A 288,358-nucleotide genomic window follows, 5' to 3' on the forward strand; every position below is an offset into this window, starting at 1 on the left:
ACGTATGACCCTGCCGAAGCATTCTATAGCACCTATGGTTATGCCTGGAACCCCTATTGGTACCAATATCATCCTTAGTTTACTTATTATTTTTTTTTATTTTGTAATTTGTAATTATTGATACGTTTAATACTTTTGTTAATATTGTAATCATTTTTATAATTGTCTAACTTTTATTCTTAGATTTTAATAATTTTTGAATGTGGGGTAATATACCAAACTTCAAAAATATGTATATATGTTTGCAGTTTATCTTATGTACACAACAGGGTAAAACAACGCATTTTCAAAGACTGGCATTAAGTTCAGCAAAAGCAACTAATTTTGACGACAAGATGCAAAATATATGTGAAATAACAACAAGAGGGAATGAACAAATGATGTGCACCATTTATCATTCAGCAAACAAACGCCAATATATTTGGAAACTTTGGTAAAAATTTAATCATTTTCACACAAATCACCCTCAATAATTTAAATTGTTACTGATTTCTTGCAAATGAGGGCATTGCAAGATCTTAAGTGTGGGAAGGGGTTAAATTCTTTCGGATTTTAAAATTTTTATCTTAAACACTTGGTTACCATTAAAAATACTAGTAAAGCAGTAGTTGTATTAGAATCTAGTGCTCTCTGATAATAAAGAACAGCCATAGTCTTATATACTGACTACCCAATTCTAGTAAAAATTTTCAATTAAATGAATTCAAATCATGTTTATACATATTTATGAACGATAAAACTAGGTTTTAACACCGAAATTATTGTTACCTCGGAAAGGACATAAATTGAGAAACAAACTAAAATGTTAAAATTCATTTAAAATGGAATAGAGGACGATAAAAAGGAAAATAAAAGCCAAGTGTGGGAAAATTTACCAAGTTATTTTAAACATATGTCACATATATCTGTAACAAATAACTGAAAATACTTTTGCTTTGGACTAAACTAAACTATTTTTACCCGATGAAAGAAAAGAAGAGATGGATCTACACGATGAATCAATTCCATCATTAAAAGGAAGTAAAGTCTTCCGAAAAAGACACGCGCTTCTTGATTTAGGTCATGAAGTTGTCGTCCAGACCAGCTGTAGGTTGACGAAAAATCTAGAAAAGTCATCACTAAAATCAGCAGGAAATCCACGGACCTCAGCATTAAACAGGGTCGCCATGTGGTCAGATTTATCCTAACCATGAGAAGGATTTATCTCGTACAATGGGGGGGCACCGTGCAAATTAGCTTGATAAGACTAATGAATCAGATCCCCAGAAAGGATAATCTCCTTAAAGATTAAAAATCAGCTTTTAAGACTGATATTACTCAATCCTAGAGATTGACCTTAAAGATTGAGAATTCAAACTCATGGAATTCAATGATATCTAAACTCGAGCTTGAACGAGAAAATATTTTGATCAAAATTATAAACCGATTTGTTTTCTGAAAATCCTATTTTCAATACGTTCATTACCATTGAACGTAAAATCCTAGGAATTCACCTGGAATTCATTAGGTCACCTGAACTAAATCGGGTGTCAACCATAAGAACGGTGGTTGCATAGTGGTCTAAGACAGGACCTTGTGCCAGACCAAAAAATTATAAGGGTGAGCTTTACTATTGCTCCTACCAAGGATAGTAATTGCGTCCGACACGTTATAGACCATAATTAAAAGCATGTCAGGGGACATTGCCTTAACAGTTGCTTATTCAACGCTTTCCTTTACAACCGGACGGTAGTTTGCCGAAAGGTAATATACGGAACAAGTAAACTGGACGTGTTGCTTTCCTAATACAAGGTTAGCAAGTGGGTGACACAAAACCGCAAGTTTTGAGCTAAAATTTTCAAATCTGAAACCCACCAAACCCACAAAAATATTTTGCAAACACCGGTAAAGGGTTATTCCGGAAAACTTATCTAGGGTAAAAACTAGATTTAATTTTCAAAAGATCAAATGTTTTCATAAAGATCCAATTTCCTTAATGGATCTAATTTTTTATAGTCATGTGGGACTGTAAACCATATCGTTACTACCATTGTTTATACTGCCGTATAGAAATCACTGATGTACAAAGTGTGAAGAATAAAGAAGTGATTCTAGTATTTCAAGACAATATTGCTTGAGGACAAGCAACGCTCAAGTGTGGGAATATTTGATAATGCTAAAAACGAACATATATTTCATAGCATTATTCCTCAAGAAAGACAAGCTTTTAGTTGCAATTGTTCTATTTACAAGTGATATTCGTTTAAATAATAAAAGGTGAAGACAAAAGACAGATTCGACGAATTGAAGACGCAAACGACCAAAAAGCTCAAAAGAACAAAAGACAATCAAAAAGGTTCCAATTATTGATAAGAAACGTCTCGAAATTACAAGAGTACAAGATTCAAAACGCAAAGTATAAGATATTAAATTGTACGCAAGGACGTTCGAAAATCCGGAACCGGGACCAGAGTCAACTCTTAACGCTCGACGCAACGGACTAAAAATTACAAGTTAACTATGTATATAAATATAATATAATATATAATTAATTATATTAATTATATATATATTATATATATATTATAAACCGTCGGTAAACAAAGAGCCAAACTCCTCTGAGCTGTAAAAGTAACCTCCGTGACTCGTGGAGTTTGAAGGCAAAATTCACCGCGAGTCGCGGAGCCCCAAAAATCGAAATTCCCTATAAAGCCAACCGAATTCTGATCACAATTCATATCTTTTTCTTCTCTTATCATACGTAAAATTTATATATATATATATAATTTATATTTTAATTTTAATTTTAATTCTAATAATAAGGGTATGTTAGCGAATGTTGTAAGGGTGTAAGTCGAAATTCTGTCCGTGTAACGCTACGTTATTTTTAATCATTGTAAGTTATGTTCAACCTTTTTACATTAATGTCTCGTAGATAAGTTATTATTATAATTATTTAAAACAAAGTAATCATGATGTTGGGCTAATTACTAAAATTGAGTAATTGGGCTTTGTACCATAATTGAGGTTTGGACAAAAGAACGACACTTGTGGAAATTAGACTATGGGCTATTAATGGGCTTTATATTTATTTAACTAAATGATAGTTTGTTAATGTTAATATAAATATTTACAATTGGGCGTCCCTATAAATTACCATATACACTCGATCGGACACGATGGGCGGGGTATTTATATGTACGAATAATCGTTCATTTAACCGGACACGGGAATGGATTAATAGCCACTAGAATAATTAAAACAGGGGTGAAATTACATTCAAGGGTAATTGGTGTAATTGTTAACAAAGTAGTAAAACCTTGGTTTACACGCAGTCGATAACCTGGTGTATTCATTAAACAAAGTATTAAAACCTTGTTACAATTCGAATCCCCAATTAGTTGGAATATTTAACTTCGGGTATAATAATAATTTGACGAGGACACTCGCACTTTATATTTATGACTGATGGACTGTTATGGACAAAAACCAGACGGACATATTAAATAATCCAGGACAAAGGACAATTAACCCATGGGCATAAAACTAAAATCAACACGTCAAACATCATGATTACGGAAGTTTAAATAAGCATAATTCTTTTATTTCATATTTAATTTCCTTTATTTTATATTTAATTGCACTTCTAATTATCGCACTTTTATTTATTGTTATTTAATCGCACTTTTAATTATCGTACTTTTTAATTATCGCAATTTTATTTTATCGCACTTTTATTATTCGCAATTTCATTATCGTTATTTACTTTACGCTTTAAATTAAGTCTTTTATTTATTTAATATTTTACATTAGGTTTTAACTGCGACTAAAGTTTTAAAATCGACAAATCGATCATTAAACGGTAAAAACCCCCCTTTATAATAATAATATTACTTATATATATATATATTTGTATTTTTATAAAAGTAAACTAATATAGCGTTGAGCTTTGTTTAAAGATTTCCCTGTGGAACGAACCGGACTTACTAAAAACTACACTACTTTACGATTAGGTACACTGCCTATAAGTGTTGTAGCAAGGTTTAAGTATATCCATTCTATAAATAAATAAATATCTTGTGTAAAATTGTATCGTATTTAATAGTGTTTTCTGCGAAAATTAATAACTATTTTATATACACCTCGCATAACATCAAGTATTTTTGGCGCCGCTGCCGGGGATCTAACATAAACGCCGGAAGCGCAACGCTAATATAAAAAAAAAAAAAAAAGGATTTTTTTTGTTTACTTTTATTAAAATTCATTTTTGTAAAAAATACGTTTTAATTATTCAAAAATATAAAAAGAAAAACAAAAATATAAGTATTTTTAAGATTTTGTTAAATATTTAAGTTTTATAAGTTTCTTTATTTTTAGTTTAGTTTATAAAAATATAAGTTTTATTAAATATCTTTTATTTAAAAAAAAAACAGAAAACAGAAAATAAAAAAAAAATAAATAAAGAAAAACGCGTTGAAATTATAAGCTGTCATCTGAATTCTGGAACCCCGCGACTCGCGGGGTTTGAAGCATTAAATACCGCGACTCGCGGAGGGTACCTGACACACGAACAGGAAGCCCTAATTCAGCATTAATTACGGTTTATTATTAATTATAATTATTATTTAACCCTAATTATTATTATTATTATTATTAGTTTTATTTTTACTTTTACTTTTTATTTAATTTATGTATTTAGTATTAATAAGTTTAATTAAATTATAAAATTAGTAGTTTTATTAAATAAAAAAATATAAAAATAATATTTTTATAAAAATTGTACTTTTACAACTTTTTATATATTTTTATATTTTGTCCCTTTTTAATCGTTGTAGCATAACTTTTGTATTTTTAGCTCATATTTAAATTTAAACTTAGTTTTTGCTATAGTTATTTTTACTCCTAGATTTTTAGGCTTTGCCGTAGAATTCCTTAAGTGCTTTTTCTTTAGACTAAGATTTAGGTGCTTTAGAATTTTGCGACGCCTTTTTAAGTTTTAGTTTCTTTTTAAGTTATTTCCATTTGGGATTTAGTTTTTCCTGTAAGCTTTAATATTTTTAGACACCTTTTACTATGTATCAATTATCATTCCAATTAGTGATTTCAATTTGCGATTATAATTTCAAGTTAGTTGTAGTAATAAGGTTAGGTTAGTCAAGTATTTTTTAATTTTTTATAAGTTTCTTTTATTTTTCCGTCACCTTTTATTTTTTTCAACCATTTTTCTTTTTCAATTTTTTTTCCGACGAACTCTTTTTCTTTCTTATTTCTCGCGATTCTAGTTTTAGGACATAGATTTTTATTCTACTTCTTATCTAAATTTCTTAAAATTACGAAAATTTATTTTAAGTGGTTAAATTAATAGACATCAAAATTTTCTGGTTCGTAGTAATAGTTGGATTTGTACGTGGACCGGGTTATTGGAGCCAAACAGTCCTCAATTATATTGAGACCAAACGAATCCTGCCCCTCTGCTGCATCTTTTGGCTATTCGAAACGTGGGCAAAATCAGAAAAGTCTATTAATTGGATAACTTATTATAATTTTTCTTTCCTTTTAAAAACTAATAGGATATTCAGTGAATGCACCGAGCAAGACGTTCATCACCTTTTGTACGTTCACCACCTGTAACTAGATCAAGACATTTAGCAAATATAACCGCCGTTGATTTTTCTTTAGAATCGTCATCCAGTAGACCAAGTACTTCAGTTCAAATCTCCGATAATCCATTTTTTGAACCCAACATCACAATTGAGAATCCGGAGAATATTCAGGAACGGTTCATAGATCCTGAACCATTAAACTTTCCTCCGGAGCCACCAATCATTCAAACAGAGATTGTTAAGGAACGAACCATTAAATCAGAATCATCTAGTGATACCGATTCAACAAATTCAATTATGGAGAATATGGAACCTTTAAGTATGGAAGACCGAATGAGAGCTAAACGCACTGGCCAAGGTCACACAATTACTCATCCAGACATTAATGCGCCAGATTATGAAATCAAAGGACAAATTTTACACATGGTGACTAATCAATGCCAATTTAGTGGTGCGCCGAAGGAAGATCCAAATGAACATCTACGTACCTTTAATAGGATCTGCACACTATTTAAAATCCGAGAAGTGGAGGATGAACAGATATATCTCATGTTATTTCCCTGGACTTTAAAGGGAGAAGCCAAAGATTGGTTGGAATCGTTACCTGAAGGGGCGATTGATACATGGGACGTTTTAGTTGACAAATTTCTTAAACAATTCTTTCCTGCATCTAAAGCCGTAAGACTTCAAGCAGAAATTGTTACGTTTACACAGAAACCAAATGAAACTCTATATGAGGCGTGGACAAGATATGGAAAGTTGTTAAGAGGATGTCCGCAACATGGTTTAGACACCTGTCAAATAGTACAAATATTCTACCAAGGATGCGACATCACTACAAGGAAAGACATAGATATAGCAGCTGGTGGTTCTATTATGAAGAAAACCGAAACTGATGCTTACAAAATTATTGATAATACTGCTTCCCACTCACATGAGTGGCACCAAGAAAAAGATATCCTTAGATCATCTAAAGCAGCTAGAGCCGATTCTAGCCATGACTTAGATTCCATTTCCGCAAAGATAGATGCTGTGGAAAGACGAATGGAAAAGATGACTAAGGATATTCACTCAATACGAATTAGTTGTGAGCAGTGTGGAGGACCACATTTGACAAAAGATTGTCTCAGTATTGAATTAACAATGGAACAAAGAGAGAATATTTCATACATAAACCAAAGGCCTGGAAATAATTATCAGAATAATTATCAACCGCCAAGACCGATTTACAATCAAAACCAGAATTATAACCGAAATATTCCATACAACAACCAACAAGGTCCTAGCAATCAACAAATATCCAATAATACTTATAATCAGCAAAGACCGAATTTTCAAAACAAACCACCACAACAAACCGATGATAAAAAGCCGAATTTAGAAGATATGATGACGAAGCTAGTTGAAACTCAAACGCAGTTTTTCACATCTCAAAAACAAACTAATGAACAAAATGCTCAAGCATTTAGAAATCAACAAGCTTCTATTCAAAATCTGGAACAAGAAGTAAGTAACCTAGCAAGGTTAATAGGTGAAAGAAAACCGGGAAGTCTACCTAGTGATACAAATGCTAACACCAGGAATGAAACAGCTAAAGCTATTACCACAAGAAGTGGTACAACACTTAAACCACCTGAAATACCTGTAACTTCTGATGAAACTATTCCTACTCCACAAGAACCACAACCTGATCAAGATAAGAAAAAAGAACTGGTAGTTGAAAAAGTTAATGAAGATAACACAGTTAAGGATAAACCTTATGTTAAACCATACCAACCACCACTTCCTTACCCGAGTAAAATGAAGAAAGAAAAACTTGAAGCCGAGCAATCCAAATTTTTGGATATGTTTAAACAGATAAATGTAAATCTTCCTTTCATTGATGTGATTTCAGGAATGCCAAGATATGCTAAATTCTTGAAAGATCTAATCTCAAATAGAAAGAAAATGGAAGAACTCTCGGCTGTTACTATGAATGCTAATTGTTCAGCAGTGCTGTTGAATAAGATACCAGAAAAATTATCTGATCCAGGAAGTTTCACAATTCCATGTTTTCTGGGTAGTCTTAGTTCAATAGAAGCATTGGCAGACTTAGGTGCTAGTATAAATCTAATACCGTATTCACTATACGCTAAACTAGACCTTGGAGAATTGAAACCAACCAGAATAAGCATACAACTAGCCGATAGATCAATAAAATATCCTAGAGGGATAATGGAGAACATGCTAGTTAAAGTTGGTACTTTAGTATTTCCAGTAGATTTTGTTGTTTTGGACATGGAAGAAGATTCTCAAGTTCCTCTCATATTAGGAAGACCATTCTTAAACACGGCTAAAGCAATGATAGACGTGTTCGGTAAGAAACTGACCCTAAGTATAGAGGATGAGAGTGTTACCTTTTCAGTTGATAGAGCAATGCAACAACCACAATCTGCAGATGATACATGTTATTATATTCAAACTATAGATGCACATGCAGAATTATTAGAAGAATTTCCAGAATTACAAGGAACAGGAGAATGTTCTTTAGGAGAAGGTAATGAACCAATTGATGAAGCTGAAATGTTAGCTACACTTATAGCTAATGGATATGAACCAACAACAGAAGAAATTCAAATGCTAAAAGAAGAAGACAGATATCGATATAAATCATCGATAGAAGAACCTCCGAAATTAGAATTAAAGCCACTTCCAAACCATTTGGAATACGCTTATTTACATGGTGAATCTGAATTACCTGTAATAATATCGTCTTCTCTTACTGAAAATGAGAAATCACAACTCATTTCTGTGTTGAAAGCTCATAAACCAGCCATTGCATGGAAGATTCATGATATTAAAGGAATAAGTCCTTCGTATTGCACACATAAAATCCTTATGGAAGAAGGTCATAAAACGTATGTGCAACGCCAACGAAGACTAAATCCTAATATGCAAGATGTAGTTAAGAAAGATATTATTAAACTGCTAGATGCAGGTTTAATTTATCCAATCTCTGATAGTCCATGGGTAAGCCCAGTTCAATGCGTGCCTAAGAAGGGTGGCATGACTGTCATTACAAATGAGAAAAATGAGCTTATTCCTACTAGGACTGTAACAGGATGGCGTGTATGTATTGATTATAGAAAATTAAATGACGCCACCAGAAAAGATCACTTTCCCTTACCTTTCATAGATCAAATGTTGGAAAGATTAGACGGAAATAGTTACTATTGTTTTCTAGATGGATTTTCCGGAAATTTTCAAATTCCAATAGCACCCGAAGACCAAGAGAAAATCACATTTACGTGCCCTTATGGTACTTTTGCTTACAAACGCATGCCATTTGGACTTTGTAACGCCCCTGCAACCTTTCAAAGGTGTATGATGGTGATTTTTCATGACATGATAGAAGAATGCATGGAAGTTTTCATGGATAACTTTTCAGTCTTCGGTGATACATTTAAATCATGTCTAGTTAATCTGGAACGAATGCTAATTAGATGCGAACAATCAAATCTAGTACTTAATTGGGAGAAATGCCATTTCATGGTTAAAGAAGGCATCGTTCTTGGACATAAAATTTCAAACGAAGGAATTGAAGTGGATAGAGCTAAAGTAGATGTAATTGCTAAACTTCCACATCCTACCAATGTTAGAGGAGTTAGGAGTTTTCTAGGGCATGCCGGTTTTTACCGACGTTTCATAAAAGATTTTTCTAAAATTGCCACTCCTATGAATAAACTCCTAGAAACGGATGCGCCATTCATCTTTTCAGATGAGTGTATCAAATCTTTTAATATTCTTAAAGAAAAACTCACTAATGCACCGATCATGATAACACCAAATTGGAATCTACCATTTGAACTAATGTGCGATGCAAGTGATTTTGCAATGGGAGCCGTTTTAGGACAAAGGATTGAAAAACGATTTCAACCTATATATAATGCAAGTAAGACGTTACAAGGAGCACAAACAAACTATACAACTACTGAAAAAGAACTCCTTGCTATTGTCTTTGCTTTTGACAAATTTCGATCATATCTCGTTCTAGCAAAAACGGTGGTCTATACCGACCATTCTGCTCTTAGATACCTATTTTCAAAACAAGATGCTAAACCAAGATTAATCCGTTGGATCTTACTCTTACAAGAGTTTGATATTGAAATCCGAGATAAAAGAGGAGCAGAAAATCTCGCCGCTGATCATCTTTCTCGTCTTGAAAATCCCGAATTAGAAGTTCTAAATGAATCGGCCATACAAGACAACTTTCCTGATGAATATCTATTGAAGATAGATTATAAAGAAATCCCATGGTTTGCAGACTATGCAAACTACTTAGTTTGTGGATTCCTTGAAAAAGGATTATCGTACCAAAGACGAAAGAAATTCTTCAGTGATATAAAACACTATTTCTGGGAAGATCCACATCTGTTTAAAAGTTGTCCCGATGGAATAATACGCCGATGTGTATTTGGAGATGAAGCTAGTAAAATATTAAACCATTGTCACACAGGACCAACAGGAGGGCATTATGGGCCTCAACTAACAGCAAGAAAAGTTTATGAAGCTGGATTCTATTGGCCTACAATTTACAAAGACGCACACCTTCTTTGCAAATCCTGTGATGCTTGTCAAAGGGCCGGAAAAATAAGTCAACGTGATGAAATGCCACAAAATGTCATCCAAGTATGTGAAGTATTTGACATTTGGGGTATTGACTTTATGGGTCCATTTCCAAAATCTCATAATAATCTATATATACTCGTAGCCATTGATTATGTATCTAAATGGGCGGAAGCACAAGCTCTCCCAACTAACGATGCACGAGTTGTAGTCAACTTTTTAAAACGTCTTTTTGCAAGGTTTGGAACACCGAAAGCTTTAATAAGTGATCGGGGTACTCATTTCTGTAATAATCAACTTGAGAAAGTTCTTAAAAGATATGGAGTAACTCATAAAATCTCCACCGCATATCATCCACAAACAAGTGGACAAGTTGAAAATACCAACCGAGCTTTAAAACGTATTCTAGAGAAAACCGTAGGATCAAATCCGAAGGAATGGTCCATTAAATTGGAGGATGCACTCTGGGCTTTTAGAACAGCCTAAAAAACTCCAATTGGAACCACACCTTTTAGACTTGTTTATGGAAAAGCATGTCATCTTCCAGTAGAAATTGAACACAAAGCATTTTGGGCTTTGAAGACATGTAATCTTGATTTACATGAAGCCGGACGTCTACGATTAAGTCAACTAAACGAATTAGAAGAATTAAGACATGAAGCATACGAAAATTCGTTAATCTATAAAGAAATAACGAAGAAATGGCATGATAAAAGAATCAGAAGTTCAAAAGAATTTAAAGAAGGAGACAGAGTTCTTCTTTTCAATTCACGATTCAAGCTATTTCCTGGAAAATTGAAATCAAGATGGTCTGGACCATTCATAGTCAAAAGAGTTTTCCCATACGGAACGATAGAATTGATAAATTCAAATGGGATGGAATTTAAAGTTAATGGTCACAGAGTTAATCATTACATACATGGTCCGATGGAAGTCGACAACGAAGTTAATCACAATTTCAACACCACAGCTAACTAAGTATGGGGAGAATCAAGTCTTTAAAGGATAATATGTATTTCTGTTAGAGTTAGATTGTCTGTTTTCGTGTAGTTCTCGAAAATAGAACCCGAATGGTCTTTCCCTAGCAGACCCTAAAGAACTAGTCTTCTCCCCCCATTCTGAATTTTTATTTTTAGGTTTTTACGAAATGAAGACTGCCTGTGAACTAAACCATGGTCTAATGCTACACGCTTTGATCACTAAACGTAATAATGACATACTACCGAGTGAAATAGTATCAGTAATCAGAGAAAGAATGGACGGAGTTAGAAAAGAATCCAGATGCGAAGATAATAAGTTACAATTTGGTAAAGGAAAATCAAAATCCGCAGCGAAAAGAAGAGCACGACACCTAGAACGATGTCACAAATGCGGAAAATGGTCACATGGAGGTAAATGTTCAAATAATCAAACCTATTCAAATACCGAATTTGTTACTTTATGCAGAGACGGACCGTTCATATGTTTAGAAGAAAAGACACTGAATGCTCGAGGTTACGCCTATGTAGCCATGGAAAATCAATTAAACCGACTATCTTATGAATGGGATAGATCATATAACTAAGAAATCTATTTCACAGGTATGTCTGTACAGTTTTTATTTTTATTTTTATTTTTAACCTTTTGATAATAAACGCTAATTTGTTCGCTAAAAAGTATTAAATTGGTATTGAATAAAATTAGGTTTGGCGACCGAAATTATTGATATCATTCAAAAATTTATTACATCACTGCGAAATTTAACGTTTATTCTTAAGGTATAAATATCTTTAATCAATCAACCCAAAATATTTCAAAAATTCGTCATGAGTTAAATTAGGTCTTGGAACCGAAATAACTTTACCGAAAAGAGGGGCGCATATTTTTGATAATATTTGATTGATTAAAGTGGGATAAAAAGACAAAAAGATTTTTAAATTTATTTTTACCATGTTTTTTTTTAAAATTAATATTTAAATCTTAAATTAATATTGTAAACTTTGTAAAAACAATATATTTAAAATTGTAAATATTTGAAAAATTAATATAAGTTTGATATGAATTTATAAATTTTTAAATTAAGTTTGGTGTGAATTTTTAATTTTTAAAATATAAATTTTTAATTTTATGCATTTCAAATTTTAAGTTTGGTGTGAATTTTTAATATTAATTTTGAATTTCATATTTAAGTTGTGTGAATTTAAAAACAAAAACTTACTTTATCTCATTAAGTTAAGAATATGATTTTTAAAATTCGTCGTAAGTTGAAGACTAGGTCTTTGAACCGAAATTGCTTTACCCAAGGGAGGGACGAGAACTTTTATTATCATTATTTTTAATCTTATTGAATTAAAGTATGCCAAAAACATTGAAAAAACCCAAAAATCTTAGCTTTTAAAACAATCGCTACAAAAAGACAAATTTTAAAATTTTGTCGAAGGACGGACTAGGACATCGATCCGAAACGACCTCGTCCTAAATAATAAGGGAAACAAAATTTTAAAATTAAGTACTTAATTGTTTCAAAAGTTAATGATTATAAAAAAAAAAAAAAAAAAAAAAAACAAACTCTGCGAGTCGCGGAGTTTTAAGTGCATTTCGCCGCGACTCGCGGAGGGATGAAAAATCAGAAAAAAATAAAGAGCTGGAACAGATCAGTCCCAACCCCAAAACAATAAAAACCTGCGAAAAACACTCCGCAAAAACACGAAAAAACCCCCAAAATCACAATTTTTAACCGTTAATCACCAAATCTTTTGCTAAAATCATGTTGAGAAGGATGCTATCTAAGAATTACTCAAGAAAAACGGTAAATTTATACACCTAAACACCATTTAATCCGAAATTTGGTGTTCTTGAGCTATTTTTTCCCCAATTTGATTTTGATGCTTTTTAGTGTAATTATGCTTAAATTGTTTATGTATTATGCTTGTATAACCTAGATTGATGCTGTTTAACATGATTAGAAGCCTTAAACTTCAAATTTTGAATAATCTAGGGTTTGTGTTCTTGAGAAAATTTAGGGCTTTTTGATATAAACAGGTTATGGCCGATTTTTGTCATGAATTGTTGCTAAATTAAGTAGTGTAACATGTTTAGGTAGTTAAATGATCCAAACTTTGAGCCTAAACATGATTTTGAGAATTAAAGTGGACTTTTTCAAGTCTAAAATTCATGAACTTGATTTTTGAAAGATAATGCCATTTGAGACTTGTTTAATTGCTAGTAATGATTATTTTGACATGTTATTTGAGTTGAATGTTTATGAACTTGGCGAACATTTTCGTATATGCTTATTTGAAAAAGTGTAGATTTGATAAAAATGTGAAAATGAGCTTAAGTTTGATATAAATTGATAATGTCATTGTAATTATTTTGATTGATGATTTTGCTGACACTAATGCATATTTGGATGCACAAAAATTGTGTTTGATGTGTTTTGCAGAATGAAAGGGGTGAATCTTCATCCCAAGCCCGCAATGCTCCTGCTGAGAATTTGGAACAACAGGAGGTGGATAACTACTACAAGCAGGATATACCTCATCCAGTCATGACCTTTTCCGATATGCATTTGGAAGAGTTGCACCCGAACCTGAGATTTGACAGACTTTGGATAGATTATCCAAAATATCAACGGGGTTTGCATACTCTTCATTCCAAGGTTGTTGAGGTACCGAGGGTCATAGAATGGGGACCCTTAGAAGCTGTAGAATTGGCCGGGCCAATTAGGGAATTACTTGTACAGAGGTATGGTAATTCTTCTTTTAATGACTGGGTATGTTTATTCACCATACGTAGACCTGTATATAAAGTATGGTGTGAAGAATTGTTATGTAGTATAGAGTTGAATGATCGGGTAGCTAGTTTAACCGATCGTTCTTTTATTAGATTTTTGTTAGGCGGTTCGATGCGCCACATGTCTTTACTGGACATGGCTCAGGCTTTACGTATATATACGCCTGAGGAGTTAGCGTCTGCCGATTGTAGAGGATTGATACTAAACGGTAGAAAGATAGATGAGAATTTTGATACACACGGTGTGTGGAGTCAAATGACAAGCCATCACCGTTTCAAAGGGGGAAATTACTCTTATTTGGATATAGATAGAGCCGAATTAAGAGTGATACATAGGTTTTTAGCTAATTCGATTACACAAAGGGGTAAGAACAAAGAAAAAGTAAATGAACAGGATTTGTTTTACCATATGTGTATTCGAGACCCACAAAGCGCTGTAAGTATACCATATTGTGTGGGTTATTATTTATCAGCTATGGTTCGGGGGATGCGACCACATAGCATAATAGGAGGTGGTATTTTTATTACTTTGATTGGTGAATATCTCGGTGTGGATATAAGTCGGGGGGGATTATTACTAGAAGAGCCGGAACCCCGCGATACTATAGGTTTAAATGTATACCATGGTGCGAAAGTTTTGAAGAGGCGAAATAACGCCGCAGTACGATACCATGGTAGACATCCACAGGTGGAGAGAAACTAACAACAAGGTAATGTAGGAGGGGGGAATGAGATGCAAGAAATGCATAGGTTTATAGCTTCTCAGGAATACGAAAATGCTAGACAGAGAGCATTTGAAGATTGGCAAGTTCATCAGAACCAGATCATAGCTCATTGCCAACATATAGGTAGAAACTATATTCCTACACCGAAACCCATCTTCCCTCCTTGGTCTATAGAGATGCAGCCACCGTATCCTACGTATGACCCTGCCGAAGCATTCTATAGCACCTATGGTTATGCCTGGAACCCCTATTGGTACCAATATCATCCTTAGTTTACTTATTATTTTTTTTTATTTTGTAATTTGTAATTATTGATACGTTTAATACTTTTGTTAATATTGTAATCATTTTTATAATTGTCTAACTTTTATTCTAAGATTTTAATAATTTTTGAATGTGGGGTAATATACCAAACTTCAAAAATATGTATATATGTTTGCAGTTTATCTTATGTACACAACAGGGTAAAACAACGCATTTTCAAAGACTGGCATTAAGTTCAGCAAAAGCAACTAATTTTGACGACAAGATGCAAAATATATGTGAAATAACAACAAGACGGAATGAACAAATGATGTGCACCATTTATCATTCAGCAAACAAACGCCAATATATTTGGAAACTTTGGTAAAAATTTAATCATTTTCACACAAATCACCCTCAATAATTTAAATTGTTACTGATTTCTTGCAAATGAGGGCATTGCAAGATCTTAAGTGTGGGAAGGGGTTAAATTCTTTCGGATTTTAAAATTTTTATCTTAAACACTTGGTTACCATTAAAAATACTAGTAAAGCAGTAGTTGTATTAGAATCTAGTGCTCTCTGATAATAAAGAACAGCCCTAGTCTTATATACTGACTACCCAATTCTAGTAAAATTTTTCAATTAAATGAATTCAAATCATGTTTATACATATTTATGAACGATAAAACTAGGTTTTAACACCGAAATTATTGTTACCTCGGAAAGGACATAAATTGAGAAACAAACTAAAATGTTAAAATTCATTTAAAATGGAATAGAGGACGATAAAAAGGAAAATAAAAGCCAAGTGTGGGAAAATTTACCAAGTTATTTTAAACATATGTCACATATATCTGTAACAAATAACTGAAAATACTTTTGCTTTGGACTAAACTAAACTGTTTTTACCCGATGAAAGAAAAGAAGAGATGGATCTACACGATGAATCAATTCCATCATTAAAAGGAAGTAAAGTCTTCCGAAAAAGACACGCGCTTCTTGATTTAGGTCATGAAGTTGTCGTCCAGACCAGCTGTAGGTTGACGAAAAATCTAGAAAAGTCATCACTAAAATCAGCAGGAAATCCACGGACCTCAGCATTAAACAGGGTCGCCATGTGGTCAGATTTATCCTAACCATGAGAAGGATTTATCTCGTACAATGGGGGGGCACCATGCAAATTAGCTTGATAAGACTAATGAATCAGATCCCCAGAAAGGATAATCTCCTTAAATATTAAAAATCAGCTTTTAAGACTGATATTACTCAATCCTAGAGATTGACCTTAAAGATTGAGAATTCAAACTCATGGAATTCAATGATATCTAAACTCGAGCTTGAACGAGAAAATATTTTGATCAAAATTATAAACTGATTTGTTTTCTGAAAACCCTATTTTCAATACGTTCATTACCATTGAACGTAAAATCCTAGGAATTCACCTGGAATTCATTAGGTCACCTGAACTAAATTGGGTGTCAACCGTAAGAACGGTGGTTGCATAGTGGTCAAAGACAGGACCTTGTGCCAGACCGAAAAATTATAAGGGTGAGCTTTACTATTGCTCCTACCAAGGATAGTAATTGCGTCCGACACGTTATAGACCATAATTAAAAGCATGTCAGGGGACATTGCCTTAACAGTTGCTTGTTCAACGCTTTCCTTTACAACCGGACGGTAGTTTGCCGAAAGGTAATATACGGAACAAGTAAACTGGACGTGTTGCTATCCTAATACAAGGTTAGCAAGTGGGTGACACAAAACCGCAAGTTTTGAGCTAAAATTTTCAAATCTGAAACCCACCAAACCCACAAAAATATTTTGCAAACACCGGTAAAGGGTTATTCCGGAAAACTTATCTAGGGTAAAAACTAGATTTAATTTTCAAAAGATCAAATGTTTTCATAAAGATCCAATTTCCTTAATGGATCTAATTTTTTATAGTCATGTGGGACTGTAAACCATATCGTTACTACCATTGTTTATACCGCCGTATAGAAATCACTGATGTACAAAGTGTGAAGAATAAAGAAGTGATTCTAGTATTTCAAGACAATATTGCTTGAGGACAAGCAACGCTCAAGTGTGGGAATATTTGATAATGCTAAAAACGAACATATATTTCATAGCATTATTCCTCAAGAAAGACAAGCTTTTAGTTGCAATTGTTCTATTTACAAGTGATATTCGTTTAAATAATAAAAGGTGAAGACAAAAGACAGATTCGACGAATTGAAGACGCAAACGACCAAAAAGCTCAAAAGAACAAAAGACAATCAAAAAGGTTCCAATTATTGATAAGAAACGTCTCGAAATTACAAGAGTACAAGATTCAAAACGCAAAGTATAAGATATTAAATTGTACGCAAGGACGTTCGAAAATCCGGAACCGGGACCAGAGTCAACTCTTAACGCTCGACGCAACGGACTAAAAATTACAAGTTAACTATGTATATAAATATAATATAATATATAATTAATTATATTAATTATATATATATTATATATATATTATAAACCGTCGGTAAACAAAGAGCCAAACTCCTCTGAGCTGTATAAGTTTCTTTTATTTTTCGGTCACCTTTTATTTTTCAACCATTTTTCTTTTTTGACCTTTTTCGACGAACTCTTTTTCTTTCTTATTTCTCGCTATTCTAGTTTTAGGACATAGATTTTTATTCTACTTCTTATCTAAATTTCTTAAAATTACGAAAATTTATTTTGAGTGGTTAAATTGATAGACATCAAAATTTTCTGGTTCGTAGTAATAGTTGGATTTGTACGTGGACCGGGTTATTGGAGCCAAACAGTCCTCAATTATATTGAGACCAAACGAATCCTGCCCCTCTGCTGCATCTTTTGGCTATTCGAAACGTGGGCAAAATCAGAAAAGTCTATTAATTGGATAACTTATTATAATTTTTCTTTCCTTTTAAAAACTAATAGGATATTCAGTGAATGCACCGAGCAAGACGTTCATCACCTTTTGTACGTTCACCACCTGTAACTAGATCAAGACATTTAGCAAATATAACCGCCGTTGATTTTTCTTTAGAATCGTCATCCAGTAGACCAAGTACTTCAGTTCAAATCTCCGATAATCCATTTTTTGAACCCAACATCACAATTGAGAATCCGGAGAATATTCAGGAACGGTTCATAGATCCTGAACCATTAAACTTTCCTCCGGAGCCACCAATCATTCAAACAGAGATTGTTAAGGAACGAACCATTAAATCAGAATCATCTAGTGATACCGATTCAACAAATTCAATTATGGAGAATCTGGAACCTTTAAGTATGGAAGACCGAATGAGAGCTAAACGCACTGGCCAAGGTCACGCAATTACTCATCCAGACATTAATGCGCCAGATTATGAAATCAAAGGACAAATTCTACACATGGTGACTAATCAATGCCAATTTAGTGGTGCGCCGAAGGAAGATCCAAATGAACATCTACGTACCTTTAATAGGATCTGCACACTATTTAAAATTCGAGAAGTGGAGGATGAACAGATATATCTCATGTTATTTCCCTGGACTTTAAAGGGAAAAGCCAAAGATTGGTTAGAATTGTTACCTGAAGGGGCTATTGATACATGGGACGTTTTAGTTGACAAATTTCTTAAACAATTCTTTCCTGCATCTAAAGCCGTAAGACTTCAAGCAGAAATTGTTACGTTCACACAGAAACCAAATGAAACTCTATATGAGGCGTGGACAAGATATGGAAAGTTATTAAGAGGATGTCCGCAACATGGTTTAGACACCTGTCAAATAGTACAAATATTCTACCAAGGATGCGACATCACTACAAGGAAAGACATAGATATAGCAGCTGGTGGTTCTATTATGAAGAAAACTGAAACTGATGCTTACAAAATTATTGATAACACTGCTTCCCACTCACATGAGTGGCACCAAGAAAAAGATATCGTTAGATCATCTAAAGCAGCTAGAGCCGATTCTAGCCATGACTTAGATTCCATTTCCGCAAAGATAGATGCTGTGGAGAGACGAATGGAAAAGATGACTAAAGATATTCACTCAATACGAATTAGTTGTGAGCAGTGTGGAGGACCACATTTGACAAAAGATTGCCTCAGTATTGAATTAACAATGGAACAAAGAGAGAATATTTCATACATAAACCAAAGGCCTGGAAATAATTATCAGAATAATTATCAACCGCCAAGACCGATTTACAATCAAAACCAGAATTATAACCGAAATATTCCATACAACAACCAACAAGGTCCTAGCAATCAACAAGTATCCAATAATACTTACAATCAGCAAAGACCAAATTTTCAAAACAAACCACCACAACAAACCGATGATAAAAAACCAAATTTAGAAGATATGATGACGAAGCTAGTTGAAACTCAAACACAGTTTTTCACATTTCAAAAACAAACTAATGAACAAAATGCTCAAGCATTTAGAAATCAACAAGCTTCTATTCAAAATCTGGAACAAGAAGTAAGTAACCTAGCAAGATTAATAGGTGAAAGAAAACCGGGAAGTCTACCTAGTGATACAAATGCTAACCCCAGAAATGAAACAGCTAAAGCTATTACCACAAGAAGTGGTACAACACTTAAACCTCCTGAAATACCTGTAACTTCTGATGAAACTATTCCTACTCCACAAGAACCACAACCTGATCAAGATAAGGAAAAAGAACCGGTAGTTGAGAAGGTTAATGAAGATAACACAGTTAAGGATAAACCTTATGTTAAACCATACCAACCACCACTTCCTTACCCGAGTAAAATGAAGAAAGAAAAACTTGAAGCCGAGCAATCCAAATTTTTGGATATGTTTAAACAGATAAATGTAAATCTTCCTTTCATTGATGTGATTTCAGGAATGCCAAGATATGCTAAATTCTTGAAAGATCTAATCTCAAATAGAAAGAAAATGGAAGAACTCTCGGCTGTTACTATGAATGCTAATTGTTCAGCAGTGCTGTTGAATAAGATACCAGAAAAATTATCTGATCCAGGAAGTTTCACAATTCCATGTTTTCTGGGTAGTCTTAGTTCAATAGAAGCATTGGCAGACTTAGGTGCTAGTATAAATCTAATGCCGTATTCACTATACGCTAAACTAGACCTTGGAGAATTGAAACCAACCAGAATAAGCATACAACTAGCCGATAGATCAATAAAATATCCTAGAGGGATAATGGAGAACATGCTAGTTAAAGTTGGTACTTTAGTATTTCCAGTAGATTTTGTTGTTTTGGAATTGGAAGAAGATTCTCAAGTTCCTCTCATATTAGGAAGACCATTCTTAAACACGGCTAAAGCAATGATAGACGTGTTCGGTAAGAAACTGACCCTAAGTATAGAGGATGAGAGTGTTACCTTTTCAGTTGATAGAGCAATGCAACAACCACAATCTGCAGATGATACATGTTATTATATTCAAACTATAGATGCACATGCAGAATTATTAGAAGAATTTCCAGAATTACAAGGAACAGGAGAATGTTCTTTAGGAGAAGGTAATGAACCAATTGATGAAGCTGAAATGTTAGCTACACTTATAGCTAATGGATATGAACCAACAACAGAAGAAATTCAAATGCTAAAAGAAGAAGACATATATCGATATAAATCATCGATAGAAGAACCTCCGAAATTAGAGTTAAAGCCACTTCCAAACCATTTGGAATACGCTTATTTACATGGTGAATCTGAATTACCTGTAATAATATCGTCTTCTCTTACTGAAAATGAGAAATCACAACTCATTTCTGTGTTAAAAGCTCATAAACCAGCCATTGCATGGAAGATTCATGATATTAAAGGAATAAGTCCTTCGTATTGCACACATAAAATCCTTATGGAAGAAGGTCATAAAACGTATGTGCAACGCCAACGAAGACTAAATCCTAATATGCAAGATGTAGTTAAGAAAGAGATTATTAAACTGCTAGATGCAGGTTTAATTTATCCAATCTCTGATAGTCCATGGGTAAGCCCAGTTCAATGCGTGCCTAAGAAGGGTGGCATGACTGTCATTACAAATGAGAAAAATGAGCTTATTCCTACTAGGACTGTAACAGGATGGCGTGTATGTATTGATTATAGAAAATTAAATGACGCCACCAGAAAAGATCACTTTCCCTTACCTTTCATAGATCAAATGTTGGAAAGATTAGCCGGAAATAGTTACTATTGTTTTCTAGATGGATTTTCCGGATATTTTCAAATTCCAATAGCACCCGAAGACCAAGAGAAAACCACATTTACGTGCCCTTATGGTACTTTTGCTTACAAACGCATGCCATTTGGACTTTGTAACGCCCCTGCAACCTTTCAAAGGTGTATGATGGCGATTTTTCACGACATGATAGAAGAATGCATGGAAGTATTCATGGATGACTTTTCAGTCTTCGGTGATACATTTAAATCATGTCTAGTTAATCTGGAACGAATGCTAATTAGATGCGAACAATCAAATCTAGTACTTAATTGGGAGAAATGCCATTTCATGGTTAAAGAAGGCATCGTTCTTGGACATAAAATTTCAAAAGAAGGAATTGAAGTGGATAGAGCTAAAGTAGATGTAATTGCTAAACTTCCACATCCCACAAATGTTAGAGGAGTTAGGAGTTTTCTAGGGCATGCCGGTTTTTACCGACGTTTCATAAAAGATTTTTCTAAAATTGCCACTCCTATGAATAAACTCCTAGAAAAGGATGCGCCATTCATCTTTTCAGATGAGTGTATCAAATCTTTTAATATTCTTAAAGAAAAACTCACTAATGCACCAATCATGATAACACCAAATTGGAATCTACCATTTGAACTAATGTGCGATGCAAGTGATTTTGCAATGGGAGCCGTTTTAGGACAAAGGATTGAAAAACGATTTCAACCTATATATTATGCTAGTAAGACATTACAAGGAGCACAAACGAACTATACAACTACTGAAAAAGAACTCCTTGCTATTGTCTTTGCTTTTGACAAATTTCGATCATATCTCGTTCTAGCAAAAACTGTGGTCTATACCGACCATTCTGCTCTTAGATACCTATTTTCAAAACAAGATGCTAAACCAAGATTAATCCGTTGGATCTTACTCTTACAAGAGTTTGATATTGAAATCCGAGATAAAAGAGGAGCAGAAATTTCGCCGCTGATCATCTTTCTCGTCTTGAAAATCCCGAATTAGAAGTTCTAAATGAATCGGCCATACAAGACAACTTTCCTGATGAATATCTATTGAAGATAGATTATAAAGAAATCCCATGATTTGCAGACTATGCAAACTACTTAGTTTGTGGATTCCTTGAAAAAAGATTATCGTACCAAAGACGAAAGAAATTCTTCAGTGATATAAAACACTATTTCTGGGAAGATCCACATCTGTTTAAAAGTTGTCCCGATGGAATAATACGCCGATGTGTATTTGGAGATGAAGCTAGTAAAATTTTAAACCATTGTCACACAGGACCAACAGGAGGGCATTATGGGCCTCAACTAACAGCAAGAAAAGTTTATGAAGCTGGATTCTATTGGCCTACAATTTACAAAGACGCACACCTTCTTTGCAAATCCTGTGATGCTTGTCAAAGGGCCGGAAAAATAAGTCAACGTGATGAAATGCCACAAAATGTCATCCAAGTATGTGAAGTATTTGACATTTGGGGTATTGACTTTATGGGTCCATTTCCAAAATCTCATAATAATCTATATATACTCGTAGCCATTGATTATGTATCTAAATGGGCGGAAGCACAAGCTCTCCCAACTAACGATGCACGAGTTGTAGTCAACTTTTTAAAACGTCTTTTTGCAAGGTTTGGAACACCGAAAGCTTTAATAAGTGATCGGGGTACTCATTTCTGTAATAATCAACTTGAGAAAGTTCTTAAAAGATATGGAGTAACTCATAAAATCTCCACCGCATATCATCCACAAACAAGTGGACAAGTTGAAAATACCAACCGAGCTTTAAAACGTATTCTAGAGAAAACTGTAGGATCAAATCCGATGGTCCATTAAATTGGAGGATGCACTCTGGGCTTTTAGAACAGCCTATAAAACTCCAATTGGAACCACACCTTTTAGACTTGTTTATGGAAAAGCATGTCATCTTCCAGTAGAAATTGAACACAAAGCATTTTGGGCTTTGAAAACATGTAATCTTGATTTACATGAAGCTGGACGTCTACGATTAAGTCAACTAAACGAATTAGAAGAATTAAGACATGAAGCATACGAAAATTCGTTAATCTATAAAGAAAGAACGAAGAAATGGCATGATAAAAGAATCAGAAGTTCAAAAGAATTTAAAGAAGGAGACAGAGTTCTTCTTTTCAATTCACGATTCAAGCTATTTTCTGGAAAATTGAAATCAAGATGGTCTGGACCATTCATAGTCAAAAGAGTTTTCCCATACGGAACGATAGAATTAATAAATTCAAATGGGATTGAATTTAAAGTTAATGGTCACAGAGTTAAACATTACATACATGGTCCGGTGGAAGTCGACAACGAAGTTAATCACAATTTCGACACCACAGCTAACTAAGTGTGGGGAGAATCAAGTCTTTAAAGGATAATATGTATTTCTGTTAGAGTTAGATTGTCTGTTTTCGTGTAGTTCTCGAAAATGGAACCCGAATGGTCTTTCCCTAGCAGACCCTAAAGAACTAGTCTTCTCCCCCCATTCTGAATTTTTATTTTTTTTTAGGTTTTTACAAAATGAAGACTGCCTGTGAACTAAACCATGGTCTAATGCTACACGCTTTGATCACTAAACGTAATAATGATAGACTCCCGAGTGAAATAGTATCAGTAATCAGAGAAAGAATGGACGGAGTTAGAAAAGAATCCAGATGCGAAGATAATAAGTTACAATTTGGTAAAGGAAAATCGAAATCCGCAGCGAAAAGAAGAGCACGACACCTAGAAAGATGTCACAAATGCGGAAAATGGTCACATGGAGGTAAATGTTCAAATAATCAAACCTATTCAAATACCGAATTTGTTACTTTATGCAGAGACGGACCGTTCATATGTTTAGAAGAAAAGACACTGAATGCTCGAGGTTACGCCTATGTAGCCATGGAAAATCAATTAAACCGACTATCTTATGAATGGGATAGATCATATAACTAAGAAATCTATTTCACAGGTATGTCTGTACAGTTTTTATTTTTATTTTTATTTTTAACCTTTTGATAAAAAACGCTAATTTGTTCGCTAAAAAGTATTAAATTGGTATTGAATAAAATTAGGTTTGGCGACCGAAATTATTGATATCATTCAAAAATTTATTACATCACTGCGAAATTTAACGTTTATTCTTAAGGTATAAATATCTTTAATCAATCAACCCAAAATATTTCAAAAATTCGTCATGAGTTAAATTAGGTCTTGGAACCGAAATAACTTTACTGAAAAGAGGGGCGCATATTTTTGATAATATTTGATTGATTAAAGTGGGATAAAAAGACAAAAAGATTTTTAAATTTATTTTTACCATGTTTTTTTTAAAATTAATATTTAAATCTTAAATTAATATTGTAAACTTTGTAAAAACAATATATTTAAAATTGTAAATATTTGAAAAATTAATATAAGTTTGATATGAATTTATAAATTTTTAAATTAAGTTTGGTGTGAATTTTTAATTTTTAAAATATAAATTTTTAATTTTATGCATTTCAAATTTTAAGTTTGGTGTGAATTTTTAATATTAATTTTGAATTTCATATTTAAGTTGTGTGAATTTAAAAACAAAAACTTACTTTATCTCATTAAGTTAAGAATATGATTTTTAAAATTCGTCGTAAGTTGAAGACTAGGTCTTTGAACCGAAATTACTTTACCCAAGGGAGGGACGAGAACTTTTATTATCATTATTTTTAATCTTATTGATTTAAAGTATGCCAAAAACATTAAAAAAACCCAAAAATCTTAGCTTTTAAAACAATCGCTACAAAAAGACAAATTTTAAAATTTTGTCGAGAGACGGACTAGGATATCGATCCGAAACGACCTCGTCCTAAATAACAAGGGAAACAAAATTTTAAAATTAATTACTTAATTGTTTTAATAAGTTAATGATTATAAAAAAAAAAAAAATATATACCAAACTCCGCGAGTCGCGGAGTTTGGAGGGTTAATCCCCGCGACTCGCGGAGAGACCGGATTACAGAAAAAAAAAATAAGAGCTGCAACAGCTCAGTTTCACACTCCACAAACTCAAAAACAGCTGCGAAATACTGCCGAAAAACCACCCAAAAACACCCCAAAAATCCCAATTTTTAACCGTTAATCACCAAATTTTTTGCTAAAATCATGTTGAGAAGGATGCTATCTAAGAATTACTCAAGAAAAATGGTAAATTTCTACACCTAAACACCATTTAATTCGAAATTTGATGTTCTTGAGCAATTTTTTCCCCAATTTGATTTTGATGCTTTTTAGTGTAATTAGGCTTAAATTGTTTATGTATTATGCTTGTATAACCTAGATTGATGCTGTTTAACATGATTAGAAGCCTTAAACTTCAAATTTTGAATAATCTAGGGTTTGTGTTCTTGAGCAATTTAGGGCTTTTTGATATAAACAGGTTATGGCCGATTTTTGTCATGAATTGTTGCTAAATTAAGTAGTGTAACATGTTTAGGTAGTTAAATGATCCAAACTTTGAGCCTAAACATGATTTTGAAAATTAAAGTGGACTTTTTCAAGTCTAAAATTCATGAACTTGATTTTTGAAAGATAATGCCATTTGAGACTTGTTTAATTGCTAGTAATGATTATTTTGACATGTTATTTGAGTTGAATGTTTATGAACTTGGCGAACATTTTCGTATATGCTTATTTGAAAAAGTGTAGATTTGATAAAAATGTGAAAATGAGCTTAAGTTTGATATAAATTGATAATGTCATTGTAATTATTTTGATTGATGATTTTGCTGACACTAATGCATATTTGGATGCACAAAAATTATGTTTGATGTGTTTTGCAGAATGAAAGGGGTGAATCTTCATCCCAAGCCCGCAATGCTCCTGCTGAGAATTTGGAACAACAGGAGGTGGATAACTACTACAAGCAGGATATACCTCATCCAGTCATGACCTTTTCCGATATGCATTTGGAAGAGTTGCACCCGAACCTGAGATTTGACAGACTTTGGATAGATTATCCAAAATATCAACGGGGTTTGCATACTCTTCATTCCAAGGTTGTTGAGGTACCGAGGGTCATAGAATGGGGACCCTTAGAAGCTGTAGAATTGGCCGGGCCAATTAGGGAATTACTTGTACAGAGGTATGGTAATTCTTCTTTTAATGACTGGGTATGTTTATTCACCATACGTAGACCTGTATATAAAGTATGGTGTGAAGAATTGTTATGTAGTATAGAGTTGAATGATCGGGTAGCTAGTTTAACCGATCGTTCTTTTATTAGATTTTTGTTAGGCGGTTCGATGCGCCACATGTCTTTACTGGACATGGCTCAGGCTTTACGTATATATACGCCTGAGGAGTTAGCGTCTGCCGATTGTAGAGGATTGATACTAAACGGTAGAAAGATAGATGAGAATTTTGATACACACGGTGTGTGGAGTCAAATGACAAGCCATCACCGTTTCAAAGGGGGAAATTACTCTTATTTGGATATAGATAGAGCCGAATTAAGAGTGATACATAGGTTTTTAGCTAATTCGATTACACAAAGGGGTAAGAACAAAGAAAAAGTAAATGAACAGGATTTGTTTTACCATATGTGTATTCGAGACCCATAAAGCGCTGTAAGTATACCATATTGTGTGGGTTATTATTTATCAGCTATGGTTCGGGGGATGCGACCACATAGCATAATAGGAGGTGGTATTTTTATTACTTTGATTGGTGAATATCTCGGTGTGGATATAAGTCGGGGGGGATTATTACTAGAAGAGCCGGAACCCCGCGATACTATAGGTTTAAATGTATACCATGGTGCGAAAGTTTTGAAGAGGCGAAATAACGCCGCAGTACGATACCATGGTAGACATCCACAGGTGGAGAGAAACCAACAACAAGGTAATGTAGGAGGGGGGAATGAGATGCAAGAAATGCATAGGTTTATAGCTTCTCAGGAATACGAAAATGCTAGACAGAGAGCATTTGAAGATTGGCAAGTTCATCAGAACCAGATCATAGCTCATTGCCAACATATAGGTAGAAACTATATTCCTACACCGAAACCCATCTTCCCTCCTTGGTCTATAGAGATGCAGCCACCGTATCCTACGTATGACCCTGCCGAAGCATTCTATAGCACCTATGGTTATGCCTGGAACCCCTATTGGTACCAATATCATCCTTAGTTTACTTATTATTTTTTTTTTATTTTGTAATTTGTAATTATTGATACGTTTAATACTTTTGTTAATATTGTAATCATTTTTATAATTGTCTAACTTTTATTCTTAGATTTTAATAATTTTTGAATGTGGGGTAATATACCAAACTTCAAAAATATGTATATATGTTTGCAGTTTATCTTATGTACACAACAGGGTAAAACAACGCATTTTCAAAGACTGACATTAAGTTCAGCAAAAGCAACTAATTTTGACGACAAGATGCAAAATATATGTGAAATAACAACAAGACGGAATGAACAAATGATGTGCACCATTTATCATTCAGCAAACAAACGCCAATATATTTGGAAACTTTGGTAAAAATTTAATCATTTTCACACAAATCACCCTCAATAATTTAAATTGTTACTGATTTCTTGCAAATGAGGGCATTGCAAGATCTTAAGTGTGGGAAGGGGTTAAATTCTTTCGGATTTTAAAATTTTTATCTTAAACACTTGGTTACCATTAAAAATACTAGTAAAGCAGTAGTTGTATTAGAATCTAGTGCTCTCTGATAATAAAGAACAGCCCTAGTCTTATATACTAACTACCCAATTCTAGTAAAATTTTTCAATTAAATGAATTCAAATCATGTTTATACATATTTATGAACGATAAAACTAGGTTTTAACACCGAAATTATTGTTACCTCGGAAAGGACATAAATTGAGAAACAAACTAAAATGTTAAAATTCATTTAAAATGGAATAGAGGACGATAAAAAGGAAAATAAAAGCCAAGTGTGGGAAAATTTACCAAGTTATCTTAAACATATGTCACATATATCTGTAACAAATAACTGAAAATACTTTTGCTTTGAACTAAACTAAACTGTTTTACCCAATGAAAGAAAAGAAGAGATGGATCTACACGATAAATCAATTCCATCATTAAAAGGAAGTAAAGTCTTCCGAAAAAGACACGCGCTTCTTGATTTAGGTCATGAAGTTGTCGTCCAGACCAGCTGTAGGTTGACGAAAAATCTAGAAAAGTCATCACTAAAATCAGCAGGAAATCCACGGACCTCAGCATTAAACAGGGTCGCCAAGTGGTCAGATTTATCCTAACCATGAGAAGGATTTATCTCGTACAATGGGGGGGGCACCATGCAAATTAGCTGGATAAGACTAATGAATCAGATCCCCAGAAAGGATAATCTCCATAAAGATTAAAAATCAGCTTTTAAGACTGATATTACTCAATCCTAGAGATTGACCTTAAAGATTGAGAATTAGAAACTCATGGAATTCGATGATATCTAAACTCGAGCTTAAACGAGAAAATATTTTGATCAAAATTACAAACCGATTTGTTTTCTGAAAACCCTATTTTCAATGCGTTCATTACCATTGAACGTAAAATCCTAGGAATTCACCTGGAATTCATTAGGTCACCTGAACTAAATCGGGTGTCAACCGTAAGAACGGTGGTTGCATAGTGGTCAAAGACAGGACCTTGTGCCATACCGAAAAATTATGAGGGTGAGCTTTACTATTGCTCCTACCAAGGATAGTAATTGCGTCCGACACGTTACAGACCATAATTAAAAGCATGTCAGGGGACATTGCCTTAACAGTTGCTTGTTCAACGCTTTCCTTTACAACCGGACGGTAGTTTACCGAAAGGTAATATACGGGACAAGTAAACTGGACGTGTTGCTTTCCAAATACAAGGTTAGCAAGTGGGTGACACAAAACCATAAGTTTTGAGCTAAAATTTTCAAATCTGAAACCCACCAAACCCACAAAAATATTTGGCAAACACCGGTAAAGGGTTATCCCGGAAAACTTATCTAGGGTAAAAACTAGATTTCAAAAGATCAAATGTTTTCATAAAGATCCAATTTCCTTAATGGATCTAAATTTTTATAGTCATGTGGGACTGTAAACCATATCGTTACTACCATTGTTTATACCGCCGTATAGAAATTACTGATGTACAAAGTGTGAAGAATAAAGAAGTGATTCTAGTATTTCAAGACAATATTGCTTGAGGACAAGCAACGCTCAAGTGTGGGAATATTTGATAATGCTAAAAACGAACATATATTTCATAGCATTATTCCTCAAGAAAGACAAGCTTTTAGTTGCAATTGTTCTATTTACAAGTGATATTCGTTTAAATAATAAAAGGTGAAGACAAAAGACAGATTCGACGAATTGAAGACGCAAACGACCAAAAAGCTCAAAAGTACAAAAGACAATCAAAAAGGTTCCAATTATTGATAAGAAACGTCTCGAAATTACAAGAGTACAAGATTCAAAACGCAAAGTACAAGATATTAAATTGTACACAAGGACGTTCGAAAATCCGGAACCGGGACTAGAGTCAACTCTTAACGCTCGACGCAACGGACTAAAAATTACAAGTTAACTATGTATATAAATATAATATAATATATAATTAATTATATTAATTATATATATATTATATATATATTATAAACCGTCGGTAAACAAAGAGCCAAACTCCTCTGAGCTGTAAAAGTAACCTCCACGACTCGCGGAGTTTGAAGGCAAAATTCACCGCGAGTCGCGGAGCCCCAAAAATCGAAAATCCCTATAAAGCCAACCGAATTCTGATCACAATTCATATCTTTTTCTTCTCTTATCATACGTAAAATTTATATATATATATATATATATATATATATAATTTATATTTTAATTTTAATTTTAATTCTAATAATAAGGGTATGTTAGCGAATGTTGTAAGGGTGTAAGTCGAAATTCTGTCCGTGTAACGCTACGCCATTTTTAATCATTGTAAGTTATGTTCAACCTTTTTATATTAATGTCTCGTAGCTAAGTTATTATTATGCTTATTTAAAACGAAGTAATCATGATGTTGGGCTAATTACTAAAATTGGGTAATTGGGCTTTGTACCATAATTGGGGTTTGGACAAAAGAACGACACTTGTGAAAATTAGACTATGGGCTATTAATGGGCTTTATATTTGTTTAACTAAATGATAGTTTGTTAATGTTAATATAAAGATTTACAATTGGGCGTCCCTATAAATTACCATATACACTCAATCGGACACGATGGGCGGGGTATTTATATGTACGAATAATCGTTCATTTAACCGGATACGGGAATGGATTAATAGCCACTAGAATAATTAAAACAGGGGTGAAATTACATTCAAGGGTAATTGGTGTAATTGTTAACAAAGTAGTAAAACCTTGGTTTACACACAGTCGATAACCTGGTGTATTCATTAAACAAAGTATTAAAACCTTGTTACAATTCGAATCCCCAATTAGTTGGAATATTTAACTTCGGGTATAATAATAATTTGACGAGGACACTCGCACTTTATATTTATGACTGATGGACTGTTATGGACAAAAACCAGACGGACATATTAAATAATCCAGGACAAAGGACAATTAACCCATGGGCATAAAACTAAAATCAACACGTCAAATATCATGATTACGGAAGTTTAAATAAGCATAATTCTTTTATTTCATATTTAATTTCCTTTATTTTATATTTAATTGCACTTCTAATTATCGCATTTTTATTTATTGTTGTTTAATCGCACTTTTAATTATCGTACTTTTTAATTATCGCAAGTTTATTTTATCGCACTTTTATTATTCACAATTTCATTATCGTTATTTACTTTACGCTTTAAATTAAGTCTTTTATTTATTTAATATTTTACATTAGGTTTTAACTGCGACTAAAGTTTTAAAATCGACAAACCGGTCACTAAACGGTAAAAAAACCCCCCTTTATAATAATAATATTACTTATATATATATGTTTGTATTTTTATAAAAGTAAACTAATATAGCGTTACGCTTTGTTTAAAGATTTCCCTGTGGAACGAACCGGACTTACTAAAAACTACACTACTGTACGATTAGGTACACTGCCTATAAGTGTTGTAGCAAGGTTTAAGTATATCCATTCTATAAATAAATAAATATCTTGTGTAAAATTGTATCGTATTTAATAGTGTTTTCTGCTAAAATTAATAACTATTTTATATACACCTCGCATAACATCAAGTATTTTTGGCGCCGCGGCCGGGGACACTCTGAAACGCCGGAAGCGCAACGCTAATATAAAAAAAAAGATTTTTAGTTAACTTTTATTAAAATTCGTTTTTGTAAAAATACGTTTTAATTATTCAAAAATATAAAAAGAAAAACAAAAATATAAGTATTTTTTAGTATTTTTTTTTAATATTTAAGTTTTATAAGTTTCTTTATCTTTATTTTAGTTTATAATAATATAAATTTTATTAAATATCTTTTATTTATAGAAAAAAACAGAAAACAAAAAAAAAAAAAAAAACGCGTAAAAAATTTCAAACTGCTCCAGATCTGAAATTCTGAACCCCGCGACTCGCGGGGTTTGAAGCATTAATTACCGCGACTCGCGGAGCTTCTCTGACACACGGACAGAAGCCCTAATTCAGCATTAATTACGGGTTTTAATTAATTATTATTATTATTTAACCCTAATTATTATTATTATTATTATTAATTTTATTTTTACTTTCACTTTTTATTTAATTTATGTATTTAGTATTAATTAGTTTTATTAAATTGTAAAATTAGTAGTTTTATTAAATAAAAAAATATAAAAATAATATTTTTATAAAAATTGTACTTTTTACAACTTTTTATATATTTTTATATTTTGTCCCTTTTTAATCGTTGTAGCATAACTTTTGTATTTTTAGCTCATATTTAATTTTAAACTTAGTTTTTGCTATAGTTATTTTTACTCCTAGATTTTTAGGCTTTGCCGTAGAATTCCTTAAGTGCTTTTTCTTTAGACTAAGATTTAGGTGCTTTAGAATTTTGCGACGCCTTTTTAAGTTTTAGTTTCTTTTTAAGTTATTTCCATTTGGGATTTAGTTTTTCCTGTAAGCTTTAATATTTTTAGACCTTTTACTATGTATCAATTATCATTCCAATTAGTAATTTCAATTTGCGATTATAATTTTAAGTTAGTTGTAGTAATAAGATTAGGTTAGTTAAGTATTTTTAAGTTTTTATAAGTTTCTTTTATTTTTCCGTCACCTTTTATTTTTCAACCATTTTTCTTTTTCGACCTTTTTCGACGAACTCTTTTTCTTTCTTATTTCTCGCTATTCTAGTTTTAGGACATAGATTTTTATTCTACTTCTTATCTAAATTTCTTAAAATTACGAAAATTTATTTTGAGTGGTTAAATTGATAGACATCAAAATTTTCTGGTTCGTAGTAATAGTTGGATTTGTATGTGGACCGGGTTATTGGAGCCAAACAGTCCTCAATTATATTGAGACCAAACGAATCCTGCCCCTCTGCTGCATCTTTTGGCTATTCGAAACATGGGCAAAATCAGAAAAGTCTATTAATTGGATAACTTATTATAATTTTTCTTTCCTTTTAAAAACTAATAGGATATTCAGTGAATGCATCGAGCAAGACGTTCATCACCTTTTGTACGTTCACCACCTGTAACTAGATCAAGACATTTAGCAAATATAACCGCCGTTGATTTTTCTTTAGAATCGTCATCCAGTAGACCAAGTACTTCAGTTCAAATCTCCGATAATCCATTTTTTGAACCCAACATCACAATTGAGAATCCGGAGAATATTCAGGAACGGTTCATAGATCCTGAACCATTAAACTTTCCTCCGGAGCCACCAATCATTCAAACAGAGATTGTTAAGGAACGAACCATTAAATCAGAATCATCTAGTGATACCGATTCAACAAATTCAATTATGGAGAATCTGGAACCTTTAAGTATGGAAGACCGAATGAGAGCTAAATGCACTGGCCAAGGTCACGCAATTACTCATCCAGACATTAATGCGCCAGATTATGAAATCAAAGGACAAATTCTACACATGGTGACTAATCAATGCCAATTTAGTGGTGCGCCGAAGGAAGATCCAAATGAACATCTACGTACCTTTAATAGGATCTGCACACTATTTAAAATCCGAGAAGTGGAGGATGAACAGATATATCTCATGTTATTTCCCTGGACTTTAAAGGGAGAAGCCAAAGATTGGTTGGAATCGTTACCTGAAGGGGCGATTGATACATGGGACGTTTTAGTTGACAAATTTCTTAAACAATTCTTTCCTGCATCTAAAGCCGTAAGACTTCAAGCAGAAATTGTTACGTTTACACAGAAACCAAATGAAACTCTATATGAGGCGTGGACAAGATATGGAAAGTTGTTAAGAGGATGTCCGCAACATGGTTTAGACACCTGTCAAATAGTACAAATATTCTACCAAGGATGCGACATCACTACAAGGAAAGACATAGATATAGCAGCTGGTGGTTCTATTATGAAGAAAACCGAAACTGATGCTTACAAAATTATTGATAATACTGCTTCCCACTCACATGAGTGGCACCAAGAAAAAGATATCGTTAGATCATCTAAAGCAGCTAGAGCCGATTCTAGCCATGACTTAGATTCCATTTCCTCAAAGATAGATGCTGTGGAGAGACGAATGGAAAAGATGACTAAGGATATTCACTCAATACGAATTAGTTGTGAGCAGTGTGGAGGACCACATTTGACAAAAGATTGTCTCAGTATTGAATTAACAATGGAACAAAGAGAGAATATTTCATACATAAACCAAAGGCCTGGAAATAATTATCAGAATAATTATCAACCGCCAAGACCGATTTACAATCAAAACCAGAATTATAACCGAAATATTCCATACAACAACCAACAAGGTCCTAGCAATCAACAAATATCCAATAATACTTATAATCAGCAAAGACCGAATTTTCAAAACAAACCACCACAACAAACCGATGATAAAAAGCCGAATTTAGAAGATATGATGACGAAGCTAGTTGAAACTCAAACGCAGTTTTTCACATCTCAAAAACAAACTAATGAACAAAATGCTCAAGCATTTAGAAATCAACAAGCTTCTATTCAAAATCTGGAACAAGAAGTAAGTAACCTAGCAAGATTAATAGGTGAAAGAAAACCGGGAAGTCTACCTAGTGATACAAATGCTAACCCCAGGAATGAAACAGCTAAAGCTATTACCACAAGAAGTGGTACAACACTTAAACCACCTGAAATACCTGTAACTTCTGATGAAACTATTCCTACTCCACAAGAACCACAACCTGATCAAGATAAGGAAAAAGAACCGGTAGTTGAAAAAGTTAATGAAGATAACACAGTTAAGGATAAACCTTATGTTAAACCATACCAACCACCACTTCCTTACCCGAGTAAAATGAAGAAAGAAAAACTTGAAGCCGAGCAATCCAAATTTTTGGATATGTTTAAACAGATAAATGTAAATCTTCCTTTCATTGATGTGATTTCAGGAATGCCAAGATATGCTAAATTCTTGAAAGATCTAATCTCAAATAGAAAGAAAATGGAAGAACTCTCGGCTGTTACTATGAATGCTAATTGTTCAGCAGTGCTGTTGAATAAGATACCAGAAAAATTATCTGATCCAGGAAGTTTCACAATTCCATGTTTTCTGGGTAGTCTTAGTTCAATAGAAGCATTGGCAGACTTAGGTGCTAGTATAAATCTAATGCCGTATTCACTATACGCTAAACTAGACCTTGGAGAATTGAAACCAACCAGAATAAGCATACAACTAGCCGATAGATCAATAAAATATCCTAGAGGGATAATGGAGAACATGCTAGTTAAAGTTGGTACTTTAGTATTTCCAGTAGATTTTGTTGTTTTGGACATGGAAGAAGATTCTCAAGTTCCTCTCATATTAGGAAGACCATTCTTAAACACGGCTAAAGCAATGATAGACGTGTTCGGTAAGAAACTGACCCTAAGTATAGAGGATGAGAGTGTTACCTTTTCAGTTGATAGAGCAATGCAACAACCACAATCTGCAGATGATACATGTTATTATATTCAAACTATAGATGCACATGCAGAATTATTAGAAGAATTTCCAGAATTACAAGGAACAGGAGAATGTTCTTTAGGAGAAGGTAATGAACCAATTGATGAAGCTGAAATGTTAGCTACACTTATAGCTAATGGATATGAACCAACAACAGAAGAAATTCAAATGCTAAAAGAAGAAGACAGATATCGATATAAATCATCGATAGAAGAACCTCCGAAATTAGAGTTAAAGCCACTTCCAAACCATTTGGAATACGCTTATTTACATGGTGAATCTGAATTACCTGTAATAATATCGTCTTCTCTTACTGAAAATGAGAAATCACAACTCATTTCTGTGTTAAAAGCTCATAAACCAGCCATTGCATGGAAGATTCATGATATTAAAGGAATAAGTCCTTCGTATTGCACACATAAAATCCTTATGGAAGAAGGTCATAAAACGTATGTGCAACGCCAACGAAGACTAAATCCTAATATGCAAGATGTAGTTAAGAAAGAGATTATTAAACTGCTAGATGCAGGTTTAATTTATCCAATCTCTGATAGTCCATGGGTAAGCCCAGTTCAATGCGTGCCTAAGAAGGGTGGCATGACTGTCATTACAAATGAGAAAAATGAGCTTATTCCTACTAGGACTGTAACAGGATGGCGTGTATGTATTGATTATAGAAAATTAAATGAGCCACCAGAAAAGATCACTTTCCCTTACCTTTCATAGATCAAATGTTGGAAAGATTAGCCGGAAATAGTTACTATTGTTTTCTAGATGGATTTTCCGGATATTTTCAAATTCCAATAGCACCCGAAGACCAAGAGAAAACCACATTTACGTACCCTTATGGTACTTTTGCTTACAAACGCATGCCATTTGGACTTTGTAACGCCCCTGCAACCTTTCAAAGGTGTATGATGGCGATTTTTCATGACATGATAGAAGAATGCATGGAAGTTTTCATGGATGACTTTTCAGTCTTCGGTGATACATTTAAATCATGTCTAATTAATCTGGAACGAATGCTAATTAGATGCGAACAATCAAATCTAGTACTTAATTGGGAGAAATGCCATTTCATGGTTAAAGAAGGCATCGTTCTTGGACATAAAATTTCAAAAGAAGGAATTGAAGTGGATAGAGCTAAAGTAGATGTAATTGCTAAACTTCCACATCCCACCAATGTTAGAGGAGTTAGGAGTTTTCTAGGGCATGCCGGTTTTTACCGACGTTTCATAAAAGATTTTTCTAAAATTGCCACTCCTATGAATAAACTCCTAGAAAAGGATGCGCCATTCATCTTTTCAGATGAGTGTATCAAATCTTTTAATATTCTTAAAGAAAAACTCACTAATGCACCGATCATGATAACACCAAATTGGAATCTACCATTTGAACTAATGTGCGATGCAAGTGATTTTGCAATGGGAGCCGTTTTAGGACAAAGGATTGAAAAACGATTTCAACCTATATATTATGCTAGTAAGACGTTACAAGGAGCACAAACAAACTATACAACTACTGAAAAAGAACTCCTTGCTATTGTCTTTGCTTTTGACAAATTTCGATCATATCTCGTTCTAGCAAAAACGGTGGTCTATACCGACCATTCTGCTCTTAGATACCTATTTTCAAAACAAGATGCTAAACCAAGATTAATCCGTTGGATCTTACTCTTACAAGAGTTTGATATTGAAATCCGAGATAAAAGAGGAGCCGAAAATCTCGCCACTGATCATCTTTTCTCGTCTTGAAAATCCCGAATTAGAAGTTCTAAATGAATCGGCCATACAAGACAACTTTCCTGATGAATATCTATTGAAGATAGATTATAAAGAAATCCCATGGTTTGCAGACTATGCAAACTACTTAGTTTGTGGATTCCTTGAAAAAGGATTATCGTACCAAAGACGAAAGAAATTCTTCAGTGATATAAAACACTATTTCTGGGAAGATCCACATCTGTTTAAAAGTTGTCCCGATGGAATAATACGCCGATGTGTATTTGGAGATAAAGCTAGTAAAATTTTAAACCATTGTCACACAGGACCAACAGGAGGGCATTATGGGCCTCAACTAACAGCAAGAAAAGTTTATGAAGCTGGATTCTATTGGCCTACAATTTACAAAGACGCACACCTTCTTTGCAAATCCTGTGATGCATGTCAAAGGGCCGGAAAAATAAGTCAACGTGATGAAATGCCACAAAATGTCATCCAAGTATGTGAAGTATTTGACATTTGGGGTATTGACTTTATGGGTCCATTTCCAAAATCTCATAATAATCTATATATACTCGTAGCCATTGATTATGTATCTAAATGGGCGGAAGCACAAGCTCTCCCAACTAACGATGCACGAGTTGTAGTCAACTTTTTAAAACGTCTTTTTGCAAGGTTTGGAACACCGAAAGCTTTAATAAGTTATCGGGGTACTCATTTCTGTAATAATCAACTTGAGAAAGTTCTTAAAAGATATGGAGTAACTCATAAAATCTCCACCGCATATCATCCACAAACAAGTGGACAAGTTGAAAATACCAACCGAGCTTTAAAACGTATTCTAGAGAAAACCGTAGGATCAAATCCGAAGGAATGGTCCATTAAATTGGAGGATGCACTCTGGGCTTTTAGAACAGCCTACAAAACTCCAATTGGAACCACACCTTTTAGACTTGTTTATGGAAAAGCATGTCATCTTCCAGTAGAAATTGAACACAAAGCATTTTGGGCTTTGAAAACATGTAATCTTGATTTACATGAAGCTGGACGTCTACGATTAAGTCAACTAAACGAATTAGAAGAATTAAGACATGAAGCATACGAAAATTCGTTAATCTATAAAGAAAGAACGAAGAAATGGCATGATAAAAGAATCAGAAGTTCAAAAGAATTTAAAGAAGGAGACAGAGTTCTTCTTTTCAATTCACGATTCAAGCTATTTCCTGGAAAATTGAAATCAAGATGGTCTGGACCATTCATAGTCAAAAGAGTTTTCCCATACGGAACGATAGAATTAATAAATTCAAATGGGATTGAATTTAAAGTTAATGGTCACAGAGTTAAACATTACATACATGGTCCGGTGGAAGTCGACAACGAAGTTAATCACAATTTTGACACCACAGCTAACTAAGTGTGGGGAGAATCAAGTCTTTAAAGGATAATATGTATTTCTGTTAGAGTTAGATTGTCTGTTTTCGTGTAGTTCTCGAAAATGGAACCCGAATGGTCTTTCCCTAGCAGACCCTAAAGAACTAGTCTTCTCCCCCCATTCTGAATTTTTATTTTTTTTAGGTTTTTACGAAATGAAGACTGCCTGTGAACTAAACCATGGTCTAATGCTACACGCTTTGATCACTAAACGTAATAATGACATACTCCCGAGTGAAATAGTATCAGTAATCAGAGAAAGAATGGACGGAGTTAGAAAAGAATCCAGATGCGAAGATAATAAGTTACAATTTGGTAAAGGAAAATCAAAATCCGCAGCGAAAAGAAGAGCACGACACCTAGAAAGATGTCACAAATGCGGAAAATGGTCACATGGAGGTAAATGTTCAAATAATCAAACCTATTCAAATACCGAATTTGTTACTTTATGCAGAGACGGACCGTTCATATGTTTAGAAGAAAAGACACTGAATGCTCGAGGTTACGCCTATGTAGCCATGGAAAATCAATTAAACCGACTATCTTATGAATGGGATAGATCATATAACTAAGAAATCTATTTCACAGGTATGTCTGTACAGTTTTTATTTTTATTTTTAACCTTTTGATAATAAACGCTAATTTGTTCGCTAAAAAGTATTAAATTGGTATTGAATAAAATTAGGTTTGGCGACCGAAATTATTGATATCATTCAAAAATTTATTACATCACTGCGAAATTTAACGTTTATTCTTAAGGTATAAATATCTTTAATCAATCAACCCAAAATATTTCAAAAATTCGTCATGAGTTAAATTAGGTCTTGGAACCGAAATAACTTTACCGAAAAGAGGGGCGCATATTTTTGATAATATTTGATTGATTAAAGTGGGATAAAAAGACAAAAAGATTTTTAAATTTATTTTTACCATGTTTTTTTTAAAATTAATATTTAAATCTTAAATTAATATTGTAAACTTTGTAAAAACAATATATTTAAAATTGTAAATATTTGAAAAATTAATATAAGTTTGATATGAATTTATAAATTTTTAAATTAAGTTTGGTGTGAATTTTTAATTTTTAAAATATAAATTTTTAATTTTATGCATTTCAAATTTTAAGTTTGGTGTGAATTTTTAATATTAATTTTAAATTTCATATTTAAGTTGTGTGAATTTAAAAACAAAAACTTACTTTATCTCATTAAGTTAAGAATATGATTTTTAAAATTCGTCGTAAGTTGAAGACTAGGTCTTTGAACCGAAATTGCTTTACCCAAGGGAGGGACGAGAACTTTTATTATCATTATTTTTAATCTTATTGAATTAAAGTATGCCAAAAACATTGAAAAAACCCAAAAATCTTAGCTTTTAAAACAATCGCTACAAAAAGACAAATTTTAAAATTTTGTCGAAGGACGGACTAGGACATCGATCCGAAACGACCTCGTCCTAAATAATAAGGGAAACAAAATTTTAAAATTAAGTACTTAATTGTTTCAAAAGTTAATGATTATAAAAAAAAAAAAAAAAAAACAAACTCCGCGAGTCGCGGAGTTTTAAGTGCATTTCGCCGCGACTCGCGGAGGGATGAAAAATCAGAAAAAAATAAAGAGCTGGAACAGATCAGTCCCAACCCCAAAACAATAAAAACCTGCGAAAAACACTCCGCAAAAACACGAAAAAAACCCCAAAAATCACAATTTTTAACCGTTAATCACCAAATCTTTTGCTAAAATCATGTTGAGAAGGATGCTATCTAAGAATTACTCAAGAAAAACGGTAAATTTCTACACCTAAACACCATTTAATCCGAAATTTGGTGTTCTTGAGCTATTTTTTCCCCAATTTGATTTTGATGCTTTTTAGTGTAATTATGCTTAAATTGTTTATGTATTATGCTTGTATAACCTAGATTGATGCTGTTTAACATGATTAGAAGCCTTAAACTTCAAATTTTGAATAATCTAGGGTTTGTGTTCTTGAGCAAATTTAGGGCTTTTTGATATAAACAGGTTATGGCCGATTTTTGTCATGAATTGTTGCTAAATTAAGTAGTGTAACATGTTTAGGTAGTTAAATGATCCAAACTTTGAGCCTAAACATGATTTTGAGAATTAAAGTGGACTTTTTCAAGTCTAAAATTCATGAACTTGATTTTTGAAAGATAATTCCATTTGAGACTTGTTTAATTGCTAGTAATGATTATTTTGACATGTTATTTGAGTTGAATGTTTATGAACTTGGCGAACATTTTCGTATCTGCTTATTTGAAAAAGTGTAGATTTGATAAAAATGTGAAAATGAGCTTAAGTTTGATATAAATTGATAATGTCATTGTAATTATTTTGATTGATGATTTTGCTGACACTAATGCATATTTGGATGCACAAAAATTGTGTTTGATGTGTTTTGCAGAATGAAAGGGGTGAATCTTCATCCCAAGCCCGCAATGCTCCTGCTGAGAATTTGGAACAACAGGAGGTGGATAACTACTACAAGCAGGATATACCTCATCCAGTCATGACCTTTTTCGATATGCATTTGGAAGAGTTGCACCCGAACCTGAGATTTGACAGACTTTGGATAGATTATCCAAAATATCAACGGGGTTTGCATACTCTTCATTCCAAGGTTGTTGAGGTACCGAGGGTCATAGAATGGGGACCCTTAGAAGCTGTAGAATTGGCCGGGCCAATTAGGGAATTACTTGTACAGAGGTATGGTAATTCTTCTTTTAATGACTGGGTATGTTTATTCACCATACGTAGACCTGTATATAAAGTATGGTGTGAAGAATTGTTATGTAGTATAGAGTTGAATGATCGGGTAGCTAGTTTAACTGATCGTTCTTTTATTAGATTTTTGTTAGGCGGTTCGATGCGCCACATGTCTTTACTGGACATGGCTCAGGCTTTACGTATATATACGCCTGAGGAGTTAGCGTCTGCCGATTGTAGAGGATTGATACTAAACGGTAGAAAGATAGATGAGAATTTTGATACACACGGTGTGTGGAGTCAAATGACAAGCCATCACCGTTTCAAAGGGGGAAATTACTCTTATTTGGATATAGATAGAGCCGAATTAAGAGTGATACATAGGTTTTTAGCTAATTCGATTACACAAAGGGGTAAGAACAAAGAAAAAGTAAATGAACAGGATTTGTTTTACCATATGTGTATTCGAGACCCACAAAGCGCTGTAAGTATACCATATTGTGTGGGTTATTATTTATCAGCTATGGTTCGGGGGATGCGACCACATAGCATAATAGGAGGTGGTATTTTTATTACTTTGATTGGTGAATATCTCGGTGTGGATATAAGTCGGGGGGGATTATTACTAGAAGAGCCGGAACCCCGCGATACTATAGGTTTAAATGTATACCATGGTGCGAAAGTTTTGAAGAGGCGAAATAACGCCGCAGTACGATACCATGGTAGACATCCACAGGTGGAGAGAAACCAACAACAAGGTAATGTAGGAGGGGGGAATGAGATGCAAGAAATGCATAGGTTTATAGCTTCTCAGGAATACGAAAATGCTAGACAGAGAGCATTTGAAGATTGGCAAGTTCATCAGAACCAGATCATAGCTCATTGCCAACATATAGGTAGAAACTGTATTCCTACACCGAAACCCATCTTCCCTCCTTGGTCTATAGAGATGCAGCCACCGTATCCTACGTATGACCCTGCCGAAGCATTCTATAGCACCTATGGTTATGCCTGGAACCCCTATTGGTACCAATATCATCCTTAGTTTACTTATTATTTTTTTTTATTTTGTAATTTGTAATTATTGATACGTTTAATACTTTTGTTAATATTGTAATCATTTTTATAATTGTCTAACTTTTATTCTTAGATTTTAATAATTTTTGAATGTGGGGTAATATACCAAACTTCAAAAATATGTATATATGTTTGCAGTTTATCTTATGTACACAACAGGGTAAAACAACGCATTTTCAAAGACTGGCATTAAGTTCAGCAAAAGCAACTAATTTTGACGACAAGATGCAAAATATATGTGAAATAACAACAAGACGGAATGAACAAATGATGTGCACCATTTATCATTCAGCAAACAAACGCCAATATATTTGGAAACTTTGGTAAAAATTTAATCATTTTCACACAAATCACCCTCAATAATTTAAATTGTTACTGATTTCTTGCAAATGAGGGCATTGCAAGATCTTAAGTGTGGGAAGGGGTTAAATTCTTTCGGATTTTAAAATTTTTATCTTAAACACTTGGTTACCATTAAAAATACTTGTAAAGCAGTAGTTTTATTAGAATCTAGTGCTCTCTGATAATAAAGAACAGCCCTAGTCTTATATACTGACTACCCAATTCTAGTAAAATTTTTCAATTAAATGAATTCAAATCATGTTTATACATATTTATGAACGATAAAACTAGGTTTTAACACCGAAATTATTGTTACCTCGGAAAGGACATAAATTGAGAAACAAACTAAAATGTTAAAATTCATTTAAAATGGAATAGAGGACGATAAAAAGGAAAATAAAAGCCAAGTGTGGGAAAATTTACCAAGTTATTTTAAACATATGTCACATATATCTGTAACAAATAACTGAAAATACTTTTGCTTTGGACTAAACTAAACTGTTTTTACCCGATGAAAGAAAAGAAGAGATGGATCTACACGATGAATCAATTCCATCATTAAAAGGAAGTAAAGTCTTCCGAAAAAGACACGCGCTTCTTGATTTAGGTCATGAAGTTGTCGTCCAGACCAGCTGTAGGTTGACGAAAAATCTAGAAAAGTCATCACTAAAATCAGCAGGAAATCCACGGACCTCAGCATTAAACAGGGTCGCCATGTGGTCAGATTTATCCTAACCATGAGAAGGATTTATCTCGTACAATGGGGGAGCACCGTGCAAATTAGCTTGATAAGACTAATGAATCAGATCCCCAGAAAGGATAATCTCCTTAAAGATTAAAAATCAGCTTTTAAGACTGATATTACTCAATCCTAGAGATTGACCTTAAAGATTGAGAATTCAAACTCATGGAATTCAATGATATCTAAACTCGAGCTTTACGAGAAAATATTTTGATCAAAATTATAAACCGATTTGTTTTCTGAAAACCCTATTTTCAATACGTTCATTACCATTGAACGTAAAATCCTAGGAATTCACCTGGAATTCATTAGGTCACCTGAACTAAATCGGGTGTCAACCGTAAGAACGGTGGTTGCATAGTGGTCAAAGACAGGACCTTGTGCCAGACCGAAAAATTATAAGGGTGAGCTTTACTATTGCTCCTACCAAGGATAGTAATTGCGTCCGACATGTTATAGACCATAATTAAAAGCATGTCAGGGGACATTGCCTTAACAGTTGCTTGTTCAACGCTTTCCTTTACAACCGGACGGTAGTTTGCCGAAAGGTAATATACGGAACAAGTAAACTGGACGTGTTGCTCTCCTAATACAAGGTTAGCAAGTGGGTGACACAAAACAGCAAGTTTTGAGCTAAAAATTTCAATTCTGAAGCCCACCAAACCCACAAAAATATTTTGCAAACACCGGTAAAGGGTTATCCCGGAAAACTTATCTAGGGTAAAAACTAGATTTAATTTTCAAAAGATCAAATGTTTTCATAAAGATCCAATTTCATTAATGGATCTAAATTTTTATAGTCATGTGGGGCTGTAAACCATATCGTTACTACCATTGTTTATACCGCCGTATAGAAATCACTGATGTACAAAGTGTGAAGAATAAAGAAGTGATTCTAGTATTTCAAGACAATATTGCTTGAGGACAAGCAACGCTCAAGTGTGGGAATATTTGATAATGCTAAAAACGAACATATATTTCATAGCATTATTCCTCAAGAAAGACAAGCTTTTAGTTGCAATTTTTCTATTTACAAGTGATATTCGTTTAAATAATAAAAGGTGAAGACAAAAGACAGATTCGACGAATTGAAGACGCAAACGACCAAAAAGCTCAAAAGTACAAAAGACAATCAAAAAGGTTCCAATTATTGATAAGAAACGTCTCGAAATTACAAGAGTACAAGATTCAAAACACAAAGTACAAAATATAAAATTGTACGCAAGGACGTTCGAAAATCCGGAACCGGGACCATAGTCAACTCTTAACGCTCGACGCAACGGACTAAAAATTACAAGTCTACTATGCACAAGAATATAATATAATATATAAATAATTATATTAATTATTTATATTTTATATTTATATATAAAATCCGTCGGCAAGAAAGACTCCAAAAGATGTGAGCTGTAATTTCAATCTCCGCGACTCGCGGAGTTTGAAGGCCAAAAGGGCCGCGAGTCGCGGAGCCCCAAAAATCAAAAATCCCTATAAAGCCAACCGAATTCTGATCAAAATTAAGAATCTATTTCTCTCTTCTCTCATATATACGATATATATATATATATAATTTATATTTTAATTTTAATTTTAATTATAATTCTAATAATAAGGGTATGTTAGCGAATATTGTAAGGGTGTAAGTCGAAATTCTGTCCGTGTAACGCTACGCTATTTTTAATCATTGTAAGTTATGTTCAACCTTTTTACATTAATGTCTCGTAGCTAAGTTATTATTATGCTTATTTAAAACGAAGTAATCATGATGTTGGGCTAATTACTAAAATTGGGTAATTGGGCTTTGTACCATAATTGGGGTTTGGACAAAAGAACGACACTTGTGGAAATTAGACTATGGGCTATTAATGGGCTTTATATTTGTTTAACTAAATGATAGTTTGTTAATGTTAATATAAAGATTTACAATTGGGCGTCCCTATAAATTACCATATACACTCAATCGGACACGATGGGCGGGGTATTTATATGTACGAATAATCGTTCATTTAACCGGACACGGGAATGGATTAATAGCCACTAGAATAATTAAAACAGGGGTAAAATTACATTCAAGGGTAATTGGTGTAATTGTTAACAAAGTAGTAAAACCTTGGTTTACACGCAGTCGATAACCTGGTGTATTCATTAAACAAAGTATTAAAACCTTGTTACAATTCGAATCCCCAATTAGTTGGAATATTTAACTTCGGGTATAATAATAATTTGACGAGGACACTCGCACTTTATATTTATGACTGATGGACTGTTATGGACAAAAACCAGACGGACAGATTAAATAATCCAGGACAAAGGACAATTAACCCATGGACATAAAACTAAAATCAACACGTCAAACATCATGATTACGGAGGTTTAAATAAGCATAATTCTTTTATTTCATATTTAATTTCCTTTATTTTATATTTAATTGCACTTCTAATTATCGCACTTTTATTTATTGTTGTTTAATCGCATTTTTAATTATCGTACTTTTTAATTATCGCAAGTTTATTTTATCGCACTTTTATTATTCGCAATTTCATTATCGTTATTTACTTTAAGTTTTAATTTAAGTCTTTTATTTATTTAATATTTTACATTAGGTTTTAACTGCGACTAAAGTTTTAAAATCGACAAACCGGTCATTAAACGGTAAAAACCCCCCTTTATAATAATAATATTACTTATAGGCAGTGTACCTAATCGTACAGTAGTGTAGTTTTTAGTAAGTCCGGTTCGTTCCACAGGGAAATTTTTAAACAAAGCTCAACGCTATATTAGTTTACTTTTATAAAAATACAAATATATATATATAAGTAATATTATTATTATAAAGGGGGGTTTTTACAGTTTAATGAACGGTTTGTCGATTTTAAAACTTTAGTCGCAGTTAAAACCTAATGTAAAATATTAAATAAATAAAAGACTTAATTTAAAGCGTAAAGTAAATAACGATAATGAAATTGCGAATAATAAAAGTGCGATAAAATAAAATTGCGATAATTAAAAAGTACGATAATTAAAAGTGCGATTAAATAACAATAAATAAAAGTGCGATAATTAGAAGTGCAATTAAATATAAAATAAAGGAAATTAGATATGAAATAAAAGAATTATGCTTATTTAAACTTCCGTAATCATGATGTTTGACGTGTTGATTTTAGTTTTATGCCCATGGGTTAATTGTCCTTTATCCTGGATTATTTAATATGTCCGTCTGGTTTTTGTCCATAACAGTCCATCAGTCATAAATATAAAGTGCGAGTGTCCTCGTCAAATTATTATTATACCCGAAGTTAAATATTCCAACTAATTGGGGATTCGAATTGTAACAAGGTTTTAATACTTTGTTTAATGAATACACCAGGTTATCGACTGCGTGTAAACCAAGGTTTTACTACTTTGTTAACAATTACACCAATTACCCTTGAATGTAATTTCACCCCTGTTTTAATTATTCTAGTGGCTATTAATCCATTCCCGTGTCCGGTTAAATGAACGATTATTCGTACATATAAATACCCCGCCCATCGTGTCCGATCGAGTGTATATGGTAATTTATAGGGACGCCCAATTGTAAATCTTTATATTAACATTAACAAACTATCATTTAGTTAAACAAATATAAAGCCCATTAATAGCCCATAGTCTAATTTCCACAAGTGTCGTTCTTTTGTCCAAACCCCAATTATGGTACAAAGCCCAATTACCCAATTTTAGTAATTAGCCCAACATCATGATTACTTTGTTTTAAATAAGCATAATAATAACTTAGCTACGAGACATTAATGTAAAAAGGTTGAACATAACTTACAATGATTAAAAATAGCGTAGCGTTACACGGACAGAATTTCGACTTACACCCTTACAACATTCGCTAACATACCCTTATTATTAGAATTAAAATTAAAATTAAAATATAAATTATATATATATATATATAAATTTTACGTATGATAAGAGAAGAAAAAGATATGAATTGTGATCAGAATTCGGTTGGCTTTATAGGGAATTTCGATTTTTGGGGCTCCGCGACTCGCGGTGAATTTTGCCTTCAAACTCCGCGAGTCGCGGAGGTTACTTTTACAGCTCAGAGGAGTTTGGCTCTTTGTTTACCGACGGTTTATAATATATATATAATATATATATAATTAATATAATTAATTATATATTATATTATATTTATATACATAGTTAACTTGTAATTTTTAGTCCGTTGCGTCGAGCGTTAAGAGTTGACTCTGGTCCCGGTTCCGGATTTTCGAACGTCCTTGCGTACAATTTAATATCTTATACTTTGCGTTTTGAATCTTGTACTCTTGTAATTTCGAGACGTTTCTTATCAATAATTGGAACCTTTTTTATTGTCTTTTGTTCTTTTGAGCTTTTTGGTCGTTTGCGTCTTCAATTCGTCGAATCTGTCTTTTGTCTTCACCTTTTATTATTTAAACGAATATCACTTGTAAATAGAACAATTGCAACTAAAAGCTTGTCTTTCTTGAGGAATAATGCTATGAAATATATGTTCGTTTTTAGCATTATCAAATATTCCCACACTTGAGCGTTGCTTGTCCTCAAGTAATATTGTCTTGAAATACTAGAATCACTTCTTTATTCTTCACACTTTGTACATCAGTGATTTCTATACGGCGGTATAAACAATGGTAGTAACGATATGGTTTACAGTCCCACATGACTATAAAAAATTAGATCCATTAAGGAAATTGGATCTTTATGAAAACATTTGATCTTTTGAAAATTAAATCTAGTTTTTACCCTAGATAAGTTTTCCAGAATAACCCTTTACCGGTGTTTGCAAAATATTTTTGTGGGTTTGGTGGGTTTCAGATTTGAAAATTTTAGCTCAAAACTTGCGGTTTTGTGTCACCCACTTGCTAACCTTGTATTAGGAAAGCAACACGTCCAGTTTACTTGTTCCGTATATTACCTTTCGGCAAACTACCGTCCGGTTGTAAAGGAAAGCGTTGAACAAGCAACTGTTAAGGCAATGTCCCCTGACATGCTTTTAATTATGGTCTATAACGTGTCGGACGCAATTACTATCCTTGGTAGGAGCAATAGTAAAGCTCACCCTTATAATTTTTCGGTCTGGCACAAGGTCCTGTCTTTGACCACTATGCAACCACCGTTCTTACAGTTGACACCCGATTTAGTTCAGGTGACCTAATGAATTCCAGGTGAATTCCTAGGATTTTACGTTCAATGGTAATGAACGTATTGAAAATAGGGTTTTCAGAAAACAAATCGGTTTATAATTTTGATCAAAATATTTTCTCGTTCAAGCTCGAGTTTAGATATCATTGAATTCCATGAGTTTGAATTCTCAATCTTTAAGGTCAATCTCTAGGATTGAGTAATATCAGTCTTAAAAACTGATTTTTAATCTTTAAGGAGATTATCCTTTCTGGGGATCTGATTCATTAGTCTTATCAAGCTAATTTGCACGGTGCCCCCCCCATTGTACGAGATAAATCCTTCTCATGGTTAGGATAAATCTGACCACATGGCGACCCTGTTTAATGCTGAGGTCCGTGGATTTCCTGCTGATTTTAGTGATGACTTTTCTAGATTTTTCGTCAACCTACAGCTGGTCTGGACGACAACTTCATGACCTAAATCAAGAAGCGCGTGTCTTTTTCGGAAGACTTTACTTCCTTTTAATGATGGAATTGATTCATCGTGTAGATCCATCTCTTCTTTTCTTTCATCGGGTAAAAACAGTTTAGTTTAGTCCAAAGCAAAAGTATTTTCAGTTATTTGTTACAGATATATGTGACATATGTTTAAAATAACTTGGTAAATTTTCCCACACTTGGCTTTTATTTTCCTTTTTATCGTCCTCTATTCCATTTTAAATGAATTTTAACATTTTAGTTTGTTTCTCAATTTATGTCCTTTCCGAGGTAACAATAATTTCGGTGTTAAAACCTAGTTTTATCGTTCATAAATATGTATAAACATGATTTGAATTCATTTAATTGAAAAATTTTACTAGAATTGGGTAGTCAGTATATAAGACTAGGGCTGTTCTTTATTATCAGAGAGCACTAGATTCTAATACAACTACTGCTTTACTAGTATTTTTAATGGTAACCAAGTGTTTAAGATAAAAATTTTAAAATCCGAAAGAATTTAACCCCTTCCCACACTTAAGATCTTGCAATGCCCTCATTTGCAAGAAATCAGTAACAATTTAAATTATTGAGGGTGATTTGTGTGAAAATGATTAAATTTTTACCAAAGTTTCCAAATATATTGGCGTTTGTTTGCTGAATGATAAATGGTGCACATCATTTGTTCATTCCGTCTTGTTGTTATTTCACATATATTTTGCATCTTGTCGTCAAAATTAGTTGCTTTTGCTGAACTTAATGCCAGTCTTTGAAAATGCGTTGTTTTACCCTGTTGTGTACATAAGATAAACTGCAAACATATATACATATTTTTGAAGTTTGGTATATTACCCCACATTCAAAAATTATTAAAATCTAAGAATAAAAGTTAGACAATTATAAAAATGATTACAATATTAACAAAAGTATTAAACGTATCAATAATTACAAATTACAAAATAAAAAAAATAATAAGTAAACTAAGGATGATATTGGTACCAATAGGGGTTCCAGGCATAACCATAGGTGCTATAGAATGCTTCGGCAGGGTCATACGTAGGATACGGTGGCTGCATCTCTATAGACCAAGGAGGGAAGATGGGTTTCGGTGTAGGAATATAGTTTCTACCTATATGTTGGCAATGAGCTATGATCTGGTTCTGATGAACTTGCCAATCTTCAAATGCTCTCTGTCTAGCATTTTCGTATTCCTGAGAAGCTATAAACCTATGCATTTCTTGCATCTCATTCCCCCCTCCTACATTACCTTGTTGTTAGTTTCTCTCCACCTGTGGATGTCTACCATGGTATCGTACTGCGGCGTTATTTCGCCTCTTCAAAACTTTCGCACCATGGTATACATTTAAACCTATAGTATCGCGGGGTTCCGGCTCTTCTAGTAATAATCCCCCCCGACTTATATCCACACCGAGATATTCACCAATCAAAGTAATAAAAATACCACCTCCTATTATGCTATGTGGTCGCATCCCCCGAACCATAGCTGATAAATAATAACCCACACAATATGGTATACTTACAGCGCTTTGTGGGTCTCGAATACACATATGGTAAAACAAATCCTGTTCATTTACTTTTTCTTTGTTCTTACCCCTTTGTGTAATCGAATTAGCTAAAAACCTATGTATCACTCTTAATTCGGCTCTATCTATATCCAAATAAGAGTAATTTCCCCCTTTGAAACGGTGATGGCTTGTCATTTGACTCCACACACCGTGTGTATCAAAATTCTCATCTATCTTTCTACCGTTTAGTATCAATCCTCTACAATCGGCAGACGCTAACTCCTCAGGCGTATATATACGTAAAGCCTGAGCCATGTCCAGTAAAGACATGTGGCGCATCGAACCGCCTAACAAAAATCTAATAAAAGAACGATCGGTTAAACTAGCTACCCGATCATTCAACTCTATACTACATAACAATTCTTCACACCATACTTTATATACAGGTCTACGTATGGTGAATAAACATACCCAGTCATTAAAAGAAGAATTACCATACCTCTGTACAAGTAATTCCCTAATTGGCCCGGCCAATTCTACAGCTTCTAAGGGTCCCCATTCTATGACCCTCGGTACCTCAACAACCTTGGAATGAAGAGTATGCAAACCCCGTTGATATTTTGGATAATCTATCCAAAGTCTGTCAAATCTCAGGTTCGGGTGCAACTCTTCCAAATGCATATCGGAAAAGGTCATGACTGGATGAGGTATATCCTGCTTGTAGTAGTTATCCACCTCCTGTTGTTCCAAATTCTCAGCAGGAGCATTGCGGGCTTGGGATGAAGATTCACCCCTTTCATTCTGCAAAACACATCAAACACAATTTTTGTGCATCCAAATATGCATTAGTGTCAGCAAAATCATCAATCAAAATAATTACAATGACATTATCAATTTATATCAAACTTAAGCTCATTTTCACATTTTTATCAAATCTACACTTTTTCAAATAAGCATATACGAAAATGTTCGCCAAGTTCATAAACATTCAACTCAAATAACATGTCAAAATAATCATTACTAGCAATTAAACAAGTCTCAAATGGCATTATCTTTCAAAAATCAAGTTCATGAATTTTAGACTTGAAAAAGTCCACTTTAATTCTCAAAATCATGTTTAGGCTCAAAGTTTGGATCATTTAACTACCTAAACATGTTACACTACTTAATTTAGCAACAATTCATGACAAAAATCGGCCATAACCTGTTTATATCAAAAAGCCCTAAATTTGCTCAAGAACACAAACCCTAGATTATTCAAAATTTGAAGTTTAAGGCTTCTAATCATGTTAAACAGCATCAATCTAGGTTATACAAGCATAATACATAAACAATTTAAGCATAATTACACTAAAAAGCATCAAAATCAAATTGGGGAAAAAATAGCTCAAGAACACCAAATTTCGGATTAAATGGTGTTTAGGTGTAGAAATTTACCGTTTTTCTTGAGTAATTCTTAGATAGCATCCTTCTCAACATGATTTTAGCAAAAGATTTGGTGATTAACGGTTAAAAATTGTGATTTTTGGGGTTTTTTTTCGTGTTTTTGCGGAGTGTTTTTCGCAGGTTTTTATTGTTTTGGGGTTGGGACTGATCTGTTCCAGCTCTTTATTTTTTTCTGATTTTTCATCCCTCCGCGAGTCGCGACGAAATGCACTTAAAACTCCGCGACTCGCGGAGTTTGTTTTTTTTTTTTTTTTTTTTTATAATCATTAACTTTTGAAACAATTAAGTACTTAATTTTAAAATTTTGTTTCCCTTATTATTTAGGACGAGGTCGTTTCGGATCGATGTCCTAGTCCGTCCTTCGACAAAATTTTAAAATTTGTCTTTTTGTAGCGATTGTTTTAAAAGCTAAGATTTTTGGGTTTTTTCAATGTTTTTGGCATACTTTAATTCAATAAGATTAAAAATAATGATAATAAAAGTTCTCGTCCCTCCCTTGGGTAAAGCAATTTCGGTTCAAAGACCTAGTCTTCAACTTACGACGAATTTTAAAAATCATATTCTTAACTTAATGAGATAAAGTAAGTTTTTGTTTTTAAATTCACACAACTTAAATATGAAATTCAAAATTAATATTAAAAATTCACACCAAACTTAAAATTTGAAATGCATAAAATTAAAAATTTATATTTTAAAAATTAAAAATTCACACCAAACTTAATTTAAAAATTTATAAATTCATATCAAACTTATATTAATTTTTCAAATATTTACAATTTTAAATATATTGTTTTTACAAAGTTTACAATATTAATTTAAGATTTAAATATTAATTTTAAAAAAAACATGGTAAAAATAAATTTAAAAATCTTTTTTGTCTTTTTATCCCACTTTAATCAATCAAATATTATCAAAAATATGCGCCCCTCTTTTCGGTAAAGTTATTTCGGTTCCAAGACCTAATTTAACTCATGACGAATTTTTGAAATATTTTGGGTTGATTGATTAAAGATATTTATACCTTAAGAATAAACGTTAAATTTCGCAGTGATGTAATAAATTTTTGAATGATATCAATAATTTCGGTCGCCAAACCTAATTTTATTCAATACCAATTTAATACTTTTTAGCGAACAAATTAGCGTTTATTATCAAAAGGTTAAAAATAAAAATAAAAACTGTACAGACATACCTGTGAAATAGATTTCTTAGTTATATGATCTATCCCATTCATAAGATAGTCGGTTTAATTGATTTTCCATGGCTACATAGGCGTAACCTTGAGCATTCAGTGTCTTTTCTTCTAAACATATGAACGGTCCGTCTCTGCATAAAGTAACAAATTCGGTATTTGAATAGGTTTGATTATTTGAACATTTACCTCCATGTGACCATTTTCCGCATTTGTGACATCTTTCTAGGTGTCGTGCTCTTCTTTTCGCTGCGGATTTTGATTTTCCTTTACCAAATTGTAACTTATTATCTTCGCATCTGGATTCTTTTCTAACTCCGTCCATTCTTTCTCTGATTACTGATACTATTTCACTCGGGAGTATGTCATTATTACGTTTAGTGATCAAAGCGTGTAGCATTAGACCATGGTTTAGTTCACAGGCAGTCTTCATTTCGTAAAAACCTAAAAAAAATAAAAATTCAGAATGGGGGGAGAAGACTAGTTCTTTAGGGTCTGCTAGGGAAAGACCATTCGGGTTCCATTTTCGAGAACTACACGAAAACAGACAATCTAACTCTAACAGAAATACATATTATCCTTTAAAGACTTGATTCTCCCCACACTTAGTTAGCTGTGGTGTCGAAATTGTGATTAACTTCGTTGTCGACTTCCACCGGACCATGTATGTAATGTTTAACTCTGTGACCATTAACTTTAAATTCAATCCCATTTGAATTTATTAATTCTATCATTCCGTATGGGAAAACTCTTTTGACTATGAATGGTCCAGACCATCTTGATTTCAATTTTCCAGGAAATAGCTTGAATCGTGAATTGAAAAGAAGAACTCTGTCTCCTTCTTTAAATTCTTTTGAACTTCTGATTCTTTTATCATGCCATTTCTTCGTTCTTTCTTTATAGATTAACGAATTTTCGTATGCTTCATGTCTTAATTCTTCTAATTCGTTTAGTTGACTTAATCGTAGACGTCCAGCTTCATGTAAATCAACATTACATGTTTTCAAAGCCCAAAATGCTTTGTGTTCAATTTCTACTGGAAGATGACATGCTTTTCCATAAACAAGTCTAAAAGGTGTGGTTCCAATTGGAGTTTTGTAGGCTGTTCTAAAAGCCCAGAGTGCATCCTCCAATTTAATGGACCATTCCTTCGGATTTGATCCTACGGTTTTCTCTAGAATACGTTTTAAAGCTCGGTTGGTATTTTCAACTTGTCCACTTGTTTGTGGATGATATGCGGTGGAGATTTTATGAGTTACTCCATATCTTTTAAGAACTTTCTCAAGTTGATTATTACAGAAATGAGTACCCCGATCACTTATTAAAGCTTTCGGTGTTCCAAACCTTGCAAAAAGACGTTTTAAAAAGTTGACTACAACTCGTGCATCGTTAGTTGGGAGAGCTTGTGCTTCCGCCCATTTAGATACATAATCAATGGCTACGAGTATATATAGATTATTATGAGATTTTGGAAATGGACCCATAAAGTCAATACCCCAAATGTCAAATACTTCATATACTTGGATGATATTTTGTGGCATTTCATCACGTTGACTTATTTTTCCGGCCCTTTGACAAGCATCACAGGATTTGCAAAGAAGGTGTGCGTCTTTGTAAATTGTAGGCCAAAAGAATCCAGCTTCATAAACTTTTCTTGCTGTTAGTTGAGGCCCGTAATGCCCTCCTGTTGGTCCTGTGTGACAATGGTTTAATATTTTACTAGCTTCATCTCCAAATACACATCGGCGTATTATTCCATCGGGACAACTTTTAAACAGATGTGGATCTTCCCAGAAATAGTGTTTTATATCACTGAAGAATTTCTTTCGTTTTTGGTACGATAATCCTTTTTCAAGGAATCCACAAACTAAGTAGTTTGCATAGTCTGCAAACCATGGGATTTCTTTATAATCTATCTTCAATAGATATTCATCAGGAAAGTTGTCTTGTATGGCCGATTCATTTAGAACTTCTAATTCGGGATTTTCAAGACGAGAAAGATGATCAGCGGCGAGATTTTCTGCTCCTCTTTTATCTCGGATTTCAATATCAAACTCTTGTAAGAGTAAGATCCAACGGATTAATCTTGGTTTAGCATCTTGTTTTGAAAATAGGTATCTAAGAGCAGAATGGTCGGTATAGACCACCGTTTTTGCTAGAACGAGATATGATCGAAATTTGTCAAAAGCAAAGACAATAGCAAGGAGTTCTTTTTCAGTAGTTGTATAGTTTGTTTGTGCTCCTTGTAACGTCTTACTAGCATAATATATAGGTTGAAATCGTTTTTCAATCCTTTGTCCTAAAACGGCTCCCATTGCAAAATCACTTGCATCGCACATTAGTTCAAATGGTAGATTCCAATTTGGTGTTATCATGATCGGTGCATTAGTGAGTTTTTCTTTAAGAATATTAAAAGATTTGATACACTCATCTGAAAAGATGAATGGCGCATCCTTTTCTAGGAGTTTATTCATAGGAGTGGCAATTTTAGAAAAATCTTTTATGAAACGTCGGTAAAAACCGGCATGCCCTAGAAAACTCCTAACTCCTCTAACATTGGTGGGATGTGGAAGTTTAGCAATTACATCTACTTTAGCTCTATCCACTTCAATTCCTTCTTTTGAAATTTTATGTCCAAGAACGATGCCTTCTTTAACCATGAAATGGCATTTCTCCCAATTAAGTACTAGATTTGATTGTTCGCATCTAATTATCATTCGTTCCAGATTAACTAGAAATGATTTAAATGTATCACCGAAGACTGAAAAGTCATCCATGAAAACTTCCATGCATTCTTCTATCATGTCATGAAAAATCGCCATCATACACCTTTGAAAGGTTGCAGGGGCGTTACAAAGTCCAAATGGCATGCGTTTGTAAGCAAAAGTACCATAAGGGCACGTAAATGTGGTTTTCTCTTGGTCTTCGGGTGCTATTGGAATTTGAAAATATCCGGAAAATCCATCTAGAAAATAATAGTAACTATTTCCGGCTAATCTTTCCAACATTTGATCTATGAAAGGTAAGGGAAAGTGATCTTTTCTGGTGGCGTCATTTAATTTTCTATAATCAATACATACACGCCATCCTGTTACAGTCCTAGTAGGAATAAGCTCATTTTTCTCATTTGTAATGACAGTCATGCCACCCTTCTTAGGCACGCATTGAACTGGGCTTACCCATGGACTATCAGAGATTGGATAAATTAAACCTGCATCTAGCAGTTTAATAATCTCTTTCTTAACTACATCTTGCATATTAGGATTTAGTCTTCGTTGGTGTTGCACATACGTTTTATGACCTTCTTCCATAAGGATTTTATGTGTGCAATACGAAGGACTTATTCCTTTAATATCATGAATCTTCCATGCAATGGCTGGTTTATGAGCTTTTAACACAGAAATGAGTTGTGATTTCTCATTTTCAGTAAGAGAAGACGATATTATTACAGGTAATTCAGATTCACCATGTAAATAAGCGTATTCCAAATGGTTTGGAAGTGGCTTTAACTCTAATTTCGGAGGTTCTTCTATCGATGATTTATATCGATATCTGTCTTCTTCTTTTAGCATTTGAATTTCTTCTGTTGTTGGTTCATATCCATTAGCTATAAGTGTAGCTAACATTTCAGCTTCATCAATTGGTTCATTACCTTCACCTTTAGTCTCCATATCTTGTTTATGTATTATGCTTGTATAACCTAGATTGATGCTGTTTAACATGATTAGAAGCCTTAAACTTCAAATTTTGAATAATCTAGGGATTGTGTTCTTGAGCAATTTGGGGCTTTTTGATATAAACAGGTTATGGCCGATTTTTGTCATGAATTGTTGCTAAATTGAGTAGTGTAACATGTCTAGGTAGTTAAATGATCCAAACTTTGAGCCTAAACATGATTTTGAGAATTAAAGTGGACTTTTTCAAGTCTAAAATTCATGAACTTGATTTTTGAAAGATAATGCCATTTGAGACTTGTTTAATTGCTAGTAATGATTATTTTGACATGTTATTTGAGTTGAATGCTTATGAACTTGGCGAACATTTTCGTATATGCTTATTTGAAAAAGTGTAGATTTGATAAAAATGTGAAAATGAGCTTAAGTTTGATATAAATTGATAATGTCATTGTAATTATTTTGATTGATGATTTTGCTGACACTAATGCATATTTGGATGCACAAAAATTGTGTTTGATGTGTTTTGCAGAATGAAAGGGATGAATCTTCATCCCAAGCCCGCAATGCTCCTGCTGAGAATTTGGAACAACAGGAGGTGGATAACTACTACAAGCAGGATATACCTCATCCAGTCATGACTTTTTCCGATATGCACTTGGAAGAGTTGCACCCGAACCTGAGATTTGACAGACTTTGGATAGATTATCCAAAATATCAAAGGGGTTTGCATACTCTTCATTCTAAGGTTGTTGAGGTACCGAGGGTCATAGAATGGGGACCCTTAGAAGCTGTAGAATTGGCCGGGCCAATTAGGGAATTACTTGTACAGAGGTATGGTAATTCTTCTTTTAATGACTGGGTACATTTATTCACCATACGTAGACCTGTATATAAAGTATGGTGTGAAGAATTGTTATGTAGTATAGAGTTGAATGATCGGGTAGCTAGTTTATCCGATCGTTCTTTTATTAGATTTTTGTTAGGTGGTTCGATGCGCCACATGTCTTTACTGGACATGGCTCAGGCTTTACGTATATATACGCCTGAGGAGTTAGCGTCTGCCGATTGTAGAGGATTGATACTAAACGGTAGAAAGATAGATGAAAATTTTGATACACACGGTGTGTGGAGTCAAATGACAAGCCATCACCGTTTCAAAGGGGGAAATTACTCTTATTTGGATATAGATAGAGCCGAATTAAGAGTGATACATAGGTTTTTAGCTAATTCGATTACACAAAGGGGTAAGAACAAAGAAAAAGTAAATGAACAAGATTTGTTTTACCATATGTGTATTCGAGACCCACAAAGCGCTGTAAGTATACCATATTGTGTGGGTTATTATTTATCAGCTATGGTTCGGGGGATGCGACCACATAGCATAATAGGAGGTGGTATTTTTATTACTTTGATTGGTGAATATCTCGGTGTGGATATAAGTCGGGGGGGATTATTACTAGAAGAGCCGGAACCCCGCGATACTATAGGTTTAAATGTATACCATGGTGCGAAAGTTTTGAAGAGGCGAAATAACGCCGCAGTACGATACCATGGTAGACATCCACAGGTGGAGAGAAACCAGCAGCAAGGTAATGTAGGAGGGGGGAATGAGATGCAAGAAATGCATAGGTTTATAGCTTCTCAGGAATACGAAAATGCTAGACAGAGAGCATTTGAAGATTGGCAAGTTCATCAGAACCAAATCATAGCTCATTGCCAACATATAGGTAGAAACTATATTCCTACACCGAAACCCATCTTCCCTCCTTGGTCTATAGAGATGCAGCCACCATATCCTACGTATGACCCTGCCGAAGAATTCTATAGCACTTATGGTTATGCCTGGAACCCCTATTGGTACCAATATCATCCTTAGTTTACTTATTATTATTTTTTTTTATTTTGTAATTTGTAATTATTGATACGTTTAATACTTTTGTTAATATTGTAATCATTTTTATAATTATCTAACTTTTATTCTTAGATTTTAATAATTTTTGAACGTGGGGTAATATACCAAACTTCAAAAATATGTATATATGTTTGCAGTTTATCTTATGTACACAACAGGGTAAAACAACGCATTTTCAAAGACTGGCATTAAGTTCAGCAAAAGCAACTAATTTTGACGACAAGATGCAAAATATATGTGAAATAACAACAAGACGGAATGAACAAATGATGTGCACAATTTATCATTCAGCAAATAAACGCCAATATATTTGGAAACTTTGGTAAAATTTAATCATTTTCACACAAATCACCCTCATTAATTTAAATTGTTACTGATTTCTTGCAAATGAGGGCATTGCAAGATCTTAAGTGTGGGAAGGGGTTAAATTCTTTCGGATTTTAAAATTTTTTACTTTATACACTTGGTTACCATTAAAAATACTAGTAAAGCAGTAGTTGTATTAGAATCTAGTGCTCTCTGATAAAAAAGAACAGCCCTAGTCTTATATACTGACTACCCAATTCTAGTAAAAATTTTCAAAATTTTCAATTAAATGAATTCAAAATCATGTTTATACATATTTATGAACGATAAAACTAGGTTTTAACACCGAAATTATTGTTACCTCGGAAAGGACATAAATTGAGAAACAAACTAAAATGTTAAAATTCATTTAAAATGGAATAGAGGACGATAAAAAGGAAAATAAAAGCCAAGTGTGGGAAAATTTACCAAGTTATCTTAAACATATGTCACATATATCTGTAACAAATAACTGAAAATACTTTTGCTTTGAACTAAACTAAACTGTTTTACCCAATGAAAGAAAAGAAGAGATGGATCTACACGATGAATCAATTCCATCATTAAAAGGAAGTAAAGTCTTCCGAAAAAGAAACGCGCTTCTTGATTTAGGTCATGAAGTTGTCATCCAGACCAGCTGTAGGTTGACGAAAAATCTAGAAAAGTCATCACTAAAATCAGCAGGAAATCCACGGACCTCAGCATTAAACAGGGTCGCCAAGTGGTCAGATTTATCCTAACCATGAGAAGGATTTATCTCGTACAATGGGGGGGCACCATGCAAATTAGCTGGATAAGACTAATGAATCAGATCCCCAGAAAGGATAATCTCCTTAAAGATTAAAAATCAGCTTTTAAGACTGATATTACTCAATCCTAGAGATTGACCTTAAAGATTGAGAATTACAAACTCATGGAATTCGATGATATCTAAACTCGAGCTTGAACGAGAAAATATTTTGATCAAAATTACAAACCGATTTGTTTTCTGAAAACCCTATTTTCAATGCGTTCATTACCATTGAACGTAAAATCCTAGGAATTCACCTGGAATTCATTAGGTCACCTGAACTAAATCGGGTGTCAACCGTAAGAACGGTGGTTGCATAGTGGTCAAAGACAGGACCTTGTGCCATACCGAAAAATTATAAGGGTGAGCTTTACTATTACTCCTACCAAGGATAGTAATTGCGTCCGACATGTTATAGACCATAATTAAAAGCATGTCAGGGGACATTGCCTTAACAGTTGCTTGTTCAACGCTTTCCTTTACAACCGGACGGTAGTTTGCCGAAAGGTAATATACGGAACAAGTAAACTGGACGTGTTGCTCTCCTAATACAAGGTTAGCAAGTGGGTGACACAAAACAGCAAGTTTTGAGCTAAAAATTTCAATTCTGAAACCCACCAAACCCACAAAAATATTTTGCAAACACCGGTAAAGGGTTATCCCGGAAAACTTATCTAGGGTAAAAACTAGATTTAATTTTCAAAAGATCAAATGTTTTCATAAAGATCCAATTTCCTTAATGGATCTAAATTTTTATAGTCATGTGGGGCTGTAAACCATATCGTTACTACCATTGTTTATACCGCCGTATAGAAATCACTGATGTACAAAGTGTGAAGAATAAAGAAGTGATTCTAGTATTTCAAGACAATATTGCTTGAGGACAAGCAACGCTCAAGTGTGGGAATATTTGATAATGCTAAAAACGAACATATATTTCATAGCATTATTCCTCAAGAAAGACAAGCTTTTAGTTGCAATTGTTCTATTTACAAGTGATATTCGTTTAAATAATAAAAGGTGAAGACAAAAGACATATTCGACGAATTGAAGACGCAAACGACCAAAAAGCTCAAAAGTACAAAAGACAATAAAAAAGGTTCCAATTATTGATAAGAAACGTCTCGAAATTACAAGAGTACAAGATTCAAAACGCAAAGTACAAAATATAAAATTGTACGCAAGGACGTTCGAAAATCCAGAACCGGGACCAGAGTCAACTTTTAACGCTCGACGCAACGGACTAAAAATTACAAGTCTACTATGCACAAGAATATAATATAATATATAAATAATTATATTAATTATTTATATTTTATATTTATATATAAAATCCGTCGGCAAGAAAGACTCCAAAAGATGTGAGCTGTAATTTCAATCTCCGCGACTCGCGGAGTTTGAAGGCCAAAAGGGCCGCGAGTCGCGGAGCCCCAAAAATCAAAAATCCCTATAAAGCCAACCGAATTCTGATCAAAATTAATATTCTATTTCTCTCTTCTCTCATATATACGATATATATATATATATAATTTATATTTTAATTTTAATTTTAATTATAATTCTAATAATAAGGGTATGTTAGCGAATATTGTAAGGGTGTAAGTCGAAATTCTGTCCGTGTAACGCTACGCTATTTTTAATCATTGTAAGTTATGTTCAACCTTTTTATATTAATGTCTCGTAGCTAAGTTATTATTATGCTTATTTAAAACGAAGTAATCATGATGTTGGGCTAATTACTAAAATTGGTTAATTGGGCTTTGTACCATAATTGGGGTTTGGACAAAAGAACGACACTTGTGAAAATTAGACTATGGGCTATTAATGGGCTTTATATTTGTTTAACTAAATGATAGTTTGTTAATGTTAATATAAAGATTTACAATTGGGCATCCCTATAAATTACCATATACACTCAATCGGACACGATGGGCGGGGTATTTATATGTACGAATAATCGTTCATTTAACCGGACACGGGAATGGATTAATAGCCACTAGAATAATTAAAACAGGGGTGAAATTACATTCAAGGGTAATTGGTGTAATTGTTAACAAAGTAGTAAAACCTTGGTTTACACACAGTCGATAACCTGGTGTATTCATTAAACAAAGTATTAAAACATTGTTACAATTCGAATCCCCAATTAGTTGGAATATTTAACTTCGGGTATAATAATAATTTGACGAGGACACTCGCACTTTATATTTATGACTGATGGACTGTTATGGACAAAAACCAGACGGACAGATTAAATAATCCAGGACAAAGGACAATTAACCCATGGGCATAAAACTAAAATCAACACGTCAAACATCATGATTACGGAAGTTTAAATAAGCATAATTCTTTTATTTCATATTTAATTTCCTTTATTTTATATTTAATTGCACTTCTAATTATCGCACTTTTATTTATTGTTGTTTAATCGCACTTTTAATTATCGTACTTTTTAATTATCGCAAGTTTATTTTATCGCACTTTTATTATTCGCAATTTCATTATCGTTATTTACTTTAAGTTTTAATTTAAGTCTTTTATTTATTTAATATTTTACATTAGGTTTTAACTGCGACTAAAGTTTTAAAATCGACAAACCGGTCATTAAACGGTAAAAACCCCCCTTTATAATTATCACTTCTGTCAACAATTACACCAGTTATCACTGTATGTAATCTACCCCTGTTTTGATTAGATATGAATATTAATTTACCCACTTGATCAGTTTGAATAATCAATTACCCAACCCGAATAATTAATTAAATGATTATAATAGATTCCATATGAACGTCACTAAATAGGACAACCATAATCATTATTAATTATTAGGATAATTAATTTGAAGATAGGTTCGACAGACTCCAATGAGTTGTCACTCAATTAGACAATACCCCCCATCTATTAATAGTCAATAGTCCAATTTCCACAAGTGTCGGTCTTTTGCCCAAACCTTAATTATGGTACAAAGTTCAATAACCCCGTCTTAATATTTTAGCCCAACATCACGATTACTTCGGCTCAAATAAGCATAATAATAACTTAGTTACGAGACATTAAATTAAAAAGGAAGAACATAGCTTACAGTGGTGATTAATCGCGTAGCGTTACACGGACAGAGTTCCTACTTTAAAACCCGTAAAACATTTCTTACAATAACCCAATTATTATTAATCTTAAATTAAACTTAATATTATAAATATAAATATAAATTACATAAGAAAGAAAGAAGATTGAAAAAAGGTGTATCTAAATCATCGATTTAGATGGCCTTTTATAGGCAAATGATAAATTGAAATTTTCACTTATGACCCCTAAACTATGCTCAATTAACAACTTTTTATTATTTAATATTATTCTTATTATGAATTATTTAAATATTATATTATATTCTTGTGCATAGTTGACTTGTACTTTCAGCTCCGTTGCGTCGAGCGTTGAAAGTTGGTTCATGCCTCGGTTCCGGATTTTCGAACGCTCTTTCGTACTATTTTATATCGTGTACTTTGTGTTTTGCGTCTTGTACTCTTGTCATTTTTAGACGTTTCTCATCAATAAATTGAACCACTTTAATTGTATCTTGTACTTTTTAGCTTTTCGGACCTTTGTGTCTTCAATTCGTCGAATCTGCCTTTTGTCTTCGCACTTATTTAATATAAACGAATATTACTTGAAAATAGAACAATTGCAACTAAAATCTTGTCTTTCTTGAGGGATAATGCTATGAAATATATGTTCCTTTTTAGCCTTATCAATATCCCCACACTTGAGCGTTGCTTGTCCTCAAGCAATACAGTCTTGAAATAAGATAATACAAATCACACGAATCACTTCTTTATTCTTCACACTTTGTACATCAGTGATTTTGATAGAGCGGTATAAACAATGATAGTAACGATAGAACCATTGTTGAAGGTGGTTGTGCCATCCACAGTTGCCTCGGGTTCAGGTCAACGACACTTGCAATCAAATAGCCGATTTACTTTCGGTTTCCAAAGCAAAGTGCACATTTGAAAGGCGGTTTACAGTCCCACATGACTATAAAAATGTAGATCCTTAAGGAAATTGGATCTTTATGAAAACATTTGATCTTTTGAAAATTCAATCTAGATTTTACCCTAGATAAGTTTTCTGATTTGATCCACCATTGGTGTTGCAAAATATATTTGTGGATCAATATTTTGGCTAAAAACATTTAGGTTCGTGTAATCCACTGCTATCCCGGTATCGGAAAGCACACATCCAGTTTACTTGTTCCGTATATTACCTTTCGGCAAACTACCATCCGGTTGTAAAGGAAAGCGATGAACAAGAAACTGTTAAGGCAATGTCTAATGACATGCTTTTGGTTATGGTCTTTTAACGTGTCGGATGCTAGTACTATCCTTGGTAGGAGCAATAGTAAAGATCATCCTATGATTTTTCGGTCTGGCACAAGGTCCTGTCTCCGACCATGCTATGCAACCACCGTTCTTACGGTTGACACCCGATTTGGTTCAGGTGACCTAATGAATCTTGATAAATTTTCAGGATTTTACGTTCAATGGTAATGAACGCATTGAAAATGGGTTTTCAGAAAACAAATCAGTTTGTATTTTTGATCAAAATATTTTCTCGTTCAAGCTCGAGTTTAGATATCATTAAATTTCATGAGTTTGTAATTCTCAATCTTTAAGGTCAATCTCTAGGATTGAGTAATATCAGTCTTAAAAGCTGATTTTTAATCTTTAAGGAGATTATCCTTTCTGGGGATCTGATTCATTAGTCTTATCAAGCTAATTTGCACGGTGCCCCCCCATTGTACGAGATAAATCCTTCTCATGGTTAGGATAAATCTGACCACATGGCGACCCTGTTTGATGCTGAGGTCGGTGGATTTCCTGCTGATTTTAGAGATGACTTTTCTAGATTTTTCGTCAACCTACAACTGGTCTGGACGACAACTTCATGACCTAAATCAAGAAGCGCGTTTCTTTTTCGGAAGACTTTACTTCCTTTTAATGATGGAATTGATTCATCGTGTAGATCCATCTCTTCTTTTCTTTCATCGGGTAAAACAGTTAATTTAGTCCAAAACAAAAACACCTGCAATAACTTTACAGAAACATGTGATAGATAGTTTTTAATTGAATAACTTGGTACATTCTCCCCACACTTAGTTTTTATTTATTTTTTTCTTTGCCTTTTTATTTTCTATGAATTCAAGCGTTTTGGGTTGTTTCTCAATTTATGTCCTCGAGGTAACAATAATTTCGGCATTAACACCTAGTTTCATTGTTCATAAATATGTATAAACATGATTTTGAGTTCATTTAGTTGAAAATTTTTCAAATTTTCCCAAAATTTGGCAAATAAACCAAGTGTAAATCCGAGAGAATTTATAACCCTTCCCCACACTTGAGATCATGCAATGCCCTCATTTGCATGAAATCAGACTATAATTATAAATTCATGAGGGTGATTAGTGTAGAAAAGTGATTAGAAATACCGAGTTCGCAATCATATTGTTGTTATTTCACATTTGATCTTTCGCGTCTTGTTGTCAAAATTAGTACCTTTTGCTGAACTTAATGACAGTCTTTGAAAGTGCGCTGTTTTACCCTGTTGTGTACATAACATAAAATACAAATATATATACATATTTTTGAAGTTTGGTATATAACCCCACGTTCAAAAATTAATATAATATTTTTTTTTGCATACTTTAGATCAATAAAATTAAATGATAACAAAATTTGTCGCCCCGCCCTCGGGTAAAGCAATTTCGGCTCAACGACCTAGTCTTTAACTCACGACGAATTTTAGAAATTATTTTTTAAACTTAATGAAATAAAGTAAATTTTTGTTTTTAAAATCATTCAAAACATAAATTTAAAAAGCATATTAATTTTATATAAAACCTACTAAATAAAAAGATTCAGAATGGAGGGAGAAAACTAGTTCTTTAGTGTCTGCTAGCGGAAAAGACCAATCGGATTCCATTCTCGGAACTACACGAGAACAGAACAACTAACTCTAGATAACATTTTCCTTTTAGAACATTTGAATCTCCCCACACTTAGGTAGCTGTGGTGTCGAAATTATGATTAGCTTCATCGTCAATTTCTCTTGGTCCATAATCAACTTGCATATCTGTGACTTTTTCTTTAAGCCATTGGTCGGATTCATGTGTTATATCCACAATTTCAACTAGCTTTGCCTTTTCTTTAGGCGACAGATTGGATACTAATCGGTTAAATAACTTAAAGTTCCCCTTGGTTCTAGCATCGCGAATCCGTTTAATAAGTTTCTTCATTGAACTATTAATAACGGGATCATTTAATTTCGTATCAACAACGGGGTTCTTTGTTATCATGTCATCATTAGGTGTTACTTCATTTTCCCCACACTTAGGCGTTTCATTATTGTTAAGCACTACCGTTGGAGTTGGTAAAACCACATGGTTCTTACCAATTGTTTTTACTGGTTCAACGGTTTTGGCTGGTGGAGATTTAGACTTTCGAATCATAAAGGTGATCGATTTGTTACCACTACTAAGTGTCATTCTTCCATTTCCTACATCAAATAACGCCCCGGTGGACGCAAAGAATGGTCGACCTAAAATTAGAGGAACGTTTGGGTCCTCTTCTATGTCAATGACAATAAATTCGACTAGAAAGGTTAAATTACCTACTTGAACGGGTAAGTTGTCAGCAATTCCAACTGGGTGCTTAATGGTTTGATCAAAGAGTCGAACACTCATATCCGTTGGACTTAACTTACCTACACCTAATCTCTTATATAAGGAAAGAGGCATAACACTCACACTTGCACCTAAATCTGCCAGTGCATCATACATGACACAATCACTAAGTAGACAAGGAACAATAAATTCACCCGGATCACCTACCCTAGGTGGAGGTTTTGGTGGAACTGTATTCACCGGGTTTACTTCTACGGCTTTTGTTTCTTGTACTTTCTTATTCTTTTTCTTCTTCTTCTTTCCAGAAGTATCACAATCTTTATTACTTATTACTTGCTCATACTCAACTCCTTTTCTTGGAAACGGGATGGGTGGTTTGTATGGTGACACCACTGGCTTTACATACTCGGGTGGTGGTGGTGGTGTAAATTCTTCATTGTTACTCTCATCTAAAACCTTCCCATCTTCTGGAGCTGGTTTTTCAGAATTTGTTGAAACCATATTAACATTCTCATTCCGAGGATTTACTTCAGTATTACTCGGTAACTTTCCTTGTTCCCTCTCACTCATTATGCTAGCAAGAGTACCTACGTGTTTTTCTAGATTCAAAATGGAAGCTTGTTGAGTTCTTAATGACTGATCAAACCTATCATTTGTTTGGGTTTGAGATGTAATAAATTGTGTTTGAGATTCAAATAGCTTTGCCATTATTTCTTCTAGATTTGGCTTTTTCTCTTCGGTTTGTTGTGGTGGTTTATACAAGCCAGGTCTTTGTTGATTGAAAGTGTTGGTTTGAGTCGGTTGGTTATTCGGACCTTGTTGGTTGTACGAATTATTGTTTGGTCCATTTGGATTATAAAGAATGTTTTGATTTCGATTGAAGTTTAGCCTTGGCGGTTGATAATTATTTTGATAATTATTTCCCGGCCTTTGGTTCATATAGGAAACATTCTCACGTTGTTCCATGGTTGGTTCAATGTAACAATATTTCAATAAGTGTGGTCCACCGCATAGCTCACAACTGATTCGTATTGCGTGAATATCTTTATTCATCTTTTCCATTCTTCTTTCGAAAGCATCTATTTTTGCGGAAACGGAATCAAAGTCATGGCTAGAATCGGCTCTAGCCGCTTTAGATGATCGAAAGATATCTTTTTCTTGGTGCCACTCATGAGAGTGGGATGCTGTGTTATCAATGATCTTGTAAGCTTCAGTTGCGGTTTTCTTCATAATGGAACCACCAGCTGTTATGTCGATGTCTTTTCGTGTAGCAACATTGACACCTTGGTAGAATATTTGTACTATTTGATAAGTGTCTAAACCGTGTTGAGGACATCCTCTCAACATCCTTCCGAATCTTGTCCACGCCTCATATAATGTTTCATTTGGCTTTTGCGCGAACGTAACAATTTCTCCTTGAAGTCTCACGGCTTTAGATGCCGGAAAGAATTGTTTAAGAAATTTTTCAACTAAAACATCCCATGTGTCAATTGCCCCTTCAGTTAACGATTCTAACCAATCTTTGGCTTCTCCCTTTAAAGTCCAGGGAAACAACATGAGATAGATCTGCTCATCTTCCACTTCTCGGATTTTGAATAGTGTATAAATTCTTTTAAACGTACGAAGGTGTTCGTTAGGATCTTCATTCGGTGCACCACTGAATTGGCATTGGTTAGTTACCATGTGTAGAATTTGTCCTTTGATTTCATAATCTGGCGCATTAATGTCTGGCTTAATAATGGCGTGACCTTGGCCCGTGCGTGTGGCTCTCATTCGGTCTTCCATACTTAGAGGTTCTAGATTTTCCATGATTGGATTTGTTGTATCCGAATCACTAGAGGATTCTGATTTAACGGTTTGTGGTTCAGGAGGAATGATTAGTGGTTCTGGATCTTGGAATTGTCCCTGAATATTCTCCGGATTCTCAATTGTGAGGTCGGGTTCAAAAGATGGATTATCGGAAATTTGAGTTGGAGTTCTTGGTCGACTAGATGACGATTCTAAAGAAAAATCGACGGCGACAATATTGGCTAGATCTCTTGATCGAGTTATAGGTGGTGAACGTATGAAAGGTGGTGAACGTTTTACTCGGTGCATTCACTGAATATCCTATTAGTTTTTAAAAGGAAAGAAAAATTATATAAGTTATCCAATTAATAGACTTTTCTGATTTTGCCCACGTTTCGAATAGCCAAAAGATGCAGCAGAGGGGCAGGATTCGTTTGGTCTCAATATAATTGAGTACTGTTTGGCTCCAATAACCCGGTCCACGTACAAATCCAACTATTACTACGAACCAGAAAATTTTGATGTCTATCAATTTAACCACTTAAAATAAATTTTCGTAATTTTAAGAAATTTAGATAAGAAGTAGAATAAAAATCTTATCCTAAAACTAGAATAGCGAGAAATAAGAAAGAAAAAGATTGCGCGTCGAAAAAGGTCGAAAAATAAAAGGTCGAAAAATAGGCGACGAAAAATAAAAATAAGAAAGGAGCGCGAAAAACGGCGTCGCAAAATTCTAAAGCACATAAATCTTAGTCTAAGGAATAAGCACTTAAGGGATTTTACGGCAACGCCTAAAAATTCTAGAAGTAAAAATAACTATGGCAAAACTAAACTTAATACTAAAAGTTGCGACTAGAGTCTAAAAATCTAAAGGTAATAAAACTAAAAAAAACATTTTTTTTATAGACAAAATCTTAAAAAAATATATATATTTTTTTTTAATATTTTTTTTTTTTACGTTTTTGTTTTTTTTTTTTTTACTTTTTTTTTTTTTACGTTTTTTTTTTTTTTAAAACGATTTTTTTTTTACAAATTAATAATTTTTTTATAATTATTATTTTTTTTCAAAACTTTTTTTTTAATTCATTTACTATTCATGAATAGTAAATGAAAAGAAATTAATTAATTTATTATTCACATGAAAGCGATATGATAAAAATTATTAATTACAAGTTACATAATATACCCCTGAAGTATTTAATAAATACGACTTTTTAAAACTTTACGTATCAAATTTTGATTCTAAAATATTATTATATTATTATATTCTATTTCAATATTATTATATTATTCTATTTCAATATTATTATATTATTATATTTTATTTCAATATTATTATAATTAAAAATATAGCGTTTTAGCGCTCCCCGGCAGCGGCGCCAAAAACTTGATGATGTAGCGTGAGGGTACGAAATAGTATTATTTTTACTAGGAAATACTACAAATTATGACACAAGTTTTATTAATTTACGGATGGGATATACCTAAACCTTGCTACAACACTATAGGCAGTGTACCTAATCGTAGAGTAGTGTAGTTTTTAGTAAGTCCGGTTCGTTCCACAGGGAGCTAGTGATTACGTACTATATTTTTATAAAACTATATTTATATAAATATATATATATATATATAAGTAGTAATATTATTATAAAAGGGGGGGTTTTTACCGTTTAATGACCGGTTTGTCGATTTTATATTTTTAAGCGTAAAGATAAATGACAATAATTAAAGTGCGTAAAATAAATAAATGACGATAAATAAAATAACAATAAATAAAATTGCGATAGAATATGAAATAAAAGGATTATGCTTATTTAAACTTCCGTAATCATGATGTTTGACGTTTTGATTTTAATTAATTGTTACTCGGGTTAATTGTCCTTTGTCATGGTTTATTTGATACCTATCTGGTTTTTATCCATAATAGTCCATCGGTCATAAATATAAAGTGCGAGTGTCCTCGTCAAATTACCCTTATACCCGAAGTCAAATATTCCAACTAATTAAGGATTTAAACTGTGACGCAGTTATCACTTCTGTCAACAATTACACCAGTTATCACTGTATGTAATCTACCCCTATTTTGATTAGATATGAATATTAATTTACCCACTTGATCAGTTTGAATAATCAATTACCCAACCCGAATAATTAATTAAATGATTATAATAGATTCCATATGAACGTCACTAAATAGGACAACCATAATCATTATTAATTATTAGGATAATTAATTTGAAGATAGGTTCGACAGACTCCAATGAGTTGTCACTCAATTAGACAATACCCCCCATCTATTAATAGTCAATAGTCCAATTTCCACAAGTGTCGGTCTTTTGCCCAAACCTTAATTATGGTACAAAGCCCAATTACCCAATTTTAGTAATTAGCCCAACATCATGATTACTTCGTTTTAAATAAGCATAATAATAACTTAGCTACGAGACATTAATATAAAAAGGTTGAACATAACTTACAATGATTAAAAATAGCGTAGCGTTACACGGACAGAATTTCGACTTACACACTCAAACGATCTCTATCATAAATCTTATTATTATCATAATTTAAAATTAAAATTAAGATTATTGTTATATCTTATTACATTAACATTATGATAGAGATTTTTAGATATTGATATTGATAATAGATTTTTAGGATAGAAAAAGGGATGCTTTTAAATTGATCGATAATCATCGCCTGTTATAGGCAAAATATGAAATTGAATTTTCATTTACGACCCCTGAACTATGCTAAATTAACAACTTTTTATTATTTAATATTATTCTTATTATGAATTATTTAAATATTATATTTTATTCTTGTGCATAGTTGACTCGTAATTTTTACACCGTTGCGTCGAGCGTTGAGAGTTGACTCATGTCCCGGTTCCGGATTTTCGAACGTCCTTGCGTACTATTTTATATCGTGTACTTTGCGTTTTGTAACTTGTACTCTTGTCATTTTTAGACGTTCTTCATCAATAATTTGAACCTTTTTAATTGTATCTTGTACTTTTGAGCTTTTTGGACCTTTTTGTCTTCAATTTGTCGAATCTGCCTTTTGTCTTCGCACTTATTTAATATAAACGAATATCACTTGAAAATGGAACAATTGCAACTAAAATCTTGTCTTTCTTGGGGGATAATGCTATGAAATATATGTTCCTTTTTAGCCTTATCAATATCCCCACACTTGAGCGTTGCTTGTCCTCAAGCAATATAGTCTTGAAATACTAGAATCACTTCTTTATTCTTCACACTTTGTACATCAGTGATTTTGATATGGTGGTATAAACAATGGTAGTAACGATATGGTTTACAGTCTCACATGACTATAAAAATTTAGATCCATTAAGGAAATTGGATCTTTATGAAAACATTTGATCTTTTGAAAATTCATTTTAGCTTTTACCCTAGATAAGTTTTCTGATTTGATCCATCATCGGTGTTGCAAAATATATTTGTGGATCAATATTTTGGCTAAAACTTTTAGGTTCGTGTAATCCACTGCTATCCCGGTATCGGAAAGCACACATCCAGTTTACTTGTTCCGTATATTACCTTTCGGTAAACTATCGTCTATTAAGGCAATGTCCCGTGACATGCAGATGATTATGGTCTTATTAACGTGTCGGATGCTAGAACTATCCTTGGTAGGAGCGATAGTAAAGATCATCCTATAATTTTTCGGTCTGGTACAAGGTCCTGTCTCCGACCATGCTATGCAACCACCGTTCTTACGGTTGACACCCGATTTGGTTCAGGTGACCTAATGAATTCCAGGTGAATTTCTTAGGATTTTACGTTCAATGGTAATGAACGCATTGAAAATGGTTTTTCAGAAAACAAATCGGTTTGTATTTTTGATCAAAATATTTTCTCGTTCATGCTCGAGTTTAGATATCATCGAATTCCATGAGTTTGAATTCTCAATCTTTAAGGTCAATCTCTAGGATTGAGTATTATCAGTCTTAAAAGCTGATTTTTAATCTTTAAGGAGATTATCCTTTTCTGGGGATCTGATTCATTAGTCTTATCAAGCTAATTTGCACGGTGCCTCCCCATTGTACGAGATAAATCCTTCTCATGGTTAGGATAAATCTGACCACTTGGCGACCCTGTTTGATGCTGAGGTCCGTGGATTTCCTGCTGATTTTAGTGATGACTTTTCTAGATTTTTCGTCAACCTACAGCTGGTCTGGACGACAACTTCTTGACCTAAATCAAGAAGCGCGTGTCTTTTTCGGAAGACTTTACTTCCTTTTAATGATGGAATTGATTCATCGTGTAGATCCATCTTTCTTTAAAATATATTACAGTAAACCGGGTAAAACTGATTAGTATCGTCCAAAGCAAAAGTACCTGCAATAATTCTTATACAAAAATGTGATAGATAGTTTTTAATTGAATAACTTGGTACATTCTCCCCACACTTAGCTTTTATTTATTCTTTTCTTTGCCTTTTTATTCTCTTCTATCCCATTTTAAATGAATTCAAGCGTTTTGGGTTGTTTCTCAATTTATGTCCTCGAGGTAACAATAATTTCGGCATTAACACCTAGTTTTATCGTTCATAAATATGTATAAACATGATTTTGAATTCATTTAGTTGAAATTTTTTTCAAATTTTCACAAAATTTGGCAATTAAAACAAGTGTAAACCCGAAAGAATTTATAACCCTTCCCCACACTTGAGATCTTGCAATGCCCTCATTTGCAAGAAATCGGTAAAAATTTAAATTCATGAGGGTGATTAGTGTAGAAAAATGATTAAAAATACCGAGTTTGCAAACATATTGTTGTTATTTCACATTTGATATTTTGTTTCTTGTCGTCAAAATAAGTACCTTTTTCTGAACTTAATGACAGTCTTTGAAAGTGCGTTATTTTACCCTGTTTTGTATATAACATAAAATACAAACATACATAATTTCGAAGTTGGGTATATTACCCCACGTTCAAAAATTTATAAAATCTAATATTTTTTTTTCGGCATACTTTAAATCAATTAAATTAAAAATAATGATAACAAAATTTCTCGTCCCGCCCTCGGTTAAAGTAATTTCGGTTCAACTACCTAATCTTCAACTCACGACGAATTTTAGAAATCATTTTTTTACTTAATGAAATAAAGTAAATTTTGTTTTTAAATTCACACAAAACTTAAATTTAAAAAGCATATTAATTTCATATAAAACCTACAAAATAAAAAAAAATCAGAATGGGGGGAGAAAACTAGTTCTTTAGTGTCTGCTAGCGGAAAAGACCAATCGAATTCCATTCTCGGAACTACACGAGAACAGAACAACTAACTCCAAACAGCATTTTCTTTTTAGAATATTTGAATCTCCTCACACTTAGGTAGATGTGGTGTCGAAATTGTGATTAACTTCATCGTCAATTTCTCTTGGACCATAATCAACTTGCATATCTGTGACTTTTGCTTTAAGCCAGTGACCAGCTTTTTCCGTAATATCCACAAATTCAACTAGCTTCACCTTTTCTTTAGGCGACAGATTGGATACTAACCGGTTATATAACTTAAAGTTTCCCTTACTTTTAGCATCAATAACCCGTTTAAAAAGTTTCTTCATTGAACTGTTAATAACGGGGTTATTTAATTTCGTATCAACTATGGGGTTCTTTATTATCAAGTCATCATTAGGTGTTACTTCATTTTCCCCACACTTAGGCGTTCTATTATTGTTAAGCATTACCGTTGGAGTTGGTAAAACAACATGGTTCTTACCAATCGTTTTTGTCGGTTCAACGGTTTTGGTTTGTGGATATTTAGACTGTCGAATCATAAAGGTGATCGATTTCTCATCATTACTAAGTGTCATTCTACCCTTTCTTACATCAAATAACGCCCCGGTGGACGCTAAGAATGGTCGACCTAAAATTAGAGGAACGTTTGAGTCCTCTTCTATGTCAATGACAATGAATTCGACTAGAAAGGTTAAATTACCTACTTGAATGGGTAGGTTGTCAGCAATTCCAACTGGGTGCTTAATGGTTTGATCAAGGAGTCGAACACTCATATCCGTTGGAGTTAACTCACCTACACCTAATCTCTTATATAATGAAAGAGGCATAACACTCACACTTGAACCTAAATCTGCTAGTGCATCATACATGACACAGTCACTAAGTAGACAAGGAACAATAAATTCACCCGAATCACCTACCCTAGGTGGAGGATTTGGTAGAACTGTCTTCACCGGGTTTACTTCTACTGTTTTTGTTTCTTGCATTTTTTTATTCTTCTTCTTCTTCTTTCCAGAGGTATCACAAACTTTATTACCTATTACTTGCTCATACTCAACTCCTTTTCTTGGAAACGGGATGGGTGGTCTGTATGGTGCCACCACTGGCTTTACATACTCGGGTGGTGGTGGTGGTGGTGGTGTAACTTCTTCATTGTTACTTACATCTAAAACTTTCCCATCTTCTGGTATTGGTTTTTCAGAATTTGTTGATATCATGTTAACATTTTCATTCCGAGGATTTACTTCATTATTACTCGGTAGCTTTCCTTGTTCCCTTTCACTCATCAATCTAACAAGAGTACCTACTTGTTTTTCTAGATTCAAAATGGAAGCTTGTTGAGTTCTAAATGACTGATCAAATCTCTCATTCGTTTGGGTTTGAGTTTCAATAAATTGTGTTTGAGATTCAACTAGCTTAAATACCACTTCTTCCAGATTTGACTTCTTCTCGTCGGTTTGTTGTGGTGGTTTATACAAGCCAGGTCTTTGTTGATTGAAAGTGTTGTTTTAAGTTGGTTGGTTATTCGGACTGATAAGGCTAAAAAGGAACATATATTTCATAGCATTATCCCCCAAGAAAGACAAGATTTTAGTTGCAATTGTTCCATTTTCAAGTAATATTCGTTTATATTAAATAAGTGCGAAGACAAAAGGCGAAAACGACGAATTGAAGACACAAAGGTCCAAAAAGCTCAAAAGTACAAGATACAATCAAAAAGGTTCAAATTAGTGATGAAGAACTTCTAAAAATGACAAGAGTACAAGTTACAAAACACAAAGTACACGATATAAAATAGTACGCAAGGGCGTTCAAAAATCCGGAACCAGGACATGAGTCAACTCTCAACGCTCGACGCAACGGTGTAAAAATTACGAGTCAACTATGCACAAGAATAAAATATAATATTTAAATAATTCATAATAAGAATAATATTAAATAATAAAAAGTTGTTAATTGAGCATAGTTCAGGGGTCGTAAATGAAAATTCAATTTCATATTTTGCCTATAAAAGGCGATGATTTACGATCAATTTGAGCGATACTTTTTTCGATCATTTTTTCTATCCTTTTTTCGATCCATCTATCTATTATCAATATCAATTATCAATATCTATATTCTATATCTCTATCATAATGTTAATGTAATAAGATATAACAATAATCTTAATTTTAAGTTTAAATTATGATAATAATAAGATTTATGATAGAGATCATTTGAGTGTGTAAGTCGAAATTCTGTCCGTGTAACGCTACGCTATTTTTAATCATTGTAAGTTATGTTCAACCTTTTTACATTAATGTCTCGTAGCTAAGTTATTATTATGCTTATTTAAAACGAAGTAATCATGATGTTGGGCTAATTACTAAAATTGGGTAATTGGGCTTTGTACCATAATTGGGGTTTGGACAAAAGAACGACACTTGTGGAAATTAGACTATGGGCTATTAATGGGCTTTATATTTGTTTAACTAAATGACAGTTTGTTAATGTTAATATAAAGATTTACAATTGGGCGTCCCTATAAATTACCATATACACTCAATCGGACACGATGGGCGGGGTATTTATATGTACGAATAATCGTTCATTTAACCGGACACGGGAATGGATTAATAGCCACTAGAATAATTAAAACAGGGGTGAAATTATGTACAAGGACACTTGGTATAATTGATAACAAAATATTAAAACCTTGGGTTACACTCAGTCGACATCCTGGTGTAATTATTAAACAAAATATTAAAATCTTGTTACAGTTTAAGTCCCCAATTAGTTGGAATATTTAACTTCGGGTATAAGGATAATTTGACGAGGACACTCGCACTTTATATTTATGACTGATGGACTGTTATGGACAAAAACCAGACGGACATATTAAATAATCCAGGACAAAGGACAATTAACCCATGGGCATAAAACTAAAATTAACACGTCAAACATCATGATTACGGAAGTTTAAATAAGCATAATTCTTTTATTTCCTTTATTTTATATTTAATTGCACTTCTAATATTCGCATTTTTATTGTTATTGTATTTAATTGCACTTTTAATTATCGTACTTTTTAATTATCGCAAGTTTATTTTATCGCACTTTTATTATTCGCAATTTCATTATCGTTATTTACTTTATGCTTTAATTTAAGTCTTGTATTTATTTTTAATATTTTACATTTGGTTTTAACTGCGACTAAAGTTTTAAAATCGACAAACTGGTCATAAAACGGTAAAAATCCCCCTTTATAATAATAATATTACTTATATATATATATATTTGTAAAAATATAGTTTAAAAAAAATATAGTGTTATACTTCACGAGCTCCCTGTGGAACGAACCGGACTTACTAAAAACTATACTATAATACGATTAGGCACACTGCCTATAAGTGTTGTAGCAAGGTTTAAGTATATCCACTCGATAAATAAATAAATAACTTGTGTAAAATTGTAGCATATTTAATAGTATTTCGTACTAAAAATAATACTATTTTGTATACACCCCCTACGACATCAAGTATTTTTGGCGCCGCTGCCGGGAAAATCGGCGAAACGCTATATTTTTAATTTATTTTTTTATAAATATATTTTTAGAAAAACAATATAAAATTTAAAAAAAAACAAAAAAAAAACAAAAAAAAAAAAACGTTTTTTCAAACTCCACGACTCGCGGAGTTTGCAGGCTTAAAACTCCACGACTCGCGGAGCCGCCCTGTCAGGCCACAAAGAAACCCTAAAAAGCATTAATTACGGGGTATTATTAATTATTATTATTATTTAACCCTATTTACTTTATTATTATTATTATTTAGTTTAAGTTTTTAAATTAATTAGTTATAATTAATTATATTTAGTTTTAATATATAAACAATTAATACTTTTATAAAATATAAAAATAAAAATATAAAAATAATATTTTTTTTATAAAAATAAGTAATTTTATCACTTTTTATAATTTGTATCCTTTTATTTAGTGTAATTATAATATTTTGTATATTTTTCGTTCGCAATTAGTTTTAAAATTAGTTTTTCTGTAGTTATTTTATATGTATAGATTCTTAGGCTTTGCCGTAAAATCCCTTAAGTGCTTTTTCTTTAGATTAAGATTTAGGCGCTTTGGAATTTTGCGACGCCGTTTTTCGCTTTAGTTTTAAATAGATTTTAGTGCCTTTAAGTAATTGACGTTTTCTGAATAAAATTGCATTTACCTTTAGACCTTTAGGCGCAACTTTTTAGATATAATTTTTAGACTTTTAAGTTACGACGCGCTATTTTCTTATTTTTATTTTTCGACGCGCATTCTTTTTCTTTCTTATTTCTCGACGCTTTAGTTTTTAGGACTTAGAAATTTTCTCTATTTCTTATCTAATATCTCAAACAGAAAGAAAAATTATTTAAGTGGTTAAATTAATGGACGTTGACAATTTTCTGCTTCGTAGTAATAGTTGGATTTGTTAGTGGCTGAGTTGTGAGCTTCCGATTTAAAGGGTTCTGACTCTCTGCTGCATCTTTTGGCTATTCGAAACGTGGGCAAAAGCAGAAAAGTCTATTAATTGGACAACTTATATAAGTTTTTCTATTTTTATAACTAATAGGATAATTAGTAAATGCACCACATTGTAGCTAAAATTTGGCCATCGCAATAAAATGGAAAATTTTGAAAACAAGGCTATGGAAACTCTTTTTGATATCCAAAATCAATTAAATCAATACTCTCAAACGAGTGTTGATGACAATTCGTTCGGTCAATCTTGGATCACGAATGACGAAACAATAACTGGTTGTGAAATCTGTGGAGATTATCACTCAACATGGGAATGTTATTATTACGTTCCTATGAAAAATTACGCACCCACGGAACCTGAATGGAATGATTATGAAGAATACAATTCAAATTGGGATTATTCCCAAGAATATATCCAAACTCAACAACCAGTAGACAAGGAAAATTACGTGTCTGAAAATTTATTAGACAATATGAAAATCAAACTCGAAGAACTCAATGCTCAAAATGAACAAATGAGAGAGTTTGTAAACCGGCAAGCTGAAACTCTATCAGACTATACACCTATTGATCTGAGGAGTCGTGTGCAAGAAAATCTCATATCATCGAATTTTGATGAATTCGAGAGCTCCGAAATCACCAACTATCCCGATGATACTTTTTATTCAGCTTTACCAATTTCACAACATATCTACACATTAGCCTCTACCGACGAAATCAACGATCCATCAATGGATGAAGAAGAAGAAGTAAGGGTGACAAATTGGTACTCTTGGGAAAATGATAACGTTGAAAATTTTACCCCCGAGATCAAAGTGGTGGGACCGATAAGTACCGTTAATGAAGAAGAATCTACTCCAATCCCGAAATTCACCATTCCACAACCTTCCAACCCAATATTCTCAATAGAAAAGTCATCTACCGAAGATGAACTACGAGCTGTAATAGATAATGACACCTCGGATTTCACCCAATTGGGTAATAGAGGTGAAAACTTTGATCTCGAGAATAAAAGGAAGGAAACGTTAGAAATTGTCCACCCTATAATATGTATGTCGGTGTATATCAATCCATTTGACCAAGAACCAGAAAAGAGACATATCCATTTACTAAAAGCTACACTTAAAAAAGAATTAAATAGTGACGATCGGGTGGTTCTAAACTTTAAACCCAATGATATATTATACACCACCCGAGATGTAAATAACTGGCTCACTATTCTAATTTGTGGAACTTATTCTACCGATTTCACATGTCGTCAGCTAAGTGTGGGGAAGTCTAACCCCACTTAACGTTAAATTAGGGGTTCGGGTTAGTGCATAACTCATTAATAAAAATGCATGATTAGGGTAAAAGACGCTTTTTCAAATATTAGTAAACAGTTCAGAAAAGCAACCGTTTTTGAAGAAAAATATGTGTGATAAAACAAGAAGGAATGAACGATGAGGCGCGCCATCTATCATTTGACGAGCTTTGTAACTACAAACTGGGTATTTTCAATTACTTTTCTACACTAATCACCCTCATGAATTTATAATTAGAGTCTGATTTCATGCAAATGAGGGCATTGCATGATCTCAAGTGTGGAGAAGGGTTATAAATTCTCTCGAGTTTATACGCCAAATTTTATGAAAACTTGAAAAAATTTCAACTAAATGAATTCAAAATCATGTTTATATATATTTATGAACGGTGAAAATTAGGTGTTAATACCGAAATTATCGTTACCTCGGAAAGGACATAAATTGAGAAACACACTAAAACGCATGAATTCATTTAAAATGGAATAAAGGAGAATAAAAAGGCAAAGAAAGAAACTAAGTGTGGGGAGAATGTACCTAGTTATTCAATTAAAAACTATCTAGCACATGTTTCCGTAAAGTTATTGCAGGTGTTTTTGTTTTGGACTAAATTAACTGTTTTACCCGATGAAAGAAAAGAAAAGATGGATCTACACGATGAATCAATTCCATCATTAAAAAGAAGTAAAGACTTCCGAAAAAGACACGCGCTTCTTGATTTAGGTCAAGAAGTTGTCGTCCATACCAGCTGTAGGTTGACGAAAAATCTAGAAAAGTCATCTCTAAAATCAGCAGGAAATCCACGGACCTCAGCATCAAACAGGGTCGCCAAGTGGTCAGACTTATCCTAACCATGAGAGGATCTGTCTCGTAAAATGGGGAGGGCGCCGTGCAAATTAGCTTGATAAGACTAATGAATCAGATCCCCAGAAAGGATAATCTCCTTAAAAGATCAAAAATCAGCTTTTAAGACTGATATTACTCAATCCTTGAGATTGACCTTAAAGATTGAGAATTCAAACTCATGGAATTCAATGATATCTAAACTCGAGCTTGAACGAGAAAATATTTTGATCAAAATTACAAACCGATTTGTTTTCTGAAAACCTATTTTCAATGCGTTCATTACCATTGAACGTAAAATCCTAGGAATTCACCTGGAATTCATTAGGTCACCTGAACCAAATCGGGTGTCAACCGTAAGAACGGTGGTTGCATAGCATGGTCGAAGACAGGACCTTGTGCCAGGCCGAAAAATCATAGGATGATCTTTACTATTGCTCCTACAAAGGATAGTACTAGCATCCGACACGTATATAGACCATAATCAAAAGCAAGTCACGTGACATTGCCTTAACAGTTGCTTGTTCATCGCTTTCCTTTACAACCGGACGGTAGTTTACCGAAAGGTAATATACGGGACAAGTAAACTGGACGTGTTTCTTTCCTAATACAAGGTTAGCAAGTGGGTAACACAAAACCACAAGTGTTGAGCTAAAATTTTCAAATCTGAAACCCACAAAAATATTTTGCAACACCGGTGAAGGGTTATTCCGGAAAACTTATCTAGGGTAAAAGCTAGATTGAATTTTCAAAGATCAAATATTTTCATAAAGATCCAATTTCCTTAAGGATCTACATTTTCATAGTCATGTGGGACTGTAAACCGCCTTTCAAATGTGCACTTTGCTTTGGAAACCGAAAGTAAATCGGCTATTTGATTGCAAGTGTCGTTGACCTAAACCCAAGGCAACTGTGGATGACACACCCACCTTTAACCATATCGTTACTATCATTGTTTATACCGCCATATCAAAATCACTGATGTATAAAGTGTGAAGAATAAAGAAGTGATTTGTATGTTTTTTATTTCAAGACTATATTGCTTGAGGACAAGCAACGCTCAAGTGTGGGGATATTGATAAGGCTAAAAAGGAACATATATTTCATAGCATTATCCCCCAAGAAAGACAAGATTTTAGTTGCAATTGTTCCATTTTCAAGTAATATTCGTTTATATTAAATAAGTGCGAAGACAAAAGGCGAAAACGGCGAATTGAAGACACAAAGGTCCAAAAAGCTCAAAAGTACAAGATACAATCAAAAAGGTTCAAATTAGTGATGAAGAACGTCTAAAAATGACAAGAGTACAAGTTACAAAACACAAAGTACACGATATAAAATAGTACGCAAGGGCGTTCGAAATTCCGGAACCAGGACATGAGTCAACTCTCAACGCTCGACGCAACGGTGTAAAAATTACGAGTCAACTATGCACAAGAATAAAATATAATATTTAAATAATTCATAATAAGAATAATATTAAATAATAAAAAGTTGTTAATTGAGCATAGTTCAGGGGTCGTAAATGAAAATTCAATTTCATATTTTGCCTATAAAAGGCGATGATTTACGATCAATTTGAGCGATACTTTTTTCGATCATTTTTTCTATCCTTTTTTCGATCCATCTATCTATTATCAATATCAATTATCAATATCTATATTCTATATCTCTATCATAATGTTAATGTAATAAGATATAACAATAATCTTAATTTTAAGTTTAAATTATGATAATAATAAGATTTATGATAGAGATCATTTGAGTGTGTAAGTCGAAATTCTGTCCGTGTAACGCTACGCTATTTTTAATCATTGTAAGTTATGTTCAACCTTTTTACATTAATGTCTCGTAGCTAAGTTATTATTATGCTTATTTAAAACGAAGTAATCATGATGTTGGGCTAATTACTAAAATTGGGTAATTGGGCTTTGTACCATAATTGGGGTTTGGACAAAAGAACGACACTTGTGGAAATTAGACTATGGGCTATTAATGGGCTTTATATTTGTTTAACTAAATGATAGTTTGTTAATGTTAATATAAAGATTTACAATTGGGCGTCCCTATAAATTACCATATACACTCAATCGGACACGATGGGCGGGGTATTTATATGTACGAATAATCGTTCATTTAACCGGACACGGGAATGGATTAATAGCCACTAGAATAATTAAAACAGGGGTGAAATTATGTACAAGGACACTTGGTATAATTGATAACAAAATATTAAAACCTTGGGTTACACTCAGTCGACATCCTGGTGTAATTATTAAATAAAATATTAAAATCTTGTTACAGTTTAAGTCCCCAATTAGTTGGAATATTTAACTTCGGGTATAAGGATAATTTGACGAGGACACTCGCACTTTATATTTATGACTGATGGACTGTTATGGACAAAAACCAGACGGACATATTAAATAATCCAGGACAAAGGACAATTAACCCATGGGCATAAAACTAAAATTAACACGTCAAACATCATGATTACGGAAGTTTAAATAAGCATAATTCTTTTATTTCCTTTATTTTATATTTAATTGCACTTCTAATATTCGCATTTTTATTGTTATTGTATTTAATTGCACTTTTAATTATCGTACTTTTTAATTATCGCAAGTTTATTTTATCGCACTTTTATTATTCGCAATTTCATTATCGTTATTTACTTTATGCTTTAATTTAAGTCTTGTATTTATTTTTAATATTTTACATTTGGTTTTAACTGCGACTAAAGTTTTAAAATCGACAAACCGGTCATAAAACGGTAAAAATCCCCCTTTATAATAATAATATTACTTATATATATATATTTGTAAAAATATAGTTTAAAAAAATATAGTGTTATACTTCACGATCTCCCTGTGGAACGAACCGGACTTACTAAAAACTATACTATAATAAGATTAGGTACACTGCCTATAAGTGTTGTAGCAAGGTTTAAGTATATCCACTCGATAAATAAATAAATAACTTGTGTAAAATTGTAGCATATTTAATAGTATTTCGTACTAAAAATAATACTATTTTGTATACACCCCCTACGACATCACGGACCTTGTTGGTTATACGAGTTATTGTCGGGTCCTTTTGGATTGTAAAGAATGTTTTGATTTCGATTGAAGTTTGGCCTTGGCGGTTGATAATTATTCTGATAACTATTTTCCAGCCTTTGGTTCATGTAGACAACATTCTCACGTTGTTCCATCGTTTGTTCAATGTGACAGTCTTTCATTAAGTGTGGTCCACCGCATTGCTCACAACTAATTCGTATTGCGTGAATATCTTTATTCATCTTTTCCATTCGTCTCTCGAAAGCATCTATTTTTGCGGAAACGGAATCAAAGTTATGGCTAGAATCGGCTCTAGCCGCTTTAGATGAACGATATATATCTTTCTCTTGGTGCCACTCATGAGAGTGGGAGGCTGTGTTATTAGAAGTGCAATTAAATATAAAATAAAGGAAATTAAATATGAAATAAAAGAATTATGCTTATTTAAACTTCCGTAATCATGATGTTTGACGTGTTGATTTTAGTTTTATGCCCATGGGTTAATTGTCCTTTGTCCTGGATTATTCAATATGTCCGTCTGGTTTTTGTCCATAACAGTCCATCAGTCATAAATATAAAGTGCGAGTGTCCTCGTCAAATTATTATTATACCCGAAGTTAAATATTCCAACTAATTGGGGATTCGAATTGTAACAAGGTTTTAATACTTTGTTTAATGAATACACCAGGTTATCGACTGTGTGTAAACCAAGGTTTTACTACTTTGTTAACAATTACACCAATTACCCTTGAATGTAATTTCACCCCTGTTTTAATTATTCTAGTGGCTATTAATCCATTCCCGTGTCCGGTTAAATGAACGATTATTCGTACATATAAATACCCCGCCCATCGTGTCCGATTGAGTGTATATGGTAATTTATAGGGACGCCCAATTGTAAATCTTTATATTAACATTAACAAACTATCATTTAGTTAAACAAATATAAAGCCCATTAATAGCCCATAGTCTAATTTTCACAAGTGTCGTTCTTTTGTCCAAACCCCAATTATGGTACAAAGCCCAATTACCCAATTTTAGTAATTAGCCCAACATCATGATTACTTCGTTTTAAATAAGCATAATAATAACTTAGCTACGAGACATTAATATAAAAAGGTTGAACATAACTTACAATGATTAAAAATAGCGTAGCGTTACACGGACAGAATTTCGACTTACACCCTTACAATATTCGCTAACATACCTTTATTATTAGAATTATAATTAAAATTAAAATTAAAATATAAATTATATATATATATATATATCGTATATATGAGAGAAGAGAGAAATAGAATATATTTTGCGATCAGAATTCGGTTGGCTTTATAGGGATTTTCGATTTTTGGGGCTCCGCGACTCGCGGTGAATTTTGCCTTCAAACTCCGCGAGTCGCGGAGGTTATTTTACAGCTCAGAGGAGTTTGGCTCTTTGTTTACCGACGGTTTATAATATATATATAATATATATATAATTAATATAATTAATTATATATTATATTATATTTATATACATAGTTAACTTGTAATTTTTAGTCCGTTGCGTCGAGCGTTAAGAGTTGACTCTAGTCCCGGTTCCGGATTTTCGAACGTCCTTGTGTACAATTTAATATCTTGTACTTTGCGTTTTGAATCTTGTACTCTTGTAATTTCGAGACGTTTCTTATCAATAATTGGAACCTTTTTGATTGTCTTTTGTACTTTTGAGCTTTTTGGTCGTTTGCGTCTTCAATTCGTCGAATCTGTCTTTTGTCTTCACCTTTTATTATTTAAACGAATATCACTTGTAAATAGAACAATTGCAACTAAAAGCTTGTCTTTCTTGAGGAATAATGCTATGAAATATATGTTCGTTTTTAGCATTATCAAATATTCCCACACTTGAGCGTTGCTTGTCCTCAAGCAATATTGTCTTGAAATACTAGAATCACTTCTTTATTCTTCACACTTTGTACATCAGTGATTTCTATACGGCGGTATAAACAATGGTAGTAACGATATGGTTTACAGTCCCACATGACTATAAAAATTTAGATCCATTAAGGAAATTGGATCTTTATGAAAACATTTGATCTTTTGAAATCTAGTTTTTACCCTAGATAAGTTTTCCGGCATAACCCTTTACCGGTGTTTGCCAAATATTTTTGTGGGTTTGGTGGGTTTCAGATTTGAAAATTTTAGCTCAAAACTTATGGTTTTGTGTCACCCACTTGCTAACCTTGTATTTGGAAAGCAACACGTCCAGTTTACTTGTCCCGTATATTACCTTTCGGTAAACTACCGTCCGGTTGTAAAGGAAAGCGTTGAACAAGCAACTGTTAAGGCAATGTCCCCTGACATGCTTTTAATTATGGTCTGTAACGTGTCGGACGCAATTACTATCCTTGGTAGGAGCAATAGTAAAGCTCACCCTCATAATTTTTCGATATGGCACAAGGTCCTGTCTTTGACCACTATGCAACCACCGTTCTTACGGTTGACACCCGATTTAGTTCAGGTGACCTAATGAATTCCAGGTGAATTCCTAGGATTTTACGTTCAATGGTAATGAACGCATTGAAAATAGGGTTTTCAGAAAACAAATCGGTTTGTAATTTTGATCAAAATATTTTCTCGTTTAAGCTCGAGTTTAGATATCATTGAATTCCATGAGTTTGTAATTCTCAATCTTTAAGGTCAATCTCTAGGATTGAGTAATATCAGTCTTAAAAGCTGATTTTTAATCTTTAAGGAGATTATCCTTTCTGGGGATCTGATTCATTAGTCTTATCCAGCTAATTTGCATGGTGCCCCCCCCATTGTACGAGATAAATCCTTCTCATGGTTAGGATAAATCTGACCACTTGGCAACCCTGTTTAATGCTGAGGTCCGTGGATTTCCTGCTGATTTTAGTGATGACTTTTCTAGATTTTTCGTCAACCTACAGCTGGTCTGGACGACAACTTCATGACCTAAATCAAGAAGCTCGTGTCTTTTTCAGAAGACTTTACTTCCTTTTAATGATGGAATTGATTCATCGTGTAGATCCATCTCTTCTTTTCTTTCATCGGGTAAAACAGTTTAGTTTAGTCCAAAGCAAAAGTATTTTCAGTTATTTGTTACAGATATATGTGACATATGTTTAAAATAACTTGGTAAATTTTCCCACACTTGGCTTTTTATTTTTCTTTTTATCGTCCTCTATTTCATTTTAAATGAATTTTGACATTTTAGTTTGTTTCTTAATTTATGTCCTTTCCGAGGTAACAATAATTTCGGTGTTAAAACCTAGTTTTATCGTTCATAAATATGTATAAACATGATTTTGAATTCATTTAATTGAAAATTTTAAAAAATTTTACTAGAATTGGGTAGTCAGTATATAAGACTAGGGCTGTTCTTTTTTATCAGAGAGCACTAGATTCTAATACAACTACTGCTTTACTAGTATTTTTAATGGTAACCAAGTGTATAAAGTAAAAAATTTTAAAATCCGAAAGAATTTAACCCCTTCCCACACTTAAGATCTTGCAATGCCCTCATTTGCAAGAAATCAGTAACAATTTAAATTATTGAGGGTGATTTGTGTGAAAATGATTAAATTTTACCAAAGTTTCCAAATATATTGGCGTTTGTTTGCTGAATGATAAATGGTGCACATCATTTGTTCATTTCGTCTTGTTGTTATTTCACATATATTTTGCATCTTGTCGTCAAAATTAGTTGCTTTTGCTGAACTTAATGCCAGTCTTTGAAAAAGCGTTGTTTTACCCTGTTGTGTACATAAGATAAACTGCAAACATATATACATATTTTTGAAGTTTGGTATATTACCCCACGTTCAAAAATTATTAAAATCTAAGAATAAAAGTTAGATAATTATAAAAATGATTACAATATTAACAAAAGTATTAAACGTATCAATAATTACAAATTACAAAATAAAAAAAATAATAATAAGTAAACTAAGGATGATATTGGTACCAATAGGGGTTCCAGGCATAACCATAAGTGCTATAGAATGCTTCGGCAGGGTCATACGTAGGATATGGTGGCTGCATCTCTATAGACCAAGGAGGGAAGATGGGTTTCGGTGTAGGAATATAGTTTCTACCTATATGTTGGCAATGAGCTATGATTTGGTTCTGATGAACTTGCCAATCTTCAAATGCTCTCTGTCTAGCATTTTCGTATTCCTGAGAAGCTATAAACCTATGCATTTCTTGCATCTCATTCCCCCCTCCTACATTACCTTGCTGCTGGTTTCTCTCCACCTGTGGATGTCTACCATGGTATCGTACTGCGGCGTTATTTCGCCTCTTCAAAACTTTCGCACCATGGTATACATTTAAACCTATAGTATCGCGGGGTTCCGGCTCTTCTAGTAATAACCCCCCCCCCCCCCCCCCCCCCCCGACTTATATCCACACCGAGATATTCAACAATCAAAGTAATAAAAATACCACCTCCTATTATGCTATGTGGTCGCATCCCCCGAACCATAGCTGATAAATAATAACCCACACAATATGGTATACTTACAGCGCTTTGTGGGTCTCGAATACACATATGGTAAAACAAATCTTGTTCATTTACTTTTTCTTTGTTCTTACCCCTTTGTGTAATCGAATTAGCTAAAAACCTATGTATCACTCTTAATTCGGCTCTATCTATATCCAAATAAGAGTAATTTCCCCCTTTGAAACGGTGATGGCTTGTCATTTGACTCCACACACCGTGTGTATCAAAATTTTCATCTATCTTTCTACCGTTTAGTATCAATCCTCTACAATCGGCAGACGCTAACTCCTCAGGCGTATATATACGTAAAGCCTGAGCCATGTCCAGTAAAGACATGTGGCGCATCGAACCGCCTAACAAAAATCTAATAAAAGAACGATCGGTTAAACTAGCTACCCGATCATTCAACTCTATACTACATAACAATTCTTCACACCATACTTTATATACAGGTCTACGTATGGTGAATAAATGTACCCAGTCATTAAAAGAAGAATTACCATACCTCTGTACAAGTAATTCCCTAATTGGCCCGGCCAATTCTACAGCTTCTAAGGGTCCCCATTTTATGACCCTCGGTACCTCAACAACCTTAGAATGAAGAGTATGCAAACCCCTTTGATATTTTGGATAATCTATCCAAAGTCTGTCAAATCTCAGGTTCGGGTGCAACTCTTCCAAGTGCATATCGGAAAAGGTCATGACTGGATGAGGTATATCCTGCTTGTAGTAGTTATCCACCTCCTGTTGTTCCAAATTCTCAGCAGGAGCATTGCGGGCTTGGGATGAAGATTCACCCCTTTCATTCTGCAAAACACATCAAACACAATTTTTGTGCATCCAAATATGCATTAGTGTCAGCAAAATCATCAATCAAAATAATTACAATGACATTATCAATTTATATCAAACTTAAGCTCATTTTCACATTTTTATCAAATCTACACTTTTTCAAATAAGCATATACGAAAATGTTCGCCAAGTTCATAAGCATTCAACTCAAATAACATGTCAAAATAATCATTACTAGCAATTAAACAAGTCTCAAATGGCATTATCTTTCAAAAATCAAGTTCATGAATTTTAGACTTGAAAAAGTCCACTTTAATTCTCAAAATCATGTTTAGGCTCAAAGTTTGGGTCATTTAACTACCTAGACATGTTACACTACTCAATTTAGCAACAATTCATGACAAAAATCGGCCATAACCTGTTTATATCAAAAAGCCCCAAATTGCTCAAGAACACAAACCCTAGATTATTCAAAATTTGAAGTTTAAGGCTTCTAATCATGTTAAACAGCATCAATCTAGGTTATACAAGCATAATACATAAACAATTTAAGTCTAATTACACTAAAAAGCATCAAAATCAAATTGGGGAAAAAATGACTCAAGAACACCAAATTTCGAATTAAATGGTGTTTAGGTGTAGAAATTTACCGTTTTTCTTGAGTAATTCTTAGATAGCATCCTTCTCAACATGATTTTAGCAAAAGATTTGGTGATTAACGGTTAAAAATTGGGATTTTTGGGGTGTTTTTGGGTGGTTTTTCGGAGCTATTTTCGCTGTGTTTTTCGGTTTTGAGGTTGTGGACTGATCAGTTCGGGTGTTTATTATTTTTTTTCTGGGTTTTGGTCCTCCCGCGAGTCGTGGTGAAATACCCTTTAAACTCCGCGACTCGCGGAGTTTTTTTTTTTTTTATATAATCATTAACTTTTGAAAACAATTAAGAAATTAATTTTAAAATTTTGTTTCCCTTGTTATTTAGGACGAGGTCGTTTCGGATCGATGTCCTAGTCCGTCTCTCGACAAAATTTTAAAATTTGTCTTTTTGTAGCGATTGTTTTAAAAGCTAAGATTTTTGGGTTTTTTCAATGTTTTTGGCATACTTTAATTAAATAAGATTAAAAATAATGATAATAAAAGTTCTCGTCCCTCCCTCGGGTAAAGCAATTTCGGTTCAAAGACCTAGTCTTCAACTTACGACGAATTTTAAAAATCATATTCTTAACTTAATGAGATAAAGTAAATTTTTGTTTTTAAATTCACACAACTTAAATATGAAATTCAAAATTAATATTAAAAATTCACACCAAACTTAAAATTTGAAATGCATAAAATTAAAAATTTATATTTTAAAAATTAAAAATTCACACCAAACTTAATTTAAAAATTTATAAATTCATATCAAACTTATATTAATTTTTCAAATATTTACAATTTTAAATATATTGTTTTTACAAAATTTACAATATTAATTTAAGATTTAAATATTAATTTTAAAAACATGGTAAAAATAAATTTAAAAATCTTTTTTTCTTTTTATCCAACTTTAATCAATCAAATATTATCAAAAATATGCGCCCCTCTTTTCGGTAAAGTAATTTCGGTTCCAAGACCTAATTTAACTCATGACGAATTTTTGAAATATTTTGGTTTGATTGATTAAAGATATTTATACTTTAAGAATAAACGTTAAATTTCGCAGTGATGTAATAAATTTTTGAATGATATCAATAATTTCGGTCGCCAAACTTAATTTTATTTAATACCAATTTAATACTTTTTAGCGAACAAATTAGCGTTTATTATCAAAAGGTTAAAAATAAAAATAAAAATAAAAACTGTACAGACATACCTGTGAAATAGATTTTTTAGTTATATGATCTATCCCATTCGTAAGATAGTCGGTTTAATTGGTTTTCCATGGCTGCATAGGCGTAACCTCGAGCATTCGGTGTCTTTTCTTCTAAACATATGAACGGTCCGTCTCTGCATAAAGTAACAAATTCGGTATTTGAATAGGTTTGATTATTTGAACATTTACCTCCATGTGACCATTTTCCGCATTTGTGACATCGTTCTAGGTGTCGTGCTCTTCTTTTTGCTGCGAATTTTGATTTTCCTTTACCAAATTGTAACTTATTATCTTCGCATCTGGATTCTTTTCTAACTCCGTCCATTCTTTCTCTGATTACTGATACTATTTCACTCGGGAGTATGTCATTATTACGTTTAGTGATCAAAGCGTGTAGCATTAGACCATGGTTTAGTTCACAGGCAGTCTTCATTTCGTAAAAACCTAAAAAAAATAAAAATTCAGAATGGGGGGAGAAGACTAGTTCTTTAGGGTCTGCTAGGGAAAGACCATTCGGGTTCCATTTTCGAGAATTACACGAAAACAGACAATCTAACTCTAACATAAATACATATTATCCTTTAAAGACTTGGTTCTCCCCACACTTAGTTAGCTGTGGTGTCGAAATTGTGATTAACTTCGTTGTCGACTTCCATCGGACCATGTATGTAATGTTTAACTCTGTGACCATTAACTTTAAATTCAATCCCATTTGAATTTATCAATTCTATCGTTCCGTATGGGAAAACTCTTTTGACTATGAATGGTCCAGACCATCTTGATTTCAATTTTCCAGGAAATAGCTTGAATCGTGAATTGAAAAGAAGAACTCTGTCTCCTTCTTTAAATTCTTTTGAACTTCTGATTCTTTTATCATGCCATTTCTTCGTTCTTTCTTTATAGATTAACGAATTTTCGTATGCTTCATGTCTTAATTCTTCTAATTCATTTAGTTGACTTAATCGTAGACGTCCGGCTTCATGTAAATCAAGATTACATGTCTTCAAAGCCCAAAATGTTTTGTGTTCAATTTCTACTGGAAGATGACATACTTTTCCATAAACAAGTCTAAAAGGTGTGGTTCCAATTGGAGTCTTGTAGGCTGTTCTAAAAGCCCAGAGTGCATCCTCCAATTTAATGGACCATTCCTTCGAATTTGATCCTACGGTTTTCTCTAGAATACGTTTTAAAGCTCGGTTGGTATTTTCAACTTGTCCACTTGTTTGTGGATGATATGCGGTGGAGATTTTATGAGTTACTCCATATCTTTTAAGAACTTTCTCAAGTTGATTATTACAGAAATGAGTACCCCGATCACTTATTAAAGCTTTCGGTGTTCCAAACCTTGCAAAAAGACGTTTTAAAAAGTTGACTACAACTCGTGCATCGTTAGTTGGAAGAGCTTGTGCTTCCGCCCATTTAGATACATAATCAATGGCTACGAGTATATATAGATTATTATGAGATTTTGGAAATGGACCCATAAAGTCAATACCCCAAATGTCAAATACTTCACATACTTGAATGACATTTTGTGGCATTTCATCACGTTGACTTATTTTTCCGGCCCTTTGACAAGCATCACAGGATTTGCAAAGAAGGTGTGCGTCTTTGTAAATTGTAGGCCAATAGAATCCAGCTTCATAAACTTTTCTTGCTGTTAGTTGAGGCCCATAATGCCCTCCTGTTGGTCCTGTGTGACAATGGTTTAATATTTTACTAGCTTCATCTCCAAATACACATCGGCGTATTATTTCATCGGGACAACTTTTAAACAGATGTGGATCTTCCCAGAAATAGTGTTTTATATTGAGACGACCCGACCCAATCCATAGGGACGAATACAATAACATATGATTACATCGCGAGGTACTTGACCTCTAAATGATACATTTTACAAACATTTCATTCATTTTTAAAAGACAATCTTTCATTACATCGAAAGTTAACATGTATGCATACCATTTCATAATATCCAAACTATAAATGACCTAATCTGTCATTTACTTAATAATAATCTTTATGAACTTCAACGACTCGAATGCAACGTCTTTTGAAATATGTCATGAATGACTCCAAGTAATATCTTTAAAATGAGCTAATGCACAGCGAAAGATTTCTTTCGTACCTGAGAATAAACATGCTTTAAAGTGTCAACCAAAAGGTTGGTGAGTTCATTAGTTTAACTTAAACAATCGTTTCCATCATTTTAATAGACCACAAGATTTCAGATTTCCATTTCTCATAAACATACGTCCCATGCATAGAGACAAAAATATCATTCATATGGATTGAACACTTGGTAACCGACATTAACAATATGCATATATAAGAATATCCCCATCATTCCGGGATCCTCCTTCGGACATGATATAAATTTCGAAGTACTAAAACATCCGGTACTTTGGATGGGGCTTGTTGGGCCCGATAGATCTATCTTTAGGATTCGCGTCAATTAGGGTGTCTGTTCCCTAATTCTTAGATTACCAGACTTAATAAAAAGGGGCATATTCGACTTCGATAATCCAACCATAGAATGTAGTTTCACGTACTTGTGTCAATTTCGTAAAACAGTTATAAAAGTTGCGCATGTATTCTCAGCCCAAAAATATAAAGGGTAAAAAGGCAAATGAAACTCACCATATTGTATTTTGTAGTAAAAATACATATAACATCGTTGAACAAGTGTAAGGTTGGCCTCGGATTCACGAACCTAAATTATTTATATATATTTATGTATTTGTCAATATTTGTCTAATATATTAAGTTAAGTCATAGTGTACCACAATCCTAATGCTCGAGACTAATGTGCAAAAGTCAAAGGTTAAAGTAAAAACGAGGTCGCATGCAAAAATACAATAACTTAAACAAAAATGATTTTTCGGTCAAACATGACTAAACGGCCACTTCAGCGATTTTTAGAAAAATTATCGGAACTCCGATTGATAAACGGCCAAAGATAAAAGTTACACATTACCAAAAAGATTAAGCATAAATTTTACAGAAGTAAACTAAACCTAGACAACTCGTAGTTGTCAACTCGGTTTTGACGTTTCAAAGTTAATTTTTCAGCTTTAATAAATTTACAAAAGTGACCGAGTAGCCTACTTTGGAGATTTTTAGAAAATTCCTCGAAACTCGGATTGACAAACGGTCAAAGCCTTCAAATTCTCGTTACCACAAAGATATAACATAATTTTTGGCAAAAGTAAACACACATCAGGCCAACCATGACACGTGATACAAAACTGACATTTTTAATAAAAAAGTTTCAGCTCTTTTTAGAATTTTAAAATGTGACCAAACAGTCAACTTTGACGATTTTTAGAAAAATCGTCGAGACTCGAATTGACAAACGGCCAGGGTCGTTTGTTAGACTTTACAGCAAAGAATTCAGTGGTATTTTTGTTTTAATCTGAAACAACGCAGGTCAGCGAGAATTTCAGTTTCCGTATCGACGTTTCATCAAAATTTTCAAAACTTCTTTTATCCATAACTTGACAACCGTTCAACGAATTCATTTGATATCTAAATGAAAAGTTCTTAATTTTTCGCTAGCTTTCCAAAGACATGCATATTTTATACCTTATTTCATCCTTAGTATAACAACCTTTAAGATTCAACATAACCTATCTAAGGACAATATCAAATATACAAGCATGCACAATCCTATATTCTCGAGCAGTAGTCAGGGATACACTATTAGTATGTAAAAATTAAATTATGAGTACTCACGTATCAATATTGAGATTCAATATTGCAGGAAAGATACGTAGACACAACGGAGATGACAACCACTAAATTTGACCTCACGAGCATACCCATGAACCATACCCATCACCTCCATAGCTACAACCCATAATTTCCTTAGCCATATCCTACCCGCAAAACATGTTTTGAAAACACTTGGACATCACTCCGTCGTAATATTTTATGTAGTAATAATACTAATAATAACACTCCCTAATAATACTAGTACTCATAATAATAATAATAATAATAATAATAATAATAATAATAATAATAATAATAATAATAATAATTTAATTAATATAAGTAATACACCGTAGTAGCAAGAAGATGAAAAAAAAAAATATTGAATCAAAATGAGATCAAGTTCGGTTTTTAAAGGATGTAGCCACCTACCCCCTTCCATTTCACAAAGTTAAACTTCTTCTGCCGACACATTTGACACATTTGTTACATTGTGCATATGTATATATTTATTTAATATATAATATAAATAATCTTTAGAATTAATTAAATATTATATTATATTTACGTTCATGGTAAAAATATAATTTTTACAAAAATGACACGGTCGTGGTCTCACTACTCATGTACCACTTTCGGTTTTTCGGGCGCACTTTTGTACGTTTAGAAAACTAGCCTTTTACGTTACGCGACGTGTACCTTTATCAAAAATTTGACTTACTCATCAATAAATTACCTTATAAAAAATGTAACTTATAAAATTGAGCGTTGTGGTCATTTTCTTTTATAAATCAGTGACTCGTTGTTTATCAAAATATTTTATTTTAAATTAAACGTTTTGTGACATGTACCTTTATTATTAATTAGACTTAAATTAATTAAAAACTAACCCACTCAAAGTGTAACTTAATCTTTTGAGTGTTTTGGTCATTTCCTTTTATAAATCGATGTCTCATTATATAACAAAATATATATTTAATCTTATTAGTTTGAATCAAAACGTTTTATGACTAAAATAAAATATATGTACATTTAAAATTTATAAACTTATACATAATACATATGTTTGAAATATTTATCTAATAATATAATATTTCACTTTTCAAAATTAATTATATTTCAAAGACCAAAATATATAACATTAAAATCATGTGAATACTAGATATTGTTATATCACCTAACGGTTATGCTCAAAAACTTAATCTGATATAACTTATTTATGCGCCAACATTTACTTTAATTTCTAAAACGCTCTAGTTAATATATCTAATAATAAATCGAATCAATGAATAAGGGTTACTATCTTTTACCTAACTAATATATCTAATATACATAATCACATTCTATATACGTTGCAAGTTATCAACCAAGTGTTATGAAATTCAATCCTCCACTAACTTTTGTCTAACTCCCAATAAGTGATACTTTGTTCTTACTTGTAAATCACTTTACCATTTATTCCGAATACCGTTAAAAGTAAGAGTTTCCTAATTCAAAGTGGACCTCATAACAGAGACTCATAATTATAGTTCAATGTATCCGATAATTCAATCATTTGATATTATCTTTTAATCTCGTCGATAAACTTACATCGAACAAATACGTTCGTATAAAGTATTATTCAATCAATACCTTGATAACATTTCCAACCTCATTAAATAGATCTCATAGCTTATATTCATATTAACTAATCCGTTCAATGTTTCATTAATATATTTCAATTTCATAATCACACCTATGAATATGTATATATCTTTATTTACACATAATTGTTCGTGAATCGTTGGGCATGGTCAAAGAGTATTTGATTACATGAATATAGTTTCAAAACTTTCGAGACTCAACATTACACATTTTTGCTTATCGTGTCGGATACATATAAAGATTAAAGTTTAAATTTGATCAGAAATTTCCGGGTCATCACATTACCTACCCGTTAAAAGAAATTTCGTCCCGAAATTTGATCGAGGTCGTCATGGCTAACTAATAAAATGTTTTCATGACGAATATGAATCGATAATAGAGTTTTATCATAATTGAGTGATATAGATAAAACGAATTGTTTTTGTGAAGAGCACGAATGAAGCTATCATCTAAGAGTGAAAATGAATAAATGCAGGTTTGACCTAACAGATGGCATAGTCAAGATTGATTTCCGAAATTTAAGGAATTTAGAAGAAGATCTCCATAATAAGATTTGATTCGTCGGTAATTAAGGAGATTATGATCCTCTTTGGTTATACGCGATAATCTGCTTTGATTGCTCTGTCTATAAATCCACCCCCTTCGTTTCCTTACAACTCACACCTTCTATTCTTTCTTCCTCAATTCATACTTTAAAGTATTCATTAATATGCTTCATCCCATCCTGATCCTTGATATCCTCTTAACTTTTATATCTGTCATTCTTCTTTTTAATCTACCACCGGAAGAATCTATTTACTTCTACTATACTCTTGGGTTTATAGTGTTTCTAGTTCTCCCATGTCTTTACATTGCTATATGCATCGATATATACGGGTTGTAATTTCCGAGTTGTTGTTAGATTTTACACCTTTCCTTATATTTCGATGTCCCTGCTTCTGTCTTCTATAGTCATCGTCATCCATGGTTAATGCTCTCTTCTATTTGCTGCGGTTTATACCCCGAATTTCTATTTCAGAGCTTTGTCCTTTCGTTTCTTCTTCTTGCTATTAAATAGCTCTCGTAATGGTCCGGAATTCGTATGTATGGATTTCAGAAGGAATATAGTAATTGTTCTAAGAAGGAAAGGGCAATGGTAAATCCCGATTTGTTAAATTACCAGAATACCCTGAAAAAGACCGAATCATCAAGAAATAGTTCCTTGATATGTTTAGAGATTAAGTAGAATGTAAGAGTCGTGTAAATGGTACATGATGACGGTATATTCTGTGAATCATCACGTCCATTAGAAACTTAGCATGAATTACTGTAATATAATGACGTTGATCAAGTGTCATTATATTATACTAACCCATGCATCAGTTCCCAACACTACTTCAAAACATTTATATTTGAATTTTTCAGAATTTAGAAACTAACACAGTTTCTTTTTTTTCTTTTTTTTTTGTTGCAGATATTTCGGAGAGATAAATGATCTCAGATAAGGATGGTGGTGAAGATATCTCCAGAAATATGGAGAATATGTATAATGGGAGATACGAAGATATCTTATAATATCTAAGGTAAGATGATGATGAAGAATATCTGTCTGTGAAGGTTTAGAATAAGGGGTAACGTGTTTGCTAACGTTTTCAGCAAGACACTGAATCATTTGAATCCTTTGAAGGCAGATTTAGTCCCTGTGATTTGTCCACGGCTTCCTTCATACTTTGCTCAATCCGTTTTTCAGTTCCAAATCTTCTCTTTTTCTGAGCTTTACCAACTCACTATCTTTTATCATCAAACTTTTGACCGTTTAAACCATCTACCATTTTTATGTTTCCTCTGCATTTAATGCTATAATATCTGAATCTCTAGTTATCAATCCGAGGTGGGTTCAGAAGAATCGTGTTTTAGATGATTACACGCTGGTGGTAATATGGTGGAATATGAAAGGTTCCTCAGTAACAATGATGAATGGGCCACGTATCTATCGGGGTTATAAAAGGACTCGTCCGACTGAAATGTCGAAATTGACTGGCTGGAGCTGTGACAAAATTGGCTACTTTGAAAAGGAATCGTAAGGTCGTTTTTGCTAATAATTGATAAAGGATTTGACGCGGGTACGTGTTAAACTACGACTTTAGTTTCGAGAGCTTTTCAGGTACAAGACTTCGGGTAATGTGCGGTTGGATCATCATCTTAATTTTTCAATGTTTGTAGTGTTTTCCTGAATTTCGAAGGGTTTTAAATGCAGATTGTCATAGTCAATATCCAAATGATGAAATCTTCCTGAATCTCGAATGATTTTCATCTATTTCTGAGTGTTACGAATAAAAGTGATGTTCTGTCACAGTTTTGAATTCAAAGTATGACTTTGATAGATGTAGGAATTCTAAAAGTGATGTCTTCTGTTAAATCTTGACTTGGATTTTGATTTGTCAAAATTAGAATATGTAATCAAATTTGGATGAGAATAGTTATTTTGATTTTTACGAAAGAATGTATATTGTTGAGAGAGTAGTGAATACAGTTGGTGATTGCTGAATCAGATTCAAAGAATGTAACATATTAATTGTGAATTTAGACATCTCTCGGGTATTACCTACCCGTTAAAAAAATTTCACAAATAATGTTTTGAATAAGAATTTTCATTACAGTCCTTATGAAAATATATGTGAATATATTTTCTTTAGATTTAATGAGTTTAAAAATCACATTAAACTCATTTGATTTTTTTTTTTTTTTTGGCTTGAACTAGAAATGAATAATCTCTGAAACATTAGAGATTACATAATTCTTGCAGAGTATTTCACTAATGTAATCAATACTTCAATATTTATAAATATTTCCTTAGTGAATCATGCTGATGCTTATAGAACTCTTGTTAACTTCGCAAGATACGAAGGTTATTTTCCAGAAGTTCAAGTGCATCGAAGATGAGGGTGTAAAATCAAACATGTTATCGAATAATACTCTTGATTTATTATGAAACGGAATTCGCTGAATTTAAATAGAGATTGTGGTTAACAATGATTAAATTGTTAACGAAGAATGGACATCATTGCATATTAGTAATATGAATTAACCGGATAGTTAAGTTCCATACATAATAACTTAGTACGAAAAGATTTCTTATGGTTAAAAAAAAAATTTATATATGTATATATAGGATATACATATAAATTCTTCGGAGGAACTGAGGTAATACTTCATGACTCGTTGATACAATATCCTCGTTATTAATTCGTAATGGTTTCCACAGTGATTCTTGAACTGACGGAATATGTGATGTCATAAGTGTTGTTGATTCTGACGATGCTGACGTTACTGATTATACTGGTGATGCTAACGGTACTGTTGTTGCTAATGATACTTCCGGTAACTGCTAGCGATGCTTGTATAACAAGTCAAAATTGTAAATCGCGCACCATCCTTGTTAGGGTTTTGATTCTTCCTTGAATCATTTTGGTTCACTCATCTGATTTAGGGTTAGGGTGGAAATAGATAATCTCTAAGACTTCAGAGATTACATAATCGCCGTAGAATGTTCTTCCAATGAAGTTATGAATCAATACTTCATCGTTTGTTGTAGTTAGTACTCCTTGGTATCTATGGTGCGTGTGATGTTGATATCCGAGATACAGATTATGATGTTGAAGCGTGTGATGCTGCTGATGTTTAGGGTGTCGAGGTTTGCGATGTTGATGCTACTGGTGGTACTGATTATGCTGCTGGTGCTGCTGATGGTGTTTGTAATCCTTGCACCATAAGCTCTAAAGCTGTCACGTGAGCACGAAGTTCGTTAACTTCTGCTAGTATACCGGGATGATTGTCGGTTGGGATAAGCGGGTAAATAAAATTTAGAATTTGATGTAATATATAATCGTGACGAGATACTCTGGAAATGAGAGAGAAAATGGTTTCACGAACAGGTTCGCCGGTAAGTGCTTCAGGTTCATCGCCAATAGGGCAATTTGGTGGATGGAAAGGATCACCTTCTTCTTGTCTCCAATAATTGAGGAGGCTACGAACCCATCCCCATTTCATCCAGAATAGATGATGATTGATTGGTTGATCCATTCCGGTCACACTATTTTCGGAGCTCGAATGGAAATCCATATCGACATAGCTGTCGAAATCTGAGGAGTTCGAACTAGATGCTGAATCCATCTCGTATGATCAGAGAAAGAATTTTTGGTATAAAATAGATTGTAGAATTTAGATTTGGTATTCCTCAATACATAATTTACATATGTATATATAATACCAAAATCTCATAGATTTCGGAGAATCTTTGAAAGATGTTAGTCAAAGTTCACAGTAATAAATACGCTAAGATATTAATTAGTAGATATGCTAAGATGTGAATTTCGTCTATACGCTGTTATGCAATAAATGCAGGAAAACGCGTCTAGACTTAAGATGATAAGCAGATAATTTTCTAAGGATGATAAGTAGATGGTTTCCGACACAAAATGATAAGCAAAACTTTTGACATGCAGACACGGTCGAAGTCCAGACTCACTAATGCATCTTAACAACTAACAGTAAGACACACTAATGCAAGACCTGGTTCGCTAAGACCACCGCTCTGATACCACATGAGACGACCCGACCCAATCCATAGGGACGAATACAATAACATATGATTACATCGCGAGGTACTTGACCTCTAAATGATACATTTTACAAACATTTCATTCATTTTTAAAAGACAATCTTTCATTACATCGAAAGTTAACATGTATGCATACCATTTCATAATATCCAAACTATAAATGACCTAATCTGTCATTTACTTAATAATAATCTTTATGAACTTCAACGACTCGAATGCAACGTCTTTTGAAATATGTCATGAATGACTCCAAGTAATATCTTTAAAATGAGCTAATGCACAGCGGAAGATTTCTTTCGTACCTGAGAATAAACATGCTTTAAAGTGTCAACCAAAAGGTTGGTGAGTTCATTAGTTTAACTTAAACAATCGTTTCCATCATTTTAATAGACCACAAGATTTCAGATTTCCATTTCTCATAAACATACGTCTCATGCATAGAGACAAAAATATCATTCATATGGATTGAACACCTGGTAACCGACATTAACAATATGCATATATAAGAATATCCCCATCATTCCGGGATCCTCCTTCGGACATGATATAAATTTCGAAGTACTAAAACATCCGGTACTTTGGATGGGGCTTGTTGGGCCCGATAGATCTATCTTTAGGATTCGCGTCAATTAGGGTGTCTGTTCCCTAATTCTTAGATTACCAGACTTAATAAAAAGGGGCATATTCGACTTCGATAATCCAACCATAGAATGTAGTTTCACGTACTTGTGTCAATTTCGTAAAACAGTTATAAAAGTTGCGCATGTATTCTCAGCCCAAAAATATAAAGGGTAAAAAGGCAAATGAAACTCACCATATTGTATTTTGTAGTAAAAATACATATAACATCGTTGAACAAGTGTAAGGTTGGCCTCGGATTCACGAACCTAAATTATTTATATATATTTATGTATTTGTCAATATTTGTCTAATATATTAAGTTAAGTCATAGTGTACCACAATCCTAATGCTCGAGACTAATGTGCAAAAGTCAAAGGTTAAAGTAAAAACGAGGTCGCATGCAAAAATACAATAACTTATACAAAAATGATTTTTCGGTCAAACATGACTAAACGGCCACTTCAGCGATTTTTAGAAAAATTATCGGAACTCCGATTGATAAACGGCCAAAGATAAAAGTTACACATTACCAAAAAGATTAAGCATAAATTTTACAGAAGTAAACTAAACCTAGACAACTCGTAGTTGTCAACTCGGTTTTGACGTTTCAAAGTTAATTTTTCAGCTTTAATAAATTTACAAAAGTGACCGAGTAGCCTACTTTGGAGATTTTTAGAAAATTCCTCGAAACTCGGATTGACAAACGGTCAAAGCCTTCAAATTCTCGTTACCACAAAGATATAACATGATTTTTGGCAAAAGTAAACACACATCAGGCCGACCATGACACGTGATACAAAACTGACATTTTTAATAAAAAAGTTTCAGCTCTTTTTAGAATTTTAAAATGTGACCAAACAGTCAACTTTGACGATTTTTAGAAAAATCGTCGAGACTCGAATTGACAAACGGCCAGGGTCGTTTGTTAGACTTTACAGCAAAGAATTCAGTGGTATTTTTGTTTTAATCTGAAACAACGCAGGTCAGCGAGAATTTCAGTTTCCGTATCGACGTTTCATCAAAATTTACAAAACTTCTTTTATCCATAACTTGACAACCGTTCAACGAATTCATTTGATATCTAAATGAAAAGTTCTTAATTTTTCGCTAGCTTTCCAAAGACATGCATATTTTATACCTTATTTCATCCTTAGTATAACAACCTTTAAGATTCAACATAACCTATCTAAGGACAATATCAAATATACAAGCATGCACAATCCTATATTCTCGAGCAGTAGTCAGGGATACACTATTAGTATGTAAAAATTAAATTATGAGTACTCACGTATCAATATTGAGATTCAATATTGCAGGAAAGATACGTAGACACAACGGAGATGACAACCACTAAATTTGACCTCACGAGCATACCCATGAACCATACCCATCACCTCCATAGCTACAACCCATAATTTCCTTAGCCATATCCTACCCGCAAAACATGTTTTGAAAACACTTGGACATCACTCCGTCGTAATATTTTATGTAGTAATAATACTAATAATAACACTCCCTAATAATACTAGTACTCATAATAATAATAATAATAATAATAATAATAATAATAATAATAATAATAATAATAATAATAATAATAATAATAATAATAATAATAATAATAATAATAATAATAATAATAATAATAATAATAATAATAATAATAATAATAATTTAATTAATATAAGTAATACACCGTAGTAGCAAGAAGATGAAAAAAAAAAAAATATTGAATCAAAATGAGATCAAGTTCGGTTTTTAAAGGATGTAGCCACCTACCCCCTTCCATTTCACAAAGTTAAACTTCTTCTGCCGACACATTTGACACATTTGTTACATTGTGCATATGTATATATTTATTTAATATATAATATAAATAATCTTTAGAATTAATTAAATATTATATTATATTTACGTTCATGGTAAAAATATAATTTTTACAAAAATGACACGGTCGTGGTCTCACTACTCATGTACCACTTTCGGTTTTTCGGGCGCACTTTCGTACGTTTAGAAAACTAGCCTTTTACGTTACGCGACGTGTACCTTTATCAAAAATTTGACTTACTCATCAATAAATTACCTTATAAAAAATGTAACTTATAAAATTGAGCGTTGTGGTCATTTTCTTTTATAAATCAGTGACTCGTTGTTTATCAAAATATTTTATTTTAAATTAAACGTTTTGTGACATGTACCTTTATTATTAATTAGACTTAAATTAATTAAAAACTAACCCACTCAAAGTGTAACTTAATCTTTTGAGTGTTTTGGTCATTTCCTTTTATAAATCGATGTCTCATTATATAACAAAATATATATTTAATCTTATTAGTTTGAATCAAAACGTTTTATGACTAAAATAAAATATATGTACATTTAAAATTTATAAACTTATACATAATACATATGTTTGAAATATTTATCTAATAATATAATATTTCACTTTTCAAAATTAATTATATTTCAAAGACCAAAATATATAACATTAAAATCATGTGAATACTAGATATTGTTATATCACCTAACGGTTATGCTCAAAAACTTAATCTGATATAACTTATTTATGCGCCAACATTTACTTTAATTTCTAAAACGCTCTAGTTAATATATCTAATAATAAATCGAATCAATGAATAAGGGTTACTATCTTTTACCTAACTAATATATCTAATATACATAATCACATTCTATATACGTTGCAAGTTATCAACCAAGTGTTATGAAATTCAATCCTCCACTAACTTTTGTCTAACTCCCAATAAGTGATACTTTGTTCTTACTTGTAAATCACTTTACCATTTATTCCGAATACCGTTAAAAGTAAGAGTTTTCTAATTCAAAGTGGACCTCATAACAGAGACTCATAATCATAGTTCAATGTATCCGATAATTCAATCATTTGATATTATCTTTTAATCTCGTCGATAAACTTACATCGAACAAATACGTTCGTATAAAGTATTATTCAATCAATACCTTGATAACATTTCCAACCTCATTAAATAGATCTCATAGCTTATATTCATATTAACTAATCCGTTCAATGTTTCATTAATATATTTCAATTTCATAATCACACCTATGAATATGTATATATCTTTATTTACACATAATTGTTCGTGAATCGTTGGGCATGGTCAAAGAGTATTTGATTACATGAATATAGTTTCAAAACTTTCGAGACTCAACATTACACATTTTTGCTTATCGTGTCGGATACATATAAAGATTAAAGTTTAAATTTGATCAGAAATTTCCGGGTCATCACATATATCACTGAAGAATTTCTTTCGTCTTTGGTACGATAATCCTTTTTCAAGGAATCCACAAACTAAGTAGTTTGCATAGTCTGCAAACCATGGGATTTCTTTATAATCTATCTTCAATAGATATTCATCAGGAAAGTTGTCTTGTATGGCTGATTCATTTAGAACTTCTAATTCGGGATTTTCAAGACGAGAAAGATGATCAGCGGCGAGATTTTCTGCTCCTCTTTTATCTCGGATTTCAATATCAAACTCTTGTAAGAGTAAGATCCAACGGATTAATCTTGGTTTAGCATCTTGTTTTGAAAATAGGTATCTAAGAGCAGAATGGTCGGTATAGACCACCGTTTTTGCTAAAACGAGATATGATCGAAATTTGTCAAAAGCAAAGACAATAGCAAGGAGTTCTTTTTCAGTAGTTGTATAGTTCGTTTGTGCTCCTTGTAATGTCTTACTAGCATAATATATAGGTTGAAATCGTTTTTCAATCCTTTGTCCTAAAACGGCTCCCATTGCAAAATCACTTGCATCGCACATTAGTTCAAATGGTAGATTCCAATTTGGTGTTATCATGATCGGTGCATTAGTGAGTTTTTCTTTAAGAATATTAAAAGATTTGATACATTCATCTGAAAAGATGAATGACGCATCCTTTTCTAGGAGTTTATTCATAGGAGTGGCAATTTTAGAAAAATCTTTTATGAAACGTCGGTAAAAACAGGCATACCCTAGAAAACTCCTAACTCCTCTAACATTGGTGGGATGTGGAAGTTTAGCAATTACATCTACTTTAGCTCTATCCACTTTAATTCCTTCTTTTGAAATTTTATGTCCAAGAACGATGCCTTCTTTAACCATGAAATGGCATTTCTCCCAATTAAGTACTAGATTTGATTGTTCGCATCTAATTAGCATTCGTTCCAGATTAACTAGACATGATTTAAATGTATCACCGAAGACTGAAAAGTCATCCATGAATACTTCCATGCATTCTTCTATCATGTCGTGAAAAATCGCCATCATACACCTTTGAAAGGTTGCAGGGGCGTTACAAAGTCCAAATGGCATGCGTTTGTAAGCAAAAGTACCATAAGGGCACGTGAATGTGGTTTTCTCTTGGTCCTCGGGTGCTATTGGAATTTGAAAATATCCGGAAAATCCATCTAGAAAACAATAGTAACTATGTCCGGCTAATCTTTCCAACATTTGATCTATGAAAGGTAAGGGAAAGTGATCTTTTCTGGTGGCGTCATTTAATTTTCTATAATCAATACATACACGCCATCCTGTTACAGTCCTAGTAGGAATAAGCTCATTTTTCTCATTTGTAATGACAGTCATGCCACCCTTCTTAGGCACGCATTGAACTGGGCTTACCCATGGACTATAAGAAATTGGATATATCAAACCTGCATCTAGCAGTTTAATAATCTCTTTCTTAACTACATCTTGCATATTAGGATTTAGTCTTCGTTGGCGTTGCACATACGTTTTATGACCTTCTTCCATAAGGATTTTATGTGTGCAATACGAAGGACTTATTCCTTTAATATCATGAATCTTCCATGCAATGGCTGGTTTATGAGCTTTCAACATAGAAATGAGTTGTGATTTCTCATTTTCAGTAAGAGAAGACGATATTATTACAGGTAATTCAGATTCACCATGTAAATAAGCGTATTCCAAATGGTTTGGAAGTGGCTTTAACTCTAATTTCGGAGGTTCTTCTATCGATGATTTATATCGATATCTGTCTTCTTCTTTTAGCATTTAAATTTATTCTGTTGTTGGTTCATATCCATTAGCTATAAGTGTAGCTAACATTTCAGCTTCATCAATTGGTTCATTACCTTCTCCTAAAGAACATTCTCCTGTTCCTTGTAATTCTGGAAATTCTTCTAATAATTCTGCATGTGCATCTATAGTTTGAATATAATAACATGTATCATCTGCAGATTGTGGTTGTTGCATTGCTCTATCAACTGAAAAGGTAACACTCTCATCCTCTATACTTAGGGTCAGTTTCTTACCAAACACGTCTATCATTGCTTTAGCCGTGTTTAAGAATGGTCTTCCTAATATGAGAGGAACTTGAGAATCTTCTTCCATGTCCAAAACAACAAAATCTACTGGAAATACTAAATTACCAACTTTAACTAGCATGTTCTCCATTATCCCTCTAGGATATTTTATTGATCTATCGGCTAGTTGTATGCTTATTCTTGTTGGTTTCAATTCTCTAAGGTCTAGTTTAGCGTATAGTGAATACGGCATTAGATTTATACTAGCACCTAAGTCTGCCAATGCTTCTATTGAACTAAGACTACCCAGAAAACATGGAATTGTGAAACTTCCTGGATCAGATAATTTTTCTGGTATCTTATTCAACAGCACTGCTGAACAATTAGCATTCATAGTAACAGCCGAGAGTTCTTCCATTTTCTTTCTATTTGAGATTAGATCTTTCAGGAATTTAGCATATCTAGGCATTCCTGAAATCACATCAATGAAAGGAAGATTTACATTTATCTGTTTAAACATATCCAAGAATTTGGATTGCTCGGCTTCAAGTTTTTCTTTCTTCATTTTACTCGGGTAAGGAAGTGGTGGTTGATATGGTTTAACATAAGGTTTATCCTTAACTGTGTTATCTTCATTAACTTTTTCAACTACCGGTTCTTTTTCCTTATCTTTATCAGGTTGTGGTTCTTGTGGAGTAGGAATAGTTTCATCAGAAGTTACAGGTATTTCAGGTGGTTTAAGTGTTGTACCACTTCTTGTGGTAATGGCTTTAGCTGTTTCATTTCGGGGGTTAGCATTTGTATCACTAGGTAGACTTCCTGGTTTTCTTTCACCTATTAACCTTGCTAGGTTACTTACTTCTTGTTCCAGATTTTGAATAGAAGCTTGTTGATTTCTAAATGCTTGAGCATTTTGTTCATTTGTTTGTTTTTGAGATGTGAAAAACTGTGTTTGAGTTTCAACTAGCTTCGTCATCATATCTTCTAAATTCGGCTTTTTATCATCGGTTTGTTGTTGTGGTTTGTTTTGAAAATTTGGTCTTTGCTGATTGTAAGTATTATTGGATATTTGTTGATTGCTAGGACCTTGTTGGTTGTTGTATGGAATATTTCAGTTATAATTCTGGTTTTGATTGTAAATCGGTCTTGGCGGTTGATAATTATTCTGATAATTATTTCCAGGCCTTTGGTTTATGTATGAAATATTCTCTCTTTGTTCCATTGTTAATTCAATACTGAGACAATCTTTTGTCAAATGTGGTCCTCCACACTGCTCACAACTAATTCGTATTGAGTGAATATCCTTAGTCATCTTTTCCATTCGTCTCTCCACAACATCTATCTTTGCGGAAATGGAATCTAAGTCATGGCTAGAATCGGCTCTAGCTGCTTTAGATGATCTAATGATGTCTTTTTCTTGGTGCCACTCATATGAGTGGGAAGCAGTGTTATCAATAATTTTGTAAGCATCAGTTTCGGTTTTCTTCATAATAGAACCACCAGCTGCTATATCTATGTCTTTTCTTGTAGTGATGTCGCATCCTTGGTAGAATATTTGTACTATTTGACAGGTGTCTAAACCATGTTGCGGACATCCTCTTAACAACTTTCCATATCTAGTCCACGCCTCATATAGAGTTTCATTTGGTTTCTGTGTGAACGTAACAATTTCTGCTTGAAGTCTTACGGCTTTAGATGCAGGAAAGAATTGTTTAAGAAATTTGTCAACTAAAACGTCCCATGTATCAATCGCCCCTTCAGGTAACGATTCCAACCAATCTTTGGCTTCTCCCTTTAAAGTCCAGGGAAATAACATGAGATATATCTGTTCATCCTCCACTTCTCGGATTTTAAATAGTGTGCAGATCCTATTAAAGGTACGTAGATGTTCATTTGGATCTTCCTTTGGCGCACCACTAAATTGGCATTGATTAGTCACCATGTGTAGAATTTGTCCTTTGATTTCATAATCTGGCGCATTAATGTCTGGATGAGTAATTGCGTGACCTTGGCCAGTGCGTTTAGCTCTCATTCGGTCTTCCATACTTAAAGGTTCCAGATTCTCCATACTTGAATTTGTTGAATCGGTATCACTAGATGATTCTGATTTAATGGTTCGTTCCTCAACAATCTCTGTTTGAATGATTGGTGGCTCCGGAGGAAAGTTTAGTGGTTCAGGATCTACGAACCGTTCCTGAATATTCTCCGGATTCTCAATTGTGATGTTGGGTTCAAAAAATGGATTATCGGAAATTTGAACTGAAGTACTTGGTCGACTGGATGACGATTCTAAAGAAAAATCAACGGCGGTTATATTTGCTAAATGTCTTGATCTAGTTACAGGTGGTGAACGTACAAAAGGTGATGAACGTCTTGCTCGGTGCATTCACTGAATATCCTATTAGTTTTTAAAAGGAAAGAAAAATTATAATAAGTTATCCAATCAATAGACTTTTCTGATTTTGCCCACGTTTTGAATAGCCAAAAGATGCAGCAGAGGGGCAGGATTCGTTTGGTCTCAATATAATTGAGGACTGTTTGGCTCCAATAACCCGGTCCACGTACAAATCCAACTATTACTACGAACCAGAAAATTTTGATGTCTATTAATTTAACCACTTAAAATAAATTTTCGTAATTTTAAGAAATTTAGATAAGAAGTAGAAAAAATTCTAAGTCCTAAAAACTAGAATGGCGAGAAATAAGAGAGAAAAAGAGTTCGTCGCAAAAGGTCGAAAAAGAAAAAATGGTTGAAAAATAAAAGGTGACGGAAAAATAAAAGAAACTTATAAAAACTTAAAAATACTTAACTAACCTAATCTTATTACTACAACTAACTTAAAATTATAATCGCAAATTGAAATTACTAATTGGAATGATAATTGATACATAGTAAAAGTCTAAAAATATTAAAGCTTACAGGAAAAACTAAATCCCAAATGGAAATAACTTAAAAAGAAACTAAAACTTAAAAAGGTGTCGCAAAATTCTAAAGCACCTAAATCTTAGTCTAAAGAAAAAGCACTTAAGGAATTCTACGGCAAAGCCTAAAAATCTAGGAGTAAAAATAACTATAGCAAAAACTAAGTTTAAAATTAAATATGAGCTAAAAATACAAATATTACGCTACAACGATTAAAAAGGGACAAAATATAAAAATATATAAAAAGTTGTAAAAAGTACAATTTTTATAAAAATATTATTTTTATATTAATTTTTTAATAAAACTACTAATTTTACAATTTAAGTAAACTAATTAATACTAAATAAAACAATTTAAATAAAAAGTAAAAGTAAAAATAAAACTAATAATAATAATAATAATAATAATTAGGGTTAAATAATAATAATAATTAATTAAAACCCGTAATTAATGCTGAATTAGGGCTTCTGTCCGTGTGTCAGAGAAGCTCCGCGAGTCGCGGTAATTAATGCTTCAAACCCCGCGAGTCGCGGGGTTCAGAATTTCAGATCTGGAGCAGTTTGAAATTTTTTACGCGTTTTTTCTTTATTTTTTTTTATTTTAATTTCTGTTTTTAATTTTTTTTATAAATAAAAGATAGTTAATAAAACTTATATTTTTATAAACTAAAATAAAAATAAAGAAACTTATAAAACTTAAAAATTTAACAAAATCTTAAAAATGCTTATATTTTTGTTTTTCTTTTTATATTTTCGAATATTTAAAACGTATTTTTACAAAAACGAATTTTTAATAGAAGTAAGCTAAAAATATTTTTTTTTTATTTTTATTATTATTAGCGTTGCGCTTCCGGCTTTTAAGATAGTCCCCGGCAGCGGCGCCAAAAATACTTGATGTTATGCGAGGTGTATATAAAATAGTTATTAATTTTAGCAGAAAACACTATTAAATACGATACAATTTTACACAAGATATTTATTTATTTATAGAATGGATATACTTAAACCTTGCTACAACACTTATAGGCAGTGTACCTAATCGTACAGTAGTGTAGTTTTTAGTAAGTCCGGTTCGTTCCACAGGGAAATCTTTAAACAAAGCGTAACGCTATATTAGTTTACTTTTATAAAAATACAAACATATATATAAGTAATATTATTATTATAAAGGGGGGGTTTTTTTACCGTTTAATGACCGGTTTGTCGATTTTAAAACTTTAGTCGCAGTTAAAACCTAATGTAAAATATTAAATAAATAAAAGACTTAATTTAAAGCGTAAAGTAAATAACGATAATGAAATTGCGAATAATAAAAGTGCGATAAAATAAACGTGCGATAATTAAAAAGTACGATAATTAAAAGTGCGATTAAATAACAATAAATAAAAGTGCGATAATTAGAAGTGCAATTAAATATAAAATAAAGGAAATTAAATATGAAATAAAAGAATTATGCTTATTTAAACTTCCGTAATCATGATGTTTGACGTGTTGATTTTAGTTTTATGCCCATGGGTTAATTGTCCTTTGTCCTGGATTATTCAATATGTCCGTCTGGTTTTTGTCCATAACAGTCCATCAGTCATAAATATAAAGTGCGAGTGTCCTCGTCAAATTATTATTATACCCGAAGTTAAATATTCCAACTAATTGGGGATTCGAATTGTAACAAGGTTTTAATACTTTGTTTAATGAATACACCAGGTTATCGACTGTGTGTAAACCAAGGTTTTACTACTTTGTTAACAATTACACCAATTACCCTTGAATGTAATTTCACCCCTATTTTAATTATTCTAGTGGCTATTAATCCATTCCCGTGTCCGGTTAAATGAACGATTATTCGTACATATAAATACCCCACCCATCGTGTCCGATTGAGTGTATATGGTAATTTATAGGGACGCCCAATTGTAAATCTTTATATTAACATTAACAAACTATCATTTAGTTAAACAAATATAAAGCCCATTAATAGCCCATAGTCTAATTTTCACAAGTGTCGTTCTTTTGTCCAAACCCCAATTATGGTACAAAGCCCAATTACCCAATTTTAGTAATTAGCCCAACATCATGATTACTTCGTTTTAAATAAGCATAATAATAACTTAGCTACGAGACATTAATATAAAAAGGTTGAACATAACTTACAATGATTAAAAATAGCGTAGCGTTACACGGACAGAATTTCGACTTACACCCTTACAATATTCGCTAACATACCCTTATTATTAGAATTATAATTAAAATTATAATTAAAATATAAATTATATATATATATATATATATCGTATATATGAGAGAAGAGAGAAATAGAATCTTAATTTTGATCAGAATTCGGTTGGCTTTATAGGGATTTTTGATTTTTGGGGCTCCGCGACTCGCGGCCCTTTTGGCCTTCAAACTCCGCGAGTCGCGGAGATTGAAATTACAGCTCACATCTTTTGGAGTCTTTCTTGCCGACGGATTTTATATATAAATATAAAATATAAATAATTAATATAATTATTTATATATTATATTATATTCTTGTGCATAGTAGACTTGTAATTTTTAGTCCGTTGCGTCGAGCGTTAAGAGTTGACTCTGGTCCCGGTTCCGGATTTTCGAACGTCCTTGCGTACAATTTTATATTTTGTACTTTGCGTTTTGAATCTTGTACTCTTGTAATTTCGAGACGTTTCTTATCAATAATTGGAACCTTTTTGATTGTCTTTTGTACTTTTGAGCTTTTTGGTCGTTTGCGTCTTCAATTCGTCGAATCTGTCTTTTGTCTTCACCTTTTATTATTTAAACGAATATCACTTGTAAATAGAACAATTGCAACTAAAAGCTTGTCTTTCTTGAGGAATAATGCTATGAAATATATGTTCGTTTTTAGCATTATCAAATATTCCCACACTTGAGCGTTGCTTGTCCTCAAGCAATATTGTCTTGAAATACTAGAATCACTTCTTTATTCTTCACACTTTGTACATCAGTGATTTCTATACGGCAGTATAAACAATGGTAGTAACGATATGGTTTACAGCCCCACATGACTATAAAAATTTAGATCCATTAAGGAAATTGGATCTTTATGAAAACATTTGATCTTTTGAAAATTAAATCTAGTTTTAACCCTAGATAAGTTTTCCGGGATAACCCTTTACCGGTGTTTGCAAAATATTTTTGTGGGTTTGGTGGGTTTCAGAATTGAAATTTTTAGCTCAAAACTTGCTGTTTTGTGTCACCCACTTGCTAACCTTGTATTAGGAGAGCAACACGTCCAGTTTACTTGTTCCGTATATTACCTTTCGGCAAACTACCGTCCGGTTGTAAAGGAAAGCGTTGAACAAGCAACTGTTAAGGCAATGTCCCCTGACATGCTTTTAATTATGGTCTATAACGTGTCGGATGCAATTACTATCCTTGGTAGGAGCAATAGTAAAGCTCACCCTTATAATTTTTCGGTATGGCACAAGGTCCTGTCTTTGACCACTATGCAACCACCGTTCTTACGGTTGACACCCGATTTAGTTCAGGTGACCTAATGAATTCCAGGTGAATTCCTAGGATTTTACGTTCAATGGTAATGAACGCATTGAAAATAGGGTTTTCAGAAAACAAATCGGTTTGTAATTTTGATCAAAATATTTTCTCGTTCAAGCTCGAGTTTAGATATAATCGAATTCCAAGAGTTTGTAATTCTCAATCTTTAAGGTCAATCTCTAGGATTGAGTAATATCAGTCTTAAAAGCTGATTTTTAATCTTTAAGGAGATTATCCTTTCTGGGGATCTGATTCATTAGTCTTATCCAGCTAATTTGCATGGTGCCCCCCCATTGTACGAGATAAATCCTTCTCATGGTTAGGATAAATCTGACCACTTGGCGACCCTGTTTAATGCTGAGGTCCGTGGATTTCCTGCTGATTTTAGTGATGACTTTTCTAGATTTTTCGTCAACCTACAGCTGGTCTGGATGACAACTTCATGACCTAAATCAAGAAGCGCGTTTCTTTTTCGGAAGACTTTACTTCCTTTTAATGATGGAATTGATTCATCGTGTAGATCCATCTCTTCTTTTCTTTCATTGGGTAAAACAGTTTAGTTTAGTTCAAAGCAAAAGTATTTTCAGTTATTTGTTACAGATATATGTGACATATGTTTAAGATAACTTGGTAAATTTTCCCACACTTGGCTTTTATTTTCCTTTTTATCGTCCTCTATTCCATTTTAAATGAATTTTAACATTTTAGTTTGTTTCTCAATTTATGTCCTTTCCGAGGTAACAATAATTTCGGTGTTAAAACCTAGTTTTATCGTTCATAAATATGTATAAACATGATTTTGAATTCATTTAATTGAAAATTTTGAAAAATTTTACTAGAATTGGGTAGTCAGTATAAAAGACTAGGGCTGTTCTTTTTTATCAGAGAGCACTAGATTCTAATACAACTACTGCTTTACTAGTATTTTTAATGGTAACCAAGTGTATAAAGTAAAAAATTTTAAAATCCGAAAGAATTTAACCCCTTCCCACACTTAAGATCTTGCAATGCCCTCATTTGCAAGAAATCAGTAACAATTTAAATTATTGAGGGTGATTTGTGTGAAAATGATTAAATTTTACCAAAGTTTCCAAATATATTGGCGTTTGTTTGCTGAATGATAAATGGTGCACATCATTTGTTCATTCCGTCTTGTTGTTATTTCACATATATTTTGCATCTTGTCGTCAAAATTAGTTGCTTTTGCTGAACTTAATGCCAGTCTTTGAAAATGCGTTGTTTTACCCTGTTGTGTACATAAGATAAACTGCAAACATATATACATATTTTTGAAGTTTGGTATATTACCCCACATTCAAAAATTATTAAAATCTAAGAATAAAAGTTAGATAATTATAAAAATGATTACAATATTAACAAAAGTATTAAACGTATCAATAATTACAAATTACAAAATAATAAAAAATAATAAGTAAACTAAGGATGATATTGGTACCAATAGGGGTTCCAGGCATAACCATAGGTGCTATAGAATGCTTCGGCAGGGTCATACGTAGGATATGGTGGCTGCATCTCTATAGACCAAGGAGGGAAGATGGGTTTCGGTGTAGGTATATAGTTTCTACCTATATGTTGGCAATGAGCTATGATTTGGTTCTGATGAACTTGCCAATCTTCAAATGCTCTCTGTCTAGCAATTTCGTATTCCTGAGAAGCTATAAACCTATGCATTTCTTGCATCTCATTCCCCCCTCCTATATTACCTTGCTGCTGGTTTCTCTCCACCTGTGGATGTCTACCATGGTATCGTACTGCGGCGTTATTTCGCCTCTTCAAAACTTTCGCACCATGGTATACATTTAAACCTATAGTATCGCGGGGTTCTGGTTCTTCTACTAATAATCCCCCCCGACTTATATCCACACCGAGATATTCACCAATCAAAGTAATAAAAATTCCACCTCCTATTATGCTATGTGGTCGCATCCCCCGAACCATAGCTGATAAATAATAACCCACACAATATGGTATACTTACAGCGCTTTGTGGGTCTCGAATACACATATGGTAAAACAAATCCTGTTCATTTACTTTTTCCTTGTTCTTACCCCTTTGTGTAATCGAATTAGCTAAAAACCTATGTATCACTCTTAATTCGGTTCTATCTATATCCAAATAAGAGTAATTTCCCCCTTTGAAACGGTGATGGCTTGTCATTTGACTCCACACACCGTGTGTATCAAAATTTTCATCTATCTTTCTACCGTTTAGTATCAATCCTCTACAATCGGCAGACGCTAACTCCTCAGGCGTATATATACGTAAAGCCTGAGCCATGTCCAGTAAAGACATGTGGCGCATCGAACCGCCTAACAAAAATCTAATAAAAGAACGATCGGTTAAACTAGCTACCCGATCATTCAACTCTATACTACATAACAATTCTTCACACCATACTTTATATACAGGTCTACGTATGGTGAATAAACATACCCAGTCATTAAAAGAAGAATTACCATACCTCTGTACAAGTAATTCCCTAATTGGCCCGGCCAATTCTACAGCTTCTAAGGGTCCCCATTCTATGACCCTCGGTACCTCAACAACCTTAGAATGAAGAGTATGCAAACCCCGTTGATATTTTGGATAATCTATCCAAAGTCTGTCAAATCTCAGGTTCGGGTGCAACTCTTCCAAGTGCATATCAGAAAAGGTCATGACTGGATGAGGTATATCCTGCTTGTAGTAGTTATCCACCTCCTGTTGTTCCAAATTCTCAGCAGGAGCATTGCGGGCTTGGGATGAAGATTCACCCCTTTCATTCTGCAAAACACATCAAACACAATTTTTGTGCATTCAAATATGCATTAGTGTCAGCAAAATCATCAATCAAAATAATTACAATGACATTATCAATTTATATCAAACTTAAGCTCATTTTCATATTTTCATCAAATCTACACTTTTTCAAATAAGCATATACGAAAATGTTCGCCAAGTTCATAAGCATTCAACTCAAATAACATGTCAAAATAATCATTACTAGCAATTAAACAAGTCTCAAATGGCATTATCTTTCAAAAATCAAGTTCATGAATTTTAGACTTGAAAAAGTCCACTTTAATTCTCAAAATCATGTTTAGGCTCAAAGTTTGGATCATTTAACTACCTAGACATGTTACACTACTCAATTTGGCAACAATTCATGACAAAAATCGGCCATAACCTGTTTATATCAAAAAGCCCCAAATTGCTCAAGAACACAAACCCTAGATTATTCAAAATTTGAAGTTTAAGGCTTCTAATCATGTTAAACAGCATCAATCTAGGTTATACAAGCATAATACATAAACAATTTAAGTCTAATTACACTAAAAAGCATCAAAATCAAATTGGGGAAAAAATGACTCAAGAACACCAAATTTCGAATTAAATGGTGTTTAGGTGTAGAAATTTACCGTTTTTCTTGAGTAATTCTTAGATAGCATCCTTCTCAACATGATTTTAGCAAAAGATTTGGTGATTAACGGTTAAAAATTGGGATTTTTGGGGTGTTTTTGGGTGTATTTTCGGAGCTATTTTCGCTGTGTTTTTCGGTTTTGAGGTTGTGGACTGATCAGTTCGGGTGTTTATTATTCTTCTATCAAGATGGTCTGGACCATTCATAGTCAAAAGAGTTTTCCCATACGGAACGATAGAATTGATAAATTCAAATGGGATTGAATTTAAAGTTAATGGTCACAGAGTTAAACATTACATACATGGTCCGATGGAAGTCGACAACGAAGTTAATCACAATTTCGACACCACAGCTAACTAAGTGTGGGGAGAACCAAGTCTTTAAAGGATAATATGTATTTCTGTTAGAGTTAGATTGTCTGTTTTCGTGTAATTCTCGAAAATGGAACCCGAATGGTCTTTCCCTAGCAGACCCTAAAGAACTAGTCTTCTCCCCCCATTCTGAATTTTTATTTTTTTTTAGGTGTTTACGAAATGAAGACTGCCTGTGAACTAAACCATGGTCTAATGCTACACGCTTTGATCACTAAACGTAATAATGACATACTCCCGAGTGAAATAGTATCAGTAATCAGAGAAAGAATGGACGGAGTTAGAAAAGAATCCAGATTCGAAGATAATAAGTTACAATTTGGTAAAGGAAAATCAAAATCCGCAGCAAAAAGAAGAGCACGACACCTAGAACGATGTCACAAATGCGGAAAATGGTCACATGGAGGTAAATGTTCAAATAATCAAACCTATTCAAATACCGAATTTGTTACTTTATGCAGAGACGGACCGTTCATATGTTTAGAAGAAAAGACACTGAATGCTCGAGGTTACGCCTATGCAGCCATGGAAAACCAATTAAACCGACTATCTTATGAATGGGATAGATCATATAACTAAGAAATCTATTTCACAGGTATGTCTGTACAGTTTTTATTTTTATTTTTATTTTTAACCTTTTGATAATAAACGCTAATTTGTTCGCTAAAAAGTATTAAATTGGTATTGAATAAAATTAGGTTTGGCGACCGAAATTATTGATATCATTCAAAAATTTATTACATCACTGCGAAATTTAACGTTTATTCTTAAGGTATAAATATCTTTAAACAATCAACCCAAAATATTTCAAAAATTCGTCATGAGTTAAATTAGGTCTTGGAACCGAAATTACTTTACCGAAAAGAGGGGCGCATATTTTTGATAATATTTGATTGATTAAAGTGGGATAAAAAGAAAAAAAAAATTTTAATTTTATTTTTACCATATTTTTAAAATTAATATTTAAATCTTAAATTAATATTGTAAACTTTGTAAAAACAATATATTTAAAATTGTAAATATTTGAAAAATTAATATAAGTTTGATATGAATTTATAAATTTATAAATTAAGTTTGGTGTGAATTTTTAATTTTTAAAATATTAATTTTTAATTTTATGCATTTCAAATTTTAAGTTTGGTGTGAATTTTTAATATTAATTTTGAATTTTATATTTAAGTTGTGTGAATTTAAAAACAAAAATTTACTTTATCTCATTAAGTTAAGAATATGATTTTTAAAATTCGTCGTAAGTTGAAGACTAGGTCTTTGAACCGAAATTGCTTTACCCAAGGGAGGGACGAGAACTTTTATTATCATTATTTTTAATCTTTTTGATTTAAAGTATGCCAAAAACATTAAAAAACCCAAAAACCTTAGCTTTTAAAACAATCGCTACAAAAAGACAAATTTTAAAATTTTGTCGAGGGACGGACTAGGACATCGATCCGAAACGACCTCGTCCTAAATAACAAGGGAAACAAAATTTTAAAATTAATTTCTTAATTGTTTTCAAATGTTAATGATTATATATAAAAAAAAAAAAAACTCCGCGAGTCGCGGAGTTTAAAGGGTATTTCACCGCGACTCGCGGGAGGACCAAAACCCAGAAAAAAAATAATAAACACCCGAACTGATCAGTCCACAACCTCAAAACCGAAAAACACAGCGAAAATAGCTCCGAAAATACACCCAAAAACACCCCAAAAATCCCAATTTTTAACCGTTAATCACCAAATCTTTTGCTAAAATCATGTTGAGAAGGATGCTATCTAAGAATTACTCAAGAAAAACGGTAAATTTCTACACCTAAACACCATTTAATTCGAAATTTGGTGTTCTTGAGTCATTTTTTCCCCAATTTGATTTTGATTCTATTTAGTGTAATTAGACTTAAATTGTTTATGTATTATGCTTGTATAACCTAGATTGATGCTGTTTAACATGATTAGAAGCCTTAAACTTCAAATTTTGAATAATCTAGGGTTTGTGTTCTTGAGCAATTTGGGGTTTTTTGATATAAACAGGTTATGGCCGATTTTTGTCATGAATTGTTGCTAAATTGAGTAGTGTAACATGTCTAGGTAGTTAAATGATCCAAACTTTGAGCCTAAACATGATTTTGAGAATTAAAGTGGACTTTTTCAAGTCTAAAATTCATGAACTTGATTTTTGAAAGATAATGCCATTTGAGACTTGTTTAATTGCTAGTAATGATTATTTTGACATGTTATTTGAGTTGAATGCTTATGAACTTGGCGAACATTTTCGTATATACTTATTTGAAAAAGTGTAGATTTGATGAAAATATGAAAATGAGCTTAAGTTTGATATAAATTGATAATGTCATTGTAATTATTTTGATTGATGATTTTGCTGACACTAATGCATATTTGGATGCACAAAAATTGTGTTTGATGTGTTTTGCAGAATGAAAGGGGTGAATCTTCATCCCAAGCCCGCAATGCTCCTGCTGAGAATTTGGAACAATAGGAGGTGGATAACTACTACAAGCAGGATATACCTCATCCAGTCATGACCTTTTCTGATATGCACTTGGAAGAGTTGCACCCGAACCTGAGATTTGACAGACTTTGGATAGATTATCCAAAATATCAACGGGGTTTGCATACTCTTCATTCTAAGGTTGTTGAGGTACCGAGGGTCATAGAATGGGGACCCTTAGAAGCTGTAGAATTGGCCGGGCCAATTAGGGAATTACTTGTACAGAGGTATGGTAATTCTTCTTTTAATGACTGGGTATGTTTATTCACCATACGTAGACCTGTATATAAAGTATGGTGTGAAGAATTGTTATGTAGTATAGAGTTGAATGATCGGGTAGCTAGTTTAACCGATCGTTCTTTTATTAGATTTTTATTAGGCGGTTCGATGCGCCACATGTCTTTACTGGACATGGCTCAGGCTTTACGTATATATACGCCTGAGGAGTTAGCGTCTGCCGATTGTAGAGGATTGATACTAAACGGTAGAAAGATAGATGAAAATTTTGATACACACGGTGTGTGGAGTCAAATGACAAGCCATCACCGTTTCAAAGGGGGAAATTACTCTTATTTGGATATAGATAGAGCCGAATTAAGAGTGATACATAGGTTTTTAGCTAATTCGATTACACAAAGGGGTAAGAACAAGGAAAAAGTAAATGAACAGGATTTGTTTTACCATATGTGTATTCGAGACCCACAAAGCGCTGTAAGTATACCATATTGTGTGGGTTATTATTTATCAGCTATGGTTCGGGGGATGCGACCACATAGCATAATAGGAGGTGGAATTTTTATTACTTTGATTGGTGAATATCTCGGTGTGGATATAAGTCGGGGGGGATTATTAGTAGAAGAACCAGAACCCCGCGATACTATAGGTTTAAATGTATACCATGGTGCGAAAGTTTTGAAGAGGCGAAATAACGCCGCAGTACGATACCATGGTAGACATCCACAGGTGGAGAGAAACCAGCAGCAAGGTAATATAGGAGGGGGGAATGAGATGCAAGAAATGCATAGGTTTATAGCTTCTCAGGAATACGAAAATGCTAGACAGAGAGCATTTGAAGATTGGCAAGTTCATCAGAACCAAATCATAGCTCATTGCCAACATATAGGTAGAAACTATATACCTACACCGAAACCCATCTTCCCTCCTTGGTCTATAGAGATGCAGCCACCATATCCTACGTATGACCCTGCCGAAGCATTCTATAGCACCTATGGTTATGCCTGGAACCCCTATTGGTACCAATATCATCCTTAGTTTACTTATTATTTTTTATTATTTTGTAATTTGTAATTATTGATACGTTTAATACTTTTGTTAATATTGTAATCATTTTTATAATTATCTAACTTTTATTCTTAGATTTTAATAATTTTTGAATGTGGGGTAATATACCAAACTTCAAAAATATGTATATATGTTTGCAGTTTATCTTATGTACACAACAGGGTAAAACAACGCATTTTCAAAGACTGGCATTAAGTTCAGCAAAAGCAACTAATTTTGACGACAAGATGCAAAATATATGTGAAATAACAACAAGACGGAATGAACAAATGATGTGCATCATTTATCATTCAGCAAACAAACGCCAATATATTTGGAAACTTTGGTAAAATTTAATCATTTTCACATAAATCACCCTCAATAATTTAAATTGTTACTGATTTCTTGCAAATGAGGGCATTGCAAGATCTTAAGTGTGGGAAGGGGTTAAATTCTTTCGGATTTTAAAATTTTTTACTTTATACACTTGGTTACCATTAAAAATACTAGTAAAGCAGTAGTTGTATTAGAATCTAGTGCTCTCTGATAAAAAAGAACAGCCCTAGTCTTATATACTGACTACCCAATTCTAGTAAAATTTTTCAAAATTTTCAATTAAATGAATTCAAAATCATGTTTATACATATTTATGAACGATAAAACTAGGTTTTAACACCGAAATTATTGTTACCTCGGAAAGGACATAAATTGAGAAACAAACTAAAATGTTAAAATTCATTTAAAATGGAATAGAGGACGATAAAAAGGAAAATAAAAGCCAAGTGTGGGAAAATTTACCAAGTTATCTTAAACATATGTCACATATATCTGTAACAAATAACTGAAAATACTTTTGCTTTGAACTAAACTAAACTGTTTTACCCAATGAAAGAAAAGAAGAGATGGATCTACACGATGAATCAATTCCATCATTAAAAGGAAGTAAGTCTTTCGAAAAAGAAACGCGCTTCTTGATTTAGGTCATGAAGTTGTCATCCAGACCAGCTGTAGGTTGACGAAAAATCTAGAAAAGTCATCACTAAAATCAGCAGGAAATCCACGGACCTCAGCATTAAACAGGGTCGCCAAGTGGTCAGATTTATCCTAACCATGAGAAGGATTTATCTCGTACAATGGGGGGGGGGCACCATGCAAATTAGCTGGATAAGACTAATGAATCAGATCCCCAGAAAGGATAATCTCCTTAAAGATTAAAAATCAGCTTTTAAGACTGATATTACTCAATCCTAGAGATTGACCTTAAAGATTGAGAATTACAAACTCATGGAATTCGATGATATCTAAACTCGAGCTTGAACGAGAAAATATTTTGATCAAAATTACAAACCGATTTGTTTTCTGAAAACCCTATTTTCAATGCGTTCATTACCATTGAACGTAAAATCCTAGGAATTCACCTGGAATTCATAAGGTCACCTGAACTAAATCGGGTGTCAACCGTAAGAACGGTGGTTGCATAGTGGTCAAAGACAGGACCTTGTGCCATACCGAAAAATTATAAGGGTGAGCTTTACTATTGCTCCTACTAAGGATAGTAATTGCGTCCGACACGTTATAGACCATAATTAAAAGCATGTCAGGGGACATTGCCTTAACAGTTGCTTGTTCAACGCTTTCCTTTACAACCGGACGGTAGTTTGCCGAAAGGTAATATACGGAACAAGTAAACTGGACGTGTTGCTCTCCTAATACAAGGTTAGCAAGTGGGTGACACAAAACAGCAAGTTTTGAGCTAAAAATTTCAATTCTGAAACCCACCAAACCCACAAAAATATTTTGCAAACACCGGTAAAGGGTTATCCCGGAAAACTTATCTAGGGTAAAAACTAGATTTAATTTTCAAAAGATCAAATGTTTTCATAAAGATCCAATTTCCTTAATGGATCTAAATTTTTATAGTCATGTGGGGCTGTAAACCATATCGTTACTACCATTGTTTATACCGCCGTATAGAAATCACTGATGTACAAAGTGTGAAGAATAAAGAAGTGATTCTAGTATTTCAAGACAATATTGCTTGAGGACAAGCAACGCTCAAGTGTGGGAATATTTGATAATGCTAAAAACGAACATATATTTCATAGCATTATTCCTCAAGAAAGACAAGCTTTTAGTTGCAATTGTTCTATTTACAAGTGATATTCGTTTAAATAATAAAAGGTGAAGACAAAAGACAGATTCGACGAATTGAAGACGCAAACGACCAAAAAGCTCAAAAGTACAAAAGACAATCAAAAAGGTTCCAATTATTGATAAGAAACGTCTCGAAATTACAAGAGTACAAGATTCAAAACGCAAAGTACAAAATATAAAATTGTACGCAAGGACGTTCGAAAATCCGGAACCGGGACCAGAGTCAACTCTTAACGCTCGACGCAACGGACTAAAAATTACAAGTCTACTATGCACAAGAATATAATATAATATATAAATAATTATATTAATTATTTATATTTTATATTTATATATAAAATCCGTCGGCAAGAAAGACTCCAAAAGATGTGAGCTGTAATTTCAATCTCCGCGACTCGCGGAGTTTGAAGGCCAAAAGGGCCGCGAGTCGCGGAGCCCCAAAAATCAAAAATCCCTATAAAGCCAACCGAATTCTGATCAAAATTAAGATTCTATTTCTCTCTTCTCTCATATATACGATATATATATATATATATATATATATATATATATATATATATATATATATATATATATATATATATATATATATATATATATATATATATATATATATATATATATATATATATATATATATATATATATATATATATATAATTTATATTTTAATTTTAATTTTAATTCTAATAATAAGGGTATGTTAGCGAATGTTGTAAGGGTGTAAGTCGAAATTCTGTCCGTGTAACGCTACGCTATTTTTAATCATTGTAAGTTATGTTCAACCTTTTTACATTAATGTCTCGTAGCTAAGTTATTATTATGCTTATTTAAAACAAAGTAATCATGATGTTGGGCTAATTACTAAAATTGGGTAATTGGGCTTTGTACCATAATTGGGGTTTGGACAAAAGAACGACACTTGTGGAAATTAGACTATGGGCTATTAATGGGCTTTATATTTGTTTAACTAAATGATAGTTTGTTAATGTTAATATAAAGATTTACAATTGGGCGTCCCTATAAATTACCATATACACTCGATCGCACACGATGGGCGGGGTATTTATATGTACGAATAATCGTTCATTTAACCGGACACGGGAATGGATTAATAGCCACTAAAATAATTAAAACAGGGGTGAAATTACATTCAAGGGTAATTGGTGTAATTGTTAACAAAGTAGTAAAACCTTGGTTTACACGCAGTCGATAACCTGGTGTATTCATTAAACAAAGTATTAAAACCTTGTTACAATTCGAATCCCCAATTAGTTATGCGAGGTGTATATAAAATAGTTATTAATTTTCGCAGAAAACACTATTAAATACGATACAATTTTACACAAGATTTTATTTATTTATAGAATGGATATACTTAAACCTTGCTACAACACTTATAGGCAGTGTACCTAATCGTAAAGTAGTGTAGTTTTTAGTAAGTCCGGTTCGTTCCACAGGGAAATCTTTAAACAAAGCTCAACGCTATATTAGTTTACTTTTATAAAAATACAAATATATATATATAAGTAATATTATTATTATAAAGGGGGGTTTTTACCGTTTAATGACCGGTTTGTCCATTTTAAAACTTTAGTCGCAGTTAAAACCTAATGTAAAATATTAAATAAATAAAAGACTTAATTTAAAGCGTAAAGTAAATAACGATAATGAAATTGCGAATAATAAAAGTGCGATAAAATAAAATTGCGATAATTAAAAAGTACGATAATTAAAAGTGCGATTAAATAACAATAAATAAAAGTGCGATAATTAGAAGTGCAATTAAATATAAAATAAAGGAAATTAAATATGAAATAAAAGAATTATGCTTATTTAAACTTCCGTAATCATGATGTTTGACGTGTTGATTTTAGTTTTATGCCCATGGGTTAATTGTCCTTTGTCCTGGATTATTTAATATGTCCGTCTGGTTTTTGTCCATAACAGTCCATCAGTCATAAATATAAAGTGCGAGTGTCCTCGTCAAATTATTGTTATACCCGAAGTTAAATATTCCAACTAATTGGGGATTCGAATTGTAACAAGGTTTTAATACTTTGTTTAATGAATACACCAGGTTATCGACTGCGTGTAAACCAAGGTTTTACTACTTTGTTAACAATTACACCAATTACCCTTGAATGTAATTTCACCCCTGTTTTAATTATTCTAGTGGCTATTAATCCATTCCCGTGTCCGGTTAAATGAACGATTATTCGTACATATAAATACCCCGCCCATCGTGTCCGATCGAGTGTATATGGTAATTTATAGGGACGCCCAATTGTAAATCTTTATAATAACATTAAAAAACTATCATTTAGTTAAACAAATATAAAGCCCATTAATAGCCCATAGTCTAATTTCCACAAGTGTCGTTCTTTTGTCCAAACCCCAATTATGGTACAAAGCCCAATTACCCAATTTTAGTAATTAGCCCAACATCATGATTACTTTGTTTTAAATAAGCATAATAATAACTTAGCTACGAGACATTAATGTAAAAAGGTTGAACATAACTTACAATGATTAAAAATAGCGTAGCGTTACACGGACAGAATTTCGACTTACACCCTTACAACATTCGCTAACATACCCTTATTATTAGAATTAAAATTAAAATTAAAATATAAATTATATATATATATATAAATTTTACGTATGATAAGAGAAGAAAAAGATATGAATTGTGATCAGAATTCGGTTGGCTTTATAGGGAATTTCGATTTTTGGGGCTCCGCGACTCGCGGTGAATTTTGCCTTCAAACTCCGCGAGTCGCGGAGGTTACTTTTACAGCTCAGAGGAGTTTGGCTCTTTGTTTACCGACGGTTTATAATATATATATAATATATATATAATTAATATAATTAATTATATATTATATTATATTTATATACATAGTTAACTTGTAATTTTTAGTCCGTTGCGTCGAGCGTTAAGAGTTGACTCTGGTCCCGGTTCCGGATTTTCGAACGTCCTTGCGTACAATTTAATATCTTATACTTTGCGTTTTGAATCTTGTACTCTTGTAATTTCGAGACGTTTCTTATCAATAATTAGAACCTTTTTGATTGTCTTTTGTTCTTTTGAGCTTTTTGGTTGTTTGCGTCTTCAATTCGTCGAATCTGTCTTTTGTCTTCACCTTTTATTATTTAAACGAATATCAATTGTAAATAGAACAATTGCAACTAAAAGCTTGTCTTTCTTGAGAAATAATGCTATGAAATATATGTTCGTTTTTAGCATTATCAAATATTCCCACACTTGAGCGTTGCTTGTCCTCAAGCAATATTGTCTTGAAATACTAGAATCACTTCTTTATTCTTCACACTTTGTACATCAGTGATTTCTATACGGCGGTATAAACAATGGTAGTAACGATATGGTTTACAGTCCCACATGACTATAAAAAATTAGATCCATTAAGGAAATTGGATCTTTATGAAAACATTTGATCTTTTGAAAATTAAATCTAGTTTTTACCCTAGATAAGTTTTCCGGAATAACCCTTTACCGGTGTTTGCAAAATATTTTTGTGGGTTTGGTGGGTTTCAGATTTGAAAATTTTAGCTCAAAACTTGCGGTTTTGTGTCACCCACTTGCTAACCTTGTATTAGGAAAGCAACACGTCCAGTTTACTTGTTCCGTATATTACCTTTCGGCAAACTACCGTCCGGTTGTAAAGGAAAGCTTTGAACAAGAAACTGTTAAGGCAATGTCCCCTGACATGCTTTTAATTATGGTCTATAACGTGTCGGACGCAATTACTATCCTTGGTAGGAGCAATAGTAAAGCTCACCCTTATAATTTTTCGGTCTGGCACAAGGTCCTGTCTTTGACCACTATGCAGCCACCGTTCTTACGGTTGACACCCGATTTAGTTCAGGTGACCTAATGAATTCCATGTGAATTCCTTGGATTTTACGTTCAATGGTAATGAACGTATTGAAAATAGGGTTTTCAGAAAACAAATCGGTTTATAATTTTGATCAAAATATTTTCTCGTTCAAGCTCGAGTTTAGATATCATTGAATTCCATGAGTTTGAATTCTCAATCTTTAAGGTCAATCTCTAGGATTGAGTAATATCAGTCTTAAAAGCTGATTTTTAATCTTTAAGGAGATTATCCTTTCTGGGGATCTGATTCATTAGTCTTATCAAGCTAATTTGCACGGTGCCCCCCATTGTACGAGATAAATCCTTCTCATGGTTAGGATAAATCTGACCACATGGCGACCCTGTTTAATGCTGAGGTCCGTGGATTTCCTGCTGATTTTAGTGATGACTTTTCTAGATTTTTCGTCAACCTACAGCTGGTCTGGACGACAACTTCATGACCTAAATCAAGAAGCGCGTGTCTTTTTCGAAAGACTTTACTTCCTTTTAATGATGGAATTGATTCGTCGTGTAGATCCATCTCTTCTTTTCTTTCATCGGGTAAAAACAGTTTAGTTTAGTCCAAAGCAAAAGTATTTTCAGTTATTTGTTACAGATATATGTGACATATGTTTAAAATAACTTGGTAAATTTTCCCACACTTGGCTTTTATTTTCCTTTTTATCGTCCTCTATTCCATTTTAAATGAATTTTAACATTTTAGTTTGTTTCTCAATTTATGTCCTTTCCGAGGTAACAATAATTTTGGTGTTAAAACCTAGTTTTATCGTTCATAAATATGTATAAACATGATTTGAATTCATTTAATTGAAAAATTTTACTAGAATTGGGTAGTCAGTATATAAGACTAGGGCTGTTCTTTATTATCAGAGAGCACTAGATTCTAATACAACTACTGCTTTACTAGTATTTTTAACGGTAACCAAGTGTTTAAGATAAAAATTTTAAAATCCGAAAGAATTTAACCCCTTCCCATACTTAAGATCTTGCAATGCCCTCATTTGCAAGAAATCAGTAACAATTTAAATTATTGAGGGTGATTTGTGTGAAAATGATTAAATTTTTACCAAAGTTTCCAAATATATTGGCGTTTGTTTGCTGAATGATAAATGGTGCACATCATTTGTTCATTCCGTCTTGTTGTTATTTCACATATATTTTGCATCTTGTCGTCAAAATTAGTTGCTTTTGCTGAACTTAATGCCAGTCTTTGAAAATGCGTTGTTTTACCCTGTTGTGTACATAAGATAAACTGCAAACATATATACATATTTTTGAAGTTTGGTATATTACCCCACATTCAAAAATTATTAAAATCTAAGAATAAAAGTTAGACAATTATAAAAATGATTACAATATTAACAAAAGTATTAAACGTATCAATAATTACAAATTATAAAATAAAAAAAATAATAAGTAAACTAAGGATGATATTGGTACCAATAGGGGTTCCAGGCATAACCATAGGTGCTATAGAATGCTTCGGCAGGGTCATACGTAGGATACGGTGGCTGCATCTCTATAGACCAAGGAGGGAAGATGGGTTTCGGTGTAGGAATATAGTTTCTACCTATATGTTGGCAATGAGCTATGATCTGGTTCTGATGAACTTGCCAATCTTCAAATGCTCTCTGTCTAGCATTTTCGTATTCCTGAGAAGCTATAAACCTATGCATTTCTTGCATCTCATTCCCCCCTCCTACATTACCTTGTTGTTGGTTTCTCTCCACCTGTGGATGTCTACCATGGTATCGTACTGCGGCGTTATTTCGCCTCTTCAAAACTTTCGCACCATGGTATACATTTAAACCTATAGTATCGCGGGGTTCCGGCTCTTCTAGTAATAATCCCCCCCGACTTATATCCACACCGAGATATTCACCAATCAAAGTAATAAAAATACCACCTCCTATTATGCTATGTGGTCGCATCCCCCGAACCATAGCTGATAAATAATAACCCACACAATATGGTATACTTACAGCGCTTTGTGGGTCTCGAATACACATATGGTAAAACAAATCCTGTTCATTTACTTTTTCTTTGTTCTTACCCCTTTGTGTAATCGAATTAGCTAAAAACCTATATATCACTCTTAATTCGGCTCTATCTATATCCAAATAAGAGTAATTTCCCCCTTTGAAACGGTGATGGCTTGTCATTTGACTCCACACACCGTGTGTATCAAAATTCTCATCTATCTTTCTACCGTTTAGTATCAATCCTCTACAATCGGCAGACGCTAACTCCTCAGGCGTATATATACGTAAAGCCTGAGCCATGTCCAGTAAAGACATGTGGGGCATCGAACCGCCTAACAAAAATCTAATAAAAGAACGATCGGTTAAACTAGCTACCCGATCATTCAACTCTATACTACATAACAATTCTTCACACCATACTTTATATACAAGTCTACGTATGGTGAATAAACATACCCAGTCATTAAAAGAAGAATTACCATACCTCTGTACAAGTAATTCTCTAATTAGCCCGGCCAATTCTACAGCTTCTAAGGGTCCCCATTCTATGACCCTCGGTACCTCAACAACCTTGGAATGAAGAGTATGCAAACCCCGTTGATATTTTGGATAATCTATCCAAAGTCTGTCAAATCTCAGGTTCGGGTGCAACTCTTCCAAATGCATATCGGAAAAGGTCATGACTGGATGAGGTATATCCTGCTTGTAGTAGTTATCCACCTCCTGTTGTTCCAAATTCTCAGCAGGAGCATTGCGGGCTTGGGATGAAGATTCACCCCTTTCATTATGCAAAACACATCAAACACAATTTTTGTGCATCCAAATATGCATTAGTGTCAGCAAAATCATCAATCAAAATAATTACAATGACATTATCAATTTATATCAAACTTAAGCTCATTTTCACATTTTTATCAAATCTACACTTTTTCAAATAAGCATATACGAAAATGTTCGCCAAGTTCATAAACATTCAACTCAAATAACATGTCAAAATAATCATTACTAGCAATTAAACAAGTCTCAAATGGCATTATCTTTCAAAAATCAAGTTCATGAATTTTAGACTTGAAAAAGTCCACTTTAATTCTCAAAATCATGTTTAGGCTCAAAGTTTGGATCATTTAACTACCTAAACATGTTACACTACTTAATTTAGCAACAATTCGTGACAAAAATCGGCCATAACCTGTTTATATCAAAAAGCCCTAAATTTGCTCAAGAACACAAACCCTAGATTATTTGAAGTTTAAGGCTTCTAATCATGTTAAACAGCATCAATCTAGGTTATACAAGCATAATACATAAACAATTTAAGCATAATTACACTAAAAAGCATCAAAATCAAATTGGGGAAAAAATAGCTCAAGAACACCAAATTTCGGATTAAATGGTGTTTAGGTGTAGAAATTTACCGTTTTTCTTGAGTAATTCTTAGATAGCATCCTTCTCAACATGATTTTAGCAAAAGATTTGGTGATTAACGGTTAAAAATTGTGATTTTGGGGGTTTTTTTTCGTATTTTTGCGGAGTGTTTTTCGCAGGTTTTTATTGTTTTGGGGTTGGGACTGATCTGTTCCAGCTCTTTATTTTTTTTCTGATTTTTCATCCCTCCGCGAGTCGCGGCGAAATGCACTTAAAACTCCGCGACTCGCGGAGTTTGTTTTTTTTTTTTTTTTTTTTTTTTATAATCATTAACTTTTAAAACAATTAAGTACTTAATTTTAAAATTTTGTTTCCCTTATTATTTAGGACGAGGTCGTTTCGGATCGATGTCCTAGTCCGTCCTTCGACAAAATTTTAAAATTTATCTTTTTGTAGCGATTGTTTTAAAAGCTAAGATTTTTGGGTTTTTTCAATGTATTTGACATACTTTAATTCAATAAGATTAAAAATAATGATAATAAAAGTTCTCGTCCCTCCCTTGGGTAAAGCAATTTCGGTTCATAGACCTAGTCTTCAACTTACGACGAATTTTAAAAATCATATTCTTAACTTAATGAGATAAAGTAAGTTTTTGTTTTTAAATTCACACAACTTAAATATGAAATTCAAAATTAATATTAAAAATTCACACCAAACTTAAAATTTGAAATGCATAAAATTAAAAATTTATATTTTAAAAATTAAAAATTCACACCAAACTTAATTTAAAAATTTATAAATTCATATCAAACTTATATTAATTTTTCAAATATTTACAATTTTAAATATATTGTTTTTACAAAGTTTACAATATTAATTTAAGATTTAAATATTAATTTTAAAAAAAAACATGGTAAAAATAAATTTAAAAATCTTTTTGTCTTTTTATCCCACTTTAATCAATCAAATATTATCAAAAATATGCGCCCCTCTTTTCGGTAAAGTTATTTCGGTTCCAAGACCTAATTTAACTCATGACAAATTTTTGAAATATTTTGGGTTGATTGATTAAAGATATTTATACCTTAAGAATAAACGTTAAATTTCGCAGTGATGTAATAAATTTTTGAATGATATCAATAATTTCGGTCGCCAAACCTAATTTTATTCAATACCAATTTAATACTTTTTAGCGAACAAATTAGCGTTTATTATCAAAAGGTTAAAAATAAAAATAAAAATAAAAACTGTACAGACATACCTGTGAAATAGATTTCTTAGTTATATGATCTATCCCATTCATAAGATAGTCGGTTTAATTGATTTTCCATGGCTACATAGGCGTAACCTCGAGCATTCAGTGTCTTTTCTTCTAAACATATGAACGGTCCGTCTCTGCATAAAGTAACAAATTCGGTATTTGAATAGGTTTGATTATTTGAACATTTACCTCCATGTGACCATTTTCCGCATTTGTGACATCTTTCTAGGTGTCGTGCTCTTCTTTTCGCTGCGGATTTTGATTTTCCTTTACCAAATTGTAACTTATTATCTTCGCATCTGGATTCTTTTCTAACTCCGTCCATTCTTTCTCTGATTACTGATACTATTTCACTCGGGAGTATGTCATTATTACGTTTAGTGATCAAAGCGTGTAGCATTAGACCATGGTTTAGTTCACAGGCAGTCTTCATTTCGTAAAAACCTAAAAAAAATAAAAATTCAGAATGGGGGGAGAAGACTAGTTCTTTAGGGTCTGCTAGGGAAAGACCATTCGGGTTCCATTTTCGAGAACTACACGAAAACAGACAATCTAACTCTAACAGAAATACATATTATCCTTTAAAGACTTGATTCTCCCCACACTTAGTTAGCTGTGGTGTCGAAATTGTGATTAACTTCGTTGTCGACTTCCACCGGACCATGTATGTAATGTTTAACTCTGTGACCATTAACTTTAAATTCAATCCCATTTGAATTTATTAATTCTATCGTTCCGTATGGGAAAACTCTTTTGACTATGAATGGTCCAGACCATCTTGATTTCAATTTTCCAGGAAATAGCTTGAATCGTGAATTGAAAAGAAGAACTCTGTCTCCTTCTTTAAATTCTTTTGAACTTCTGATTCTTTTATCATGCCATTTCTTCGTTCTTTTTTTATAGATTAACGAATTTTCGTATGCTTCATGTCTTAATTCTTCTAATTCATTTAGTTGACTTAATCGTAGACGTCCGGCTTCATGTAAATCAAGATTACATGTCTTCAAAGCCCAAAATGCTTTGTGTTCAATTTCTACTGGAAGATGACATACTTTTCCATAAACAAGTCTAAAAGGTGTGGTTCCAATTGGAGTTTTGTAGGCTGTTCTAAAAGCCCAGAGTGCATCCTCCAATTTAATGGACCATTCCTTCGAATTTGATCCTACGGTTTTCTCTAGAATACGTTTTAAAGCTCGGTTAGTATTTTCAACTTGTCCACTTGTTTGTGGATGATATGCGGTGGAGATTTTATGAGTTACTCCATATCTTTTAAGAACTTTCTCAAGTTGATTATTACAGAAATGAGTACCCCGATCACTTATTAAAGCTTTCGGTGTTCCAAACCTTGCAAAAAGACGTTTTAAAAAGTTGACTACAACTCGTGCATCGTTAGTTGGGAGAGCTTGTGCTTCCGCCCATTTAGATACATAATCAATGGCTACGAGTATATATAGATTATTATGAGATTTTGGAAATGGACCCATAAAGTCAATACCCCAAATGTCAAATACTTCACATACTTGGATGACATTTTGTGGCATTTCATCACATTGACTTATTTTTCCGGCCCTTTGACAAGCATCACAGGATTTGCAAAGAAGGTGTGCGTCTTTGTAAATTGTAGGCCAATAGAATCCAGCTTCATAAAATTTTCTTGCTGTTAGTTGAGGCCCATAATGCCCTCCTGTTGGTCCTGTGTGACAATGGTTTAATATTTTACTAGCTTCATCTCCAAATACACATCGGCGTATTATTCCATCGGGACAACTTTTAAACAGATGTGGATCTTCCCAGAAATAGTGTTTTATATCACTGAAGAATTTCTTTCGTCTTTGGTACGATAATCCTTTTTCAAGGAATCCACAAACTAAGTAGTTTGCATAGTCTGCAAACCATGGGATTTCTTTATAATCTATCTTCAATAGATATTCATCAGGAAAGTTGTCTTGTATGGCCGATTCATTTAGAACTTCTAATTCGGGATTTTCAAGACGAGAAAGATGATCAGCGGAGAGATTTTCTGCTCCTCTTTTATCTCGGATTTCAATATCAAACTCTTGTAAGAGTAAGATCCAACGGATTAATCTTGGTTTAGCATCTTGTTTTGAAAATAGGTATCTAAGAGCAGAATGGTCGGTATAGACCACCGTTTTTGCTAGAACGAGATATGATCGAAATTTGTCAAAAGCAAAGACAATAGCAAGGAGTTCTTTTTCAGTAGTTGTATAGTTTGTTTGTGCTCCTTGTAACGTCTTACTAGCATAATATATAGGTTGAAATCGTTTTTCAATCCTTTGTCCTAAAACGGCTCCCATTGCAAAATCACTTGCATCGCACATTAGTTCAAATGGTAGATTCCAATTTGGTGTTATCATGATCGGTGCATTAGTGAGTTTTTCTTTAAGAATATTAAAAGATTTGATACACTCATCTGAAAAGATGAATGGCGCATCCTTTTCTAGGAGTTTATTCATAGGAGTGGCAATTTTAGAAAAATCTTTTATGAAACGTCGGTAAAAACCGGCATGCCCTAGAAAACTCCTAACTCCTCTAACATTGGTGGGATGTGGAAGTTTAGCAATTACATCTACTTTAGCTCTATCCACTTCAATTCCGTCTTTTGAAATTTTATGTCCAAGAACGATGCCTTCTTTAACCATGAAATGGCATTTCTCCCAATTAAGTACTAGATTTGATTGTTCGCATCTAATTAGCATTCGTTCCAGATTAACTAGACATGATTTAAATGTATCACCGAAGACTGAAAAGTCATCCATGAAAACTTCCATGCATTCTTCTATCATGTCATGAAAAATCGCCATCATACACCTTTGAAAGGTTGCAGGGGCGTTACAAAGTCCAAATGGCATGCGTTTGTAAGCAAAAGTACCATAAGGGCACGTAAATGTGGTTTTCTCTTGGTCTTCGGGTGCTATTGGAATTTGAAAATATCCGGAAAATCCATCTAGAAAACAATAGTAACTATTTCCGGCTAATCTTTCCAACATTTGATCTATGAAAGGTAAGGGAAAGTGATCTTTTCTGGTGGCGTCATTTAATTTTCTATAATCAATACATACACGCCATCCTGTTACAGTCCTAGTAGGAATAAGCTCATTTTTCTCATTTGTAATGACAGTCATGCCACCCTTCTTAGGCACGCATTGAACTGGGCTTACCCATGGACTATCAGAGATTGGATAAATTAAACCTGCATCTAGCAGTTTAATAATCTCTTTCTTAACTACATCTTGCATATTAGGATTTAGTCTTCGTTGGCGTTGCACATACGTTTTATGACCTTCTTCCATAAGGATTTTATGTGTGCAATACGAAGGACTTATTCCTTTAATATCATGAATCTTCCATGCAATGGCTGGTTTATGAGCTTTTAACACAGAAATGAGTTGTGATTTCTCATTTTCAGTAAGAGAAGACGATATTATTACAGGTAATTCAGATTCACCATGTAAATAAGCATATTCCAAATGGTTTGGAAGTGGCTTTAACTCTAATTTCGGAGGTTCTTCTATCGATGATTTATATCGATATCTGTCTTCTTCTTTTAGCATTTGAATTTCTTCTGTTGTTGGTTCATATCCATTAGCTATAAGTGTAGCTAACATTTCAGCTTCATCAATTGGTTCATTACCTTCTCCTAAAGAACATTCTCCTGTTCCTTGTAATTCTGGAAATTCTTCTAATAATTCTGCATGTGCATCTATAGTTTGAATATAATAACATGTATCATCTGCAGATTATGGTTGTTGCATTGCTCTATCAACTGAAAAGGTAACACTCTCATCCTCTATACTTAGGGTCAGTTTCTTACCGAACACGTCTATCATTGCTTTAGCCGTGTTTAAGAATGGTCTTCCTAATATGAGAGGAACTTGAGAATCTTCTTCCATGTCCAAAACAACAAAATCTACTGGAAATACTAAAGTACCAACTTTAACTAGCATGTTCTCCATTATCCCTCTAGGATATTTTATTGATCTATCGGCTAGTTGTATGCTTATTCTGGTTGGTTTCAATTCTCCAAGGTCTAGTTTAGCGTATAGTGAATACGACATTAGATTTATACTAGCACCTAAGTCTGCCAATGCTTCTATTGAACTAAGACTACCCAGAAAACATGGAATTGTGAAACTTCCTGGATCAGATAATTTTTCTGGTATCTTATTCAACAGCACTGCTGAACAATTAGCATTCATAGTAACAGCCGAGAGTTCTTCCATTTTCTTTCTATTTGAGATTAGATCTTTCAAGAATTTAGCATATCTTGGCATTCCTGAAATCACATCAATGAAAGGAAGATTTACATTTATCTGTTTAAACATATCCAAAAATTTGGATTGCTCGGCTTCAAGTTTTTCTTTCTTCATTTTACTCGGGTAAGGAAGTGGTGGTTGGTATGGTTTAACATAAGGTTTATCCTTAACTGTGTTATCTTCATTAACTTTTTCAACTACCGGTTCTTTTTCCTTATCTTGATCAGGTTGTGGTTCTTGTGGAGTAGGAATAGTTTCATCAGAAGTTACAGGTATTTCAGGTGGTTTAAGTGTTGTACCACTTCTTGTGGTAATAGCTTTAGCTGTTTCATTCCTGGGGTTAGCATTTGTATCACTAGGTAGACTTCCCGGTTTTCTTTCACCTATTAACCTTGCTAGGTTACTTACTTCTTGTTCCAGATTTTGAATAGAAGCTTGTTGATTTCTAAATGCTTGAGCATTTTGTTCATTAGTTTGTTTTTGAGATGTGAAAAACTGCGTTTGAGTTTCAACTAGCTTCGTCATCATATCTTCTAAATTCGGCTTTTTATCATCGGTTTGTTGTGGTGGTTTGTTTTGAAAATTCGGTCTTTGCTGATTATAAGTATTATTGGATATTTGTTGATTGCTAGGACCTTGTTGGTTGTTGTATGGAATATTTCGGTTATAATTCTGGTTTTGATTGTAAATCGGTCTTGGCGGTTGATAATTATTCTGATAATTATTTCCAGGCCTTTGGTTTATGTATGAAATATTCTCTCTTTGTTCCATTGTTAATTCAATACTGAGACAATCTTTTGTCAAATGTGGTCCTCCACACTGCTCACAACTAATTCGTATTGAGTGAATATCCTTAGTCATCTTTTCTATTCGTCTTTCCACAGCATCTATCTTTGCGGAAATGGAATCTAAGTCATGGCTAGAATCGGCTCTAGCTGCTTTAGATGATCTAACGATATCTTTTTCTTGGTGCCACTCATGTGAGTGGGAAGCAGTATTATCAATAATTTTGTAAGCATCAGTTTCGGTTTTCTTCATAATAGAACCACCAGCTGCTATATCTATGTCTTTCCTTGTAGTGATGTCGCATCCTTGGTAGAATATTTGTACTATTTGACAGGTGTCTAAACCATGTTGCGGACATCCTCTTAACAACTTTCCATATCTTGTCCACGCCTCATATAGAGTTTCATTTGGTTTCTGTGTAAACGTAACAATTTCTGCTTGAAGTCTTACGGCTTTAGATGCAGGAAAGAATTGTTTAAGAAATTTGTCAACTAAAACGTCCCATGTATCAATCGCCCCTTCAGGTAACGATTCCAACCAATCTTTGGCTTCTCCCTTTAAAGTCCAGGGAAATAACATGAGATATATCTGTTCATCCTCCACTTCTCAGATTTTAAATAGTGTGCAGATCCTATTAAAGGTACGTAGATGTTCATTTAGATCTTCCTTCGGCGCACCACTAAATTGGCATTGATTAGTCACCATGTGTAAAATTTGTCCTTTGATTTCATAATCTGGCGCATTAATGTCTGGATGAGTAATTGCGTGACCTTGGCCAGTGCGTTTAGCTCTCATTCGGTCTTCCATACTTAAAGGTTCCAGATTCTCCATAATTGAATTTGTTGAATCGGTATCACTAGATGATTCTGATTTAATGGTTCGTTCCTTAACAATCTCTGTTTGAATGATTGGTGGCTCCGGAGGAAAGTTTAATGGTTCAGGATCTATGAACCGTTCCTGAATATTCTCCGGATTCTCAATTGTGATGTTGGGTTCAAAAAATGGATTATCGGAGATTTGAACTGAAGTACTTGGTCTACTGGATGACGATTCTAAAGAAAAATCAACGGCGGTTATATTTGCTAAATGTCTTGATCTAGTTACAGGTGGTGAACGTACAAAAGGTGATGAACGTCTTGCTCGGTGCATTCACTGAATATCCTATTAGTTTTTAAAAGGAAAGAAAAATTATAATAAGTTATCCAATTAATAGACTTTTCTGATTTTGCCCACGTTTCGAATAGCCAAAAGATGCAGCAGAGGGGCAGGATTCGTTTGGTCTCAATATAATTGAGGACTGTTTGGCTCCAATAACCCGGTCCACGTACAAATCCAACTATTACTACGAACCAGAAAATTTTGATGTCTATTAATTTAACCACTTAAAATAAATTTTCGTAATTTTAAGAAATTTAGATAAGAAGTAGAATAAAAATCTATGTCCTAAAACTAGAATCGCGAGAAATAAGAAAGAAAAAGAGTTCGTCGGAAAAAAAATTGAAAAAGAAAAATGGTTGAAAAAATAAAAGGTGACGGAAAAATAAAAGAAACTTATAAAAAATTAAAAAATACTTGACTAACCTAACCTTATTACTACAACTAACTTGAAATTATAATCGCAAATTGAAATCACTAATTGGAATGATAATTGATACATAGTAAAAGGTGTCTAAAAATATTAAAGCTTACAGGAAAAACTAAATCCCAAATGGAAATAACTTAAAAAGAAACTAAAACTTAAAAAGGCGTCGCAAAATTCTAAAGTACCTAAATCTTAGTCTAAAGAAAAAGCACTTAAGGAATTCTACGGCAAAGCCTAAAAATCTAGGAGTAAAAATGACTATGGCAAAAACTAAGTTTAAAATTAAATATGAGCGAAAAAATACAAATATTACGCTACAACGATTAAAAAGGGTCAAAATATAAAAATATATAAAAAGTTGTAAAAAGTATAATTTTTATAAAAATATTATTTTTATATTATTTATTTAATAAAACTACTAATTTTATAATTTAATTAAACTTATTAATACTAAAAACATAAATTAAATAAAAAGTAAAAGTAAAAATAAAACTAATAATAATAATAATAATAATAATAATTAGGGTTAAATAATAATTATAATTAATAATAAACCGTAATTAATGCTGAATTAGGGCTTCCTGTTCGTGTGTCAGGTACCCTCCGCGAGTCGCGGTATTTAATGCTTCAAACCCCGCGAGTCGCGGGGTTCCAGAATTCAGATGACAGCTTATAATTTCAACGCGTTTTTCTTTATTTATTTTTTTTTATTTTCTGTTTTCTGTTTTTTTTTTTAAATAAAAGATATTTAATAAAACTTATATTTTTATAAACTAAACTAAAAATAAAGAAACTTATAAAACTTAAATATTTAACAAAATCTTAAAAATACTTATATTTTTGTTTTTCTTTTTATATTTTTGAATAATTAAAACGTATTTTTACAAAAACGAATTTTAATAAAAGTAAACAAAAAAAATCCTTTTTTTTTTTTAATATTAGCGTTGCGCTTCCGGCGTTTATGTTAGATCCCCGGCAGCGGCGCCAAAAATACTTGATGTTATGCGAGGTGTATATAAAATAGTTATTAATTTTCGCAGAAAACACTATTAAATACGATACAATTTTACACAAGATATTTATTTATTTATAGAATGGATATACTTAAACCTTGCTACAACACTTATAGGCAGTGTACCTAATCGTAAAGTAGTGTAGTTTTTAGTAAGTCCGGTTCGTTCCACAGGGAAATCTTTAAACAAAGCTCAACGCTATATTAGTTTACTTTTATAAAAATACAAATATATATATATATAAGTAATATTATTATTATAAAGGGGGGTTTTTACCGTTTAATGACCGGTTTGTCGATTTTAAAACTTTAGTCGCAGTTAAAACCTAATGTAAAATATTAAATAAATAAAAGACTTAATTTAAAGCGTAAAGTAAATAACGATAATGAAATTGCGAATAATAAAAGTGCGATAAAATAAAATTGCGATAATTAAAAAGTACGATAATTAAAAGTGCGATTAAATAACAATAAATAAAAGTGCGATAATTAGAAGTGCAATTAAATATAAAATAAAGGAAATTAAATATGGAATAAAAGAATTATGCTTATTTAAACTTCCGTAATCATGATGTTTGACGTGTTGATTTTAGTTTTATGCCCATGGGTTAATTGTCCTTTGTCCTGGATTATTTAATATGTCCGTCTGGTTTTTGTCCATAACAGTCCATCAGTCATAAATATAAAGTGCGAGTGTCCTCGTCAAATTATTATTATACCCGAAGTTAAATATTCCAACTAATTGGGGATTCGAATTGTAACAAGGTTTTAATACTTTGTTTAATGAATACACCAGGTTATCGACTGCGTGTAAACCAAGGTTTTAATACTTTGTTAACAATTACACCAATTACCCTTGAATGTAATTTCACCCCTGTTTTAATTATTCTAGTGGCTATTAATCCATTCCCGTGTCCGGTTAAATGAACGATTATTCGTACATATAAATACCCCGCCCATCGTGTCCGATCGAGTGTATATGGTAATTTATAGGGACGCCCAATTGTAAATCTTTATATTAACATTAACAAACTATCATTTAGTTAAACAAATATAAAGCCCATTAATAGCCCATAGTCTAATTTCCACAAGTGTCGTTCTTTTGTCCAAACCCCAATTATGGTACAAAGCCCAATTACCCAATTTTAGTAATTAGCCCAACATCATGATTACTTTGTTTTAAATAAGCATAATAATAACTTAGCTACGAGACATTAATGTAAAAAGGTTGAACATAACTTACAATGATTAAAAATAGCGTAGCGTTACACGGACAAAATTTTGACTTACACCCTTACAACATTCGCTAACATACCCTTATTATTAGAATTAAAATTAAAATTAAAATATAAATTATATATATATATATAAATTTTACGTATGATAAGAGAAGAAAAAGATATGAATTGTGATCAGAATTCGGTTGGCTTTATAGGGAATTTCGATTTTTGGGGCTCCGCGACTCGCGGTGAATTTTGCCTTCAAACTCCGCGAGTCGCGGAGGTTACTTTTACAGCTCAGAGGAGTTTGGCTCTTTGTTTACCGACGGTTTATAATATATATATAATATATATATAATTAATATAATTAATTATATATTATATTATATTTATATACATAGTTAACTTGTAATTTTTAGTCCGTTGCGTCGAGCGTTAAGAGTTGACTCTGGTCCCGGTTCCGGATTTTCGAACGTCCTTGCGTACAATTTAATATCTTATACTTTGCGTTTTGAATCTTGTACTCTTGTAATTTCGAGACGTTTCTTATCAATAATTGGAACCTTTTTGATTGTCTTTTGTTCTTTTGAGCTTTTTGGTCGTTTGCGTCTTCAATTCGTCGAATCTGTCTTTTGTCTTCACCTTTTATTATTTAAACGAATATCACTTGTAAATAGAACAATTGCAACTAAAAGCTTGTCTTTCTTGAGGAATAATGCTATGAAATATATGTTCGTTTTTAGCATTATCAAATATTCCCACACTTAAGCGTTGCTTGTCCTCAAGCAATATTGTCTTGAAATACTAGAATCACTTCTTTATTCTTCACACTTTGTACATCAGTGATTTCTATACGGCGGTATAAACAATGGTAGTAACGATATGGTTTACAGTCCCACATGACTATAAAAAATTAGATCCATTAAGGAAATTGGATCTTTATGAAAACATTTGATCTTTTGAAAATTAAATCTAGTTTTTACCCTAGATAAGTTTTCCGGAATAACCCTTTACCGGTGTTTGCAAAATATTTTTGTGGGTTTGGTGGGTTTCAGATTTGAAAATTTTAGCTCAAAACTTGCGGTTTTGTGTCACCCACTTGCTAACCTTGTATTAGGAAAGCAACACGTCCAGTTTACTTGTTCCGTATATTACCTTTCGGCAAACTACCGTCCGGTTGTAAAGGAAAGCGTTGAACAAGCAACTGTTAAGGCAATGTCCCCTGACATGCTTTTAATTATGGTCTATAACGTGTCGGACGCAATTACTATCCTTGGTAGGAGCAATAGTAAAGCTCACCCTTATAATTTTTCGGTCTGGCACAAGGTCCTGTCTTTGACCACTATGCAACCACCGTTCTTACGGTTGACACCCGATTTAGTTCAGGTGACCTAATGAATTCCAGGTGAATTCCTTGGATTTTACGTTCAATGGTAATGAACGTATTGAAAATAGGGTTTTCAGAAAACAAATTGGTTTATAATTTTGATCAAAATATTTTCTCGTTCAAGCTCGAGTTTAGATATCATTGAATTCCATGAGTTTAAATTCTCAATCTTTAAGGTCAATCTCTAGGATTGAGTAATATCAGTCTTAAAAGCTGATTTTTAATCTTTAAGGAGATTATCCTTTCTGGGGATCTGATTCATTAGTCTTATCAAGCTAATTTGCACGGTGCCCCCCCATTGTACGAGATAAATCCTTCTCATGGTTAGGATAAATCTGACCACATGGCGACCCTGTTTAATGCTGAGGTCCGTGGATTTCCTGCTGATTTTAGTGATGACTTTTCTAGATTTTTCGTCAACCTACAGCTGGTCTGGACGACAACTTCATGACCTAAATCAAGAAGCGCGTGTCTTTTTCGGAAGACTTTACTTCCTTTTAATGATGGAATTGATTCATCGTGTAGATCCATCTCTTCTTTTCTTTCATCGGGTAAAAACAGTTTAGTTTAGTCCAAAGCAAAAGTATTTTCAGTTATTTGTTACAGATATATGTGACATATGTTTAAAATAACTTGGTAAATTTTCCCACACTTGGCTTTTATTTTCCTTTTTATCGTCCTCTATTCCATTTTAAATGAATTTTAACATTTTAGTTTGTTTCTCAATTTATGTCCTTTCCGAGGTAACAATAATTTCGGTGTTAAAACCTAGTTTTATCGTTCATAAATATGTATAAACATGATTTGAATTCATTTAATTGAAAAATTTTACTAGAATTGGGTAGTCAGTATATAAGACTAGGGCTGTTCTATATTATCAGAGAGCACTAGATTCTAATACAACTACTGCTTTACTAGTATTTTTAACGGTAACCAAGTGTTTAAGATAAAAATTTTAAAATCCGAAAGAATTTAACCCCTTCCCACACTTAAGATCTTGCAATGCCCTCATTTGGAAGAAATCAGTAACAATTTAAATTATTGAAGGTGATTTGTGTGAAAATGATTAAATTTTTACCAAAGTTTCCAAATATATTGGCGTTTGTTTGCTGAATGATAAATGGTGCACATCATTTGTTCATTCCGTCTTGTTGTTATTTCACATATATTTTGCATCTTGTCGTCAAAATTAGTTGCTTTTGCTGAACTTAATGCCAGTCTTTGAAAATGCGTTGTTTTACCCTGTTGTGTACATAAGATAAACTGCAAACATATATACATATTTTTGAAGTTTGGTATATTACCCCACATTCAAAAATTATTAAAATCTAAGAATAAAAGTTAGACAATTATAAAACTGATTACAATATTAACAAAAGTATTAAACGTATCAATAATTACAAATTACAAAATAAAAAAAAATAATAAGTAAACTAAGGATGATATTGGTATCAATAGGGGTTCCAGGCATAACCATAGGTGCTATAGAATGCTTCGGCAGGGCCATACGTAGGATACGGTGGCTGCATCTCTATAGACCAAGGAGGGAAGATGGGTTTCGGTGTAGGAATATAGTTTCTACCTATATGTTGGCAATGAGCTATGATCTGGTTCTGATGAACTTGCCTATCTTCAAATGCTCTCTGTCTAGCAATTTCGTATTCCTGAGAAGCTATAAACCTATGCATTTCTTGCATCTCATTCCCCCCTCCTATATTACCTTGCTGCTGGTTTCTCTCCACCTGTGGATGTCTACCATGGTATCGTACTGCGGCGTTATTTCGCCTCTTCAAAACTTTCGCACCATGGTATACATTTAAACCTATAGTATCGCGGGGTTCTGGTTCTTCTACTAATAATCCCCCCCGACTTATATCCACACCGAGATATTCACCAATCAAAGTAATAAAAATACCACCTCCTATTATGCTATGTGGTCGCATCCCCCGAACCATAGCTGATAAATAATAACCCACACAATATGGTATACTTACAGCGCTTTGTGGGTCTCGAATACACATATGGTAAAACAAATCCTGTTCATTTACTTTTTCCTTGTTCTTACCCCTTTGTGTAATCGAATTAGCTAAAAACCTATGTATCACTCTTAATTCGGCTCTATCTATATCCAAATAAGAGTAATTTCCCCCTTTGAAACGGTGATGGCTTGTCATTTGACTCCACACACCGTGTGTATCAAAATTCTCATCTATCTTTCTACCGTTTAGTATCAATCCTCTACAATCGGCAGACGCTAACTCCTCAGGCGTATATATACGTAAAGCCTGAGCCATGTCCAGTAAAGACATGTGGCGCATCGAACCGCCTAACAAAAATCTAATAAAAGAACGATCGGTTAAACTAGCTACCCGATCATTCAACTCTATACTACATAACAATTCTTCACACCATACTTTATATACAGGTCTACGTATGGTGAATAAACATACCCAGTCATTAAAAGAAGAATTACCATACCTCTGTACAAGTAATTCCCTAATTGGCCCGGCCAATTCTACAGCTTCTAAGGGTCCCCATTCTATGACCCTCGGTACCTCAACAACCTTGGAATGAAGAGTATGCAAACCCCGTTGATATTTTGGATAATCTATCCAAAGTCTGTCAAATCTCAGGTTCGGGTGCAACTCTTCCAAATGCATATCGGAAAAGGTCATGACTGGATGAGGTATATCCTGCTTGTAGTAGTTATCCACCTCCTGTTGTTCCAAATTCTCAGCAGGAGCATTGCGGGCTTGGGATGAAGATTCACCCCTTTCATTCTGCAAAACACATCAAACACAATTTTTGTGCATCCAAATATGCATTAGTGTCAGCAAAATCATCAATCAAAATAATTACAATGACATTATCAATTTATATCAAACTTAAGCTCATTTTCACATTTTTATCAAATCTACACTTTTTCAAATAAGCATATACGAAAATGTTCGCCAAGTTCATAAACATTCAACTCAAATAACATGTCAAAATAATCATTACTAGCAATTAAACAAGTCTCAAATGGCATTATCTTTCAAAAATAAAGTTCATGAATTTTAGACTTGAAAAAGTCCACTTTAATTCTCAAAATCATGTTTAGGCTCAAAGTTTGGATCATTTAACTACCTAAACATGTTACACTACTTAATTTAGCAACAATTCATGACAAAAATCGGCCATAACCTGTTTATATCAAAAAGCCCTAAATTTGCTCAAGAACACAAACCCTAGATTATTTGAAGTTTAAGGCTTCTAATCATGTTAAACAGCATCAATCTAGGTTATACAAGCATAATACATAAACAATTTAAGCATAATTACACTAAAAAGCATCAAAATCAAATTGGGGAAAAAATAGCTCAAGAACACCAAATTTCGGATTAAATGGTGTTTAGGTGTAGAAATTTACCGTTTTTCTTGAGTAATTCTTAGATAGCATCCTTCTCAACATGATTTTAGCAAAAGATTTGGTGATTAACGGTTAAAAATTGTGATTTTGGGGGTTTTTTTCGTGTTTTTGCGGAGTGTTTTTCGCAGGTTTTTATTGTTTTGGGGTTGGGACTGATCTGTTCCAGCTCTTTATTTTTTTCTGATTTTTCATCCCTCCGCGAGTCGCGGCGAAATGCACTTAAAACTCCGCGACTCGCGGAGTTTGTTTTTTTTTTTTTTTTTTTTTTTTTTTTTTATAATCATTAACTTTTGAAACAATTAAGTACTTAATTTTAAAATTTTGTTTCCCTTATTATTTAGGACGAGGTCGTTTCGGATCGATGTCCTAGTCCGTCCTTCGACAAAATTTTAAAATTTGTCTTTTTGTAGCGATTGTTTTAAAAGCTAAGATTTTTGGGTTTTTTCAATGTTTTTGGCATACTTTAATTCAATAAGATTAAAAATAATGATAATAAAAGTTCTCGTCCCTCCCTTGGGTAAAGCAATTTCGGTTCAAAGACCTAGTCTTCAACTTACGACGAATTTTAAAAATCATATTCTTAACTTAATGAGATAAAGTAAGTTTTTGTTTTTAAATTCACACAACTTAAATATGAAATTCAAAATTAATATTAAAAATTCACACCAAACTTAAAATTTGAAATGCATAAAATTAAAAATTTATATTTTAAAAATTAAAAATTCACACCAAACTTAATTTAAAAATTTATAAATTCATATCAAACTTATATTAATTTTTCAAATATTTACAATTTTAAATATATTGTTTTTACAAAGTTTACAATATTAATTTAAGATTTAAATATTAATTTTAAAAAAAACATGGTAAAAATAAATTTAAAAATCTTTTTGTCTTTTTATCCCACTTTAATCAATCAAATATTATCAAAAATATGCGCCCCTCTTTTCGGTAAAGTTATTTCGGTTCCAAGACCTAATTTAACTCATGACGAATTTTTGAAATATTTTGAGTTGATTGATTAAAGATATTTATACCTTAAGAATAAACGTTCAATTTCGCAGTGATGTAATAAATTTTTGAATGATATCAATAATTTCGGTCGCCAAACCTAATTTTATTCAATACCAATTTAATACTTTTTAGCGAACAAATTAGCGTTTATTATCAAAAGGTTAAAAATAAAAATAAAAATAAAAACTGTACAGACATACCTGTGAAATAGATTTCTTAGTTATATGATCTATCCCATTCATAAGATAGTCGGTTTAATTGATTTTCTATGGCTACATAGGTGTAACCTCGAGCATTCAGTGTCTTTTCTTCTAAACATATGAACGGTCCGTCTCTGCATAAAGTAACAAATTCGGTATTTGAATAGGTTTGATTATTTGAACATTTACCTCCATGTGACCATTTTCCGCATTTGTGACATCTTTCTAGGTGTCGTGCTCTTCTTTTCACTGCGGATTTTGATTTTCCTTTACCAAATTGTAACTTATTATCTTCGCATCTGGATTCTTTTCTAACTCCGTCCATTCTTTCTCTGATTACTGATACTATTTCACTCGGGAGTATGTCATTATTACGTTTAGTGATCAAAGCGTGTAGCATTAGACCATGGTTTAGTTCACAGGCAGTCTTCATTTCGTAAAAACCTAAAAAAAAATAAAAATTCAGAATGGGGGGAGAAGACTAGTTCTTTAGGGTCTGCTAGGGAAAGACCATTCGGGTTCCATTTTCGAGAACTACACGAAAACAGACAATCTAACTCTAACAGAAATACATATTATCCTTTAAAGACTTGATTCTCCCCACACTTAGTTAGCTGTGGTGTCGAAATTGTGATTAACTTCGTTGTCGACTTCCACCGGACCATGTATGTAATGTTTAACTCTGTGACCATTAACTTTAAATTCAATCCCATTTGAATTTATTAATTCTATCGTTCCGTATGGGAAAACTCTTTTGACTATGAATGGTCCAGACCATCTTGATTTCAATTTTCCAGGAAATAGCTTGAATCGTGAATTGAAAAGAAGAACTCTGTCTCCTTCTTTAAATTCTTTTGAACTTCTGATTATTTTATCATGCCATTTCTTCGTTCTTTCTTTATAGATTAACGAATTTTCGTATGCTTCATGTCTTAATTCTTCTAATTCGTTTAGTTGACTTAATCGTAGACGTCCAGCTTCATGTAAATCAAGATTACATGTTTTCAAAGCCCAAAATGCTTTGTGTTCAATTTCTACTGGAAGATGACATGCTTTTCCATAAACAAGTCTAAAAGGTGTGGTTCCAATTGGAGTTTTGTAGGTTGTTCTAAAAGCCCAGAGTGCATCCTCCAATTTAATGGACCATTCCTTCGGATTTGATCCTACGGTTTTCTCTAGAATACGTTTTAAAGCTCGGTTGGTATTTTCAACTTATCCACTTGTTTGTGGATGATATGCGGTGGAGATTTTATGAGTTACTCCATATCTTTTAAGAACTTTCTCAAGTTGATTATTACAGAAATGAGTACCCCGATCACTTATTAAAGCTTTCGGTGTTCCAAACCTTGCAAAAAGACGTTTTAAAAAGTTGACTACAACTCGTGCATCCTTAGTTGGGAGAGCTTGTGCTTCCGCCCATTTAGATACATAATCAATGGCTACGAGTATATATAGATTATTATGAGATTTTGGAAATGGACCCATAAAGTCAATACCCCAAATGTCAAATACTTCACATACTTGGATGACATTTTGTGGCATTTCATCACGTTGACTTATTTTTCCGGCCCTTTGACAAGCATCACAGGATTTGCAAAGAAGGTGTGCGTCTTTGTAAATTGTAGGCCAATAGAATCCAGCTTCATAAACTTTTCTTGCTGTTAGTTGAGGCCCATAATGCCCTCCTGTTGGTCCTGTGTGACAATGGTTTAATATTTTACTAGCTTCATCTCCAAATACACATCGGCGTATTATTCCATCGGGACAACTTTTAAACAGATGTGGATCTTCCCAGAAATAGTGTTTTATATCACTGAAGAATTTCTTTCGTCTTTGGTACGATAATCCTTTTTCAAGGAATCCACAAACTAAGTAGTTTGCATAGTCTGCAAACCATGGGATTTCTTTATAATCTATCTTCAATAGATATTCATCAGGAAAGTTGTCTTGTATGGCCGATTCATTTAGAACTTCTAATTCGGGATTTTCAAGACGAGAAAGATGATCAGCGGCGAGATTTTCTGCTCCTCTTTTATCTCGGATTTCAATATCAAACTCTTGTAAGAGTAAGATTCAACAGATTAATCTTGGTTTAGCATCTTGTTTTGAAAATAGGTATCTAAGAGCAGAATGGTCGGTATAGACCACCGTTTTTGCTAGAACGAGATATGATCGAAATTTGTCAAAAGCAAAGACAATAGCAAGGAGTTCTTTTTCAGTAGTTGTATAGTTTCTTTGTGCTCCTTGTAACGTCTTACTAGCATAATATATAGGTTGAAATCGTTTTTCAATCCTTTGTCCTAAAACGGCTCCCATTGCAAAATCACTTGCATCGCACATTAGTTCAAATGGTAGATTCCAATTTGGTGTTATCATGATCGGTGCATTAGTGAGTTTTTCTTTAAGAATATTAAAAGATTTGATACACTCATCTGAAAAGATGAATGGCGCATCCTTTTCTAGGAGTTTATTCATAGGAGTGGCAATTTTAGAAAAATCTTTTATGAAACGTCGGTAAAAACCGGCATGCCCTAGAAAACTCCTAACTCCTCTAACATTGGTGGGATGTGGAAGTTTAGCAATTACATCTACTTTAGCTCTATCCACTTCAATTCCTTCTTTTGAAATTTTATGTCCAAGAACGATGCCTTCTTTAACCATGAAATGGCATTTCTCCCAATTAAGTACTAGATTTGATTGTTCGCATCTAATTAGCATTCGTTCCAGATTAAGTAGACATGATTTAAATGTATCACCGAAGACTGAAAAGTCATCCATGAAAACTTCCATGCATTCTTCTATCATGTCATGAAAAATCGCCATCATACACCTTTGAAAGGTTGCAGGGGCGTTACAAAGTCCAAATGGCATGCGTTTGTAAGCAAAAGTACCATAAGGGCACGTAAATGTGGTTTTCTCTTGGTCTTCGGGTGCTATTGGAATTTGAAAATATCCGGAAAATCCATCTAGAAAACAATAGTAACTATTTCCGGCTAATCTTTCCAACATTTGATCTATGAAAGGTAAGGGAAAGTGATCTTTTCTGGTGGCGTCATTTAATTTTCTATAATCAATACATACACGCCATCCTGTTACAGTCCTAGTAGGAATAAGCTCATTTTTCTCATTTGTAATGACAGTCATGCCACCCTTCTTAGGCACGCATTGAACTGGGCTTACCCATGGACTATCAGAGATTGGATAAATTAAACCTGCATCTAGCAGTTTAATAATCTATTTCTTAACTACATCTTGCATATTAGGATTTAGTCTTCGTTGGCGTTGCACATACGTTTTATGACCTTCTTCCATAAGGATTTTATGTGTGCAATACGAAGGACTTATTCCTTTAATATCATGAATCTTCCATGCAATGGCTGATTTATGAGCTTTTAACACAGAAATGAGTTGTGATTTCTCATTTTCAGTAAGAGAAGACGATATTATTACAGGTAATTCAGATTCACCATGTAAATAAGCGTATTCCAAATGGTTTGGAAGTGGCTTTAACTCTAATTTCGGAGGTTCTTCTATCGATGATTTATATCGATATCTGTCTTCTTCTTTTAGCATTTGAATTTCTTCTGTTGTTGGTTCATATCCATTAGCTATAAGTGTAGCTAACATTTCAGCTTCATCAATTGGTTCTTTACCTTCTCCTAAAGAACATTCTCCTGTTCCTTGTAATTCTGGAAATTCTTCTAATAATTCTGCATGTGCATCTATAGTTTGAATATAATAACATGTATCATCTGCAGATTGTGGTTGTTGCATTGCTCTATCAACTGAAAAGGTAACACTCTCATCCTCTATACTTAGGGTCAGTTTCTTACCGAACACGTCTATCATTGCTTTAGCCGTGTTTAAGAATGGTCTTCCTAATATGAGAGGAACTTGAGAATCTTCTTCCATGTCCAAAACAACAAAATCTACTGGAAATACTAAAGTACCAACTTTAACTAGCATGTTCTCCATTATCCCTCTAGGATATTTTATTGATCTATCGGCTAGTTGTATGCTTATTCTGGTTGGTTTCAATTCTCCAAGGTCTAGTTTAGCGTATAGTGAATACGGCATTAGATTTATACTAGCACCTAAGTCTGCCAATGCTTCTATTGAACTAAGACTACCCAGAAAACATGGAATTGTGAAACTTCCTGGATCAGATAATTTTTCTGGTATCTTATTCAACAGCACTGCTGAACAATTAGCATTCATAGTAACAGCCGAGAGTTCTTCCATTTTCTTTCTATTTGAGATTAGATCTTTCAAGAATTTAGCATATCTTGGCATTCCTGAAATCACATCAATGAAAGGAAGATTTACATTTATCTGTTTAAACATATCCAAAAATTTGGATTGCTCGGCTTCAAGTTTTTCTTTCTTCATTTTACTCGGGTAAGGAAGTGGTGGTTGGTATGGTTTAACATAAGGTTTATCCTTAACTGTGTTATCTTCATTAACTTTTTCAACTACCGGTTCTTTTTCCTTATCTTGATCAGGTTGTGGTTCTTGTGGAGTAGGAATAGTTTCATCAGAAGTTACAGGTATTTCAGGTGGTTTAAGTGTTGTACCACTTCTTGTGGTAATAGCTTTAGCTATTTCATTCCTGGGGTTAGCATTTGTATCACTAGGTAGACTTCCCGGTTTTCTTTCACCTATTAACCTTGCTAGGTTACTTACTTCTTGTTCCAGATTTTGAATAGAAGCTTGTTGATTTCTAAATGCTTGAGCATTTTGTTCATTAGTTTGTTTTTGAGATGTGAAAAACTGCGTTTGAGTTTCAACTAGCTTCGTCATCATATCTTCTAAATTCGGCTTTTTATCATCGGTTTGTTGTGGTGGTTTGTTTTGAAAATTCGGTCTTTGCTGATTATAAGTATTATTGGATATTTGTTGATTGCTAGGACCTTGTTGGTTGTTGTATGGAATATTTCGGTTATAATTCTGGTTTTGATTGTAAATCGGTCTTGGCGGTTGATAATTATTCTGATAATTATTTCCAGGCCTTTGGTTTATGTATGAAATATTCTCTCTTTGTTCCATTGTTAATTCAATACTGAGACAATCTTTTGTCAAATGTGGTCCTCCACACTGCTCACAACTAATTCGTATTGAGTGAATATCCTTAGTCATCTTTTCCATTCGTCTTTCCACAGCATCTATCTTTGCGGAAATGGAATCTAAGTCATGGCTAGAATCGGCTCTAGCTGCTTTAGATGATCTAACGATATCTTTTTCTTGGTGCCACTCATGTGAGTGGGAAGCAGTATTATCAATAATTTTGTAAGCATCAGTTTCGGTTTTCTTCATAATAGAACCACCAGCTGCTATATCTATGTCTTTCCTTGTAGTGATGTCGCATCCTTGGTAGAATATTTGTACTATTTGACAGGTGTCTAAACCATGTTGCGGACATCCTCTTAACAACTTTCCATATCTTGTACACGCCTCATATAGAGTTTCATTTGGTTTCTGTGTAAACGTAACAATTTCTGCTTGAAGTCTTACGGCTTTAGATGCAGGAAAGAATTGTTTAAGAAATTTGTCAACTAAAACGTCCCATGTATCAATCGCCCCTTCAGGTAACGATTCCAACCAATCTTTGGCTTCTCCCTTTAAAGTCCAGGGAAATAACATGAGATATATCTGTTCATCCTCCACTTCTCGAATTTTAAATAGTGTGCAGATCCTATTAAAGGTACGTAGATGTTCATTTGGATCTTCCTTCGGCGCACCACTAAATTGGCATTGATTAGTCACCATGTGTAAAATTTGTCCTTTGATTTCATAATCTGGCGCATTAATGTCTGGATGAGTAATTGCGTGACCTTGGCCAGTGCGTTTAGCTCTCATTCGGTCTTCCATACTTAAAGGTTCCAGATTCTCCATAATTGAATTTGTTGAATCGGTATCACTAGATGATTCTGATTTAATGGTTCGTTCTTTAACAACCTCTGTTTGAATGATTGGTGGCTCCGGAGGAAAGTTTAATGGTTCAGGATCTATGAACCGTTCCTGAATATTCTCCGGATTCTCAATTGTGATGTTGGGTTCAAAAAATGGATTATCGGAGATTTCAACTGAAGTACTTGGTCTACTGGATGACGATTCTAAAGAAAAATCAACGGCGGTTATATTTGCTAAATGTCTTGATCTAGTTACAGGTGGTGAACGTACAAAAGGTGATGAACGTCTTACTCGGTGCATTCACTGAATATCCTATTAGTTTTTAAAAGGAAAGAAAAATTATAATAAGTTATCCAATTAATCGACTTTTCTGATTTTGCCCACGTTTCGAATAGCCAAAAGATGCAGCAGAGGGGCAGGATTCGTTTGGTCTCAATATAATTGAGGACTGTTTGACTCCAATAACCCGGTCCACGTACAAATCCAACTATTACTACGAACCAGAAAATTTTGATGTCTATTAATTTAACCACTTAAAATAAATTTTCGTAATTTTAAGAAATTTAGATAAGAAGTAGAATAAAAATCTATGTCCTAAAACTAGAATCGCGAGAAATAAGAAAGAAAAAGAGTTCGTCGGAAAAAAAATTGAAAAAGAAAAATGGTTGAAAAAAATAAAAGGTGACGGAAAAATAAAAGAAACTTATAAAAAATTTAAAAATACTTGACTAACCTAACCTTATTACTACAACTAACTTGAAATTATAATCGCAAATTGAAATCACTAATTGGAATGATAATTGATACATAGTAAAAGGTGTCTAAAAATATTAAAGCTTACAGGAAAAACTAAATCCCAAATGGAAATAACTTAAAAAGAAACTAAAACTTAAAAAGGCGTCGCAAAATTCTAAAGTACCTAAATCTTAGTCTAAAGAAAAAGCACTTAAGGAATTCTACGGCAAAGCCTAAAAATCTAGGAGTAAAAATGACTATGGCAAACACTAAGTTTAAAATTAAATATGAGCGAAAAAATACAAATATTACGCTACAACGATTAAAAAGGGTCAAAATATAAAAATATATAAAAAGTTGTAAAAAGTACAATTTTTATAAAAATATTATTTTTATATTATTTATTTAATAAAACTACTAATTTTATAATTTAATTAAACTTATTAATACTAAATACATAAATTAAATAAAAAGTAAAAGTAAAAATAAAACTAATAATAATAATAATAATAATTAGGGTTAAATAATAATTATAATTAATAATAAACCGTAATTAATGCTGAATTAGGGCTTCCTGTTCGTGTGTCAGGTACCCTCCGCGAGTCGCGGTATTTAATGCTTCAAACCCCGCGAGTCGCGGGGTTCCAGAATTCAGATGACAGCTTATAATTTCAACGCGTTTTTCTTTATTTATTTATTTTTATTTTCTGTTTTCTGTTTTTTTTTTAAATAAAAGATATTTAATAAAACTTATATTTTTATAAACTAAACTAAAAATAAAGAAACTTATAAAACTTAAATATTTAACAAAATCTTAAAAATACTTATATTTTTGTTTTTCTTTTTATATTTTTAAATAATTAAAACGTATTTTTACAAAAACGAATTTTAATAAAAGTAAACAAAAAAAATCCTTTTTTTTTTATATATTAGCGTTGCGCTTCCGGCGTTTATGTTAGATCCCCGGCAGCGGCGCCAAAAATACTTGATGTTATGCGAGGTGTATATAAAATAGTTATTAATTTTCGCAGAAAACACTATTAAATACGATACAATTTTACACAAGATATTTATTTATTTATAGAATGGATATACTTAAACCTTGCTACAACACTTATAGGCAGTGTACCTAATCGTAAAGTAGTGTAGTTTTTAGTAAGTCCGGTTCGTTCCACAGGGAAATCTTTAAACAAAGCTCAACGCTATATTAGTTTACTTTTATAAAAATACAAATATATATATATAAGTAATATTATTATTATAAAGGGGGGTTTTTACCGTTTAATAACCGGTTTGTCGATTTTAAAACTTTAGTCGCAGTTAAAACCTAATGTAAAATATTAAATAAATAAAAGTCTTAATTTAAAGCGTAAAGTAAATAACGATAATGAAATTGCGAATAATAAAAGTGCGATAAAATAAAATTGCGATAATTAAAAAGTACGATAATTAAAAGTGCGATTAAATAACAATAAATAAAAGTGCGATAATTAGAAGTGCAATTAAATATAAAATAAAGGAAATTAAATATGAAATAAAAGAATTATGCTTATTTAAACTTCCGTAATCATGATGTTTGACGTGTTGATTTTAGGTTTATGCCCATGGGTTAATTGTCCTTTGTCCTGGATTATTTAATATGTCCGTCTGGTTTTTGTCCATAACAGTCCATCAGTCATAAATATAAAGTGCGAGTGTCCTCGTCAAATTATTATTATACCCGAAGTTAAATATTCCAACTAATTGGGGATTCGAATTGTAACAAGGTTTTAATACTTTGTTTAATGAATACACCAGGTTATCGACTGCGTGTAAACCAAGGTTTTACTACTTTGTTAACAATTACACCAATTACCCTTAAATGTAATTTCACCCCTGTTTTAATTATTCTAGTGGCTATTAATCCATTCCCGTGTCCGGTTAAATGAACGATTATTCGTACATATAAATACCCCACCCATCGTGTCCGATCGAGTGTATATGGTAATTTATAGGGACGCCCAATTGTAAATCTTTATATTAACATTAACAAACTATCATTTAGTTAAACAAATATAAAGCCCATTAATAGCCCATACTCTAATTTCCACAAGTGTCGTTCTTTTGTCCAAACCCCAATTATGGTACAAAGCCCAATTACCCAATTTTAGTAATTAGCCCAACATCATGATTACTTTGTTTTAAATAAGCATAATAATAACTTAGCTACGAGACATTAATGTAAAAAGGTTGAACATAACTTACAATGATTAAAAATAGCGTAGCGTTACACGGACAGAATTTCGACTTACACCCTTACAACATTCGCTAACATACCCTTATTATTAGAATTAAAATTAAAATTAAAATATAAATTATATATATATATATATAAATTTTACGTATGATAAGAGAAGAAAAAGATATGAATTGTGATCAGAATTCGGTTGGCTTTATAGGGAATTTCGATTTTTGGGGCTCCGCGACTCGCGGTGAATTTTGCCTTCAAACTCCGCGAGTCGCGGAGGTTACTTTTACAGCTCAGAGGAGTTTGGCTCTTTGTTTACCGACGGTTTATAATATATATATATAATATATATATAATTAATATAATTAATTATATATTATATTATATTTATATACATAGTTAACTTGTAATTTTTAGTCCGTTGCGTCGAGCGTTAAGAGTTGACTCTGGTCCCGGTTCCGGATTTTCGAACGTCCTTGCGTACAATTTAATATCTTATACTTTGCGTTTTGAATCTTGTACTCTTGTAATTTCGAGACGTTTCTTATCAATAATTGGAACCTTTTTGATTGTCTTTTGTTCTTTTGAGCTTTTTGGTCGTTTGCGTCTTCAATTCGTCGAATCTGTCTTTTGTCTTCACCTTTTATTATTTAAACGAATATCACTTGTAAATAGAACAATTGCAACTAAAAGCTTGTCTTTCTTGAGGAATAATGCTATGAAATATATGTTCGTTTTTAGCATTATCAAATATTCCCACACTTGAGCGTTGCTTGTCCTCAAGCAATATTGTCTTGAAATACTAGAATCACTTCTTTATTCATCACACTTTGTACATCAGTGATTTCTATACGGCGGTATAAACAATGGTAGTAACGATATGGTTTACAGTCCCACATGACTATAAAAAATTAGATCCATTAAGGAAATTGGATCTTTATGAAAACATTTGATCTTTTGAAAATTAAATCTAGTTTTTACCCTAGATAAGTTTTCCGGAATAACCCTTTACCGGTGTTTGCAAAATATTTTTGTGGGTTTGGTGGGTTTCAGATTTGAAAATTTTAGTTCAAAACTTGCGGTTTTGTGTCACCCACTTGCTAACCTTGTATTAGGAAAGCAACACGTCCAGTTTACTTGTTCCGTATATTACCTTTCGGCAAACTACCGTCCGGTTGTAAAGGAAAGCGTTGAACAAGCAACTGTTAAGGCAATGTCCCCTGACATGCTTTTAATTATGGTCTATAACGTGTCGGACGCAATTACTATCCTTGGTAGGAGCAATAGTAAAGCTCACCCTTATAATTTTTCGGTCTGGCACAAGGTCCTGTCTTTGACCACTATGCAACCACCGTTCTTACGGTTGACACCCGATTTAGTTCAGGTGACCTAATGAATTTCAGGTGAATTCCTAGGATTTTACGTTCAATGGTAATGAACGTATTGAAAATAGGGTTTTCAGAAAACAAATCGGTTTATAATTTTGATCAAAATATTTTCTCGTTCAAGCTCGAGTTTAGATATCATTGAATTCCATGAGTTTGAATTCTCAATCTTTAAGGTCAATCTCTAGGATTGAGTAATATCAGTCTTAAAAGCTGATTTTTAATCTTTAAGGAGATTATCCTTTCTGGGGATCTGATTCATTAGTCTTATCAAGCTAATTTGCACGGTGCCCCCCCATTGTACGAGATAAATCCTTCTCATGGTTAGGATAAATCTGACCACATGGCGACCCTGTTTAATGCTGAGGTCCGTGGATTTCCTGCTGATTTTAGTGATGACTTTTCTAGATTTTTCGTCAACCTACAGCTGGTCTGGACGACAACTTCATGACCTAAATCAAGAAGCGCGTGTCTTTTTCGGAAGACTTTACTTCCTTTTAATGATGGAATTGATTCATCGTGTAGATCCATCTCTTCTTTTCTTTCATCGGGTAAAAACAGTTTAGTTTAGTCCAAAGCAAAAGTATTTTCAGTTATTTGTTACAGATATATGTGACATATGTTTAAAATAACTTGGTAAATTTTCTCACACTTGGCTTTTATTTTCCTTTTTATCGTCCTCTATTCCATTTTAAATGAATTTTAACATTTTAGTTTGTTTCTCAATTTATGTCCTTTCCGAGGTAACAATAATTTCGGTGTTAAAACCTAGTTTTATCGTTCATAAATATGTATAAACATGATTTGAATTCATTTAATTGAAAAATTTTACTAGAATTGGGTAGTCAGTATATAAGACTAGGGCTGTTCTTTATTATCAGAGAGCACTAGATTCTAATACAACTACTGCTTTACTAGTATTTTTAATGGTAACCAAGTGTTTAAGATAAAAATTTTAAAATCCGAAAGAATTTAACCCCTTCCCACACTTAAGATCTTGCAATGCCCTCATTTGCAAGAAATCAGTAACAATTTAAATTATTGAGGGTGATTTGTGTGAAAATGATTAAATTTTTACCAAAGTTTCCAAATATATTGGCGTTTGTTTGCTGAATGATAAATGGTGCACATCATTTGTTCATTCCGTCTTGTTGTTATTTCACATATATTTTGCATCTTGTCGTCAAAATTAGTTGCTTTTGCTGAACTTAATGCCAGTCTTTGAAAATGCGTTGTTTTACCCTGCTGTGTACATAAGATAAACTGCAAACATATATACATATTTTTGAAGTTTGGTATATTACCCCACATTCAAAAATTATTAAAATCTAAGAATAAAAGTTAGACAATTATAAAAATGATTACAATATTAACAAAAGTATTAAACGTATCAATAATTACAAATTACAAAATAAAAAAAATAATAAGTAAACTAAGGATGATATTGGTACCAATAGGGGTTCCAGGCATAACCATAGGTGCTATAGAATGCTTCGGCAGGGTCATACGTAGGATACGGTGGCTGCATCTCTATAGACCAAGGAGGGAAGATGGGTTTCGGTGTAGGAATATAGTTTCTACCTATATGTTGGCAATGAGCTATGATCTGGTTCTGATGAACTTGCCAATCTTCAAATGCTCTCTGTCTAGCATTTTCGTATTCCTGAGAAGCTATAAACCTATGCATTTCTTGCATCTCATTCCCCCCTCCTACATTACCTTGTTGTTGGTTTCTCTCCACCTGTGGATGTCTACCATGGTATCGTACTGCGGCGTTATTTCGCCTCTTCAAAACTTTCGCACCATGGTATACATTTAAACCTATAGTATCGCGGGGTTCCGGCTCTTCTAGTAATAATCCCCCCCGACTTATATCCACACCGAGATATTCACCAATCAAAGTAATAAAAATACCACCTCCTATTATGCTATGTGGTCGCATCCCCCGAACCATAGCTGATAAATAATAACCCACACAATATGGTATACTTACAGCGCTTTGTGGGTCTCGAATACACATATGGTAAAACAAATCCTGTTCATTTACTTTTTCTTTGTTCTTACCCCTTTGTGTAATCGAATTAGCTAAAAACCTATGTATCACTCTTAATTCGGCTCTATCTATATCCAAATAAGAGTAATTTCCCCCTTTGAAACGGTGATGGCTTGTCATTTGACTCCACACACCGTGTGTATCAAAATTCTCATCTATCTTTCTACCGTTTAGTATCAATCCTCTACAATCGGCAGACGCTAACTCCTCAGGCATATATATACGTAAAGCCTGAGCCATGTCCAGTAAAGACATGTGGCGCATCGAACCGCCTAACAAAAATCTAATAAAAGAACGATCGGTTAAACTAGCTACCCGATCATTCAACTCTATACTACATAACAATTCTTCACACCATACTTTATATACAGGTCTACGTATGGTGAATAAACATACCCAGTCATTAAAAGAAGAATTACCATACCTCTGTACAAGTAATTCCCTAATTGGCCCGGCCAATTCTACAGCTTCTAAGGGTCCCCATTCTATGACCCTCGGTACCTCAACAACCTTGGAATGAAGAGTATGCAAACCCCGTTGATATTTTGGATAATCTATCCAAAGTCTGTCAAATCTCAGGTTCGGGTGCAACTCTTCCAAATGCATATCGGAAAAGGTCATGACTGGATGAGGTATATCCTGTTTGTAGTAGTTATCCACCTCCTGTTGTTCCAAATTCTCAGCAGGAGCATTGCGGGCTTGGGATGAAGATTCACCCCTTTCATTCTGCAAAACACATCAAACACAATTTTTGTGCATCCAAATATGCATTAGTGTCAGCAAAATCATCAATCAAAATAATTACAATGACATTATCAATTTATATCAAACTTAAGCTCATTTTCACATTTTTATCAAATCTACACTTTTTCAAATAAGCAGATACGAAAATGTTCGCCAAGTTCATAAACATTCAACTCAAATAACATGTCAAAATAATCATTACTAGCAATTAAACAAGTCTCAAATGGCATTATCTTTCAAAAATCAAGTTCATGAATTTTAGACTTGAAAAAGTCCACTTTAATTCTCAAAATCATGTTTAGGCTCAAAGTTTGGATCATTTAACTACCTAAACATGTTACACTACTTAATTTAGTAACAATTCATGACAAAAATCGGCCATAACCTGTTTATATCAAAAAGCCCTAAATTTGCTCAAGAACACAAACCCTAGATTATTCAAAATTTGAAGTTTAAGGCTTCTAATCATGTTAAACAGCATCAATCTAGGTTATACAAGCATAATACATAAACAATTTAAGCATAATTACACTAAAAAGCATCAAAATCAAATTGGGAAAAAAATAGCTCAAGAACACCAAATTTCGGATTAAATGGTGTTTAGGTGTAGAAATTTACCGTTTTTCTTGAGTAATTCTTAGATAGCATCCTTCTTAACATGATTTTAGCAAAAGATTTGGTGATTAACGGTTAAAAATTGTGATTTTGGGGGTTTTTTTTCGTGTTTTTGCGGAGTGTTTTTCGCAGGTTTTTATTGTTTTGGGGTTGGGACTGATCTGTTCCAGCTCTTTATTTTTTTCTGATTTTTCATCCCTCCGCGAGTCGCGGCGAAATGCACTTAAAACTCCGCGACTCGTGGAGTTTGTTTTTTTTTTTTTTTTTATAATCATTAACTTTTGAAACAATTAAGTACTTAATTTTAAAATTTTGTTTCCCTTATTATTTAGGACGAGGTCGTTTCGGATCGATGTCCTAGTCCGTCCTTCGACAAAATTTTAAAATTTGTCTGTTTGTAGCGATTGTTTTAAAAGCTAAGATTTTTGGGTTTTTTCAATGTTTTTGGCATACTTTAATTCAATAAGATTAAAAATAATGATAATAAAAGTTCTCGTCCCTCCCTTGGGTAAAGCAATTTCGGTTCAAAGACCTAGTCTTCAACTTACGACGAATTTTAAAAATCATATTCTTAACTTAATGAGATAAAGTAAGTTTTTGTTTTTAAATTCACACAACTTAAATATGAAATTCAAAATTAATATTAAAAATTCACACCAAACTTAAAATTTGAAATGCATAAAATTAAAAATTTATATTTTAAAAATTAAAAATTCACACCAAACTTAATTTAAAAATTTATAAATTCATATCAAACTTATATTAATTTTTCAAATATTTACAATTTTAAATATATTGTTTTTACAAAGTTTACAATATTAATTTAAGATTTAAATATTAATTTTAAAAAAAACATGGTAAAAATAAATTTAAAAATCTTTTTGTCTTTTTATCCCACTTTAATCAATCAAATATTATCAAAAATATGCGCCCCTCTTTTCGGTAAAGTTATTTCGGTTCCAAGACCTAATTTAACTCATGACGAATTTTTGAAATATTTTGGGTTGATTGATTAAAGATATTTATACCTTAAGAATAAACGTTAAATTTCGCAGTGATGTAATAAATTTTTGAATGATATCAATAATTTCGGTCGCCAAACCTAATTTTATTCAATACCAATTTAATACTTTTTAGCGAACAAATTAGCGTTTATTATCAAAAGGTTAAAAATAAAAATAAAAATAAAAACTGTACAGACATACCTGTGAAATAGATTTCTTAGTTATATGATCTATCCCATTCATAAGATAGTCGGTTTAATTGATTTTCCATGGCTACATAGGCGTAACCTCGAGCATTCAGTGTCTTTTCTTCTAAACATATGAACGGTCCGTCTCTGCATAAAGTAACAAATTCGGTATTTGAATAGGTTTGATTATTTGAACATTTACCTCCATGTGACCATTTTCCGCATTTGTGACATCTTTCTAGGTGTCGTGCTCTTCTTTTCGCTGCGGATTTTGATTTTCCTTTACCAAATTGTAACTTATTATCTTCGCATCTGGATTCTTTTCTAACTCCGTCCATTCTTTCTCTGATTACTGATACTATTTCACTCGGTAGTATGTCATTATTTCTTTTAGTGATCAAAGCGTGTAGCATTAGACCATGGTTTAGTTCACAGGCAGTCTTCATTTTGTAAAAACCTAAAAAAAATAAAAATTCAGAATGGGGGGAGAAGACTAGTTCTTTAGGGTCTGCTAGGGAAAGACCATACGTGTTCCATTTTCGAGAACTACACGAAAACAGACAATCTAACTCTAACAGAAATACATATTATCCTTTAAAGACTTGATTCTCCCCATACTTAGTTAGCTGTGGTGTTGAAATTGTGATTAACTTTAAATTCAATCCCATTTGAATTTATCAATTATATCGTTCCGTATGGGAAAACTCTTTTGACTATGAATGGTCCAGACCATCTTGATTTCAATTTTCCAGGAAATAACTTGAATCGTGAATTGAAAAGAAGAACTCTGTCTCCTTCTTTAAATTCTTTTGAACTTCTGATTCTTTTATCATGCCATTTCTTCGTTCTTTCTTTATAGATTAACGAATTTTCGTATGCTTCATGTCTTAATTCTTCTAATTCGTTTAGTTGACTTAATCGTAGACGTCCGGCTTCATGTAAATCAAGATTACATGTCTTCAAAGCCTAAAATGCTTTGTGTTCAATTTCTACTGGAAGATGACATGCTTTTCCATAAACAAGTCTAAAAGGTGTGGTTCCAATTGGAGTTTTGTAGGCTGTTCTAAAAGCCCAGAGTGCATCCTCCAATTTAATGGACCATTCCTTCGGATTTGATCCTACGGTTTTCTCTAGAATACGTTTTAAAGCTCGGTTGGTATTTTCAACTTGTCCACTTGTTTGTGGATGATATGCGGTGGAGATTTTATGAGTTACTCCATATCTTTTAAGAACTTTCTCAAGTTGATTATTACAGAAATGAGTACCCCGATCACTTATTAAAGCTTTCGGTGTTCCAAACCTTGCAAAAAGACGTTTTAAAAAGTTGACTACAACTCGTGCATCGTTAGTTGGGAGAGCTTGTGCTTCCGCCCATTTAGATACATAATCAATGGCTACGAGTATATATAGATTATTATGAGATTTTGGAAATGGACCCATAAAGTCAATACCCCAAATGTCAAATACTTCACATACTTGGATGACATTTTGTGGCATTTCATCACGTTGACTTATTTTTCCGGCCCTTTGACAAGCATCACAGGATTTGCAAAGAAGGTGTGCATCTTTGTAAATTGTAGGCCAATAGAATCCAGCTTCATAAACTTTTCTTGCTGTTAGTTGAGGCCCATAATGCCCTCCTGTTGGTCCTGTGTGACAATGGTTTAAAATTTTACTAGCTTCATCTCCAAATACACATCGGCGTATTATTCCATCGGGACAACTTTTAAACAGATGTGGATCTTCCCAGAAATAGTGTTTTATATCACTGAAGAATTTCTTTCGTCTTTGGTACGATAATCCTTTTTCAAGGAATCCACAAACTAAGTAGTTTGCATAGTCTGCAAACCATGGGATTTCTTTATAATCTATCTTCAATAGATATTCATCAGGAAAGTTGTCTTGTATGGCCGATTCATTTAGAACTTCTAATTCGGGATTTTCAAGACGAGAAAGATGATCAGCGGCGAGATTTTCTGCTCCTCTTTTATCTCGGATTTCAATATCAAACTCTTGTAAGAGTAAGATCCAACGGATTAATCTTGGTTTAGCATCTTGTTTTGAAAATAGGTATCTAAGAGCAGAATGGTCGGTATAGACCACCGTTTTTGCTAGAACGAGATATGATCGAAATTTGTCAAAAGCAAAGACAATAGCAAGGAGTTCTTTTTCAGTAGTTGTATAGTTTGTTTGTGCTCCTTGTAACGTCTTACTAGCATAATATATAGGTTGAAATCGTTTTTCAATCCTTTGTCCTAAAACGGCTCCCATTGCAAAATCACTTGCATCGCACATTGCATCGAACATTGCAAAATCACTTGAACTAATGTGCGATGCAAGTGATTTTGCAATGGGAGCCGTTTTAGGACAAAGGATTGAAAAATGATTTCAACCTATATATTATGCTAGTAAGACATTACAAGGAGCACAAACGAACTATACAACTACTGAAAAAGAACTCCTTGCTATTGTCTTTGCTTTTGACAAATTTCGATCATATCTCGTTCTAGCAAAAACGGTGGTCTATACCGACCATTCTGCTCTTAGATACCTATTTTCAAAACAAGATGCTAAACCAAGATTAATCCGTTGGATCTTACTCTTACAAGAGTTTGATATTGAAATCCGAGATAAAAGAGGAGCAGAAAATCTCGCCGCTGATCATCTTTCTCGTCTTGAAAATCCCGAATTAGAAGTTCTAAATGAATCGGCCATACAAGACAACTTTCCTGATGAATATCTATTGAAGATAGATTATAAAGAAATCCCATGGTTTGCAGACTATGCAAACTACTTAGTTTGTGGATTCCTTGAAAAAGGATTATCGTACCAAAGACGAAAGAAATTCTTCAGTGATATAAAACACTATTTCTGGGAAGATCCACATCTGTTTAAAAGTTGTCCCGATGGAATAATACGCCGATGTGTATTTGGAGATGAAGCTAGTAAAATTTTAAACCATTGTCACACAGGACCAACAGGAGGGCATTATGGGCCTCAACTAACAGCAAGAGAAGTTTATGAAGCTGGATTCTATTGGCCTACAATTTACAAAGACGCACACCTTCTTTGCAAATCCTGTGATGCATGTCAAAGGGCCGGAAAAATAAGTCAACGTGATGAAATGCCACAAAATGTCATCCAAGTATGTGAAGTATTTGACATTTGGGGTATTGACTTTATGGGTCCATTTCCAAAATCTCATAATAATCTATATATACTCGTAGCCATTGATTATGTATCTAAATGGGCGGAAGCACAAGCTCTCCCAACTAACGATGCACGAGTTGTAGTCAACTTTTTAAAACATCTTTTTGCAAGGTTTGGAACACCGAAAGCTTTAATAAGTGATCGGGGTACTCATTTCTGTAATAATCAACTTGAGAAAGTTCTTAAAAGATATGGAGTAACTCATAAAATCTCCACCGCATATCATCCACAAACAAGTGGACAAGTTGAAAATACCAACCGAGCTTTAAAACGTATTCTAGAGAAAACCGTAGGATCAAATCCGAAGGAATGGTCCATTAAATTGGAGGATGCACTCTGGACTTTTAGAACAGCCTACAAAACTCCAATTGGAACCACACCTTTTAGACTTGTTTATGGAAAAGCATGTCATCTTCCAGTAGAAATTGAACACAAAGCATTTTGGGCTTTGAAGACATGTAATCTTGATTTACATGAAGCCGGATGTCTACGATTAAGTCAACTAAACGAATTAGAAGAATTAAGACATGAAGCATAGGAAAATTCGTTAATCTATAAAGAAAGAACGAAGAAATGGCATGATAAAAGAATCAGAAGTTCAAAAGAATTTAAAGAAGGAGACAGAGTTCTTCTTTTCAATTCACGATTCAAGTTATTTCCTGGAAAATTGAAATCAAGATGGTCTGGACCATTCATAGTCAAAAGAGTTTTCCCATACGGAACGATAGAATTGATAAATTCAAATGGGATTGAATTTAAAGTTAATGGTCACAGAGTTAAACATTACATACATGGTCCGATGGAAGTCGACAACGAAGTTAATCACAATTTCAACACCACAGCTAACTAAGTATGGGGAGAATCAAGTCTTTAAAGGATAATATGTATTTCTGTTAGAGTTAGATTGTCTATTTTCGTGTAGTTCTCGAAAATGGAACACGTATGGTCTTTCCCTAGCAGACCCTAAAGAACTAGTCTTCTCCCCCCATTCTGAATTTTTATTTTTTTTAGGTTTTTACAAAATGAAGACTGCCTGTGAACTAAACCATGGTCTAATGCTACACGCTTTGATCACTAAAAGAAATAATGACATACTACCGAGTGAAATAGTATCAGTAATCAGAGAAAGAATGGACGGAGTTAGAAAAGAATCCAGATGCGAAGATAATAAGTTACAATTTGGTAAAGGAAAATCAAAATCCGCAGCGAAAAGAAGAGCACGACACCTAGAAAGATGTCACAAATGCGGAAAATGGTCACATGGAGGTAAATGTTCAAATAATCAAACCTATTCAAATACCGAATTTGTTACTTTATGCAGAGATGGACCGTTCATATGTTTAGAAGAAAAGACACTGAATGCTCGAGGTTACGCCTATGTAGCCATGGAAAACCAATTAAACCGACTATCTTATGAATGGGATAGATCATATAACTAAGAAATCTATTTCACAGGTATGTCTGTACAGTTTTTATTTTTATTTTTATTTTTAACCTTTTGATAATAAACGCTAATTTGTTCGCTAAAAAGTATTAAATTGGTACTGAATAAAATTAGGTTTGGCGACCGAAATTATTGATATCATTCAAAAATTTATTACATCACTGCGAAATTTAACGTTTATTCTTAAGGTATAAATATCTTTAAACAATCAACCCAAAATATTTCAAAAATTCGTCATGAGTTAAATTAGGTCTTGGAACCGAAATTACTTTACCGAAAAGAGGGGCGCATATTTTTGATAATATTTGATTGATTAAAGTGGGATAAAAAGACAAAAAGATTTTTAATTTTATTTTTACCATATTTTTAAAATTAATATTTAAATCTTAAATTAATATTGTAAACTTTGTAAAAACAATATATTTAAAATTGTAAATATTTGAAAAATTAATATAAGTTTGATATGAATTTATAAATTTTTAAATTAAGTTTGGTGTGAATTTTGAATTTTTAAAATATAAATTTTTAATTTTATGCATTTTAAATTTTAAGTTTGGTGTGAATTTTTAATAATAATTTTGAATTTTATATTTAAGTTGTGTGAATTTAAAAACAAAAATTTACTTTATCTCATTAAGTTAAAAATATGATTTTTAAAATTCGTCGTAAGTTGAAGACTAGGTCTTTGAACCGAAATTGCTTTACCCGAGGGAGGGACGAGAACTTTTATTATCATTATTTTTAATCTTATTGATTTAAAGTATGCCAAAAACATTAAAAAACTCAAAAATCTTAGCTTTTAAAACAATCGCTACAAAAAGACAAATTTTAAAATTTTGTCGAGAGACGGACTAGGACATCGATCCGAAACGACCTCGTCCTAAATAACAAGGGAAACAAAATTTTAAAATTAATTACTTAATTGTTTTAATAAGTTAATGATTATAAAAAAATATATATATATACCAAACTCCGCGAGTCGCGGAGTTTGGAGGGTTAATCCCCGCGACTCGCGGAGAGACCGGATTACAGAAAAAAAAATAAGAGCTGCAACAGCTCAGTTTCACACTCCACAAACTCAAAAACAGCTGCGAAATACTGCCGAAAAACCACCCAAAAACACCCCAAAAATCCCAATTTTTAACCGTTAATCACCAAATTTTTTGCTAAAATCATGTTGAGAAGGATGCTATCTAAGAATTACTCAAGAAAAACGGTAAATTTCTACACCTAAACACCATTTAATTCGAAATTTGATGTTCTTGAGCAATTTTTTCCCCAATTTGATTTTGATGCTATTTAGTGTAATTAGGCTTAAATTGTTTATGTATTATGCTTGTATAACCTAGATTGATGCTGTTTAACATGATTAGAAGCCTTAAACTTCAAATTTTGAATAATCTAGGGTTTGTGTTCTTGAGCAATTTGGGGCTTTTTGATATAAACAGGTTATGGCCGATTTTTGTCATGAATTGTTGCTAAATTGAGTAGTGTAACATGTCTAGGTAGTTAAATGATCCAAACTTTGAGCCTAAACATGATTTTGAGAATTAAAGTGGACTTTTTCAAGTCTAAAATTCATGAACTTGATTTTTGAAAGATAATGCCATTTGAGACTTGTTTAATTGCTAGTAATGATTATTTTGACATGTTATTTGAGTTGAATGCTTATGAACTTGGCGAACATTTTCGTATATGCTTATTTGAAAAAGTGTAGATTTGATAAAAATGTGAAAATGAGCTTAAGTTTGATATAAATTGATAATGTCATTGTAATTATTTTGATTGATGATTTTGCTGACACTAATGCATATTTGGATGCACAAAAATTGTGTTTGATGTGTTTTGCAGAATGAAAGGGGTGAATCTTCATCCCAAGCCCGCAATGCTCCTGCTGAGAATTTGGAACAACAGGAGGTGGATAACTACTACAAGCAGGATATACCTCATCCAGTCATGACCTTTTCCGATATGCACTTGGAAGAGTTGCACCCGAACCTGAGATTTGACAGACTTTGGATAGATTATCCAAAATATCAAAGGGGTTTGCATACTCTTCATTCTAAGGTTGTTGAGGTACCGAGGGTCATAGAATGGGGACCCTTAGAAGCTGTAGAATTGGCCGGGCCAATTAGGAAATTACTTGTACAGAGGTATGGTAATTCTTCTTTTAATGACTGGGTACATTTATTCACCATACGTAGACCTGTATATAAAGTATGGTGTGAAGAATTGTTATGTAGTATAGAGTTGAATGATCGGGTAGCTAGTTTATCCGATCGTTCTTTTATTAGATTTTTGTTAGGCGGTTCGATGCGCCACATGTCTTTACTGGACATGGCTCAGGCTTTACGTATATATACGCCTGAGGAGTTAGCGTCTGCCGATTGTAGAGGATTGATACTAAACGGTAGAAAGATATATGAAAATTTTGATACACACGGTGTGTGGAGTCAAATGACAAGCCATCACCGTTTCAAAGGGGGAAATTACTCTTATTTGGATATAGATAGAGCCGAATTAAGAGTGATACATAGGTTTTTAGCTAATTCGATTACACAAAGGGGTAAGAACAAAGAAAAAGTAAATGAACAAGATTTGTTTTACCATATGTGTATTCGAGACCCACAAAGCGCTGTAAGTATACCATATTGTGTGGGTTATTATTTATCAGCTATGGTTCGGGGGATGCGACCACATAGCATAATAGGAGGTGATATTTTTATTACTTTGATTGGTGAATATCTCGGTGTGGATATAAGTCGGGGGGGATTATTACTAGAAGAGCCGGAACCCCGCGATACTATAGGTTTAAATGTATACCATGGTGCGAAAGTTTTGAAGAGGCGAAATAACGCCGCAGTACGATACCATGGTAGACATCCACAGGTGGAGAGAAACCAGCAGCAAGGTAATGTAGGAGGGGGGAATGAGATGCAAGAAATGCATAGGTTTATAGCTTCTCAGGAATACGAAAATGCTAGACAGAGAGCATTTGAAGATTGGCAAGTTCATCAGAACCAAATCATAGCTCATTGCCAACATATAGGTAGAAACTATATTCCTACACTGAAACCCATCTTCCCTCCTTGGTCTATAGAGATGCAGCCACCATATCCTACGTATGACCCTGCCGAAGCATTCTATAGCACTTATGGTTATGCCTGGAACCCCTATTGGTACCAATATCATCCTTAGTTTACTTATTATTATTTTTTTTATTTTGTAATTTGTAATTATTGATACGTTTAATACTTTTGTTAATATTGTAATCATTTTTATAATTATCTAACTTTTATTCTTAGATTTTAATAATTTTTGAACGTGGGGTAATATACCAAACTTCAAAAATATGTATATATGTTTGCAGTTTATCTTATGTACACAACAGGGTAAAACAACGCATTTTCAAGGACTGGCATTAAGTTCAGCAAAAGCAACTAATTTTGACGACAAGATGCAAAATATATGTGAAATAACAACAAGACGGAATGAACAAATGATGTGCACCATTTATCATTCAGCAAACAAACGCCAATATATTTGGAAACTTTGGTAAAATTTAATCATTTTCACACAAATCACCCTCAATAATTTAAATTGTTACTGATTTCTTGCAAATGAGGGCATTGCAAGATCTTAAGTGTGGGAAGGGGTTAAATTCTTTCGGATTTTAAAATTTTTTACTTTATACACTTGGTTACCATTAAAAATACTAGTAAAGCAGTAGTTGTATTAGAATCTAGTGCTCTCTGATAAAAAAGAACAGCCCTAGTCTTATATACTGACTACCCAATTCTAGTAAAATTTTTCAAAATTTTCAATTAAATGAATTCAAAATCATGTTTATACATATTTATGAACGATAAAACAAGGTTTTAACACCGAAATTATTGTTACCTCGGAAAGGACATAAATTAAGAAACAAACTAAAATGTCAAAATTCATTTAAAATGGAATAGAGGACGATAAAAAGAAAAATAAAAAGCCAAGTGTGGGAAAATTTACCAAGTTATTTTAAACATATGTCACATATATCTGTAACAAATAACTGAAAATACTTTTGCTTTGGACTAAACTAAACTGTTTTACCCGATGAAAGAAAAGAAGAGATGGATCTACACGATGAATCAATTCCATCATTAAAAGGAAGTAAAGTCTTCCGAAAAAGACACGCGCTTCTTGATTTAGGTCATGAAGTTGTCGTCCAGACCAGCTGTAGGTTGACGAAAAATCTAGAAAAGTCATCACTAAAATCAGCAGGAAATCCACGGACCTCAGCATTAAACAGGGTCGCCAAGTGGTCAGATTTATCCTAACCATGAGAAGGATTTATCTCGTACAATGGGGGGGGGAACCATGCAAATTAGCTGGATAAGACTAATGAATCAGATCCCCAGAAAGGATAATCTCCTTAAAGATTAAAAATCAGCTTTTAAGACTGATATTACTCAATCCTAGAGATTGACCTTAAAGATTGAGAATTACAAACTCATGGAATTTGATGATATCTAAACTCGAGCTTAAACGAGAAAATATTTTGATCAAAATTACAAACCGATTTGTTTTCTGAAAACCCTATTTTCAATGCGTTCATTACCATTGAACGTAAAATCCTAGGAATTCACCTGGAATTCATTAGGTCACCTGAACTAAATCGGGTGTCAACCGTAAGAACGGTGGTTGCATAGTGGTCAAAGACAGGACCTTGTGCCATACCGAAAAATTATGAGGGTGAGCTTTACTATTGCTCCTACCAAGGATAGTAATTGCGTCCGACACGTTACAGACCATAATTAAAAGCATGTCAGGGGACATTGCCTTAACAGTTGCTTGTTCAACTCTTTCCTTTACAACCGGACGGTAGTTTACCGAAAGGTAATATACGGGACAAGTAAACTGGACGTGTTGCTTTCCAAATACAAGGTTAGCAAGTGGGTGACACAAAACCATAAGTTTTGAGCTAAAATTTTCAAATCTGAAACCCACCAAACCCACAAAAATATTTGGCAAACACCGGTAAAGGGTTATCCCGGAAAACTTCTCTAGGGTAAAAACTAGATTTCAAAAGATCAAATGTTTTCATAAAGATCCAATTTCCTTAATGGATCTAAATTTTTATAGTCATGTGGGACTGTAAACCATATCGTTACTACCATTGTTTATACCGCCGTATAGAAATCACTGATGTACAAAGTGTGAAGAATAAAGAAGTGATTCTAGTATTTCAAGACAATATTGCTTGAGGACAAGCAACGCTCAAGTGTGGGAATATTTGATAATGCTAAAAACGAACATATATTTCATAGCATTATTCCTCAAGAAAGACAAGCTTTTAGTTGCAATTGTTCTATTTACAAGTGATATTCGTTTAAATAATAAAAGGTGAAGACAAAAGACAGATTCGACGAATTGAAGACGCAAACGACCAAAAAGCTCAAAAGTACAAAAGACAATCAAAAAGGTTCCAATTATTGATAAGAAACGTCTCGAAATTACAAGAGTACAAGATTCAAAACGCAAAGTACAAGATATTAAATTGTACACAAGGACGTTCGAAAATCCGGAACCGGGACTAGAGTCAACTCTTAACGCTCGACGCAACGGACTAAAAATTACAAGTTAACTATGTATATAAATATAATATAATATATAATTAATTATATTAATTATATATATATTATATATATATTATAAACCGTCGGTAAACAAAGAGCCAAACTCCTCTGAGCTGTAAAAGTAACCTCCGCGACTCGCGGAGTTTGAAGGCAAAATTCACCGCGAGTCGCGGAGCCCCAAAAATCGAAAATCCCTATAAAGCCAACCGAATTCTGATCGCAAAATATATTCTATTTCTCTCTTCTCTCATATATATGATATATATATATATATATATATATATATATATATATAATTTATATTTTAATTTTAATTTTAATTATAATTCTAATAATAAGGGTATGTTAGCGAATATTGTAAGGGTGTAAGTCGAAATTCTGTCCGTGTAACGCTACGCTATTTTTAATCATTGTAAGTTATGTTCAACCTTTTTATATTAATGTCTCGTAGCTAAGTTATTATTATGCTTATTTAAAACGAAGTAATCATGATGTTGGGCTAATTACTAAAATTGGGTAATTGGGCTTTGTACCATAATTGGGGTTTGGACAAAAGAACGACACTTGTGAAAATTAGACTATGGGCTATTAATGAGCTTTATATTTGTTTAACTAAATGATAGTTTGTTAATGTTAATATAAAGATTTACAATTGGGCGTCCCTATAAATTACCATATACACTCAATTGGACACGATGGGCGGGATATTTATATGTACGAATAATCGTTCATTTAACCGGACACGGGAATGGATTAATAGCCACTAGAATAATTAAAACAGGGGTGAAATTACATTCAAGGGTAATTGGTGTAATTGTTAACAAAGTAGTAAAACCTTGGTTTACACACAGTCGATAACCTGGTGTATTCATTAAACAAAGTATTAAAACCTTGTTACAATTCGAATCCCCAATTAGTTGGAATATTTAACTTCGGGTATAATAATAATTTGACGAGGACACTCGCACTTTATATTTATGACTGATGGACTGTTATGGACAAAAACCAGACGGACATATTGAATAATCCAGGACAAAGGACAATTAACCCATGGGCATAAAACTAAAATCAACACGTCAAACATCATGATTACGGAAGTTTAAATAAGCATAATTCTTTTATTTCATATTTAATTTCCTTTATTTTATATTTAATTACACTTCTAATTATCGCACTTTTATTTATTGTTATTTAATCGCACTTTTAATTATCGTACTTTTTAATTATCGCAAGTTTATTTTATCGCACTTTTATTATTCGCAATTTCATTATCGTTATTTACTTTACGCTTTAAATTAAGTCTTTTATTTATTTAATATTTTACATTAGGTTTTAACTGCGACTAAAGTTTTAAAATCGACAAACCGGTCATTAAACGGTAAAAAAACCCCCCTTTATAATAATAATATTACTTATATATATGTTTGTATTTTTATAAAAGTAAACTAATATAGCGTTACGCTTTGTTTAAAGATTTCCCTGTGGAACGAACCGGACTTACTAAAAACTACACTACTGTACGATTAGGTACACTGCCTATAAGTGTTGTAGCAAGGTTTAAGTATATCCATTCTATAAATAAATAAATATCTTGTGTAAAATTGTATCGTATTTAATAGTGTTTTCTGCTAAAATTAATAACTATTTTATATACACCTCGCATAACATCAAGTATTTTTGGCGCCGCTGCCGGGGACACTCTTAAACGCCGGAAGCGCAACGCTAATATAAAAAAAAAAGATTTTTAGTTAACTTTTATTAAAATTCGTTTTTGTAAAAATACGTTTTAATTATTCAAAAATATAAAAAGAAAAACAAAAATATAAGTATTTTTTAGTATTTTTTTTTAATATTTAAGTTTTATAAGTTTCTTTATCTTTATTTTAGTTTATAATAATATAAATTTTATTAAATATCTTTTATTTATAGAAAAAAACAGAAAACAAAAAAAAAAAAAAACGCGTAAAAAATTTCAAACTGCTCTAGATCTGAAATTCTGAACCCCGCGACTCGCGGGGTTTGAAGCATTAATTACCGCGACTCGCGGAGCTTCTCTGACACACGGACAGAAGCCCTAATTCAGCATTAATTACGGGTTTTAATTAATTATTATTATTATTTAACCCTAATTATTATTATTATTATTAATTTTATTTTTACTTTCACTTTTTATTTAATTTATGTATTTAGTATTAATTAGTTTTATTAAATTGTAAAATTAGTAGTTTTATTAAATAAAAAAAATATAAAAATAATATTTTTATAAAAATTGTACTTTTTACAACTTTTTATATATTTTTATATTTTGTCCCTTTTTAATCGTTGTAGCATAACTTTTGTATTTTTAGCTCATATTTAATTTTAAACTTAGTTTTTGCTATAGTTATTTTTACTTCTAGATTTTTAGGCTTTGCCGTAGAATTCCTTAAGTGCTTTTTCTTTAGACTAAGATTTAGGTGCTTTAGAATTTTGCGACGCCTTTTTAAGTTTTAGTTTCTTTTTAAATTATTTCCATTTGGGATTTAGTTTTTCCTGTAAGCTTTAATATTTTTAGACCTTTTACTATGTATCAATTATCATTCCAATTAGTAATTTCAATTTGCGATTATAATTTTAAGTTAGTTGTAGTAATAAGATTAGGTTAGTTAAGTATTTTTAAGTTTTTATAAGTTTCTTTTATTTTTCCGTCACCTTTTATTTTTCAACCATTTTTCTTTTTCGACCTTTTTCGACGAACTCTTTTTCTTTCTTATTTCTCGCTATTCTAGTTTTAGGACATAGATTTTTATTCTACTTCTTATCTAAATTTCTTAAAATTACGAAAATTTATTTTGAGTGGTTAAATTGATAGACATCAAAATTTTCTGGTTCGTAGTAATAGTTGGATTTGTACATGGACCGGGTTATTGGAGCCAAACAGTCCTCAATTATATTGAGACCAAACGAATCATGCCCCTCTGCTGCATCTTTTGGCTATTCGAAACGTGGGCAAAATCAGAAAAGTCTATTGATTGGATAACTTATTATAATTTTTCTTTCCTTTTAAAAACTAATAGGATATTCAGTGAATGCACCGAGCAAGACGTTCATCACCTTTTGTACGTTCACCACCTGTAACTAGATCAAGACATTTAGCAAATATAACCGCCGTTGATTTTTCTTTAGAATCGTCATCCAGTCGACCAAGTACTTCAGTTCAAATTTCCGATAATCCATTTTTTGAACCCGACCTCACAATTGAGAATCCGGAGAATATTCAGGAACAGTTTGTAGATCCTGAACCACTAAACTTTCCTCCGGAACTACCAATCATTCAAACAGAGATTGTTGAGGAACGAACCATTAAATCAGAATCATCTAGTGATACCGATTCAACAAATTCAATTATGGAGAATCTGGAACCTTTAAGTATGGAAGACCGAATGAGAGCTAAACGCACTGGCCAAGGTCACGCAATTACTCATCCAGACATTAATGCGCCAGATTATGAAATCAAAGGACAAATTCTACACATGGTGACTAATCAATGCCAATTTAGTGGTGCGCCGAAGGAAGATCCAAATGAACATCTACGTACCTTTAATAGGATCTGCACACTATTTAAAATTCGAGAAGTGGAGGATGAACAGATATATCTCATGTTATTTCCCTGGACTTTAAAGGGAGAAGCCAAAGATTGGTTAGAATCGTTACCTGAAGGGGCGATTGATACATGGGACGTTTTAGTTGACAAATTTCTTAAACAATTCTTTCCTGCATCTAAAGCCGTAAGACTTCAAGCAGAAATTGTTACGTTCACACAGAAACCAAATGAAACTCTATATGAGGCGTGGACAAGATATGGAAAGTTATTAAGAGGATGTCCGCAACATGGTTTAGACACCTGTCAAATAGTACAAATATTCTACCAAGGATGCGACATCACTACAAGGAAAGACATAGATATAGCAGCTGGTGGTTCTATTATGAAGAAAACCGAAACTGATGCTTACAAAATTATTGATAACACTGCTTCCCACTCACATGAGTGGCACCAAGAAAAAGATATCGTTAGATCATCTAAAGTAGCTAGAGCCGATTCTAGCCATGACTTAGATTCCATTTCCGCAAAGATAGATGCTGTGGAGAGACGAATGGAAAAGATGACTAAAGATATTCACTCAATACGAATTAGTTGTGAGCAGTGTGGAGGACCACATTTGACAAAAGATTGCCTCAGTATTGAATTAACAATGGAACAAAGAGAGAATATTTCATACATAAACCAAAGGCCTGGAAATAATTATCAGAATAATTATCAACCGCCAAGACCGATTTACAATCAAAACCAGAATTATAACCGAAATATTCCATACAACAACCAACAAGGTCCTAGCAATCAACAAGTATCCAATAATACTTACAATCAGCAAAGACCAAATTTTCAAAACAAACCACCACAACAAACCGATGATAAAAAACCAAATTTAGAAGATATGATGACGAAGCTAGTTGAAACTCAAACACAGTTTTTCACATCTCAAAAACAAACTAATGAACAAAATGCTCAAGCATTTAGAAATCAACAAGCTTCTATTCAAAATCTGGAACAAGAAGTAAGTAACCTAGCAAGATTAATAGGTGAAAGAAAACCGGGAAGTCTACCTAGTGATACAAATGCTAACCCCAGAAATGAAACAGCTAAAGCTATTACCACAAGAAGTGGTACAACACTTAAACCTCCTGAAATACCTGTAACTTCTGATGAAACTATTCCTACTCCACAAGAACCACAACCTGATCAAGATAAGGAAAAAGAACCGGTAGTTGAGAAGGTTAATGAAGATAACACAGTTAAGGATAAACCTTATGTTAAACCATACCAACCACCACTTCCTTACCCGAGTAAAATGAAGAAAGAAAAACTTGAAGCCGAGCAATCCAAATTCTTGGATATGTTTAAACAGATAAATGTAAATCTTCCTTTCATTGATGTGATTTCAGGAATGCCAAGATATGCTAAATTCTTGAAAGATCTAATCTCAAATAGAAAGAAAATGGAAGAACTCTCGGCTGTTACTATGAATGCTAATTATTCAGCAGTGCTGTTGAATAAGATACCAGAAAAATTATCTGATCCAGGAAGTTTCACAATTCCATGTTTTCTGGGTAGTCTTAGTTCAATAGAAGCATTGGCAGACTTAGGTGCTAGTATAAATCTAATGCCGTATTCACTATACGCTAAACTAGACCTTGGAGAATTGAAACTAACCAGAATAAGCATACAACTAGCCGATAGATCAATAAAATATCCTAGAGGGATAATGGAGAACATGCTAGTTAAAGTTAGTACTTTAGTATTTCCAGTAGATTTTGTTGTTTTGGACATGGAAGAAGATTCTCAAGTTCCTCTCATATTAGGAAGACCATTCTTAAACACGGCTAAAGCAATGATAGACGTGTTCGGTAAGAAACTGACCCTAAGTATAGAGGATGAGAGTGTTACCTTTTCAGTTGATAGAGCAATGCAACAACCACAATCTGCAGATGATACATGTTATTATATTCAAACTATAGATGCACATGCAGAATTATTAGAAGAATTTCCAGAATTACAAGGAACAAGAGAATGTTCTTTAGGAGAAGGTAATGAACCAATTGATGAAGCTGAAATGTTAGCTACACTTATAGCTAATGGATATGAACCAACAACAGAAGAAATTCAAATGCTAAAAGAAGAAGACAGATATCGATATAAATCATCGATAGAAGAACCTCCGAAATTAGAGTTAAAGCCACTTCCAAACCATTTGGAATACGCTTATTTACATGGTGAATCTGAATTACCTGTAATAATATCGTCTTCTCTTACTGAAAATGAAAAATCACAACTCATTTCTGTGTTGAAAGCTCATAAACCAGCCATTGCATGGAAGATTCATGATATTAAAGGAATAAGTCCTTCGTATTGCACACATAAAATCCTTATGGAAGAAGGTCATAAAACGTATGTGCAACGCCAACGAAGACTAAATCCTAATATGCAAGATGTAGTTAAGAAAGAGATTATTAAACTGCTAGATGCAGGTTTGATAAATCCAATTTCTGATAGTCCATGGGTAAGCCCAGTTCAATGCGTGCCTAAGAAGGGTGGCATGACTGTCATTACAAATGAGAAAAATGAGCTTATTCCTACTAGGACTGTAACAAGATGGCGTGTATGTATTGATTATAGAAAATTAAATGACGCCACCAGAAAAGATCACTTTCCCTTACCTTTCATAGATCAAATGTTGGAAAGATTAGCCGGAAATAGTTACTATTGTTTTCTAGATGGATTTTCCGGATATTTTCAAATTCCAATAGCACCCGAGGACCAAGAGAAAACCACATTCACGTGCCCTTATGGTACTTTTGCTTACAAACGCATGCCATTTGGACTTTGTAACGCCCCTGCAACCTTTCAAAGGTGTATGATGGCGATTTTTCACGACATGATAGAAGAATGCATGGAAGTATTCATGGATGACTTTTCAGTCTTCGGTGATACATTTAAATCATGTCTAGTTAATCTGGAACGAATGCTAATTAGATGCGAACAATAAAATCTAGTACTTAATTGGGAGAAATGCCATTTCATGGTTAAAGAAGGCATCGTTCTTGGACATAAAATTTCAAAAGAAGGAATTGAAGTGGATAGAGCTAAAGTAGATGTAATTGCTAAACTTCCACATCCCACAAATGTTAGAGGAGTTAGGAGTTTTCTAGGGCATGCCGGTTTTTACCGACGTTTCATAAAAGATTTTTCTAAAATTGCCACTCCTATGAATAAACTCCTAGAAAAGGATGCGCCATTCATCTTTTCAGATGAGTGTATCAAATCTTTTAATATTCTTAAAGAAAAACTCACTAATGCACCAATCATGATAACACCAAATTGGAATCTACTATTTGAACTAATGTGCGATGCAAGTGATTTTGCAATGGGAGCCGTTTTAGGACAAAGGATTGAAAAACGATTTCAACCTATATATTATGCTAGTAAGACATTACAAGGAGCACAAACGAACTATACAACTACTGAAAAAGAACTCCTTGCTATTGTCTTTGCTTTTGACAAATTTCGATCATATCTCGTTCTAGCAAAAACGGTGGTCTATACCGACCATTCTGCTCTTAGATACCTATTTTCAAAACAAGATGCTAAACCAAGATTAATCCGTTGGATCTTACTCTTACAAGAGTTTGATATTGAAATCCGAGATAAAAGAGGAGCAGAAAATCTCGCCGCTGATCATCTTTCTCGTCTTGAAAATCCCGAATTAGAAGTTCTAAATGAATCGGCCATACAAGACAACTTTCCTGATGAATATCTATTGAAGATAGATTATAAAGAAATCCCATGGTTTGCAGACTATGCAAACTACTTAGTTTGTGGATTCCTTGAAAAAGGATTATCGTACCAAAGACGAAAGAAATTCTTCAGTGATATAAAACACTATTTCTGGGAAGATCCACATCTGTTTAAAAGTTGTCCCAATGGAATAATACGCCGATGTGTATTTGGAGATGAAGCTAGGAAAATTTTAAACCATTGTCACACAGGACCAACAGGAGGGCATTATGGGCCTCAACTAACAGCAAGAAAAGTTTATGAAGCTGGATTCTATTGGCCTACAATTTACAAAGACGCACACCTTCTTTGCAAATCCTGTGATGCATGTCAAAGGGCCGAAAAAATAAGTCAACGTGATGAAATGCCACAAAATGTCATCCAAGTATGTGAAGTATTTGACATTTGGGGTATTGACTTTATGGGTCCATTTCCAAAATCTCATAATAATCTATATATACTCGTAGCCATTGATTATGTATCTAAATGGGCGGAAGCACAAGCTCTCCCAACTAACGATGCACGAGTTGTAGTCAACTTTTTAAAACGTCTTTTTGCAAGGTTTGGAACACCGAAAGCTTTAATAAGTGATCGGGGTACTCATTTCTGTAATAATCAACTTGAGAAAGTTCTTAAAAGATATGGAGTAACTCATAAAATCTCCACCGCATATCATCCACAAACAAGTGGACAAGTTGAAAATACCAACCGAGCTTTAAAACGTATTCTAGAGAAAATCGTAGGATCAAATCCGAAGGAATGGTCCATTAAATTGGAGGATGCACTCTGGGCTTTTAGAACAGCCTACAAAACTCCAATTGGAACCACACCTTTTAGACTTGTTTATGGAAAAGCATGTCATCTTCCAGTAGAAATTGAACACAAAGCATTTTGGGCTTTGAAAACATGTAATCTTGATTTACATGAAGCTGGACGTCTACGATTAAGTCAACTAAACGAATTAGAAGAATTAAGACATGAAGCATACGAAAATTCGTTAATCTATAAAGAAAGAACGAAGAAATGGCATGATAAAAGAATCAGAAGTTCAAAAGAATTTAAAGAAGGAGACAGAGTTCTTCTTTTCAATTCACGATTCAAGCTATTTCCTGGAAAATTGAAATCAAGATGGTCTGGACCATTCATAGTCAAAAGAGTTTTCCCATACGGAACGATAGAATTAATAAATTCAAATGGGATTGAATTTAAAGTTAATGGTCACAGAGTTAAACATTACATACATGGTCCGGTGGAAGTCGACAACGAAGTTAATCACAATTTCGACACCACAGTTAACTAAGTGTGGGGAGAATCAAGTCTTTAAAGGATAATATGTATTTCTGTTAGAGTTAGATTGTCTGTTTTCGTGTAGTTCTCGAAAATGGAACCCGAATGGTCTTTCCCTAGCAGACCCTAAAGAACTAGTCTTCTCCCCCATTCTGAATTTTTATTTTTTTTAGGTTTTTACGAAATGAAGACTGCCTGTGAACTAAACCATGGTCTAATGCTACACGCTTTGATCACTAAACGTAATAATAATATACTCCCGAGTGAAATAGTATCAGTAATCAGAGAAAGAATGGACGGAGTTAGAAAAGAATCCAGATGCGAAGATAATAAGTTACAATTTGGTAAAGGAAAATCAAAATCCGCAGCGAAAAGAAGAGCACGACACCTAGAAAGATGTCACAAATGCGGAAAATGGTCACATGGAGGTAAATGTTCAAATAATCAAACCTATTCAAATACCGAATTTGTTACTTTATGCAGAGACGGACCGTTCATATGTTTAGAAGAAAAGACACTGAATGCTCGAGGTTACGCCTATGTAGCCATGGAAAATCAATTAAACTGACTATCTTATGAATGGGATAGATCATATAACTAAGAAATCTATTTCACAGGTATGTCTGTACAGTTTTTATTTTTATTTTTATTTTTAACCTTTTGATAATAAACGCTAATTTGTTCGCTAAAAAGTATTAAATTGGTATTGAATAAAATTAGGTTTGGCGACTGAAATTATTGATATCATTCAAAAATTTATTACATCACTGCGAAATTTAACGTTTATTCTTAAGGTATAAATATCTTTAATCAATCAACCCAAAATATTTCAAAAATTCGTCATAAGTTAAATTAGGTCTTGGAACCGAAATAACTTTACCGAAAAGAGGGGCGCATATTTTTGATAATATTTGATTGATTAAAGTGGGACAAAAAGACAAAAAGATTTTTAAATTTATTTTTACCATGTTTTTTTTAAAATTAATATTTAAATCTTAAATTAATATTGTAAACTTTGTAAAAACAATATATTTAAAATTGTAAATATTTGAAAAATTAATATAAGTTTGATATGAATTTATAAATTTTTAAATTAAGTTTGGTGTGAATTTTTAATTTTTAAAATATAAATTTTTAATTTTATGCATTTCAATTTTTAAGTTTGGTGTGAATTTTTAATATTAATTTTGAATTTCATATTTAAGTTGTGTGAATTTAAAAACAAAAACTTACTTTATCTCATTAAGTTAAGAATATGATTTTTAAAATTCGTCGTAAGTTGAAGACTAGGTCTTTGAACCGAAATTGCTTTACCCAAGGGAGGGACGAGAACTTTTATTATTATTATTTTTAATCTTATTGAATTAAAGTATGCCAAAAACATTGAAAAAACCCAAAAATCTTAGCTTTTAAAACAATCGCTACAAAAAGACAAATTTTAAAATTTTGTCGAAGGACGGACTAGGACATCGATCCGAAACGACCCCGTCCTAAATAACAAGGGAAACAAAATTTTAAAATTAATTACTTAATTGTTTTAATAAGTTAATGATTATAAAAAAAAAAAAAATATACCAAACTCCGCGAGTCGCGGAGTTTGGAGGGTTAATCCCCGCGACTCGCGGAGAGACCGGATTATAGAAAAAAAAATAAGAGCTGCAACAGCTCAGTTTCACACTCCACAAACTCAAAAACAGCTGCGAAATACTGCCGAAAAACCACCCAAAAACACCCCAAAAATCCCAATTTTTAACCGTTAATCACCAAATTTTTTGCTAAAATCATGTTGAGAAGGATGCTATCTAAGAATTACTCAAGAAAAACGGTAAATTTCTACACCTAAACACCATTTAATTCGAAATTTGATGTTCTTGAGCAATTTTTTCCCCAATTTGATTTTGATGCTTTTTAGTGTAATTAGGCTTAAATTATTTATGTATTATGCTTGTATAACCTAGATTGATGCTGTTTAACATGATTAGAAGCCTTAAACTTCAAATTTTGAATAATCTAGGGTTTGTGTTCTTGAGCAATTTGGGGCTTTTTGATATAAACAGGTTATGGCCAATTTTTGTCATGAATTGTTGCTAAATTGAGTAGTGTAACATGTCTAGGTAGTTAAATGATCTAAACTTTGAGCCTAAACATGATTTTGAGAATTAAAGTGGACTTTTTCAAGTCTAAAATTCATGAACTTGATTTTTGAAAGATAATGCCATTTGAGACTTGTTTAATTGCTAGTAATGATTATTTTGACATGTTATTTGAGTTGAATGCTTATGAACTTGGCGAACATTTTCGTATATGCTTATTTGAAAAAGTGTAGATTTGATAAAAATGTGAAAATGAGCTTAAGTTTGATATAAATTGATAATGTCATTGTAATTATTTTGATTGATGATTTTGCTGACACTAATGCATATTTGGATGCACAAAAATTGTGTTTGATGTGTTTTGCAGAATGAAAGGGGTGAATCTTCATCCCAAGCCCGCAATGCTCCTGCTGAGAATTTGGAACAACAGGAGGTGGATAACTACTACAAGCAGGATATACCTCATCCAGTCATGACCTTTTTCGATATGCACTTGGAAGAGTTGCACCCGAACCTGAGATTTGACAGACTTTGGATAGATTATCCAAAATATCAAAGGGGTTTGCATACTCTTCATTCTAAGGTTGTTGAGGTACCGAGGGTCATAGAATGGGGACCCTTAGAAGCTGTAGAATTGGCCGGGCCAATTAGGGAATTACTTGTACAGAGGTATGGTAATTCTTCTTTTAATGACTGGGTACATTTATTCACCATACGTAGACCTGTATATAAAGTATGGTGTGAAGAATTGTTATGTAGTATAGAGTTGGATGATCGGGTAGCTAGTTTAACCGATCGTTCTTTTATTAGATTTTTGTTAGGCGGTTCGATGCGCCACATGTCTTTACTGGACATGGCTCAGGCTTTACGTATATATACGCCTGAGGAGTTAGCGTCTGCCGATTGTAGAGGATTGATACTAAACGGTAGAAAGATAGATGAAAATTTTGATACACACGGTGTGTGGAGTCAAATGACAAGCCATCACCGTTTCAAAGGGGGAAATTACTCTTATTTGGATATAGATAGAGCCGAATTAAGAGTGATACATAGGTTTTTAGCTAATTCGATTACACAAAGGGGTAAGAACAAAGAAAAAGTAAATGAACAAGATTTGTTTTACCATATGTGTATTCGAGACCCACAAAGCGCTGTAAGTATACCATATTGTGTGGGTTATTATTTATCAGCTATGGTTCGGGGGATGCGACCACATAGCATAATAGGAGGTGGTATTTTTATTACTTTTATTGGTGAATATCTCGGTGTGGATATAAGTCGGGGGGGATTATTACTAGAAGAGCCGGAACCCCGCGATACTATAGGTTTAAATGTATACCATGGTGCGAAAGTTTTGAAGAGGCGAAATAACGCCGCAGTACGATACCATGGTAGACATCCACAGGTGGAGAGAAACCAGCAGCAAGGTAATGTAGGAGGGGGGAATGAGATGCAAGAAATGCATAGGTTTATAGCTTCTCAGGAATACGAAAATGCTAGACAGAGAGCATTTGAAGATTGGCAAGTTCATCAAAACCAAATCATAGCTCATTGCCAACATATAGGTAGAAACTATATTCCTACACCGAAACCCATCTTCCCTCCTTGGTCTATAGAGATGCAGCCACCATATCCTACGTATGACCCTGCCGAAGCATTCTATAGCACTTATGGTTATGCCTGGAACCCCTATTGGTACCAATATCATCCTTAGTTTACTTATTATTATTTTTTTTATTTTGTAATTTGTAATTATTGATACGTTTAATACTTTTGTTAATATTGTAATCATTTTTATAATTATCTAACTTTTATTCTTAGATTTTAATAATTTTTGAACGTGGGGTAATATACCAAACTTCAAAAATATGTATATATGTTTGCAGTTTATCTTATGTACACAACAGGGTAAAACAACGCATTTTCAAAGACTGGCATTAAGTTCAGCAAAAGCAACTAATTTTGACGACAAGATGCAAAATATATGTGAAATAACAACAAGACGGAATGAACAAATGATGTGCACCATTTATCATTCAGCAAACAAACGCCAATATATTTGGAAACTTTGGTAAAATTTAATCATTTTCACACAAATCACCCTCAATAATTTAAATTGTTACTGATTTCTTGCAAATGAGGGCATTGCAAGATCTTAAGTGTGGGAAGGGGTTAAATTCTTTCGGATTTTAAAATTTTTTACTTTATACACTTGGTTACCATTAAAAATACTAGTAAAGCAGTAGTTGTATTAGAATCTAGTGCTCTCTGATAAAAAAGAACAGCCCTAGTCTTATATACTGACTACCCAATTCTAGTAAAATTTTTCAAAATTTTCAATTAAATGAATTCAAAATCATGTTTATACATATTTATGAACGATAAAACTAGGTTTTAACACCGAAATTATTGTTACCTCGGAAAGGACATAAATTAAGAAACAAACTAAAATGTCAAAATTCATTTAAAATGGAATAGAGGACGATAAAAAGAAAAATAAAAAGCCAAGCGTGGGAAAATTTACCAAGTTATTTTAAACATATGTCACATATATCTGTAACAAATAACTGAAAATACTTTTGCTTTGGACTAAACTAAACTGTTTTACCCGATGAAAGAAAAGAAGAGATGGATCTACACGATGAATCAATTCCATCATTAAAAGGAAGTAAAGTCTTCCGAAAAAGACACGCGCTTCTTGATTTAGGTCATGAAGTTGTCGTCCAGACCAGCTGTAGGTTGACGAAAAATCTAGAAAAGTCATCACTAAAATCAGCAGGAAATCAACGGACCTCAGCATTAAACAGGGTCGCCAAGTGGTCAGATTTATCCTAACCATGAGAAGGATTTATCTCGTACAATGGGGGGGCACCATGCAAATTAGCTGGATAAGACTAATGAATCAGATCCCTAGAAAGGATAATCTCCTTAAAGATTAAAAATCAGCTTTTAAGACTGATATTACTCAATCCTAGAGATTGACCTTAAAGATTGAGAATTACAAACTCATGGAATTCGATGGTATCTAAACTCGAGCTTAAACGAGAAAATATTTTGATCAAAATTACAAACCGATTTGTTTTCTGAAAACCCTATTTTCAATGCGTTCATTACCATTGAACGTAAAATCCTAGGAATTCACCTGGAATTCATTAGGCCACCTGAACTAAATCGGGTGTCAACCGTAAGAACGGTGGTTGCATAGTGGTCAAAGACAGGACCTTGTGCCATACCGAAAAATTATGAGGGTGAGCTTTACTATTGCTCCTACCAAGGATAGTAATTGCGTCCGACACGTTACAGACCATAATTAAAAGCATGTCAGGGGACATTGCCTTAACAGTTGCTTGTTCAACGCTTTCCTTTACAACCGGACGGTAGTTTACCGAAAGGTAATATACGGGACAAGTAAACTGGACGTGTTGCTTTCCAAATACAAGGTTAGCAAGTGGGTGACACAAAACCATAAGTTTTGAGCTAAAATTTTCAAATCTGAAACCCACCAAACCCACAAAAATATTTGGCAAACACCGGTAAAGGGTTACCCCGGAAAACTTATCTAGGGTAAAAACTAGATTTCAAAAGATCAAATGTTTTCATAAAGATCCAATTTCCTTAATGGATCTAAATTTTTATAATCATGTGGGACTGTAAACCATATCGTTACTACCATTGTTTATACCGCCGTATAGAAATCACTGATGTACAAAGTGTGAAGAATAAAGAAGTGATTCTAGTATTTCAAGACAATATTGCTTGAGGACAAGCAACGTTCAAGTGTGGGAATATTTGATAATGCTAAAAACGAACATATATTTCATAGCATTATTCCTCAAGAAAGACAAGCTTTTAGTTGCAATTGTTCTATTTACAAGTGATATTCGTTTAAATAATAAAAGGTGAAGACAAAAGATAGATTCGACGAATTGAAGACGCAAACGACCAAAAAGCTCAAAAGTACAAAAGACAATCAAAAAGGTTCCAATTATTGATAAGAAACGTCTCGAAATTACAAGAGTACAAGATTCAAAACGCAAAGTACAAGATATTAAATTGTACACAAGGACGTTCGAAAATCCGGAACCGGGACTAGAGTCAACTCTTAACGCTCGACGCAACGGACTAAAAATTACAAGTTAACTATGTATATAAATATAATATAATATATAATTAATTATATTAATTATATATATATTATATATATATTATAAACCGTCGGTAAACAAAGAGCCAAACACCTCTGAGCTGTAAAAGTAACCTCCGCGACTCGCGGAGTTTGAAGGCAAAATTCACCGCGAGTCGCGGAGCCCCAAAAATCGAAAATCCCTATAAAGCCAACCGAATTCTGATCGCAAAATATATTCTATTTCTCTCTTCTCTCATATATACGATATATATATATATATATATATATATATATATATATATATATATATATATATATATATATATATATATATATATATATAATTTATATTTTAATTTTAATTTTAATTATAATTCTAATAATAAGGGTATGTTAGCGAATATTGTAAGGGTGTAAGTCGAAATTCTGTCCGTGTAACGCTACGCTATTTTTAATCATTATAAGTTATGTTCAACCTTTTTATATTAATGTCTCGTAGCTAAGTTATTATTATGCTTATTTAAAACGAAGTAATCATGATGTTGGGCTAATTACTAAAATTGGGTAATTGGGCTTTGTACCATAATTGGGGTTTGGACAAAAGAACGACACTTGTGAAAATTAGACTATGGGCTATTAATGGGCTTTATATTTGTTTAACTAAATGATAGTTTGTTAATGTTAATATAAAGATTTACAATTGGGCGTCCCTATAAATTACCATATACACTCAATCGGACACGATGGGCGGGGTATTTATATGTACGAATAATCGTTCATTTAACCGGACACGGGAATGGATTAATAGCCACTAGAATAATTAAAACAGGGGTGAAATTACATTCAAGGGTAATTGGTGTAATTGTTAACAAAGTAGTAAAACCTTGGTTTACACACAGTCGATAACCTGGTGTATTCATTAAACAAAGTATTAAAACCTTGTTACAATTCGAATCCCCAATTAGTTGGAATATTTAACTTCGGGTATAATAATAATTTGACAAGGACACTCGCACTTTATATTTATGACTGATGGACTTTTATGGACAAAAACCAGACGGACATATTGAATAATCCAGGACAAAGGACAATTAACCCATGGGCATAAAACTAAAATCAACACGTCAAACATCATGATTACGGAAGTTTAAATAAGCATAATTCTTTTATTTCATATTTAATTTCCTTTATTTTATATTTAATTGCACTTCTAATTATCGCACTTTTATTTATTGTTATTTAATCGCACTTTTAATTATCGTACTTTTTAATTATCGCAAGTTTATTTTATCGCACTTTTATTATTCGCAATTTCATTATCGTTATTTACTTTACGCTTTAAATTAAGTCTTTTATTTATTTAATATTTTACATTAGGTTTTAACTGCGACTAAAGTTTTAAAATCGACAAACCGGTCATTAAACGGTAAAAAAACCCCCTTTATAATAATAATATTACTTATATATATGTTTGTATTTTTATAAAAGTAAACTAATATAGCGTTACGCTTTGTTTAAAGATTTCCCTGTGGAACGAACCGGACTTACTAAAAACTACACTACTCTACGATTAGGTACACTGCCTATAAGTGTTGTAGCAAGGTTTAGGTATATCCACTCGATAAATAAATAAATATAATTGTGTCATGTATGATGCACTAGCAGATTTAGGTGCGAGTGTGAGTGTTATGCCTCTTTCCTTATATAAGAGATTAGGTGTAGGTGAGTTAAGTCCAACGGATATGAGTGTTCGACTCTTTGATCAAACCATTAAGCACCCAGTTGGAATTGCCGACAACCTACCCGTTCAAGTAGGCAATTTAACCTTTCTAGTCGAATTCATTGTCATTGACATACAAGATGACCCAAACATTCCTCTAATTTTAGGTCGACCATTCTTAGCGTCCACCGGGGCGTTCTTTGATGTAAGAAACGGTAGAATGACACTTAGTAGTGGTGACAAATCGATCACCTTTATGATTCGAAAGTCTAAATCTCCACCAACCAAAACCGTTGAACCAGCAAAAACGATTGGTAAGAACCATGTTGTTTTACCAACTCCAACGGTAGTGCTTAACAATAATAAAACGCCTAAGTGTGGGGAAAATGAAGTAACACCTAATGATGACATGATAACAAAGAACCCCGTTGTTGATACGAAATTAAATGACCCCGTTATTAATAGTTCAATGAAGAAACTTATTAAACGGATTCGCGATGCTATAACCAAGGGGAACTTTAAGTTATGTAACCGGTTAGTATCCAATCTATCGCCTAAAGAAAAGGTGAAGCTAGTTGAAATTGTGGATATTACACAGGAATCCGACCAATGGCTTAAAGAGAAAGTCACAGATATGCAAGTTGATTATGGACCAAGAGAAATTGACGATGAAGTTAATCACAATTTTGACACCACAGCTACCTAAGTGTGGGGAGATTCAAGTGTTCTAAAAAGAAAATGCTATCTAGAGTTAGTTGTTCTGTTCTCGTGTAGTTCCGAGAATGGAATTCGATTGGTCTTTTCCGCTAGCAGACACTAAAGAACTAGTTTTCTCCCCCCATTCTGATTTTTTTTTATTTTGTAGGTTTTATATGAAATTAATATGCTTTTTAAATTTAAGTTTTGTGTGAATTTAAAAACAAAATTTACTTTATTTCATTAAGTAAAAAAATGATTTCTAAAATTCGTCGTGAGTTGAAGATTAGGTAGTTGAACCGAAATTACTTTAACCGAGGGCGGGACGAGAAATTTTGTTATCATTATTTTTAATTTAATTGATTTAAAGTATGCCGAAAAAAAAAATATTAGATTTTATAAATTTTTGAACGTGGGGTAATATACCCAACTTCAAAATTATGTATGTTTGTATTTTATGTTATATACAAAACAGGGTAAAATAACGCACTTTCAAAGACTGTCATTAAGTTCAGAAAAAGGTACTAATTTTGACGACAAGAAACAAAATATCAAATGTGAAATAACAACAATATGTTTGCAAACTCGGTATTTTTAATCATTTTTCTACACTAATCACCCTCATGAATTTAAATTTTTACTGATTTCTTGCAAATGATGGCATTGCAAGATCTCAAGTGTGGGGAAGGGTTATAAATTCTTTCGGGTTTACACTTGTTTTAATTGTCAAATTTTGTGAAAATTTGAAAAAAATTTCAACTAAATGAATTCAAAATCATGTTTATACATATTTATGAACGATAAAACTAGGTGTTAATGCCGAAATTATTGTTACCTCGAGGACATAAATTGAGAAACAACCCAAAACGCTTGAATTCATTTAAAATGGGATAGAAGAGAATAAAAAGGCAAACAAAAGAATAAATAAAAGCTAAGTGTGGGGAGAATGTACCAAGTTATTCAATTAAAAACTATCTATCACATTTTTGTATAAGAATTATTGCAGGTACTTTTGCTTTGGACGATACTAATCAGTTTTACCCGGTTTACTGTAATATATTTTAAAGAAAGATGGATCTACACGATGAATCAATTCCATCATTAAAAGGAAGTAAAGTCTTCCGAAAAAGACACGCGCTTCTTGATTTAGGTCAAGAAGTTGTCGTCTAGACCAGCTGTAGGTTGACGAAAAATCTAGAAAAGTCATCTCTAAAATCAGCAGGAAATTCACCGACCTCAGCATCAAACAGGGTCGCCAAGTGGTCAGATTTATCCTAACCATGAGAAGGATTTATCTCGTACAATGGGGGGCACCGTGCAAATTAGCTTGATAAGACTAATGAATCAGATCCCCAGAAAGGATAATCTCCTTAAAGATTAAAAATCAGCTTTTAAGACTGATATTACTCAATCCTAGAGATTGACCTTAAAGATTGAGAATTCAAACTCATGGAATTCAATGATATCTAAACTCGAGCTTGAACGAGAAAATATTTTGATCAAAATTGCAAACCGATTTGTTTCCTGAAAATCCATTTTCAATGCATTCATTACCATTGAACGTAAAATCCTAGGAATTCACCTGGAATTCATTAGGTCACCTAAACCAAATCGGGTGTCAACCGTAAGAACGGTGGTTGCATAGCATGGTCGGAGACAGGACCTTGTGCCAGACCGAAAAATCATAGGATGATCTTTACTATTGCTCCTACCAAGGATAGTACTAGCATCCGACACGTAATTAGACCATGAACAAATGCATGTCATTAGACATTTCCTTAACAGTTTCTTGTTCATCGCTTTCCTTTACAACCGGACGGTAGTTTACCGAAAGGTAATATACGGAACAAGTAAACTGAATGTGTGCTTTCCGATACCGGGATAGCAGTGAATTACACGAGCCTAAAAGTTTTAGCCAAAATAATGATCCACAAATATATTTTGCAACACCGATGATGGATCAAATCAGAAAACTTGTCTAGGGTAAAATCTAGCTTGAATTTTCAAAAGATCAATTGTTTTCATAAAGATCCAATTTCCTAAAGGATCTAAATTTTTATAGTCATGTGGGACTGTAAACCGCCTTTCAAATGTGCACTTTGCTTTGGAAACCGAAAGTAAATCGGCTATTTGATTGCAAGTGTCGTTGACCTAAACCCAAGGCAACTGTGGATGACACACCCACCTTTAACCATCATTACTGTCATTGTTTATACCGCTATATCAAAATCACTGATGTACAAAATGTGATGAATAAAAAAGTGATTCATGTATGTTTTTATTTCAAGTTCTGTATTGCTTGAGGACAAGCAACGCTCAAGTGTGGGGATATTTGATAGTGCTCTAAATGAACATATATTTAGTAGCAATATCGTTCCAATATGTAAAGTTTTTAAATGTAATTTCCTTATTTTTAGTTGTAATAGTTAAATAAATAAGTGCGAAGACGAAAGACGCAAATCGCTCGAAAATGAAGATTTAAAGACAAAAACGAAGATTTGAAAGACCAAAACGTCCAAAAAGCTCAAATGTACAAGATACAATTCAAAAGGTTCAATTTATTGATGAGAAACGTCTAAAAATGACAAGAGTACAAGTTACAAAACGCAAAGTACAAGATATTAAATTATACGAAAAGACGTTCGAAAATCCGGAACCGGTACCCGAGCCAACTATCAACGCTCGACGCAACGGAGCTGAAAGTACAAGTCAACTATGCACAAGAATATAATATAATATTTAAATAATTCATAATAAGAATAATAATAAATAATAAAAAGTTGTTAATTGAGCATAGTTAAGGGGTCATAAGTGAAAATTTCAAATCAACATTTGCCTATAAAATGGAATTCACGTAGTAATGAAAAAGAACACATTTCTTCATATTTCTTTCTCTCTTCTGTAATATGTAATATATATTTATATTATAATTTTAATATAAGTTAATTTTAATAATAAAGTTATGGTTTAGTTGGGTTATTGTAAGAAATGTTTTACGGGTTTTAAAGTCGAAACTCTGCCAGTGTAACGCTACGCGATTAATCACCACTGTAAGCTATGTTCTTCCTTTTTAAATTAATGTATTGTAACTAAGTTATTATTATGCTTATTTGAGCCGAAGTAATCGTGATGTTGGGCTAAAATATTAAGAAGGGGTCATTGAACTTTGGACCATAATTAAGGTTTGGGCAAAAGACCGACACTTGTAGAAATTGAACTATTGACTATTAATAGATGGGGGGTATTGTCTAATTGAGTGACAACTCATTGGAGTCTGTCGAACCTATCTTCAAATTAATTAACCTAATAATTAATAATGATTATGGTTGTCCTATTTAGTGATGTTCATATGGAATCTGTTATAATCATTTAATTAATCAATTGGGTTGGGTAATTGATTATTCATTCTGATCAAGTGGATGAATTAATATTCATAAACTAATTAAAACAGGGGTGGATTACATACAGTGATAACTGGTGTAATTGTTAACAGAAGTGATAACTGCGTCACAGTTTAAATCCTTAATCAGTTGGAATATTTGACTTCGGGTATAAGGGTAATTTGACGAGGATACTCGCACTTTATATTTATGACCGATGGACTATTATGGACAAAAACCAGATAGACGTATCAAATAAATCAGGACAAAGGACAATTAACCCATGGTAATAAATTAAAATCAACACGTCAAACATCATGATTACGGAAGTTTAAATAAGCATAATTCTTTTATTATATTTCTCATCGTATCTTTATTTACTGTCATTTTATTACTCGCAATTTTATTTACTGTCATTTTATTTATTGTCATTATTTTACGCACTTTAATTATCGTCATTTATCTTTACGCTTAAAATATAGAATCGACAAACCGGTCATTAAACGGTAAAACCCCCCTTTTATAATAATATTACTACTTATATAATTATATATATTTTGTATAAATATAGTTAAAAATATAGTAAGTATCACCAGCTCCCTGTGGAACGAACCAGACTTACTAAAAACTACACTACTCTACGATTCGGTACACTGCCTATAAGTGTTGTAGCAAGGTTTAAGTATATCCATTCTATAAATAAATAAATATCTTGTGTAAAATTGTATCGTATTTAATAGTGTTTTCTGCGAAAATTAATAACTATTTTATATACACCTCGCATAACATCAAGTATTTTTGGCGCCGCTGCCGGGGATCTAACATAAACGCCGGAAGCGCAACGCTAATATAAAAAAAAAAAAAGGATTTTTTTTGTTTACTTTTATTAAAATTCGTTTTTGTAAAAATACGTTTTAATTATTCAAAAATATAAAAAGAAAAACAAAAATATAAGTATTTTTAAGATTTTGTTAAATATTTAAGTTTTATAAGTTTCTTTATTTTTAGTTTAGTTTATAAAAATATAAGTTTTATTAAATATCTTTTATTTAAAAAAAAAACAGAAAACAGAAAATAAAAAAAAAATAAATAAAGAAAAACGCGTTGAAATTATAAGCTGTCATCTGAATTCTGGAACCCCGCGACTCGCGGGGTTTGAAGCATTAAATACCGCGACTCGCGGAGGGTACCTGACACACGAACAGGAAGCCCTAATTCAGCATTAATTACTGTTTATTATTAATTATAATTATTATTTAACCCTAATTATTATTATTATTATTATTAGTTTTATTTTTACTTTTACTTTTTATTTAATTTATGTATTTAGTATTAATAAGTTTAATTAAATTATAAAATTAGTAGTTTTATTAAATAAATAATATAAAAATAATATTTTTATAAAAATTGTACTTTTTACAACTTTTTATATATTTTTATATTTTGACCCTTTTTAATCGTTGTAGCGTAATATTTGTATTTTTTCGCTCATATTTAATTTTAAACTTAGTTTTTGCCATAGTCATTTTTACTCCTAGATTTTTAGGCTTTGCCGTAGAATTCCTTAAGTGCTTTTTCTTTAGACTAAGATTTAGGTACTTTAGAATTTTGCGACGCCTTTTTAAGTTTTAGTTTCTTTTTAAGTTATTTCCATTTGGGATTTAGTTTTTCCTGTAAGCTTTAATATTTTTAGACACCTTTTACTATGTATCAATTATCATTCCAATTAGTGATTTCAATTTGCGATTATAATTTCAAGTTAGTTGTAGTAATAAGGTTAGGTTAGTCAAGTATTTTTTAATTTTTTATAAGTTTCTTTTATTTTTCCGTCACCTTTTATTTTTTTCAACCATTTTTCTTTTTCAATTTTTTTTCCGACGAACTCTTTTTCTTTCTTATTTCTCGCGATTCTAGTTTTAGGACATAGATTTTTATTCTACTTCTTATCTAAATTTCTTAAAATTACGAAAATTTATTTTAAGTGGTTAAATTAATAGACATCAAAATTTTCTGGTTCGTAGTAATAGTTGGATTTGTACGTGGACCGGGTTATTGGAGCCAAACAGTCCTCAATTATATTGAGACCAAACGAATCCTGCCCCTCTGCTGCATCTTTTGGCTATTCGAAACGTGGGCAAAATCAGAAAAGTCTATTGATTGGATAACTTATTATAATTTTTCTTTCCTTTTAAAAACTAATAGGATATTCAGTGAATGCACCGAGCAAGACGTTCATCACCTTTTGTACGTTCACCACCTGTAACTAGATCAAGACATTTAGCAAATATAACCGCCATTGATTTTTCTTTAGAATCGTCATCCAGTAGACCAAGTACTTCAGTTCAAATCTCCGATAATCCATTTTTTGAACCCAACATCACAATTGAGAATCCGGAGAATATTCAGGAACGGTTCATAGATCCTGAACCATTAAACTTTCCTCCGGAGCCACCAATCATTCAAACAGAGATTGTTAAAGAACGAACCATTAAATCAGAATCATCTAGTGATACCGATTCAACAAATTCAATTATGGAGAATCTGGAACCTTTAAGTATGGAAGACCGAATGAGAGCTAAACGCACTGGCCAAGGTCACGCAATTACTCATCCAGACATTAATGCGCCAGATTATGAAATCAAAGGACAAATTTTACACATGGTGACTAATCAATGCCAATTTAGTGGTGCGCCGAAGGAAGATCCAAATGAACATCTACGTACCTTTAATAGGATCTGCACACTATTTAAAATCCGAGAAGTGGAGGATGAACAGATATATCTCATGTTATTTCCCTGGACTTTAAAGGGAGAAGCCAAAGATTGGTTGGAATCGTTACCTGAAGGGGCGATTGATACATGGGACGTTTTAGTTGACAAATTTCTTAAACAATTCTTTCCTGCATCTAAAGCCGTAAGACTTCAAGCAGAAATTGTTACGTTCACACAGAAGCCAAATGAAACTCTATATGAGGCGTGGACAAGATATGGAAAGTTGTTAAGAGGATGTCCGCAACATGGTTTAGACACCTGTCAAATAGTACAAATATTCTACCAAGGATGCGACATCACTACAAGGAAAGACATAGATATAGCAGCTGGTGGTTCTATTATGAAGAAAACCGAAACTGATGCTTACAAAATTATTGATAATACTGCTTCCCACTCACATGAGTGGCACCAAGAAAAAGATATCATTAGATCATCTAAAGCAGCTAGAGCCGATTCTAGCCATGACTTAGATTTCATTTCCGCAAAGATAGATGCTGTGGAAAGACGAATGGAAAAGATGACTAAGGATATTCACTCAATACGAATTAGTTGTGAGCAGTGTGGAGGACCACATTTGACAAAAGATTGTCTCAGTATTGAATTAACAATGGAACAAAGCGAGAATATTTCATACATAAACCAAAGGCCTGGAAATAATTATCAGAATAATTATCAACCGCCAAGACCGATTTACAATCAAAACCAGAATTATAACCGAAATATTCCATACAACAACCAACAAGGTCCTAGCAATCAATAAATATCCAATAATACTTATAATCAGCAAAGACCGAATTTTCAAAACAAACCACCACAACAAACCGATGATAAAAAGCCGAATTTAGAAGATATGATGACGAAGCTAGTTGAAACTCAAACGCAGTTTTTCACATCTCAAAAACAAACTAATGAACAAAATGCTCAAGCATTTAGAAATCAACAAGCTTCTATTCAAAATCTGGAACAAGAAGTAAGTAACCTAGCAAGGTTAATAGGTGAAAGAAAACCGGGAAGTCTACCTAGTGATACAAATGCTAACCCCAGGAATGAAACAGCTAAAGCTATTACCACAAGAAGTGGTACAACACTTAAACCACCTGAAATACCTGTAACTTCTATTGAAACTATTCCTACTCCACAAGAACCACAACCTGATCAAGATAAGGAAAAAGAACCGGTAGTTGAAAAAGTTAATGAAGATAACACAGTTAAGGATAAACCTTATGTTAAACCATACCAACCACCACTTCCTTACCCGAGTAAAATGAAGAAAGAAAAACTTGAAGCCGAGCAATCCAAATTTTTGGATATGTTTAAACAGATAAATGTAAATCTTCCTTTCATTGATGTGATTTCAGGAATGCCAAGATATGCTAAATTCTTGAAAGATCTAATCTCAAATAGAAAGAAAATGGAAGAACTCTCGGCTGTTACTATGAATGCTAATTGTTCAGCAGTGCTGTTGAATAAGATACCAGAAAAATTATCTGATCCAGGAAGTTTCACAATTCCATGTTTTCTGGGTAGTCTTAGTTCAATAGAAGCATTGGCAGACTTAGGTGCTAGTATAAATCTAATGCCGTATTCACTATACGCTAAACTAGACCTTGGAGAATTGAAACTAACCAGAATAAGCATACAACTAGCCGATAGATCAATAAAATATCCTAGAGGGATAATGGAGAACATGCTAGTTAAAGTTGGTACTTTAGTAATTCCAGTAGATTTTGTTGTTTTGGACATGGAAGAAGATTCTCAAGTTCCTCTCATATTAGGAAGACCATTCTTAAACACGGCTAAAGCAATGATAGACGTGTTCGGTAAGAAACTGACCCTAAGTATAGAGGATGAGAGTGTTACCTTTTCAGTTGATAGAGCAATGCAACAACCACAATCTGCAGATGATACATGTTATAATATTCAAACTATAGATGCACATGCAGAATTATTAGAAGAATTTCCAGAATTACAAGGAACAGGAGAATGTTCTTTAGGAGAAGGTAATGAACCAATTGATGAAGCTGAAATGTTAGCTACACTTATAGCTAATGGATATGAACCAACAACAGAAGAAATTCAAATGCTAAAAGAAGAAGACAGATATCGATATAAATCATCGATAGAAGAACCTCCGAAATTAGAATTAAAGCCACTTCCAAACCATTTGGAATACGCTTATTTACATGGTGAATCTGAATTACCTGTAATAATATCGTCTTCTCTTACTGAAAATGAGAAATCACAACTTATTTCTGTGTTGAAAGCTCATAAACCAGCCATTGCATGGAAGATTCATGATATTAAAGGAATAAGTCCTTCGTATTGCACACATAAAATCCTTATGGAAGAAGGTCATAAAACGTATGTGCAACGCCAACGAAGACTAAATCCTAATATGCAAGATGTAGTTAAGAAAGAGATTATTAAACTGCTAGATGCAGGTTTAATTTATCCAATCTCTGATAGTCCATGGGTAAGCCCAGTTCAATGCGTGCCTAAGAAGGGTGGCATGACTGTCATTACAAATGAGAAAAATGAGCTTATTCCTACTAGGACTGTAACAGGATGGCGTGTATGTATTGATTATAGAAAATTAAATGACGCCACCAGAAAAGATCACTTTCCCTTACCTTTCATAGATCAAATGTTGGAAAGATTAGCCGAAAATAGTTACTATTGTTTTCTAGATGGATTTTCCGGATATTTTCAAATTCCAATAGCACCCGAGGACCAAGAGAAAACCACATTCACGTGCCCTTATGGTACTTTTGCTTACAAACGCATGCCATTTGGACTTTGTAACGCCCCTGCAACCTTTCAAAGGTGTATGATGGCGATTTTTCACGACATGATAGAAGAATGCATGGAAGTATTCATGGATGACTTTTCAGTCTTCGGTGATACATTTAAATCATGTCTAGTTAATCTGGAACGAATGCTAATTAGATGCGAACAATCAAATCTAGTACTTAATTGGGAGAAATGCCATTTCATGGTTAAAGAAGGCATCGTTCTTGGACATAAAATTTCAAAAGAAGGAATTGAAGTGGATAGAGCTAAAGTAGATGTAATTGCTAAACTTCCACATCCCACAAATGTTAGAGGAGTTAGGAGTTTTCTAGGGCATACCGGTTTTTACCGACGTTTCATAAAAGATTTTTCTAAAATTGCCACTCCTATGAATAAACTCCTAGAAAAGGATGCGCCATTCATCTTTTCAGATGAGTGTATCAAATCTTTTAATATTCTTAAAGAAAAACTCACTAATGCACCAATCATGATAACACCAAATTGGAATCTACCATTTGAACTAATGTGCGATGCAAGTGATTTTGCAATGGGAGCCGTTTTAGGACAAAGGATTGAAAAACGATTTCAACCTATATATTATGCTAGTAAGACATTACAAGGAGCACAAACGAACTATACAACTACTGAAAAAGAACTCCTTGCTATTGTCTTTGCTTTTGACAAATTTCGATCATATCTCGTTCTAGCAAAAACGGTGGTCTATACCGACCATTCTGCTCTTAGATACCTATTTTCAAAACAAGATGCTAAACCAAGATTAATCCGTTGGATCTTACTCTTACAAGAGTTTGATATTGAAATCCGAGATAAAAGAGGAGCAGAAAATCTCGCCGCTGATCATCTTTCTCGTCTTGAAAATCCCGAATTAGAAGTTCTAAATGAATCGGCCATACAAGACAACTTTCCTGATGAATATCTATTGAAGATAGATTATAAAGAAATCCCATGGTTTGCAGACTATGCAAACTACTTAGTTTGTGGATTCCTTGAAAAAGGATTATCGTACCAAAGACGAAAGAAATTCTTCAGTGATATAAAACACTATTTCTGGGAAGATCCACATCTGTTTAAAAGTTGTCCCGATGTATTTGGAGATGAAGCTAGTAAAATATTAAACCATTGTCACACAGGACCAACAGGAGGGCATTATGGGCCTCAACTAACATCAAGAAAAGTTTATGAAGCTGGATTCTATTGGCCTACAATTTACAAAGACGCACACCTTCTTTGCAAATCCTGTGATGCTTGTCAAAGGGCAGGAAAAATAAGTCAACGTGATGAAATGCCACAAAATGTCATCCAAGTATGTGAAGTATTTGACATTTGGGGTATTGACTTTATGGGTCCATTTCCAAAATCTCATAATAATCTATATATACTCGTAGCCATTGATTATGTATCTAAATGGGCGGAAGCACAAGCTCTCCCAACTAACGATGCACGAGTTGTAGTCAACTTTTTAAAACGTCTTTTTGCAAGGTTTGGAACACCGAAAGCTTTAATAAGTGATCGGGGTACTCATTTCTGTAATAATCAACTTGAGAAAGTTCTTAAAAGATATGGAGTAACTCATAAAATCTCCACCGCATATCATCCACAAACAAGTGGACAAGTTGAAAATACCAACCGAGCTTTAAAACGTATTCTAGAGAAAACCGTAGGATCAAATCCGAAGGAATGGTCCATTAAATTGGAGGATGCACTCTGGGCTTTTAGAACAGCCTACAAAACTACAATTGGAACCACACCTTTTAGACTTGTTTATGGAAAAGCATGTCATCTTCCAGTAGAAATTGAACACAAAGCATTTTGGGCTTTGAAGACATGTAATCTTGATTTACATGAAGCCGAACGTCTACGATTAAGTCAACTAAACGAATTAGAAGAATTAAGACATGAAGCATACGAAAATTCGTTAATCTATAAAGAAAGAACGAAGAAATGGCATGATAAAAGAATCAGAAGTTCAAAAGAATTTAAAGAAGGAGACAGAGTTCTTCTTTTCAATTCACGATTCAAGCTATTTCCTGGAAAATTGAAATCAAGATGGTCTGGACCATTCATAGTCAAAAGAGTTTTCCCATACGGAACGATAGAATTAATAAATTCAAATGGGATTGAATTTAAAGTTAATGATCACAGAGTTAAACATTACATACATGGTCCGGTGGAAGTCGACAACGAAGTTAATCACAATTTCGACACCACAGCTAACTAAGTGTGGGGAGAATCAAGTCTTTAAAGGATAATATGTATTTCTGTTAGAGTTAGATTGTCTGTTTTCGTGTAGTTCTCGAAAATGGAACCCGAATGGTCTTTCCCTAGCAGACCCTAAAGAACTAGTCTTCTCCCCCCATTTTGAATTTTTATTTTTTTTAGGTTTTTACGAAATGAAGACTGCCTGTGAACTAAACCATGGTCTAATGCTACACGCTTTGATCACTAAACGTAATAATGACATATGATGTTATGCGAGGTGTATATAAAATAGTTATTAATTTTCACAGAAAACACTATTAAATACGATACAATTTTACACAAGATATTTATTTATTTATAGAATGGATATACTTAAACCTTGCTACAACACTTATAGGCAGTGTACCTAATCGTAAAGTAGTGTAGTTTTTAGTAAGTCCGGTTCGTTCCACAGGGAAATCTTTAAACAAAGCTCAACGCTATATTAGTTTACTTTTATAAAAATACAAATATATATATATATATAAGTAATATTATTATTATAAAGGGGGGTTTTTACCGTTTAATGACCGGTTTGTCGATTTTAAAACTTTAGTCGCAGTTAAAACCTAATGTAAAATATTAAATAAATAAAAGACTTAATTTAAAGCGTAAAGTAAATAACGATAATGAAATTGCGAATAATAAAAGTGCGATAAAATAAAATTGCGATAATTAAAAAGTACGATAATTAAAAGTGCGATTAAATAACAATAAATAAAAGTGCGATAATTAGAAGTGCAATTAAATATAAAATAAAGGAAATTAAATATGAAATAAAAGAATTATGCTTATTTAAACTTCCGTAATCATGATGTTTGACGTGTTGATTTTAGTTTTATGCCCATGGGTTAATTGTCCTTTGTCCTGGATTATTTAATATGTCCGTCTGGTTTTTGTCCATAACAGTCCATCAGTCATAAATATAAAGTGCGAGTGTCCTCGTCAAATTATTATTATACCCGAAGTTAAATATTCCAACTAATTGGGGATTCGAATTGTAACAAGGTTTTAATACTTTGTTTAATGAATACACCAGGTTATCGACTGCGTGTAAACCAAGGTTTTACTACTTTGTTAACAATTACACCAATTACCCTTGAATGTAATTTCACCCCTGTTTTAATTATTCTAGTGGCTATTAATCCATTCCCGTGTCCGGTTAAATGAACGATTATTCGTACATATAAATACCCCGCCCATCGTGTCCGATCGAGTGTATATGGTAATTTATAGGGACGCCCAATTGTAAATCTTTATATTAACATTAACAAACTATCATTTAGTTAAACAAATATAAAGCCCATTAATAGCCCATAGTCTAATTTTCACAAGTGTCGTTCTTTTGTCCAAACCCCAATTATGGTACAAAGCCCAATTACCCAATTTTAGTAATTAGCCCAACATCATGATTACTTCGTTTTAAATAAGCATAATAATAACTTAGCTACGAGACATTAATATAAAAAGGTTGAACATAACTTACAATGATTAAAAATAGTGTAGCGTTACACGGACAGAATTTCGACTTACACCCTTACAATATTCGCTAACATACCCTTATTATTAGAATTATAATTAAAATTAAAATTAAAATATAAATTATATATATATATATATATCGTATATATGAGAGAAGAGAGAAATAGAATATATTTTGCGATCAGAATTCGGTTGGCTTTATAGGGATTTTCGATTTTTGGGGCTCCGCGACTCGCGGTGAATTTTGCCTTCAAACTCCGCGAGTCGCGGAGGTTACTTTTACAGCTCAGAGGAGTTTGGCTCTTTGTTTACCGACGGTTTATAATATATATATAATATATATATAATTAATATAATTAATTATATATTATATTATATTTATATACATAGTTAACTTGTAATTTTTAGTCCGTTGCGTCGAGCGTTAAGAGTTGACTCTAGTCCCGGTTCCGGATTTTCGAACGTCCTTGTGTACAATTTAATATCTTGTACTTTGTGTTTTGAATCTTGTACTCTTGTAATTTCGAGACGTTTCTTATCAATAATTGGAACCTTTTTTATTGTCTTTTGTACTTTTGAGCTTTTTGGTCGTTTGCGTCTTCAATTCGTCGAATCTGTCTTTTGTCTTCACCTTTTATTATTTAAACGAATATCACTTGTAAATAGAACAATTGCAACTAAAAGCTTGTCTTTCTTGAGGAATAATGCTATGAAATATATGTTCGTTTTTAGCATTATCAAATATTCCCACACTTGAGCGTTGCTTGTCCTCAAGCAATATTGTCTTGAAATACTAGAATCACTTCTTTATTCTTCACACTTTGTACATCAGTGATTTCTATACGGCGGTATAAACAATGGTAGTAACGATATGGTTTACAGTCCCACATGACTATAAAAATTTAGATCCATTAAGGAAATTGGATCTTTATGAAAACATTTGATCTTTTGAAATCTAGTTTTTACCCTAGATAAGTTTTCAGGGATAACCCTTTACCGGTGTTTGCCAAATATTTTTGTGGGTTTGGTGGGTTTCAGATTTGAAAATTTTAGCTCAAAACTTATGGTTTTGTGTCACCCACTTGCTAACCTTGTATTTGGAAAGCAACACGTCCAGTTTACTTGTCCCGTATATTACCTTTCGGTAAACTACCGTCCGGTTGTAAAGGAAAGCGTTGAACAAGCAACTGTTAAGGCAATGTCCCCTGACATGCTTTTAATTATGGTCTGTAACGTGTCGGACGCAATTACTATCCTTGGTAGGAGCAATAGTAAAGCTCACCCTCATAATTTTCCGGTATGGCACAAGGTCCTGTCTTTGACCACTATGCAACCACCGTTCTTACGGTTGACACCCGATTTAGTTCAGGTGACCTAATGAATTCCAGGTGAATTCCTAGGATTTTACGTTCAATGGTAATGAACGCATTGAAAATAGGGTTTTCAGAAAACAAATCGGTTTGTAATTTTGATCAAAATATTTTCTCGTTTAAGCTAGAGTTTAGATATCATCGAATTCCATGAGTTTGTAATTCTCAATCTTTAAGGTCAATCTCTAGGATTGAGTAATATCAGTCTTAAAAGCTGATTTTTAATCTTTAAGGAGATTATCCTTTCTGGGGATCTGATTCATTAGTCTTATCCAGCTAATTTGCATGGTGCCCCCCCATTGTACGAGATAAATCCTTCTCATGGTTAGGATAAATCTGACCACTTGGCGACCCTGTTTAATGCTGAGGTCCGTGGATTTCCTGCTGATTTTAGTGATGACTTTTCTAGATTTTTCGTCAACCTACAGCTGGTCTGGACGACAACTTCATGACCTAAATCAAGAAGCGCGTGTCTTTTTCGGAAGACTTTACTTCCTTTTAATGATGGAATTGATTCATCGTGTAGATCCATCTCTTCTTTTCTTTCATCGGGTAAAACAGTTTAGTTTAGTCCAAAGCAAAAGTATTTTCAGTTATTTGTTACAGATATATGTGACATATGTTTAAAATAACTTGGTAAATTTTCCCACACTTGGCTTTTTATTTTTCTTTTTATCGTCCTCTATTCCATTTTAAATGAATTTTGACATTTTAGTTTGTTTCTTAATTTATGTCCTTTCCGAGGTAACAATAATTTCGGTGTTAAAACCTAGTTTTATCGTTCATAAATATGTATAAACATGATTTTGAATTTATTTAATTGAAAATTTTGAAAAATTTTACTAGAATTGGGTAGTCATTATATAAGACTAGGGCTGTTCTTTTTTATCAGAGAGCACTAGATTCTAATACAACTACTGCTTTACTAGTATTTTTAATGGTAACCAAGTGTATAAAGTAAAAAATTTTAAAATCCGAAAGAATTTAACCCCTTCCCACACTTAAGATCTTGCAATGCCCTCATTTGCAAGAAATCAGTAACAATTTAAATTATTGAGGGTGATTTGTGTGAAAATGATTAAATTTTACCAAAGTTTCCAAATATATTGGCGTTTGTTTGCTGAATGATAAATGGTGCACATCATTTGTTCATTCCGTCTTGTTGTTATTTCACATATATTTTGCATCTTGTCGTCAAAATTAGTTGCTTTTGCTGAACTTAATGCCAGTCTTTGAAAATGCGTTGTTTTACCCTGTTGTGTACATAAGATAAACTGCAAACATATATACATATTTTTGAAGTTTGGTATATTACCCCACGTTCAAAAATTATTAAAATCTAAGAATAAAAGTTAGATAATTATAAAAATGATTACAATATTAACAAAAGTATTAAACGTATCAATAATTACAAATTACAAAATAAAAAAAATAATAATAAGTAAACTAAGGATGATATTGGTACCAATAGGGGTTCCAGGCATAACCATAAGTGCTATAGAATGCTTCGGCAGGGTCATACGTAGGATATGGTGGCTGCATCTCTATAGACCAAGGAGGGAAGATGGGTTTCGGTGTAGGAATATAGTTTCTACCTATATGTTGGCAATGAGCTATGATTTGGTTCTGATGAACTTGCCAATCTTCAAATGCTCTCTGTCTAGCATTTTCGTATTCCTGAGAAGCTATAAACCTATGCATTTCTTGCATCTCATTCCCCCCTCCTACATTACCTTGCTGCTAGTTTCTCTCCACCTGTGGATGTCTACCATGGTATCGTACTGCGGCGTTATTTCGCCACTTCAAAACTTTCGCACCATGGTATACATTTAAACCTATAGTATCGCGGGGTTCCGGCTCTTTTAGTAATAATCCCCCCCGACTTATATCCACACCGAGATATTCACCAATCAAAGTAATAAAAATACCACCTCCTATTATGCTATGTGGTCGCATCCCCCGAACCATAGCTGATAAATAATAACCCACACAATATGGTATACTTACAGCGCTTTGTGGGTCTCGAATACACATATGGTAAAACAAATCTTGTTCATTTACTTTTTCTTTGTTCTTACCCCTTTGTGTAATCGAATTAGCTAAAAACCTATGTATCACTCTTAATTCGGCTCTATCTATATCCAAATAAGAGTAATTTCCCCCTTTGAAACGGTGATGGCTTGTCATTTGACTCCACACACCGTGTGTATCAAAATTTTCATCTATCTTTCTACCGTTTAGTATCAATCCTCTACAATCGGCAGACGCTAACTCCTCAGGCGTATATATACGTAAAGCCCGAGCCATGTCCAGTAAAGACATGTGGCGCATCGAACCACCTAACAAAAATCTAATAAAAGAACGATCGGATAAACTAGCTACCCGATCATTCAACTCTATACTACATAACAATTCTTCACACCATACTTTATATACAGGTCTACGTATGGTGAATAAATGTACCCAGTCATTAAAAGAAGAATTACCATACCTCTGTACAAGTAATTCCCTAATTGGCCCGGCCAATTCTACAGCTTCTAAGGGTCCCCATTCTATGACCCTCGGTACCTCAACAACCTTAGAATGAAGAGTATGCAAACCCCTTTGATATTTTGGATAATCTATCCAAAGTCTGTCAAATCTCAGGTTCGGGTGCAACTCTTCCAAGTGCATATCGGAAAAGGTCATGACTGGATGAGGTATATCCTGCTTGTAGTAGTTATCCACCTCCTGTTGTTCCAAATTCTCAGCAGGAGCATTGCGGGCTTGGGATGAAGATTCACCCCTTTCATTCTGCAAAACACATCAAACACAATTTTTGTGCATCCAAATATGCATTAGTGTCAGCAAAATCATCAATCAAAATAATTACAATGACATTATCAATTTATATCAAACTTAAGCTCATTTTCACATTTTTATCAAATCTACACTTTTTCAAATAAGCATATACGAAAATGTTCGCCAAGTTCATAAGCATTCAACTCAAATAACATGTCAAAATAATCATTACTAGCAATTAAACAAGTCTCAAATGGCATTATCTTTCAAAAATCAAGTTCATGAATTTTAGACTTGAAAAAGTCCACTTTAATTCTCAAAATCATGTTTAGGCTCAAAGTTTAGATCATTTAACTACCTAGACATGTTACACTACTCAATTTAGCAACAATTCATGACAAAAATTGGCCATAACCTGTTTATATCAAAAAGCCCCAAATTGCTCAAGAACACAAACCCTAGATTATTCAAAATTTGAAGTTTAAGGCTTCTAATCATGTTAAACAGCATCAATCTAGGTTATACAAGCATAATACATAAACAATTTAAGCCTAATTACACTAAAAAGCATCAAAATCAAATTGGGGAAAAAATTGCTCAAGAACATCAAATTTCGAATTAAATGGTGTTTAGGTGTAGAAATTTACCGTTTTTCTTGAGTAATTCTTAGATAGCATCCTTCTCAACATGATTTTAGCAAAAAATTTGGTGATTAACGGTTCAAAATTGGGATTTTTGGGGTGTTTTTGGGTGGTTTTTCGGCAGTATTTCGCAGCTGTTTTTGAGTTTGTGGAGTGTGAAACTGAGCTGTTGCAGCTCTTATTTTTTTTTCTGTAATCCGGTCTCTCCGCGACTCGTGGAGGGATGAAAAATCAGAAAAAAATAAAGAGCTGGAACAGATCAGTCCCAACCCCAAAACAATAAAAACCTGCGAAAAACACTCCGCAAAAACACGAAAAAAACCCCCAAAATCACAATTTTTAACCGTTAATCACCAAATCTTTTGCTAAAATCATGTTGAGAAGGATGCTATCTAAGAATTACTCAAGAAAAACGATAAATTTCTACACCTAAACACCATTTAATCCAAAATTTGGTGTTCTTGAGCTATTTTTTCCCCAATTTGATTTTGATGCTTTTTAGTGTAATTATGCTTAAATTGTTTATGTATTATGCTTGTATAACCTAGATTGATGCTGTTTAACATGATTAGAAGCCTTAAACTTCAAATTTTGAATAATCTAGGGTTTGTGTTCTTGAGAAAATTTAGGGCTTTTTGATATAAACAGGTTATGGCCGATTTTTGTCATGAATTGTTGCTAAATTAAGTAGTGTAACATGTTTAGGTAGTTAAATGATCCAAACTTTGAGCCTAAACATGATTTTGAGAATTAAAGTGGACTTTTTCAAGTCTAAAATTCATGAACTTGATTTTTGAAAGATAATGCCATTTGAGACTTGTTTAATTGCTAGTAATGATTATTTTGACATGTTATTTGAGTTGAATGTTTATGAACTTGGCGAACATTTTCGTATATGCTTATTTGAAAAAGTGTAGATTTGATAAAAATGTGAAAATGAGCTTAAGTTTGATATAAATTGATAATGTCATTGTAATTATTTTGATTGATGATTTTGCTGACACTAATGCATATTTGGATGCACAAAAATTGTGTTTGATGTGTTTTGCAGAATGAAAGGGGTGAATCTTCATCCCAAGCCCGCAATGCTCCTGCTGAGAATTTGGAACAACAGGAGGTGGATAACTACTACAAGCAGGATATACCTCATCCAGTCATGACCTTTTCCGATATGCATTTGGAAGAGTTGCACCCGAACCTGAGATTTGACAGACTTTGGATAGATTATCCAAAATATCAACGGGGTTTGCATACTCTTCATTCCAAGGTTGTTGAGGTACCGAGGGTCATAGAATGGGGACCCTTAGAAGCTGTAGAATTGGCCGGGCCAATTAGGGAATTACTTGTACAGAGGTATGGTAATTCTTCTTTTAATGACTGGGTATGTTTATTCACCATACGTAGACCTGTATATAAAGTATGGTGTGAAGAATTGTTATGTAGTATAGAGTTGAATGATCGGGTAGCTAGTTTAACCGATCGTTCTTTTATTAGATTTTTGTTAGGCGGTTCGATGCGTCACATGTCTTTACTGGACATGGCTCAGGCTTTACGTATATATACGCCTGAGGAGTTAGCGTCTGCCGATTGTAGAGGATTGATACTAAACGGTAGAAAGATAGATGAGAATTTTGATACACACGGTGTGTGGAGTCAAATGACAAGCCATCACCGTTTCAAAGGGGGAAATTACTCTTATTTGGATATAGATAGAGCCGAATTAAGAGTGATACATAGGTTTTTAGCTAATTCGATTACACAAAGGGGTAAGAACAAAGAAAAAGTAAATGAACAGGATTTGTTTTACCATATGTGTATTCGAGACCCACAAAGCGCTGTAAGTATACCATATTGTGTGGGTTATTATTTATCAGCTATGGTTCGGGGGATGCGACCACATAGCATAATAGGAGGTGGTATTTTTATTACTTTGATTGGTGAATATCTCGGTGTGGATATAAGTCGGGGGGGATTATTACTAGAAGAGCCGGAACCCCGCGATACTATAGGTTTAAATGTATACCATGGTGCGAAAGTTTTGAAGAGGCGAAATAACGCCGCAGTACGATACCATGGTAGACATCCACAGGTGGAGAGAAACCAACAACAAGGTAATGTAGGAGGGGGGAATGAGATGCAAGAAATGCATAGGTTTATAGCTTCTCAGGAATACGAAAATGCTAGACAGAGAGCATTTGAAGATTGGCAAGTTCATCAGAACCAGATCATAGCTCATTGCCAACATATAGGTAGAAACTATATTCCTACACCGAAACCCATCTTCCCTCCTTGGTCTATAGAGATGCAGCCACCGTATCCTACGTATGACCCTGCCGAAGCATTCTATAGCACCTATGGTTATGCCTGGAACCCCTATTGGTACCAATATCATCCTTAGTTTACTTATTATTTTTTTTTATTTTGTAATTTGTAATTATTGATATGTTTAATACTTTTGTTAATATTGTAATCATTTTTATAATTGTCTAACTTTTATTCTTAGATTTTAATAATTTTTGAATGTGGGGTAATATACCAAACTTCAAAAATATGTATATATGTTTGCAGTTTATCTTATGTACACAACAGGGTAAACCAACGCATTTTCAAAGACTGGCATTAAGTTCAGCAAAAGCAACTAATTTTGACGACAAGATGCAAAATATATGTGAAATAACAACAAGACGGAATGAACAAATGATATGCACCATTTATCATTCAGCAAACAAACGCCAATATATTTGGAAACTTTGGTAAAAATTTAATCATTTTCACACAAATCACCCTCAATAATTTAAATTGTTACTGATTTCTTGCAAATGAGGGCATTGCAAGATCTTAAGTGTGGGAAGGGGTTAAATTCTTTCGGATTTTAAAATTTTTATCTTAAACACTTGGTTACCATTAAAAATACTAGTAAAGCAGTAGTTGTATTAGAATCTAGTGCTCTCTGATAATAAAGAACAGCCCTAGTCTTATATACTGACTACCCAATTCTAGTAAAATTTTTCAATTAAATGAATTCAAATCATGTTTATACATATTTATGAACGATAAAACTAGGTTTTAACACCGAAATTATTGTTACCTCGGAAAGGACATAAATTGAGAAACAAACTAAAATGTTAAAATTCATTTAAAATGGAATAGAGGACGATAAAAAGCAAAATTAAAGCCAAGTGTGGGAAAATTTACCAAGTTATTTTAAACATATGTCACATATATCTGTAACAAATAACTGAAAATACTTTTGCTTTGGACTAAACTAAACTGTTTTTACCCGATGAAAGAAAAGAAGAGATGGATCTACACGATGAATCAATTCCATCATTAAAAGGAAGTAAAGTCTTCCGAAAAAGACACGCGCTTCTTGATTTAGGTCATGAAGTTGTCGTCCAGACCAGCTGTAGGTTGACGAAAAATCTAGAAAAGTCATCACTAAAATCAGCAGGAAATCCACGGACCTCAGCATTAAACAGGGTCGCCATGTGGTCAGATTTATCCTAACCATGAGAAGGATTTATCTCGTACAATGGGGGGGCACCGTGCAAATTAGCTTGATAAGACTAATGAATCAGATCCCCAGAAAGGATAATCTCCTTAAAGATTAAAAATCAGCTTTTAAGACTGATATTACTCAATCCTAGAGATTGACCTTAAAGATTGAGAATTCAAACTCATGGAATTCAATGATATCTAAACTCGAGCTTGAACGAGAAAATATTTTGATCAAAATTATAAACCGATTTGTTTTCTGAAAACCCTATTTTCAATACGTTCATTACCATTGAACGTAAAATCCTAGGAATTCACCTGGAATTCATTAGGTCACCTGAACTAAATTGGGTGTCAACCGTAAGAACGGTGGTTGCATAGTGGTCAAAGACAGGACCTTGTGCCAGACCGAAAAATTATAAGGGTGAGCTTTACTATTGCTCCTACCAAGGATAGTAATTGCGTCCGACACGTTATAGACCATAATTAAAAGCATGTCAGGGGACATTGCCTTAACAGTTGCTTGTTCAACGCTTTCCTTTACAACCGGACGGTAGTTTGCCGAAAGGTAATATACGGAACAAGTAAACTGGACGTGTTGCTTTCCTAATACAAGGTTAGCAAGTGGGTGACACAAAACCGCAAGTTTTGAGCTAAAATTTTCAAATCTGAAACCCACCAAACCCACAAAAATATTTTGCAAACACCGGTAAAGGGTTATTCCGGAAAACTTATCTAGGGTAAAAACTAGATTTAATTTTCAAAAGATCAAATGTTTTCATAAAGATCCAATTTCCTTAATGGATCTAATTTTTTATAGTCATGTGGGACTGTAAACCATATCGTTACTACCATTGTTTATACCGCCGTATAGAAATCACTGATGTACAAAGTGTGAAGAATAAAGAAGTGATTCTAGTATTTCAAGACAATATTGCTTGAGGACAAGCAACGCTCAAGTGTGGGAATATTTGATAATGCTAAAAACGAACATATATTTCATAGCATTATTCCTCAAGAAAGACAAGCTTTTAGTTGCAATTGTTCTATTTACAAGTGATATTCGTTTAAATAATAAAAGGTGAAGACAAAAGACAGATTCGACGAATTGAAGACGCAAACGACCAAAAAGCTCAAAAGAACAAAAGACAATCAAAAAGGTTCCAATTATTGATAAGAAACGTCTCGAAATTACAAGAGTACAAGATTCAAAACGCAAAGTACAAGATATTAAATTGTACGCAAGGACGTTCGAAAATCCGGAACCGGGACCAGAGTCAACTCTTAACGCTCGACGCAACGGACTAAAAATTACAAGTTAACTATGTATATAAATATAATATAATATATAATTAATTATATTAATTATATATATATTATATATATATTATAAACCGTCGGTAAACAAAGAGCCAAACTCCTCTGAGCTGTAAAAGTAACCTCCGCGACTCGCGGAGTTTGAAGGCAAAATTCACCGCGAGTAGCGGAGCCCCAAAAATCGAAAATCCCTATAAAGCCAACCGAATTCTGATCGCAAAATATATTCTATTTCTCTCTTCTCTCATATATACGATATATATATATATAATTTATATTTTAATTTTAATTTTAATTTTAATTATAATTCTAATAATAAGGGTATGTTAGCGAATATTGTAAGGGTGTAAGTCGAAATTCTGTCCGTGTAACGCTACGCTATTTTTAATCATTGTAAGTTATGTTCAACCTTTTTATATTAATGTCTCGTAGCTAAGTTATTATTATGCTTATTTAAAACGAAGTAATCATGATGTTGGGCTAATTACTAAAATTGGGTAATTGGGCTTTGTACCATAATTGGGGTTTGGACAAAAGAACGACACTTGTGAAAATTAGACTATGGGCTATTAATGGGCTTTATATTTGTTTAACTAAATGATAGTTTGTTAATGTTAATATAAAGATTTACAATTGGGCGTCCCTATAAATTACCATATACACTCAATCGGACACGATGGGCGGGGTATTTATATGTACGAATAATCGTTCATTTAACCGGACACGGGAATGGATTAATAGCCACTAGAATAATTAAAACAGGGGTGAAATTACATTCAAGGGTAATTGGTGTAATTGTTAACAAAGTAGTAAAACCTTGGTTTACACACAGTCGATAACCTGGTGTATTCATTAAACAAAGTATTAAAACCTTGTTACAATTCGAATCCCCAATTAGTTAGAATATTTAACTTCGGGTATAATAATAATTTGACGAGGACACTCGCACTTTATATTTATGACTGATGGACTGTTATGGACAAAAACCAGACGGACATATTGAATAATCCAGGACAAAGGACAATTAACCCATGGGCATAAAACTAAAATCAACACGTCAAACATCATGATTACGGAAGTTTAAATAAGCATAATTCTTTTATTTCATATTTAATTTCCTTTATTTTATATTTAATTGCACTTCTAATTATCGCACTTTTATTTATTGTTATTTAATCGCACTTTTAATTATCATACTTTTTAATTATCGCAAGTTTATTTTATCGCACTTTTATTATTCGCAATTTCATTATCGTTATTTACTTTACGCTTTAAATTAAGTCTTTTATTTATTTAATATTTTACATTAGGTTTTAACTGCGACTAAAGTTTTAAAATCGACAAACCGGTCATTAAACGGTAAAAAAACCCCCCTTTATAATAATAATATTACTTATATATATGTTTGTATTTTTATAAAAGTAAACTAATATAGCGTTACGCTTTGTTTAAAGATTTCCCTGTGGAACGAACCGGACTTACTAAAAACTACACTACTGTACGATTAGGTACACTGCCTATAAGTGTTGTAGCAAGGTTTAAGTATATCCATTCTATAAATAAATAAATATCTTGTGTAAAATTGTATCGTATTTAATAGTGTTTTCTGCTAAAATTAATAACTATTTTATATACACCTCGCATAACATCAACGTGTCCCGATATTTAAAGTGCGTAAAATAAATAACAGAAATTAAATTACGATAAATAAAGTGCGTAAAGTAAATAACAGAAATTAAATGACGATAAATAAAATTGCGAGAATGTAAATTGCGATAATTAAATTGCGATAAATAAAATGTACTCAGTTAGCTAGGAACAAATTAGCTAGGAACAGTTAGCGTGGATTCTTAACAAAATTTCTCATAGTTAATTTTTTTGTTTCTATAAAATTTTATTTTGTCAAATGTTTTCTTCATTATGCCACTTGTTGGATTCTGATAAATCAAAATCCAAATATGAAATTGGATGAATATGGTTATTCTGTGGTGAACGGATACGTATATCTGTGAATGTAAGTAGGATAATAAATGACTGTTGAATCAGATTTGAAAGAATGTACAGTGTAACTTATTAATGTGAAATCTATATATTCCTCGGGTATTACCTACCCGTTAAAATATTTTCACCATTAACAGTTTGTACGAAAGAATTTTTTTTAATTACAATCTTTATGAAAATATACTTGCATATATATTTTCTTCAGATACAATCATGGATTTAATGAGTTAATATGATATTAAACTCATTTGATTTACGTTTGAACAAGAATATATAATCTCTAAAACATTAGAGATTACATATTCGCCATGTTGAACGAAGATAAATGATGCAGAACGTCATGTAGAACGATGATTATGCTCAGGGTACCGATTGTGATTTTGAGGCGTATGTTGTTGTGGTTTGTGTTGTTGCTGGTGGTACAGTTGATGCTGTTGAGATTGTTGAAGCTGGTACATTTTGCACCATATTTTCCAAGACTACAACTCGGGCACGAAACTCATTGACTTTATTACTCCGGGATGATTGTCGGTATGAACGAGCGAATGAATAAGGTTTTGAATCTGGCTTGTGATATAGTCGTGGCGAGATACTCTGGAAATGAGAGAGAAAATGGTGTTACGAATAGGTTCGCCGGTAAGTACTTCAGGTTCTTCGCCAAGAGGGCAATTCGGTTGGTGGAAAGGATCGCCGTTTTCGCGTCTCCATTGATTAAATTGACTACGAACTCATTAGATGAATTGAGGATGGCTGATTGGTTGATACATTCTAGTGACACTGCTTTCGGAGCTTAGGTAAATATCCATGTTGGAATAGCTGTAGGAATAACTATCGGAATAGCTATCGAAATCTGAGGGACTCGAACTGGTGGAGGGATTCATCTCGTACGATCAGGTGAAGGATTTCTGTTAAGAAATAGATTATAGGATGTAGATTAGTACCCTGCAATACATAATTTACATATGCATATATAATACTAAAATCCCATAAGTTACGGAGGAATCTACGGAAGCTGTCAGGCAAAGGTAACACTAACAGATACGCTAAGACATGAATTTATCTATACACTGTCTATGCAATAGAGGCAGTAAGACATGTCCAGACTAAGAATGATAAGCAGATAATTTTCTAAGGATGATACACAGATGATTTCCGACTAGAAATGATAAGCAAAACTTTTGACATGCAGACACGGTCGAAGTCCAGACTCACTAACGCATCCTAACGACTATCAGTTAGACATACTAATGTAAGATCTGGTTCGCTAAGACCACTGCTCTGATACCAACTGTAGAGACCCGTCCTAATCCATCCAGACGAAGTCCATATCGATTATAAATGATTCACAACAGTTGATTACATCGCAAAGTACTTGACCTCTATATGATACATTTTACAAACATTTCATTCGTTTTTGAAAAGACAATCTTTCATTACATCGAAAGTTGTTGGCATACATACCATTTCATAATATATCTAACTATAATTGACTTAATAATAATCTTGATGAACTCAATGACTCAAATGCAACGTCTTTTTAAATATGTCATGAATGACTCCAAGTAATATCTCTAAGATGAGCAAATGCACAGCGGAAGATTTCTTTCGTACCTGAGAATAAACATGCTTTAAAGTGTCAACTAAAAGGTTGGTGAGTTCATTAATTTATCATAAATAATCATTTCAGATAGTATAATAGACCACAAGATTTCATTTTCATAAACATCATTCTCGTATCAGGCATTTCACAAACTGCATAGAGATAAAAATCATTCATATGGATTGAACACCTGGTAACCGACGTTAACTTAATGCATAGAATATCCCCAAAACAGAACCTCTTGTCTATATAATAATCTCGAAGTACTAAAGCATTCGTACCCCGAATGGGACTTGTCAAGGTCCATAGATCTATCTTTAGGATTCGCGTCAATCAGGGGCCATTTCCCTAAATTCTTAGGTTACCAGACTTGAAGGGCGATATTCGGTTTGATAATCCATCCATAGAATGTAATTTTAAGTACTTGTGTCTGTTTCGTAAAACATTTATAAAAGCAGCGCATGTATTCTCAGTCCCAAAAATATATATAGCAAAAGTATTTAAAAAGGGAGCAAATGAAGACTCATCATACTGTATTTTGTAGTAAAAATACATACGACTAAATTGAACAATGCAGGGTTGGCCTCGGATTCACGAACATATATCATTTGTATATATATTAAAACATATAATGAAAACCACATAATTTTATTTATTAATATATATATATATATATATATATATATATATATATATATATATATATATATTGTAGTTATATAGAATTTATATTAAATTCCATTTAAAACATATATTTAAATTATATCTCAAATTATATGTTATATATATTTATTTTGTATATATATTTTAAAATGATAATTATCTATACATTTAGCTATATTAATATGTATATCCATGTATTTATATACATGTATGTATACGTATTTATTATTATGTTTGAAAATCAATAGTTTGTCACATGTAAATATTTATCTAGATAATGTTAATATATAGTTATATGGAACCTTAATATAATTATTGTATATGTAGTAAGTATATTTATTTATTTGCTATCATAATACTCTTAATATAATATTAATCATAATAATAGTAATAATGCTAGTAATTAAAATACTTTATTTTAAAAAAAATATAACCATAATTATTTTTATATCATAGCCATATCCATGATCAAGTTCAGATTATAACCCATGATTTTATTGATCATCTTTTTTATAAAAAGAATCTTCACAATACATCTTTTAACTTACATTCATGTTTTTAAATCTTAAACATTTTATAATCTTTTGTATCATCACATATAGTCTTAATTATATTCGTAACTAATTCGTAATACTTATAACCTTTTATTATCACAATCTCGTTCATCATGTTACAATTATACTTAGTCAATTCCTAATAGAGTTATTATCCTTTTATGATATCAATAACAATTGTAGTAATAATAATAATAATAAACAATATATATATATATATATATATATATATATATATATATATATATATATATATATATATATGATTCTTAATAATACTTATATTGTTAATCCTAATTCTAATAATAATAATACTAATAACAATAATACTTATATAATAATTGCATTAATAATTAATAACAATAACAATAACAATAACAATAACAATAATAATAATAATAATAATAATAATAATAATAATAATAATAATAATAATAATAATAATAATAATAATAATAATAATAATATTAATAATAATAATAATAATAATAATAATAATAATTATAATAATAATAATAATAATAATAATAATAATAATAATAATAATAATATTAATAATAATATTAATAATAGGAAACTACCTTAGGGAAGAGTTTAAAAAAAAATGGTGCCTCCTACGAGGCTCGAACCTCCGACCTCTCGTAAATCCATCAACACCCCAAACTAATCGACCATATCTATTTTTCTGTTTTATTTCCCAACCCAATTAATATAAGCCGTTTCCTATTAGAAACATCTTCACCTTCTTCTTCAAAAAAATCAAACGACCAGAGGAAAAAATCAAATAACAAATTCAATTTGTTTTAGGATATGAATTTGAAACATAAACGATTTAATTGGAAAAACTCTGAATTGTGGTATAAAAAAAATGAAAGGCCTGCTTCTATTTCGCGAATACCCTCATAAACTCCATATTTGATTTCGAGATTAAAGATGTTTTAGACAGAGATTATAATATGAATTATGTTGCAAAACACCTCTGGAAACTTTCCAACTTAACAATATAACTTAAATCGTAAAAACGAACTCGAATTTTATCAAGAACAAATGCTTTGACTTTTTGAAAACTAACTTTGACTCCAAAATTTGAAATCAATATAAAGAATTGGAATCTGAGAATTTGAGAAAACACTCACGACATGATTTAGAACCTTTCTGTATTTTTAGATTTTCGAAATTGATTCAATTTCAAAATATTGCTTTGATCCTCATCGAGCAGAGGAACCTACTGGTTTCCTGTTTTTCATTTTAATTCCAAAAAAAAAAAAAATTATAAGTGATATCGATGGTAATACGTGAATGATTAGATACAGAGAACATGAAATAGATTGATGTGTATAAATCAAATGATTTTGAGAGGTCTTGACATATAGTCACGAGTGAAATAGAAAAGTGGAAAAAAATAGAACCTGATTGTGATATAATCTACTCCGTATTTTGTAATATATGTAATTGTTTATATCTGTATAATGTATCGCTGTATATATCTTTATATATATATATTTGTAAATTATAATTAATCTTTCTAATAAATATGATTATATTAATAATACCCTTAATATTATGAATAATAATAAATATTTGTATTAACATACTAATAGTAATAATAATAATCATAATACTAATTATAATAACACTAATATTATTATTAATAATAATATTATTAGTAATAATAATACTATAACAGTTTATATATACATAAATTCGTATCTTAAAGATTATATATATTTAAAATAATATTAATAACACTAGTATAGAGATTAATGATGAAATAATAACATTATTATAATAACAATTATATTTATATTTGTGTTATATATATATATATGTATTATTACATATGTAATATTTAATAATCATTTAATATATTATATAATAACTTTTATTGAATATTTATTATTTATACATATCAATATTCATTTTAATAATAATCATACATGAAAATTCATATCTATTTGTGTATAGATTCATTTTAATTTATATTATAATTATTTGTATTTTGTTTTACACATTTAATTTACATTATTTTTTCATTATTCACTATTATTATAGATCCTTACATTTTCTAAATATATATTTATACTTAAATTTATATTTATAATATATATATATATATATATATATATATATATATATATATATATATATATATATATATACATACATATTTATTTTAAACAATTGTTCGTGAATCGTCGAGAATAGTCAAAGGTCAGATGTATACATGAACACAGTTCAAAGTTTTTAAGACTTCAACATTACATATTTTGCTTATCGTGTCGTAACCATACAAAGATTAAGTTTAAATTTAGTCGGAAATTCCCGGGTCGTCACAATTAACAGTATCAGCATCTTGTTTAGCACCCAGCTCAGCCACCTTGGCTGGGTCTTCATCACTTGTTACACCCAGCCGCACACTTCTGGCTGGGTTTTCAATCACATCACTCCTTGATGTGTCTTCGATACCAGCTGACTGATTAGTATTAGCTGGCATAACTACTACAGTATCTTCATCAGCTGCCTCAAATAAAGGTCCTTTCCTTAGGAGCTGGTTGTCCTTAGGAGCAGATTTTACCCTTTGTTTATCGATTGGCATGGGTTCAGCTGATGGTTCTTGTGTTGTACTGGTTCTTGTAGAGGCAGGTAGGGAACAATTTCTAAGTGCTCCCCCTCAGCTGATTCATCCTCATCAAGATTGATGATGTCTGCTGGCTGTTGATGTACAGCTGGCTGAGCAGAAGATGCTGGTCGAGAGGATTGTATGGTTTCTAACATTGCATCTAGCCATCTCATGAAAACATCAGCTCTAACCCCCTCCTGACCCAGTAGAAGCTAAGTAATCTTTCATCTCTTCCGGAGTCATCTTCTTAATTCTGTCTGCTCGCTCAGCATACAAATTTGCTTTCTTTCTATCATATTTCACCATGAACTTAGCATTTCTTTTCAAGGCAGCCCTTTTGTGTTCAGCAATGCTGAAAAGTTCATCATGAATTTCACGCTTTTCAGGATCGAGGGATCATACATGCTCAATTTTATGTCGTTTCAGAGCAGCATATGCCTCAAATTTAGCATTGAAAGCAACATCTAGTTCTTGCTGTCTCTTCTGATGCCTCTCTAGTTTTCTTTTCATTTTTCGTTCAATAGTTTGAGAGACTACAAAAGATTCAGCTAAAGCCAGTTCAGACACATCACTGGACTTACTTCCAGAACCAATATCATTTACAGATGTGGCAGACACACTGGGTTGAGATTCACCAGCTGCCTGGACACCTGCTTCAGTATGACCGTTACTGGGTTTAGTGCCAGAACCTTGACCAGTACCATCACCACCATCATCACTATCCCTCCTTTGCTGTTTTGGAGCCTTTTCATGCTCATGCTCCCCCTCAGATTATTTTCTCTTTTTAGACTTTTTCTCCCCCTTTTTGTCATCAGCAGGGGCAGAAGGATGAGCAGGGGAGACCTGTGCATCAAGGTCACTATCTGAATCAGGAACTGAATAGGCAAAGTTGTTCCAGTCAGCATCAGCAGGAGATAGATGGGCACCAGGATCTACACCATATTGCCTGAGACATAGGTTTGAAGTTATGACTTCATTCCTTGTAACACCCATGGCCATTTGATCAACAGTGGCCCTAACATCAGCTTGTAGGGTAGCTGATAATGCTAAAAACGAACATATATTTCATAGCATTATTCCTCAAGAAAGACAAGATTTTAGTTGGTATTGTTCGATTTACAAGCGATATTCGTTTAAATTTTAAAAAGAGAAGATAAAAAGCAGATTCGAAAAATTGAAGACAAAAAGGTCCAAAGAGCTAAAAAGTACAAGATACAATTAAAAAGGTTCAAAATATTGATGAGGAACGTCTCAAAATGACAAGAGTACAAGTTACAAGACGCAAAGTACACGATATAAAATAATACGCGAAGACGTCCGAAAATCCGGAACCGGGACCTGAGCCAAGAAGAAACGCCCGACGCAACGGACCAAAAATATCTAGTCTACTATGCACAAGAATATAATATAATATATATATAATTATATATAATTATATATTATATTATATATTATTATTATATTACGTCGGCAAGAAGAAAACAAAGCAATTTGGCTGGATCCAGGGTGGCCATGCGACTCGCATGGCCAGAAGCACAAAATCCATGCGAGTCGCATGGAGTGAAAATGTTGGTCAGGTCCTATATAAAGCCAGTTTTCTGCCGAGTTTTAAACATATAATTTCTATCTCTCTCTCAATATATACGTAATATATATATATAATTTATATTTTAATTTTAATTTTAATTTTAAATCCTAATAATAAGGGTATGTTAGCGAATGTTGTAAGGGTGTAAGTCGAAATTCTGTCCGTGTAACGCTACGCTATTTTTAATCATTGTAAGTTATGTTCAACCTTTTTATATTAATGTCTCGTAGCTAAGTTATTATTATGCTTATTTAAAACGAAGTAATCATGATGTTGGGCTAATTACTAAAATTGGGTAATTGGGCTTTGTACCATAATTGGGGTTTGGACAAAAGAACGACACTTGTGGAAACTAGACTATGGGCTATTAATGGGCTTTATATTTGTTTAACTAAATGAAAGTTTGTTAATGTTAATATAAAGATTTACAATTGGGCGTCCCTATAAATTACCATATACACTCGATCGGACACGATGGGCGGGGTATTTATATGTACGAATAATCGTTCATTTAACCGGACACGGGAATGGATTAATAGCCACTAGAATAATTAAAACAGGGGTGAAATTACATTCAAGGGTAATTGGTGTAATTGTTAACAAAGTAGTAAAACCTTGGTTTACACGCAGTCGATAACCTGGTGTATTCATTAAACAAAGTATTAAAACCTTGTTACAATTCGAATCCCCAATTAGTTGGAATATTTAACTTCGGGTATAATAATAATTTGATGAGGACACTCGCACTTTATATTTATGACTGATGGACTGTTATGGACAAAAACCAGACGGACATATTGAATAATTCAGGACAAAGGACAATTAACCCATGGGAATAAAACTAAAATCAACACATCAAACATCATGATTACGGAAGTTTAAATAAGCATAATTCTTTTATTTCATATTTAATTTCCTTTATTTTATATTTAATTGCACTTCTAATTATCGCACTTTTATTTATTATTATTTAATCGCACTTTTAATTATCGTACTTTTAATTATCGCAAGTTTATTTTATCGCACTTTTATTATTTTCAATTTCATTATCGTTATTTACTTTACGCTTTAATTTAAGTCTTGTATTTATTTTATATTTTACATTAGGTTTTAACTGCGACTAAAGTCTTAAAATCGACAAACCGGTCATTAAACGGTAAAAACCCCCCTTTATAATAATAATATTACTTATATATATATTTGTATTTTTATAAAAGTAAACTAATATAGCGTTGAGCTTTGTTTAAAGATTTCCCTGTAGAACGAACCGGACTTACTAAAAACTACACTACTGAACGATTAGGTACACTGCCTATAAGTGTTGTAGCAAGGTTTAAGTATATCCATTCTATAAATAAATAAATATCTTGTGTAAAATTGTATCGTATTTAATAGTATTTTATACCCCTCTGCTTTGACATCAAGTATTTTTGGCGCCGCTGCCGGGGAAATTCGCCGAAGCGAAACGCCATATTTTTAATTTTTAAGTTATAATTAGTTTTTGTAAAATTTATATTTTTGTTTAAAAATTAAAAAAATATATAAAAAAAAAACTTTTAAAATCGAAAAAAAAATATATTTTAAAGTGTATTTTAAGTTTTTCTTTATTATTTACAAAATATTAAAGTATTTGTATTTTATTTTAGTATTTTATTAAGTTTTTAGTTAAATTATATATTTATATCTTATATTATAAAACTGAAAATATAAAATAAAAATCACGTGAACTGTCAAATTGAACCTGTCAATTGAACCAGTCCAGTTCAGCCATGCGACTCGCATGACCCACCCCCTTAAATCATGCGACTCGCATGAGGGGTCTGACCAGGCCACAACCAAACCCTAATCACGCATTTATTACGGATATTATTTTATTATTATTAATTAAACCCTAATCTTATTATTATTATTATAATTAAGTTTTTAGTTTATTTTATTTATATTACTTTTAAACTAGTTTTATTTATTATAAACTTAATACTTTTATTATAAAATATAAAAATAATATTTTTATAAAAATTATACTTTTTACAACTTTTTGTATATTTTTATATTTTGTCCCTTTTTAATCATTGTAGCGTAATATTTGTATTTTTTTAGCTCATATTTAATTTTAAACTTAGTTTTTGCTATAGTTATTTTTACTCCTAGATTTTTAGGCTTTGCCGTAGAATTCCTTAAGTGCTTTTTCTTTAGACTAAGATTTAGGTGCTTTAGAATTTTGCGACGCCTTTTTAAGTTTTAGTTTCTTTTTAAGTTATTTCCATTTGAGATTTAGTTTTTCTTGTAAGCTTTAATATTTTTAGACCTTTTACTATGTATCAATTATCATTTCAATTAGTAATCTCAATTTGCGATTATAATTTTAAGTTAGTTGTAGTAATAAGGTTAGGTTAGTAAAGTATTTTTTAAGTTTTTATAAGTTTCTTTTATTTTTCCGTCACCTTTTATTTTTCAACCATTTTTTCTTTTTCAACCTTTTGCGACGAACTCTTTTTCTCTCTTATTTCTCGCCATTCTAGTTTTTAGGACTTAGAATTTTTTCTACTTCTTATCTAAATTTCTTAAAATTACGAAAATTTATTTTAAGTGGTTAAATTGATAGACATCAAAATTTTCTGGTTCGTAGTAATAGTTGGATTTGTACGTAGACCGGGTTATTGGAGCCAAACAGTCCTCAATTATATTGAGACCAAACGAATCCTGCCCCTCTGCTGCATCTTTTGGCTATTCGAAACGTGGGCAAAATCAGAAAAGTCTATTGATTGGATAACTTATTATAATTTTTCTTTCCTTTTTAAAACTAATAGGATATTCAGTGAATGCACCGAGCAAGACGTTCATCACCTTTTGTACGTTCACCACCTGTAACTAGATCAAGACATCATTTAGCAAATATAACCGCCGTTGATTTTTCTTTAGAATCGTCATCCAGTAGACCAAGTACTTCAGTTCAAATTTCCGATAATCCATTTTTTGAACCCAACCTCACAATTGAGAATCCAGAGAATATTCAGGAACGGTTCATAGATCCTGAACCATTAAACTTTCCTCCGGAACCACCAATCATTCAAACAGAGATTGTTGAGGAACGAACCATTAAATCAGAATCATCTAGTGATACCGATTCAACAAATTCAATTATGGAGAATCTGGAACCTTTAAGTATGGAAGACCGAATGAGAGCTAAACGCACTGGCCAAGGTCACGCAATTACTCATCCAGACATTAATGCGCCAGATTATGAAATCAAAGGACAAATTCTACACATGGTGACTAATCAATGCCAATTTAGTGGTGCGCCGAAGGAAGATCCAAATGAACATCTACGTACCTTTAATAGGATCTGCACACTATTTAAAATCCGAGAAGTGGAGGATGAACAGATATATCTCATGTTATTTCCCTGGACTTTAAAGGGAGAAGCCAAAGATTGGTTGGAATCGTTACCTGAAGGGGCGATCGATACATGGGACATTTTAATTGACAAATTTCTTAAACAATTCTTTCCTGCATCTAAAGCCGTAAGACTTCAAGCAGAAATTGTTACGTTCACACAGAAACCAAATGAAACTCTATATGAGGCGTGGACAAGATATGGAAAGTTATTAAGAGGATGTCCGCAACATGGTTTAGACACCTGTCAAATAGTACAAATATTCTACCGAGGATGCGACATCACTACAAGAAAAGACATAGATATAGCAGCTGGTGGTTCTATTATGAAGAAAACTGAAACTGATGCTTACAAAATTATTGATAACACTGCTTCCCACTCACATGAGTGGCACCAAGAAAAAGATGTCATTAGATCATCTAAAGCAGCTAGAGCCGATTCTAGCCATGACTTAGATTCCATTTCGGCAAAGATAGATGCTTTCGAGAGACGAATGGAAAAGATGACTAAGGATATTCACTCAATACGAATTAGTTGTGAGCAGTGTGGAGGACCACATTTGACAAAAGATTGTCTCAGTATTGAATTAACAATGGAACAAAGAGAGAATATTTCATACATAAACCAAAGGCCTGGAAATAATTATCAGAATAATTATCAACCGCCAAGACCGATTTACAATCAAAACCAGAATTATAACCGAAATATTCCATACAACAACCAACAAGGTCCTAGCAATCAACAAGTATCCAATAATACTTATAATCAGCAAAGACCGAATTTTCAAAACAAACCACCACAACAAACCGATGATAAAAAGCCGAATTTAGAAGATATGATGACGAAGCTAGTTGAAACTCAAACGCAGTTTTTCACATCTCAAAAACAAACAAATGAACAAAATGCTCAAGCATTTAGAAATCAACAAGCTTCTATTCAAAATCTGGAACAAGAAGTGAGTAACCTAGCAAGGTTAATAGGTGAAAGAAAACCGGGAAGTCTACCTAGCGATACAAATGCTAACCCCCGAAATGAAACAGCTAAAGCTATTACCACAAGAAGTGGTACAACACTTAAACCCCCTGAAATACCTGTAACTTCTGATGAAACTATTCCTACTCCACAAGAACCACAACCTGATCAAGATAAGGAAAAAGAACCGGTAGTTGAAAAGGTTAATGAAGATAACACAGTTAAGGATAAACCTTATGTTAAACCATACCAACCACCACTTCCTTACCCGAGTAAAATGAAGAAAGAAAAACTTGAAGCCGAGCAATCCAAATTCTTGGATATGTTTAAACAGATAAATGTAAATCTTCCTTTCATTGATGTGATTTCAGGAATGCCAAGATATGCTAAATTCTTGAAAGATCTAATCTCAAATAGAAAGAAAATGGAAGAACTCTCGGCTGTTACTATGAATGCTAATTGTTCAGCAGTGCTGTTGAATAAGATACCAGAAAAACTATCTGATCCAGGAAGTTTCACAATTCCATGTTTTCTGGGTAGTCTTAGTTCAATAGAAGCATTGGCAGACTTAGGTGCTAGTATAAATCTAATGCCGTATTCACTATACACTAAACTAGACCTTGGAGAATTGAAACCAACCAGAATAAGCATACAACTAGCCGATAGATCAATAAAATATCCTAGAGGGATAATGGAGAACATGCTAGTTAAAGTTGGTACTTTAGTATTTCCAGTAGATTTTGTTGTTTTGGACATGGAAGAAGATTCTCAAGTTCCTCTCATATTAGGAAGACCATTCTTAAACACGGCTAAAGCAATGATAGACGTGTTCGGTAAAAAACTGACCCTAAGTATAGAGGACGAGAGTGTTACCTTTTCAGTTGATAGAGCAATTCAACAACCACAATCTGCAGATGATACATGTTATTATATTCAAACTATAGATGCACATGCAGAATTATTAGAAGAATTTCCAGAATTACAAGGAACAGGAGAATGTTCTTTAGGAGAAGGTAATGAACCAATTGATGAAGCTGAAATGTTAGCTACACTTATAGCTAATGGATATGAACCAACAACAGAAGAAATTCAAATGCTAAAAGAAGAAGACAGATATCGATATAAATCATCGATAGAAGAACCTCCGAAATTAGAGTTAAAGCCACTTCCAAACCATTTGGAATACGCTTATTTACATGGTGAATCTGAATTACCTGTAATAATATCGTCTTCTCTTACTGAAAATGAGAAATCACAACTCATTTCTGTGTTGAAAGCTCATAAACCAGCCATTGCATGGAAGATTCATGATATTAAAGGAATAAGTCCTTCGTATTGCACACATAAAATCCTTATGGAAGAAGGTCATAAAACGTATGTGCAACGCCAACGAAGACTAAATCCTAATATGCAAGATGTTGTTAAAAAGGAAATTATTAAACTGCTAGATGCAGGTTTGATATATCCAATTTCTGATAGTCCATGGGTAAGCCCAGTTCAATGCGTGCCTAAGAAGGGTGGCATGACTGTCATTACAAATGAGAAAAATGAGCTTATTCCTACTAGGACTGTAACAGGATGGCGTGTATGTATTGATTATAGAAAATTAAATGACGCCACCAGAAAAGATCACTTTCCCTTACCTTTCATAGATCAAATGTTGGAAAGATTAGCCGGAAATAGTTACTATTGTTTTCTAGATGGATTTTCCGGATATTTTCAAATTCCAATAGCACCCGAAGACCAAGAGAAAACCACATTCACGTGCCCTTATGGTACTTTTGCTTACAAACGCATGCCATTTGGACTTTGCAACGCCCCTGCAACCTTTCAAAGGTGTATGATGGCGATTTTTCATGACATGATAGAAGAATGCATGGAAGTTTTCATGGATGACTTTTCAGTCTTCGGTGATACATTTAAATCATGTCTAGTTAATCTGGAACGAATGCTAATTAGATGCGAAAAATCAAATCTAGTACTTAATTGGGAGAAATGCCATTTCATGGTTAAAGAAGGCATCGTTCTTGGACATAAAATTTCAAAAGAAGGAATTGAAGTGGATAGAGCTAAAGTAGATGTAATTGCTAAACTTCCACATCCCACAAATGTTAGAGGAGTTAGGAGTTTTCTAGGGCATGCCGGTTTTTACCGACGTTTCATAAAAGATTTTTCTAAAATTGCCACTCCTATGAATAAACTCCTAGAAAAGGATGCGCCATTCATCTTTTCAGATGAGTGTATCAAATCTTTTAATATTCTTAAAGAAAAACTCACTAATGCGCCGATCATGATAACACCAAATTGGAATCTACCATTTGAACTAATGTGCGATGCAAGTGATTTTGCAATGGGAGCCGTTTTAGGACAAAGGATTGAAAAACGATTTCAACCTATATATTATGCTAGTAAGACATTACAAGGAGCACAAACGAACTATACAACTACTGAAAAAGAACTCCTTGCTATTGTCTTTGCTTTTGACAAATTTCGATCATATCTCGTTCTAGCAAAAACGGTGGTCTATACCGACCATTCTGCTCTTAGATACCTATTTTCAAAACAAGATGCTAAACCAAGATTAATCCGTTGGATCTTACTCTTACAAGAGTTTGATATTGAAATCCGAGATAAAAGAGGAGCAGAAAATCTCGCCGCTGATCATCTTTCTCGTCTTGAAAATCCCGAATTAGAAGTTCTGAATGAATCGGCCATACAAGACAACTTTCCTGATGAATATCTATTGAAGATAGATTATAAAGAAATCCCATGGTTTGCAGACTATGCAAACTACTTAGTTTGTGGATTCCTTGAAAAAGGATTATCGTACCAAAGACGAAAGAAATTCTTCAGTGATATAAAACACTATTTCTGGGAAGATCCACATCTGTTTAAAAGTTGTCCCGATGGAATAATACGCCGATGTGTATTTGGAGATGAAGCTAGTAAAATTTTAAACCATTGTCACACAGGACCAACAGGAGGGCATTATGGGCCTCAACTAACAGCAAGAAAAGTTTATGAAGCTGGATTCTATTGGCCTACAATTTACAAAGACGCACACCTTCTTTGCAAATCCTGTGATGCATGTCAAAGGGCCGGAAAAATAAGTCAACGTGATGAAATGCCACAAAATGTCATCCAAGTATGTGAAGTATTTGACATTTGGGGTATTGACTTTATGGGTCCATTTCCAAAATCTCATAATAATCTATATATACTCGTAGCCATTGATTATGTATCTAAATGGGCGGAAGCACAAGCTCTCCCAACTAACGATGCACGAGTTGTAGTCAACTTTTTAAAACGTCTTTTTGCAAGGTTTGGAACACCGAAAGCTTTAATAAGTGATCGGGGTACTCATTTCTGTAATAATCAACTTGAGAAAGTTCTTAAAAGATATGGAGTAACTCATAAAATCTCCACCGCATATCATCCACAAACAAGTGGACAAGTTGAAAATACCAACCGAGCTTTAAAACGTATTCTAGAGAAAACCGTAGGATCAAATTCGAAGGAATGGTCCATTAAATTGGAGGATGCACTCTGGGCTTTTAGAACAGCCTACAAAACTCCAATTGGAACCACACCTTTTAGACTTGTTTATGGAAAAGCATGTCATCTTCCAGTAGAAATTGAACACAAAGCATTTTGGGCTTTGAAGACATGTAATCTTGATTTACATGAAGCCGGACGTCTACGATTAAGTCAACTAAACGAATTAGAAGAATTAAGACATGAAGCATACGAAAATTCGTTAATCTATAAAGAAAGAACGAAGAAATGGCATGATAAAAGAATCAGAAGTTCAAAAGAATTTAAAGAAGGAGACAGAGTTCTTCTTTTCAATTCACGATTCAAGCTATTTCCTGGAAAATTGAAATCAAGATGGTCTGGACCATTCATAGTCAAAAGAGTTTTCCCATACGGAACGATAGAATTGATAAATTCAAATGGGATTGAATTTAAAGTTAATGGTCACAGAGTTAAACATTACATACATGGTCCGATGGAAGTCGACAACGAAGTTAATCACAATTTCGACACCACAGCTAACTAAGTGTGGGGAGAATCAAGTCTTTAAAGGATAATATGTATTTCTGTTAGAGTTAGATTGTCTGTTTTCGTGTAATTCTCGAAAATGGAACACGTATGGTCTTTCCCTAGCAGACCCTAAAGAACTAGTCTTCTCCCCCCATTCTGAATTTTTATTTTTTTTAGGTTTTTACAAAATGAAGACTGCCTGTGAACTTAACCATGGTCTAATGCTACACGCTTTGATCACTAAACGTAATAATGACATACTACCGAGTGAATTAGTATCAGTAATCAGAGAAAGAATGGACGGAGTTAGAAAAGGATCCAGATGCGAAGATAATAAGTTACAATTTGGTAAAGGAAAATCAAAATCCGCAGCGAAAAGAAGAGCACGACACTTAGAACGATGTCACAAATGCGGAAAATGGTCACATGGAGGTAAATGTTCAAATAATCAAACCTATTCAAATACCGAATTTGTTACTTTATGCAGAGACGGACCGTTCATATGTTTAGAAGAAAAGACACTGAATGCTCGAGGTTACGCCTATGCAGCCATGGAGAACCAATTAAACCGACTATCTTATGAATGGAATAGATCATATAACTAAGAAATCTATTTCACAGGTATGTCTGTACAGTTTTTATTTTTATTTTTATTTTTAACCTTTTGATAATAAACGCTAATTTGTTCGCTAAAAAGTATTAAATTAGTATTAAATAAAATTAGGTTTGGCGACCGAAATTATTGATATCATTCAAAAATTTATTACATCACTGCGAAATTTAACGTTTATTCTTAAGGTATAAATATCTTTAATCAATCAACCCAAAATATTTCAAAAATTCGTCATGAGTTAAATTAGGTCTTGGAACCGAAATTTCTTTACCGAAAAGAGGGGCGCATATTTTTGATAATATTTGATTGATTAAAGTGGGATAAAAAGACAAAAAGATTTTTAATTTTATTTTTACAATGTTTTTAATCTTAATATTTAAATCTTAAATTAATATTGTAAACTTTATAAAACAATATATTTAAAATTGTAAATATTTGAAAAATTAATATAAGTTTGATATGAATTTATAAATTTTAAAATTAAGTTTGGTGTGAACTTTTAATTTTTAAAATATGAAATTTTAATTTTATGCATTTCAAATTTTAAGTTTGGTGTGAATTTTTAATTTTGAATTTTATATTTAAGTTGTGTGAATTTAAAAACAAAAAATTTACTTTATCTCATTAAGTTAAGAATATGATTTTTAAAATTCGTCGTAAGTTGAAGACTAGGTCTTTGAACCGAAATTGCTTTACCCGAGGGAGGGACGAGAACTTTTATTATCATTATTTTTAATCTTTTTGATTTAAAGTATGCCAAAAAAAATTAAAAAAATCCAAAAATCTAAGCTTTTAAAACAATCGCTTGAAAATGACAAAATTTTAAAATTTTGTCGAGGGACGGACTAGGGCATCGTCCCGAAACGACCTCGTCTTAAAAAGAAACAAAATTTTTAAAATTTTATTTAATTTATGTTTTAAAAGTTTAAGGTATTATAGTTAAAAAAAAAAAATAAAAAAAAAATAAAAAAAATATTAAAATCCTGGAAAATACACCCATGCGAGTCGCATGGGGATGGGCAGGAAACCATGCGACTCGCATGGATAAAGAAATCTGGTCAGGATCAATTTATTCAGTCGAGCTGCTCTTTTTCACAACACACATACACAAACACGAACTTACTCCAAAACCCTCTCAAAAATTCATCATTTTTCACCAAATTTCTTGCAAAACTTCACAACAATCATGCTTAGATTCAGTAGTCTCAACCCCTTCAGGAGAAAGAGAAATACAGATACGGACGGTGCATCATCGTCCAGGCAACCAGAGCCCGAACCGGAAATGTTTCATGAACAAGAACAATATATGCAACAAGAAGAAGAAGAACATGAAGAGCAACATATTCCATATCACGATCAAGATCAATTATTCGTGAATCAGTTTCGTCAATTCGCTCCACATCAAATGATTCTGAGCTTAGACATTAATGAAGATCAGTTACACCCAAATCTGAGATTTGATCGATGTTGGATAGAGTATCCAGATTATCAAAAGAACATGCACATTCTCTACTTTAAGGTTGTTGAAATGCCAAGGGCAATTGACTGGGTACCTTTGGAAACAGTTGACCTTGCCGAACCGATTCGGGAATTATTGGTGCAAAGGTATGGTAATTCTCAGTTTAACGATTGGATGCGCCTATTTTCCATTCGTAGAACCATATATAGGGAATGGTGTATAGAATTACTTAGTACTATTAAGTTAAACAGTGATGTTAGGAGGATAGATGATAGAAGCTTTATTAGATTTCTGTTAGGTGGACGCATGTACAGAATGTCCATGATAGATTTAGCCAGGGCCTTACAGATTTACACCCCTGCTGAACTTTTGAGCCCCGACTGTAATAGCCTGATTGCCCAAGGAGAAAGGATAGATAGGGAATTTGATATTAACGCCGTCTGGAGGCGTATGTCCCACTTTAATGAATTTCACGCCAGTGGAAATCATACATACTTAGATATAGACAGAGCTGAACTCCGGGTGATTCATAGATTCTTAGCAAACACAATTACACAAAGGGGTAAGAATAAGGAGAAATTGACCGTAAACGATTTGTTCTACCTCAAGTGTATTAGAGACCCGAGGAGTTTCGTTAACATTCCCTATTGTGTTGGTTATTATCTCGCTAATGTAGTTTCGGGGATGAAATCGGGGAGTATTATAGGTGGTGGTATTTTCATTACTCTCATTGGAGAGTATTTAGGTGTGGATAAGCACCAAGGGGGTCCAATGAACGAAATAGAGGACGAAGGTGAAACTATAAGTTCAAACCTTTATCACGGTGCAAGGGTATTATTGATGAGACGTGGTCGGGTACATCGATACGAGGGACCTCAGCGACAGGTAGAAAGAGGTTCGGATGACGAAATGGAAGAGGCGAACAACATTATAGGAGTTGTTCGGGAGACTGCTCTTGATTTAGGCGTTCGTATGGAGGATGAATACATGACGAACTATGATAGGCATATGCAGTACGAGGCATGGCAACGTCGGAATGACTACGAGCATTCCCGGCAACGAGAGCATGGCCGATGGGATTATCATCAGCGCCAAATTATAAGCCAGTTGCAGCCTGGCGAGATGTATTATCCGACCCGACCCGCATACTATCCCGCACATCAGCCAGAAATGAGACCACCCTATGATTCATATGATTATGACGCAGCATACCAGTTCACCTATAATCAGCCATGGAACCCGGACGCGAACATGAATTGGGATCCATATCCTAATTTTCCTCCTAACCCACCTCCTGATCAGTAGAGATAAGTTGGTAATTTATAATTTTTATTTTTATTTTAAACACTTAACATTTTATTACGTTTATGTAATGTTTGATATTTCTATTATTATTGTGTACTAATATTTTTCTTATAATTTGAAAGTGGGATGCCAAAGTTCCATTTCAAATTGCATGTATGATTATATTTGTATTGTATGTATTTTATGTTATGTCCACAACAGGGTAAAAACAACGCATTTTCAAAGACTGGCATTAAGTTCAGCAAAAGCAACTAATTTTGACGACAAGATGCAAAATATATGTGAAATAACAACAAGACGGAATGAACAAATGATGTGCACCATTTATCATTCAGCAAACAAACGCCAATATATTTGGAAACTTTGGTAAAAATTTAATCATTTTCACACAAATCACCCTCAATAATTTAAATTGTTACTGATTTCTTGCAAATGAGGGCATTGCAAGATCTTAAGTGTGGGAAGGGGTTAAATTCTTTCGGATTTTAAAATTTTTATATTAAACACTTGGTTACCATTAAAAATACTAGTAAAGCAGTAGTTGTATTAGAATCTAGTGCTCTCTGATAAAAAAAGAACAGCCCTAGTCTTATATACTAACTACCCAATTCTAGTAAAATTTTTCAAAATTTTCAATTAAATGAACTCAAAATCATGTTTATACATATTTATGAATGATAAAACTAGGTTTTAACACCGAAAATTATTGTTACCTCGGAAAGGACATAAATTGAGAAACAAACTACAATGTTAAAATTCATTTAAAATGGAATAGAGGACGATAAAAAGGAAAATAAAAGCCAAGTGTGGGAAAATTTACCAAGTTATTTTAAACATATGTCACATATATCTGTAACAAATAACTGAAAATACTTTTGCTTTGAACTAAACTAAACTGTTTTACCCAATGAAAGAAAAGAAGAGATGGATCTACACGATGAATCAATTCCATCATTAAAAGGAAGTAAAGTCTTCCGAAAAAGAAACGCGCTTCTTGATTTAGGTCATGAAGTTGTCGTTCAGACCAGCTGTAGGTTGACGAAAAATCTAGAAAAGTCATCACTAAAATCAGCAGGAAATCCACGGACCTCAGCATTAAACAGGGTCGCCAAGTGGTCAGATTTATCCTAACCATGAGAAGGATTTATCTCGTACAATGGGGGGGCACCATGCAAATTAGCTGGATAAGACTAATGAATCAGATCCCCAGAAAGGATAATCTCCTTAAAGATTAAAAAATCAGCTTTTAAGACTGATATTACTCAATCCTAGAGATTGACCTTAAAGATTGAGAATTACAAACTCATGGAATTCGATGATATCTAAACTCGAGCTTAAACGAGAAAATATTTTGATCAAAATTACAAACCGATTTGTTTTCTGAAAACCCTATTTTCAATGCGTTCATTACCATTGAACGTAAAATCCTAAGAATTCACCTGGAATTCATTAGGTCACCTGAACTAAATCGGGTGTCAACCGTAAGAACGGTGGTTGCATAGCATGGTCAAAGACAGGACCTTGTGCCAGACCGACAAATTATAAGGGTGAGCTTTACTATTGCTCCTACCAAGGATAGTAATTGCGTCCGACACGTTATAGACCATAATCAAAAGCATGTCACGGGACATTGCCTTAACAGTTGCTTGTTCAACGCTTTCCTTTACAACCGGACGGTAGTTTGCAGAAAGGTAATATACGGGACAAGTAAACTGGATGTGTTGCTTTCCAAATACAAGGTTAGCAAGTGGGTGACACAAAACCGCAAGTTTTGAGCTAAAATTTTCAATTCTGAAACCCACCAAACCCACAAAAATATTTTGCAAACACCGGTAAAGGGTTATTCCGGAAAACTTATCTAGGGTAAAAACTAGATTTAATTTTCAAAAGATCAAATGTTTTCATAAAGATCCAATTTCCTTAATGGATCTAAATTTTTATAGTCATGTGGGACGGTAAACCATATCGTTATTACCATTGTTTATACCGCCGTATAGAAATCACTGATGTACAAAGTATGAAGAATAAAGAAGTGATTCTAGTATTTCAAGACAATATTGCTTGAGGACAAGCAACGCTCAAGTGTGGGAATATTTGATAATGCTAAAAACGAACATATATTTCATAGCATTATTCCTCAAGAAAGACAAGATTTTAGTTGGTATTGTTCGATTTACAAGCGATATTCGTTTAAATTTTAAAAAGAGAAGATAAAAAGCAGATTCGAAAAATTGAAGACAAAAAGGTCCAAAGAGCTAAAAAGTACAAGATACAATTAAAAAGGTTCAAAATATTGATGAGGAACGTCTCAAAATGACAAGAGTACAAGTTACAAGACGCAAAGTACACGATATAAAATAATACGCGAAGACGTCCGAAAATCCGGAACCGGGACCTGAGCCAAGAAGAAACGCCCGACGCAACGGACCAAAAATATCTAGTCTACTATGCACAAGAATATAATATAATATATATATAATTATATATAATTATATATTATATTATATATTATTATTATATTACGTCGGCAAGAAGAAAACAAAGCAATTTGGCTGGATCCAGGGTGGCCATGCGACTCGCATGGCTAGAAGCACAAAATCCATGCGAGTCGCATGGAGTGAAAATGTTGGTCAGGTCCTATATAAAGCCAGTTTTCTGCCGAGTTTTAAACATATAATTTCTATCTCTCTCTCAATATATACGTAATATATATATATAATTTATATTTTAATTTTAATTTTAATTTTAAATCCTAATAATAAGGGTATGTTAGCGAATGTTGTAAGGGTGTAAGTCGAAATTCTGTCCGTGTAACGCTACGCTATTTTTAATCATTGTAAGTTATGTTCAACCTTTTTATATTAATGTCTCGTAGCTAAGTTATTATTATGCTTATTTAAAACGAAGTAATCATGATGTTGGGCTAATTACTAAAATTGGGTAATTGGGCTTTGTACCATAATTGGGGTTTGGACAAAAGAACGACACTTGTGGAAACTAGACTATGGGCTATTAATGGGCTTTATATTTGTTTAACTAAATGAAAGTTTGTTAATGTTAATATAAAGATTTACAATTGGGCGTCCCTATAAATTACCATATACACTCGATCGGACACGATGGGCGGGGTATTTATATGTACGAATAATCGTTCATTTAACCGGACACGGGAATGGATTAATAGCCACTAGAATAATTAAAACAGGGGTGAAATTACATTCAAGGGTAATTGGTGTAATTGTTAATAAAGTAGTAAAACCTTGGTTTACACGCAGTCGATAACCTGGTGTATTCATTAAACAAAGTATTAAAACCTTGTTACAATTCGAATCCCCAATTAGTTGGAATATTTAACTTCGGGTATAATAATAATTTGATGAGGACACTCGCACTTTATATTTATGACTGATGGACTGTTATGGACAAAAACCAGACGGACATATTGAATAATCCAGGACAAAGGACAATTAACCCATGGGAATAAAACTAAAATCAACACATCAAACATCATGATTACGGAAGTTTAAATAAGCATAATTCTTTTATTTCATATTTAATTTCCTTTATTTTATATTTAATTGCACTTCTAATTATCGCACTTTTATTTATTGTTATTTAATCGCACTTTTAATTATCGTACTTTTAATTATCGCAAGTTTATGTTATCGCACTTTTATTATTTGCAATTTCATTATCGTTATTTACTTTACGCTTTAATTTAAGTCTTGTATTTATTTTATATTTTACATTAGGTTTTAACTGCGACTAAAGTCTTAAAATCGACAAACCGGTCATTAAACGGTAAAAACCCCCCTTTATAATAATAATATTACTTATATATATATTTGTATTTTTATAAAAGTAAACTAATATAGCGTTGAGCTTTGTTTAAAGATTTCCCTGTGGAACGAACCGGACTTACTAAAAACTACACTACTGAACGATTAGGTACACTGCCTATAAGTGTTGTAGCAAGGTTTAAGTATATCCATTCTATAAATAAATAAATATCTTGTGTAAAATTGTATCGTATTTAATAGTATTTTATACCCCTCTGCTTTGACATCAGTAGCCATTCATTGCATAGTCTCCACCATTTGAACATAAGGAGAGGCAGGAACCATTGTGGCCATTTGTTGTTCCTGTGAATCTAATCTCTCTCTTCTAAAACCCTATTCTCCTCATTTAGAAAGAGAATCCTTCTATTAGCAGCATCAAGTTCAGCTTGAAGACGGGCAATATGATCAGTGTATTCATTGTGAGAGATGATTCACCTTTATAGGTCCTCCTCTTCTTCATGGTGTTGGATAATGTCATCCACCGCAAGATCAACAAAAGCACATACTTGTTTGAGCTGGGCTTCAATAGTAGAAGTTGTAACATCCTCAACTCTGCATATGGCTTCAGTCATTCGATCAACAAGAGTAGTGCAGATGGTTCTTTGTAGATCTGGTGTGATTCTGGCTACTGTACGATAAACAACTAGTGTAGAAATGGCAGCCACCTCAGTAGGATCAAAACTACTGGTTGAGGGGCGATCACTAGCAGTGACAATAGGATTACCTCCGTTGGGTGGTGGAGGTGGAAGGTCAGAATCTGACTCATTACCATGATCACCATCATTTTTGAAATGTCCCGTTCATATCAATTATAAACGTTTCATATTAATTGGTTTCATTGCGAGGTTTTGACCTCTATATGAGACGTTTTTAAAACAAACCATAACCTTTATTTTATCGATAAAGGTTTAAAACATTTCGAAGATTATCAAATAATGATAATCTAAAATATAGCATTTTCACTCGACCATTACATAATGGTTTACAATAATATTACACAATAACTTAAGTCTTCGAATGCAGTTTTTAAACAATATTATACAAGAATGCTGACTCCAATTCTTGTCCTTAATTTTGCATGCAACAGCGGAAGCTCTTAATAATCACCTGAGAATAAACATGCTTAAAACATCAACAAAATGTTGGTGAGTTATAGGTTTAATCTATATATATCAAATTGTAATAATAATAGACCACAAGATTTCATTTTATAAACATAATCCTCAAGCAGAATCCTCTCGTCTGCATTAAGGTAAAATCATTCATATGATGAACACCTGGTAACCGACATTAACAAGATGTATATAGAATATCCCCAAAACAGAATCCTCTCGTCTGTATAAAAATCGAAGTACTAAAGCATCCGTACCTCGGATGGGGTTTGTTAGGCCCATAGATCTATCTTTAGGATTCGCGTCAATTAGTAGATCGGTTTACTAATTTTTAGGTTACCAAGCAAAAGGGGCATATTCGGCTTCGATCATTCACCCATATAATGTAGTTTCAATTACTTGTGTCTATTTCGTAAAACATTTATAAAACTGCATGTATTCTCATCCCAAAATATTAGATTTTAAAAGTGGGACTATAACTCACTTTCACAGATTTTTACTTCGTCGGAAAGTAAGACTTGGCCACTGGTCGATTCACGAACCTATAACAAATATGTACATATATATCAAAGTATGTTCAAAATATATTTACAACATTTTTAATACGTTTTAATGTTTTAAGTTTATTAAGTCAGCTGTCCTCGTTAGTAACCTACAACTAGTTGTCCACAATTAGATGTACAGAAATAAATTGATATATATTATCTTGAATCAAACCACGACCCAGTGTATACACGTCTCAAGCTAGATCACAACTCAAAGTATATATATATTTGGAATCAACCTCAACCCTGTATAGCTAACTCCAACATTACTGCATATAGAGTGTCTATGGTTGTTCCAAATAATATATATAGATGGGTCGATATGATATGTCAAAACATTTGCATACGTGTCTATGGTATCCCAAGATTACATAATATATTAGAATACATGTATAATACAATATAAGTTAGCTATGATATGATTTGTATAGAATTTTTAACAATATTTCCTGTAGTTACAATAATCAAAAAATATCCAATCTTGTTTTACCCATAACTTCTTCGTTTTATATCCGTTTTGAGTGAATCAAATTGCTATGGTTTCATATTGAATCTATTTTATGAATCTAAACAGAAAAATATAGTTTTATAGTCGGAAATCTAAACAGAAAAAATATAGTTTTATAGTCAGAAATATAAGTTACAAGTCGTTTTTGTAAGAGGTAGTCATTTCAGTCGAAAGAACGACGTCTTGATGACCATTTTGAAAAACATACTTTCACTTTGAGTTTAACCATGATTTTTGGATATAGTTTCATGTTCATAAGAAAAATCATTTTCCCAGAAGAACAACTTTTAAATCAAAGTTTATCATAGTTTTTAATTAACTAACCGAAAACAGCCCGCGGTGTTACTACGACGGCGTATATTCGGTTTTATGGTGTTTTTTGTGTTTTCCGGTTTTTAAATCATTAAGTTAGCATATCATATAGATATAGAACATGTGTTTAGTTGATTTTAAAAGTCAAGTTAGAAGGATTAACTTTTGTTTGCGAACAAGTTTAGAATTAACTAAACTATGTTCTAGTGATTTCAAGTTTAAACCTTCGAATAAGGTAGTTTTATATATATGAATTGAATGATGTTATGAACATCATTACTACCTCAGGTTTTGTGGATAAACCTACTGGAAATGAGAAAAATAGATCTAGCTTCAAAGGATCCTTGGATGGCTTGAATGTTCTTGAAGCAGAATCATGACACGGAAACAAGTTCAAGTAAGATTTCCACTCGAAATAAGATTGTTATAGTTATAGAAATTGAATCAAAGTTTGAATATGAGTATTACCTTGTATTAGAAATATATCTTACTGTAAATAAGAAAGATTTCTTGAGGTTGGATGATCACTTTACAAGATTGGAAGTAAGCTAGCAAACTTGGAAGTATTCTTGATTTTATGAAACTAGAACTTATAGAATTTATGAAGAACACTTAGAACTTGAAGATAGAAATTGAGAGAGATCAATTAGATGAAGAAAATTGAAGAATGAAAGTTTTTGTAGGTGTTTTTGGTCGTTGGTATATGGATTAGATATAAAGGATGTGTAATTTTGTTTACATGTAAATAAGTCATGAATGATTACTAATATTTTTGTAATTTTATGAGATATTTCATGCTAGTTGCCAAATGATGGTTCCCATATGTGTTAGGTGACTCACATGGGCTGCTAAAAGCTGATCATTGGAGTGTATATACCAATAGTACATACATCTAAAAGTTGTGTATTGTACGAGTACGAATACGGGTGCATACGAGTAGAATTGTTGATGAAACTGAACGAGGATGTAATTGTAAGCATTTTTGTTAAGTAGAAGTATTTTGATAAGTGTATTGAAGTCTTTCAAAAGTTTATTAATACATATTAAAACACTACATGTATATACATTTTTACTGAGTCGTTAAGTCATTGTTAGTCGTTACATGTAATTGTTGATTTGAAACCTTTAAGTTAACGATCTTGTTAAATGTTGTTAACCCAATGTTTATTATATCTAATGAGATGTTAAATTATTATATTATCATGATATTATGATATATTAATATATCTTAATATGATATATATACATTTAAATGTCGTTACAACGATAATCGTTACATATATGTCTCGTTTCGAAATCTTTAAGTTAGTAGTCTTGTTTTTACATATGTAGTTCATTGTTAATATACATAATGACATGTTTACTTATCATTTGTCATGATTAAACATAGTGTAACAATATCTTAATATGATTCATATATAATTAGTAAGACGTTGTTATAACGATAATCGTTATATATATATATCGTTTCTAGTTTCTTAATTCAATAAACTCAATTTTATGTATATAACTCATTGTTAAAATATCTAATGAGATACTTACTTATCATAATATCATGTTAACTATATATATAATCATATATATGTCATCATATAGTTTTTACAAGTTTTAACGTTCGTGAATCACCGGTCAACTTGGGTGGTCAATTGTCAATATGAAACCTATTTAAATTAATCAAGTCTCCAATTTCAACGCCTTTCCAAGGTGCAACCTTAAGCATAACCATCTCTCCAATTTCAAATTCTATATCTTTTCTTTTAATGTCGGCGTAGTTCTTTTGTCGACTTTGGGCAGTTTTCAACCGTTGTTGAATTTGGATGATCTTCTAGGTAGTTTCTTGTATTATCTCCGGACTCGTAATCTGTCTATCCCCCACTTCACTCTAAAAATCGGAGACCTGCACTTTCTACCATAAAGTGCTTCAAACGGCGCCATCTCAATGTTTGAATGGTAGCTGTTGTGTAGGAAAATTCCGCTAACGGTAGATGTCGATCCCAACTGTTTCCGAAATCAATAACACATGCTCGTAGCATGTCTTCAAGCATTTGTATCGTCCTTTCACTTTGCCCATCAGTTTGTGGATGATAGGCAGTACTCATGTCTAGACGAGTTCCTAATGCTTGCTGTAATGTCTTCCAGAATCTTGAAATAAATCTGCCATCCCTATCAGAGATAATAGAGATTGGTATTCTATGTCTGGAGACGACTTCCTTCAAATACAGTCATGCTAACTTCTCCATCTTGTCATCTTCTCTTATTGGCAGGAAGTGTGCTGATTTGGTGAGACGATCAACTATTACCCAAATAGTATCAAAACCACTTGTAGTCCTTGGCAATTTAGTGATGAAATCCATGGTAATGTTTTCCCATTTCCATTCCGGGATTTTAGGTTGTTGAAGTAGATCTGATGGTTTCTGATGCTCCGCTTTGACCTTAGAACACGTCAAACATCCCCCTACGTATTTAGCAACATTGGCTTTCATACCTGGCCACCAAAAATGTTTCTTGTGATCCTTGTACATCTTTCCCTTTCCAGGATGTATTGAGTATCTAGTTTTATGAGCTTCTCTAAGTACCATATCTCTCATATCTCCAAATTTTGGTACCCGAATTCTTTCAGCCCTATACCGGGTTCCGTCTTCCTGAATATTAAGATGCTTCTCCGATCCTTTGGGTATTTCATCCTTTAAATTTCCCTCTTTTAAAACTCCTTGTTGCGCCTCCTTTATTTGAGTAGTAAGATTAGTATGAATCATTATATTCATAGATTTTACACGAATGGATTCTCTGTCCTTTCTGCTCAAGGCGTCGGCTACCACATTTGCCTTCCCTGGGTGGTAACGAATCTCAAAGTCGTAATCATTCAACAATTCAATCCACCCGCGCTGCCTCATGTTTAGTTGTTTCTGATTAAATATGTGTTGAAGACTTTTGTGGTCGGTATATATAATACTTTTGACCCTATATAAGTAGTGCCTCCATGCCTTTAATGCAAAACTACCTCGCCTAATTCCAAATCATGCGTCGTATAATTCTGTTCGTGAATCTTCAATTGTCTAGACGCATAAGCAATTACTTTCGTTCGTTGCATTAATACATAACCGAGACCTTGCTTTGAGGCGTCACAATATATCCCAAAATCATCATTCCCTTCAGGTAATGACAATATAGGTGCCGTAGTTAACTTTTTCTTTAACAATTGAAACGCTTTCTCTTGTTCATCTTTCCATTCAAATTTCTTCCCTTTATGCGTTAATGCAGTCAAGGGTTTTGCTATTATGGAAAAGTCTTGGATGAACCTTCTGTAGTAACCAGCTAGTTCTAAAAACTGGCGTATGTATTTCGGAGTTTTTGGGGTTTTTCACTTTTCAACGGTTTCAATCTTTGCTGGATCCACCTGAATACCTTCTTTGTTCGCTATGTGACTGAGGAATTGAACTTCTTCCAACCAAAATGCACACTTTGAAAACTTAGCGTACAGTTTTTCTTTTCTCAGCAACTCTAGTACTTTTCTCAAATGTTCTTCGTACTCTTGATCATTCTTCGAGTAAATAAGTATGTCATCGATGAAAACAATGACAAACTTGTCAAGATATGGCCCACACATTCAGTTCATGAGGTCCATGAACACAGCTGGTGCGTTAGTCAATCCAAACGGCATAACCATAAACTCGTAATGACCGTAACGTGTCCTAAAAGCAGTCTTTGAATATCATCCTCCTTCACCCGCATTTGATGATATCCAGAACGTAAATCAATCTTTGAATAAACAGACGAGCCTTGTAGTTGATCAAATAAGTCATCGATTCTCGGTAGTGGGTAGCGGTTCTTGATGGTAAGTTTGTTCAACTCTCGGTAGTCGATACACAACCTAAATGTACCATCTTTCTTCTTGACAAACAAAACAGGAGCTCCCCATGGTGATGTGCTTGGTCGAATGAAACCACGCTCTAAAAGTTCCTGTAACTGACTTTTTAATTATTTCATTTTGCTGGTTGTGAGTCTGTACGGAGCACGAGCTATTGGTGCAGCTCCTGGTACAAGGTCTATTTGAAATTCAACGGATCTATGTGGGGGTAATCCCGGTAATTCTTTCGGAAATACATCGGGAAATTCTTTTGCGACGGGAACATCACTGATGTTCTTTTCTTCAGGTTTAACTTCCTCGATATGTGCTAGAATGACGTAACAACCTTTTTTTATTAGTTTTTGCGCCTTCAAACTACTAATAAGATTTAATTTCGCGTTGTTCTTTTTTCCGTACACCATTAAAAGTTTTTCTTTTTCACGCATAATGCGAATCGCATTTTTGTAACAAACGACCTCTGCTCTCACCTTTTTCAACCAGTCCATGCCAATTATTACATCAAAACTCCCTAACTCGACTGGTATTAAATCAATTTTAAACGTTTCATCCCCCAGTTTAATTTCTCTCTCCCGACATATATTATCTGCTGAAATTAATTTACTGTTTGCTAATTCGAGTAAAAATTTACTATTCAAAGGCGTCAATGGGCAACTTAATTTAGCACAAAATTCTCTACTCATATAGCTTCTATCCGCACCCGAATCAAATAAAACATAAGCAGATTTATTGTCAATAAGAAACGTACCCGTAACAAGCTCCGGGTCTTCCTGTGCTTCTGCCGCATTAATATTGAAAACTCTTCCACGGGCCTGCCCATTAGTATTCCCCTGATTCGGGCAATTTCTAATAATGTGGCCCGGTTTTTCACATTTATAACAAACAGCGTTGTTATTACTTGCTCCGACACTATTCGTTTCGGCATTTCTTGTTCCGACATTATTTGTTCCTTTAGTTCTGTTAAACTTTGGTCCGTAGACCTCACACTTTGTCGCGCTATGACCATTTCTTTTACACCTGTTGCAAAATGTCGTGCAAAACCCCTGATGATTTTCTTCACACCTAGGACATGGCTGTTTTTGGTTTTTGTTGCCGCTGTTGTTATTGAGGTTGTTGTTGGGATTGTTATTGTTGTTGAAACGGTTGTTGTAGTTGTTGTTTTTCTTGGGATGTTTGTTGTAGTTATTGTTAGAATTGCGGTTATTGTTGCGATTGTTGTTGCGGTTGTTGGGATAGTTGTTGCGATTGTGGTTGTAATTGTTGTTGTTGTTGTACTGGTGACTCTTGTCACCGTTTTCCTCCCACTTCCTCTTGAGTTGTTTCGTGTTGGCTTCTTCAGCCGCCTGCTCTTTAATTCTTCCCTCAATCTGATTTATGAGTTTATGAGCCATTCGACTTGCATTCTGTATAGAAGCGGGCTCGTGTGAACTCACATCTTCTTGAATCCTTATTGGTAACCCTTTTACAAACGCGTCGATCTTCTCTTCTTCATCTTCGAATGCTCCCGGACACAATAGGCACAACTCTGTGAATCGTCGTTCATATGTGGTAACGTCGAACCCTTGTGTTCGTAACTCTCTAAGTTCTGCCTTGAGTTTATTAACTTTGTTTCTAGGATGGTACTGTTCGTTCATCAATTGCTTGAATGCCGACCATGGTAGGGCGTAAGCAGCATTTTGTCCTACTTGTTCAAGATAGGTGTTCCACCACGTTAACGCAGTACCTGTGAAGGTATGCGTAGCGTACTTAACTTTGTCCTCTTCAGTACACTTACTCATGGCAAACACCGATTCGACTTTCTCGGTCCACCGTTTCAATCCAATTGGTCCTTCGGTTCCATCAAATTCCAAAGGTTTGCAGGCAGTGAATTCTTTGTAGGAGCATCCTACACGATTTCTTGCGCCGTTAGCAGCATTGCAAGATTCAGAGTTATTGTTGGTATGTAGCGCAGCCTGTACTGCGGCTATGTTTGCAGCAAGAAAGGTACGCAATTCCTCTTCGCTCATATTCATGGTTTGTCGAGTAGTCGGTGCCATTTCCTTCAAAATAGCCAACTGAATCGAGTTAATCATACAGAATATTAAGAGTAGTCAATAGTATTTCGTAGCATAATATGAACTCATTTATAAAAGCTTTTTCTTCATATTAGTGTTTTATAAGTTTAAATTCGGGTACTACCTACCCGTTAAGTTCATACGTAGTAGTTAATATACAATTCAACTACTATAATTCCATATGAAAAACTGATTATAATAATATATCACATACAAATATTCTTCAAACTTACAACTTCGCTATATTACATATATCATGAAATATAGTACACTTTGATACAGGACAGTTTTGAAGATAAATCTAGTTAATACGCAAGTTGTTCAGCAAAGGAAATAAAGACACGTAATTCATAAGTCCAGAAACAAGTCATGCATTCTGGTTTTACTAAGACGACTTCTCATCCTTGGTCTTGTGGAAAATAACCGTTATGACCATTGGCTAGGTAGCATGTTGTAATGTCGTCAAAAGGATGAGGGTTTCGTAATGTCCAACAGCCCCGTAATAATCTAAAAACCTTGTTTCTCACCCCAACTACTGAATCCGTCACTTGAGGGAAGGTTTTATTTAAAAGTTGCAATCCGATGTTCTTTTTCTCATTTTGGTAAGAAGCGAACATCACTAACCCATAAGGATAACATGCTTCTTTATGTTGCATGTTAGAAGCTCTTTCTAATTCACGAAATCCTATGTTGGGATATGTCGAGTCAAAATAGGTTCTTAACCCGTAGCGTAAAATTGCATTTGGGTTCCCCGCATTTAACGCTTTAAAGAAAACACGGCGTAACTTACGGTCTCCCCAATGTGATATACCCCACCTATCAAAGGAAAGCCTTTTATAAACTAAGGCATTTCTGGAAAGTCTTTCAAATGTTTGACAAGTTAATTTCGCCATAACTAAATGTGATGATGAATTCTGACCTACTCTAGACAAGATTTCCTCAATCATATCCTCTGGTAGGTCTTCTAAAATATTCGGTTGTCTACCCTTAACGTCCATTTTGTTTTTATACTGTAAAATAGATAAGGATTAGATTCGTAATAACAAACAATACAAGCAATTTTTACATAGAACATAAAAGTACAAGCACATTACAATACATATAATACACAACATGATTACAACCCTCTAATCTGAATCACTGGTTTCTTCTTCTTCGGACTTGGTTCGTTTTCCTAATTTTCTAGGAATATATGGTGTTCCTCTAATACGAGCCGTCGTTTTCCATAATGGTTTAGAAAAACCTGGTGGTTTAGAGGTTCCCGGGTCATTGTTACATTTTAGGAAATATGGATGTTGTCGATACATATAAGTTCATCGGGGTTGGAATCGGGTTTCTTCATTTTTATACCTTTTCCCCTATTATTTTCTTTCGCTTTATTAAATTGGGTCGAGGTAATTTCTATAACATCATCGGAATCCTCATCGGGATCCGATTCATCGGAAAATTGGTAATCTTCCTAATATTTTGCTTCCTTGACGGAAACACCATTGATCATTATTAACTTTGGTCCGTTGGTTGAGGATTTTCTTTTATTTAATCGATTTACTATAGGTATCAATATTTCTTCCTCCGGAACCTCTTCTTCTTCTTCTGGTTCCTCCTCTTCCGATTCCTCATCTTCTGGTTCCTCTTCTTCCGGTTCCTCCTCTTCCGGTTCCTCCTCTTCCGGTTCCTCTTCGGAAATTTGTGAATCTTCCCAAAATATATTCGACTCTTCATTATTATTATGTGAATCAATGGGATTTGTACTAGAGGTAGACATCTATCACACAATATCAAACACGTTAAGAGATTAATATATCACATAATATTTACATGTTAATAATATATAGTTTCCAACAAAAAAATGTTAAGCAATCGTTTTTGAAGAAAAACACGGTCGAAGTCCAGACTCACTAATGCATCCTAACAAACTCGGTAAGACACACTAATGCAATTTTCTGGTTCTCTAAGACCAACGCTCGGATACCAACTGAAATGTCCCGTTCATATTGATTATAAACGTTCCATATTAATTGATTTCGTCGCGAGGTTTTGACCTCTATATGAGACGTTTTTCAAAGACTGCATTCATTTTTAAAACAACCATAACCTTTATTTTATCAATAAAGGTTTAAAAAAGCATTACGTAGATTATCAAATAATGATAATCTAAAATATACCGTTTACACACGACCATTACATAATGGTTTACAATAAAAATATATTACATCAAAAATAAGTTTCATGAATGCAGTTTTTACATAATATCATACAAGCATGGACTCCAAATCTTGTCCTTATTTTAGTATGCAACAGCGGAAGCTCTTAATAATCACCTGAGAATAAACATGCTTAAAACGTCAACAAAAATGTTGGTGAGTTATAGGTTTAACCTATATATTATCAAATCATAATAATAAACCACAAGATTTCATATTTCAATATACATCCCATACATAGAGATAAAATTCATTCATATGGTGAACACCTGGTAACCGACATTAACAAGATGCATATAAGAATATCCCCTATCATTCCGGGAAATCCTTCGGACATGATATAAATGAATTTTAAGTACTAAAGCATCCGGTACTTTGGATGGGGTTCGTTAGGCCCAATAGATCTATCTTTAGGATTCGCGTCAATTAGTAGATCGGTTTACTAATTCTTAGGTTACCAAGCAAAAGGGGCATATTCGGCTTCGATCATTCACCCATATAATATAGTTTCAATTACTTGTGTCTATTTCATAAAACATTTATAAAACTGCATGTATTCTCATCCCAAAATATTAGATTTTAAAAGTGGGACTATAACTCACTTTCACAGATTTTTACTTCGTCGGGAAGTAAGACTTGGCCACTGGTCGATTCACGAACCTATAACAAATATGTACATATATATCAAAGTATGTTCAAAATATATTTACAACATTTTTAATACGTTTTAATGTTTTAAGTTTATTAAGTCAGCTGTCCTCGTTAGTAACCTATAACTAGTTGTCCACAATTAGATGTACAAAAATAAATTGATATATATTATCTTGAATCAAACCACGACCCGGTGTATACACGTCTCAGGCTAGATCACAACTCAAAGTATATATATTTTTGGAATCAACCTCAACCCTGTATAGCTAACTCCAATATTACTGCATATAGAGTGTCTATGGTTATTCCAAATAATATATATAGATGGGTCGATATGATATGTCAAAACATTTGCATACGTGTCTATGGTATCCCAAGATTACATAATATATTAGAATACATGTATAATACAATATAAGTTAGCTAGGATATGATTTGTATAGAATTGTTACAATATTTCTCGTAGCTACAACAATCAAAAAATATCCAATCTTGTTTTACCCATAACTTCTTCGTTTTAAATCCGTTTTGAGTGAATCAAATTGCTATGGTTTCATATTGAACTGTATTTTATGAATATAAACAGAAAAATATAGTTTTATAGTCAGAAATATAAGTTACAAGTCATTTTTGTAAGAGGTAGTCATTTCAGTCGAAAGAACGACGTCTTGATGACCATTTTGAAAAACATACTTCTACTTTAAGTTTAACCATGATTTTTGGATATAGTTTCATGTTCATAAGAAAAATCATTTTCCCATAAGAATAACTTTTAAATCAAAGTTTATCATAGTTTTTAATTAACTAACCCAAAACAGCCAGCGGTGTTACTACGACGTCGTATATCCGGTTTTATGGTGTTTTTCGTGTTTTCCGGTTTTTAAATCATTAAGTTAGCATATCATATAGATACAGAACATGTGTTTAGTTGATTTTAAAAGTCAAGTTAGAAGGATTAACTTTTGTTTGCGAACAAGTTTAGAATTAACTAAACTATGTTCTAGTGATTTCAAGTTTAAACCTTCGAATAAGGTAGTTTTATATATATGAATCGAATGATGTTATGAACATCATTACTACCTCAGGTTTTGTGGATAAACCTACTGGAAATGAGAAAAATAGATCTAGCTTCAAAGGATCCTTGGATGGCTTGAATGTTCTTGAAGCAGAATCATGACACGAAAACAAGTTCAAGTAAGATTTCCACTCGAAATAAGATTGTTATAGTTATAGAAATTGAATCAAAGTTTGAATATGAGTATTACCTTGTATTAGAAAGATATCTTACCATAAATAATAAAGATTTCTTGAGGTTGGATGATCACTTTACAAGATTGGAAGTAAGCTAGCAAACTTGGAAGTATTCTTGATTTTATGAAACTAGAACTTATAGAATTTATGAAGAACACTTAGAACTTGAAGATAGAACTTGAGAGAGATCAATTAGATGAAGAAAATTGAAGAATGAAAGTATTTGTAGGTGTTTTTGGTCATTGGTATATGGATTAGATATAAAGGATGTGTAATTTTGTTTACATGTAAATAAGTCATGAATGAATACTAATATTTTTGTAATTTTATGAGATATTTCATGCTAGTTTCCAAATGATGGTTCCCACATGTGTTAGGTAACTCACATTGGCTGATAAGAGCTGATCATTGGAGTGTATATACCAATAGTACATACATCTAAAAGTTGTGTATTGTACGAGTACGAATACGGGTGCATACGAGTAGAATTGTTGATGAAACTGAACGAGGATGTAATTGTAAGCATTTTTGTTAAGTAGAAGTATTTTGATAAGTGTCTTGAAGTCTTTCAAAAGTGTATTAATACATATTAAAACACTACATGTATATACATTTTAACTGAGTCGTTAAGTCATCGTTAGTCGTTACATTAAATGTTGATTTGAAACCTTTAAGTTAATGATCTTGTTAAATGTTGTTAACCCAATGTTTATTATATCTAATGAGATGTTAAATTATTATATTATCATGATATTATGATATCTTAATATATCTTAATATGATATATATACATTTAAATGTCGTTACAACGATAATCGTTACATATATGTCTCGTTTCGAAATCCTTAAGTTAGTAGTCTTGTTTTTACATATGTAGTTCATTGTTAATATACATAATGAAATGTTTACTTATCATTTATCATGATTAAACATAGTGTAACAATATCTTAATATGATTCATATATAATTAGTAAGACGTTGTTATAACGATAATCGTTATATATATCGTTTCTAGTTTCTTAATTCAATAAACTCAGTTTTATGTATATAACTCATTGTTAAAATACCTAATGAGATACTTACTTATCATAATATCATGTTAACTATATATATAATCATATATGTCATCATATAGGTTTTACAAGTTTTAACGTTCGTGAATCACCGGTCAACTTGGGTGGTCAATTGTCTATATGAAACCTATTTAAATTAATCAAGTCTTAACAAGTTTGATTGCTTAACATGTTGGAAACACTTAATCATGTAAATATCAATTTCATTTAATATATATAAACATGGAAAAGTTCGGGTCACTACAATATTCGATTTAGATAATCCAACCATAGAATGTAGTTTCGATTACTTGTGTCTATTTCGTAAAACATTTATACAACTGCATGTATTCTCATCCCAGAAATATTAGATTTTTAAAATGGGACTATAACTCACTTTCACAGATTTTTCCTTCATTGGAAATAAGACTTGGCCACTTGTCGATTCACGAACCTATAACAAATGTGTACATATATGTTAGAATTGTGGTATATTTAGATTAGTTATAAGATAATTAGTTTTGATTTAGATGTAGTAAGTTTGTAGTATTTAGTTGATTTGTATTGAAAGAGGGAATTTGAAGAAGATTTGTGATTTAGAATGATTTGAGTGTTTATTAATTGAAATATCTTATGTGTTTGGTTACATCAAAATGGTGAGGCCTTATGCCTATTTATAGGCCTCGTGAGTGAGTCTTAGATATTTTAATAGAAATATCTAGATTTCTAATAAATAATATTTAGATATTTTTTGTTAATAATATCTAGATATTTTGTGATTATATCTAGATATTTTTGGTTAATAATATCTAGATATTTTTGTTTTATAAATATCTTCTTCTAATAATTAATTCTAGAATACTCTAGAAATACATTAACATTTTAATACTCATCCTTAATGTATTTCGATGTTACTCCGAGCATGTTGCGTAAGAACTCGAACTTTGGTCTTGGTAGTGCTTTGGTGAATATGTCTGCAATCTGCTCTTCGATCTTGCAGTATTTTAATTCAATATCTTTCTTGGCGGAGACTTATCGTAAAAAGTGATATTTGATATCAATGTGTTTTGTTCTACCATGGAACACTGGATTCTTTTCCATCGCGATTGCAGACTTATTATCGCAGTATATCTTTATAACATCGTCTTGTTTCTCGCCCATATCTTCTAGTATTCTTCTTAGCCATATAGCTTGATTAGCTGAGTTTGTACCTGCGACGTACTCGGCTTCTGCTGATGATTGTGCCATCGTTTCTTGTTTCTTTGATGCCCATGAGAAGACACCAGATCCAAGTGTGAATGTGTATCCTGAAGTACTTCTCATGTCATCTACCGATCCAGCCCAGTCACTGTCTGTGTATCCATGAAGCTTCGAGTCTGTAGTCAGCTTGTACCATATTCCATAGTCCATGGTACCTTGCAAATATCTTAGTATTCTTTTAGAAGCTCCGTAATGTATTTGAGTAGGGTTTTGCATGTACCTGGATAGCAGACCCGTTGAGTACATGATGTCTGATCTTGTTGCTGTTAGATATAGTAGACTTCCAATGAGACTTCTGAATCTTGAAGCATCTGTTTTCTCCGATCCATCTTCTTGTCTCATCTTCTCATTGGCAACTAGTGGCGTGGCTACGGTTTTGCAACCGTATAGTTTAAACTTTTTTAGGAGATTTTTCGTGTATTTCTTTTGGCATATAAAGATGCCTTCATTTTCTTCACTAATTTCGATGCCAAGAAAATAGCGCATCAAACCAAGGTCGCTCATCTCGAACGTTTTCATTATTTCTTCTTTAAACTCTTGCATCATTCTGATGTTAAAGCTAAGGGGTATAAAATACTATTAAATTTTACAAGGAAATACTATTAAATACGATACAATTTTACACAAGATATTTATTTATTTATTGAATGGATATACTTAAACCTTGCTACAACACTTATAGGCAGTGTACCTAATCGTACAGTAGTGTAGTTTTTAGTAAGTCCGGTTCGTTCCACAGGGAATCTTTTTCACAAAGCTTAACGCTATATTAGTTTAAATTTATAAAAATACAAATATATATAATATTATTATTATAAAGGGGGTTTTTACCGTTTAATGACCGGTTTGTCGATTTTAAAAACTTTAGTCGCAGTTAAAACAAAATTTAAAATAATAAATAAATACAAGACTTAATTTAAAGCGTAAAGTAAATAACGATAATGAAATTGCGAATAATAAAAGTGCGATAAAATAAACTTGCGATAATTAAAAAGTACGATAATTAAAAGTGCAATTAAATACAATAACAATAAATAAAAGTGCTATAATTAGAAGTGCAATTAAATATAAAATAAAGGAAATTAAATATGAAATAAAAGAATTATGCTTATTTAAACTTCCGTAATCATGATGTTTGACGTGTTGATTTTAGTTTTATGCCCATGGGTTAATTGTCCTTTGTCCTGGATTATTTAATATATCCGTCTGGTTTTTGTCCATAACAGTCCATCAGTTATAAATATAAAGTGCGAGTGTCCTCGTCAAATTATCCTTATACCCGAAGTTAAATATTCCAACTAATTGGGGACTTAAACTGTAACAAGGTTTTATTACTTTGTTTAATAATTACACCAGGATGTCGACTGAGTGTAACCCAAGGTTTTAATACTTTGTTAACAATTATGCCAAGTGTCCTTGTACATAATTTCACCCCTGTTTTAATAATTCTAGTGGCTATTAATCCATTCCCGTGTCCGGTTAAATGAACGATTATTCGTACATATAAATATCCCGCCCATCGTGTCCGATCGAGTGTATATGGTAATTTATGGGTACGTCCAATTATAAATCTTTATATTAACATTAACAAACTATCATTTAGTTAAACAAATATAAAGCCCATTAATAGCCCATAGTCTAATTTCCACAAGTGTCGTTCTTTTGTCCAAACCCCAATTATGGTATAAAGCCCAATTACCCAATTTTAGTAATTAGCCCAACATCATGATTACTTCGGATTAAATAAGCATAATAATAACTTAGCTACGAGACATTAAATTAAAAAGGTTGAACATAACTTACAATGATTAAAAATAGCGTAGCGTTACACGGACAGAATTTCGACTTACACCCTTACAACATTCGCTAACATACCCTTATTATTAGGATTTAAAATTAAAATTAAAATTAAAATTAAAATATAAATTATATATATATATATATTTACGTATAGATAGATGGATGGATATATTGGATGGTTTTTGCGATCAAACTGCGTTTGCTTTTATAGGGAATTGAGTTCAGGGGGTCTCCGCAACTCGCGGTATTTTTTGCCTTCAAACTCCGCGAGTCGCGGAGTTTGAAATTCCAGCTCACCAGCTTTGGCTTCTTTCTTGCCGACGATTTTAAATATTAATATAATATATATATAATTTTTAAGAATTATTTATATATTATATTATATTCATGTGCATAGTTGACTTATAATTTTTAGTCCGTTGCGTCGAGCGTTGAGAGTTGACTCTGGTCCCGGTTCCGGATTTTCGAACGTCCTTGCGTACAATTTAATATCTTGTACTTTGCGTTTTGAATCTTGTACTCTTGTAATTTCGAGACGTTTCTTATCAATAATTGGAACCTCTTTGATTGTATTTTGTACTTTTGAGCTTTTTGGTCGTTTGCGTCTTCAATTCGTCGAATCTGTCTTTTGTCTTCACCTTTTAATATTTAAACGAATATCACTTGTAAATAGAACATTTGCAACTAAAAGCTTGTCTTTCTTGGGGAATAATGCTATGAAATATATGTTCATTTTTAGCATTATCAAATATTCCCACACTTGAGCGTTGCTTGTCCTCAAGCAATATTGTCTTGAAATACTAGAATCACTTCTTTATTCTTCACACTTTGTACATCAGTGATTTCTTTACGGCGGTATAAACAATGGTAGTAACGATATGGTTTACAGTCCCACATGACTATAAAAATTTAGATCCATTAAGGAAATTGGATCTTTATGAAAACATTTGATCTTTTGAAAATTAAATCTAGTTTTTACCCTAGATAAGTTTTCCGAAATAACCCTTCACCGGTGTTTGCAAATTATTTTTGTGGGTTTGGTGGGTTTCAGATTTGAAAATTTTAGCTCAAAACTTGCGGTTTTGTGTCATCCACTTGCTAACCTTGTATTAGGAAAGCAACACGTCCAGTTTACTTGTCCCGTATATTACCTTTCGGTAAACTACCGTCCGGTTGTAAAGGAAAGCATTGAACAAGCAACTGTTAAGGCAATGTCCCCTGACATGCTTTTAATTATGGTCTATAACGTGTCGGACGCAATTACTATCCTTGGTAGGAGCAATAGTAAAGCTCACCCTTATGATTTTTCGGTCTGGCACAAGGTCCTGTCTTTGACCATGCTATGCAACCACCGTTCTTACGGTTGACACCCGATTTGGTTCAGGTGACCTAATGAATTCCAGGTGAATTCCTAGGATTTTACGTTCAATGGTAATGGACGCATTGAAAATAGGTTTTCAGAAAACAAATCGGTTTGTAATTTTGATCAAAATATTTTCTCGTTCAAGCTCGAGTTTAGATATCATTGAATTCCATGAGTTTGAATTCTCAATCTTTAAGGTCAATCTCTAGGATTGAGTAATATCAGGCTTAAAAGCTGATTTTTAATCTTTAAGGAGATTATCCTTTCTGGGATCTGATTCATTAGTCTTATCCAGCTAATTTGCACGGTGCCCCCCCCCCCATTTTACGAGATAAATCCTTCTCATGGTTAGGATAAATCTGACCACTTGGCGACCCTGTTTAATGCTGAGGTCCGTGGATTTCCTGCTGATTTTAGTGATGACTTTTCTAGATTTTTCGTCAACCTACAGCTGGTCTGGACGACAACTTCCTGACCTAAATCAAGAAGCGCGTTTCTTTTTCCGAAGACTTTACTTCCTTTTAATGATGGAATTGATTCATCGTGTAGATCCATCTCTTCTTTTCTTTCATCGGGTAAAACAGTTTAGTTTAGTCCAAAGCAAAAGTATTTTCAGTTATTTGTTACAGAAATATGTGACATATGTTTAAGATAACTTGGTAATTTTTCCCACACTTGGCTTTTATTTTCCTTTTTATTGTCCTCTATTCCATTTTAAATGAATTTTAACATTTTAGTTTGTTTCTCAATTTATGTCCTTTCCGAGGTAACAATAATTTCGGTGTTAAAACCTAGTTTTATCATTCATAAATATGTATAAACATGATTTTGAGTTCATTTAATTGAAAATTTTGAAAATTTTTACTAGAATTGGGTAGTCAGTATATAAGACTAGGGCTGTTCTTTATCATCAGAGAGCACTAGATTCTAATACAACTACTGCTTTACTAGTATTTTTAATGGTAACCAAGTGTTTAAGATAAAAATTTTAAAATCCGAAAGAATTTAACCCCTTCCCACACTTAAGATCTTGCAATGCCCTCATTTGCAAGAAATCAGTAACAATTTAAATTATTGAGGGTGATTAGCGTAAAAATGATTAAATTTTACCAAAGTTTCCAAACATATTGGCGTTCGGTTGCTGAATGATAAATGGTGCATATCATTTGTTCATTTCGTCTGTTGTTACATCACATTTATTTGTCATCTTGTCGTCAAAATTAGTAGCTTTTGCTGAACTTAATGACAGTCTTTGAAAATTCGTTGTTTTACCCTGTTGTGTACATAAAATAAACTGCAAACATATATACATATTTTTGAAGTTTGGTATATTACCCCACATTCAAAAATTATTAAAATCTAATAATAAAATTTAGAAAATTATAAAAACTAATACAATATTAACATAAGTATTAAATGTATCAACATTACAAATTATAAAATAGATAAAACTAAGTAGACTAGGGATGATACTGATACCAGTAGGGGTTCCATGCATAACCATAGGTGTTATAAAATGCTTCGGCTGGGTTATACGTAGGATACGGTGGTTGAATCTCTATAGACCAGGGAGGGAATATGGGCGATGGAGTAGGAATATAGTTTCTACCTATATGTTGGCAATAAGCTATGATTTGGTTTTGATGAACTTGCCAATCTTCAAATGCTCTATGTCTAGTGATGTGGTAGCGTGGGGGTACGTGATAGTACTATATTTTACTATGAAATACGTTACAAATTACACAAGTTTTAATTATTTATTTACAAATGGGATATACCTAAACCTTGCTACAACACTATAGGCAGTGTACCTAATCGTAGAGTAGTATAGTTTTTAGTAAGTCCGGTTCGTTCCACAGGGAGCGGGCTTATTGCACACTATATTTTTAAACAACTATATTTGTACAAAATATATATAATTATATATAATAATATATAAAAGGGGGTTTACCGTTTAATGACCGGTTTGTCGATTTTATATTTTAAGCGAAGCGTAAAGTAAATGACGATATTTAACCAATATAAAATAAATAACAATAATTAAAATGACAATAAATAAAAGTACGAGGAAATATGAAATAAAATATATTATGCTTATTTAAACTTCTGTAACTATGATGTTTGACGTTTTGATTTTAATTTATTGTCCTGGGTTAATTGCCCTTTGTCCTGGATGTATTTGAAACCTATCTGGTTTTTTGAAACCTATCTGGTTTTTGTCCACAATAGTTCATCGATCATAATTATAAAATTCTCGGCAAATTTAACCTTATGCCCGAAGTCAAATATTCCAACTAACTGGGGATTCGAACTGTAACAAGGTCTTAATACTTTGTTTAATGAATACACCAGGTTATCAACTGTGTGTAATCCAAGGTTTTAATACTTTGTTAACAATTACACCAATTACCCTTGAATGTAATCCACCCCTGTTTTAATGAGTCCATTGACTATTAATCCATCTCCGTGTCCGGTCAAATGAACAATTATTAGTATTTATAGATATCCCGCCCATCGTGTCCAATCGAGCGTATGTGGTTATTTATATCTACGTCAAATTGTAAATCTCTATATTAATTTAATGAGGTATCATTTAGTTAATATAAATCCCATTAATAGCTCATAGTCTAATTTCCACAAGTGTCGTTCTTTTGTCCAAACCCCAATTATGGTACAAAGCCCAATAACCCCATCTTTAATATTTAGCCCAACATCATAATTACTTCAGCTCAAATAAGCATAATAATAACTTAGTTACGAGACATTAATTTAAAAAGGAGAACATAACTTACATTGAGTATTTATCGCGTAGTGTTACACGGATAGAATTTCGACTTCAAAAACCCGTAAAATAACCTTTACATAACCCAAACTAATCTAATATAACACTAATCTATATATATATATATACATATATATATATATATATATATATATTATATATATATATATATTTATTTATATTATACTAGGGAGTATTATTATTATTATGTTATTTTTACTCGCAGAATTCGTGACCTTTTATAGGAGTTTTGATTTCTGACAGCTCCGCGAGTCGTGGAGTTTTTAGCCTTCAAACTCCGCGAGTCGCGGAGTTTGAAAATCCAGCTCAGGATCATTTGTCTCATAGCTTGTCGATATAATTTTTAAATATATATAATATATAAATAATTTATATAATTATTTAAATATTATATTATATTCTTGTGCATAGTTGACTTGTAATTTTTGGTCCGTTGCGTCGGGCGTTGATAGTTGACTCATGTCCCGGTTCCGGATTTTCGAACGTCCTTGCGTACAATTTAATATCTTGTACTTTGCGTTTTGTAACTTGTACTCTTGTCATTTTTAGACGTTTTTCATCAATAAATTGAACCTTTTGAATTGTATCTTGAACATTTGAGCTTTTTGGACGTTTGTGTCTTCAAATCTTCGTTTTCGCCTTTTGTCTTCGCACTTATTTATTTAAACAATTACAATGAAAATATAATACAATTACATATGAAAACCTATTATTTAGGAGGGATATTGCTATGAAATATATGTTCCTTTTTAGCCTTATCAAACATCCCCACACTTGAGCGTTGCTTGTCCTCAAGCAATACAGAACTTGAAATAAAAACATACATGAATCACTTTTTTATTCATCACACTTTGTACATCAGTGATTTTGATATGGTGGTATAAACAATGATAGTAACGATAGAACCATGGTTAAAGGTGGGTGTGTCATCCACAGTTGCCTCGGGTTTAGGTCAACGACACTTGCAATCAAATAGCCGATTTACTTTCGGTTTCCAAAGCAAAGTGCACATTTGAAAGGCGGTTTACAGTCCCACATGACTATGAAAATTTAGATCCGTTAGGAAATTGGATCTTTATGAAAACATTTGATCTTTTGAAAATTCAATCTAGCTTTTACCCTAGACAAGTTTTCCGGAATAACCCTTCACCGGTGTTGCAAAATATTTTTGTGAGTTTTGTGGGTTTCAGATTTGAAAATTTTAGCTCAACACTTATGGTTTTGTGTCACCCACTTGCTAACCTTGTATTTGGAAAGCAACACGTCCAGTTTACTTGTCCCATATATTACCTTTCGGTAAACTACCGTCCGGTTGTAAAGGAAGGCGATGAACAAGTAACTGTTAAGGCAATGTCCCGTGACTTGCTTTTGATTATGGTCTATAAACGTGTCGGATGCTATTACTATCCTTTGTAGGAGCAATAGTAAAGCTCACCGTTATAATTTTTCGGTCTGGCACAAGGTCCTGTCTCCGACCATGCTATGCAACCACCGTTCTTACGGTTGACACCCGATTTAGTTCAGGTGACCTAATGAATTCCAGGTGAATTCCTAGGATTTTACGTTCAATGGTAATGAACGCATTGAAAATGGTTTTTCAGAAAACAAATCGGTTTTATTTTTGATCAAAATATTTTCTCGTTCAAGCTCGAGTTTAGATATCATTGAATTCCATGAGTTTGTAATTCTCAATCTTTAAGGTCAATCTCAAGGATTGAGTAATATCAGGCTTAAAAGCTGATTTTTGATCTTTAAGGAGATTATCCTTTCTAGGGATCTGATTCATTAGTCTTATCAAGCTAATTTGCACGGTGCCCCCCATTGTACGAGATAAATCCTTCTCATGGTTAGGATAAATCTGACTACTTGGTGACCCTGTTTAATGCTGAGGTCCGTGGATTTCCTGCTGATTTTAGTGATGACTTTTCTAGATTTTTCGTCAACCTACAGCTGGTCTGGACGACAACTTCTTGACCTAAATCAAGAAGCACGTGTCTTTTTCGGAAGACTTTACTTCCTTTTAATGATGGAATTGATTCATCGTGTAGATCCATCTTTTCTTTTCTTTCATCGGGTAAAATAGTTAATTTAGTCCAAAACAAAAGCACCTGCAATAACTTTACGGAAACATGTGCTAGATAGTTTTTAATTGAATAACTAGGTACATTCTCCCCACACTTAGTTTCTTTCTTTGCCTTTTTATTCTCCTTTATTCCATTTTAAATGAATTCAAGCGTTTTAGGGTGTTTCTCAATTTATGTCCTTTCCGAGGTAACGATAAGTTCGGTATTAACACCTAGTTTTCACCATTCATAAATATATATAAACATGATTTTAAATTCATTTAGTTGAAAATTTTTCAAATTTTCATAAAATTTGGCAAATAAACCAAGTATAAACCCGAGAGAATTTATAACCCTTCCCCACACTTGAGATCATGCAATGCCCTCATTTGCATGAAATCAGACTCTAATTATAAATTCATGAGGGTGATTAGTGTAGAAAAATGATTGAAAATACCCTGTTTGTAATTACAAAGTTCGTCGAATGATAGATGGCGCGCCTCATCATTCATTCCTTCTTTTGTTATTTCACACATGTTTTTCTTCAAAAACGGTTGCTTTTCTGAACTGTTTGCTAATATTTGAAAATGCATCTTTTACCCTAATTGTGCATTTTTATTAACGAGTTATGCACTAACCCGAACCCCGAATTTAACGTTAAGTGGGGTTAAACTTCCCCACACTTAGCTGACGACATGTGAAGTCGGTAGAATGAGTTCCACGAATTAGAGTAGTGAGCCAGTTATTTACATTTCGGGTGGTGTATAATATATCAATGGGTTTAAAGTTTAGACTCACCAGATCGTCACTACTTAATTCTTTTTTAAGTGTAGCTTTTAGTAAATGGATATATCTCTTTTCTGGTTCTTGGTCAAATGGATCGATATACACCGAAATACTTATTTCTATAGGGTGGACAATTCCTAATATTTCCTTCCTTTTATTCTCAGGATCAAAGTTTTCACCTCTATTACCCAATTAGGTGAAATTCGAGGTGTCATTATCTATTACAGCTCGTAGTTCATTTCCGGTGGATGACTCGTCTATTGAGAATATTGGGTTGGAAGGTTGTGGAATGGTGAAGTTCGGTTTGACCTCGGGGGTAAAATTTTCAACGTTATCGTATTCCCAAGAGTACCAATTTGTCACCCTTACTTCTTCTTTATCCATTGATGGATCGATGATTTCGTCGGTAGAGGCTAATGTGTCGATATGTTGTGAAATTGGTAAGACTGAATAAAAAGTATCATCGGGATAGTTGGTGATTTCGGAGCTCTCGAATTCATCAAAATTCGATGATATGAGATTTTCTTGCACACGACTCCTCAGATCAACAGGTGTGTAGTCTGATAGAGTTTCAGCTTGCCGGTTTACAAACTCTCTCATTTGTTCATTTTGAGCATTGAGTTCTTCGAGTTTGATTTTCATATTGTCTAATAAATTTTCAGACACGTAATTTTCCTAGTCTACTGGTTGTTGAGTTTGGAAATATTCTTGGGAATAATCCCAATTTGAATTGTATTCTTCATAATCATTCCATTCAGGTTCCGTGTGTGCGTAATTTTCCATAGGAACGTAATAATAACATTCCCATGTTGAGTGATAATCTCCACAGATTTCACAACCAGTTATTGTTTCGTCATTCGTGATCCAAGATTGATCGAACGAATTTTCATCAACACCCGTTTGAGAGTATTGATTTAATTGATTTTGGATATCAAAAAGAGTTTCCATAGCCTTGTTTTCAAAATTTTCCATTTTATTGCGATGGCCAAATTTTAGCTACAATGTGGTGCATTTACTAATTATCCTATTATTTATAAAAATAGAAAAACTTATATAAGTTGTCCAATTAATAGACTTTTCTGCTTTTGCCCACGTTTCGAATAGCCAAAAGATGCAGCAGGGAGCCAGAACCCTTTAAATCGGAAGCTCACAACTCAGCCACTAACAAATCCAACTATTACTACGAAGCAGAAAATTGTCAACGTCCATTAATTTAACCACTTAAATAATTTTTCCGTCCGTTTGAGATATTAGATAAGAAATAGAGAAAATTTCTAAGTCCTAAAAACTAAAGCGTCGAGAAATAAGAAAGAAAAAGAGTGCGCGTCGAAAAATGTCGAAAAATAATAATAAGAGAGTAGCGCGTCGTAACTTAAAAGTCTAAAAATTAAATCTAAAAAGTTACGCCTAAAGGTATTAAAGCTTAAAAGAATTCTATATCCAAAACGGCAATAACTTAATTAGGCACTAAAATCTAAAAAACGGCGTCGCAAAATTCCAAAGTGCCTAAATCTTAATCTAAAGAAAAAGCACTTAAGGGATTTTACGGCAAAGCCTAAGAATCTATACATATAAAATAACTACGGAAAAACTAATTTTAAAACTAATTGAGAACGAAAAATATACAAAATATTACGATTACACTAAATAAAAGGATACAAATTATAAAAAGTGATAAAATTACTTATTTTTATAAAAAATATTATTTTTATATTTTTATTTTTATATTTTATAAAAGTATTAATTTTTTTTAAAACTAATTATAATTAATTATAACTAATTAATTAAAACTTAAAACTAAATTATATTAATTATAAACTAATTAGGTTTAAATAATAATAAATAATAATCCGTAATTAATGCGATTTTAGGGTTTCTGTCAGCGCGTCAGGGCGGCTCCGCGAGTCGCGGTTCCACGTGCCCTAAAATTCCGCAAGTCGCGGAGTTTGCATTTTCGGTTTTTTTTTTTTAATTTTATATTGTTTTTCTAAAATGATATATAAATATATTTATACAAAAATAAATTAAAAATATAGCGTTTCGCCGATTCCCCGGCAGCGGCGCCAAAAACTTGATGTGGTAGCGTGGGGGTACGTGATAGTACTATATTTTACTATGAAATACGTTACAAATTACACAAGTTTTAATTATTTATTTACAAATGGGATATACCTAAACCTTGCTACAACACTATAGGCAGTGTACCTAATCGTAGAGTAGTATAGTTTTTAGTAAGTCCGGTTCGTTCCACAGGGAGCGGGCTTATTGCACACTATATTTTTAAACAACTATATTTGTACAAAATATATATAATTATATATAATAATATATAAAAGGGGGTTTACCGTTTAATGACCGGTTTGTCGATTTTATATTTTAAGCGAAGCGTAAAGTAAATGACGATATTTAACAAATATAAAATAAATAACAATAATTAAAATGACAATAAATAAAAGTACGAGGAAATATGAAATAAAATATATTATGCTTATTTAAACTTCCGTAACTATGATGTTTGACGTTTTGATTTTAATTTATTGTCCTGGGTTAATTGTCCTTTGTCCTGGATGTATTTGAAACCTATCTGGTTTTTGTCCACAATAGTTCATCGATCATAATTATAAAATGCTCGGCAAATTTAACCTTATGCCCGAAGTCAAATATTCCAACTAACTAGGGATTCGAACTGTAACAAGGTCTTAATACTTTGTTTAATGAATACACCAGGTTATCGACTGTGTGTAATCCAAGATTTTAATACTTTGTTAACAATTACACCAATTACCCTTGAATGTAATCCACCCCTCTTTTAATGAGTCCATTGACTATTAATCCATCCCCGTGTCCGGTCAAATGAACAATTATTAGTATTTATAGATATCCCGCCCATCGTGTCCGATCGAGCGTATGTGGTTATTTATATCTATGTCAAATTGTAAATCTCTATATTAATTTAATGAGGTATCATTTAGTTAATATAAATCCCATTAATAGCCCATAGTCTAATTTCCACAAGTGTCGTTCTTTTGTCCAAACCCCAATTATGGTACAAAGCCCAATAACCCCATCTTTAATATTTAGCCCAACATCATAATTACTTCGGGTTAAATAAGCATAATAATAACTTAGTTACGAGACATTAATTTAAAAAGGAGAACATAACTTACATTGAGTATTTATCGCGTAGTGTTACACGGACAGAATTTCGACTTCAAAAACCCGTAAAATAACCTTTACATAACCCAAACTAATCTAATATAACACTAATCTATATTATATATATATATATATATATATATATATATATATATATATATATATATATATATATATATATATATATATATATATATATATATTATATATTATATATTTATTTATATTATACTAGGGAGTATTATTATTATTATGTTATTTTTACTCGCAGAATTCGTGACCTTTTATAGGAGTTTTGATTTCTGACAGCTCCGCGAGTCGTGGAGTTTTTAGCCTTCAAACTCCGCGAGTCGCGGAGTTTGAAAATCCAGCTCAGGATCATTTGTCTCATAGCTTGTCGACATAATTTTTAAATATATATAATATATAAATAATTTATATAATTATTTAAATATTATATTATATTCTTGTGCATAGTTAACTTGTAATTTTTGGTCCGTTGCGTCGGGCGTTGATAGTTGACTCATGTCCCGGTTCCGGATTTTCGAACGTCCTTGCGTACAATTTAATATCTTGTACTTTGCGTTTTGTAACTTGTACTCTTGTCATTTTTAGACGTTTTTCATCAATAAATTGAACCTTTTGAATTGTATCTTGAACATTTGAGCTTTTTGGACGTTTGTGTCTTCAAATCTTCGTTTTCGCCTTTTGTCTTCGCACTTATTTATTTAAACAATTACAATGAAAATATAATACAATTACATATGAAAACCTATTATTTAGGAGGGATATTGCTATGAAATATATGTTCCTTTTTAACCTTATCATCTAGCATTTTCATACTCTTGTGAAGCTATAAACCTTTGCATTTCTGCCATTTCATTTCCCCCTCCTACATTACCTTGCTGTTGGTGTCTCTCAACCTGTGGATGTCTACCATTATATCGTACGGCGGCGTTATTTCACCTCTTCAAAACTTTCGCACCATGGTATACATTTAAACCTATTGTATCTCGGGGTTCTGGTTCTTCGATTAGTAATCCCCCCGACTAACATCCACACCGAGATATTCAGCAATCAAAGTAATAAATATACCACCTCCTATTATGCTATGCGGTCTCATCCCCCTAACCATAGCTGATAAATAATAACCCACACAATAAGGTATACTTACAGCGCTTTGTGGGTCTCGAATACACATGTGGTAAAACAAATCCTGTTCATTTACCTTTTCCTTGTTCTTACCTCGTTGTGTAATCGAATTGGCTAAAAACCTATGAATTACTCTTAATTCAGCTCTATCTATATCCAAATAAGAGTAATTTCCCCCTTTAAATCGGTGATGGCTAGTCATTTGACTCCATACACCATGCGTATCAAAATTTTCGTCTATCTTTCTACCATTTAGTATCAACCCTCTACAATCGGCAGATGCGAGCTCCTCAGGAGTATATATACGTAAAGCCTGAGCCATGTCTAGTAAAGACATGTGGCGCATCGAACCTCCTAACAAAAATATAATAAAAGATCGATCGGTTAAACTAGCTACCCGATCATTTAATTCTATACTACACAACAATTCTTCACACCATACTTTATATACAGGTCTACGCATGTTGAATAACCGTACCCAATCGTTAAAAGTAGAATTACCATACTTCTGTGCAAGTAATTCCCAAATTGGCCCGGCCAATTCTACAGCTTCTAATGGTCCCCATTCTATGACCCTAGGTACTTCAACAGCTTTAGAATGAAGAGTATGCAAACCCCTTTGGTATTTTGGATAATCTATCCAAAGTCTGTCAAATCTCAGGTTCGGGTGTAAATCTTCCAAGTGCATATCAGAAAATGTCATGACTGGATGAGGTATATCTTGTTTGTAGTAGTTATCCACCTCCTGTTGTTCCGCATTCTCAGCAGGAGCATTGCGAGCTTGGGATGAAGATTCACCCCTTTCAGTCTGCAAAACACATCAAACACAATTTTTGTGCATCCAAATATGCATTAGTGTTAGCAAAATCATCAATTCAAATAATTACAATGACATGATCAATTTATATCAAACTTAAGCTCATTTTCATATTTTTATCAAATCTACACTTTTTCAAATAAGCATATACGAAAATGTTCGCCAAGTTCATAAGCATTCAACTCAAATATGTCAAAATAATCATTACTAGCAATTAAACAAGTTTCAAATGGCATTATCTCTTAAAAATCAAGTTCATGAATTTTAGACTTGAAAAAGTCCACTTTAATTCTCAAAATCATGCTTAGGCTCAAAGTTTGGATCATTTAACTACCTAAACATGTTACACTACTTAATTTAGCAACAATTCATGACAAAAATCGGCCATAACCTGTTTATATCAAAAAGCCCCAAATTTGCTCAAGAACACAAACCCTAGATTACTCAAAATTTGAAGTTTAACGCTTCTAATCATGTTAAATAGCATCAATCTAGGTTATACAAGCATAATACATAAGCAATTTAAGCATAATTACACTAAAAAGCATCAAAATCGAATTGGGTATAAAATTGCTCAAGAACACTAATTTTCGGATTAAATGGTGTTTAGGTGTAGAAATTTACCATTTTTCTTGAGTAATTCCTTGATAGCATCCTTCTTAACATGATTTTAGTAAAAGATTTGATGATTAACGGTGAAAAATTATGAATTTGGGAGGTTTTTTCGGGTTTTTGCGGGTTATTTTCGCAGTTTTTGTGGTGTGGGGATGTTCAACTGATCAGTTTTTTGCGTTTTATTTTTTTTTTCTGTATTTTGGTCCCTCTGCGAGTCGTGGTGTTTGACCCTTCAAACTCCGCGAGTCGCGGAGTTTGTATATTTTTTTTTTAAAACATCTTATACTAATTAAAACAATTAAGTAATTAATTTTAAAATTTTGTTTCCCTTGTTATTTAGGACGAGGTCGTTTCGGATCGATGTCCTAGTCCGTCCCTCGACAAAATTTTAAAATTTGTCTTTTTGTAGCGATTGTTTTAAAAGCTAAGATTTTTGGGTTTTTTTAATGTTTTTGGCATACTTTAATTCAATAAGATTAAAAATAATGATAATAAAAGTTCTCGTCCCTCACTTAGGTAAAGCAATTTCGGTTCAACGACCTAGTCTTCAACTTACGACGAATTTTAAAAATCATATTTTTAACTTAATGAGATAAAGTAAATTTTTGTTTTTAAATTCACACCAACTTAAATTAAAAATACATAAAATTCAAAATTAATATTAAAAATTCACACTAAACTTAAAATTTGAAATGCATAAAATTAAAAATTCATATTATAAATTCACACCAAACTTATATTAATTTTTAAATATTTACAATTTTAAATATATTGTTTTTACAAAGTTTACAATATTAATTTAAGATTTATATATTCATTTTAAAAACATGGTAAAATAAAATTAAAATTTTTTTTGGCTTTTTATCCCACTTTAATCAATCAAATATTATCAAAAATATGCGCCCCTCTTTTCGATAAAGTAATTTCGGTTCCAAGACCTAATTTAACTCATGACGAATTTATGAAATATTTTGGGTTGATTGATTAAAGATATTTATACCTTAAGAATAAACGTTAAATTTCGCAGTGATGTAATAAATTTTTGTATGATATCAATAATTTCGGTCGCCAAACCTAATTTTATTCAATACCAATTTAATACTTTATAGCGAACAAATTAGCGTTTATTATCAAAAGGTTAAAAATAAAAATAAAAACTGTACAGACTCCTGTGAGATAGTATTCTTAGTTATATGATCTATCCCATTCATAAGATAGTCGGTTTATTTGGTTTTCTATGCCTACATAGGCGTAACCTCGAGCATTCAGTGTTTTTTCTTCTAAACATATGAACGGTCCGTCTCTGCATAAAGTAACAAATTCGGTATTTGAATTTGTTTGATTATTTGAACATTTACCTCCATGTGACCATTTTCCGCATTTGTGACATCTTTCAAGGTGTCGTGCTCTTCTTTTCGCTGCGGATTTTGATTTTCCTTTACCAAATTGTAACTTATTATCTTCGCATCTGGATTCTTTTCTTACTCCGTCCAATCTTTCTCTGATTACTGATACTATTTCACTCGGTAGTGTGTCATTATTACGTTTAGTGATCAAAGCGTGTAGCATTAGACCATGGTTTAGTTCACAGGCAGTCTTCATTTCGTAAAAACCTAAAAAAATAAAAATTCAGAATGGGGGGAGAAGACTAGTTCTTTAGGGTCTGCTAGGGAAAGACCATTCGGGTTCCATTTTCGAGAACTACACGAAAACAGACAATCTAACTCTAACAGAAATACATATTATCCTTTAAAGACTTGATTCTCCCCACACTTAGTGTGATGACCCGGAAATTTCTGACCAAATTTAAACTTAATCTTTGTATGATTAACATTTCCGAAACGATAAGCAAAGTCTGTAAAACTGAATCTCAAAATTTTTGAACTACTTTCATATATTCAAATACCTTTCGGTTGTTCTTGATGATTCGCGAACAATTATATGTATATAAATACATATATATATACTATAACTTGAAAACATAACAATGTATTAATTGTTTGATACCGTACATTAAACTTATTGATTTAAATATTTATTTGAATATATATGATAAGTTGGAATATTAATTATATGAATAACTTGCGACGTATATTTAAAACGTGTTTATGAATGTTGAAAATATATATTAACTTGGTTATAAAATGATTTGTTGTTATATATATATTAACAAATAGCGAGACAATGATTTATAGAAGTAAATGACCAAAACACTCAAAAGTTTAAGATACACTTTGAATGATATATTTATTGATAATTTAAGACTATATTTTGACAAAGGTACGAGTCACAAAACGTAAATTGTGAGTTTTCTAAGCGTATGAAAATGCGTTCGAGAAACCGAAACCGGGATATAAGTCGAGTGATAACGTACGAGTCATCAGAACGAAAATTACAAGTCAACTATGCACATGAATTTAATATAATATATAATTAATTATTTAAATTATATATATTATATAATAATATGTTGACAAACAAGAAAACAAAAACATTTTGAGTTGGATCAGCGGCCATGCGATCGCATGGAAAATACACTAAAAACCCATGCGATCGCATGGGCATCAGATTCCAAAAAGTTGCCTATAAAAGGCCAGTTTCTGCTCGAGTTTATTTACACATATATTACTCCATAAGTTATTTATTTATTTAAATTATTATTATTATTATTATTATTATTATTATTATTATTATTATTATTATTATTATTATTATTATTATTATTATTATTATTATTAATTATATCACTTAAAATACTACGACGAGGTCATGAGCATGTCACTTTCAAAATGGGTTTTCAAGCGGGATAGAGTTAAGGAAACTATGGGTTACTACTAAGGAGGTTATCGGTATTGTTCGAGAGTATTGCTCGTAAGTCAAACTAGTGTTTATCATCTTCGTTGCGTCTACGTACTTTTCTGAAATATTGAATCACAATATTGATACGTAAGCATTTATATTTTATCTTTTATAAATTAATAGTGTATCCATGTCTAGTGCTCGAGTATATATGTTTATGCATGCTTGTATACTAAATTTCGTCGTTAAACAGTTTATAATGAATCACTAATTAAATACATATACTACTGGTAAAAGGTATATGATATACATGTTTTTGGAAAGCTGGCGAAAAATCAATAACTTTTCATTTAGATATCGAATAGTTTCGATGAACGGATTAAAAGATATGATCAACTGAATTATGATTGACGTTAATTGAAATTGCTTTTGAATCTGCAATTAAGATTTAAACAACTTATTTACGAGATTGATAAAGTGAACTTTTAACTATTACCAACCGAGTAAATGAATCCTTATATAAGGTACGTCTCGTTTGTTGAACTATTGTCAAAATTGACTTTCTGAAACGACTTTGGATAACTTTTGTATGTCGATCTCGAGCATTAGGATTGTGATACACTATGACCAGACCTAGCTTGATAGACATTTATTGACCAACATATGTTCTCTAGGTTGAGATCTAGGATTATTTGATATTCCGAGTTTCGGTCACATTACGATGAACAACTTTATGTGCCGCTAAGGTGAGTTTCATTGCTCCCTTTTTAATTGCTTTTGCAATATATATTTTTGGGCTGAGAATATATGCAATTTATTTTAAACGCAATGGATACAAGTACATACTTAATTCTACACTGAGTTTGAACCGAAAATCCCTTAGCTTTGGTAACTAGTAGCTGCCAGTACATAGGATATGGACTGGTGGGCGCGAATAACAGTATATGGATCCATAGGGCTTGACATCCCCGTCCGAGCTAGAGCGCTAGCCTTTTAACGGACGTGTGTTATTTGAGTTTAGGACACGTTGGTTTGCGTGTATTAAACCGAATGGGGTATTTATCATTATAACATTAAAGCTTAGTTACCAGGGTGCTCTGTTACGTAGAATCTATTGACAAACTTTTGATAAACGTTTCTGGATTAAACAACTGAAATCTTGTGATCCACTTTTATATACAGATTATACGAAACAATAAAACTATGAACTCACCAACCTTTGTGTTGACACTTGTTAGCATGTTTATTCTCAGGTTTCCTAGAAGTCTTCCGCTGTTTGGTTATATGTTAGACAAGCTATGTGAATGGAGTCTTACATGACATACTTTTCAAGGAAACGTTGCATTCACCAAATCATCACCATGTATCTTATTTTGACTGCATTGTCAACAGAAGTATCATTGTAAACTATTATATTACGATGATTGTCTATATGTAGAAATCATCAGATGTCGAAAACCTTGATTTAAATATTCATTTATGGTGTGCCTTTTCAAAAGAATGCAATGTTTACAAAACATATCATATAGAGGTCAAATACCTCGCAATGAAATCGATGAATGACGTATTTTCCATATGGATTTGGAGCGATCGTCACAGTTGGTATCAGAGCGTTGGTCCTAGTGAACCAGGTCTTGCATGAGTGTGTCTAACTGATAGTTGTTAGGATGCATTAGTAAGTCTGGACTTCGACTGTGTCTGCATGTTAAAAGTTTTGCTTATCATTTCTTGTCGGAAATTACGTGTTTATCATTCTTAAGTCTAGACACGTTTTCCTGCATTTATTGCATAAATAGTGTATAGACAAAAATTCATATCTTAGCGTATCTGTTACTGTAAAATTTTCCTGACATCTTCCGAAAATTTCTCCGTGATTTATGGAATTTGGTATTATATATACATATGTAAATTATGTATTGAAGAATACCAAACTAAATTCTATAATCTAATTCATATCAAAAATCATCTCCCTAATTATACAAGATGGATCCCGTATCTAGTTCAAATTCCTTAAACTCCGGCAGCTATTCTGATATGGATATTCACCTGAACTCCGAAGACAGTGTAACAGGAATGAATCAACCAATCAGCCATCACCTATTCTGGATGAATTGGGGATGGATTCGTAGCTTACTTAATCATTGGAGACAAGAAGAAGGCGATCCCTTCCATCCACCACATTGCCCTCTTGGCGAAGAACCTGAAGCACTTACCGGCGAACCTGTTCGAGACACCATTTTCTCTCTTATCTCCAGAGTATCTCATCATGATCATATACTCTCTCAAATTCTGGATCTTATTCATCCGCTCGTCCAAACCGCCAATCATCCCGGTGTAGTAGAAGAAGTCAACGAGCTTCGTGCTCGGGTAGTGGCTTTGGAGAATATGGTGCAAAGGTTACAAGCACCAGCAGAATCACCGGCATCAACAGTACCACCGATAACAACACCAACAGTACCATTACCACCACCAACAACATCCACACTACAAGCCTCAACATCACAACATGTACCTCGAACATCAATGTCATACGCACCATAGATACCAAAGAGTACCAACAACAATAACCGATGAAGTATTGATTCATAACTTCATGGGAGAAATATTCTGCGGCGATTATGTAATCTCTAAAGTCTTAGAGATAATCTATTCCAGCCGTAACCGTAAATTAGATGAGTGGACTGAAATGATAGAAGGAAGAGTAGAAACCCTGACCGGAATGGTGCATGATTTACAAGCTAGACTTGTTTTACCAGCAGCATCAACAGTATCGTCAGTATCACCAACACCGGCAAAACCTGTAGCACTACAAATTCCGCCAATTTCATAATCACCAACATCATCACAAATCAACAACGCGTATATTGTATCAACGAGTTATGAAGTATTAACTCATTTTCCCTGAAGAAATTATATGTATATTTTATATATATATATGTGAAATTTGAAAACAAAATAAATCTTTTCGTACTAAGCTATTACATGTGAATCATAACTGGTAGGTACTACTCGGTTAGTTCATGTTACTAATATGCTATACATCCTTCGTTAATGACTTAACAATCGTTAACTACAATCTCTGTTTCAACTCAATGAATTCCATTTCCTAATAAACCAAGTGTATTATTCAATTACATAATTGATTTTACATTTTCATTTTCGATGTACTCGGAACTTTCCAGAAAACATCATCTGTGCCTTGTAAGGTTCACAAAAATTCCACGAGCATCAACATCCTTCACCGAGGAATATCAATAAGAATAAATAATGAAGTATTGATTTCATTAGTGAAATACTCCGTGAAGATTAGGTAATCTCTAATGTTTTGGAGATTATTCATTTCTAATTCAAGCCAAAAATCAAATGAGCTTAATATGATATTAACTCATTAAATCTGTATTACATCTAAAGAAAATATACATACAGATATTTTCATAAAGACTGTAACGAAAATTCTTTGTACAAAGTATTAATTGTGAATTTTTTTTTAACGGGTAGGTAATACCCGGGAAATATTTAAGTTTGCAATTAATATGTTACACTGTATATTCTTCAACTTTGATTCAAAAATTATTGACAATACTCACAACGATATACAATCATTTTCATACAAATTCAATTACATATTCTGATATTGACGGATCAGAATCCAAGTCATAACTCTGAACCGGTGATATCATTTTTAGATCTCTACATCTTTCAAAGCTATACTTTGACTTCAAAACTGTGCAAGATCCTTTAATATTGTTAATACCGAAAATAATCTTGAAATTCTTTTCAAGATATCAATTTTCATCACACTTCCAACCAGTCAACTTCGACTTTTCAGATTAACTTTATTGTAACCTTGACATATATGTTCTTGTTACTGGGGAACCTTTCATGTTCCACCACATTAGCAGTAAATTTACCAGCAACTTCATTAATCTGTGACTTAAGTTTCTTCGAAAAGTCACTAAAATTATTCATTGAAACCCTATCATGTTCTCATCCACATCTTGTAAAAATAGTTGCCGTTCCAACTACCGGGAATTAGCAATCAGTATTTCGAATTTCGCAGCAATTCTACGCCAACACTTATATATATACATATAATGTCTATCTCCTAGACTTAATTACTTCGAATGTAAAGTTTCTGAAAAACACCCCAAACTGTGAAACTAGTCCTCCGAATTTTGGAAAAATGCTGATGAAGCAGCAAAAACTATAAACGACCTTAACAGTCGAAAGTTGGATGATAAAGAGTAGTGTGTTGGAAAAGCACAGAAAAAGAGAAGGTTTGGAACTGAAAAACGGATTGAGCAAACTATGAAGAAGGCTGTGGACAAATCTCAAAGACTAAGCGTGCCTTCAAAGAATCCAAATGATTCAGTGTCTGCTGAAGTCATTAACGAATACCTTGCTCCTGACTCTAAACCTTCACAAACAAATCTTCTTCACCATCCGTTGATATTAGAAATTCTAAGATATTATCATATCTTTCATTATAAATATCTTCGATATTTCTGAAGATATCTTCATAACTATTCTTATCTGAAATCATTCATCTTTTCGCGCTATCTGTGTTACATCATAAAAGAAACTATTTTAGTTTCGAAAATCTGAAAATTCGTAAAAGGGATGTTTGAAGTAATGTTGGGAATTGAAGCATGAGTTAGTATAATATAATGACACTTGATTAACGTGATTATATTACAGTAAGTCATGCTGAGTTTCTAATGAAACGTGATAAAGATTCACAAATCACACCCTCATCATGAACTATGTTACATAACTCTTTTATTCTATTTAACCTCTAAACATATCAAGAAAATATTTTTCTTGATGATTCGGTCTTTTTCGAATATTCTGGTAATTTGACAAATCAAGATCGTGCCATTACGATTACCTTCTCAGAACATTAACTATGTTCATCCAAAACTCCATACCTACGAATTCTGGACCATTATTCGCTTGACTTAAGGTCGGGAAGAGAAAACGAAAGCATGAAGCTCCGAAATATAATGGAGAATATAAAGCCCGATAACAACCCCGAAATTACAAACCGTGTATATCAATGCGTATAGCAATATAAAGACACGGGAGAAAGAAAAACACTATAACCCCAAGGTAATGGTAGAATAAAATAACTTCCTCTGGTGGTAGATGAAAAAGAAGAATGACAGATATAAAAGTTAGGAGTATATCAAGAATCAGAACTGGATGAAGCATTTCACAATCTTTTGGATATATGAAATAAGGAAGAAGATGTAGGATTGGTGAAAATAATGAAACGGAAGTGGTTAATTTATAGCGAAATATCAAGCATAGCAATCAAGGTAAATTACGCATTTAATCAAAAGAAATCTTAATTTCCTTAAATTCCGAAGAATCAAATCTTATTTAGATTATGATTACGGAAATCAATCATTAATATGTCAAGAGTTAAGACGAATCTCTATTCTTCATTTCACTCTTTTACGATAACTTCTCTCATACGCTTCGAATAATCGGATTGTTTTATCCATATTATTCAACGGTGATAAAACTCTATTTATCAACACATATACGTCATGAAAATATTTTTATTATTAGTCATGACGACCTCACTCAAATTTCGGGACGAAATTTCTTTAACGGGTAGGTACTGTGATGACCCGGAAATTTCTGACCAAATTTAAACTTAATCTTTGTATGATTAACATTTCCGAAACGATAAGCAAAGTCTGTAAAACTGAATCTCAAAATTTTTGAACTACTTTCATATATTCAAATACCTTTCGGTTGTTCTTGACAATTCGCGAACAATTATATGTATATAAATACATATATATATACTATAACTTGAAAACGTAACAATGTATTAATTGTTTGATACCGTACATTAAACTTATTGATTTAAATATTTATTTGAATATATATGATAAGTTGGAATATTAATTATATGAATAACTTGCGACGTATATTTAAAACGTGTTTATGAATGTTGAAAATATATATTAACTTGGTTATAAAATGATTTGTTATTATATATATATTAACAAATAGCGAGACAATGATTTATAGAAGTAAATGACCAAAACACTCAAAAGTTTAAGATACACTTTGAATGATATATTTATTGATAATTTAAGACTATATTTTGACAAAGGTACGAGTCACAAAACGTAAATTGCGAGTTTTCTAAGCGTATGAAAATGCGTTCGAGAAACCGAAACTGGGACATAAGTCGAGTGATAACGTACGAGTCATCAGAACGAAAATTACAAGTCAACTATGCACATGAATTTAATATAATATATAATTAATTATTTAAATTATATATATTATATATATTATATAATAATATGTCGACAAACAAGAAAACAAAAACATTTTGAGCTGGATCAGGTGGCCATGCGATCGCATGGAAAATACACTAAAAACCCATGCGATCGCATGGGCATCAGATTCCAAAAAGTTGCCTATAAAAGGCCAGTTTCTGCTCGAGTTTATTTACACATATATTACTCCATAAGTTATTTATTTATTTAAATTATTATTATTATTATTATTATTATTATTATTATTATTATTATTATTATTATTATTATTATTATTATTATTATTATTATTATTATTATTATTATTATTATTATTATTATTATTATTATTAATTATATCACTTAAAATACTACGACGAGGTCATGAGCGTGTCACTTTCAAAATGGGTTTTCAAGCGGGATAGAGTTAAGGAAACTATGGGTTACTACTACGGAGGTTATCGGTATTGTTCGAGGGTATTGCTCTTAAGTCAAACTAGTGTTTATCATCTTCAATGCGTCTACGTACTTTTCTGAAATATTGAATCACAATATTGATACGTAAGTATTTATATTTTATCTTTTATAAATTAATAGTGTATCCATGTCTAGTGCTCGAGTATATATGTTTATGCATGCTTGTATATTAAATTTCGTCGTTAAACAGTTTATAACGAATCACTAATTAAATACATATACTACTGGTAAAAGGTATATGATATACATGTTTTTGGAAAGCTGGCGAAAAATCAATAACTTTTCATTTAGATATCGAATAGTTTCGATGAACGGATTAAAAGATATGATCAACTGAATTATGATTGACGTTAATTGAAATTGCTTTTGAATCTGCAATTAAGATTTAAACAACTTATTTACGAGATTGATAAAGTGAACTTTTAACTATTACCAACCGAGTAAATGAATCCTTATATAAGGTACGTCTCGTTTGTTGAACTATTGTCAAAATTGACTTTTTGAAACGACTTTGGATAACTTTTGTATGTCGTTCTCGAGCATTAGGATTGTGATACACTATGACCAGACCTAGCTTGATAGACATTTATTGGCCAACATATGTTCTCTAGGTTGAGATCTAGGATTATTTGATATTCCGAGTTTCGGTCACATTACGATGAACAACTTTATGTGCTGCTAAGGTGAGTTTCATTTCTCCCTTTTTAATTGCTTTTGCAATATATATTTTTGGGCTGAGAATATATGCAATTTATTTTAAATGCAATGGATACAAGTACATACTTAATTCTACACTGAGTTTGAACCGAAAATCCCTTAGCTTTGGTAACTAGTAGCTGCCAGTACATTGGATATGGACTGGTGGGCGCGAATAACAGTATATGGATCCATAGGGCTTGACATACCCGTTCGAGCTAGAGCGCTAGCCTTTTAACGGACGTGTGTTATTTGATTTTAGGACACGTTGGTTTGCGTGTATTAAAACGAATGGGGTATTTATCATTATAACGTTAAAGCTTAGTTACCAGGGTGCTCTGTTACGTAGTATCTATTGACAAACATTTGATAAACGTTTCTGGATGAAACAACTGAAATCTTGTGATCCACTTTTATATACAGATTATACGAAACAATAAAACTATGAACTCACCAACCTTTGTGTTGACACTTGTTAGCATGTTTATTCTCAGGTTTCCTAGAAGTCTTCCGCTGTTTGCTTATATGTTAGACAAGCTATGTGCATGGAGTCTTACATGACATACTTTTCAAGGAAACGTTGCATTCACCAAATCATCACCATGTATCTTATTTTGACTGCATTGTCAACAGAAGTATCATTGTAAACTATTATATTACGATGATTGTCTATATGTAGAAATCATCAGATGTCGAAAACCTTGATTTAAATATTCATTTATGGTGTTCCTTTTCAAAAGAATGCAATGTTTACAAAACATATCATATAGAGGTCAAATACCTCGCAATGAAATCGATGAATGACGTATTATCCATATGGATTTGGAGCGATCGTCACACTTAGTTAGCTGTGGTATCGAAATTGTGATTAACTTCATTGTCAAATTCCATCGGACTATCTATGTAGTGTTTAACTCTGTGACCATTAACTTTTAATTCAATCCCATTTGAATTTATTAATTCTATCGTTCCGTATGGAAAAACTCTTTTGACTATGAATGGTCCAGACCATCTTGATTTCAATTTTCCAGGAAATAGCTTGAATCGTGAATTGAAAAGAAGAACTCTGTCTCCTTCTTTAAATTCTTTTAAACTTCTGATTCTTTTATCATGCCATTTCTTCGTTCTTTCCTTATAGATTAACGAATTTTCGTATGCTTCATGTCTTAACTCTTCTAATTCGTTTAGTTGACTTAATCGTAGACGTCCAGCTTCATGTATATCAAGATTACATGTCTTCAAAGCCCAAAATGCTTTGTGTTCAATTTCTACTGGAAGATGACATGCTTTTCCATAAACAAGTCTAAAAGGTGTGGTTCCAATTGGAGTTTTGTAGGCTGTTCTAAAAGCCCAGAGTGCATCCTCCAATTTAATGAACCATTCCTTCGGATTTGATCCTACGGTTTTCTCTAGAATACGTTTTAAAGCTCGGTTGGTATTTTCAACTTGTCCACTTGTTTGTGGATGATATGCGGTGGAGATTTTATGAGTTACTCCATATCTTTTAAGAACTTTTTCAAGTTGATTATTACAGAAATGAGTACCCCGATCACTTATTAAAGCTTTCGGTGTTCCAAACCTTGCAAAAAGACGTTTTAAAAAGTTGACTACAACTCGTGCATCATTAGTTGGGAGAGCTTGTGCTTCCGCCCATTTAGATACATAATCAATGGCTACGAGAATATAGAGATTATTATGAGATTTTGGAAATGGACCCATAAAGTCAATACCCCAAATGTTAAATACTTCACATACTTGTATGACATTTTGTGGCATTTCATCACGTTGACTTATTTTTCCGGCCCTTTGACATGCATCACAGGATTTGCAAAGAAGGTGTGCGTCTTTGTAAATTGTAGGCCAATAGAATCCAGCTTCATAAACTTTTCTTGCTGTTAGTTGAGGCCCATAATGCCCTCCTGTTGGTCCCGTGTGACAACGGTTTAAAATTTTACTAGCTTCATCTCCGAATACACATCGGCATATTATTCCATCGGGACAACTTTTAAACAGATGTGGATCTTCCCAGAAATAGTGTTTTATATCACTGAAGAATTTCTTTCGTTTTTGGTACGATAATCCTTTTTCAAGGAATCCACATACTAAATAGTTTGCATAGTCTGCAAACCATGGAATTTCATTATAATCTATCTTCAATAGATATTCATCAGGAAAGTTGTCTTGTATGGCCGATTCATTTAGAACTTCTAATTCGGGATTTTCAAGACGAGAAAGATGATCAGCGGCGAGATTTTCTGCTCCTCTTTTATCTCGGATTTCAATATCGAACTCTTGTAAGAGTAAGATCCAACGGATTAATCTTGGTTTGGTATCTTGTTTCGAAAATAGGTATCTAAGAGCAGAATGGTCGGTATAGACCACCGTTTTTGCTAGAACGAGATATGAACGAAATTTGTCAAAAGCAAAGACAATAGCAAGGAGTTCTTTTTTAGTAGTTGTATAGTTCGTTTGTGCTCCTTGTAACGTCTTACTAGCATAATATATAGGTTGAAATCGTTTTTCAATCCTTTGTCCTAAAACGGCTCCCATTGCAAAATCACTTGCATCGCATATTAGTTCAAACGGTAGATTCCAATTTGGTGTTATCATGATCGGCGCATTAGTGAGTTTCTCTTTAAGAATATTAAAAGATTTGATACATTCATCTGAAAAGATGAATGGAGCATCCTTTTCTAGGAGTTTATTCATAGGAGTGGCAATTTTAGAAAAATCTTTTATGAAACGTCGGTAAAAACCGGCATGCCCTAGAAAACTCCTAACTCCTCTAACATTGGTGGGATGTGGAAGTTTAGCAATTACATCTACTTTAGCTCTATCCACTTCAATTCCTTCTTTTGAGATTTTATGTCCAAGAACGATGCCTTCTTTAACCATGAAATGGCATTTCTCCCAATTAAGTACTAGATTTGATTGTTCGCATCTAATAAGCATTCGTTCAAGATTAGCTAGACATGTTTCAAATGTATCACCGAAGACTGAAAAGTCATCCATGAAAACTTCCATGCATTCTTCTATCATGTCGTGAAAAATCACCATCATACACCTTTGAAAGGTTGCAGGGGCGTTGCAAAGTCCAAATGGCATGCGTTTGTAAGCAAAAGTACCATAAGGGCACGTGAATGTGGTTTTCTCTTGGTCCTCAGGTGCTATTGGAATTTGAAAATATCCGGAAAATCCATCAAGAAAGCAATAGTAACTATTTCCGGCTAATCTTTCCAACATTTGATCAATGAAAGGTAAGGGAAAGTGATCTTTTCTGGTGGCGTCATTTAATTTTCTATAATCAATACATACACGCCATCCTGTTACAATCCTAGTAGGAATAAGCTCATTTTTCTCATTTGTAATGACAGTCATGCCACCCTTCTTAGGCACGCATTGAACTGGGCTTACCCATGGACTATCAGAAATTGGATATATCAAACCTGCATCTACCAGTTTAATAATTTATTTTTTAACTACATCTTGCATATTAGGATTTAGTCTCCGTTGGCGTTGCACATACGTTTTATGACCTTCTTCCATAAGAATTTTATGTGTGCAATACGAAGGACTTATTCCTTTAATATCATGAATCTTCCATGCAATGGCTGGTTTATGAGCTTTCAACACAGAAATGAGTTGTGATTTCTCATTTTCGGTAAGAGAAGACGATATTATTACAGGTAATTCAGATTCACCATGTAAATAAGCGTATTCCAAATGGTTTGGAAGTGGCTTTAACTCTAATTTCGGTGGTTCTTCTATCGATGATTTATATCGATATCTGTCTTCTTCTTTTAGCATTTGAATTTCTTCTGTTGTTGGTTCATATCCATTAGCTATTAGTGTAGCTAACATTTCAGCTTCATCAATTGGTTCATTACCTTCTTCTTAAGAACATTCTCCTGTTCCTTGTAATTCTGGAAATTCTTCTAACAATTCTGCATGTGAGTCTATAGTTTGAATATAATAACATGTATCATCTGCAGATTGCAGTTGTTGCATTGCTCTATCAACTGAAAAGGTAACACTCTTGTCCTCTATACTTAGGGTCAATTTCTTACCAAACACGTCTATCATTGCTTTAGCCGTGTTTAAGAATGGTCTTCCTAATATGAGAGGAACTTGAGAATCTTCTTCCATGTCCAGAACAACAAAATCTACTGGAAATACTAAAGTACCAACTTTAACTAGCATGTTCTCCATTATCCCTCTAGGATATTTTATAGATCGATCGGCTAGTTGTATACTTATTCTTGTTGGTTTCAATTCTCCAAGGTCTAGTTTAGTGTATAGTGAATACGGCATTAGATTTATACTAGCACCTAAGTCTGCCAATGCTTCTATTGAACTAAGACTACCCAGAAAACATGGAATTGTGAAACTTCCTGGATCAGATAATTTTTCTGGTATCTTATTCAACAGCACTGCTGAATAATTAGCATTCATAGTAACGGCCGAGAGTTCTTCCATTTTCTTTCTATTTGAGATTAGATCTTTCAAGAATTTAGCATATCTAGGCATTCCTGAAATCACATCAATGAAAGGAAGATTTACATTTATCTGTTTAAACATATCCAAGAATTTGGATTGCTCGGCTTCAAGTTTCTCTTTCTTCATTTTACTCGGGTAAGGAAGTGGTGGTTGGTATGGTTTAACATAAGGTTTAGCCTTAACTGTGTTATCCTCATTAACCTTCTCAACTACCGGTTCTTTTTCCTTATCTTGATCAGGTTGTGGTTCTTGTGGAGTAGGAATAGCTTCATCAGAAGTTACAGGTATTTCAGGTGGTTTAAGTGTTGTGCCACTTCTTGTGGTAATGGCTTTAGCTGTTTCATTCCGGGGGTTAGCATTTGTATCACTAGGTAAACTTCCCGGTTTTCTTTCACCTATTAACCTTGCTAGGTTACTTACTTCTTGTTCCAGATTTTGAATAGAAGCTTGTTGATTTCTAAATGCTTGAGCATTTTGTTCATTAGTTTGTTTCTGAGATGTGAAAAACTGCGTTTGAGTTTCAACTAGCTTCGTCATCATATCTTCTAAATTCGGCTTTTTATCATCGGGTTGTGGTGGTTTGTTTTGAAAATTAGGTCTTTGCTGATTATAATTATTGTTGGACACTTGTTGATTGCTAGGACCTTGTTGGTTGTTGTATGGAACATTTCTGTTATAATTCTGGTTTTGATTGTAAATCTGTCTTGGTGGTTGATAATTATTCTGATAATTATTTCCAGGCCTTTGGTTTATGTATGAAATATTCTCTCTTTGTTCCATTGTTAATTCAATACTGAGACAATCTTTTGTCAAATGTGGTCCTCCACACTGCTCACAACTAATTCGTATTGAGTGGATATCTTTAGTCATCTTTTCCATTCGTCTCTCGACAGCATCTATCTTTACAGAAATGGAATCTAAGTCATGGCTAGAATCGGCTCTAGCTGCTTTAGATGATCTAACGATATCTTTTTCTTGGTGCCACTCATGTGAGTGGGAAGCAGTGTTATCAATAATTTTATAAGCATCAGTTTCGGTTTTCTTCATATTGGAACCACCAGCTGCTATATCGATGTCTTTTCTTGTAGTGATGTCGCATCCTTGGTAGAATATTTGTACTATTTGACAGGTATCTAAACCATGTTGCGGACATCCTCTTAATAACTTTCCAAATCTTGTCCACGCCTCATATAGAGTTTCATTCGGTTTCTGTGTAAACGTAACAATTTCTCCTTGAAGTCTTACGGCTTTAGATGCCGGAAAGAATTGTTTAAGAAATTTTTCAACTAAAACGTCCCATGTATCAATCGCCCCTTCAGGTAACGATTCCAACCAATCTTTGGCTTCTCCCTTTAAAGTCCAGGGAAATAACATGAGATATATCTGTTCATCCTCCACTTCTCTTATTTTAAATAGTGTGCAGATCCTATTAAAGGTACGAAGATGTTCATTTGGATCTTCCTTCGGTGCACCACTAAATTGGCATTGATTAGTCACCATGTGTAGAATTTGTCCTTTGATTTCATAATCTGGCGCATTAATGTCTGGATGAGTAATTGCGTGACCTTGGCCAGTGCATTTAGCTCTCATTCGGTCTTCCATACTTAAAGGTTCTAGATTCTCCATAATTGAATTTGTTGAGTCGGAATCACTAGAGGATTCTGATTTAATGGTTCGTTCCTCAACAATCTCTATTTGAATGATTGGTGGTTCTGGAGGAAAATTTAATGGTTCAGGATCTATGAATCGTCCCTGAATATTCTCCGGATTCTCAATTGTGAGGTCGGGTTCAAAAAATGGATTATCAGAAATTTGAATTGGAGAACTTGGTCGACTGGATGAAGATTCTAAAGAAAAATCAACGGCGGTAATATTTGCTAAATGTCTTGATCTAGTTACAGGTGGTGAACGTACAAAAGGTGATGAACGTCTTGCTCGGTGCATTCACGGAATATCCTATTAGTTTTTAAAAAGGAAAGAAAAATTATATAAGTTATCCAATCAATAGACTTTTCTGATTTTGCCCACGTTTCGAATAGCCAAAAGATGCAGCAGAGGGGCAGGATTCGTTTGGTCTCAATATAATTGAGGACTGTTTGGCTCCAATAACCCGGTCCACGTACAAATCCAACTATTACTACGAACCAGAAAATTTTGATGTGTATCAATTTAACCACTTAAAATAAATTTTCGTAATTTTAAGAAATTTAGATAAGAAGTAGAATAAAAATCTATGTCCTAAAACTAGAATAGCGAGAAATAAGAAAGAAAAAGAGTGCGTCGAAAAAGAAAAAGAAAAGGGTTGAAAAATAAAAGGCGTCGGAAAATAAGAAATAAAAAGAAATGACTTATAGAACTTAAAAACACTCGACTAACCCAACCTTATTACTATCACTAACTTAAAATTATAATCGCAAATTGAGATTACTAATTGGAATGATAATTGATACATAGGTAAAAGGTGTCTAAAAATATTAAAGCTTACAAGAAAAACTATATCCCAAATGGCAATATCTTAAAAAGAAACTAAAACTTAAAAAGGCGTCGCAAAATTCTAAAGTACCTAAATCTTAGTTTAAAGAAAAGGCACTTAAGGGATTTTACGGCAAAGCCTAAAAATCTAGAAGTAAAAAAATAACTATGGCAAAAACTATATCTTAAAACTAAATACGAGCGAAAAATACAAATATTACGCTAAAACAATTAAAAAGGGACAAAATATAAAAATATACAAAAAGTTGTAAAAAGTATAAAGATTTTATTTTTATATTATTTATTTTATAAAACTATTACTTTTATATATAAATAAAACTAATTAAAAATAATTATTACAAATTAATTAAATCTTAAACTAAATAATAAATTAATTAACCTTAAATACTAATTAATTAATAATAATAATTAAAACTCCGTAATAAATGCCAAATTAGGGTTGCTGTGTGCCCGTGTCAGACGGCTCCGCGAGTCGCGGTATTTTCTTCTTCAAACTTCGCGAGTCGCGGGATATGCAAATTCAGATGACAGGCTGGTTTCGACAGGTTTCGTTTTTCTTTTTTTTTTATATATTTTCTGTTTAAATATTTAAATAAAATATTTATAAAAACTAAATAAAAACTTATGTTTTAAAAACTAAAATAAAAATAGAAATACTTTATAATAAAAATCTTAAAACTAGATTTATATATTTATTTATTTTTTTTTCGGTTTTTAATTTTATGTTCTAAATAAACACAAAATATTTAAATAAAACTTATATTTTTATAAAATAAAAATAAAGAAACTTTATAAAACTTAAATATTTAATAAACTCTTAAAAATATTTATATTTTTGTTTTTCTTTTCTATGTTTTCGAATATTTAAAACGTATTTTTACAAAAACGTATTTTTATAAAAGTAAACTAAAAATAAAAAATCTTTTTTTTTTATATATAGCGTTGCGCTTCCGGCTTTTAAGCTAAATTTTTAAGATTCCCCGGCAGCGGCGCCAAAAATTACTTGATAGTTAAAGCTAAGGGGTATAAAATACTATTAAATTTTACAAGGAAATACTATTAAATACGATACAATTTTACACAAGATATTTATTTATTTATTGAATGGATATACTTAAACCTTGCTACAACACTTATAGGCAGTGTACCTAATCATACAGTAGTGTAGTTTTTAGTAAGTCCGGTTCGTTCCACAGGGAATCTTTTTCACAAAGCTTAACGCTATATTAGTTTAAATTTATAAAAATTCAAATATATATAATATTATTATTATAAAGGGGGTTTTTACCGTTTAATGACCGGTTTGTCGATTTTAAAAACTTTAGTCGCAGTTAAAACAAAATTTAAAATAATAAATAAATGCAAGACTTAATTTAAAGCGTAAAGTAAATAACGATAATGAAATTGCGAATAATAAAAGTGCGATAAAATAAACTTGCGATAATTAAAAGTGCAATTAAATACAATAACAATAAATAAAAGTGCTATAATTAGAAGTGTAATTAAATATAAAATAAAGGAAATTAAATATGAAATAAAAGAATTATGCTTATTTAAACTTCCGTAATCATGATGTTTGACGTGTTGATTTTAGTTTTATGCCCATGGGTTAATTGTCCTTTGTCCTGGATTATTTAATATGTTCGTCTGGTTTTTGTCCATAACAGTCCATCAGTCATAAATATAAAGTGCGAGTGTCCTCGTCAAATTATCCTTATACCCGAAGTTAAATATTCCAACTAATTGGGGACTTAAACTGTAACAAGGTTTTATTACTTTGTTTAATAATTACACCAGGATGTCGACTGAGTGTAACCCAAGGTTTTAATACTTTGTTAACAATTATGCCAAGTGTCCTTGTACATAATTTCACCCCTGTTTTAATAATTCTAGTGGCTATTAATCCATTCCCGTGTCCGGTTAAATGAACGATTATTCGTACATATAAATATCCCGCCCATCGTGTTCGATCGAGTGTATATGGTAATTTATGGGTACGTCCAATTATAAATCTTTATATTAACATTAACAAACTATCATTTAGTTAAACAAATATAAAGCCCATTAATAGCCCATAGTCTAATTTCCACAAGTGTCGTTCTTTTGTCCAAACCCCAATTATGGTACAAAGCCCAATTACCCAATTTTAGTAATTAGCCCAACATCATGATTACTTCGGATTAAATAAGCATAATAATAACTTAGCTACGAGACATTAAATTAAAAAGGTTGAACATAACTTACAATGATTAAAAATAGCGTAGCGTTACACGGACAGAATTTCGACTTACACCCTTACAACATTCGCTAACATACCCTTATTATTAGTATTTAAAATTAAAATTAAAATTAAAATATAAATTATATATATATATATATATATATATATATATATATATATATATATATATATATATATATATATATATATATATATATATATATATATATATATATATATTTACGTATAGATAGATGGATGGATATATTGGATGGTTTTTGCGATCAAACTGCGTTTGCTTTTATAGGGAATTGAGTTCAGGGGGTCTCCGCGACTCGCGGCATTTTTTGCCTTCAAACTCCGTGAGTCGCGGAGTTTGAAATTCCAGCTCACCAGCTTTGGCTTCTTTCTTGCCGACGATTTTAAATATTAATATAATATATATATATATAATTTTTAAGAATTATTTATATATTATATTATATTCATGTGCATAGTTGACTTGTAATTTTTAGTCCGTTGCATCGAGCGTTGAGAGTTGACTCTGGTCCCGGTTCCGGATTTTCGAACGTCCTTGCGTACAATTTAATATCTTGTACTCTTGTAATTTCGAGACATTTCTTATCAATAATTGGAACCTCTTTGATTGTATTTTGTACTTTTGAACTTTTTGGTCGTTTGCGTCTTCAATTCGTCGAATCTGTCTTTTGTCTTCACCTTTTAATATTTAAACGAATATCACTTGTAAATAGAACATTTGCAACTAAAAGCTTGTCTTTCTTGGGGAATAATGCTATGAAATATATGTTCGTTTTTAGCATTATCACATTCTCTCATTGTTTCCCATATATATAAGATCGTCGACATACAAGGAGATGATGAGAGTGTCAGAGTTATCTTGGGTTTTGATGTAGAGTGTGGGCTCACTTTGACTCCTCCTGAATCCTGAACTTGTGAAGTAGTTGTCTATGTGACTGTACCATGCGCGTGGCGCTTGTTTAAGTCCAAATAAGGCTTTCTTTAGCTTTTGGACTTGATCTTCTTTTCCTTTCTGGATGAACCCTTGTGGTTGCTCTACGTATATCTCTTCTTCAAGAAACCCATTTAGAAAGGCTGATTTCACGTCTAATTGATGAATCTTCCACCTTCGTTGAGCTGCTAATGCCACAAGTGCTCTTATAGTATCCAGTCGTGCTACAGGTGCGAAAGTTTCATTGTAGTCGACTCCGGGCTGTTGTGAATAGCTTTTAGCTACTAGCCTTGCTTTATTTTTTTGTATAGAACCATCAGGGTTGAGATTTGTTTTGTAAACCCACTTAACTCCAATGATTTCTTTATCTATGGGATGATCAACTAACTCCCATGTCTTGTTTTTCTCGATCATTCCGATTTCTTCGTTCATAGCAGTCACCCATTTTTCATCTTTGGCTACAACTTCATAGCTTTCAGGTTCTATGGCTGTAAAGTTACATGCCTCGTATACCTCTGCTAACGCTTTGACTCTTCCAGGTGTGGACTCTGGGCTTGACTCGTCTTGTCGACGGAGAAGTTGGTGTAGTAGGACTTGTTTCTCCGGTACTTTCCTGTTATTGAGAATGCCCCATTTGTAGTGGTTGTTGTGCTGGAGTTTCCATAGATATCTGCGGCAGATATGTTTATCTTTCAACTTTATCTTTCTCCCAGTTCTAAGAAGCGTCTTCGTCAAACTCCACGTCTCGGCTGATTACAATGTTATTGGTCTTCAAGTTGTAGACTCGGTAATCTTTTGATTGTGTGCTATAGCCCAAGAATATTCCATTCTCTGATTTTTCTTGGAGCTTGTGACGTTTCTCCTTTGGAATATGGATGTAGCAGATAGATCTAAATAAGCGCAGATGTTTTGCCGACGGTTTCCTTCCACTCCATGCCTCTATTTGGAGTCTTGTTTTCTACGGCTTTCGTTGGACATTGATTTAGTATATATACAGCTGTGTATACAGCTTCAGCCCAGAAACTGTTTGGAAGTCCTTTTTCATGTATCATTGTTTTGGCCATTTCCATTACAGTTCTATTTTTGCATTCAGAGACACCATTTTGCTTAGGGGCATAACCAACAGTGAGTTGGCGTTTAACTCCTTCATCTTCGCAAAATCTATTGAATTGTGTAGAGGTATATTCCTTTCCTCTATCACTCCTGAGTGTTTTTATATGATGGACACTACTCTTTTCTACGAAATTCTTGAACTTCTTGAATATAGTAAATACTTCAGATTTTTCACACATGAAGTACACCCACGTCATTCTAGAATAGTCATCGATAAAGAGAATAAAGTACCTATTTTGGTTAAGCGACGGGGTCCTCATTGGTCCACAAATGTCAGTGTGCACCAGCTCCAGTATACCTTTCGCTCTCCAAGCTTTGTCACGAGGGAAAGGTTTTCGATGTTGCTTGCCCATCACATAGCTTTCACACGTGTCGATGATCTCTTCTATGTTAGGCAAGTCTCTCATCATATTCTTCTGTTGGAGGATTTTTAGTGCGTGAAAGTTAAAGTGGCCAAATCTTCGATGCCATAGCCATGATTCTTCAACTTGAACTTTCATGGCTGTCTCTTGGATATACTGCCAACGAAGTGGAAAATTGCGATTCTCCATTAGCACCTCGGCTATTAATTTATAGTTGTTTCTCTTGTCACGTATAACACATGTTTTATCTTCGAAGAGTAAAGAGTAGCCATGCTCCATCATTTGTCCAACACTTAGCAAGTTACTTGCAAGGCTTGGTACTAAAAGAACGTCATTAACAGATCGAGTGACGTTATTAGTTTGAACAGTTATCGTACCTTTGCCTTTAGTGTCAACAAGCGCTCCATTCCCTAGTTTGACACGGGACTTTACGGAGGTGTTGATACTATCAAATAACTTTTCATCTCCTATCATGTGGTTGCTGCACCCACTGTCGATCAACCAAGTATCATCCCTCTGTTTATTTGCGACATGACAGGCATAGAATAGCTGATTTTTGTTCTCCGGTATATCTTCACTGAAGTTAGCTCGATGATTTTGTTTTAAACGGCAATCTTTTTCTAGATGTCCAAATCTTTTGCAGTTATTGCATTGTGGCTTCTCTTTGTGGAAATAATCTTTCTTCAAGTGATTTGTCTTTTTACAAATGCCACATGGAGCGTAGATTTTTCTTCTTTGATCGAACCCGATTCTGGGTTTTTCTCCTCCTCTCGAATTTTCTTCAAGATTTCTTTTTCCCCCATTATTAGCTTTCTGAGACCTTATTTTGAGTTTAGACTGAAAAGTGCTCTCGAGTGAGTTTTCACTACGCCGACTCAGTCTAGCCTGGTATGCTTCTAGAGAGCCAACTAATTTCGTTACTGACAGAGTCTCGATGTCTTTTGACTCTTCAATAGCGGTAATGACATGATCATATTTTTCTGTCAAACTGATAAGTATTTTTTCTACGATCCTCTTATCAGTTATGTTATCTCTACAGGCTCTCATTTGATTTACTATTTCTTTAATTCTAGAATACTAATCTTTTACGGTCTCAGTGTCTTTCATATTTAAATTTTCAAAATCTCTTCTTAGAGTTATGAGTTTGACGGATCTCACCTTGACATTTCCTTGAAATTCTTCTTGAAGGATCTTCCAAGCCTCTTTGGCTGTCGTAGCTCCCATAATTTGTGGAAAGATAGACGGTGTCAAGACTTGTTGAATGTAGCCTAGAGCAGCAGCATTTCTGACTACATTTTAGTTGTATTTTTCTTGATCTTCTGCGGACAGAGTTTCGACGTCCTTTGGAGTTGTAAACCCGACTTTGACAATATCCCACAAGCTTTGTGCTTGGAAATATGTCTTCATTTGGATACTCCAAAAATCATAGTTGTCGCCATCAAAGATGGGGACGGGAATATTGTATGCACCGACGGTAGTCATGGTTTATTCGAACGAACGCCACAAATGCTCTGATACCACTTGTTAGAATTGTTGTATATTTAGATTAGTTAGAAGATAATTAGTTTTGATTTAGATGTAGTAAGTTTGTAGTATTTAGTTGATTTGTATTGAAAGAGGGAATGCGGAGAAGATTTGTGATTTAGAATGATTTGAGTGTTTATTAATTGAAATGTCTTATGTATTTGGTTACATCAAAATGGTGAGGCCTTATGCCTATTTATAGGCCTCATGAGTGAGTCTTAGATGTTTTAATAGAAATATCTAGATTTCTAATAAATATATCTAGATATTTTTTGTTAATAATATCTAGATATTTTGTGATTATATCTAGGTATTTTTAGTTAATAATATCTAGATATTTTTGTTTTATAAATATCTTCTTCTACTAATTAAT

General features: G+C 33.0%; 1 pseudogene; it reads left to right on the forward strand.

Moving 5' to 3' along the window:
* The first annotated feature begins 37,479 nt into the window (after positions 1–37,479).
* Positions 37,480–218,453, forward strand: LOC139854708 (uncharacterized; annotated as a pseudogene).
* The last annotated feature ends 69,905 nt before the right edge of the window (positions 218,454–288,358 follow it).

This window comes from Rutidosis leptorrhynchoides, chromosome 6, assembly GCF_046630445.1.
Source record: "Rutidosis leptorrhynchoides isolate AG116_Rl617_1_P2 chromosome 6, CSIRO_AGI_Rlap_v1, whole genome shotgun sequence".
Lineage (NCBI taxonomy): Eukaryota > Viridiplantae > Streptophyta > Magnoliopsida > Asterales > Asteraceae > Rutidosis > Rutidosis leptorrhynchoides.